This window comes from Eubalaena glacialis, chromosome 12 (genome assembly GCF_028564815.1).
Source record: "Eubalaena glacialis isolate mEubGla1 chromosome 12, mEubGla1.1.hap2.+ XY, whole genome shotgun sequence".
Classification (NCBI taxonomy): Eukaryota; Metazoa; Chordata; class Mammalia; order Artiodactyla; family Balaenidae; genus Eubalaena; species Eubalaena glacialis.
The window spans coordinates 70,039,095-70,327,452 of record NC_083727.1 but is presented as its reverse complement, the minus strand read 5'-3'; the positions used below and the strand labels follow the sequence as shown (position 1 = coordinate 70,327,452).

General features: G+C 38.6%; 5 protein-coding genes across 22 annotated transcripts; 3 read left to right on the top strand and 2 right to left on the bottom strand.

Moving 5' to 3' along the window:
• The first annotated feature begins 5,865 nt into the window (after positions 1-5,865).
• CFAP206 (cilia and flagella associated protein 206) lies at positions 5,866-38,226 on the top strand. The gene is made up of 13 exons (XM_061207250.1): positions 5,866-6,092; positions 7,334-7,442; positions 9,383-9,466; positions 12,328-12,418; positions 14,691-14,879; positions 15,665-15,823; positions 16,941-17,149; positions 25,587-25,706; positions 26,835-27,033; positions 29,032-29,172; positions 32,077-32,270; positions 34,231-34,371; positions 37,903-38,226. The coding sequence occupies exons 2-13, from the start codon at positions 7,335-7,337 to the stop codon at positions 38,131-38,133; spliced, it is 1,866 nt and encodes a 621-aa protein (XP_061063233.1). The 5' UTR covers positions 5,866-6,092; position 7,334; the 3' UTR covers positions 38,134-38,226.
• Positions 38,227-47,703: 9,477 nt separating this feature from the next.
• SLC35A1 (solute carrier family 35 member A1) lies at positions 47,704-73,413 on the top strand. 3 transcript variants are annotated; one of them, XM_061207009.1, is made up of 8 exons: positions 47,704-47,859; positions 51,972-52,149; positions 62,225-62,384; positions 62,576-62,728; positions 67,750-67,816; positions 69,859-70,035; positions 70,490-70,624; positions 72,587-73,413. In XM_061207009.1, exons 1-8 carry the CDS (start codon positions 47,844-47,846, stop codon positions 72,712-72,714), a joined length of 1,014 nt encoding a protein of 337 aa, XP_061062992.1. In that variant the 5' UTR covers positions 47,704-47,843; the 3' UTR covers positions 72,715-73,413. The 3 variants fall into 3 exon arrangements, with proteins under 3 accessions (XP_061062992.1, XP_061062994.1, XP_061062993.1); XM_061207011.1 differs by lacking the exon at positions 47,704-47,859 and adding an exon at positions 58,956-59,144 and having other exon boundaries at positions 52,105-52,149; XM_061207010.1 differs by lacking the exons at positions 47,704-47,859; positions 51,972-52,149 and adding exons at positions 53,182-53,288; positions 58,956-59,144.
• A 4,375-nt stretch (positions 73,414-77,788) lies between these two features.
• On the bottom strand, positions 77,789-156,747 carry RARS2 (arginyl-tRNA synthetase 2, mitochondrial). 6 transcript variants are annotated; one of them, XM_061207388.1, is made up of 21 exons: positions 156,676-156,747; positions 135,377-135,450; positions 123,432-123,545; positions 123,103-123,205; positions 121,629-121,712; positions 114,580-114,677; positions 106,273-106,328; positions 103,834-103,917; positions 100,988-101,064; positions 92,689-92,907; positions 91,600-91,706; positions 87,935-88,030; positions 84,125-84,185; positions 82,849-82,925; positions 82,230-82,354; positions 81,563-81,630; positions 81,369-81,478; positions 80,834-80,929; positions 79,825-79,899; positions 78,389-78,452; positions 77,789-77,907 (listed from the first exon to the last, which is right to left on the bottom strand). In XM_061207388.1, exons 1-21 carry the CDS (start codon positions 156,709-156,711, stop codon positions 77,821-77,823), a joined length of 1,911 nt encoding a protein of 636 aa, XP_061063371.1. In that variant the 5' UTR covers positions 156,712-156,747; the 3' UTR covers positions 77,789-77,820. The 6 variants fall into 6 exon arrangements, with proteins under 6 accessions (XP_061063371.1, XP_061063372.1, XP_061063373.1 ...); XM_061207389.1 differs by having other exon boundaries at positions 92,749-92,907; XM_061207390.1 differs by lacking the exon at positions 123,432-123,545.
• Positions 156,748-156,883: 136 nt separating this feature from the next.
• ORC3 (origin recognition complex subunit 3) lies at positions 156,884-222,197 on the top strand. Of its 11 annotated transcripts, none has more exons than XM_061206746.1 (22): positions 156,884-156,948; positions 159,249-159,309; positions 159,500-159,554; positions 163,586-163,683; positions 165,477-165,621; positions 168,221-168,325; positions 169,330-169,481; positions 169,831-169,881; positions 175,510-175,643; positions 178,015-178,174; positions 179,419-179,532; positions 183,078-183,211; positions 183,695-183,758; positions 194,452-194,568; positions 195,439-195,518; positions 209,098-209,231; positions 211,981-212,063; positions 212,978-213,078; positions 217,007-217,148; positions 218,770-218,886; positions 221,246-221,325; positions 221,817-222,197. In XM_061206746.1, the coding sequence occupies exons 4-22, from the start codon at positions 163,666-163,668 to the stop codon at positions 221,920-221,922; spliced, it is 2,037 nt and encodes a 678-aa protein (XP_061062729.1). In that variant the 5' UTR covers positions 156,884-156,948; positions 159,249-159,309; positions 159,500-159,554; positions 163,586-163,665; the 3' UTR covers positions 221,923-222,197. The 11 variants fall into 11 exon arrangements, with proteins under 11 accessions (XP_061062729.1, XP_061062727.1, XP_061062723.1 ...); XM_061206747.1 differs by lacking the exon at positions 156,884-156,948 and adding an exon at positions 157,913-157,934; XM_061206744.1 differs by lacking the exon at positions 159,249-159,309 and having other exon boundaries at positions 156,885-156,948; positions 165,534-165,621.
• A 6,575-nt stretch (positions 222,198-228,772) lies between these two features.
• Positions 228,773-248,171, bottom strand: AKIRIN2 (akirin 2). The gene is made up of 5 exons (XM_061206835.1): positions 247,357-248,171; positions 232,487-232,630; positions 230,535-230,684; positions 229,398-229,469; positions 228,773-229,120 (listed from the first exon to the last, which is right to left on the bottom strand). Exons 1-5 carry the CDS (start codon positions 247,589-247,591, stop codon positions 229,110-229,112), a joined length of 612 nt encoding a protein of 203 aa, XP_061062818.1. The 5' UTR covers positions 247,592-248,171; the 3' UTR covers positions 228,773-229,109.
• Between the last annotated feature and the right edge of the window lie 40,187 nt (positions 248,172-288,358).

Below are 288,358 nucleotides of genomic sequence, written 5' to 3'. Positions count from 1 at the left end.
TGAGAAGCCCGCGCACCGCAACGAAGAGTAGCCCCCGCTCGCCGCAACTAGAGAAAACCCGTGCACAGCAACGAAGACCCAAGGCAACCAAAAATAAATAAATAAATAAATAAATAATTTAAAAAAAAGAAATAAATTAAAAAAAAAACAACAACAACAAAAAACAAAAAAACCACAGCTCCATAAATCTGAGTCTTTGCTAAATGTTTGGCTGTGCATACATCGACTGAAAATCCACACAGCCCATCAAAGAATAACCAGGGAGTTGCAAGCTAAATGATTCCCAGAATTCACAGAGGATGGGCAGACATTTGAGCTCTGACCAGTCAGAGTGGGAAGCCTCAGTGAAAACCTCTGAGCAGTCATTACTTAGTAGTGGGCAAAATTATCCCTGGAGTGAAGACTACTCTAGCCTCATCCTAGTACAGCTGAAACACAGTTTTCAAAGGAATCAAAATGATCCACAAATAACTTAACTGCCTAAAAAAAACCAAAGCTCAACACTCCTTGAAGGGAGACAACAAAATTCAGGCACTCAACAAGGATAACATTTACACTGTCCACCATTCAACAAAAATTAGTAAACATGCTAAAATGCTCAACTCATTTGCTCTTAAGACTTTAGGGAAATACACACACACACACACAATCACATATATATATTCCCCTGTTTAAAAGTGTGATAGTCCCTGATCCCTGACATCTTAAATTCAGTTAATCATAGGAATTAAGTCTATGCCATTTCGTGAAGGTAATCCTATTTATCTTTGAGTTAAAAACATTCTGTAAAATGGAGTTCACTTGCTCTCCTATGACTTCCATCACAACTGGTCAACTCTGTTTGTTTTATGTTAAGTTAGATCCACTACTGTCTGTAGATTTGTAATCTGGTGTTCTGAAACAACATAAAGTCCTCTTTCTCTTCTAACAAAACTGAGACTAGTTCTCAGGCCATGTTTTTCTTAAGGTAAATATATCCAACTCCTTCCATTTCTTTCTGACAAGATTCTTCTTATCATTTTTTGGATGCTCTCTAGTTCCTCCATGTTTCTTTTAAAATTGCTGCCATGTTAAAACTAGAAAAAACTTGTTCTACAAATAAGTCATGGGAATGTGAAATACATTTTCATATTGATTTTGTCAACAATAGTGTTAAAGGTAATAATCATATCTAAAATGTATTGATCCCTTAAGCTATGCCAGACACTATGCTAAGTGCTTCATAAGGGTTCCCTCATTTTATTCTAACAAATCTATGAGGTAGATGCTATTATTATCTTTGTTTCATAAATGAGAAATTTGGACCATTGAGAGGTTTATAGATGAACTACTATCACAGTAATATTGTATAATAAGCTACCCCAAAACTCAGTGGTTTAAAACAATGCTTATTTGTTATCACACATCTATAGGTTGGCTGGAGTTGGGCTGATCTAGGTTGGGCCCATCTGGACAGCTCTGCATCTCACTGAAAGACTGGTTCAGGCAATTCTGCTCCATATGCCTCTCATTCTTCTCCTGGGACCCAAGAGCTAGCCAGGGTATGTTCTTCTCATGACAATGACACAAGCTCAAGAGGGAAAGAAGAAATGTGGGGTCTCTTAAGGCCTTGACTCTGAACTTGATACACTGTCACTTCCATACATCCCATTGGCCAAAGCAAGTCATATAGCTAAACTCAAAATCAAAGGGCAAGGAAGGATACTCCACATAAGTCCATAACGAGGGTGTGCGTGCAAGGAGGAGTGAAGAATTAGGACCAATTATTCAATGTAGCACAAAAGGCTAAATAACACTTCCAAAGTCACACCTATTGTAGGTAGCAGTTAGGGATTGAATTTGGCTGAATGTAGCAGAAAACCTAAATAATGAGATAGAGGTTTATTTTCTCTCATGTTATGGGAAGTCTGGAGGTAGCCAGTCAAGAAGACTGATACGGCTGCTCTGAGATATCACCAGGAACTCAGGCTCTTTTTTAGAGTTTTGTTTCCTCACTCTTAAGCTGTGGTTCTCATCTTCATGTTCACAATAAGGCTGCTGGAACTTCGGCCAGTACATTCTCATTTCAACTACAAAGAAAAGGGAAGGAGATAGACATGAGAATGAAAGGGCTTTCTCTGCCTCTCCATCCACTGACTCCACTTACATCTCATTGGCCAGGACCATGTCACACGTCACCCCTTGCTGAAAGCGGGGGGTGTTGAGATATCTTTTTTTTTTTCTTTCAGAATAGAACATTGTCATTTACAACACAATCAGGGTTGGTAAGGGAGAGGAACTTGTATATTAGGTAGGCAATTAACAGTATCAGACACACTCAGGAAGTATTTGTGCCAGGATTTGCCCATTAGTTTAAAATTATACCTAACATGATGGAATTATTCTTACCATCTTAAAAAATATTTAATATTCTTGTTTCTTGTTTGTTTTTTTTGGCCATGCCACACAGCCTGCAGGATCTTAGTTCCCCAACCAGGGATTGAACCCGTGCCCCCTGCAGTGGAAGCATAGAGTCTTAACCACTGGACCGCCAGGGGAGTCCCAAAAAATATTTAATATTCTAACATAAGTAATATATGCTCATGAAACACATTTTGGTAGATATCTTACAGTATAAAGACGAAAACAGCCATGCTCTCATTGCCTAGATACAACCACTGTTAAAATTTTGCTATATCACTTTCTTTTTTGTTGTGTCACCTTGTGTATTTACAGTTTCCAAATTGGGCTCAGTCTCTACGAATCGCTAGTCCTCTCTTATTTTTTTCTCTATTTTGTTTTATAGATCATAAGACTATATACTCATTATAGAAAATCTAGAAATCCAGAAAAGTATAAAGGAATAAAAATAACCCATACTCAGGTAAGTAATAAAGTAATAAATAAAATAACGTACTCAGATCCACACACTGCTAAGGATATTGGTAAATTGACTTATACACTTTTTATATATTATGTATATATGTATATGAATATAGTTGAGGTCATACTGTATATATATTTTGCATTTGGCTTTTTAAAAATATAAGGCAAACACCAGGTTTTTACTCACATTTTAAATGCCTGCCTAATGTTTTACTTTATCAACATTCCTTAAGTCTCAGGTGTTTGTATTTCCAGTGTTTTGCTCTTATGTATCTTGCTACTCTAAAAATCTATTTTTGCACAAGCTTCATCCACATTCCACAAAAATTTTCTAGAAGGGGAAGATAAATAATCCTTTTATACTATGACTTGCATATTTTTTGTGTTGATTCATTTCCTAATAATTTGTGAATGTCCTTAAGTAAAGTTTATTTGGTATATTTGCTTGCAATTTGAGAAAAATTACTGGCAGTAGCCTTTTTAAAAATAAAACTTTGTTGTTTGATGCTCTGCTTCTAATATCATTTTAAGGCTGTTTCGTACTTTCATGTCAGTAGGTGGACCTAACGAACATTACTGTTAAAGGACAAAACCTCATTATTCCATCTCCAGACTCGGATGCGTTGTATGTGCTTCTAGAACGTGCAGTTTTCTCTTCTGGCATCTTGGGCTATCCTATTACTGACTTCCTTTGAACAAGAGGACATGAAATTAAACTGTGATCCTTCTTTTGTTTTTTTTAAAACTAGATACTAATGGAAGAAATGTTCACATATTGAGGTATGGGGAAAGTCATCCTGGCTTATATGTAATTTAACTTGAATTTTATGCTAACTAAAACAGCCGGTTTGTGGCCTATCAAACATACACTGTACATCTGCTTTAATCATTAAAGAAAAGTGCATTGACCCTGTCCGTGTTAAAATTAGAGCTCTTTCCTTGGCAGCCAATGCTGGTACTCCTTCAATGATAAGACTTCTTTCCTGGTGCCAAGGCCATACTGACTGGCTGTGTACATGCTAATCTGTTTTTTTGAAACCTTGAAGGAATGCATCCCTGACTTGTTTGATATTCTTTGTTCTGACAAAATATAAAACTGTTGAAAACCATGCTTTTCAGGAGCAATTCCTCAGAGTTATCTGAGAGGCTGTGTCTAGGGCTGTAGGCCTCAGTTAAAACTCTTTTCTGTTCCTGTTGTGGATTGTTTATTGATTATTTCCAGCAACAATACTTTTATATGCACTGCAATTCTCAAGAATACGACCCTTCCATTTTCCCATCTCTAGGAACTGGCCTCTGCTCGCCTCCCCCACTGTATCCCCCCCTTTTTTTAAATAAATTTATTTATTTATGTATTTATTTATTTATTTATGGCTGTGTTGGGTCTTCGTTTCTGTGCGAGGGCTTTCTCCAGTTGCGGCGAGCAGGGGCCACTCTTCATCGCGGTGCGCGGGCCTCTCACTGTCGCGGCCTCTCGTTGCGGAGCACAGGCTCCAGACGCGCAGGCTCAGTAGTTGTGGCTCACGGGCCCAGTTGCTCCACGGCATGTGGGATCTTCCCGGACCAGGGCTCGAACCCGTGTCCCCTGCATTGTTAGGCAGAGTCTCAACCACTGTGCCACCAGCGAAGCCCGGATTTTTTTCTTTTTTTTTTAAATCTGTATTTTAATCGCTACTCTTTTTTTTTTTTTTTTTTTTAATTTTTATTTATTTATTTTTGGCTGTGTTGGGTCTTCGTTTCCGTGCGAGGGCTTTCCCCAGTTGCGGCGAGCGGGGGCCACTCTTCATCGCGGTGCGCGGGCCTCTCACTGTCGCGGCCTCTCTTGTTGCGGAGCACAGGCTCCAGACGCGCAGGCTCAGCAATTATGGCTCACGGGCCCAGTTGCTCCGCAGCACGTGGGACCCTCCCGGACCAGGGCTCGAACCCGTGTCCCCTGCATTGGCAGGCAGACTCCCAACCACTGCGCCACCAGGGAAGCCCTCTTTTTTTTTTTTAAATTAATTAATTAATTAATTAATTTATTTTTGGCTGTGTTGGGTCTTCGCCTCTGTGCGAGGGCTTTCTCTAGTTGCGGCGAGCGGGGGCCACTCTTCATCGCGGTGCGCGGGCCTCTCACTGTCGCGGCCTCTCTTGCTGCGGAGTACAAGCTCCAGACGCGCAGGCTTAGTAGTTGTGGCTCACGGGCCCAGTTGCTCCGCGGCTTGTGGGATCCTCCCAGACCAGGGCTCCAGCCCGCGTTCCCTGCATTGGCAGGCAGATTCTCAACCACTGCGCCACCAGGGAAGCCCGGATTTTTTCTTTTTTTTAAGTTTACTGGTTTCAGGACTTAATGAAGCATCAGGTTCTTGATGTCTCATCACAGGAAGAATTCAGTGAGTGACAGAGTGATTGGTAAGAAATGGATTTATTTAGAGAGAAACACTCCACAGACAGAGTGTGGGCCATCTCAGAAGGTGAGAAAAGGCCTGTATCCCCTTTTTTTAAAGACTGCATAGGTTTCCATGCTACCAAGTTAATACTCTCGTTTAAGAAATCTTGTGTTTGACACCCTTAACCCACTGAGGTGTAGTGAACCTGCCTTCTTCTGCCTGGGATTTGGGTCTCTCTGTATTTTTATTTTTTATTTTTGGCTGCGTTGGGTCGTCATTGCTGCGCGTGGGCTCAGTAGTTGTGGCACATGGGCTCAGCAGTTGTGGCTCGCGGGCTCTAGAGCGCAGGCTCAGTAGTTGTGGGGCACGGGCTTAGTTGCTCCATGGCATGTGGGATCTTCCCCGACCAACCTGTGTCCCCTGCACTGGCAGGCGGATTCTTAACCACCGCACCACCAGGGAAGTTCCTGAGTCTCTCTCTATTTTGCTTGTCTTTGTTTTATAAAGTTATTCTCGTCCATCCTCCCGGGAAAGACTCTCAAGCTTGGACCCAGCCACGCCTCCCCACCTTGGCCCTACCCACATCCTGGTCCCGCCCCCTTCGGGCCCTAGCGTTCGGTTTCCATGGTTACACCGCTGCCTCCGAGAGAGCCCAGCTACCCAGAAGGTCCCCGCAAAGACCCCGGGGAAGAATCGGGTTGACGCGGCTCCAGCTCTCCATTCCGGCGAAGGTCAGCCCATTCGAGGCTCCGCGCCCTTGAGCCCGGGGTGTACCCCGCGAGGAAGCGAGCGTGGGGCCGTGGACAGAGCCTGGGCCGCTGGAGCATCCCGTCTAGCCTGGTTGAGGCTGAATTGTCGGTAAGGACTCCTTTCGGGGCGCCGCCGCTGAACGGAAACAGCGGTCACTTCCGGCCGGAGGCGCCCAGGTCCGCAGGTCAGGCTTCTAACCCGTAATGCGCCGGCGCCTGAGCCCGCTCGCCGCTGCTCGGGGCCGCTTGCACGCCCCCGACGGCCTGAACTTGGGGGTTTAGGCTTCCCAGAGTCAGGCAGGGGAGGGTACTCAGGGGAGTCGTGAGCGGCCCGGGCCCGGCGTCCGAGGGCGCTCGCGCACGCGCACACGCAAGGCTAACCTTTGAGCACGAGCTAGTTAGGAGCTGCTGTTTTAAGCGCTTACCTTCTGCCGCGCACTGTTTTAACCACTAAATGTATAGAATTCAGTCCCCGCGACAACTCCGGGGACAGGGTAGTAGTCGAATCTATATTTTTCAGATAAGAAAACCGCTTCAAAGAGAGGTAAAGCAGATGCCCGAGGTCTCAGCTAGAAAATGGTCGGGTCGCGATGGAAACCGGGCACTCCGGTTCTATTGGACAAGATGACAAGTGTTGTTAACCTTACCTGAACACTAATAATGCTGAAAGTTAGCTTTATCTACCTGGGATTGCCTTTGTTATTCTCTACATGCTTATTTCCCCTGTGCTCAGTTACTGGTACGAATCAGAAAACCTGATGGCCATTAAAACCCGCCACCTTTTCCTGGTTTATAGTAAATGGAATTAATAACCAGGGGTTCATTTATTTCCGTGATGCGTAACTCCTGTAATACTTTTTGCTTTATGTTTTTCATCAAGAGTCTAAATGCCAACTTGGATGTGCTAGAAAGAGAGTTTAGACGATCCAAGCAAGAATTGTTTTCCAAGAGTCATTTAGTGAATGTGGTGAGATAAGCATTTCCTCTTTCAAGCTGTACTCGGCCGCCTACACAAATGGGAGTGGGGTTTCTCATTAATTCTACTACTCCCTGCCCCCAATAGTGTTTAACCTTTTTTAAATTTAAAAATATCATGCTATAAATGTACTTTTGGTGACCACCATCATTTAAATAAAGAGGGAATGTTTCAATCATTTGAAACATTCCAATTGCTCTCACTGTCATTTTTATAAATATGATAGAAAGTAGTGAAAACAGGAGGGGCCTAGTTACTCGTAAATACTAATAAATTAATAAATAATATGACTTTACAAATATGTTAGTGGTGAAATCTAAAGAGGAAAAAATAGTATATAAATGCAATTTTAAAAAATCTTTTTATTTAGCCAGAATGCCTCCCACTCAGGCTGAAAGTGTTATAAAGAATATCATTCGAGAAATAGGACAAGAATGTGCAGCCCATGGAGAGATTGTTTCTGAAACTCTGGTTGCTTTTATGGTAAGAATGAATATTTTTGTGAATTACTGCTTTGTTAAAAAATGTGTTTAAGTGGTGCCCATTTTCCTCTTAAAATTCTGTGGTGTTTTCCTAACTGTTATTCCGTTGAAAACATACTGAGACCGTTGGACAAGTTAGCCAAAAATATTTTTTTTAAGTCTATAAAGCATGTTAGTTCTCGATTTAGGAGACTGATTTAGAAGATCTTGATAAGTTTTAGAAACATCAATAATGTTTTCCTATGTGGGAGTTTTTTTAAGATGTATTTTTGTTCACTGTTGTAAAAATTACTGATTGCCTTGATCTTGGAGAGGCAGCAGTGAGCGATGGCGTGAAGTGAGATCTTAATTCCCTGCCCAGGAGTTGAACCTGGGTAGCCTGGATGAAAACCAGGAATCCTAGCCACCAGACCAGCAAGGGCTAGAGGCTAGAAGCTATTTTTCCCTGGCTCTTGTCCCCAGTGAAAAATGCATTTCTCACGGAGGCAAAAACTGTAAAAACAGGTAGAAAGTTTATTCTTAGAGACACAGCACAACAAGAAGTGGGAGAGCACACAGAAAAACAGTTTCTTTAGTTAAGACAGAAGCTAGGCAGGGACTTCCCTGGTGGCGCAGTGGTTAAGAATCCGCCTGCCAATGCAGGGGACACGGGTTTGATCCCTGGTCCCGGAAGATCCCACATGCTGCGGGGCAGCTAAGCCCGTGCGCCACAACTACCGAGCCTGTGCTGTAGAGCCCACAAGCCACAACTACTGAGCCCATGTACCGCAGCTAGTGGAGCCCGTGTGCCTAGAGCCTGTGCCCTGCAAAAAGAGAAGCCACCGCAATGAGAAGCCTACGCACCACAACGAAGAGTAGCCCCCGCTCGCTGCAACTAGAGAAAGCCTGCGCGCAGCAACAAAGACCCAACGCAGCCAAAAATAAACAAATAAATAAATACATTTATTAAAAAAGGAAAAAAAGAAGCTAGGCAAAGATGCACATCTGGAGAGAAAGGGTGTGGGCGTCCTCCCTAATGAGGAGTGCAGTAAACGGGCAGTTAAATCATTTATGTAGGTCAGTTCTTCCAGGTCTTTGCCTTCCTTCTGGCAATCGTCTTGTTTTTTCCCCCTTGGCTAGTTTGTTTCAGGACCCTCTCCCGAGGTGCACATGCACCTCTCAGCCAAGATGGATCTCGATGCAAAGGCATCTGGGAGAAGCAAGACTCATTGTGGCCTGGCATTGTCCCCTGACTTTTGACCCCCAAGGAGACTTTCTGCGCACGCCTAGTGTCTCCCTTGCCCCAAGGGGGGGGGGAGGAGGGAAGCGGAGATCCCTTGATCCTTTACTCAAACAAGTTTGTGCCCCTCTTTGTTCTCGCCATGACTGTTATCTTAAGGCATCCCCAAGAGACAAAACTTGGCTATTTACCCTGTCCCTGTGGTAGCTTCCATTTCGGAGAGTAAATAGGAGACTGATTTTAAATGTCTAACCTGGAGCCCATCTAACTCCTGTCTCAGGAAATGCAAACAGGAGACTAGCTGTAAGTGTCTGGCCTGAAGCCCACTTTTTCCTGCGCTATGAAATGTAAACAGGAGGCTAGAGGTAACTGCCTAGCCTGGAGCCCATCTGTCTCCTGCCTCAGTCTCTCTACTCTTGCTTTTGTTTTAACAATACACAATAAAAAATACGATAAAAATATTCAGTTTCCCAATGTAAAATCTAGCCATTGCTTTCAACCTGTTTCTCCATGTCTTTTTTCTAACACCATGTTCAGATTTGATGTTTATTGCTCCCTTTTTTCAGCCTCTAATGAAGGTGTGGATGAATTGGGTTATAAGAAAATCAGCTGAATAATCAACTGCTGGGTAGTCAAGAGGCAGTTACTTTAAAAATGGAAAATTGTTAAACTAATTTTGTAGTAACATGAAATAAATTTAATGGACTCTTTCCTACTCTCAGGTGAAAGCTGTTGTCCTGGACCCAAGTAATGGCTTTAACACGGATAGAACTCTCATAAAAGGTGATGTGCAGAAACTTGTAAAGGTGATTATCCAACAGTTCTCAAATTTTGAATTATTTACTTGCAATTCTAAATATAGTATTTGTGTTGGTCAATACTGCCTTCAGCTCCTTGAAAGAAAACCCCACCAAATAGTGATGCAAACACATGAGAGGTTTATTTTTTCACATAAAACGAAGTCTAGAGGTACATAGGCTATTTTTCCTGACTTCCTGGGTTACCAGCATGCATGTGTTTTCACCCCAGGGTCACAAGATAGCTCTCCCACCTCTAGGCAGGCATAAGGTAAGAGGACAAAGGTCAAAATGTGTATGCAATTGGGTCTGTCACTTTCTTTTTAGAAAATAATAGGCTTTCCCAGACTCCCTCCGGTCTGTTTGCATTTACTGACTAGAATGATACTGCAGGTGAGCCTGGGATATTGATTTGTTTTTTCTTTCCTTTTTTAGCTGACCAAGTCTTTGCCTTAATCCAAACTGGGGCTTTGTTAGTAAGGAAGGAGGGGTATGGATACTGGCAGGTAGCAGTGTCTGCCACAGTATTTTAGAGACATCTTGTTATTAATTTAATGTTACATTGAGAACATTATTAACTGACTTGTCATATACTGTGAAATTATAGTACTAAATTAAGATTCATATAATTATTGATTCAATGTAATTTGTGTTTTTCAATTCTGAGGGAAAAATTGAACCCAGAGCAAAGAATTCATCGTTAGAATCAAGTAGGTGTGCCTGAAAAGCAATTTTAAGAACTAAAGAGGGCAGGAACTTTAGACATTGTTAATTTTTTCATATGTTTTAAGTTTGACTCACTGGGTTTAGATGCTTAAATATTTATTTTCTAGATATTCCTCAATGTATTTCCTAAAATTTCAACATTATCGTTTTTTTCCTGGGCTTAATGATTTTAATTCCCTCCTTCACACAAAAGACTTGAAACAAGCTTTCCCAGACTTGTACGTGATATTTTCTGAGCTCAAACAAATGGCAGAGAAAATTTTCATCATCTCCGTCTTCTCTCACAGCCAGCAATTCACATAGTGGAGTGCAGGTCTGTCTGCAGATGCTAGAGGGTCAGGAAGAGCTTTGGAAGCTTGGAGCTGGGGAATATGTCATTACGATAACTGTGCAGAAGAGACTCCATGATTCTCTAAGGCAGCTGAGAGCTGGGTCTTTCTGTGCTGAATTTGAGAATGTGGTGTAAAGCCTGTTTTTAGCGATAGGGGAAATGACTGATGGTTATTCAGAAATTTGATTGGACAGCCGTGGAGGAGAATCAAGGAAGGGCAGAAAATGTTTTTCTCCTTTACATGGCTCAAGAAGAGTTTGGTTTTTTTTCCCCTCCAACTCAACTAAGTTGGAAAGAATCAAGCTCAATATACTTTTTCTTTAAATTTATTTTTTTATTGAAGTATAGTTGATTTACAGTGTTGTGTTAATTTCTGCTGTACAGCAAAGTGACTCAGTTATACACTTATATACATTCTTTTTTATATTCTTTTCCATTATGGTTTATGCCAGGATATTGAATATAGTTCCCTGTGCTCAATATACTTTTAATATGACAGGTACATTAACTGTCAATTTATATAATAATTCAAGTGATAAAGATTGTTTTCTTTTTTCTCAATTAAAAATCATGTTGATGAGCTAGTCTGTGCATTTGTAAAGTCTGTGCTTGGAACGGCACTTCTCCACCTGGAGGGGTCCAGGTGCATGGTTCCCCTAAAGATAGTGTTCCGTCCTCACTCCTGCTTTCCCATCTTCCTCCTCCCAGGAAAGGAGGGTTGGTGGCCTGGGAGTTGGGTTGAGGGTGAAGCTGTTGATGTGCCCGCTAGGTGCAGACATAATAAAGTCTAACAGGTGAGATGGGGGAAGACTGGGCTTGGGGGGTGCAGAAGAGAGAAGAAAAGAAAAATTCAGGTTGATCCTCTATTCTAAAGGGGCAAAGCAGAGAAGGGGGATGAGCCATCATGTTTGGGGAAAAACAGGAGAAAATGGACCAGAGGAAGAAATTTTGAAACAGAAGGTAGAGCCAGAGAAAGTCTGTGAGCAGGGGACGTAGCCGCGGCAGCTTTTTATAAAATGCACATGACCTCCATCATCAGCAAAAAAGGAGTGTTAAGGCTCAGATAAACAGTAATGACGGGGCTTCCCTGGTGGCTCAGCAGTTAAGAATCCTCTTGCCAATGCAGTGGACACGGGTTCTAGCCCTGGTCTGGGAAGATCCCACATGCCGTGGAGCAACTAAGCCCGTGCACCACAACTACTGAGCCTGCGCTCTAGAGACCGTGAGCCACAACTACTGAGCCCACGTGCCACAACTACTGAAGCCCACACGCCTAGAGCCCATGCTCCACAACAAGAGAAGCCACCGCAATGAGGAGCCCACGCACCGCAATGAAGAGTAGCCCCCGCTCACCGCAACTAGAGAAAGCCCGTGTGCAGCAACGAAGACCCAATGCAGCAAAAAATAAATAAAACAAACAAACAAGCAAAAACAAAAAAAAAACAGTAATAAGGAACTCAGGAAGAGCTGTAGACAGGAGCATAAGCTTCATGGCACATTCACCCACTTTCAGGCTGCAGAGACTAAGCAAAAGGTCAAGTTCCTTGCCTCCAACTAGACTATTAGTCACTTGGGTATGGTAATATTGGTTAACTCAGAGGGAATAACTTATTGCTTAATAAATGTTGGTTAAGTAAACTATAAAGCATAAAGTCCTCAATGAGAAAAAAAGTAATAAAAATGGTTATTGGTAGATAAATATCAGAAATAATGGTTTTGATGTTGTTCTTTGATTTTGAGAATAACTTTGGAAAATACTTCTGATTGTTTCAGAAAATATAACTGGAAGCATGTATGTGATTTTCTTTTTTAGCTTTGCGTGACTCGGCTATTGGACAGTAAAAATCCTTCCCTGGACACCATTAAGATGCAAGTCTATTTTGATATGAATTATACAAGTCGAGGTAACATGTATCTACCAATTTTGATACCCTTTTAAAGAAGATTCATATTGTATTTCAGGTAATAAGGGTGTTGACTTAAAAAATGTTCACAACCTAAAAGTTGAGAATTATGTTTTATTCAGCGGGAAATTTTAGGACTTCAAGCCCGGGAGATAGCATCTCAAGTAACCCTGAGAGAACTGCTCTGAGGAGGCAAAGTGGGGGGGAGTCAATTTATACAGAAGTTTTGCAACAAAGGGCAGGTAGTCTGAACGTCAAAAGAGTATTGTTAATTAAAGGAAGCCGATATCCCAAATTAAGGGAATTAGGGCTTTTCTTTGTATGAGAAGATGCAAGAGTCTGGGCTCACTGATATGGACCTCAGCTATCTGGAGCCAGTATCCTGTGTTTTCACATCCTGAGTTTCCTCAGGGCTCCCCGTGGGGAGTGGCTGCAGTCTGATGGCTGCTAGATGGCAGGTATTCTTTCCTTCCTGAGTTCCCTCAGGGCTCACCAGCTCACACTGGAGGGCTGCAAGTGCAGATGACTGTGACATCCTTTGTTTACTGATATGGCAGGCAATATTCCATTTCTCAAGGGCTTCATTTGGTTGACCAAGAACAATTTAACTTTTTTGTTTATCTTTTGAAATTTTTTCCAACTTTGAATAATGTTGGAGATGCTAAATGAGAAGAACACCAATGGCCTTTGTGAGTGTCAAAAGTTTCCAAGTCTATTGTGTTTTGACTATTATACCACGAATACATAATAACTTAAATTAAAGCAACCAGCTCACTGAAGTTAAAATTTTTTAATTTGCTGATTTTATTTTTCCTGGTTTATATTATTATCACATAATGCTTACCTAAATTATGTAACTTACCCAAAAATGAAGTGACTGATGGGAAATTTAAGCTTAGAACATATTTCCTTATGTAAATAGTTTCTTACATACATCAAAAATAAACTGGAAACAAGAGAAAAAAGGAAATGAAATTTCTCTGTAGACTACACTGCCTCTGCCCCATTGTAATTCAATCATTATTAACCATTTGGTGATTTTTGTTGTCTTTTTTTCCCCTCTCTGTATTAACCTTTCAGTTATGCTACATGTGTAAAATCATACATCTTGCTTTTTTGATCAATAATAATATATTAGAACAATAAATAATAGTGGAATTGATGATGTAATTTAGATTTTTCTTAATTTCAAAGTTTGAGTTGTTTTTGTGGTAAGATTATAGCTATGAACTGGGCATGGTTGATATGTTAATTATTGCCCTTGTTATAGGGTGTCTTATTGACTTAGTTGCAAGAATTGTAGTGCTGGTGAACTGTGGCTCCTTCCACGATTAAGCCTAAACCTCACTGTATTACAGGAAGAAGGGAGAGGGATACCATTCTTGATACAACATCATATTACAGTAATGATATTCAAAGGAAATTTATCTAGAACTAAAATAGAAATACACATAATTGAAGAGGAATATTTATACTACCTATATGGATATTTATATTAGATGTGTTTACATACAGTATACTACACCTACTTACCTAGAGAATATAGATAGTACAATATTTATACTGTATGTGTTTATAATATATATTATAAATTGTCTTGTGTACTTTCTGCTTAAGTAGGAGGTTTTAGCCCTATCTGCTCTTACGTTTGGATTGTCTGTTTAAAGGCTTACGTGTTTTGATAAAGCATGCCATTTAAATCGCGGTAGTAAGTCTTTCCCACTAGATTTTTGTCTTGAGGTTACTTGCTGGCCATTGTTTATTTTTGCTTACTACATCTTACGAAAATACTTGTTTTCATGCAGTAGAATTGCTATACCAAGCCATTTTTTCCTCTGGTCCTATTTTCTTTTTTAAAAAAATTTATTTATTTATTTATTATTATTATTTTTTTGTCTGTGTTGGGTCTTCGTTGCTGCATGCAGGCTTTCTCTAGTTGCGGCGAGCGGGGGCTGCTCTTCCTTGCGGTGCGTGGGCTTCTCATTGCCGTGGCTTCTCTTGCTGTGGAGCATGGGCTTCAGTAGCTGTGGCATGTGGACTCAGTAGTTGTGACTCGTGGGCTCTAGAGTGCAGGCTCAGTAGTTGTGGTGCACGGGCTTAGTTGCTCCGTGGTATGCGGGATCTTCCTGGACCAGGGCTTGAACCTGTGTCCCCTGCATTGGCAGGCGGATTCTTAACCACTGCGCCACCAGGGAAGTCCCTGGTCCTATTTTCTTATGTGAGAAGAATTCTAAGTATCAATATACGGAACATTGTCCTTTGCCAATTTTAGAGGAATTTCTCGAAGAACATCACCGGGTCGTAGAGTCTAGATTAAGCTCTGTTAGCAGAGAAATTACAGATAGTCGAGCATGTGTTCGAGAAGAGCTGGAAAGCCTCTACCGCAAGATCGTCAGCTACGTGTTACTGCGCTCTGGGCTGGGGTCCCCAACAGACATCAAGATTGTCAGAGAGGCAACAGGTAAAAAATATACACCATTTCCATTCCATCCAGGAACATAGTATCTTATAAAATATGTTGAATTATAAGTATTGAAGATTGAAGTTTTCTTCTTTTATCTGAAAAAAAATTAGCACAAATAAGAGGTTAAAACTTAACCCAGATTTTTCTTACACAGTGTATCAACACTAAAACTCAAGTAGCACTTTTGGGAAGTGAATATTGTTAATCTTCTTAGAGCTGTATGTACCTAGGGGCCTATTACTCCTCACTACAGAAACATTGGCAGTATGATTAACCAGGCTGATGGGGGAACAGGGACTGCTGGCAGAGGAGATTTCATACTGATGAGAGGAGTTGAGTCTGTCACCTAGGATGGATGATGGGAAATGGCACTGTTTTAGGAAACAGGAAATACTTGCCCACTTTCGTACTTTAAGATAAGGAATAGGCAATATCTCTAATCTTCCCACGGCTTTCTTCCATAATTATTTTAAAGCATCATTTTTTTTCTACTCAGAGCCCTAATTAGAAAGCTTGTTTTAATGCCCATTGCCAAAAAATTACTGATGGATGCTTAATTATGAAAATAGACGTGAAGCAATGGCATTATTTTCAGTAGCTCAGCTTTCTTGATAAATGCTAAATTTTGCTATGTATTCTGGAATCAGGTATCAGACATTTAAAGAATCATCTAAGTAACTCTATAAAGACAAGCCCCTTAACTTTCTGCTGAAAGGAACTTGTTTTTTACGTTCTGATATCTTTACTTACCATTTTGTTGTCCTTATTGTGGTCTGTTCTAGCTGCCCTACAGAGTGTTTTTCCTCAGGCTGAGCTTGGGACATTTCTAACTCTTTCTAAGAAGGACAAAGAACGCCAGCTGAAAGAACTCACCATGATTGTTACTGGAATTCGTTTGTTTAACCGAGACTGTGGAAAGGGAGGAGAAGGCATTGATGACTGTAGGTATATTATTAAGTTAATTCTATAGGTTAGGTAAGTTTAAAATTTAATGGGAACAGAGGAAAATAATTCACAGTACACCACTGGCATTCTTAGATTTAAGGTTTGCAGTTTTGACCATACCTTAGGTACAGCTACTATTCATAATGTATAGTAATTTTTCATTTTATTGGGGCAAGACCTTAAATTTTATGTACCATGAAGCTAGTATGGGAGCATGCATCAGTAAAAGGATTGAGAGGGCCTTCTGGAGGCCAGCCTCCCCAGTTCAGTGTAGCTCTGTGTTCTTTACTCCAAGTCAAATAACCAAAAGGGAATAAAATTCAGTGATTTAAAAAATAAAAATCACCCTGAGAAGCAAACCATTGTTGATGTGGTTAATGGAATGAAATGGTCCAAGAGGAGATATTTGCAAATCTGTAAATTCAGGAGCCTCTACTATGCTGTTATATACTTAATGCATTCATTATCTGTAGGTTTGAAAGTACTCATTGAAATGTTTGCTTAAAGACCTACCAGTAGAAGTAACTTCCTTATGCATTTGGTACACACGTAGGCCCACTGAGAAGGTGTTAGTGTCTTTTTACCAGATCACTGATCTAGTACAATAAGGTAATTTTTTTTGCAATTTAAAAACTCTTCTAAAAAGTCAATTCCCATTCTTCATAAAGTTTCCTGTCTTGCTAGACAATTCTGTTATTTTTCAGTATCCCAGTGAGTTTCTTAAGTGGTACGCTTTTATTTTCTTCTTTACTAGTAGTAAAGAAGATACACAAAAGGAGAGATACAGTGGCTTTTCTAGAGGCACGTGGTTAATACAGCACATAACACCAACGCCTGTCTATTCTTTAGGATCTTCTATATTTTAGTAGCAAAAGCTGATCTGCTTTAACTTTTGGTTATTATTCTGGCAATGTCTTTTTTTTTTTTTTTTGAATAGGCTTTTCTTTCTGGACTCTTTCCATCCTGGTGTAGGAGCCATGCCTCCTTATTGTTAATTTGGTTAAGGAAAAAAACTAACTCAACCTAATGTTTAAATATGACCACTTTCTAGGCTTTTTCTTCTGAATCTTTTTAGATTGCCTCATGTCTCTCTTATTATACCTCTCAAACCAGTGCCAGCTATTCTACGGGAAGCAATCCCGGCCACCACTCAGCATGTTGATTCCCAACTTGAGGTGGTCCAGGACCAGGCATACCGCTACACAGCCATCCTCGAGAAAGTAGCAAAGAACCCACTCTTGAGTCGAGAACTTCAGCCCTATTTGTTAAAAGAAGCACTGTATAACGTGCGACAATATGAGATCTTCCTTCAGATCATTTTGGTGAGTTAATGTCATAAGAGCTGGTCTTTCCCACAGAATGCAGCCTCTTTGTATATATATTCTTTGCTTTGAATTAAACATGTAGTTTAATTTTAAAAAACCCACTGGTTAGACAGATTTTTTTTTAAAGTAGAGTTGATTTACAATATTGTGTTAATTTCTGCTGTACAGCAAAGTGATTGAGATATATATATACACACACACACACACATTCTTTTTTTGTATTCTTTTCTATTATGGTTTATCATAGGATATTGAATATAGTTCCCTGTGCTATACAGTAGGACCTTGTTGTTTATTGCCACCTCTTTATATATTATGGGGTGAAAACAAAAGATAGAACCAGGTCGTTGATAAAGAAGGCAACCTTAATAACTGCTCAGTATATATTGCATCTGTAGGATCAAGAACTAAAATAGAAATGGGAAAGTTGGATGTTGATTTTAATGAAGATGTGTTGGCAGGAATGGATTTTTGGTAGTTGATTCTTTTTGTTCCTTGGTAATATGATTGTTGCATGATTGCCATAGTTAAGCGGGTATTTGTATATATATATAAGCAATGCTGCATTGTTTGCTTTCATTCAGAGCACGTGTTTAACATATAGTTTGGCAGGTTGTTGGCACTCAAAGAACTTTTATGTAATTATTTGTTCTAATTGTAAAAATTGGTAGAAAAGATTTTTATTTCTGATGTTTTTAGATCTAATGAACAAGCCAAACACTATCCCCAGAGAGCTGGAAAATATGAAGTAGTGATTTTAAACTTTTTTTTAAAGCAGCAGAGCCCTTTCAGATGAAAACTTACTCAAAATCCTAAAAATATAAAGCAAGTATTTAGATGAAAGGATTGGAGGACCTTTTCACCAAGGAGCATCCCCAAGCCACCCTAAGATTCCAGGGAACACAGTTTGTTAACTATGTCATGGCAGCAAGCTATGTTTCCACCAGTTACTGTTTTGTTTCTGTTTTTTTCCCCTAGCTGTATTGAGGTATAATTGACAAAGTTGTAGGATATTTAAAGTGTACAGTGTGATGATCTGATATACATACATATTGTGAAAGGATTCTCCCACTGAATTAATTAGCACATCCATCCCCCTGGTCACTGTTTACCTTCACACAGCCTCTATTTTCCAAAAACCATAAGACTGCAGGATCAGTGGAACTGTCTTTTGTACAAGTGAATACTAATGTCTTGAGGGATAGAACAAGCTGTACTCTGCCCCCTCTTCATTTTCACTTGTATCTTAATGACTCACTACCACTTTTGGCTGCACTCAATCTGTCTTCTCTCCTTACCTCTGCTACAGAGAATAGAAAGATCACATCCAGAAGACATGACTTCATTGCAACAAACTAGGAGTGGTCCTCACAGCTGACCTACTATCTAATTGCCTTCAGAAGGGAGGACTCTAAATCAACTATTTGAAACCAAATCATTCTTTAGGGTACATGTTCCCCTAACACTGACTTGTGGCTAGCAGCCTTATGTAACTAGTAAGATACTAAGAGGATTTCACGGTCGGTTTATCTTGAGTGCATACAGGTCCACAGGAGCAGAATCTCACATTTACTTTTGTCATTTACGTCCAGAAGGGATATTATAAGAAAGAACTTTGGGAAACTGTCACACATGCTGTAAGGATGTTGTAGAGGACATTGTTCATTATATAGTATCTTCTCACAGCTTTCACTCATGAAATATATTCAGCCAACTAACTGACAGTCTTATATTCTCATTGGAGTTCTTACTCTCAGAGCTAGAGGGACGGTTAATAGAGTGTAGAAGTGATAAGTGTGGGTCCTGCAGCCAGACTGCATGGGTTCTAATCCCGACTTTGCCACTTACGAAATCTGTGTCCTTGACGAAGTTGCTTGACTTCTCTGTGCCTTAGTTCCCACATTTGTAAAAAGGGGTTATTGATAGTTTCCACTAGGTAAATAAGGTAGAACAGTGCTTGCAGACAGTGAGAGCTCAGTAAACGGATGATGATGATGATGATGATGACGACAATGATGACAGTGTTTATTACCGTCATCATCGTCGGGGCATTAGCAGAACAGCTCTAATTTCATCTCAGTAGGGGCACAAGCTGAAGACCTCTTATTTTTCTAGACAGTATCTCATTTCCAAGCCCTCTGTTGCTCGTGTTGTTAGAAAGTTCCCGTTCTGATCTTAACACTCTTTATGACTGTCTCATACTCCTTTCAGTCAGGGTCAGGATGAGTTTTCTTAACCTTCTGACTTTTTTGCTGCTTAATCAGTGTTTCTTTTTGTTGTTGTTGTTTTTATTTTTATTGAGATATACTTGATTTACAATGTTGTATTAGTTTCAGGTGTATGACGTAGTCATTCAATTTTTATAGATTATACTTCATTTATAGTTATTATAGAATATTGTCTACCTTCCCTGTGCTGTACAATATATCCTTATAGTTTATTTATTTTATACATAGTAGTTTTTACCTCTTAATCCCCTACCACTATCATGCCCTTCCCCCCCTTCCAATGGTAACCACTAGTTTGTTCTCTATATCTGTGAGTCTGCTTCTTTTTTTAATATTCACTAGTTTGTTTTATTTTGTAGATTCCGCATATAAGTGGTAACGTACAGTATTTGTCTTTCTCTGTCTGACTTATTTCACTAAGCATGATACCTTCTAAGTCCATCCATGTTGTTGCAGATGGCAAAATTTCATTCTTTTTTATGGCTGACAAGGGTATGATAGTTTTTAGCTATCCAACCTCCCCCATCAATCTACCTTAGTTACAGTTAAGGTTAATTGTTACAGAATGGATACAGTTTAATCAGTATTATCACTAGGTTATAAAATACGTCAGTTTATGTTTAGCTGAAACCTTTTCCTGGGTATGAAATCTATGAATACTCTTTTTTAAAGTCACATTATTTGAACAGATATTAATATGCTTTTTTGAAGTATTGATTTTGATGCAGAATTTTTCTTTTGCCAATGCTACATTCAGTTTACGTAGACATTTGAAAAATCCAATTATAGCTTGGGTAAGATAGTGAGTTATTGTTTTTTGATCAGGACTTTATCTGCTGCAGTGAACAAATCAAATACTCTGGAAGAGAAAAGGAAGGGGTGATTGCAGTCTTGTTGACTGTCTTAGCTGAGAGAACAGAATTCCATCCTCTGTGGGCTTTTGAAGAGCAAGGCAGTCACCATAGAGAGAAAGCCACTTATTGTTATCGTGCAAGTGAATGTTGCATGACACACAATATTTCTTAAAATATGTAAGTCAAGACTTTTGTACACTTCCTGCCCCCAAGCTATGTCTGCAGGGCCCATTCGTAGCATAGATTATACAGGACTTCTTGATTTTTCTGATAATGCAAGTAAGATATCCATTAGGTGGAATTTGTGCTTGTTTTAGACTTGTTGAAAAATGTCCATGGAAGAAAGTATGAAAAACTTATAAATTAAAAAGTGGGGGAGAGGAAGAAGAATGCTAGGTACACATGCTTTCTCCAAGCATTTTTTGGACTGCATTATGATAAGAAAGTTGAAGCGACTTTATTCTTATTTTTTTTCTCCAACAGTCTCATTAGAAATATCTTTGTGTTAGGATGCTGTCAAGTTCGTGGTGGCAGATACAGGTTTTTCAAGTTGTGAATTTTATCATTGGTAACAAAAACTACCGTTTTCCCAAAGTGACAGACTCATTTCATTCACTCTCAAGAAAATATCTTCCGATAGCTAAGGCTCAAAAACCATAGTTTGTCTGCCAGTTGTTCTTTCAAGTAAAAATGCTGTTCTACTGGAGGGGAAAAAAGGCTAGTTCAGCTTGCAATCCAGTCATGTAAGAGAACTATGTGTTTTAATATGCAATAGAAGTGTTTTATATATACTTTCTGTTTGATCCCACTGATTATTAAAAAGCTGTGCACTTGGGCTTCCCTGGGGGCGCAGTGGTTAAGAATCCGCCTGCCAGTGCAGGGGACACTGGTTCGAGCTCTGGTCCGGGAAGATCCCACGTGCCGCGGAGCAACTAAGCCCGTGCTCCACAACTACTGAGCCTGTGCTCTAGAGCCCGAGAGCCACAACTACTGAGCCTATGTGCCACAACTACTGAAGCTCACATGCCTAGAGCCCGTGCTCCGCAACAAGAGAAGCCACCACAATGGGAAGCCCGCGCACCACAACGAAGAGTTGCCCCCGCTCGCTGCAACTAGAGGAAGCCCGCGCAAAGCAATGAAGACCCAACACAGCCAAAAATAAATAAAATAAAATAAATTAAAAAAAAGAAAAAAAGCTGTGCACTTAAAGGTCAAAATTCAATCAAATTAATACATTTTACTGCATCATCAAGGATAGTGCTAAGTGAAACTAGCTTTTTTATTGAGATACAATTGACATGTAAGATTATATTAGTTTCAGATGTATAACATAATGATTCCATATATGTATATATTACAAAATGATGACCACAATAAATCTAGTTAAATTCTTCACCACATATCGTTACATTTATTTCCCTTGTGATGAGAACTGTTAAGATCTACTCTCTTACCAACTTTCAATTGTACAATACAGTATTGTTAACTAGTGATAGTCACCATGCTGTACGTTACATCCCCACGACTTATTTATCTTATAAGTGGAAGTTTGTACCTTTTGACCCCCTTCACCCCTTTTGCCCACTTGCCTCCCCCTCCCCTACCTATGGCAACTACCAATCTGTCCTCTGTATCTATGAGCTCAGTTTTTTGTTTTTTTTTTTAAAGTTTCCACATATAGCAGTGAGGTCCTATTGTGTATAGCACGGGGAATTATATTCAATACCTTGTAATAACCTATAATGGAAAAGAACCTGAAAAACTTTTATATCTATGACTGAATCACTTTGCTGTACATCAGAAACTAACACAACATTGTAAATCAACTGTACTTCAATTTAAAAAAAAGATTCCAGGGACTTCCCTGGTGGTCCAGTGGTAGAGAATCCGCCTTGCAATGCAGGGGACACAGGTTCGATCCCTGGTCAGCGAACTAAGATCCCACATGCCGCGGAGCAACTGAAGCCCCCGTGACACAACTACTGAGCCTGCGCACCTCGACTAGAGAGCCTGTGTGCCATAAACGACAGAGCCCACGCGCCCTGGAGCCCGCACACCACAACTACAGAGCCCACCCGCCCAGCCTGCGTGCCACAACTAGAGAAGAGAAAACCCGCACGCCACAATTAGAAGAGAGTAGCCTGCACGCCACAACAAAAGATCCCGCGTGCCTCAGCGAAGACCCCACGTGCCGCAACTAAGACCTGATGCAGCCAAAAATAAATAAATTAAATAAATAAATAAAAAATAAATCTTTAAAAAAAGAATAAATAAAAATTAAAAAAAAGATTCCACATATAAGTGAGATCATATGATATTTGTCTTTGTCTGACTTACTTCACTTAGTAAAGTTCTCTCAAGTTTCATTTTTGTTGCTGCAAATGGCAGGACTCCTTGTAAATAATGCTGCAATGAACATGGGGGCACATATATCTTCTTGAGTTAGTGTTTTTGTTTCCTTCAGACAAATTCCCAGAAATGGAATTGTTGGGTGATGTGGTGGTTCTTTTTTTAATTTTTTGAGGAACCTCCCTACTTTTTCCATAGTGGCTGCACCAAGTTACATTCCCACCAACAGTGCACGTGTGTTCCCTTTTTATCCCCACATCTTTGCCAACGCCTGTTATTTCTTGTCATTTTGATAGTAGCCATTCTATCAGATGTGAAGTGATATCTCATTGTGGTTTTGATTTTCATTTTCCTGATGAGTAGAGATGTTGAGCAATTTTTTGTGTACCTGTTGGCCTTCTGTATGTCTTCTTTGGAAAAATGTCCATTCAGAGCCTCTGCCTGTTTTTAAATTGTTTGTTTGTTTGTTTTTGCTATTGAGTTGTGTTAGTTCTTTATATATTTTGGATGTTAATTCCTTATCAGATACATGATTTGCGAATATTTTCTCCCACTCCACTGGTTGCCTTTTCATTTTGTTGATGGTTTCCTTTGCTATGCAGAAGCTTTCTAGTTTGATATAGTTCTATTTGTTGATTTTTGCTTTTGTAGCCTTTGTTTCTGGTGTCAAATAAAAAAAAAAAAACTGTCACCAAGACTGAGGTCAAGACCTTACTGCCTATGCTTTCTTCTAGGAGGTTTATGGTTTCAGGTCTTATGTTCAAGTCCTTAATCCACTTTGAATTGATTTTTGTGTGTGGCATAAAATAGTGGTGCAGTTTCATTCTTTGCATGTGGCTGTCCAGTTTTTCCAACACCATTTATTGAAGAGACTATCCTTTCCCCATTGTGTATTCTTGGCTCCTTTGTGGTAAATTAATTGACTGTATATGTATGGGTTTATTTCTGGGCTGTGTATTCTGTTTCATGGATCTATGTGTCTGTTTTGATGCCAATACCGTATTGTTTCGATTCCTGTGATCTTGTAGTATAATTTGCAATCAGTAAGCATGATGCCTTCAGCTTTGTTCTTCTTTCTCAAGACGCTTTGGCTATTCGACGTCTTTTGTGGTTTTGTACAAATTTTAGGATTGTTTGTTATATTTCTTTGAAAAATGCCACTGGAATTTTGATATGGGTTGCATTGAATCTGTAGGTTGCTTTGGGTAGTATGGTCATATTAACAATATTAATTTTTCTGATCCCTGAGCAGGGAATATCTTTCCCTTTGTTTATGAGGACTCACTTTGCAACTAAAAATTCTACATGGTTGTGAACAAGTTCTTTTTGGTAAAATGTAAACACAGTGATTGTTCTAGGACACTATCAGGAAAAATCAAGAAGTTCTGTGTGCCTAACCTGTGAATGGAGCCTGCAAGCATAGCTTGGGGGAGTAGGTCTGGAGTATCTTTACTTATAGTTTTTAAAGAAGTGTTATGTATTGAATGTAACTTTTACTTTGGAGAACATATGCGAATTATTTCTGTTTCTTGTTGTTTGTGTACAAATCTAAAGACTTTTAAGGACTGCATTTTCATATTTGATTCCTAAAAGAAAACTAGCAATCAAGGGGAAAAAACTCTGAGGGGTAGAGAAGTGACTTATTAGATAGGATAAACAATATGTAAATTATTATTATAAATTTTATTGTAAATAAATAATGGGAGAATGAGGCAAGAGGAGGGGAGATGCTTAAAGAGTAGTATGGGTAAAATTGAAACAGGATGCACATTACATTGTCAATAAAAAAATTCATTAGTTGAAATACAGGGATGATATTTGATATTTCTTATGAAACAATAATTTTTTGTCATTTAAAAATAATCTAGTAAGGCTTCCCTGGTGGCGCAGTGGTTGGGGGTCTGCCTGCCGGTGCGGGGGGCACGGGTTCGGGCCCTGGTCTGGGAGGATCCCACGTGCCGCGGAGCGACTGGGCCCGTGGGCCACAACTGCTGGGCCTGCGCGTCTGGAGCCTGTGCTCCGCAGCGGGAGGGGCCGCGATGGTGAGAGGCCCGCGCGCCGCGATGAGGGGTGGCCCCCGCTCGCCGCAGCTGGAGAGGGCCCACGCACAGAAGCGAAGACCCAACACAGCCAAAAATAAATAAATAAAGTGTAAAAAAAAATTAAAAAAAAAAAATAATAATAATCTAGTAAAACATATAGTTAGGCTACAGATATCTGAGAATTCAAATGCAGTTTTTTTCTCTTCACGTAATTGTTACTCTTTAACACTGTGCTAATAACCCCATACCACTGCCATTTCTGGTCACATCTTAGGATAAGAGCCCTGGGCTCAGACGATCTGGTGTAGAACCATGATTCTACCCCTCATTAGCTGTGTATCCTTGGGCAGTTTACTTACCTTTCTGTACCTTGGTTTTCTTATTTGTACTTACCTCTTTTTGTACTTATAAGTATTTAATATGGTGTTTAGCACATAAGAATAAATGTTAGTAATTATTTCAGAGTCAGCATTTAGCACCTTATTTTCAGATTGCTATGGTTGTATGAGAAATATACTGTTTTTCTTTCAATGCTATGATTTTTAACATTTTCTGCATTCTTGAATGCAATTTTTAAAAATCTGGGTATCAAAGTAGTTTTCAAAGGAATACCTCATTAATTTTATCTTTGAGGAATGGGAAAAGAACAGTTCTAGAAAACTATGTCAGAGAATCCACTGCTCGGGAATGCAATTATACTGAATATCAAAGAATACCTGTATACATTTGAGAAAAATTATAGCCATTGTATTTCAAAAGATTCATCCATTCAACAAATGTTCCTGGAGCACCATCCACATGCCAGTTCTGTTCTTGGCGTTGGGGATACCATGGAGAGCAGAACCCTTGCTCTCACTGAGCTTACTTTCAGGAGATGTGGGGAGCAGGTAGGGCTTAAAACATACATAATGTTTGTAGTAAAATTATAAAAATATGAATGCCAATTATGTTGTCTTCACAGTCGGATATAATTACTTGTGCTCAAGAAGTGGAAATGATGATAAAGCAGTTAGGAGCCCAACTGGAACAATTAAAATTTACTGTAAAATCAAAGACGGCTGTCCCAACATCACAAGTCTTTGTAAGCATTTGTCATCCACTTTGACCTTGTTTAAAGGTGAATGTACTCTTAAGTCCTATAAAGTTGGATCAGAAGTAATTTTAATTTTATTTAATTACTAAAAATATAATATTAGCTTTATATGAGGTGATCCTGTTGTTTTTGTTTATTTTGTAGTAATAATCATATAACCAGGATGTTATAAGTTGGATGAGAGGATTCCCTTGGTAGACCATTGCTACTCAACAAAGTGCAGATGTATATTATAGTAACCATAATATCAGTATTGTCTGTGGCAGCAAAAATAATCCATAGTGCAGTGTTGAAAACGTTTTTACAGTAGCTGGTTAAGAAATTGCCTTCAGCACAGAGGTGATGTAACTTGTGACCTTTCTGAAAAGACAGATAAAATCACTTTGTTTACCAGGCCTGCACTTATTCTGACTTTCTGATTATCTGTACCACCCTATGGGCAAATCTGGGAGCTCCAAAGAAGTACAAGATGTACGTGCAGTATTTTATAGAGCATTTTGAGTCTCTGATCATTTTCTGTAATCATTCCCAACATTTGACTTTAAAAACCTGGAAACAAAAGGCTAAGTTGTTTCACTTATAAGTAGGGCCTGATTAATTTTTTATTTGTTGTATAAGTCAGGGACCTTTAATAGGAATAAAAAATACTTTATGTCACTGACACAAAATCTTTAACTCATAAGCTCACAAGAAATGGCCCAAGATGTATCCCTAGACTTTCCAAGTTCTTTTGAATTGTAATTGAGCCAGATAAATCTAATTATAATGAGTCATATTTAGCTTTTTTTAAAAAAAGAAGCTATTTTCCCCTAGACCTTTTGAGGTGAAGCGTCCATGAATGTTTCTTAGGTGATCATGAGTATTTGGCTTTTTTGAGTAAACTAATTTACTGGCAATCATACCAAAATAAAATGCTTTGATATACAAGTTTATTTTCTCATAATTTATGAGTCCAATTTCTACTGAGATTCTGTCGTCTAATTTCATGAGACTTTTACTTGTCTTACGGGAGAATTAATCTCTTTACAAACAAAAATTTGTACTTATTTTTAAGAGTAGAGTGATTTGTTATTTTATTGAACAGTGACATTTTGAACATTTTTGTCTCTTCCTCAGCCCACCTTCATTGCCCTTTCCAATCTGTGGACTAGCTTTCAGGATGAAACTGTTTTGATTAGCATCCTCAGTAATTTAACTACTCATCTTGAGCCATTTCTGGGGACTCATGAACTGTTCTTTCCTGAGAAAGTGACGCAAGCTCTTCTTGATGGAGTGACTGTGAAAACTGATGTGTGTAGAATGAAAGAGCACATTGGTAACAGAAATCATCCATTATTTCCTCTTCCTCTTAAAATTACCTCTAGAATAAAGTCACTCTTTTGTTTTAAAATTTTCAGGTGTATCTTTCTGATAAAGTTTTGAATATCTTTCTTGATTGTAAGACTGCTAATGTTCATTATAGAAAATATGGAAAACAGAAAATATATAAACTGAAGAGTTTGCTATCCAGCAATAACCATTCCTAGTGTTATTGTTAGTGTTTTGGTTAACAGTGATTTCCTGTGCTTATAGGTTTCTATTGTAGTCTTAGTGATTTTATTATCGGTTTGTAGTAGAAAAGGGTATTAATCCTTGCTATATTTGTTGCAAATAAAGCTCCATTTCTTTGGAATGCTATTTGCCATATATCTACCCCAGATTCAGGTTGAAATTTATAAATCAATAAATGTTATCCCTATAAAATTGAGCTTATTTTAGGCCCTTTAAGAGATGCATTGATTCTTATAGAAAGGCTGTCTTTATCAATAAACTTCCTTTTACTTGTTTAGTCCCTGCTGTCTTCTTAAAGACAACTCAAAATTCATGAGAAATGTCAAAATAGAGTCTGGGATTTGAATTGTTGCCTAAAAAGAAAGTTTTTCCAGAAAGTGAAATTAGATCATTGACTCTCCAAATTTCCTTTTCACATTCTGTTTTTGTAAAAGCGAAAAATAAAAACCTAGTGGCAGGGCAGGAATAAAGACGCAGACGTAGAGAACAGACTTGAGGACATGGGGGCGGGGGGGAGGGGTAAGCTGGGACGAAGTGAGAGAGTAGCACTGACATATATACGCTACCAAATGTAAAATAGATAGCTAGTGGGAAGCAGCCCGGTAGCACAGGGAGATCAACTCTGTGCTTTGTGACCACCTAGAGGGGTGGGATAGGGAGGGTGCGAGGGAGCCTCAAGAGGGAGAGGATATGGGGATATATGTATACATATAGCTGATTCAATTTGTTGTACAGCAGAAACAAACACAACATAGTAAAGCAATTCTACTCCAATAAAGATGTGAAAAAAAAAGTAGCGATAATTTGCATTCTTAAATTATTAGAATACATAAAATCTGAAAATGAAATCAGAGAGACTCAAAAACATCCTTCCAGTTAGTTTTTCCTACTCTTTTCATTTTGTTAAAACAGCACATCTGTGCAAATGCTAAATGAAACTGAAAAATTAAAGTCACTTCAGCAGTAGATATTAAACTCAACTATATTGGCAAGACGTGCCATTTCCTACTATAAGTCAAACGTTTTTATTCACTAGAACACAGTTTTTTTTTGTTTTTTTTTAACATCTTTATTGAAGTATAATTGCTTTACAATGGTGTGTTAGCTTCTGCTTTATAACAAAGTGATAGAACACAGTTTTATCAAGTTACTGCTCCAGGGAATTGGGAGACCCAGTGTTCTTTTGAAAGAATTTAATTTACACTCACCACATCTCATCACCGTTTGAGGCTTTCAGGCATATCAGGAAAAAAGAGTGAAGAAGGTCTGTTTCCTCCAAAGTATGCATTTACTTTCAGCTGTAGCCACGGGGTCACTAGTAGTGTCTGCTGTTTGGATACAGAGCCAGAAACAGAAGTGTAGGTAGCACTGCAAAAGTAAGAACCTCGGGATCAGTGTTTTATAAATTTGCGTTTTTATTTGCGTAAAAAAAATTGGCAAAACTAGGAAGACTTTTTAGAAGTGTGAAGAACAGAAAAGTATATCCTCTGTTACCAAAATCACTAAGTTACTAAGAGATGTTTCCTTGCCTCTTTCTGCTCAGAACATTCTCAGTTGTTTAAAGAACTGACAGTCCTGGTATATGAGCATCATATTCAAAGTATTTTGCCACCTCGCATATTATTAAGAGCTACACTGTCTTGAACGAAGTTAATTTATCTCTGTTTTAGTCAGATAGCAGCCAAGTCTCTTCTGCTCATTTCCTGGGTGGTTTACTCTTCCCACTGAATATGGTTTTTCTTGTGCTCCTCTTTCATTTTAGAAGAGAGAGTAAATCTGGCGGATTTCAGAAATCTAGAATGGCTTTTCCCAGAAACAACAGCCAATTTTGATAAATTGTTGATTCAGTATCGGGGATTTTGTGCTTACACATTTGCTACAACAGATGGTCTTCTTCTTCCAGGTACATCATTGGAAATAATACTGTCCTCCCTTCTCCAATTTTTTCTTTAAATGATGTGCGCTTATTGTCACTCACTCACTCACTTTGTAAAATTTTATGGACTCTAATGGTGAACTAGGAAAGGAGCGACAAAGATGACCTAAATGCAGTATTTATCTTTGAAGTGCTCGCAGCATAACCTGATAGACTGACATAAACAAGAAATTACAATACAAGCGATAAGTGATGGAATGTGTATATAATGAAATATGGATGCTACACTATCATAAAAGGGGGATGACTCATATGTCAATGAAGGGTTTCAGAAGTGTTATGTGTCATTCCTAAAATAGATCATCTTCCAAAGTGATTACTTGAAAGCGCAACACTAGTTTGATACGTTTATTAAACAATATTCTTGGTCACTTTATGGTTATATCCCATTAACATAGATCAGGATTTCTGTATAAGGACATGGCCAATATGTTATGAAGTAAAATTTCTCTATGATGTATATATTACTAGAACTTCTCTAAAGAGTAAATCAGAAATTGAGATGAAATAAATTATTATCCAAAAAGTGCCATGTGAATTGGCAATAGAATTATTACAAAGAATTATTGGGATTGTGTGTATACAGGCTAGAGAACATACACATTGACTCATTTTTTTTTATGGTAGAGATTTTTTCATTATAGGAGTAATAAAAGGTTTACCTTGGGAGAACTGAGAGAATAGTATTCTGAGGTCCTGTGAGGATCACTGACATTGAGGAGAAAACAATCAAGAAGTAAACCATGAAGAAGTAAAAAGCAATAGAATGGAGATGATTTCTTTCTCCCCTTGTCTTTTTTTTCCTTCCCTTCGCTCCCCCCCCCGCCGCAAATCTCTCTCTCCCTCCCTCCACAAATAAGAAGGGAAGGGAGTCATGAGAGACACAAACACAGAAACATGGATGTGGGGTGACACAGAGGCAGCATGATGTCGTTGGAAAAGCTATGGGCCAAGATTGGGAGAGCCTGGTTTATTTTTCTTTTTTAATATTTATTTATTGTTTATTTTTGGCTGTGCCGGGTCTTAGTTGCGGCATGCGGAATCTTTTTTTTTTTTTTAGTTGTGGCATGTGGGCTTCTTAGTTGCGCATGCGAACTCTTAGTTGCAGCACACATGCAGGATCTAGTTCCCTGGCCAGGGATGAACCCGGGCGCCCTGCATTGGGAGCGCAGTCTGAACTGCTGGACCACCAGGGAAGTCCCGGGAGAGCCTGGGTCTAGTCCCCGTTGTCCCATTAGTAAACAGAGTAACTTTCAGCAAATCTCTTGTCTCTTGTGGACCTCAGCTTCCACGTCAGGAAAAGGAGAAGGACCAACTAGGAGGTCTGTTTGGTCCCTTCCAACTCCTACCAACTATGATTCTAAGAAAGGGGGAGAAAGAGAAAAAAAGTAGAAGGGCTTGAGGGGCTTTGGGTTTAGAATCCTCTCAGAATCAGCTAGTCTGGAGACTTTATTTCTACGTGCTACAGTATTTCCTGGGCACCAGCCGCCTGCACTGCCTCGGAGGAATCCCATGGGAGTCCCTCCTTCCTCGGGACTGCAGACCACAGGGTTTGAGTCCCCGGGTAATGCTGGGGCTTACCAGGCAGGGTCCTTTTCAGATGACATCACTGACTTTACTGCCCACCTCTCGTTCCCTTGTGCACTGCTGTAGCCCCACTGGCCTTCTTGCTATTCTCGAACATTCCGAGCTCATTTTCACCTCGAATCTTTTGCACTTGCTATTCCCTCTGCTTGGACAGCTCTATTCCCCCACAGCTACATACCTTGCTCCCTCATCTTATTCAGCCTTCTCTGATCACCCAACTTAAAATATCAATCTCGCTCTTCTTCCTTTTACTATGTGTTTAACCTGCTTTGCTTACTTGTTTTCTGTAGCACTGATCACTCTCTAGGCTATGGTATATTGATTGATTTCTTTTCTCTGTATCCTCAGTGCCAAGAACAGGGTCAATAAATATTTGTTGAATAAGTGAAAGAATAAATAAATAAGACAGTGTTACTGTTTCCTATATAATTCCCACAAACTGTGGATACTTATAACTCATATTTTATGTAGTATCTTTTCATAGTGGGAGATACTTTCTAACATGCAAATGTACATTTTGGAACAGATGTTTCATTTTTGTAGTTCTTACAGAATTATTTTAAAAACAGTGCTTCTAGTAGTTAGTTTAGTTTAAGGAGATTTGGAAAACCTGCTAGATGATTAAGTGGCTTCTCATAAAAGATTTTTAAACAACTTATATATGGATAGTGAAATATTTTTAGATAAAATCATAATTTAAAATTAAAAAATATGGGACTTCCTGGTGGTCCAGTGGTTAAGATTCCATGCTCCCAATGCAGGGGGCACAGGTTTGATCCCTGGTCGGGGAACTAAGATCCTGCATGCTGCATGGTGTGGCCAAAAAATAAAATAAAGTAAAGTAAAAAATGTATAAAATTTCATTTGAATTTTATGTAAAATATAATTTAACAAAATGTATAACTTAAAATTGCTAGTTGTAACATTTTAGCTAATAAAGACATAAGTGATATGTTAAAAATAGAGTGTATAGGGAATGGTTCTATGAATGTATTATAAACATAGAATCAGTATTTCATATCTTTTTTAAAAAATGTATTTATTTATTTATTTATGTGGTTGCACCAGGTCTTAGTTGCGGCAGGTGGGCTCCTTAGTTGCGGCAGGCGGGCTCCTTAGTTGTGGCATGCAAACTCTTAGTTGTGGCATGCATGCGGAATCTAGTTCCCCAACCAGGGACCAAACCCAGGCCCCCTGCATTGGGAGCGCAGAGTCTTATCCACTGCGCCACCAGGGAAGTCTCAGTATTTGATATCGAATTCAATTCCTTTTCTTAATTTTCAGGAAATCCAGCAATTGGAATTTTGAAATATAAAGAAAAGTATTACAGTTTCAATACCAGAGATGCTGCATATTCATTTGCAGATAATCCTGAAAATTACATTGATAAAATTAGAGAAAAAGCCAAAAAAAATGCAGAATTGATTCAGCTACTGGAACTTCATCAACAGTTTGAAACCCTTATTCCATATTCTCAGGTAAGTAGGGTTGGTGTTTTAAGAATTCATGACATTTAAAAGTGTAGTTAATAAAAAAAAGTTACATTTTGTTGTAGAATGGTCCCCCAAGTCCCGGCAAGAGACAGGGTCAGAATGAGGGCCTTTACAGGTTATCTGAAAGGGGTTCACACCCAAAGATGGAAACTAAGGAAATCCACAAAGAATAAATGAAAACAGGATAAGGAGGCAAACTGATGAATTAGACTGGAAAAATCTGAAAGAGCAAGACTACATTTAGATAAATAATTGGAACTACAGTATTTCCTTATCTAAAATGGAAGGCGCTGAGCACAGATAACATAGGTGGTAACTGAGGCTCAGAATTGTAAGATAATTTAACAGGTGTAAATTGCAGTAGTCTGAAAGGCCACAAAATGGATCTGAAGGTGTGTTTCCGTGTGTGTGCGCGTGCCTATTCCTTAATTCACTCAGCAGACACTTACTGAGCCGCTTGCTGTGCACCAGGCGTGATCCTGGGCACAGTGAACAAAGCAGGTAGCAATCCCTGCCCGCACGGGGCTCACATTCTACCGCTGTGTATCCTTGTTTTCTTCCTCTTTGTCTCTCATTCGTACTGTTCACGTTTGAATTGCTCTTTCTGTCATCCTCTCTTGTTTAATTTACCTCTTTTAAACTCACTAAACTAAAACCCTGCAATGATACATGGTTTATGAATGGTTTGTGTTTGTTATATTTATCAACATTTTGACAGTGAAGCAGGTGGGTGTGGGTACAACTGACCAGGTTGGCAGGGATCCCAGCAGTGACTGGTAAGAGGACGATGGGGCTGGTGACAGTGAGGAACAGAGGATGGTCTGAACACTTGGGCAGGAAGACTGACAACCAGCCAAGGACAACGTGGTCAGAAGGGGGCAGCTGTTGGCGCTCTTGTTCTGACAACAGCTGCCAGTCTGTTGATGTGATGCTCCAGCTGCCCTTTTAAGAAAGCACAAAGACAGTGAAAGGCTAGAATCAGATCACCAGGAAGGTGTGCTGTATGTAGATACTTTTCTATTAAAGAACAGTTTTCCTCTACATATCTGGTCTTGTTTTTCCCTTTCTGTGTATTTAATCCTGTGTATTTAATCCTTCACTGACCTTTAATACCTATGGAAGTGAGTATTCTTTCTTCATATTTCAATGCTGTATTCATTATTTTTTCTTGCCATTTACTTGCATAACATTGTAAATTATCTTTTCAGCATCTTTTTACCTACCTAAGTATATCATAAGATCATTTTGAAGGCAAAAATTATATCTTATGCTAAATGGTAGGCATTTAGTAATCATCTGTTTCTTGATTTGGGGAAAGAAGTTCATCTCCTCCCCCTCCTCTTTACTAGGACTTCAGTTTCTTAAACCTCTGCCACCCCCTCCAGCAACTTCATTTCCAGCATAATCATAACTTGTTTAGCCTGGAATAACTGAATACTTAATATTTTAATAGTGAGCTTCTGGGTGCTTTGGCAGAAAGATGAATATATTCCACTAAAATAGATAATAATCTGCTATGTATGCAGAGCTTGAGTTTAAGATATCTTCTAAAGATGTTCTGATACTTTAAACAAATGTGATGTATACCTAATATTTAATAGCTATTCTAAACTTCTATCCATTTCCAATAAGGTATTCACTTATGCTCCCCACTGTGAAAACTGGAGAGGGACATTTGACTTGGGATGAGTGATGTTAGGTTTTCTCCTTCCAAAATACACCTCCTACATTAAGTTCAAAAAATCAGGCACAAATCCATAATGCCTGGGAAAATAATTACATTTGGCTCGCTAATTATGAACTTTTTAAAATTTTGCTGGTATTTACAAGTATGTTTCGTGTTCTTGTTTTCCTAATGTTTTGTCAGTTTTAGCTAAATATTTTAGTTATTTGTAAATAATGTTTATTTTTTACAAATATTAATTACAAAACTCCACTTCTTTAGATGAAAGAGGTTGACAAACATATAAAACCAATTGCGAAGTGTGAAAGTAGCACACAGACGGATACACATTTATTGCCACCAACAATTGTGAGATCATATGAGTGGAATGAATGGGAATTAAGAAGAAAAGCTATAAAATTGGTTTGTAACAATATTTTCTAAAATTATTTATAGGTTGGGGAATTTTAATATGTTGTTACTCATAGAATTGGTAAGCTAAATTATTTATATAAAAGAGTGAGTTGTACACAGTTTTTTTTGCTAAAATAAAAATAATTAGTATAATTTATAATTTTCCAGCTTTACATTGTAAGATTATCTTCTAGGTTTTTTTTAAAAATTAGTTTATTTATTTATTTATTTTTGGCTGCGTTGGGTCTTCGTTGCTGTGCGTGGGCTTTCTCTAGTTGCAGTGAGCGGGGGCTACTCTTTGTTACAGTGCGAGGGCTTCTCATTGTGGTGGCTTCTCCTGTTGCGGAGCACGGGCTCTAGGCATGCGGGCTCAGTAGTTGTGGTGCATGGGCTTAGTTGCTCCGAGGCATGTGAGAATCTTCCCGGACCAAGGTTCGAACCCGTGTCCCCTGCATTGGCAGGTGGATTCTTAACCACTGCGCCACCAGGGAAGTCCCTATCTTCTAGTTTTAAGCATATATAGAAATACAGAAGCATGAAACTGCTCTCAAATTATATCAGCCAGTAACTAGAACAATGATAGTTGCTATCTTTCTCTCTATCTCCTTTTCTCAATCTCTACTCTCTCTACTGATCTATATAATAGTTTTAATTAATTGTGCTAACCTATGAGGTGCTAGTATTTAAAGCCCTGCAGCTTCCTCTGATCATTTAAAGCATACCCTTCTCTTTTTTGGACTTTTTTTTGAGGAGCAGAATGTTACTGCTGTTATAGCACAGATGCAGTCCCCTCTTATTGTCAGCTTGTTCTCTCCAGACGTCTCACTTGTCCTTCTGATTCGCAGTCATCTTAATCACAGTAGGTACCTACCCTTGAAGCCTTCTTTGAAACTCTCATCCCTATCTGACTCAGTGGAATTCCCCCCACTCTTCCTTTTGATAGTATCTGGTCATTTTAAAGAACAAATATTTATAGTGTGAAGGAACAAACTCTTTTTATAACTGTAGCCTTTTCTCAGTATATTTTATCCAGCTCTTTAACGGAAATCAGGTGTGGAAATAAAGGAAGACTACTCAAATGAGAAAAGAGGCTATTTATTCGAAACTTGCTATATCAAGGGAGCCAGTCACCATCACTTGTGTTTGGCAGAGACTCAAAGTTAGGGAGAGGAGTGAGAAAGTTTTATAGTGAAAAAGGGGAAGGCTTCAGGTATTCCTCTGATTGGAGGATGTTGACAGGGGAAACTGGAGGTGGGCTAACTAGCAGTGGGCGATGGGGGGGGCATCTTTTGTGATTGGCTTAGTGAGCATATTTGGCTTTCTCTGGTTGGTCCAGAGATGGAAGGGGAGGCAGCAGGGAAAAAAAAGGGCTGTTCTGCTGTTCTGAGATGATTGCTACAGCTACCGAGGTTGTGGTTTGGCTTCCAAGACTGGTTGCTGCAGAGGTTGTGGGTTAGAGTTCTATTATCATATAAGGTCCAACCTAGGTCCGTTTGTATATTCAGTCTCTCTTTTCACTAACCACATCATTTCCCTTGCCGCCCTCTCTGGTGGCAGCTTTTCAGTCCCCTGATTTCTCAAGATGCGGAAGGTTCAGCTTCCTGGAATATTTTCCAGATCAGCCGTCCCCAACTTTTTTGGCACCAGGGACCGGTTTCGTGGAAGACAGTTTTTCCACGGGGGAGGTGGGGGATGGCTTAGGCGGTAATGGGAGTGATGGGGGCGATGGGGGCGATGGGGAGGGGAGTGGCAGACGAAGCTTCGCTCGCTCGCCCCACTGCTCACCTCCTGCTGTGCGGCCCGGTTCCTAACAGGCTGCGGACTGGTACTGGTCCTCGGCCCGGGGGTTGGGGACCCCTGTTCCAGATCATTGTTCCATTAGCATTCTTACCAGTTACTCTTCTGTAGTTCATGAAGCTCCCATTCCCTGCATTCTTTTCTGTTATCTATCAATACTAGACTCACTTGAGCTCATCAGATGTATACTGGGTAACATATATATATCCTACCACCTTGTTCTTCAGGAACTAATAGTCTAGCAAGTGACATTGATACACTAAAAATATTTTAGTATCTCTTGGTAAGTGGTATAACAGAAGTGAAATAAAAATTCTACTCCATTGACTTAGGTGACATTTTAAGTTGGTCTTGAGATACACATAGACAAAGGAGAAGAGTGGAGTGATGGTTGGACAGGATATGAGAGGTATAGGTGGCAGATTAGGTCAGGCCTGGAAATGTTAAGAGAATGCGGTGTTCAATGGGGCTGAACCTCATACTGACTGGACCCTCTCTTCTCACTCCTCGACTTCATTCTTCTTCCCACCTTAGACGGAATTATCCCCTAGAATTGCAGCATGTTGAATGCCAGCTCCCCGTGTATTACCAGCATGACCTGTTGATAAGACAAAGCTGAGTATATGGCTTAGAGCTGTAAGGGAAACCACCCCTTCAGCAGAGCTTTGCAGTGTCTCAGAGGGGGAACAGCAAGGTCAGGATTTATTGAGACTTTGAAGTTTGGTGGAAGGCAGGTCTTTTGATGCCTGGGCTCAGTCAGGGGATGTGTTGGGGGCCTGAACTGAGTTGTAAAGATTATGAAAAAGCAGTCGCAAGGTGAATCTTCAGGCAAGGGATGCAGAGTCTTAGGGCTTCTTCTGTGTGTTAATGCTTACCACTGAAGAGTCATGCATCTTTCAGGATGTTCTGTAATGAACAATCAAGTTATTTGCTTTGGCAAGAGTCTCTTGGAATAGTAAAATTATGCTAGTGAAGACAAAGGAATAGCAAAGTCCTGTTAATGTAGACAATAAGCTGTGTGTGGGAGAAGTAGTTTTGGTTCTCAATCACCTGCAGTGTCTCAAACGCTGAAATGTTTCCTCTAATTCCAGGTCTCTCCTTCTTAACTCACATGCTGTAATCCCTTCTGAGTTTTTTCCTTGGACTTTACCACAACTTCAATAAAACTCTTATTCTCTTTTTTATAAACTCCTCCTTGCTTCCCAGCCTGAGCAGTCTGTTTAACCTCATGTTTAGTTGTGATCCATAAAGGGAGTGAGCATAATGTAGAAAAATGTAAAGTATTATCTGGAAACATCAGAGCTTTTTCTATTAAAAGTTTTGGATGAAGCCCATTTAGGTAAGACAATGGAAATCTTAAATTTTTGTTTTTTAAAAAAATAAGCCAAGAATGGTGGAAAAATCCAAGTTGTATGACTCTCAAAGTATAATAATGAATGAATTATTATATTATTATATCAACAAAGAATTGAGCTCACTGTAAGTTTGAATCTGTTTGTTCTCTCTTTGGGTCCATTTTCATTATTTAATCTATTTTCCTACTTCTCAGCAAAGGGTATTTCTTTTCTATTATGTTCTAAATTTTCCAATGTTTTAATGTTTTGCAGAAACATGCTATGTTGCAGGACTAATTTCTTTGTGGATTGAGAGAAAAAAAAAAAGGCCGATACTAACTGGTACCTGAGAGTATTTTATTTGTTCTTTAGAGAAATGTTCATTCCTGTGTATTCTCTTTCTACTTAGGCCAATTTGCGTCGGAAAGTTACTCACTCGGTACAGACTGATCTTAGTCACATGAGAAGAGAAAATTGTTCCCAGGTGTACCCTTCAAAGGATGCTAGCACACAGTCAATGAGGGAAGGCAGCAGCCGAGTGCCCGGGCCCCAGATTTACATAGCTGGTTTCCGCGGGGGCCATACCAAGACCACCTATGAAGTCAAGGTGAACTTAACTAGAGCCATTGATGAAACCTAGTTAGAGACCACACTTTTAACGTAGATACCACTAATTGTGAACAATGGCATATATTTAAAAGTATTTTTGCATCCATGAAAATTAGCTAATTTTGTGGGGCTGGCACGTTCATTGGTGGTATGAATGTTTTTGGGTTCTCACCCATATGTGCTGTCAAACTGCTACAACAAATGAAAAATTGTTTTCTGTAATACATTTTTCATTCTATTAAAATTGCAAAGTAAAACTCTGTCCATTCCTCTTTGACTTGGAAGAAAAAGTTTGGCAGCATTAAGACAAATTATTAGATATTAATATAAGATGATTACATATTAATATATATAAGATTGTTATGCATGGAATAGAAATTTATTTAGATAACTTTTTATATATTGATATAAGATGATTGTGCCTGGGATAGAAGTTTATTTCTAAAATCATATTTTATGTTGAACATTAAAAATTTAAACGATAATCAATATTTTCAGCTTCATTAGCTATTAAATGTAACATGGATTAAATTGATATGTAATAAGACCTCACTAATTTGGAACAGTTAGAACAAAGATCCACATGATGTTTTTATTTTTTTAAATTTTATTTAAAAAAATATTTATTTATTTTTATTATGTATTTTTAAAAATTTATTTTGGCTGCACTGGGTCTTAGTTGCGGCATGCAGGATCTTTGTTGTGGCGTGCGGGATCTTTAGTTGCAGCATGCGGACTTCTTAGTTGCGGCATGTGGGGGGCATGTTAACTCTTAGTTGTGGCATGCATGCAGGATCTAGTTCCCTGACCAGGAATCCAACCTGGGCCCCCTGCATTGGGAGCGCGGAGTCTTACCCACTGGACCACCAGGGAAGTCCCACATGAGGTTTTTTAAAATCTGGAAATTTTACATGGAATCTGGATTCTGGCCCCTTGAAAAGATCGGAATATCTAGCAGCACTCGGCCAGCATTCCTGTAACTAGTAGCTTTGCCCTTTTGTAGGGCAGGTACTTCTGGTTTTAATTCTTGCTGCCTTACCGGTCTCCTACTTCACTCCTTTGACCTATTTGCCTGACTCCATAGGTTGTGTTTAGGGCCCCTGTCAATTACTGATAGCCAAATTTTAGAGCTGTTGTTTTGTTAATGCCTTACACACTCCCAGTACCTAAGCATGGATAATGAAGTCTCTCAAGCGGAGGGACTGTTAAAACTTGCCTTGGCAGCCTGGGGGCAGGGGGTGTCATTTACATTTAGCACATATTTTTGGCTTAGGTGACTCTTACTAAGGTGTTTGTATAATTTGTTTTCTATGTAGGTTAAATGTTACTTATAATATGATATGCTTCAAAATCCATTTTCCTCAGATACTATGAAGGTAAACTTCAAACAGATCTACTTCTAAGTTGTCATGATTTTCATACCTGTAGTTTAATTTTTTTATTGAAGCATAGTTGATTTACAATGTGTTAATTTCTGCTATACAGCAAAGTGATTCAGTTATCCATATATCTACATCCTTTTTTATATTCTTTTCCATTATGGTTTATCACAGGATATTGAATATTGTTCCCTGTGCTATACAGTAGGACCTTGTTGTTTATCATACCGTTAGTTTAAAAATGAAGTTAAAGATGGGCTGGCTGGCTGGCTGTTGAGGCAGGGCCTGGGGGTGGAGGTGGTGTGGAGTGGATGTGGGGTTGGGAGGGCTCTGTGCCTGAAGAGGGTGGGATGATTACAGCTAATACTAAACTTTGCAAATTCAGGAATTTGATTTTACCTGTTCTAATCAACCCTCCTTTGATTCTGCAAGATTCCTAAACACAGAAAAGGATGGCTGATAAGCCACAATTTGGGGTTACCAAGTTAGGGCTGAAAGTAGAATTGTCAAGTGCATAAAAATACCAAATACTATTTGAAAAGCTAAATATCAGAAAGTCATCTGGTAAGTACAACAGAAAGAGAATACAGGGAGCTAGATCAAACGGTAAACTCATCTTCTCCCAAGACCTCCACTGTCTACCCAAGCCCCATCACTCTCTAAAGATTTCCAACCATATGTTGGAGCCAGTGTCAGTTGTTTACCCCCATTTCAGCAGGTCACAGGCCGAACTCATTTCCTCTACCGAACTTGTTTCTCCCTGTGTACTTCCTTCTGTGGTCAAAGGCATCACTACCTACTCAGTAGCATAAATTAAAAACTTCTGGATTGTCTCTCTCACACAGCCCCTGCATTTAACTAGTCACCAAGCCCCGTTGATTTGGCTTCATCTGCCTTTGGGAACCGTGTCTTCCTATTCTCACTGCTATTGCCGTAGTTTAGGACTTAGTCCTATTGCCTGATTCATCGGCGTAATTTTTCTAACACACAAATTTGATCAGGTCACCTGGCTTCCTCGCCTACAACCTTCACTTCCCTTGTTTAAAAAGACACTTTTCCATTATCTGGGGGATAAAAACTCCTTGCCATATTATATAAGACTTTTCATATATATCCATGTATCTTCCAGTTTCATTTTCTGCCCCCTCACGCTCTCTGCACACACTATACATACAGGCAAATGGAGCCCAAACTCTTTGACTATGTTACGGCCTCTGATACCACCCCTCTCTGTGCTTGCTTGTCACTCTGTCCCCTGGAATGTACTCCACAGACACCCTCAGGAAATCTGTTTGTTCCCATGAAATCTGTTGATCAGATTTTACTTTTTCAGTGAAGGTTTTCCCCATCACCTTTGAGAGAATTAATCGCTCTTCCTTTGGGTTTTCACTGGATTTTATTCATATTCTTATTATAACACTTGAAGTAAAAAGGTCTATATGTGTCCATCTGTATTCTCCCTGTTAGACTGTGCATTTCTTGAGATTTGAACTGTGTTTTAGTCATTCTTATATCCCTGGTATTGTTATAGTACCTTGTTGGATGAATGGATTTTAAAAGAAAAGGAATGAAAGAAAGGACAAACTGGAAGCAGAGTACTGGTTGAGTGATTATTCTCATAGTCAAGGTGGTAGTTCAGTCACAAAGTAGTTTTTGGAAAAGAGGGAGAAAAACCGAGAGGAAAAGGAAGATCATCTATGGGGAAGGTGGTGGGAAATAAAGTTGGATAAGCAGGGTTGGTATAGATTTTGGAGGACTCTGAAAGCCAAGCAGAGGAACGTTTTGCCTTCCTGTAGTAGGATATTAGAAAACTGTGGCAGATTCTTGAACAGAAGATCCATTGTGGGAGAGAGATACTGGAACTGGGGAGACGGTGAGGCAGCTGTCACAAGAGTTAGGGCATTGCAGTAACGGAAGACATGAAGGCGCAAATGTGAGATTTAATGAAGGGAATCTAACATTCTAGGGAAGGGAAGGGAAAATCAAAGTCTCTACCCTAGGGTTTCTAGGAAACAGAGGATAACTGAGAAGAGGAACTGGTTGGTCAAAAAAGAATGTGTTCAGTACTAGAAATTTTGAGTTTAAGAAATGACAAAGATACTAAAGCAGAGGTGACTGGAATTTGATCTAGAGAAAGATAATTTGGGGGATCATCCCCAACGAACGGGGATGGAATGAGGAGGAAGAGATAAGACAGAGGAGCAGTCAGAAGAGTAGAAAAAGATGTAAAGGAATCTCTGTGATTATGGAAGTAAAGTCTAGGTCTACTACTTATTAGCTGCGTTATTTAATCTCTCTCTGCTGCAGTTTCTTCATCATAAAAACTGGGGTAATAACATTTCCCAACTCATTGGGTTGTTGAGAGGATTAAATGCGTTAGTTAACACGTGTAAAGCATTTGTCTGGTAAGTGCCTTGTCATTGTTAGCCAGGAGAGGAGAGAAGCCCCAGTGTTTCATTTCTGCTGCACTCCCATCCTCATTTTCCCCGATTTCTGTTTTCTAGCTCTTAGTGCCTAGAATAATGCTAGGCACATTAGGACTTTTAGTAAATGTCTGATGAACAAACACAAGAGGATGAGGAATGGAGTTGGCAGCTGCTAAGCTGTTTTAATAGAGTTGGCTTGAGTAGAAATAAGATTGCAGCCAGCGAAGCAGAAAATTGTAGAACTAAGTACAGAGTACTTACCAGTGACTGGCAGGAAAAGAGAAATGGGATTATGGTAACTAAAAATGGAAGAAGAGGCAAGGGAGAGTTAAGCTCAAATAAGAAATGTTTAGATACTGATGATTTTTACTCATATTTAACTCTTTTAGTTCAGACACTGAATTGTACATTGTCTCTTTGTATTTTTAAACAAATTTTCTCAATTCTAAAATGCAACAATTCTTCTGGCTTATCTTTAGTAATTTTATACCATAGGAAAGAGTTGTTTTAAAATAATAACCTAGCAAATTGGTTTTGGAAGTTTTCTTAATAGCAGAATGAGAATAATATGCTTAATCTCATTCTGTCTACAGTTTGAGATTTGTCTACACAGTTCTTTATGGTTAATGGTTTACTATACTTTAAACCTTACCACTTTTAGTAATCTATTATACAGCTACCATAGTTGAACTACAGCCTCCTTAAGCCTTTTGGTATTTGCTTCCTGCACGGTCTTCTTGTTTAATGAATGAAGTTCACACTTTTATATGCTTTGTTACTAATGGAGACATAGTGGGCTTCCTTTCGCACAGTTCACTGAGACTAGGGTAGCTCTGATACCAGAGCAGAGATAGAAGTGAGCAGGGTATCGAGACAAATGCTGCAGTTTGGTAGTGACAATCAGGAATATCACTGGGGTCTGAAATGGAAATAGCAACAGCTGCTGTAAGGTTATTTCATCATCAGTCAAATGAGCTTATGGCTCACATGTTGAAGATGGCTGCTCCTTGCTCTAACCAAGGTTTGTATAGAAAACTAGGCATACATAAAAGAAACACATTAAACTGATATTTGTCCTCGAAGACTTAGGATAATTAGAAATGAGAAAGTAAAAATTAGCTTGAACTAAGAATATAAATATCTGCTTGGCCATTCATTGGGCTGGGATAACGAACACAGAAATCCCAGCTGCAAAGTTAACAGGAAATAACATACCCTCGAGGATATGCTACAGTTGTAAACTATAATAACAACCCCCTTTTTTGAGTGTCTGCTTTATAATTCACTGAAAAATTTTGTTCTCTAAAATCGTACGCTACTAGGAACCTTGCTGTTGAAATTGTATCAGTAAGAATGAAACACTCCATCCTTGCTTGAAGGATTTAAGTCACTTTGACACAAAGAAGCAGCCTCAGTTTCCAACGTACGTGCAAAGCCTTCATTTAAGGGGGTCCTGAATACAACAGTCCACATCTATAGTAACTTCAGGGTTTCCAAGAAACAGGATCCTGAGACTATTCTGCAGTCCAGATCTGATGTTGAGTTTTTCACACACAGCCCTGCTTTGAAGCTATCAAAATATTGCTTCTTTTTATTTATTTATTGTTTTTTTAACATCTTTATTGGAGTATAATTGCTTTACAATGGTGTGTTAGTTTCTGCTTTATAACAAAGTGAATCAGCTATACATATACATATATCCCCATATCTCCTCCCTCTTGCGTCTCCCTCCCATCTTCCCTATCCCACCCCTCTAGGTGGTCACAAAGCACCGAGCTGATCTCCCTGTACTATGCGGCTGCTTCCCACTAGCTATCTATTTTACATTTGATAGTGTATATATGTCCATGCCACTCTCTCACTTCGTCCCAGCTTACCCTTCCCCCTCCCTGTGTCCTCAAGTCCATTCTCTACGTCTACGTCTTTATTCCTGTCCTGCCCCTAGGTTCTTCAGAACCATTTTTTTTTTTTTTTTTAGATTCCATATATATGTGTTAGCCTATGGTATTTGTTTTTCTCTTTCTGACTTACTTCACTCTGTATGACAGACTCTAGGTCCATCCACCTCACTACAAATAACTCAATTTCGTTTCTTTTTATGGCTGAGTAATATTCCATTGTATATATGTGCCACATCTTCTTTATCTATTCATCTGTCGATGGACACTTAGGTTGCTTCCATGTCCTGGCTATAGTAAATAGAGCTGCAATGAACATTGTGGTACATGACTTTTTGAATTATGGTTTTCTCAGGGTATATGCCCAGTAGTGGGATTGCTGGGTCGTATGGTAGTTCTATTTTCAGTATTTTAAGGAACCTCCATACTGTTCTCCATAGTGGCTGTATCAATTTACATTCCCACCAACAGTGCAAGAGGGTTCCCTTTTCTCCACACCCTCTCCAGCATTTATTGTTTGTAGATTTTTTGATGATGACCATTCTGACTGGTGTGAGGTGATACCTCAATGTAGTTTTGATTTGCATTTCTTTAATGATTAGTGATGTTGAGCATCCTTTCATGTGTTTGTTGGCAATCTGTATATCTTCTTTTGAGAAGTGTCTATTTAGGTCTTCTGCCCATTTTTGGATTGGGTTTTTTTTTGATATTGAGCTGCATGAGCTGCTTGTAAATTTTGGAGATTAATCTTTTGTCAGTTGCGTCACTTGCAAATATTTTCTCCCATTCTGAGGGTGGTCTTTTCATCTTGTTTATGGTTTCCTTTGCTGTGCAAAAGCTTTTAAGTTTCATTAGGTCCCATTTGTTCATTTTTGCTTTTATTTCCATTTCTCTAGGAGGTGGGTCAAAAAGGATCTTGCTGTGATTTATGTCATAGAGTGTTCTGCCTATGTTTTCCTCTAAGAGTTTGATAGTGTCTGGCCTTACATTTAGGTCTTTAATCCATTTTGAGTTTATTTTTGTGTATGGTGTTAGGGAGTGTTCTAATTTCATTCTTTTACATGTAGCTATCCAGTTTTCCCAGCACCACTTATTGAAGAGGCTGTCTTTTCTCCATTGTATATTCTTGCCTCCTTTATCAAAAATAAGGTGACCATATGTGCGTGGGTTTAATCTCTGGGCTTTCTATCCTGTTCCATTGATCTATATTTCTGTTTTTGTGCCAGTACCATACTGTCTTGATTACTGTAGAATTGTGGTATAGTCTGAAGTCTGGGAGCCTGATTCCTCCAGCTCCGTTTTTCTTTCTCAAGATTGCTTTGGCTATTCGGGGTCTTTTGTGTTTCCATACAAATTGTGCAATTTTTTGTTCTAGTTCTGTGAAAAATGCCATTGGTAGTTTGATAGGGATTGCATTGAATCTGTAGATTGCTTTGGGTAGTATAGTCATTTTCACAATGTTGATTCTTCCAATCCAAGAACATGGTGTGTCTCTCCATCTGTTTGTATCATCTTTAATTTCTTTCATCAGTGTCTTATAGTTTTCTGCATACAGGTCTTTTGTCTCCTTAGGTAGGTTTATTCCTAGGTATTTTATTCTTTTTGTTGCAAAATATCGCTTCTTTTTAAATTTCACCTAACTCCATTCTTCCCCCACATTCTATAACTCTGTCTTTTCCTTTGTTTCCTGAGACCTCCCACAGTTATTCTGGTGTGTAGTCTCTCTCGCTGGAATGAGCCAATAATCCTGACTCTGTCTGACTATAAGTTTGTCCCTGGTGGTTTTGGGCTGATCACGTTAGGACAAAGGGCATCAAAATCTAGTCAAGGCTTATGGCAATGGAGTAGAAAGTCTTCACAGGCAATGAAAATTTACAGGAAAGGTGGGGTTCAGCAGCATGATATGTATGTGAACCAGAAATGCCACAAAACTGGCCCAAAAGCATTTTACCCACCACCCTAATTATGATCAGTGTGTGTGTGTGTGTGTGTGTGTGTGTGTGTGTAATACTATTCTCCGTCAGAAGGAACCATAGTTTCTTGAAGTGTAGTTGATTCCATCGCCTAGGACAGGGAAGAATGAAGACTGGCCTGGAACCTGGAACCTGGAAATCAAAAATGCTTCAAAAAGCTTGTGCAGATTTAAAGGAGTAGGCTTACAGGGACCATACTGGGACAATTTGAGTGTCCAGAGGAGAATAATTATAGTTAATTGAAGTAAGTTGAGACTATAATGATACTCCAAAATGGGAAGAGATAAATAAACTGTACAGAGCAGTAGTTATAAAACAAAAGAAGAAATGTCTGATAGAATATTTTTAATTTTCACAATTAATTTCAAGTACACATATGAGTTTTTGTTTAAGTGTACGTATAAGAAATACACAGCATGGAACTGAATAATTCCATAAGTGAGAACGGTACCAATTACAGGAAGAGGTGATCAGCACCAGTGAGCATACATACACATACAGGCAGAGGGAAGATCCAACACTGTTCCAAAGTGAGATTACTCAAATGTCTGACTATATAAACTGTGATCTCCTTCTGTGAGCCCCTTCTGATATTAATGTGATGCTAATAAGGAATGCAAAATATTCCAATAATGTTAATAGACTATATATATATATCTATATCTATGTATATAATGATAAGACAATGGTATATAACATTGACCGCCCAAACCTTTAAAAAATCATTTTGGAGAAAGATCATGCCACAGAAGGTGTAGGCTGCTGGGCATCTCAGAATCTTGTACTCACGTTCCTGTAAGAACTGAGGTACTTACATAGTATTTTTAATCAATCCACATATCTTGATGACCATTCATTTTGCCAGTGAATTATTTCTAACATCGCTTATGCTAATTAATATGCTTCAGTGAACGTGGAGATCATAGCAGTTGAAGTAAATGCCTGTTGATATGTCTAATGTTTTCGAAGCCCTTTCGTTGTGCGAAGATCGTGCAGTTAGCATGTCTGGCTAGGTAAATATAATCAATGATAATGCTGACGATGAGGACACAGGCACAAGACTTCTGAACAATATGTAATATAAACTATACAGTAAGTCCCCTACATACGAACGAGGTCTGTTCTAAGAACATGTTTGTAAGTCCAATTTGTTCGTAAGTCCAACAAAGTTAGCCCAGGTACCCAACTAACATAATCAGCTACAGAGTACTGTAATAGGTTTATAATACTTTTCACACAAATAATACATAAAAACAAACAAAAAATAAAACATTCGAAACCTTATAGTACAGTATCTTGAAAAGTACAGTAGTACAGTACAACAGCTGGCATATAGGCGCTGGCATCGAGTGAACAGGCAAGAAGAGTTACTGACTGGAGGAGGGAGAAGGTGTGGGAGATGGTAGAGCTGAAGGATCGTCAGCAATAGGAGAGGGAGGGCAAGCTGCAATTCCACTCACGCCTGACGTTAATGGAATGCACGTTTGCATCTTTGAAAGTTCGCCACCTGAAGGTTGGTATATAGGGGACTTAACTGTAAGTTTAAATAAGAGGTAACAAAGGAGTTTAATGAAGGAGGAAGTTACAGAAGTTGCCAACGCTGTTGAAAGTAGTCTCTGTTTACGAGTTCTTGGAGGTGCTACAACAGCTTTGCCAGGCACGAATCCCTAAGTCTAAGCCCAATTCCTACTTGCCGCCCAGTCACCTGGTGAGGACTACAGCTCCCAGAAGGCAACGCTCCGCTCCCTTGGTTCCGGCTTCCTTAGCCGGCCGGGAGTTGTAGTTTACAAGAGAGCGACTTGGAACCGAGTTTTACGCACTCGTCAACATAGACTGGGCGGAACAGGCCTCTCCTCCATCCGGATCCTCCCGTTTTCCGCAGCCTTCCGATTCGTCAGCCTAATCTTTGTGCTTGGCTGGGCGGGAATCCGTGGCTGGTCGGCCGGCGAGGCGCTCTAGGCCGAGCGGCTTTCGTCTCTATGACCCCAGGAGGCGGTCCCCGGTGTCCTGCGCAGCACGCGCGAAGGGGGTGCGCGTCAGTTCCGCGCGGTGCTGTCGGGGAACTATGGCTGCCCTGAGAGGTGAGGCCGGGGGCTGCCGGGACTGGGGACTGGGGACCCCGCGGGGGGCGGTGGCGAGCGAGCGTCAGCGCTGGTCTGCACCTGTCGGCGGCCCGCCATCCTCCGCGCCCGCGGGGCTCTGGGGCCCAGGGGCCAGGCCGGGGCGTCGGACAGCAGGAGTTTGTGTTGAGCCGCTCCCGGGCTTGAGCGCGCGCCGCCGCCGCTCGGGGCAGTGCGGGGCAGCCAGCCTCGCACTGCAGCTGCCTTCCTCGCGGCGGACTCCGCGCTGGACAGTTCGGCAGCCCAAAACTGCGCCTGCCTCGACGAGCTGGCAGTGGGTGGGAACCGAATTCAGACAGGCCCGGGCTGCGGCGGACCTGGCGAGGGGCCGGGGCGCAGGTGCGGGGCTGGAGACGCATCACCCAGCGGGAGGCAGGACCGGTCTCTGTCCCGGCCGGGGTCACCGCGGCTGCGGTCTCCGCTGCGCCTCCTGCCCTAGGATGCTCAGAGGCATAAGGGCATGCTCCGGGTGCAGAGCCTAAGCAGCGACTGGCCAACGTAACAGCCACTAAAAACATCATTGGGGCATTAAAATAGCATTGCAACCGTAACGAGGTGGAGAAAGCAGTCGTTAACAGAGTTACTCCCAAGTAGAATGTTGTATGTTGTTAGAAGGAATACTTTGATGTTTTGCTGGAGGGGTGGGGCGAGATCCACCCCCCCGCCCCCTTCCCCAGGGATAGCACATTAGAGTAATACTGTTTGATGACTAATTGCCATTTCATGAGGGTGAGTCTGATTAACTCCGCAGCACTTTTGCTTTGCTGAGTCCGGTAAGTAAGTAAGGACCAGAGCTGCATTTCTGAATGGTAGAGCAGTAGCTAGGAGAGGTTGGGCAACACCCGGATTCTTTCTCCACCCATCTTTCGTAGAGCTCTTGGCTTTACCTCTGAATTAAACGTTGAACAAATATTTAAAGAACAGCTTTTTGCATGGGTGCCAAATTATTTTCCTGGTTGAAGAGGCCACGTTTATCATTCAGGCCCTGCTCAGTGGGTATTGTCTGTAGTTGCATATGCTTCTCTTACTTGCATCTCAAATAAGCCCAACCTTAAGAGTCTTTTTGTAGCAACACAGAAAGTAAAGGGAAAAAAGTAGAATTGTTTTGATAACTGACATAAAATAGGGATAGCGAGATTAATGGTGAAGGCAACTTCAGAATTACATAAATCGAATCATTATCTGAAATAGTTGCCACAGTTTGCAGATTTAGGCTTATTGCCAATACATATTTGCTGTGCCTGGGTCATGTTATAAATCTTATATGCCCACTAGAAATGTGTAATACAAAATTGCAGTTTCCTGAGCTTCCTGATATTCACAAAGGATTTATTTATCTGGGACTTACTGAATTTCCAAGTTCTCAGGTGTTACAAATAATGTCTCCTCTAAAATATAGTAAAATATAACTGAGCAAAAGATTTAACTCCAGACTGTAAATTTCGTTTGGGGGGCATTTTCCACACAAAAACAGATACTGCGTGGGAGCTAATGGGAACTTTGTGAGAAGGAGAAAACAGTGCTGATGTGCCAGTGGGCCCACTCAACAGTGCAGTTGAGTTGTGGACTTTTTTTTTTTTCCCGTGGCGGAGCCTCTGGGCATGTGGGGTGGAACCCACGCCCCCTGCAGTGGAAGCCCGAAGTCTTAACCACTGGCCCACCTGGGAAGTCCCGGTATGGACTTTTGATATTATCCTGAAAAAAATTGAAATTGCTAATAATTGAACTTTCATATTGGAGAATTAATGACTGGAGTGAAGAAGATATTTTGATCTAATGGTAAGCTGAAATTAGAGAAGATAATGCTTAAAAAAGCATTAAGTATTTTTTAAAAGTGTATTATATGTTTTAAAAGTGGTATTCTATACCAAAGCCCTATATGTTATACAAATATCTAAACTTATTTGCTTACGCTTCTATTTCCATCACTAGTTATTTTCAAGAATATCATCTATATTCCCATTAATCACGATGCTAAGAGGTGTACTTTCAAAGTGTTAAACATTCACTATGTTGTTTTGGAATCAGGAAACTATATAAGAGCTAAAATAAAGTAGTTTTTAGTTTGGCAATCCTAACCTCTTTTATTTATGAAAGTATTGATAATCTAGGACATGGGCTGGTAAACTTTTTCTGTTAACAGCTGATGGTCTCGGTTTAACTACTCACCCTGCTGTTGCCGGGCAAAAAAAGTAGCCATAGATAGTTCAAAAACAAATGAGCGTAGCTGTGTTCCAGTAAAACTTTTTTTATGGACACTGAATCTGAATGTCATATAATTTTCACGCATCCCAAAAGATTAACGAAAAACTTTTTTCCAGCTGTTTAAAAACGTAAAACTATTCTCAGCTTGCAGGTCATATAAAAATGAGAGGAAATGTAGGTTGCTCATCCCCAATCAAGAAGATGGGAAATGCTTTCTCCTGTACTGCTGTTTATTTTTTAAGTCTTACATTTCCTCCTGTGTAGGAAAGTTTTAGAGCAAGCAAAGTATTATAGTAATCTCCTTCAATCCCTTTTACATTAACATTGCTTTTTGGGTCCTCGGATCTATTGGAAAGAAAGTTTAGTCAGAGAAGTTCTATTTCTTCTATTCTACCATATTACTTTTTAGTTAAGACCTAATGTAATTTTAAAAATCTGCCTGAAATTTACAAATAATTCTTTAATTCACCCAGGGAAAAATATTTATATTGAAGAATCTGTTTCCAAGTGAGTTTCTACCGTACCATATAATTTATTTGAAACTCCTATTTTATTTTCCTGTGCAAGTCATCTTTGAATTGTGGTTAGGCTTCCAAAGTGGTGAACAAAAGTGTACTTAGGTGTAATGTAGTTACAGTAGCAGCCCAGAGTTACCCCCTGTCCCTCTGGTTCTTAACACAGGTTGTCAAAGTATGGCCCATTGGTCAAACCCAGCCTATCACTTGTTTTTGTATGGCCTATCAGCTAAGAATGGTTTTTACAGGTGAATGTTTGAAATTAATCTGATGGAACCCTAACTTTGAAGACCAATGAAGCAAAATATTACTCACCCACCCCATAGAATTCCCTTCTTCTCAATACTGTAAATCATTGTACTCAATTATTATTATATTTTGAATTTGTCCAATTAAATATAAATTAAATGTGAAAGTATATTTTCTCTCTTGTCACCTAAGTACCTACATGATATCCTTGATTTTGCCTTGTGGCCTAAAAAACCTAAAATATTTACTCTTGGCCCTTCACAGAAAAAAATTTGCTGATCCCTGTTTAACATGTGCCTGAAGATTTGAAAGAAGGTTACAGATAGCTGGGGATGAGAGAGGTGTGAAGTGGGTAAAGAAAGTAGATATAGTTTGAGCATTAGGTGATGGTAGTCTCAGAGCAGGGCTGGGAGTACGGAAGGAGCCCTGGTACCCCGGTGCTTGTGGTTTTATTGAAGGTGTGGGACCGGCCCTGGCACCTGAGTGATGGCTGCTGCTCAGATATACTTGCAAGAAGTTCTTAAATTGAGTGTTCATAAGTTGTGTATATTTTCTGGATTTCAAGTTTTACAGAACTTCATTCTTAATACTCTTTTTTATGGTGTTATGAATTATCTTTCTTATAATGCTATGAAATGAGAGGCTGGATGTAATTTGTTTTTTATTATGATGAAGTTCTATATTATTTTATCACTCCGTTATTCCTTTTGTTCTCTTTCTGCTGTCTCGCTATTTAGAACATACATTGCAGTAATCGTTTTCATCCTGCTTTCGTGTTTTGCTTTCACAAGTATGAATTATAAAGATATATAAAGTACGTGATTTATAACATCCTAAACTAGAGTTAGTTATGCCACATAACCTTGCACTTAAGCCCTCCCCAGGAACAAAATCTATGCCTAACCAGTTGATATTTAAAGTCAGCTGTGTTTTGTGTGTGTATGTTTGTTTCTGTTCATGTAGTTGGAAAATATTGTTTTGAAATAAATTTTTAAACGTATTTTGTGCTTGAAATTGGAAAGCATTTTGAGGTATAACACTGCTTAACTTTTATATACATAATATTGTCTACTAAATAATATCTTTGTTGCACGTATTTTCCAGAAAATGTCCATTTGTTATTCAAGTTATACTGCTTGGCGGTGATGACCCTGGTGGCTGCAACTTATACCATAGCTTTAAGATACACAAGGACATCAGACAAAGAACTCTACTTTTCAACCACAGCCGTGTGTATCACAGAAGTTATAAAGTTATTGCTAAGTGTGGGAATTTTAGCTAAGTGAGTATAAATACTTTTTAGTGTGTTAAGTTATTAATTTTTTACTCAGTTATGTTCTTTATCAGAAGATTCAAGCTACATCTTCGTATGTTTGATTGCTTTAGAGCAGTCTTCCTCAACTCAGGACAGTTTTGCTCCCTTGGAGATATTATTTTGGTTGACCCAACTTGGGGGATGCTACTGGCATCAAGTAGGTGGAGGCCAAGGGTGCTGATAAACATCCTACAATGTCCCGTCCTCCAGGACAGCACTCCGTAACAAAGAATTATCCAACCCCACATGTTAGTAGTGCCAAAGTTGAAGAACTCCACCCTAAAGCAGGGGTTAGCAAACTGTGGCCCATTGGCCAAATCCAGTTTGCTGCTTATTTTTGTTGCAACAGAGACAGTATGGCTCACACAGCCTAGACTATTTACAATTTGGTTCTTACAGGAAACGTTTGCTGACTTGCTGTTGTAGAGGAATATAATGATAATAATAGTTAACATTTCTTGAGTGTTTCCTGTATTGTTAGGCACTGTGCTAAGTGCTTTTCATTAGTTATCTCATTTAATCTTTATATATATTTTTAGGTTAAGTACTATAATTACTCCTATTTTATCTATACAGCATCTGAGGTTCCTCCTTGTTATACTGTTACTATGTGGCAGCCCTGGGTTTTGTATCAGTAACATCCTATGAAAATCATTTTAGCCAAGTAAGAGAGGGTTAAGAATAGGGGCTTTGGAGTGAGACAGACCTAATTTTAGTCCTAGACTCATTGGGATTATGACTTTCCACATATTACTTAACTTCTCTGAGCTTTAGTTTCTTCATTTCTTCTTCTTTTTTTTAAAGTTCATGTTAATAAGTCTTCAGTCCTGCCCATAAGCCCAATAGTTTTATGCTTGTCTGTTTTCATTTCCCGCATTATATTATTCATAGACTGGAATACTTTAAGTCTGATAAAAATCAGATGACTTTCTCACCACCAATAAAGAAATATATGCAGTGAGTTTATGGGGCTGAAAAGGGAAATTCTAGACACTGAGTCTATAAAACTAGGGGTCGGAGTCCATTCAAGACAGAGGAAAACAGCCATAGTCTGTGGATGAGAGAAAAACAGCAACAAGAGACAACAGAAAATGAAACAAGAGGAGGTGAGCTTTGGGTTATGTTGTATAGTTTCTTAATTGGAGAAAATAGGGCTGTGAGAATTAAATAAAATCTGGTAGGAAATTACTTGGGGAATGATTTTTGAGATGGGGACCCATCTGGGTCATGTGGGTGGGTGAATTCATCTAGGTTTCAAGATTTGGGCTGGTGGGAGTGGGAAGTAGTGAGGAATAGCATGTGTGTAGGTTTAAATTACATTTAAACACTTTAAAATTTCATTTAACAAATATTTATTAAGTGATTTCTGTGTGACAGTTTTATAATGGGTGCTCGATATACAGGTATGAATGAAATAGATATGGTTTCTGCTTGCTTGGAACTTAGGTTCAGTGGAAGAGACAGAAAATGAACTAGTAAACACACACATTATTACAAATAATCATCTGAAAAAAATACTCTAAAAAATACTCTAAAAAATACTCTAATACTCTATTAGAGTACTCTAAATACTCTAAAAATGGCTTGGGGAAGGAAGAAAGAACAGAAAAATAACTTGAGACTTGATGGTGGAAAGCTTTAATAGAAAATGTGTGTTTAAAATTTATCTTGTAGGCAGAGATACTGTGGCAGCCTAACTTGTTAGGTTGCAAGTAGGGTAAAACCTCAGACCTTTCACAGCTTTTTACTTAACAAGATCCATTTTTAAGGAAATTTGGCTTCCACTATTCTGCATAATGTCAGGTAAAGGAGAGGCCTTATTGTACCTTTAAAACTTTAAAAGGCAGTGTTCCAAAGGAAAAAATCTCTGTTTGAAGCTCTAGAACAACATCCATATAACAATTTAAGCGTTAATAAATGAGTAAAATCTTAGGGCTTAACTTCTTTTAAAACAAAAATGGCGATATTGGAAAAAGGGGAATAGGGGAACACATTTCTTCTCCTTATTCCCCAGCTTCCTTAGGGAGAAAAAATTATGACCCAGGAATGAAATAGGGCTGTCAAGCATGAAATCAGCTATTTTAAACTGTAAGATCAAATCATGGTTTTGTTGTTTCGTAACTGTTAAGACTTTTTAAAAACCAATGTGCAGAAAAGCAATGAGGCCTTTGGTTTAACTCAGCAGTTGGGCTAGTTTCCTGCCAGCCCGCCTGCATGACTTTTTGTTTTATTTTGATGCTTTTTCAGCTTTGCATTGCTTGCTATTCTTAAGTTATTCAGTGTTATGGATATGGTCATTTGTAGTTTGTTTTGTGGAAACGTTTTTGGAAATTATATCAAAATATTAATAAAAGCAGAAAAGTTTCCAAGAGTTCACCAGACAAGTCCCAATAATGGTGTTGAAATAGCAACAGTGTGGAAAACTAAATACTGTACTTCATCATCATGATCATCACCAGTAATCAGTTACTGTGTATGTCACCAGCATAGTGTAGAGGCTTGTATGACCATTTACCTGCAGAGTACACAAGACCAGGGACAATCAGGACAAAGTAAAGTATTATGACACAGAGTTTTGGTGGCTGGCATTTGACACTACATGGCTAACAAGAATTGGCTGTGAAGAAGAATCATTTAAAACACACCGAGTTTCCAAGTGGAAAAAGCACTGGAAAATCATAAAGCATGAAAGAAGTGAAATGCATTTGAAATTACTGGATTTTAAAGCAAATGTAATTTTTATGGAGAAACATGTTGGCAAATTATCATGTCCTTATTCAAAACACATTGGTAGAATGAAATACCTGCTACTCATAACAAGAAAATATTTTATTTCTTGGAGCAAAGGGATTACTCTTAAGAGGGCATCTGTGAAAAATGTTAATCTCTTGGAATGGTAAAAGAGTGATAGAGAAAGGAGAATTATTTTACCCTATGGGGTCACAGGTTGATAGCTACGGAATGAAATGAAAGGATATCGTGATGGCATCTTCAGCTTCTTCAGCAATATGTCATGAGACAATTGTTAATGAAACTAAAGCATAGCTGTGTGGGAAACATACCCAGTGAAAATGTTGAGGGCTTCCTCTCTGAGGAAGTTACATTTAAACCCAGACCTGAAGATTGAGTGGAAGTTGGGCAAGAGAAGAGCAGAGAGAAGGCAAAGAGAACAGTGTGTTTGAAGAACAACAAATCAGTGTGTCTGGAGTGCTGTGAGAAGAGAGTGGTGCTAAGATGAAGCAGGAGAGGTCGGCAGGGTATCAAGAGTAATCCTATGGGCCTGTAAAGGATTTTGGATTTTATCTCAAGTGCACTGAAAATCACTGAATGGTTTAAATCAGGGACTAACATGGCGACCCATATTACTTTGAGTTACTTTGTTGATTCCTTTGAGGAGAATGGATTGGAAGGGTATTAAGAGTTGGAAGTAAGGGAGCTTATTAGAGCCCAGGGATTGTGGCCATGATGACAGCGCAGGTGATGAAGGTAATGGATTTGAGTTATGTTCTAGAAGTAGAATCTATAGGACTTGGTGATGGGTTTGGTGACTGTTGATTCTTACTATCTCAGTAGTTACCACAGACACTGAATTACTGAATACTGAACTTTTGCTCCTAGAGGAAATACAGGGATAGGTTCCTGTGAGCCTCTGGTCAGGATTAGAAGGCAAGTTCCCTGATTTCTAATTTTCAAATTATAAGTATTTTAGAACAAAATAATTGAGCAGTTTTGTGATTAGCTAGGGCAAAGATAAGCATTTAGTAGCATTGTTAGACATTTCAGTAATTGCAATAATTTTATTTTTTGTTTTTTCTCTTAAGTTTTTATTTCCAAATGTTAAATTTTACCATATTCTTGATTGCTATGTATTTGTGTGGGTGTATATTGTTTTTATGTTTTGAGAGCAAGTTTTACACAAGATGCCCCTTTGTCCCTAAATTCTTCAGTGCATATTTTCTAAAAACAAGGACATTCTCTTACATAATAACAGAATATAAAAATTGAGACATTAGTATTGATACAATACTGTTATCTAATTCACAGACCGTAGATAATTTTGTTGCCCACTGATGTCCTTTAACAGTAAAATAATCACACTTTACAGTAGTGTTATATCTCTAGCTGCCTTTAATCTGAGACAGTTCCTCCATCTTTTTTTCTTGTCTTTGACATTGTTGAAGAGCATAGTCCATTTACTTTGTAGAATGTCCCACAGTTTATGTTTATTGATTGCTTTCTTATGATTAAATTTAGGGTTTTGGTCAGGAATATCACGGAAATGATGTGTCCTTCTCAGTGCAGTGTATCACGAAGCACATAATATCCATCTGCCCCATTACTGGTGATTTAACTTTGATTCCTTGATTAAGGTAGTGCCTGCCAGGTCTCTCCAGATAAAGTTACCAATTTTCTCTTTGTAACTATTAAGTATCTTGTGGAGAGAATCTTTGAAACTAGGTATATATCCTCTTTCTCATCATTTTTATTGTCCTTTGATGTTGCCAAATGGTAATTTCCCAGTTCCATCATTCCCTATGCATTTATTGGTTGGCATTCTACTCTAAGAAACTTTCCCTTCTCTCCCTCTTCCTCTCTCTCCCCCCGCACCTGTCCTTCTCCCTCTCAGTGTAGATTCATGGATTATTTTATTATATTGGCTGGAATCCATTATTATCATTTATTTTGATGCTCAAATTGTCCCAGATTTGGACAGTGGGATCATCTTCAAGCTTCCTCCTGTTTCTTATCTTTTCTTTTTCACTTACATATTTTCATCAGTCTTTGAGCAGTTTCTTTTTAGCATAGCAAGATGTTCAAAGCTTATCTTATACTTTCCCTGCCCCAATCCCAAAATCATACATTTCTTTAAGAAGCCTTGTTCCTTTTTTCCCAAAATGGTATTTAGAAACCAGAATCTAGACATGAGGTGTGCACACTGCTACTGGGGGTATCATAACTTCTGGGCCCTTTCAGTAGACAGAGCTAGGTAACATGTATGTGTATACATACCTGTCTGTTTCTCTGTTTCTGTATATATATGTGTTTGTGTATACAACTATAAGTTATATATTGTTTGATACCTGCAATTCTGATCCAGTACCACAGAGTTCATTACAACTGCTCCCTTTTCCGTATTCCCTTTTCCAATGGTGGTGTGTTTGACTTCCGTTATCCTCAAGATATTTACTTATTTGCTCAGTCCTAGAATACATAATAAGTAGATTCAGAACTTCTAAGATACAGCTGTGAAAAAGCAAACCTACTAACTAAAGTTCAGTATTTGTATGTAGTTTTTTTTTGCCTTTAGTTTTAGAGCATATAGTAAAAAGACTGTGTTTTATAATACTTCGGTTAGTTCTCTTTTTCTCCTTCAGTGTAATTTTGGTATTCATTAAAAAAACTGACAGGGTTGTTTTTTCTTATTTTGGTTTCTGTTTGTAATTAATTTGGAGTTTTCCGCCATCCTTGTTGCTTTTACTTACAATTTCCAGTAATCTTTGGAATATGAAATTATACTTGTTTCAATCAAAAGTTAATTTAGAACTGCAAGAAAAAAAGGGGAGTGTGGGGAAGAATTAATGAATGGCTACTTTGATAAATAAGGTTTAAGGTTTATACGGTCTGATTGGGGAGTTTTGGTTACATGCATTGTGTGTGCATACAGTTTACACTGCTTTGCTTTTTAACTTCTTTTTCACTTAAATGTTTTATCTTAGAGATGGTTCCATGTCTGTACATAGAAATCTGTCTCATTCTTTTTAAGAGCTGTGTGGTATTCCACTATATGGATGTATCACATACATCAGTTTCTATTGATGGGCATTTGCGTGTGTCCAGTCTTCTGCTACTACAAAACGAAGACATAATAATTATCTTTTTATATACACTGCTGTGCACATGTATAATTACATCAGACCACTTTTATATCGAAAAGGAAATTAATAAATCCTATTTTTGGGGAGGGGAGCAGCTTAGCAGTTGGATGTTGCAAAAGCTTTATATGTGAGTAAAGTTATTTTTTAAGTATTTGACTAAGTTACCAATTTCTAAGTTATAATTCCAGTTGAAACATCAAACAGTACAACATTTAAAAATATTTTAGTTTTTCATAAAATAATTACTATAACAATTCACAGGAAAATTGCTAGTTAGCTGTATGCTTTACTAAACCCTGTCATAGCTATTAAAATTGACACTTTTGATTTAAGTCTGTCATTTGTGATGTGAAAAGGAAATGAAAACACTGCATGTTGTCTTAGAACAAAGTCAACTTTTTATTGTTTGCTATCCACCACAGCCTGTAAAGACTAAAGAAACCTAGAAGGAGGTGTAAATGTACATACATTTTGGGTGTGTTTAGTAATAAACCAAATGCATCTTAAATCTTTGTACTACTTATCCAGATAAGACTGGAGAAAATTATTTTACTATTTCATAGTATTATCTAGAATAATGAATGAAGCTGTCAGATACTTATGTCATAGATTATCCAGCCCTATTCTGTTTTTCTTGCTGAGTTTACATTTTGATTGCCTCTTTGTACTCAATGCTATAAGGGTTTTAGGGTCATGGGGAGGAAGTAAAAGTCATGTACCTCATATGATGGGTATTTTTGTCCTCAAATGACCTCATTATTGGTTTTTATACCTAGCTCCCCAAAATCTTTTATGTGAGTTAATTTTAATTAACTTTGCAGATGATAAATTTGTAAGGGAAATTTAAATTTCTTAAGCTCATGAGTAACTTCTGCTGTATTATTCCATTTTGCACAGTGCCTTGGTAACCTAGCCAAGGATTTTAGGCCTCCTAGTAGTTCTCCTCAGATCAGGAGCTGGAAGAATGAGGCCTACTTTTGACCGAACATAGATCAGAAAGAATTGGTTTCAGCTGGTTATAGGAAATATGGGGGGGCAGCAGCGGAATCTCTCTGCAATCAACATGGAGCTTCAGCATTCCTTGAGGTAACAGGTTGTACATGGATCCTATTCCAGTGATAAAAATCAAACAGTAAATTTAATGGGACAGACTATATCTAAAAAAATTAGTGTATGCTTTTTGATTATACACATGCTTTCTCATCTCACAATGTCATTTATATAATTAAATTCAATAAATTTGTTTTTAACAAAAGGTACTCATTAAAGTGCTTGGGATTTGATTTCCAGAAAGAGCAGGAAAATGGAAGAAAAAGTGGTCTTTGGTTTTTATGTTTTTTTAGTATTCAGAGGACACTATTCAAGGCTGTAGTATATTTAGAATTGATCATTTATCTTTGTCTACTTAATGGTAAAACAAAAGGATAGATGATTACTAGTGTTTTCTGGAAGATATATTGCTATTATTTTTTTTAACTTTAGTGAGTAAAACTGTAAGTTTTAGAGCTGTATTCTTATTAAATATATTAAATTAAGCAAGATTTAATCTAATACCGAAATAATTTATTTCCTCCTTTAAAACTTTCTGTGTGGTAACATTCCCCTATATTCTTTCTTATACCTCCTAAATCTCTTTATTCTACTTTCTAATATCATTAATTATTTTGAGCTTTTGTTTTCTTTTACAAGTTCTTTTAGCATTCTCTGTTATTTTTTGTAACTTATTTCAAAATATCTTGTTATAATTATATAATATTGATATAATTCTAAGGTACCATGGTGAAGCTTGAGCCTTCCAGTAGTTAGCATTCTGGTATACCTTGGCTTCTCTAATATCTGCATTAGAGAAGGAAGCAGAAAAAGATAGTAAAGTCTTCCCGGCAGTGGAGAAGTAATAGTTCCTAAGTATCCAATAAAAAGGATATAGCCAGAAGAGCCAAAGACCTGAAGGTTAATCTGGACACACCGTACTCTACTGGTTTTTCATGTTGAAGGAAAGGAGTACTCAAATTGGCTGGTGATGTCTCACAGGCCCTTCATTTGATGTGAAAGCTGAAAAGTGTGGGAGAAAAGGTAAGAGAAAAGTGACAGGGAGAAAAGGGACCACATTAGCCTTGATTATTGGTACAGGCATGGTGGTTAATAGAAGAAGCTGTTAGATCCTTAAGCAGCCTGTATTCTAGCAGAGCAAAGAGAGCCAGTGATAAAGAGATCAACTCTGTTCTCTGGATAGGCAGAAATTCATTTGATACCATTGAGGGTTTAGAGTATCTCTAAGGAGTGGAGGTAAGATGGCATTGCCCATAGCTAGGGATTAGGGAAGGGATAAGTGGCTACTAAACTAGAGCTTGAGGAATCGTATGTGGGAGATAAATGGACATGGAAGGAGGTGGACTGTGAAAGATGGGTACAAACAGGTACCTCTCAGTAGTTCTTTAGGGAGCCACTCTGAAGATATATTAGTATAGAAGTCAGCATTTTGGAAGGGCATTAAGTAATGATACAGTAAAAGCAGTGTCCTGTACTTCACACAGCCTGTAAGATTTACGTCTCTGCCATCATATGTTTCCTAGTGAGCATTAGGACAATAAAGAAAATGTTCAATTATATCACCTTGTTAAGATGGTTCTTTGAGTTGGACCTCTGTGATTCTTCTTTTTAATTTTAATCTTTTTTCTCTTCAATTTTATAATTGAGGGAAAACTTTGAGAAATTTATTCTTTATACTCTTTTAAGAGGTGGAGAATTATATAGAACATCTTAGATTTGTGTTAAAAAAAAGAATGGTAAATTCTTCACCATTGGTTTAAAGGGCCAGGTTGGTTTAAAGGGCCAGCCTTCAGCTATCTAGAGAACTACAGTGCAGACTTTCCCAGTAATCTTCTGGTATTCTCTCCCTCTTCTGCATGGAGCGTATAGTCTCCCTCCAGGCTGTGTGCATTACTTTTCAGCATGTAGCTTTGGCAGCAAAGTAAGGTCTGTAACTAAGAAGGGCATCTTTTGTTTCTGTGGCCTAGGCCAAATTTCCTGTCTTAATAATTTTCTTGGGGGCTGGAGTGTTCTACAGTGGATAGGCATAGGTAGTTAATTAGACATTATGGACTTTTTGCTCCTCCTCAGAACTTGGGTAATTATTTTTGCACTATTCAAATATGAACATATCCAATTAGTGACTGTTGATTCTATTGTTAACCCAAAATATAGAGGCTCATTGTGAGTTGAAATAGCTCGATCTTCCCAACAAAGTATTATGGTCCTTTTAAGGATCTTGTGAGGGGCAGTTAGGAGCCTTTTGATGTAGTACTTTTTTTTGGTGTTAATGCTTATAAAAGTGTTCTTTGATGTGTATTTTCAGGAAATAAATGAGCTGATTTACAACAGGGGGAAATATGAGCCAGATTAGCTAGTTCCTCCTGAGGAAAAATAAGAATACTTAAGAGCATGCATCAATCAATATGCAGTCAAGTAGTAAGCTTTATGTATGTTACAGGTACAGTTTACCTTACTGATATTAGTAAATTACTCAGATTTCCTGCAAAATTATACAGATACGTACTTGAATTTTATGAGAATATGCTTATTTAAAGATTTATTGTCTACCATATTGCACAAACACGGAAGTAATTTACAAATAATATTGACCTGCATCACTCAATTCCTATCCCAAGTAACTTCTGTAACTACTAACGCTTTTTTCTTTTGTTTGCAATTTAAATCTATTGTAATTTTAAAAATTAAAAAAATGTATATGCAACCTGGTTAATCTAAAACATAATCTGGGTGAACTTGATGCAATGGCAGTTAAAGTGGCAGGGATTAAATTAATTTTTTATAGGTAATATCGGCAATTCTGGTTTCCTGTTACTCTCATTGTTTAATATACTCAAAAGCCCCTGAAACTTTGACCAGAGGATGAGGATGGTAAACCTAATTGTCATATTTTCCCAAATAAAGATTGTAGTTGTTTTTCTTTTATGGGGATGCATTGCTGGTTTGCTTCTTTTAATAAATCTAAAATTAGTTAAAAATTCTAGAAATAAGTTTGCTGAATTATATCAGTGAACTTAACACAATGTAGTTATCCTATGTGTGACAGTATCTAATAGAAAGGATGATCTTTCATGTTCTTCCTCATCCCTTCTCACTTCCCCTTTTTGTTTTCAAAGAGAAACTGGTAATCTGGGTAGATTCAAGGCCTCTTTAAGAGAAAATGTCTTGGGGAGCCCCAAGGAACTGATGAAGTTGAGCGTGCCTTCCTTAGTGTACGCTGTGCAGAACAACATGGCTTTCCTGGCTCTTAGCAATCTGGATGCAGCAGTGTACCAGGTGGGTGAGGTAGATGATAATGGCAGGCGCAAAATCTTAAAAAATGTTTTCATGGTGAAAAGATTTTTTACTAACCCTTTATCAAACTATAGAATATTTTTCTCTACAGTTCTGTTAATGATATCAGAAATAATATATTTGTGTCAGAGTCTAATGTTAACCGAGCTGATGAGTTCATTGTTTGTTGGTAGGTGACGTACCAGTTGAAGATTCCTTGTACTGCTCTATGTACTGTTTTAATGTTAAACAGGACGCTCAGCAGGTTACAGTGGATTTCAGTTTTTATGCTGTGTGGAGGAGTCGTCCTCGTACAGTGGAGACCAGCCCAGGCCACGGGAGTCGTGGTAAGAAGCTAAGTGCTTACTGTAGCTGAACGGGAACTTTCCAAAGACCTGAGCACTCCACACAGTCACACTGAAAAGGAGGGAGCATGATTCATAACCTCTGCCATATAGATATGCCTTTTTCCCCTTAGGATGATGTCATTGTTAAGGAAGAGTAATACCTCCGGGCTTCCTTTTTGAGAAGGAAGAATGTGCGTAAACCATGTTAGAGACGGGTGGTGTCTTAAACTCCATATAATGCACCTCCTTCGTTTCATGGATAACAGAACTGAAGTCCAAAGAGGTGAAGTAACATACCCACAGTTGCACAGTTAACAGCTAACCTATAACTCAGTTGTGCCAACTTCCACACAGTGGCTATGTTCACAACTTCTAGGCCTCTTTTAGACATTTTCTCAGAAATACTGGGCAAAGTTTTCCCCATCTAATTTTCATGTTCTCCCGCAACTCACAAAATTTTTTATCATTTTGCACACACATCCACTGTCAGCAGTAGGGCTTACAGAAGAGTAGTGTTTTCCCCAATAACTGGTAACTACAATAGGGCAAAAAGCGCCTTTACTTCTAACTTTTAGTTCAAGAGTTAAATGTTAAGGTACATACCTGATTTTTTTTTTTTTTTTTTAATATATTGTATGCTTTAATTGGTTATTTTCCCAAAGAGAAGTAGGAAGTGGAACTATAGTGAAGGGCCTGAAGGTCAGGAGCTTCTCTCTGCAACTGCACACTCTTCTTTAACTCTTAGCAGATGAAAGACCATGGTTCTCTTAGGAGTATAAGGCAGCTGGGGATGTACGCAGAGCTTGTGAAAGTAGAAAGCTCTTTTTTAGGTAGTTACTTTCTGGCCTGGTGGAAGAATTTTTTTCCCCAGAAAGTGAGTTTTAAATTAATATGTATTGTCTTTACATGATGTTTAAACGTGCTCATATTCTCGGTGACATTTCAAAACACTGATCAACTGTGCACTGCACGTATAACTCAGATGTAGAACTGTAAAGAATTTGTTTGGGAAGTAAGGCAAACACTTAAAAGTTAAATATGAACTTCCAGTAACACCCTACACCTTTAGAAAAGGGTCACCTCACCTAGGTAATATGTGTGAAAAGCTTAGTAAGCTAAAGCAGAGTATTCTACTTTTGGAGCACTCTAGAAAGTTCTTTCATATTTTAAACAGAATGTAGCTCCCTGTAACTGCCTCTCATTGTTCCTTGTTCTTGTCAGAGTAACTGAAATCCCTGCTAACTCCGTACGAGGAGCCTTTGAATGTTTGAGAACAGTGTCGCACCTCCACCCTCCGTGTCTTTTCTCCTCCCCCACGGAGACAACCTTGTTGTTTCTTTCTATAATATGGCTTCTGGAGACTTTATGATTCGTATTTCTTTTCTAGGTGCATTTATCCGTTCTTTTTCCTCAGTGTGTCCTAAAAGTTCACTCTGTCTCCAGATAATGACTGAGTGGTGTGAGGGGTAGTTCGCTAATTACCTCCTTTGTTCCGAATACCAGAGACTTGTTAAATCAGCATAAGGTTATATTAGGTTTTTTTTTGGCTGGAGGAGGCTATCCATTATATAACTGATTATACAACCACATGTAGCTGTTTCACACAAATAGTTTGTCTCAGATGTGTTTTGTGCCGCGGGCTTCTTCTAAACCAAAATGCAAAATGTGTTTATATTTATTAAGCCCATCTTGTTAGCTTTGGGTTATTGTTCAAGCCTTTGAGGACTTTCCAGTCCTTATGCATTATTAGCTTTTTCTTTGAATGTTATGCTTTCTACAGATTCGACACCTATGTCTTCTGGGTCTTCACTGAAAATTTTAGACAGGACAGGACCAGACTTCTGTGGCCATACCTCTGGACTCTCTTTAGCTTGACTCTTTTTCTTTTTCCTTGCTTAAGAAACATTCTCTCTCTCAGTTTTTATGGGTCAGGAATTAGAGGGTGCCTGAGCTGGCCTCTTTTAGACATTCTGGCTTGAGGTCTCTCATAAGGTTGCAGTCAAGATATCAGCTAGGGCTGCAGTCAACTGAAGACTTGCCTAGGCCTGGAGGATGTTTCTAGGACGGCTTATTCATATGCCTGGCTGGTTGATATTGGTTGTTGGTCTAGCTTGGTTTTATTCTGTTAATTAGCACTTTGCTATATGAGCACTCACTCAGCTGTGAATAGAACTACTGTTATCCTCACTACATTTCTCTGTCTTGTTCACAGAAATATTATGCAAATCTGTCAGATTTCTTGCTAAACATTATCTCTATGGAATTCCCCTCAGCACTTACACTAGGAATTCTTTCAGTAAGAAAATTTGGTAAGTCGTATTCTTATGGAAGCCACACCATTTTCTTGTGATGACCATTACACTTTTGATGGTTTCTTCAAAAGTTCTCCATGTCACCTGTTGTAGCATTTCGCTGGTATTCAGTAATAACAACAACAGCTGCAGTCACGTGTCATACTGGATACTAGCAGTGTTCTAAGCGCTTTACATACATTAACTCACTTATGCTCAGAGCCACCATACGAGGCATGTATCTTTATTTCCATTTTCTTATGAGGAAACTGATAGGCAAAGAAGGCTAGCAATGGCTCAAACTTGCTTGGACCCAGGCAGCATGGCTCCAGAGCCTATGCTCTTGGTGAGTGTACTGGGCCGCCTTACAGGTCTCAAGCTGCTGTTTATAATTTCTGTAGCTTTTCTTTCCCTCTGCCTTTTTGAAAATCAGGACAGTATTTGCCCAATTCAAATTTTCTGGCATAGCTTCTATGCCCCATTATTCTTCAGAGATACAGTGATCAGTACCTTGATTTGCTACTATTCTTGGTCAGGATACTTCTGAATTTATTTAGGTAGGTGTTCTCACAACAGCAAACCACATGTCTTGGACTTCGGTTCCCATTCATTCATTTAAAATCATTATTCACAGAGAAAATGGAAACTAGGTTTGGGTAACTCTTATTTTCTTGCTATCTAACAGTATGTCATCTAGCCGAAGAAGCATACTCTTTTCTTCCTAAACTAAACATACTTTTAAAGGCCTTCTTTAAATTTTGCAAGCCTCCACTTATACTGAGTTTTCTATGTTTTGATACTAAAACTCCTGGTTGGTTCCTCTTGGTTTTGTGTACTGTAGTTTTTTTTTTTTTTAAGTGTTCCTATAAAATGAGAATTCATTGAAGATGCCCTTAATTAGTAACACTGATTTCTTTCTTTACTGTTCATTAGAATCTCATTAAGAAACTCTTACCCTCATAACCCATCTTCCCACTAGCTATGGAATTCTAAGTTTTATTTTTTTGAATTTGATTTATTCAAGACTGGAGCTCAAGTCTCTTAACTATGCTGTGTTTGGCTATTGCTCATGCTAAAATGACATGGTTGCCATTTTCCTAGGTTTCCATCACTTCCACTTCATCACCCAGCAGTTTCTTTTTTCTTTTGGCTGCATTGGGTCTTTGCTGCGCGTGGGCTTTCTCTAAGTTGCGGCAAGCGGGGGCTACTCTTCCTTGCGATGCGCAGGCTTCTCATTGTGGTGGCTTCTCTTGTTGCGGAGCACGGGCTCTAGGCGTGTGGGCTTCAGTAGTTGTGGTGCACGGGCTTAGTTGCTCGCGGCATGTGGGATCTTCCCGGACCAGGGATCGAACCCGTGTCCCCTGCATTGGCAGGTGGATTCTTAACCACTGTGCCACCAGGGAAGTCCCACCCAGCAGTTTCTTATCAGTCAGAATTAAGTCCAGAGAAGCAGTGTCTATCACTATTTTTCCTAACTGTAGAGATTAAACCGGCAGAAAAGCAACCAAGAATTTGTCAGACACTGTCTTTAGTAGCTTGAGCTTCCAAGCAGTTGTTGGGATAGATGAAATCTCACACCGTTATCTTTTCTCCTCTCTATGCTGGCCTTGTAGTTTCTAGTAGGAAAGCATCCATGTTTATCAGTTGTAGTCTATAGTAGTGGATCTCAAACTTTAGTTTACATCAGACTCAACGGGAAGGTTAAACAGATTGCTGGGCCCCATCCCCATAGTTTATGATTCAGTAGGTCTGGGGAGGGGCCTGTCAATTTTCATTTCTCCCAAGTTCCCAGGTGATGCTGCTGCTGTTGGTTCAGGGACCATACTTTGAGAACCATTAGTCCATAATATCTTCTATTTCTCCTTTTATCTTCATGCAGACATTTCAGACCAAGCTTTCTCTCTCAGGTACTTAACATCAAGTAATACTCTCCTTCTCTCAGGCTTATTTATTTTGAACAAGGTATGTGCTTGTCATATTACAGACACGTGTCTCAACCCTTTAGTTTCAGTGTTACCACTGAGATAACATTTATCTCTGAGGAAAGACTGATGAAAGCTCCTGATGGTTAGTTTAGGGAAGAGGAAATAAAGTTGAAACAATAGGTTGGGGGCCCATATACCTGCATCTGTTAGCAAAGTATTATGATTATATATATGTGTCCATCTCTCCCATCCATGAACTATTTAAGAATCAAAGCTGTGTATCATCTTCATCTTTATTCATTTAGAATATAAAACAGTATATCTGGTACATAGATGGCATGCTATTAATATTTGATAAAAATTCAGTGAAGTAGGAAATCTTACATGTCATTACTCCATCCTGTAGGTGATAGGGAATAAATTAAACAAGTCAAACTGCTACCATTTCCATGCTTGATACTGTAAGAGCTTGAGTTATGGTGGTGGCAGAAGTTAAAATGAAGAGGCGGGCTGACTGCACAGTTCTGTGCTTGGGTGCCCATTGTTATTAGGAAGTAGGCACACGTTATATCAAGCGTTTACTCTGGCTATAATTTGAGGGATAGGTTTTTAACTTAAGTACTTTGGCTTATCTCTGGGATGGCCTTTTGTTTGGTCCTATCTTATTCTATAGAATAGCCATGTCTGATATGGCACATACTCTCAGCAGAACTATGAACAGATTTTTGTATTCATTTGTTTGTTCTGTTGGATGAATTGTATTTATTAGCCACTAAAAATAACTTTTAAAACATTACTATTGCAGGTGGAACAGAATCCATTATTAGGGTTTGGTGCTATAGCTGTTGCTGTATTGTGCTCAGGATTTGCAGGTAAGTCATAAAAGCATCATTTTATTCTGCTGTTAAATTTTTTAAAAAACATCAGACTTTAAATAGGGATTGACTTTATCTTGCTTTATCAAACTAACAATTTTATTCCTATTAAAGCTTATCTTCTTACTTAATAGCTATATAGTTTTATGTCAGCTGTTTTTCCAGTAAGCATGTGGTAGTGTTTAACTCAATTTAGACCTCAGTCCTTATTCATCTTTGCAGTTATCTAAGAATGTATTTCTGTCATCCTTGACTATCCCCGGTCCAGCCAAGAACCCCAAAATAAATTAAAAAATGGAGGAAGTTAGCCATCAGAAAGCTCAAGTACCTCTTTCTGTTTTCCTGGCACTATCCTCAGGTTCGATTCTGCTGCTTTAGGTTGTTAGTTACTAGCTCAGTATCTGTATTTCCCTGGTAACCTCAAGTTCTTCCTCTGCTTCAACAGATTAGGAATTATGGAGTAGGGAGGAAAGGGGGGGTGATACCTAAGAAAACCTAATACCCAGAAGTAACAGCCAAAAGGGGAGGGAAGAATCAAAATCACTAATGTCAAATAAATGTGGAAGTCTGGACTCATATATGTAGGGACAGGCTATCCTTCACTGAATCAAGAAGAGACAAAGTATGAATGTTAAGTGCAATGTAAGAAATGTTTTAGAAATAGTTCCAACAGAGAAGAAACTGAAAGTAAAGAGTATATTAGTTATAGCCATACATCTTTATTATTTATCTTTTTTGTGCTATTTCAATAGTACTCTTTATTTTTGACTAGGAAAGTATTTTTCACTTCTGTATCTAGTCATTTGATAAGAGGGGAAAATCTAAATTTAGGAATATACTTAATGATAGCATCATGCTAAACTTTTATTCTTAGGAAACAACAAATTAGAAACAAAAATTGGGTTACCCCCCAAATAATATACTATTTGATTTTTAGCACTGTTTTGAACAGTAGAATGTTTGTGTCCAACAGTCTATTTACCATAAGGTGTGTGTTCTTAATACACAGTTGAGGAAATGGTACGTGGTTTACTATCCCCCTATGCTTGGAGTAACTGAGAACTGAATAGTTAAATGGTTTTCCAATAGTTAAATGGTTTTCCCAGATAGGAAAATCAAAAGTAGAAATAGGAATAGCTATTATATGTTTGTTCCATTCTCTGGTTCTTTCCAACATAGGTTCATCAAAAACAATCTTGGTTTTCATTTCAATTTTTAGTTGATTAGTACTTCAGTGGCAATTCCTAAGTCTCTAATTAACACAGTGTTTATAACAAAAATCTTTAATGTCCTTGCTAAACATGCATTCATTTTAAGTACAAAACTTACAGCAGTGCTATGTGATTTTGGGGGTGGGGTGGGGACTCATGTGTGCTTTTGGAGCACCTAAAAAAGCGTCGGATCCTCACCCACAGAAAAATGCACATAGACACAAAACATATCTAGTTAGGGAGTTCACGGTCCTTCTGACATTGTGGGTGAACTTGGCCTGTGGACCCCTGCTTTAAAGGAAAATGGCTTCACTCAGCAAGTTCTATTTAAATTTTATTTTGGTTGTGTCACTCTCAGAAAAAATCCTAAGTGGTGATTATATAGGTTATTTTGCAAAGTTGGGAGTATTCATACTAGGCAGATATTATAGGGGTATGTTTAAGATAATTGACTCTAATAGTATAGTGTTCCAGCTGACCAAAGCAAGTCTTTTAGTGGCATTAATAAAGAGCTTTTGTGATCTATCTCACTGCTATAATAAAGGCGGAAACTATTAATAGTAATATGAGTCTCCTGTTAAATGTGGGTTAGAAAGCTCCCTCTTGGTTATTAATTCTAGATGCTCTGTAAAAATACAAATTGGTAATGTTCGGTATGCCATGCGTCACAACCAACATCATAAATCTGCATTTAATTAATGTAAAATGTGTCTGTTCCGCAAATCATATACTTTATATTATCATATTTTTGGGTTATTATTCTAAATAAAGACATTTTAGATTAATTTCTAATAATATCTATTTCATATTTGCATGCTTTTCTTTCAGGAGTGTATTTTGAAAAAGTTTTAAAGAGTTCAGACACTTCCCTTTGGGTGAGAAACATTCAAATGTATCTATCAGGGATTGTTGTGACATTAGTTGGCGTCTACTTGTCAGATGGAGCTGAAATTAAAGAAAAAGGATTTTTCTATGGTTACACATATTATGTCTGGCTTGTCATCTGTAAGTATCCAGGAATTAAAGGTTCTGGGTAGATTCCCCCCCCCTTTTTTTCCTCAAGTTAGATGTCCAGTTTAAGCCTTTATAGCATTTTGAAATTGTTCCTTTGATACTGTGAATACCAGTTTGAAAATGTAATTTTGGTTTTATTGATTTACTTTTGTGGCCAAGCTATCCCAAAGCAATTTTGCCTTCACAATCAAAAGTATCTAATGTGTTAGCAATAAATGTGTACAGTTTAGCAGTAGACTACATAGCCCTTTGGGCATCTGAAAAACAATGCTGTTTTGTAGGAACTATGACTCCTAGTACAAAATCTCTCAGATGGCTGCCTCTAAGGAAAATAGTATTTTCCTAGGTAAATTAGTATGGCATCTCGGGGGGTGAAAACTGCCTCACCATCATAGAATGTTTCATTTATTTGAGTGTTAAGATTTTCTTTCTTTCTGTATGCGAGTTCTTGCTAGTGTTGGAGGCCTCTACACTTCTGTTGTGGTCAAGTACACAGACAACATCATGAAAGGCTTTTCTGCAGCAGCAGCCATTGTCCTTTCTACCATTGCTTCAGTGATGCTGTTTGGATTACAGATAAGTATGTCTTAGTTTGTACTGTAAGTTTTTAACATGGAAGAGCTTCTCACTTCCTTGGTTCATTTCATCTTTCATTAAATATGGCAGTTGCTTGTAGAGTTTACATAAATTCCTAGTTTTGTTACAATTTATCCTACAGGCGCAGCAGTTCATAGTTGTGTGGAATGTGGGTCCGCAGTACTTAGGTTGTTTAAATGGTTCTAGAGCTGAAAGTGAGCGGGCTACTCAGTAGAAAGAGTGTTTCTGCAGACAAGGCCTCCCTGATTAATTTCCACAGTGGAATTAGAGTAAACTTGGCTTTTTATTCTGAGGTAAGAACAGAGAACTTCTTTCATTTCCCCCTTAGTTTGTACCTTCCTGTTTTAGACTTGGGTATAAACTGGTTTTGAAACTACAATCCAAATCTAAATTTTCTCTTTAATAAAGCTATTTGTTTCATTTAATATGTAATTAATACAAAATTCATTACTATAGCTGGCATTCTAGGACCTCCTTTATGCTGGTCCTTCTAATATAATTTTCCCTAGCCATATCCACCATTAGTTGGCTTCTGAATTATTTAAGCAGTGATATTGACTTAACATTTCCTGGTGCTTTTATGCTGTGATAATTTTCTTTACTGATCAATTATACCATAAACTAATACATGAGAAAAATCTGTCAAATATCAACATTCAGTAAAAGAAACAGATCTGGCCTATATTTACATTTCATTTTAAAATTGACTTGTTATAAATGCAAATAGAAGAATACCAACCTTGTAGAAATCTTAGAAAAAAATTTGATAGTCTGGTTCAAATCTTGCTTGTACCATTTATTAGCTGTAAAACCTTGGGGAAGTTACTTAACCCATGTCTCAGTTTCTTTGTCTGTAAAATGGGAATGATAATATCACCTATCTCGTAGGGTTGTTTTAGGCAAAGTGCTTAGAACAGTGCCTGGCACATAGTAGGTAGGTATTCTGTATAAAGCCAACTACTTACCATTTCAGTAACATATTTCTAGGCCCCCCTTCTGATGTTTTTCTTACCTGATTTGTGTGAACTTTCACTTGTAGCTCTGATCCATCCTTATGCTCAACAAATCCTATGCCTGTGCTCCTAAAGAATATTTGGAAACAGTATAAATGCTTTTTGGTCAGTGTTCTGTCTTACTGATGGTCAAGGAAATTAATTAGAATGTCTTAGCAATCTTAGTTTCCTATTTAGATTTAATTTACCCTCGTCCCTTTTTGGAAGGCAAAGCTAGTCTTTTCTAGTTGGGGATGAACTGAAAGTCACAGCTCCATGTTGTTTCTCTGCGTGACATTTTTAAAGCTATTAAGACTGTGCCATTGTACTCCACATAGAATATGGTTTAGTTTTGACATAAGGATTTATTTATATGATGCCTACTTGTCAAGTTTGGGCAAGTTGTAATTCAGTTGTGTCCAGATTTTCAGGATTAACATGAAAAAGAAAAAAGATGTTAGCAGAAAATGGAATTTTACTCATTAAATCACCACCTCATCTCCTATTCAGAAATCTTCAGTGGTTTGAATCATTGGTCACCTAACTCTTTTTGAATTTTGCTCAACTGCCTTTTACTCTAAACTTTCACAGGTTTCTAGAATCAGGGAAAATCCATATTCCACTGCGTTTTCTTTCAGTCAGCATAGAGGGATGTTAGTAAGTTCTTTGTCAGTGGTCCAGGACAGTCATACTTGCGTTCTTGGAAAGTATGTAGTCAGTGATTGTCACTCCCTTGATTTCACTACTTTTTTGGTGAGTGGGGTGGGGGTGGAGCTAGAATTGATGACCTTTCTAAACCTTACCATCATCATATAGAACACTTAAATTTATTTTCCATGCAATCTGATAGTGTAAACCCACAATTGAAAGTCTTCAAAATTTTAAACTAATCATTGTTACATAGTTTTAAGGACACAAATACAGATTCTTTTTTTTTTTTTTTTTCTTTTCAGCACTCACCTTTGCTCTGGGTACTCTTCTTGTATGTGTTTCTATATATCTCTATGGATTACCCAGACAAGACACGACATCCATCCAACAAGGAGAACCAACTTCAAAAGAGAGAGTCGGTGGTGTGTGATTTTAGCCTCAAAAGAGATTCCTACTAAGACTAAACCATTTGCATTAAACTGGAGCCTTAAGTCAATCCCAGAAGGTAGCTTAAAAAAATGAACAAAAACTGTCGCATAAGCATTAAGAAGAAAGCTATGTAAGTGTATTGCTACAAAGATTTAATGTGGCCTGTTTGTTTGGAATCAACCTGTTTTGTTTTAGAATGAAGGATTTTTATTATTGTATATATAATGTACATATAAAGTATGGAGATGATGTGGTATTAGAAAAAAATCATGCAAGGCTACAATATTTAATTAACAAGGTTTGGGATTATGTTAAGGGTTAAAGTGCCAAAGCCATTTCTGTACTAACTGTTCTCTTGTGCAGGTACCAGGGGAGAAGGGTGACCCGTCCTTATTCTCCAATGCATGTACAGTATTTGGTCCCAGCAGCAGTAAAGACCTAGCTCTTTTCTTACAAAAGAGAGGCAAAAACAAGACAGGCTAGTTCAGAAACAAACTGGATATATAACTTCTCAAACTGAATCTATTTCATAACTCAGACAATGATTTCTGGATGGTGACTGAGTACTCCTTTAAAGTGCTGTATTTGTGCCATTCATTGTCTGGATTCACATTTCTTTGCTCTTAGATGATATAATTTTCTTCAAAAGATATTTCTAATGTCACTTTTGTACTTTTTTTTATGAAGTATGTTTAACTGTTGAGCTCAATAATTTGTGAAATTTCAGTGTTTTTTAAAAAAAATTTCTATAATGTTATGGGAAAATTCAGCAATAAAAATTTATTTATATGAAACCTGTTTGATCACTATTTGTATTGTAGATATGACCATTAAGATAATGCAAAAACGGGCTTCCCTGGTGGCTCAGTGGCTAAGAATCTGCCTGCCAGTGCAGGGGACACGGGTTCAAGCCCTGGTCCGGGAAGATCCCACATGCCGCGGAGCAGCTAAGCCCATGCGCCACAACAACTACTGAGCCTGCGCTCTAGAGCCCACGACCCACAACTGCTGAGCCCGCATGCCACAACTACTGAAGCCTGTGTCCCTAGAGCCTGTGCTCCGCAATAAGAGAAGCCACCGCAATGAGAAGCCTGTGCACCGCAACCAGAGAAAGCCTGCGTGCAGCAACAAGACCCAACGCAGCCAAAAATAAAATAAATAAATTAAAAAAAAAGATAATGCAGAAACATAAACACAAGCCCAAAACATTAAATTTTTTACTTTCTGTATGTTGTAATTTTATCAAGGCTCTTTGGTTGCAAAAAATGGCTATAAACCTCCTCCAGCTAGCCTTAAAAAAAAAAAAAAAGGAATTTATAAGGACTGCAATCAAGGCTGTATGGCTCTAGGTTGTAGGAATTAATGAACAGCCTTTTCAGAGAGCTGCTTTCAGAGAGACTTGGCTCTAACCATCACTGTCCCTTGTGTCATTTTACTCAAGATTCAAATATAAGGAAGGGACTTACCTGGTGGTCCAGTGGGTAAGACTCCACGCTCGCAATGCAAGGGGCCCAGGTTCGATCCCTGGTTGGGGAACTAGATCCTGCATGCATGCTGCAATTACGAGTTCGCATGTCTCAACTAAAGATCCCACACGCAGCAACTAAAACCCGGCGCAGCCAAAATAAATAGATACTAAAAACAAACAACTCCCCCCCCCCCCCCGAAAAAAAACATACTAAGGAAGCTACCACAGATCTGGGAAGGGGAATGTTTGTTCAAAGAAGGGGAGGGAGATATTGGACGTGTAAAACGTCCCAACTTTTTATTCCATGGCTGATTTGTGCTAAGGAAATACTGATGATACTTTAAGTAGAAAAACAATCTGGAAGATAATTCACTTAAAATTGGAGTCTTTTCTAGGATTAAGAAGGTATACTATACTTGCCAATATAAAACTATGCTCATTCAACTAAAGAAGCTTTAGTTCATGCTAATTTGCTTCTCTATGCATAAAATTAGATTGTCATTGGTATTCAGAAGATTTCTAGTAGCAATAGTTAGAATAAATTATAACAGATCTGAATGGAAATTCTCAGATGAGGATAGCTGTAACCATCAAACAGATCATATCCTACTCATGTTTCCTAAGCAGGTCACACAAAATATACTTACCGATACGCAGATACATGAAATTGTTTGAGAAACTCCATTTCAAATGTGGTTTAATGGACTAATTTTTACAAAGATCCTAATTCGATATCTGTAAAGTAATTCCTTGTTATTCAAATGTGTTCAATGCCCCAGTTCACATAGTCTGGTAAGAGTTACCTGTATACAGCCATGAAAAGTATGAGACCTGTTCTCTGGGAGTAGTTGTCAGCTGTATTGACAAAAAAGCTCAATTTTGTGCTCCCGAAATTTATTAAGAACAGTCATAATTCTAAGAAAATTGAGATTTTTCTTCCTCATCAATTTTAAAACATGGAAACAGATAATCTCAGTTACAAGAAGAGTTTTTGGATGAATGGCACTGTAAGAAATGTCAAGGCAGAGGAGATCGGATGGCAGAGTAGGAGGAAGTGGAACTCACCTCCCCCCATGAACACATCAAAAATATATCTACATGTGGTGAAAAGATGCTCATCATTGCTAATTATTGGAGAAATGCAAATCAAAACTACAATGAGGTACCACCTCACACCAGAACGGCCATCATTAAAAAGTCTACAAATAACAAATGCTGGAGAGGGTGTGGAGAAAAGGGAACCCTCTTTGCACTGTTGGTGGGAATGTAAATTGGTGCAGCCACTATGGAGAACAGTATGGAGGTTCCTCAAAAACCTAAAAATAGAATAGCCATATGATCCAGCAATCCCACTCCTGGGCATATAACCAGACAAAACTATAATTCAAAAAGATATATGGGGCTTCCCTGGTGGCGCAGTGGTTGAGAATCTGCCTGCCAATGCAGGGGACATGGGTTCGAGCCCTGGTCTGGGAAGATCCCCCATGCCGCGGAGCAACTGGGCCTGTGAGCCACAACTACTGAGCCTGCGTGCCTGGAGCCTGTGCTCCGCAAGAGGAGAGGCCGCGACAGTGAAAGGCCCGCGCACCGTGATGAAGAGTCGCCCCCGCTCGCCACAACTAGAGAAAGCCCTCGCCCAGAAACGAAGATCCAACACAGCCAAAAATAAATAAATAAAAAAAAAAAAAAAAAAGATACATGGACCCGTATGTTCATAGCAGCACTATTCACAATAGCCAAGACATGGAAACAGCCTAAATGTCCATCGACAGATGAATGGATTAAGAGGTGGAATATATAAACAATGGACTATTACTCAGCCATAAAAAAAAGAATGAAATAATGCCATTTGCAGCAACATGGATGGACCTAGAGATTATCATCCTAAGCAAAGTAAGTCAGAAAGAGAAAGACAAATACCTTATGATGCCTCTTATATGTGGAATCTAAAATATGACACAGATGAACACATCTACGAAACAGAAACGACTCACAGACATAGAGAACAGACTTGTGGTTGCCAAGGTAGGGAAGGAATGGGAGTCTGGGATTAGTAGATGCAAACTATTATACATAGGATGGATAAACAACAAGGTCCTACTGTATAACACAGGGAACTATATTCAATATCCTGTGATGAACCATAAGTGGAAAAGAATATGAAAAAGAATATAACCAAATCACTTCACTGTACAGCTGAAATTAACACAACATTGTAAATCAACTATACTTCAATAAAAAATTTTTTAAAAACTAAAAAAAAAAAATCCTATCTATCTATCTATCTATCTATCTATCTATCTACATGTGGAACAGTCTCACTGAAAACTAACTGGAAACTGGCAGAAAGACTCCTGTATAGCCAAGGCTGTAAGAAAGATCCACACAGAATCGGGTAGGAAGGGAAGAGAAGTGAGCAGGTTGGGACCTGTGCCCCAGGGAGGGGACTCAGAAAAAGGGAGATCACACGGGTGGAGATCCTCCCTAGAAGTGAGCAGTTCAAGCCACATATTGGGCACCCCAGCCCTGGGTCCGGCACAGGGAAGGCAGCCCCCTGGCTGGTCCGAGGGCTGGTGGGACAGGAGGGCTGTGGGAAGCCTGGACACTGCTCACGAGGAGTGTGCACATTTGCGCACAGAGACAGTAGGGGACTTTTACTCCCACTGTTGGTGGGAATGTAAATGGGTGCAGCAACTTTGGAAAACAGTGTGGAGGCTCCTCAAAAAACTAAAAATAGAACTACCATATGACCCAGCAATTCCACTCCTGGGTATATATCTGAAGAAAACAAAAACACTAATTCAAAAAGATACATGCACCCCAATGTTCATAGCAGCACTGTTTACAATAGCAAAAATATGGAAGTAACCTAGTGTCCATCAACAGAAGATGTGGTGTATATACATGAGTATTAGCCATAAAAAGAATGAAATTTTGCCATTCCCAACAACGTGGATGGGCCTAGAGATTACGCTTAGTGAAATAAGTCAGAGAAAGACAAATACTCCGTTATCCCTTATATGTGGAATCTAAGAAATAAAACAAACAAATGAATATAACAAAACAGACTGACAGCTGTAGAGAACAAACTAGTGGTTACCAGTGGGGAGTGGGAAGGGGGGAGGAGCAAGATAGGGGTAGGGGCTTAAGAGATACAAACTACTATGTATAAAATAAGGAAGAAAGATACATTGCACAGCACAGGAAAATATAGCCATTGCTTTGTAATAACTTTAAATGGAGTTTAATTTATAAAAATATTGAATCACTATGTTGTACACCTGAAACTAATGTAATACTGTAAATCAACTATACTTCAATTAAAAAAGAAAAACAAAAAAACCCTCAAGCCAGAGTTTAAACTCTAATCCTTTGTCTCCGGTAGACCACAATGACTTTAAAAAGATTTAACTTAGTTTAACAAAAGTCTGTTTAGTACTTATTGACCATGAGGAAACTCAGATGATTTTTTAAAAAGATAAAGATTTAATAAGTTGATAAATCACTTAATAAAATATAGACAATAAAATATAGATTCTGACACAGAATAATAGTTTCAATTCTATTCTAAATAGCAAGGCATGTAAGAATAGATAACTAGAATTCATTTAGTATTTTAAAAGCAATTTTAATTAGAAATTACATCCTACATACAGGTGTTATTCCAAGAAGTTTCATTCCGTTGGCTAGGACTGAGCGGACAGCTCTGAAAAGATGAAGTCTGGCCTACAAAATAAATTCAAGAATGATTCAAGGTCAATTCAGTAACAGGCTAACTGTAAGTGAATAGATAAAATTGCTTTTAGAAGTAATTCTAACTTTTTTCTAATTTAAAGTAGAACAGTATCTCCAAGTGCCCTAGGGTTTCCTGTAGGCAAAGGAAGACAAATTCCTAGAATTTGTTATAGTAAGACTGGTACCCAAGGGTTGTGGAGTGGGAGTAACAGTAACACCATAAAGTATAGCTTCAGATAAGGGGAACTAATCACCCTATCACTTGATGTAGGAAAAGGTGTTTCATAGTCCAGTATGTTGGAAAGTAACATTGATTGTTACAGCCCAAGTCTAATTATTACCTTGAGTGTATAAGTACACTGCTGTAGTTGAACAACAGGATGCTATTTTAGAAACATTTACAAGACTGACTCAGTAATAAGTCTGAGGATGCTAGAGATTACATTACACAGCAGAACTCAACATAACATACCCCGGCCACTTCAGGAGGACTGCTTTTTATGTGTAGTGTTTTGTGTGCCACCGCTGCAAGATGACTGAAACAGGAAGAGAATAATCATGATTAGGACCAGCTAATTTCCTGTGTAACATATAAGCTTGATATCTAATCTTACTCCCTCAACTTAGAGAAATCAAAGCTGAGAGCCACTAAAGGATATTTCCAAAGTTGGGAAGTTGAGGCTGAATTCACTGCTTTTTAATAACTGGCAAAGTGAAACACACTAAACTCCGGTTTTAGATTTTTGGTCCTGGTTCTACTAATACCAGGTGGTATTATGATTACAGTTTCATTGTTCTCAAGATTATGATTTTATTGTTAGTTTTACAAGTATAGGGGATTCTTTTCTAATAATTAGTTTTCCCTTATTTAGGCATCCCTCAAGATGAAATGTATAACATGGTCTGGCCTGTCTCCTTCTATACTGGGAGGAGGTGGGGTAAGACTAGTTATCAATCCACTCTGCATACACTGGCCACTCGTCTTTAAAATATTTTTTAGGTTATGGCAGCAAGAAGAACAGTGCCAGAGAAATGATGCTTATGACATTAGTTTCAATGATTAAGTGACATTTAATAAGACTTTCTGGCTTCTTCATCTCTACACGTCTAAGTGGAAATTAAAGGAAAAAAAAATCTATAAATCTGGGGAAGAAAGGTAAAAAGCATATTCAAGAAAAAAGTCCCAATAAATCTCTGATTTCAGTAAATCTTGAGTAAAAGCAAATACTTCCTTTCTTAAATAGCTTTATGAGAAGATACAACTGTTGCTATAAAACGCAACCTCGATTCAAACTTTCTAAAAGAGCCACCGTGAAATTTCTATCCAAGTGTCATCTACTCGCTTTCCAATTCATTCTCTACCCTCTATCAGACTGACTTTTCTGTGCCTCTGCTTAAAACCTTTTTATGGACCCCACTGCCCTGAAAATAAGTCAGAATTCCTTAGTACACAACATACTCATTCTCCCAGAAGTTCTTTTAATGTATCATGTTCTTGCTCAACTCTGGGCTTTTCCCTCCTTCTCTGCCCCCTTGCTTCTCCTGACTAACATCTACTCCTCTCCTCTGAGAAGCCCTCTCTGAGCCCTCAAGGCTGGGCTAAGTGCCCTAACATTGCCCCTCATGTCCAATCTATCCTAACACGTGCTGTACTGTGACCACCCATGATGTACCTATAGGTTCCCGTTCACTAGACTCCAGTGACCAGACCTTCAATCACTGGATGAATGAACGAATGAATGAACATTAACTGCTAATTTGCAAAGATGAAGCAAGAATTCCTGTAACTTAAAGCATATAATTTTTTAGGCCAATCGATTTGTCTATAGGAGACCTTTAGATGAAAGAAAGGTCCTTTGTCATATCAAATGTCTTTTAATACCCCAAAATAGCAAGTTTATAACATACCTTAGAGTTAGAAGGTAACTGACAATGTGCCTGGGTTGAAGGTCTTGGGCTGACCTATAAAGCACCTCATCGAACCTAAAAGAAAGATGACAGGAGTGGTTGGCAGGGGAAGGCTGGGTGCATATTACACTAAGCTAAGATCTACGATATAAGGTTGACTTGATATAATTAATGGTAGAAGATATATGAAAAAAGACCTTGCGTAAATTTGAAGGTAAAGGCACATCTTTCTTTCTTACAAGTTCCTTGATGGCAGGCACTTTCTAAATCACCTTGAGATCCCATAGGCCTAGCCCAAAGCAAGGACTCAAATCATGGCTGTTAAATGTACGAAGCCTCTAGCCATGCTTAGGAACATAATCTAGCAAACAAGAGTCTACTCACTGCCAAGAAAACCAGGTTGGCGTATTTTTCCTCACAAATTAGCCAAATGTTAGTAAACTAACCCCTCATCCCAGGAAAGAACCACTGACCACTGTGTGGCAATCAGAGAAATAGGCCTTGTTGTTAACCCTCCATATCCCTTCCAGATATTCGTCAGTCTCTCCTGACAAGTCTGGCTTCACCGATAATGCTCATGAGAGCTCAGAAGTATGGTCTCTTGCCCAGTGTATTTGAAGCTGAACTGATACCAAGAGGCAAATGAACGGCTTATGGTCTCAGGGATGGTGCACAAAGGCAGGGATCTTCCTTCACTTATCACAGAGGGTGAGAAGATGATCGTTTCTACACTAAAAGGTTATGGTTTTACCAGGCTTTACGCTCTCACACCATGACCTAAAGGATGTTAGACACCTGGACTAATTCAATGGTGATAATATTTTTTAAGCCCAAGGATTAGCCGTGAGCATGCCCTCTGTCTGCTCCCAAAGGGCAGGCAATCACTTTTTGGTCACACCTTTGGACAAGCGCTGTCTAGAGTCACTGGCCTGTTGATTCCAGTGGTCAGCAAACTACAACAGTCATTTCACGGAGCAGAAGCAGACTTGATAATGTTAGGAAACTGTACCTGAGAAGATGCTGGAGAATGGAAACAGACTGTGGCTCTTGTAAGCAAGCAGTGTTGAAGTCATTTAGATAACCGCATCCAAAAGTCTCTTCCAAACTGTTATCACAAGTTTAAACACAACAAAGGATTAAACAAGTCATCCTAGGACTCAGTTGCAAGTGATGAACATCACCTCATAACGCACAGTCTTGCTTTCCTTAATATAAGCTACCATCATTTGACCCAATGCCTCAGTTTTTCCTAAATCTGTTTCTTCATCTGAAAACGGAGTATACTCTTTGGCAGGGTTATTCTGAGTACTAAATAAGGTAATATACATAAAAGCATTCCGTTTCATAGGTGTGCAATACATAAATGTTTAAAAAACCCCACAAGATCCAAACATAATAAGAGGTCCACTGTACTTCAACTAGTTTTGAACGTGAGATGTCGGAGAAGCCCAGAAAACAGGGCCTTTGGTCTCGGAATCACTCCATCCAGACCCCACCCTGGGAAGGACAGAGCAGCCCAGTGTTTCCCTGCAGGCCCTTCTCACCTGTGGAGGCGGGCGTGTGTGTACTGCAGGAAGACTCCCGTGTCCCCGCGACTCTGGAAAACACGATCCCAGCTGAACTGATAGTCAGATAACAGGAAACCTCTGAAGTCCTAAAATGACAGAGGAAATCTTCAGCACTGGGATTTGTCCTAGTACCAAATAAAAGGCTCTCCCGGGAAGCAGTCTTCACAGACCTGAATGATGAGGGCTGCGAGCCCCACTCTCTCTGCTGTCTCCTGGGGGTTCTCCAGCTCTCTGGTAGCTAAAATAGACAAAGGCAGCTACTTTAACCTTGCATGAAACTGTACAGAATCCGGGACTAAAGTGGAGATAAAACCTGACAAAACCATATGCTGACAGCATCAAGAATAAACAGGTGTACAGCAGGCAATTAACTGTCCTAATGTGGGCTGATTTAACTTTGATAATGATGTTTTCAAGCCTTTGTTAAAGGGGAAGAAACACGAATTTATTTTTCTTACAAATATCCCTTGTAAGACAATAGATAGAGCTGGTACTTATTTTGCCAAAGGTGAAGGTTAAACAAAGCCGTAAGGACTTGGGACTTGCTTCTGATTATGGAACACAGGAACTTTGCACAAGCACTCCAACCGTGGAGTGACAATGCTGAAGCTGCCCAGGAAAAGAGGCTCAGGGTGTATCAATTCCCATTACTAAACTGAATAACAGCCCAGCAGCAAGTCTAGAAATTCTGGCACCTTGAATTAGCAAAGCTATTTGTGCCAAGGTTTATGAAAGTTCAATGGAGGGATGGTCATAATACATCACACTGCACAGGAGTCCAGCAAAACATAAAAGTGCACGTAAGTTATGCCTGTAACAACAAAAAAATGAATTCACTCTTAATGGAAGCCATGTTCTGTAGCATCCTCAATCGAATCTCATTTAGAACATCTTCCAGAAAAGTAACGTCTCCTCTTCGCGTCTTCATTCCCTGCACTACCCCAAAGGGCACGTGCTGGCACCTAAAATGGAGCAGGCACTTAGTTCACTGAAAAGGAGCTGGTGATCAAAGAATATAGCGATACCCTTATAGAGAATAGTCTTAACTTCAACTCTCATAGAGAGGTTTTAAAAAATTAATAAATTGAAATATGCTCTGACGTATGCCACAGAAGATGTTAAACACACAGCTTCATTTCATAATCACTAGCATATGATTAAATTACTAGTTGCCTTTATGAAAAAAAGGAGATGGGAATTAAGAATTCTGAAAATCAAGCCACTGAGAGATGTCTAATAAAACCATTTATTAAATGTTTATAAGCTAGAAATTAATATAACCAGGACAAAAATTAGCACAAAGAACAAATCTGTTTTTTCACACTAACATCCTGAAACAAAAGAAGTGAAGTTTGAATGAAAATCTTTAACAATTTGCTACATTTTTGGACATGGCTGACCTAGCAAAACCTTAATCTTGAGCAGGCAGTTAAGAACCATGCAGACAGTTCGGTACCTTTCTGCCCAGTCATATCCCATGGTCTGCAGCATTTGGAACACTTGCTGAAAATGCTTTTTTTGCCCTTTATCTGTCTTGAGAAAAAAATGTATTTAAAATAAAAGAACACTGATAAGTTAATCTACAATAGGTTGGACATAAATCAAATTAAAATGTTTGAGTTTTGACAGACTAGAGTCACTGTCAGTGGATATGTTTTAAATAAGCACACAACGCGGATGCCACCAGAAGAAGGTCTAAGGTGAGTCCTCAAAGAGAAGGAAGTAAGAGCTGCAGCACTCCACTGCGTCAGGAGGGAATATGAAATTTAACCTTCTGAGTATTCTATCTAAATTCCTCCTCTCTCAGCTGTTATGACCTTTATCTCCAGGAAGGCCAAAGCTAAGCTCTAAAGAGATATTTAATAGCAACTTTTTTTTTCCTTCGGGGAAAGGGAGGTTGCACACAGAAAGAAAGGAAGGGAAGAGGAGACTAGAATATTACTCAGCATAAAAGGAACAAACTATTGACACATGCAATAGTTTGGGTGGATCTCAAGGGCATTCATTATGCTGAGTGAAAACAGCCAACCTCAAAATTTTACCTAATGTGGTTCCATTTATATAACGTTCTCAAAGTGACAAAACGGTATGATGGAGAACAGAGCAGTGGTTGCCAGTGGTTAAGGTTGGAGGAACGCATGATTATTAAGTGGTTGCCGTAAGAGAGGTTGTTTTGTGATGGAACAGTTTTGTATTCTGAATGTGGTGATGGTTACATGAATCTACACGTGATAAAATTTCATACCCCCCTGCACCATGCCCATACACAAGCCTGTGTAAAAACTGGTGAAATTTAACTAAGGTCTCTACCAATGTTAGTTTCCTGGTATAGACAAAGTATCATGGTTATGTAAGATATTATCTTTGGAGAAGACTGAAGGCTACATGGAAACTCTACCATTTTGAAACTTGTGTGAGTCCTAAAATATTTAAGATAGAAAGTTATTTTTAAAAAATGCATTATAGTGACATGTACATATTTGTTACACATAACCATTCATTTGGGTAATTTTTGTTTTTTTTTTACTATGAAGCAATGTGAACTTTTTAATTTTTAAGTTTTTTTTTTTAAACATAGTGTTTGCCACCATACATACATTTAACATTGAATCCTTTCTATAGTTTGAGAAAATTATTTTTGCCTAGTTTTTCAACAAGGCATTCAATTTCTATCTTTGCAGTTTTCATGAAGTAGGGATCATAACCTTTTGTTCTTTATTGTGATTACTTACCACATAAATCATTTTATCAAAATTATACTTGTCCATTCGATCTATAGCAGCTGCAAGATCTCTGAAAAAAACAGCCATAGATTAAGAGTTACTAAGCAGATCTGGGTAATAATTTGTTTTACCTATTTAATAGTAATGAGGCTTTTCTCATTAAGAACTACTGTTATTCCAAGCCTCGGGTATAGTACCCATGCTTATATAATCCCAGTACCATACTTTGATACAAAGTAGTAATAACAAAAACAGCTTTGGGAAAAGAATTATGAAAGTGCTGTGAAAAGATCAAAAATAAATAAAAGCTCTGGGACAAGTAGTAATAATAACTAAATAGCTCTAGGCAAGGTGTTTATAGGTAAATGTTTTATGATTTGTTAATTAAGCCTCTACTGGAAAGAATTACCTTCCTGTCACTTTTCTGCAACATACTTTCTTAAAGAACATATTTAAAACATAGGTGATATAGTATCTTCTAGCTACTCTTCCAATGTCTTGGATCATTCAAAAGCAATACTTTCTAAAGCATTTAAAAAGACCATAAATTCCTTTGACAAAAATTCCACTTACCTCTTATCTCTGGTTAAGGACAAAATACCCAGTTTGCACACAGTACAAAATATTTAAAAACAAACCATAAACTATAAAATTTTAAGTGAAAAATTTTAGGTGAAAATTATTTAAATATTGAATTTTAAAATTAGAGCTAATTAACTTGTGGGGAATATAGTTAATAACTATGTAATATCTTTGTATGGTGACATATCATAACTAGACTCACCATGGTGATCATTTTGAATATATAGAAATACCAAATCACTATGTTGTGTAACAGGAACTAACGTAGTGTTGTAGGTCAATTATAATTCAAAACCAAACAAACTCATAGAAGAAGAGATAGGATTTGTAGAATTTCAGAGGCAAGGGATAGAGAGAGGGGGAATTGGATGAAGGTGGTCAAAAGGTACAAACTCCCAGTTATAAGATAAATAAGTACTAGGGATGTAAAGTACAAAATGATAAATAGAATTAACACTGCCGTATGTTATATATGAAAGTTAATGTTAAGAGAGTAAACCCTAAGAGTTCTCATCACAAGAAATACTTTTTTCTATTTCTTTAGTTTTGTTATCTATATGAAACTATGGATGTTCACTAAACTTATTGTGATAATCATTTCGTGACGTATGTAAGTCAAATCATTATACACCTTACACAGTGCTGTATGCCAATTATATCTCAATAAAACTGCAAGAAAAAAAAATTAAAGCTATTTTTGCTTAACAATGCATGACACTGGGAGGATTTTGAGGATTTTTAAAGTTCCTAGATCTTTTGAAATGTTGGGGATCATCAAAATGTCATTGGTACCTACTTCAGGATCCTGATATAACAGAGCAAGCGCCCCCTGCATTGTAAGCATGGAGTCTTAACCCCTGGACCACCAGGGAAGTCCCCAAGAGCATGTGTTCTGAATGGAGGCAAAAACTGTCTCGTGAGGGACAAAAAAATCTTACTCTATTTATGTATAAAGCACATATATGCATACAATACATACAGACACATCTGTGGTGTTAAAATTTCATGAGGATGGGCAAGTATAAAAAATATGGCTAAAAAGGCTCCTGAGAAGGGTTATAATTTAAAAAAAGGCTGTAAAACACTTACAGATTATCCCAAAAATGAAGTCACAAATATACACGCCCATTATATTTTTTGATTTGAGCCAAGCACAAAACAAAGAAAAACTTTTTGATCCAAAGAAAAAGAGATGAATATAAGAAAAAGTCCTAGGTTGAGTTTGTAGAACCTGAATTTGAAAGCCGGAGAGGGCTTCCCTGGTGATACAGTGGTTAAGAATCCGCCTGTCAATGCAGGGGATACGGATTCGAGCCCTGGCCCGGGAAGATCCTACATGCCTCAGAGCAACTAAGCCCATGCGCCACAACTACTGAGCCTGACTCTAGAGCCTGTGAGCCACAACTACCGAGCCTGTGCTCTAGAGCCTGTGAGCCACAACTACTGAGCCCGTGTGCCACAACTACTGAAGCCTGCGTGCCTCGAGCCTGTGCTCCGCAACAGGAGAAGCCACCGCAATGAGAAGCCCACACACCACAACGAAGAGTAGTGCCCGCTCGCCGCAACTAGAGAAAGCCCGCGTGCAGCAATGAAGATCCAACACAGCCAAAAATAAATATAAATAAAATAAATTAATTAAAAAATAAAAAGCCGGAAGAAATGCCAGGTCATTTAGTTCAGGTCTCTCTTTTCACAAAGTAGGGAACCATGGCCCAGAGAGGTTAAGTGATGGTCATGGTCTCAGAACAAAAATTCAGGTCTCCAGCCTCACCCTGTGCTCTTGTCAGTATCCTCCTGCATTTTTCTTTGTCTGTTATAACAACTCCCTTAATTTACAACCACACACATAGCTGTATTCTATAAGGAACCCATTGAAAGGACAGAAACAACTACAGTTAGAGCAAGGTGAAAAATCAAACATTTCAACAAGTGGCAAAAAGATGATTCTCCCAAAGAAAAAAAGGAAAGTATAGGTATTAAGGTAAATAAACAGAAAAATCTGGACCTAATGATAGCCCCCAAAAAGATACCAGATAAGGATAGTTATAGAGTCTTTATGACACGGAGCCTCTATTCTGAGCACATTTCTTTTTTTTTATTTGAGTATAGCTAGTTGACTTACAATATTGTGTTAGTTTCAGTGATCCAGTATTTTTGCAGATTATATTCCACTATAGTTTATTACAAGATAATGAGTTTAATTCCCTGTTGCTTACATGAGTAAACACATTTCTTATAACCACTACTCAAAGGTTTATTTAATCTGTCCAGCAATAATTAGCTGGCACAAAAAAATTTTTCTAAGGTATATTTTTTTGTATCTAGAAAAAGAAATGTATCTCTTAGATATACAGGGTCTTCTCATTTCCTAACTCCAATTGTATGGAATTGATAAAGAGAAATGCCAAAAAGTAACAGAAAATAAGAATGATTTTTCTAAGGGACAGTAAGAGAGGCAGATGGTTGTTTAAAGTTGTTTGGGAAAAAATGATGGTAGTTAACAACAACAAAATATCATTAACTATGCTACAAAAGTGGTTTGTGATCCAACATAAAATTCTAGCCCGGGAGACGCTAGAACCTTTTGCTAGCAGTGCTTGAGTATGGCCGTGTTTGCCTGTGTGGCTTTTTTATGGTCCTGTCTTCTCCTTCCTATTAGCTTTGTCCCAGAAGTAAGTGTGCTTGATAAACCCAGTTCTTACTGATTAACAGAGACTGCTCCTTTCCACAGGGGTTGGTCATGGAGACAGACGAAAAAATATAACCGGCATGGCCTACTTCTCCCTCAGTCTATCTTACCACAGTCTGAATGAGGACTGGTACTTATATGCACATAAGATGATCTTTACAGAGTGAGGATACCACTGAGCCAACATGAGCACCTTTTAGTATACATTTTCTGTCAATATGCAGTTATAAAATATTTATAGTTGGCTATGAGGTACTTCAATTTTATAGTTTGTAGAACAATGTATTCACCTGTGGAAATCCTATGATGTTTAACTAACTGTAATCAGTTTTTCAGTTGCTTTTCCGATGATATTAAACCTTTCCAGAAACTATAAATGGCCATAAATACAAATCCAATAAAAATATTTTGAGCGATGAGAACAAAAGGTTTTAGAAATCAGGATTTGGTAACAGTTTTGAGAATAAAATGATTGTCTTAGCATTAATCCTAGAACAAAGAATGTGAAGTCATGCATTCTAATGATGAGGGTCACACAAGACACACACCTGGTTGCATAGAGAGACGTCCCATCACTTCGCATTACAGTACAAATTGAGGAGGGGTCACCATTCCCTGACAGATCCACTACAGCTGTGCCTTTTCTAGAAATGCAAAAAGGTAACTCTGAAACAACATAATGAATTAAAACCATTAATAGTATAATATCTATGACATTATCTTTGGCAAACCAGAAGCTATTTTTATTACTTAAGCAGCAATAAGTGGTGTAACCAACAATGAAGAAAAATAAGAAGGAATCTGACCTTGAATGAATCTATTAAGAGTAGGTATTTTGTAATTAATATTTACTTATCTTTTTAAATTCTGTACTCTGGATGAAGTACTTAAAGTCTTTAACTAGTTGAAAAATGAGATATCAACTTCAGTTTAACCATGAAACATCATGTTCTTCTTCTAATCCAAGTTACTGTAACACTCAATATTGGGCTAATTTTTAACATGCAAGAAAGTACCCTTGAGTAATAAAACTGTAGAATTTTGTTACTGTCTTTCCTGCCCGATGAAAAATTAGAATCTGTATATGGCGATCTAAAAATTTTCCTTAAGGACATTACTGAGGATGTCGTGAGCTGCATTCTCCATGTCTTTCTTATAGGGATGACAAGCTCTTTGTTACTATGAAAAACAGCACATTTTTAAAAATTAATTTTTATTGGAGTATGGTTGCTTTACAATGTTGTGTTAGCCTCCACTGCACAACAAAATGAATCAGCCATACACATGCAGATATCCCCTCCCTTTTGGACTTCCCTCCCATTTAGGTTACCACAGCACATTAGGTAGGCGTTCCCTGTGCTATACAGTACGTTCCCATCGGTTGTCTACTTTATACATAGCATCAATAATGTATATGTGTCAATCTCAGTACCCCAATTCCTCCCTCCCCACCCCTTCCCGCCTTGGTATCCGTACATTTGTTCTCTACGTCTGTGTCTCTACTTATACTTTGCAAATAAGATCATCTATACCATTTTTCTAGATTCCACATATATACATTATACGATATTTGCTTTTCTCTTTCTGACTTCACTCTGTATGACACTCTCTAGGTCTGTCCACATCTCTACAAATGACCCCATTTCATTCCTTTTTATGGCTGAGTAATATTCCATTGTATACATGTACCATGTCTTCTTTATCCATTCCTCTGTCTGTGGACATTTAGGTTGCTTCCATGTCCTGGCTACTGTAAATAGTGCTGCTATGAACATTGGGGTGCATGTGCTTTTTTGAATTATAGTTTTCTCTGGGTATATGCCCAGTAGCGGGATTGCTGGATCATATGGTAGTTCTACTTTTAGTTTTTTAAGGAACCTCCATACTGTTTTCCATAGTGTCTGTATCAATTTACATTCCCACCAACAGTTTATGAGGGTTCCCCTTTCTCCACACCCTCTCCAGCATTTATTGTTTGTAGATTTTTTGATGATGGTCATTCTGACCAGTGTCAGGTGATACGTCGTTGTACTTTTGATTTGCATTTCTCTAATAATTAGTGATGTTGAGAATCTTTTCATGTGTTTGCTGGCCATCTGGAAAAATGGCATTTCTAAGCAACTGGTTTGCTTCTGTGTTACACATGGCTGGGCTCCTATGAATGGTGCCATTTCTGTTTGGCTGACAGGAAGCTCAAAGCTAAATTAGAAATCCACCTTAAGCAAAGAAGCAGAATCCCAGTGTGTGTTACACGATGTACTAATATCATCCCTGACGTCCTATTATTTTTTCTGCCCTGCTTCTTGATTTCCTCGTTTTACTCTTTCAAAAGCTTGGGGTTGTAGTATACCTTTTTAAAAAAACTTATTTAAGACCTTTATTAACAGGTGCTTGCAGTTTGTTGACTTTTTGAAAAAATCAAGCTGTAAACTTTTATTACAAATTAAAAATGAGGTTCTTAAAAATCTCAACTCGACCAGATATGAAACAATTTAAAAACCTTTAAAGGTGTATTGAGGAAATCCAAGCTTTTTTTTTTTTTTTAAAAAAGAAACACGTTTCTCATTACCAAAAGAGACGTCTTTAGGTAAAAATAATAAAACCCCCATGCTGCATAGATAACGCAGATAGTTCTGGTTATCCGGTCAACAGGCAAAAAGCAAGCACTTTAGTCTTTAGCTCCAATCTTCTGTTCATTTCTGATTGCTGGAATTTCATATTCATTTCTTCTTGTTGGATGACGAAACCGGATGATGGTAGAGATGGTAAGCCGGCATTTACTCAGCCCCGCCCTGCTTAGTCTCGGGAGCAGACGAATTCTCAGCTGGTGGATCGGCTGCTTTTGTCTCTTTACCATTTTGTGGTTTAGGGTTTTCTGGGCGTCTGCGCCTGTAATTGAAGTTGCGGCGGTACCGACGTTGAGGTGGCTGCCGACCTGACCTTGGGTCTCATCTCCTTGATTTTCCTTATCTTCTTCACTGCCGTCCTCTCTGCGCTGTCTTTGGCGAGGAGGGCCCCTGCGGAATGGTGGTCTATAACCCCGATACACATTCTGTCTCACTGGTCTACCTTGTTCTCCTGCACACTGAATGTCAGCACCCTCCATCACCTCTCCCCGCACAGGAGGGTGGAACGCTGTGGTCGACGCCCATTGGCTCTCCGCTCGCAGTAAGGTGGGCGCCTGCGCCTGCAGTAGGGCCGGCGCTGTCGGGCCTGGCTTTCGGGGGCACTCTCGGATCCCTCCGTCTTTTCCCCACTCTCGCTGTTCCGGTAATTCTGCTGGAGGTGGCTTGGAGGACCCCTGCAACGCGGAGAGTGGCTGTGATGGTTACGGGCTGGTGCACGTGTACCGCCTTGCGCTGGACCCCCAGGGCCTGCAACGTCTGCTGCTCCGCACCCTCTTCTCCTTCAGCGACATGGAGCTCCGCAGTCTCTCCATCCCCTACGCCGCGAAGGCACTTCCCGAGTTCTTTACGGCAGTCCGGTGTACACATACATCTTCTTTGGTGTCGTTCCTGTTGCTGAAGCCATATCCGTTTCTTACACTGAACCATTTTATGTTCCCAGAACCTTCGCTGCGATGACCTTCTTGTCCCCGCCGGCAGGCGCCGCCGATGTGAGGCCGCCCGGGCCGCCGTCCCCTTCGCCGCTGCGCGTCGTGCCGGGCTCGGTGTCGGCAGCGCTGAGGGCGGCGGCTGGGTCTCGACCTCGCTGCTCACGGCTGCGACTCCTCCCGGGCTGTGATGGCAACCAGGCCGGCGGCGGCAGTGAGGCTGCTCGGGGCTCTCTGGGGGCCCGCTCTCGCTCCCGCTACCCATCGAACTCAGTACACCTGTTTTTATAAACTGCTTTAAATCCTTTTGGAACAGGATGGAATCTTTTTAAAAAGGCAGGGTTGAGTACAAAGAGGTCTTTTTCCCTCTTCCAGTTACACCATTATCAGCTTTTGTGACCTTAGGCAGGTCACTTATACTTTCTGTGCTTGTTTCCTCATATGTAACGACAAGATAATATTCTTTCTCCCAAGCTTACCAGGATTTTGCTACAGCAGCAAGAGACAGCATGTGGGAAAGTACTCTGAAGAGCAAAAAGCACTGTAAAAAATGCCAGGAAGGCTGCACACGACCTTCTGCTGTCCCTACTGAGAGAAAACATCAATACCAACTTCAAAGCAGAATGAATAACTTTCTCAAGAATAGTAACCTGATCATACATTGTTTTCTGTAGGAGTCCTTTACTGTCCAGCAACTTTAAGACTTCTTGAGATTTTTCACGATAAAATGATTCTCCTGAATATTCATCAAAGTGTACTCCTAGACGCTAAAAGGATTTGGAAACAAAAGAAAAAAAAGTTACGCATGTGTCCTATTATCTTACCCTAAGACAAAATACGATGTTCTACAGTCTGTCAGACAGATGGGGAAAATAAGAATGAAATCAAGTCATTCCGTGACTCAAACCTTCCTAACGGCTCCCCCGCACGGTCAAGCCCTCACAGTGGTACTGTGCTGTCCAACATGGGAGTTGCTAGACACAAATGGCTATTCAAATTCAAATTAAGGAAAATTGAAGATTTACTTTCTCAGTTACGCTACTCACACTTCAAGTGCTCAATGGCCGCATGTGGCTAGAGGCTACCATAATGGACAGCAGAGATCCAGAACGTTTCCACTGCAGCAGGAAGCTACACTGGACAGCCCTGGAAAATGTCCTACATCCCGCCCCACTCTACAACCTCTTCAACCTCCTCTCTTACTTTTCTTCATCTTGCTTCCTTACTCCAGCCATGTGGGATCTTTGCTGAAACTCTCTTCAGACAGCACACCTGATCCCACCCCCTCCCCTGCTTCACTTTTCTCCATACATCATCACCACCTAACAGACTGTATATGTTCTTGTTGAATTTGCACTGCCTTGAATTTGTTTAATCTGCTGTGTCCATGCTGGAGTGTAAAGTCCATGAGAAAAGAACTTATATCTCTTTTATTCACTGTTGTATTTCTCCCACCCCCAACATGTTTTTAGACAAACAAATTTATAGCCGTCACATATTATGCCTAAGGAAGCAAAAGAGGAAAAAATGATTAAGAAAAAGTGAAGGAATGGTAGAAGAGAGAAGAGAAAAGCCAAACTGAAATAAAGTATCAGGATGTCACTTCACATTCAGCCTGTGAAGTTCACAGGCTTTATTTTGTAGCTCTAACTTTCAGCCCAAAGAACAATATCTGAGTCCCAATTATCAACTCAGTGACAAATGACAAATCTGTTCTTAAAATATAAGCTTCAGAAGCAACCTTCCTACCCAGGAGTACCCGTCAAGAGCTGCACCACATGACAGGAGAGCTGGAGAGTGGGCGGGCACCTTGTAAATCCGAATGTACTCTTCTATGCTCAAGTCCCGAAATTTCTGCCAGAGTGCAAGTGCTTGCGTGTCGCCCAGTTCCAATCGCTGGAAGAACTCATGTGCTGATTTTGCTACATTTTTATCGTCTGCTGCTTCTTTATTAACTTGTACATAAACCTAAAGGCACAATAGTACATTAAATGAAGTACATTACTAGTCACTGTTATCTCCAAAAAGGAAAAGAAGAAAACAAAACAATCTGGAGAATTCTCATTTAAAGGTTATGCAAGTGCACTCGTCACAAAGTGTAACCTTTTTTTCTTTTTTTTTTGCCATGGACCCTTACCTTAGTGAGCCCTAATAACCCCTTCTCAAAATGCATAAAGTAAAATACATAGGATTATAAAGGAAATAATTACATTGAAATACAATTATTCAAATTTTAAAAATATTTGTGATATAGTAACAGAGGAAAGTGCTAAATTTCTGACTGAGGTTACTGAAAATAATATGTAATTTTTTCTTCTCATCCAAGTTCACAGACCCTTGGGTTAAGAATGCCTGGTTAGGGACTTCCCTGGTGCCGCAGTGGTTAAGAATCCGCCTGCCAATGCAGGGGACACGGGTTCGAGCCCTGGTCCGGGAAGACCCCACATGCCATGGAGCAACTAAGCCCGTGCGCCACAACTACTAAGCCTGTCCTCTAGAGCCCACGAGCCACAACTACTGAGCCTGCGTGCCTAGAGCCTGTGCTCCGCAACAAGAGAAGCCACTATGATGATAAGCCCGCGCACCCAACGAAGAGTAGCCCCCACTCGCTGCAACTAGAGAAAGCCTGTGCACGGCAATGACAACCCAACACAGCCAAAAATAAGTAAATAAATAAATTTAAAAAAAATAGGGACTTCCCTGGTGGTCCAGTGGTTAAGACTCTGCACTTCCACGGTAGGGAGTGCAGGTTTGATCCCTGGTCTGGGAACTAAGATCCGACATGCCGCACACCTCAGCCAAAAAAAAGAATGCCTGGTTTAGACTAAGCTAGCATTACTTCTAAAAAAAAAAAAAAGTGAAATTATTGCTGCAACTTCTCTGAGAAAAGATTGAAGCTAGTAGAATGGTTCAATCTGGAAAAGAAAAGGCCACAGGGTGATTCAGCTGTTGTTTTAATGAAAAAAATTTTAAACTGTTCTCTAAATCTGCAAAGACCAGAAAAAAACAGGTGATTTAGGAAGACCTTTGGGATAGTTAGCTTAGTTATACTCCGACTTGGGCTCCTGAGAACCATGTGGAGCACGCACTCCTGGAGTGCTTTTGCACCATCCGTCCTGGCTGGCTGAGTCCTGCCCCAACCCAATGAGAGGAGTGCATTTGGATGGCTTGTTAAGGGCTCTTCCAGTTCTAGGATTCTGTGTTCACAGAATCATTTTCCAGTCTCTAAAATGCAAGGTTAATAAATGACATAAAAATATAAACACTACAGCTCAAGTAATACTGAAGTTATGCATTACGGACTATAAAGATTTTACTTACAAGTTGTAACTCACTTCCAGGGTGAAGCACGAACCATAAATTTACTATCCTCATATTTTTTTCCAGAAAGCTACTAAAGTAGCATAAAAGTAATAAAAATTGGCAAATAAACTACCAAAAAATATGAGGCCTCTAAACTCTTCCAGTAATATCATCAAAATATCATGGCAGCAGCACTTGGGTAGAAAAAGTGATTTTATTGCTGGAGAATACTTTAGGACAACCATAATGTGGCTTATACCCACTAGATACTACCAACAAAAGGGACAGGGCATTAAACAACTATCTCAAGCTAAAAATGTCTCACCTTTCATAGATGGCTCATGTTAATTATTGGAATGGCAGAAGTAAATAAATCAGTACTCCTAAATAAAGGTTAAAACTACCTAATCTTTTTTTTCCCCCTCTTTAAAGCATATTGTGCAGAAAAGAGTTAATGTAGCAGGACTGGAAACTGTTATCCTTAAAATGTGTTGTTTGCAAGGTTAGCCCTTGGCTGGCCTCTGGGAACTTGAATTTTGAGAATGTTCCCACCAACCTAACTGATAAGAGTGGCTCACGGTGCCTAAACTGTTTATGCAAACAATATGGTTTATGCCAAACACCTGCTTTCCTTCTGGGAGTTTGGAATTTTACTACATGCTACACAGGGGGTGCCTACATATCAACCTCCAATCGAACCTACCAGTCAGCTTCCCTGGCAGACAACATTTCACACATGCTGTCACAATTTGTTGTATGAGGAATTAAATGCATCCTGGGTGACTCCACCAGGAAAGGACTCTTGGAAGCTTGGGCCTGGTTTCCTCTGGACTTCCCCCCATGTGCCTTTTCCCTTTGTTGGTTTTGTTTTGCATCCTTTTGCTGTAATAAATCATAGCTGTGAGTACAACTATATGTTGAGTCCTGTGAGTCCTAGTGAATCCCTAACCTGGGGGTGATCTTGGGAGACCTGACACACATATCATAAAAAATTAATTTCTACATGGTCCTATGAATAAGTCAGTTAGAAAACAGAGAAAGAAGATTTTTGGTAAGGCATAGGAAAACAGAGTCACTGTAAGATAATAATCGGCAGACTTCCTGACCTTTGAATGACCTATCCATTGACAACTGCGTAATAGTCCAGCCTACAGGAGTAAAGATATGTATGTGTCTATAAATGGCTTGTGATTCAAAGTTAATCTCTCCCCCCTTCCCCCATCTCTCTCTTCCCGTCTCTCTCCATCTCTCTCTCTCACATACACATGTGTGTGTACATGTGTGTATTCGATTTCTAAGCAAATATACAAAAAATATCCTTATTTTCAGAAGAGGAAAGGTATTAGTTTTTTTTTAAAATTTAGGACCCTAAACTCAAATAGCCAAACATTTAGAAATCTAATAAGCATTCAAAATATTGATAAGAATATTTTTAGAAAAAAAAAATCACCAGAATCTTTTCCCTTTCTTAAAATTTAAAATAGAAATAATTAAAACAAAACAAAAAGCCCTTCCTAATTCTTGAAGAACCCTGGCATTTCAGCAATTTGTAGTGATAAACCAAACATTACTGAAAATCAACTGATACTATCAAACAATAGAAGAGCCTTAATTAGCACTTAAGAATCTGCTTGTAAATGCACTATATAAAACTAATTGTTAACATTCATCAGCGTTTTAGAAAAGAAATGCGTTTTCCTTCACAAAGTAAATTTTATACTCTGCATTTCTGACATTATAGATAGTTTTTAATCTACAGTTACCATGAACCCTCTACCCTTAGAAAGTATGCATTCTGAAGACAGCTCCCTTTTGGGGTTAGATCCAGACTCAAAGGGAATAAAAAGGAAATTTTAAATTTGGATATGATAAATAAGAGAGTGTGGCTGAAGAAAAGTGTTTTTGAGGATGGAAACACAATTTTTCTTTTTAGTTACTAGAATGCAAAAGCCAGCTGTATTTCTGTTAGAGAGTAAGCTAAATGTCTGAGACTTAAATGAATATTAAATTTTTTTTTTATTTTTTAAAATTAATTAATTAATTAATTTTTGGCTGTGTTGGGTCTTCGTTTCTGTGCGAGGGCTTTCTCCAGTTGCGGCAAGCGGGGGCCACTCTTCATCGCGGTGCGCGGGCCTCTCATTATCGCGGCCTCTCTTGTTGCGGAGCACAGGCTCCAGATGCACAGGCTCAGTATTTGTGGCTCACGGGCCTAGCTGCTCCGCGGCATGTGGGATCCTCCCAGACCAGGGCTCGAACCTGTGTCCCCTGAATTGGCAGGCAGATTCTCAATCACTGCGCCACCAGGGAAGCCCTGAAATGAATATTAATCCTTCCTTTTCACTATTTCTAGATGTTGGGATTGCCAAAAAACATATGACATTTTATTTCTAATTTAACTGATTAATTATAATCAGCTCTCGGGATGATCTGCCCAAATGTAAAGAAATAAGTGTGAAAAATTAAAGTAGTAGAAAATGCTCTCACTCCCTCTTAGTCTTATTAAATTTGATTCTAGAATACCATTAGCCACATAGGCACAGCTGAATTCCTTGGTGCAGGGCTCTAACCCCATCCCTGGTTATTTCTGTCTTTAAAACTGAGAGTAACTGCTAAGGATGGTTAGTGTAACTTGGACACTAAAGACCCTTTTATCTGAATATTTATTTGCCTTCTATCTTAGAATGCATTTAATTTTGATCTCATTTTTAAGAAAATAACATGTATCAAATTCATGATTATAATTCAAACAAGCTCATTTTTAGTTTCATGTTTCATGTATTGATCGGAAATTTCTCTGGTTGAGACTGATTCCTGATGTTAAATGAAATATTAAAGAAATTCAAATTAATGTAATTATAATTTAATACATCAATACATCAAACAGCTAATAAAGTCAAAACATCCTAGGTAAAAAAATAACTCATTTGAAGTAATTATTAATTACCAAATTTCTCATTAGTACATCATTATCAGCGTATAAACAGCATTTTACCATCCCTTCATCTTCTTTTAATGTTTGGAATCTCCTATTTTTATCCTCTGTACATACACAATAACATCCATGATATCTTACACCTTTATCCAAGGGTGATAATTACTAACTTGTAGATCACCATGCACCCGTGCCTAATAAATACTTTCCTCATGCTGAAAAAAGTGTTTTTCATACATTTCAATAGGGTGAGATAATGACTGAGCTCTTAGCATGTATTCTGGCCTTGCTCGGTATTTCCATCCTTGCTCTAAGAACACTCAGAGGGCAATGGGACACTGTAGTGCTGTCCCAGGGGAGCAGGGGTGAGGGAGAAAGGCACGTGGCTTTGCGGAAGATGGCCAAGAGCAATGGTGAAGCGGAGAAGCTGCAGGCAGAGAGGAAAGGAGAGCTGCCTAGACTGAGGAGGAGCTGAGGGAAACACTCCCGGGAGCAGGAGAAGCTGAGCAGCCCCTCAGGTGGCAGCAGGCCCTCAGAGGGCAACGGTTCACAGTGTCCCCACACAGGGAGGCTGGTCTCTGGGCCTGTAGAACTGGGCCACAGCAAGACCTCCAGGTGAAGTCAAACAAGCAGAGCTGTGTGCCTCTATGGCATCATGTAGGCTTGGGTACTGGCCTGTGAGTCAAGACCAATGTGGACTGAAGCCAAGAAAAGGCCTCCATGGCCACCCTGGGATGCACATAAGAGCCTCTGTGTGACCTGGGAGGTGGGAAATCCCTAACATTGACTTAAGCTGAGTCCCACCGCTCTCAAAAGTGATGGCTGCGTTCCAATCTAGGTTTAGAATTTAAAAGCTATTTCTTGTAGGTAAGTGTTATAATGAGTAAAATCCACACCAACCACAACAGTCATTTTTCCTGAAAAAAGTAAAGCGACCTAAACCAACAAATAACTTTTGAATTCAATTCTTTAAAAAATAAGAATTTTTAACTGCATAAATAATCCTATATATGTCTAGAATCAATTTAGTCTTGAATTACTTTAAGTTTGAGAAGTTGTTTTGAGATTTGAAAGCCAGAAAACACATGGTCTCTTGATGAATGAACACTTCCTCCACATTTTAAAAACCGGGAGCAAGTAAACATTATCACTCATCAGGTTGGTGCTTTGGTCCTGCCCTATTTTCTTTTTATTACTTCTTTCTTTTTTTTTTTTTTTTTGCTACTGATATAGGGAAACTCAGGGTGAATGAAGTCTGTTATCTAATATTACCTAGTAATACATCATCTCTGACTTTCTATGTCTTTTTTATTAAACGCCCATCACTGTGATTACCTCAAATCCTTTCAGAAAGGGGCAGGGTAAAAATAATGAAATACTATAGGGGTCATTTTGAAACTTTAAAAATGCCAGTGCTACGGTACAGGACTAATGCATATTTTATTGGCATGATATTTACCTCTTATGACAGGCTGCTCATATTTCAGAGGAATTCTATAGTTCACAAAATCCAAATTAATATGCAACACCAATAAGTCAAGTTCTAAAACCTTCTAGGGCAAAAAAACCCCCAAAACAAAAAACCAAAAGCAGAAAAAGCAGCTGGGTTATACGTTCTTAAAGGCACAGTGTTATCAAGGTCCATTCAAGTAGTTTAAATCTAGGAGGAACCCTGAGAAATTACTTTTAAAAATTATTAAAACAGATATGAGTAAATGATGACTCCCATATGCCCATGATTTAGAGTTAACACTAACTTATCATAAGAAATTACTTTTAGATACAAGTGGAAAGCCTTTTTGATAAGTATTCCCAAACTTACTACAAATGTTTTCTTTGAATCAATAGTGTGAATTTTAACAGCAAATATATTATTTAACTCATCAGCCGATTTAGGGGGGAGGAACTATTAAAAACCACTTCCCGTTTTGTGACAACAAATTAGAACAACTAAAGGAAAGGTTTCAAATGTTGGCTAACAAAAGTCCTAGTGTCCATCAATTAACAACCTCTAACAGAGATGTCTGATCTCCCACTTCTTATGAGTCTCAAGAGGCAGGACACTGTATTAAACTGCATAGAAAGAAACATATGTTTAGGTTTTTATGGAGTTTAAGAACAAATTTTACTAAAATATTTAAAACATTATGGGCAACAAAGATTTACTATTTACAGGATTAAATTAAAAACTTCTGAGGTTGGGTGGGTGAAAGATGAGAGTGGTAACTCTCATATGTCAAACTGTACTCTAAATTCTTAAAAATGTTCTCTCAACGGCAGAAGGTCTCCAAGTGGGTATTTGTATTTCCTGCACCGTGGGTTGTCTCTGGGGCCTGGATCTGACGAAAGGTTCACTAACCTCGTGGTAAAAAATACTCACGATTATTCAAAGTTTAAAAACATAATACAGTAAAAATTCCAGGCACTAAGTGGCAGGCTTTATAGACAACCATAAAGAATTATTAATTTTTAAACTCTTGACTATCAATAAAACTCTTAATGGGAAAGAGAGAAAAAAAAATCTTTTGGTTAATAGTATAAATCAAAATGTAGCCATTTACAGTGAGAGTGAAGGCAAAGACTTAGGAGGAAATCACAAACCTTTGAAGGTCTTTAAGAATCAGAACATGTTTTGTTAATTTAGCTATTGATACAAAGCCAGCTGCAGGAGAAAAATAATTCAACAAAAAGGAAAATGATGAAATGCTCTCTGTGGCTCTGGCTAGAGAAGTAAAACATTGTTTGGCAAGTGCTCTTCCTCATACACATCCTTAGTCTGATCCCTGGTATGTCACCAGCGTGGCTGACATAGTGTCTGTGTTCCTTCTTGTCAGGCCCAGAAACAGCAGAGATAACAACTGGGACAATGAAAAGGAAACACATCCCTTGAGATTAATTGGACAGGAAGGGCTTTATTAATGAACTCCAGGAAGGACTGAGGACAGAAAAGCAGAGTATCCAATAGACTAAATGAGGTAGAACAGAAAGAAGTTCACATTGGGCAAAAGGCAGGAAAAGGAGCTTAAAGAAAAATGAAAAAAGTGCACACAAATTCAGAGAAACACATGTGCTTTCCCCCACATCAGAACAAGAGCAAAAAAAGTATACTCATGTTTTCTCAAGGCTAAATGAATTATACTTATTACCATGAAGAAAACTGCAGTACACAACTAATAAAAACTGAAAGAGTTCTATGCTGAATATGTTATTCTGTGTGTTTATGCTAAGAAGTTTCTATACTTGGAGAAATACTGTCCCAAATCAACTAAAATACTAGTAAAAGAAACACCTGGGGGCTTCCCTGGTGGTGCAGTGGTTGAGAATCTGCCTGCCAATGCAGGGGACACGGGTTCGAGCCCTGGTCTGGGAAGATCCCACATGCCGCGGAGCAACTAGGCCCGTGAGCCACAATTAACTGAGCCTGCGCGTCTGGAGCCTGTGCTCCGCAACAAGAGAGGCTGCGATAGTGAGAGGCCCGCGCACCGCGATGAAGAGTGGCCCCCGCTTGCCACAACTAGAGAACGCCCTCACACAGAAACGAAGACCCAACACAGCCATAAATAAATAAATAAATAAATAAATAAATAAAATAAAATTAAAAAAAAAAAAAAACACACCTGGATTCGAAAATGAAAGGAACTCCCTAGTAAAGTATAAGCAACATTTTCAATTGTTTTGGGTCCTTGTTTTAACGAACAGTTTTTTGTTTTTTTTTTTTTAAAACCTCTGGGATTAAAAATATGTTACGAAGCTGCACTGTACTCTGAAAAAAAAAGCTGAAGCATTTTTGAACATTGTTTCTTGCCAACTTACTTCAAAGAGATGCTGTAAAGGATTGGACTGGAGTTTTTCTTCATAGCCAAACAGCTGGAAGCCAGTTCCCAAAAGACCTAGCACAGTAATCCATAAATGAAAAAATTATACAATCGAACAGTAGAGAACAGTAATGGCAGGGAACAGGTATAGTTCTATAAAAAGATTAACCTCTCATAATTATGCATCCTGAAAATATTGCAAAACACACACTATCACGTTCTGCTACCCCATAAACTGACACAAGTCAAATTCAATATATTGAATCATAAATTCAATATATTGAAGAGCTCACTGAAATTAATTCCGCAGAAACCAAAAGACTATGAGCTCATCCAAGGCAGAGCCTGGGACTAATTTATCTTTATGCTAACGGTGCCCAACACCTCCCTACAAGACATTACTAAAACAAGCATTTATTGAGCAGCTACTCTGTGGAAGGACATCGTGATGCCAGGCACTAGACACTCAAAATTTGTGAAAAGAAACTGATGGAAAGTGTTTTCAAAACTAACTTTTTAAACTTGTAGGTGTGAAAATAAAACAAGGTAGGATTAGCTTAGTGTTACATTATTAGTTCTTAAATAACTGAAGATAAAAACTTGAAACAGCCCTGATTACTTCTCCCATTCAAGGTGACCAAGTGACATAATGCTTTGATCTGGCTGATCTGCTTTGATTTGTCTTTTATTTGCCAATTTTTTTTTTCTTTTAGTCTTTGATGATAAGTTCAGGGAAGGTATTAATTTCAACCTTTTTTTAAAAAATAATTGAGGTTTGTAAACTACAATGAAAATTCTTAGTATGGACTGTGAATATTTATACTCTTAAGATATTTTGCTAAAAGATGACCACAATTTTGGATCGAAAGGATAGATGCAGCCTGGGCCAAGAGTAATTACAGGTAGTGCAATTACTTTAAAAACTAATCTGTTTCTACAACTATATCAGTTACCTAGCTTCAGATCTAAAGGAGCAATTGCCACTGGGCCTTGCTGATGTACATTTTTCTATGTAGGCTCAGCAGAAAGTGGGATGTTACTAAACACGGGGTAGACAGTCTTTGGGGCTTAGGCAGGAACTAGAAGGATGACTAAAACATATACCAGCACTATTCACTTTCAAGCAAAAGCAAATGTGATTATGATTCAGGGTCTTGGGAGTAGGGTGTGGAAAGAGTGTTCTAAAAAACAGAAATAGGACAAGTAAAGGCCAATTCCATTTAATATTCAACCTAATACATTTTCAAAAACTAATTCTGTACTTAGGAACTGTCTGCCAACTTTTAATAGGGGATAGGTGAACAGCCAAAATTAAAACTCTTCAACAATGATGGTTATAATGGAAATGTCTACAGATCATTAACCATAGTAGTCCTTTAGAAAAAAACCACTACAATAAAATCCTGCAGCTAAAATGTAATGACTATCATAATCACATATGTGCTAATGGCTGTGAAATGCCTGAATCGGCCAAACTGATATAAAGTGGATGCCATCTATTAAATCTGACTGTTCAGCCTAGAGCCCAAACCTCTCAGTACCCACTGTGAACTGCAGGTGGGTTTATAAAATGCAGGGCATGTTTTCTGTTCCTCCACAGTGAATAGTAAGGGCACTGTTAGGTTCAAGTTGTACCCTTTCTAGGGTCTAAAAAGGATTCTGATTAACTGACAGGATAATATTCATAAGAGAAGGTCATGATAAATCTGTCTTTCGGAAACTGATTTCATTTCACTAGATATGGAACATAACAGTATCAGTGAACTTCAGAACTGGCAGTGCACACTGCACTTTACAGAAGCTTTAAAATGTTACACAGCCTTTCTTTTGGAGTAGTATTGTGAAATACTTCCCAAGACAGATTCATTCATCATTCTGAGTGCCTCTTAAGTGCCAAGCACTATGGATACAAAAATAAGTAAGACACAGCCCATGCTTTCATGGAACATTTCCCCTAGCAGAGGAGAGAAGCACACAAAAGAATACAGTAAGAGAGAAGCCTATTTGAGTAGAGCTGGGTACTAGGAACTTGGTGATGTGAGAAAGTGGGCAAGGGTGTGTCTGGCTGTCAGAGAACACTTTTCAGAGGTGACACTAGGGCTGAATCTTAAAATGCACCTGGTAGTTGCCAGAGATTTTAATAAAAAGTTCGCATTTCACATGCTACCAGTCCTTCACTACCATAGCAACTTCATTTATCTTGTCCTTCCACACCTTGATTACTGCAGTACATGAGCTAGGAATGGTTCTGAGTAAACTCATGACATTAGAGATAATCTGTGGCACTGAACTGTTTGGGTCTCACTCTTCTCTTTCTCTCTTTTCTTTTTGACCCTCACCCTCACCGCCCCCCTCCGCCACTTGTACAATTTAAGGGGAAGCCAAAGTATCCCAGTTTGTTCTTCCTTTATGCCACTGGCCCAGGGTACGACATTTCATGTAGGATGGACCAGGGAGGCTGGACTTCACTAGTTTTAAAAATGGCAGGGCTGTGGTTGAGAAGGGTGTATACCTAGGCTTACTTTTTCCCTAATACTTACTTCTACATTTAACTAACGAATGTAAGCTACTTTTCTTTAATAAAACCAAAAAAGTCTGTATTTATCAGGTCTCGTTCTGATTGTATGAAGCTTCCTCCCCGAAAACTTACTTGTATGGTGAGAATTACTCTAATAAGTAATATACAAGATTTATGTAAAAGAGCCATTAGGGGAAAAAAACAGGTAGGAGGCACTACTTCATCCAATGGAATTCTGCCCATATTCTGTCCAGGTGATTAAGTAATGAGATATTAAAAGAAATTAAACTTAATGATATGAAAAATAAAACCTCAGATTTACTTACCAAATTGCATGCCCCAATCTCCAAGATAATTTATTCTTGTTACTTGATGTCCTAAAGCTTCTTTGAGATTTGCTATAAAGTTTCCTAGTAAATCAATAAAATACACAGTTTCTCATTATCCATTTTGGTATAAGAACCATGTGCTTCTCTAATATCAAAGCATAACACTGAAAATTCTTTTGGCAAAATTTACTAACAATTTCTTTTTACTAAAACATTCATTATTGTGTTTTCATCTACGTTATGGAAAGGGAGTAAGGAATTATTTTGGAGGAAGTAGTTATTCTAAAGAATCTCACAATTTTCAACAACATTAATGGGGGTTAGGAACACATGTTCAAGTAATTGCGATTCCAAGTCAATTCCAAGGACAGAAAATAACAGAATCTCAGTAGTTAACAAGAAATATGTAATCTGGCTATGTCCTAAAGAACCTAGCCATGCTGATTCTTCTTTTTCTAGGCAGCCCATTCCACCTTCTTTCAATCACGAAGTCCATCCTCTCATGCTGCTCCCTAACTAACAGCACAGGGCAGTCCAAGGCCTCCACCTTCCTGCACTGCTGATGCTGGTTTGACATTTGACCTCTATTCCACTCTCCTTCTAGTGTGCCCTCACATACTGCAGAGGCTGGAAAGCTAAAAATAACACTCCTCAGAATCTCTGGCAGTTAGGGTTCCAGAAGTCATTTAGGTTTGGGCAATTTGACACACTTTGTACGTGATCTAGAAGGTAGAAATGAGGTGGAAAGGGAGCTACCTTTATTTTTTCTGACAAGCACAGTAGTGGAGGATTTATTTTTTAGTGGCATCACTACTAGAGGTCCTAGTGTCCTGTCATCTGACCTCCAAGGGAAGTGAAAGATAGGGTATAGGTGGCCTCTTTTGCTAGTCTGAATTCTAGAAGGCATGGCAGGAGTAGTGGCAGTTTCCTGACTGTGGCAGTGGCAGTGATCGCAGAAAAGGCAGAAGCTCCCTTGATGATCAAGTTCTGTGGTATACTTTTGTGAGTCATCTATGTCAGCTTAATCCAAAGCTTCTTCAGCACTCCCAACAACTTTGCAAACTATTCAATATCCCATAGTAAATTCCTTCCTGCTTTTACTAGAGTGGATCTATTTTTCTGCAAATAACCCCTCGCCAATATGCATAGCTGACAAAGTACTGCAGCTACTTCTCCAGTTTCCCTACTTCTAGACTTTCCCAAGGTATATGGTCTCAGCAACAGGACTCACCTTTTGCAGCTGGTACTCAGACTATATTCCTATTTTTTTCTTAGCACCTTAGTATCTTATAAGTCCAACTAAATGTCTGAACCTAGGCTTTTGGAATTAGACTGCCTTATTTCAAATCCTGGCTGCAATACTTACTAGCTGTGTGATTTCGGGAAAGTTACTTTTGGTATCTGAGTTTCCTCATCTATAATTACAGTACTTAATAAACAGGGCTATTGTGAAACTAGTTGAGATAACACATGAAAACACTTAACATGGTAAGTTTCAATAATTATCTCTTCCTGGTTCAAATATTTCCCTTAACAACTGTCAAACAACTATCATGTTCAACCCTATGCTTCTGACTTACTTATGTAAGACAACAGCTTTTCTTATACATTGTATTTCTTATATTCTTTTTCATCAAGTCCTGTCATTTCCTCTCTTAAAATGCTGCTTGAGAACTTTGTAACAATGAGAGCTGACTAGTGCAGTAACAATCTATGCCACAAATACTGATTTCTCCAAGTCTTTAAAGTATTCCAGTACGGAATAAATGACTTTCTTGTAAGCATGCAAAAGACAGATTTCTATACTGGAAGACAGATTACATGAGATAAACTCCGAAATCCCTTCCAATTCTAATATTATACAATTCTAACTGCAGTTTTAAGATTGGGCTGCTACACAATGTCATGCTTTAAGGAAATGGAAACCATAAGCCTATTATACACTGAAGCATTACAGCCATGAAGTACAACACTATAGTAATCTCTCTTTATTAGGATAGTCTTGTTTCAATTTTCAGTCTTGAAAACTCCAGTTAGTACTCACAGGACTGAGACTGAGTTTCTTTTATAAAACAAATATGAACAAAAAAATTGAGAGGATGACTATCAATCCCATATAACTATTTTCATTTTGGCATCTTTCAGTTCTTCTTCATATGCATACGTATTTTTAACAAGTTAAAATCAAAACATACATACCAGTTAAACCTGGTTTCTGAGTTAATCTTTTGGTTTTGAAACAAATTCTTTTCGCCATTTCTAAACCAATTTTTTCCATTTTTTGGGTCATATTTAATTAGCATTAAGCTCATATAAATTTCAACTTCTTTGTTTTTTTGTCCTTTTGTTACTTAAGCCTTAAACCATTAGACTGTATTACCAAATACAGCCCCGAAAGGCATGCTCAGTATTTTCTGTGAAACTAATGACACTTACCTATGATGGTAGAACGCAAATGTCCAACATGAAATTTTTTGGCAACATTAGGTGAACTGCAAGATAATTGCAAAAGTTTATTTTTTCTGTTCTAAGAACAAGAGTTCTAAAATGAACTAGGTTATAGCTCCATAGTTTAATACAATTGTGGACTACAGCCTTTGGTAATTTAGGGCAAAGATAGTTAAAGATTAGACATTTAGAGCAAAGATAAATTAGATCTCAGAAAGAACCATCCTTAGTGAAACTGATCCTGTGACTCTTTTTTTTAAAGATAGTAGTCATCTTTTCTTTTTTAAATTTATTTATTTACTTATTTATTTTTGGCTGTGTTGGGTCTTCGTTTCTGTGCGAGGGCTTTCTCTAGTTGTGGCAAGCAGGGGCCACCCTTCATCGCGGTGCGCGGGCCTCTCACTATCGCGGCCTCTCTTGTTGCGGAGCACAGGCTCCAGACACGCAGGCTCAGTAGTCGTGGCTCACGGGCCCAGTTGCTCCGCGGCACGTGGGATCTTCCCAGACCAGGGCTCGAACCCATGTCCCCTGCATTGGCAGGCAGATTCTCAACCACTGCGCCACCAGGGAAGCCCGATCCTGTGACTCTTGAGGTAGTCACATAACATACACAGAAGTGGCACACTTAGGAAGCAGATACATTTGAGGACTGATAAAAAGATGAGGAAATTCAGACATATGTTTTGATACAAACAATGTACATTATTAGAAATTAAGTTTAGTGCACTACTTCTCAATTCTTTAACTTCTTAAAAATTATTGGGGACCCCAAAGAAATTTTGCTTATATGAGTAATATCTATCAATATTTATTGTATCAGAAATTAAAACAAAAATATAGAAATATTTATATATAAAGCTTCCCAGGATAACCAGAAATAGGATTTACCACTCCAAATTCTCAAGCAACACATTTATTACTCTTGGTGGTTGAGAAGTTGTAATCAATAATTTAACAATAGCAAATGCTTCTAGAGCACACTCACTATCTGACAGGCACAGTGTGACACACTTTACATGCATTAATTCACTTAATGCTCAGAAGAGCTGTGATGTAAGGTACTCTCATCTTTTATTTGTGATGAGGGACTTGAGATACAAAAAGGAAAAAAGATAATGAAGCAAATTTGGCAATATCTTGAGGACTCTTGAACCTGGGTGATGAGCCTATGGGACTTAACATACCTTTCCTCTATTTTGTGTATGTTTGAAAATTTCATAAGTTTTTCAGTATTAAAAAACGATATATTAACTAGAACACAGCTGGTTAAAATTGGTAAAGGGACTTCCCACAGTGGTTAAGAAACCGCCTGCCAATTCAGGGGACATGGTTTCGAGCCCTGGTCCAGGAAGACCCCACATGCCGCGGAGCAACTAAGCCCGTGAGCCACAACTACTGAGCCTGAGCTCTAGAGGCCGCGCGCCACAACTACTGAAGCCGAGGCGCCTACAGCCTGTGCTCCGCAACAAGAGAAGCCACCACAATGAGAAGCCTGCGCACTGCAACAAAGAGTAGCTCCCACTGGCCGCAACTAGAGAAAGCCCGCGTGCAGCGAAGAAGACCCAACGCACCAGAAATAAATACATAAATTTATATTTAAAAAAAAAAAGTGGTAAAAACAGAGCTTAATTTTGGTCTGTCTCCAAAGCCTTGTTATCAATATTTACCCTTTTAAGGGTATTACAATTTAAAAACTTGATCCTACAGATACCTGTGCACAATTGTGAAGTCATGAAACTATGAGGATATTCATTTAATCATCATTTAGAAAGAAAGCAAATGTTCTTCAATAGGGTTAAAACAACCAGGAAACAAGAAAGATATACACAACAGTGGTTTTATGAAACTAAACAATAGGACAGTGAAGGACTGTGATCCCTGTGAGAACGTCAGCCAACAGGGTGACCCTTAGGACTGCCTTACTAGCAAATTCGTGAGATGTAGCTAAAGCAGAACAATCTATACCATGAAATGTTTATATTAGAAAAGAAGAAAGGTTTCAAATCAATGACCTAAAGCTCTCCTGTAAGAAACTAGAAAGGGAGGCTCAAACCAAATCCAAAGTAAGCAGAATAAAAGAGAGTAATACAGATGAAGGTTAAAAAAAAAAAAAATGACAGAGAAACTGTTAGATCTCCTAATCGTAGTGGTGGTGATGAGACCTGGACATCTTTGACAAAACTCATCAAATTACATGTTGAAATATGGTGAACTGTATTGTACTGTATGTAATTATACCTCAATAAAGCTGATTAAAAAAAAAAATCTCCAGACAACAGAATACTATGAAACAATAAAAATAAGCCAGCCCTGGATGTACTGATATTAAAAGAATGTAAGCTACATTGTTTAATTAAAAAAGCAAGGAGAAGAACAGCATATAATGTGTGTGATCTGTTTACAAATGCACAGAATATCTCTAGGTGGGTAAGCAAGAAACTGGTATTGGTGAATGCCCGTATGGAGAGAACTGGGAAACTAGGTTAGGGAGTACGCATCCTTCTCACTGAATACTCTTTTTTAATCTTTGAATTTTTAAAAACTAGGTATTTATATTATCTAATAATAAAAAAGCTTTCACATAGCTTTTGCACTGTTTTAAAAAATTGAGTATAGTTGATTTACATTATATAAGTTCCAGGCATACAACAGTGAATCACAACTTTTAAAGATTATACTCCATTTATAGTTATTATAAAATGTTGGCTATAGTCCCTGTGCTGTACAATATATCCTTGTAGCTTATTTTATACATAGTAGTTTGTATGTCTTACTCCCCTACCTCTACCTTGCCCCTCCCCACTGGTAACCACAAGTTTGTGCTCTATATCTGTGAGTCTGTTACTTCTTTGTTATATTCATTAGTCTATTTTTTAGGTTCCACATATAAATAATAACATACAGTATTTGTCTTTTTCTGTCTGACTTATTTCACTTAGCACAATGCCCTCCAAGTCCACCCATGTTGCTGTAAATGGCAAAATTTCATTCTTTTTTATGGCTGAGTAGTATTCCAGTGTGTGTGTGTGTGTGTGTGTGTGTGTGTGTGTGTGTGTGTGTGTGTGTGTGTGTGTGTCTGCACGCGTGCATGTCTTCTTTATCCAGTCATCTGTTGATAATACTTAGGCTGCTTCCACATCTTGCCTACTGTAAATAACACTGCTATGAACATTGGGGTGCATGTATCTTTTCGAATTAGTGTTTTCATTTTTCTTCAGATGTATACCCAGGAGTGATATTGCTGGATCATATGGTAGCTCCATTTTTAGTTTTTTGAGGAACCTCCATACTGTCTTCCACAGTGGCTACATCAATTTACATTCTCACCAACAGTGCACGAGGTTTCCCTTTTCTCACATTTTTGCCAACATTTGTTATTTGTGGTCTTTTTGATGATGCCCATTCTGAGGTGTGAGGTGAAATCTCATTGTGGTTTTGATTTGCATTTCTCTGATGATTAGCCATGTTGAGCATCTGTTTTTTTTTTTTTTTTAAATAAATTTATTTATTTATTTATGGCTGCATTGGGTCTTTGTTGCTGTGCACAGGCTATCTCTAGCTGCGGCAAGTGGGGGCTACTCTTCATTGCTGTGCGCGGGCTTCTCATTGTGGTGGCTTCTCTTGTTGCAGAGCATGGGCTCTAGGTGTGCAGGCTTCAGTAGTTGTGGCTCTCAGGCTCAGTAGTTGTGGCTCACGGGCTCAGTAGTTGTGGCTCACGGGCTCTAGAGAGCAGGCTCAGTAGTTGTGGCGCACGGGCTTAGTTGCTCCGCGGCATGTGGGATCTTCCAGGACCAGGGCTCGAACCCATGTCCCCTGAATTGGCAGGCGGATTCTTAACCGCTGTGCCATCAGGGAAGTCCCCCATGTTGAGCATCTTTTCATGTGCCTGTTGGCCACAGCTTTCGTACTTTTTCTTTAGAATTAGAAGAACTGAGTCTATCCAGCGCTTCACAAAACCTCCCTTGAAATCATCAATTTGCCATTCTCTGGCACCACATTCCTGCTCAGAAGGGAATACAGTGATATGGAAAATACAAATTCAATTCCTTTGGCAATCAAAGTAACTACTATGAATACAATTTGGACACTTTACTGGAAATTAAAAAAAAAATTCTTTCATGTAATTTCCTCAATCTTGTAAGAAAAGAGATAATATTACTCTTATTTTCCATACAAGAAAAGAGACTAGAGAAATAAACTGTCCCATCTAAGATGACTGAATCAGTTACTAAGTGAAAATTGGTACCCTGATCTCCTGGACTTCCATATTACCAGAGGTCCTCAAGTTGTTTTGTGAGAACACTTCACACTGGGAACAGCAGGGAGTGGGGAAGACTGCGTTGACGAAAGAAGAGGAAAGGCTACCACTGCTGACTGTGCTCCTGCAGATTTGATTGGAACAAAATAGGAAAGGCTGACTCTGCAGAGAGGAGAGAGGCAACAGTAGTTAGCTTCAATTCTTACTCTACCTACCAGGTAGAGCCCAAGCCCAGGGGGGACAGTCATCTACGCTGGCACTTTATCACACTGCTCCTGGATCAGACAAAATATAGGGAAACCAACCATATATCAATATATCAGGGAGGCAGGAAAGGTTAAGGATACAGGATTCAGAGTCAGCTCTGTGACTATGAGCAAGTTCCTTGACCTATCATCACCATCATCATCTCAATTTAAGGGGCAAGTTTCTTGAACACAGTGATTCTACCTCTTGCTTTGAGGGGAAAGTTGCCTGGTATATTAAAGAAACTATGTAGTTAAAGAAATTCTCTCCTCCCACCTCTCTCATTTTCAGGACAAATTCAATAATAATGTTTTCTATCAATTTTTACCCTCTCCTCTACCTGTTTGTCTCTACTTTGAAACCACAATGATAAGCACCACAGCAACTGGAAAACTTCTAAGGGAGAAAGCAGCTATGGTCCCACAGCAATGCCAGATGGAAAATAACAGAGAGCAAAGATGGCTGCTGGGAAATGGACTCTGCTTTCATCAGCATTCAGATGCTCATTTAAGTTCCAGCCTTCCTGAACTGCTTTAGAAAAAAGTTGAGAGAGGCAAATCTATAAGCAAATAAACTGCCATTCAAAAAGCCTATAGACTACAACTCAAATAGAACATGTTATTTTTAGACATAAGCATAAACAAAAAAGAGCATTATATGGGAAACACAAACTTTGGAGAAAAGCCAAAGAATCAGTGAGTAAGAAAGACTAAGGTCTTGGTATTTTGAGCTTGGCTGGGGAGAAGGGATGGTGAAGGGGAAGTGAACGTTGAGAAGAAGGCATTAAAAGTGAGCACTGGTGGCAACTTGTCATGTTTTCGTGTTTCAAGAAACTTGTGATGGCACTATTTCAAGGGTGAATGTGTAGTAACAGATATTATTCTTCTTTCCTACTGATTTTCCTTTGCTGTTGGTTAGGTAAGAGCAAGGAGTGTACAAGTACTGAAGTACCTCCCCAGAGAAGGGTATTTGTCCTGCATCACTGTAAAGACATGAATGAAAAGAATTAAAGGTGGCTACAAACTCTTTGCCACTCTCCGTTAAGAGGTGTAATCTACTCCCCTGCTCTGAATCAGGGATGATCTTGTGACTTACTTTGACCAGCTGACAGTGACAGAAGTGATGATGTGCCTGTTACAAAACCAGATACTTTACTATCTTGGAGCCCTGAGCACCTTTGTAAAGAGGTCTGGCTATTCTGCTGGAGAATGCAGAGAGAGAGATGCCTGGCCAGCCCTCAGGTGAGATGCCAGACAAGTAAATGAGCCACCTGGATTTCTAGCCCTAGTATAATGTCTAGATGACCAGAGTTGCATAAGTGACCACAGGCAAGTAAAAGAATCATTAGGCTATGTCCTCCCTGTTTTCCTGGTCTACAGAGTCATGAATGTTAAAGTGGTTGTTGTTTTAAGACACTAATCAGGAGTGTGGCAAACTTTTTCTTAAAGAGCCAGATAGCAAATATTTTAGGCCATCTGGTCTCTATCTCAATTATTCAACTCTACTGAACTCAACTGCCATTAGAGTATGAAAGTAGCCACTGTGACAATATGTAAATGAATGTGTAAGCCTGTATTCCAATAAAACTTTATTTACAAAAACATGGCAGGCTGGATTTTGCCCATGGGCTAAAGTTTGCCAATCCCTGTATCAAGTTTTGTAGTGGCTTGTTATGCAAGAGATGACTGAAATGACGGCAACTTTCCTTGGCGGATAGCCTTAGTGTAGTTCCTCTCTGGGGTGAGGATGACTGCAGAAGTCCCTCTCTGTTCTTTTGATGCAACAACGTTTACACTAAACTTTAAATATCTTGATTGGAGCACAGCAGTAGCGTAAGATTTATTCATAACATATATCTACTCTATAAAAAGGTTAGCTTACTCAACAATCAGTCCTTATCATAAACAGATGAGTTTACCCAGTCTTAGAGGGCCTGCTTTTTCTAAGAACATGACTGAGTGGCAGAGACAGTACAAATGTGGAATCCATGAAACCCATTCACCTCTGATTACTCCAGGTACTAATCATAACTAAGTTTAACTAAGTTATCATCATAAATTATAATAATGAGTTAGAAAACTTGAAATATTTGCCATGTCAATTTTTAAAAATCTTCCACAAAAACATATACTTAAGACAAAGGCTCTAGAAAGTTCTATCTTTCTAAGTGGGAAAACAGCTCATCGAAGCTCTTCCTTGGCTTTTAGGAAGGCAAATACAATATCTCTAATAATGTTCAAGAGCTGTCATCCTGTCAGCTGTACTCTGAAAGTGATCCCTTTTCTTTTTTGGTTACCTAAAAACAATTCATAGATTAGATGGTTTTATTGATGGCATATAAGAAAGTTATCATGAAGACTATTTAGAGGCACATTAAAATGTCAGGCTATTTCTCTGGTTATTTTAAATAATACGCATTACATGTAATGGACCTTGTGATGTTGGATTTGAACTGGTAACATCAGTAAAAATTGAGTTCCAGTAGTAATAAGCACTCCTACAGCCCAGAACTTGGCTTCTAAATACCTTCCTCACAAAAAGGAACCAGGACTTCTTGGGGGAAATGGACAATTCCAGGTCTGAGTAAGATTGGAACATCTTATGCCAAAAAGAAAAGTACAGCAAGGCTTAAGGGGACATGCAAAGAGAATAAAGGAGCCTAATCTGGGATAATTTGAGTATAAAAACCAGTAATTTAAAAACAATCTTTTCCATGATCCAGCAATCCCACTTCTGGGTATATATCTAAAGGAAACAAATTATCTTGAGGAGAAATCTGTACTCTCATGTTCACTGCAGCATTATTCACAATAGCCAAGGTATGGAAACAACCTAGGTGTCCATCAGTAGATGGAATGGATAAAGAAAATGTGGTATGTATACATAATGGAATATTATTCAGCCTTAAAAATGAAGGAAATTCTGTCATTTGCAACAACATGGATGAAACTGTAGGGCATTATGCTAAGTAAAATGAGCCAGACAGAGAAAGACAAATACTGCATGGTATCACTTATATGTGGGATCTAAAGACTAAAAAGTCAAACTCCCAGAAACAGAGACTGGAGAAGTGGTTTTCAGGGGCTGGAGGCTGGGGGAAATAGGGAGAGGTTGGTAAAAGGGTACAAACTTTCAGCTATAAGACAAGTAAGTCCTGAGGACCTAATGTATAACATGTTGACTATGGTTGATAACACTGTATTGTATAACTGAAATTTGCTAAGCGAGTAGAACAAATGTTCTCACACACATACACAAAAAAAGTAAATATGTGAGGTGACAGATACATTTACTAATTCAAAGGGGGAAATCCTCTCACAATGTACACATATATCAAATCATTATGCTGTACACTTTATCTTACAATTTTATTTGTCAATTCTGCCTCAATAAAGCTAAAAATATATATACATATATTACAAACACAACAAAGCTTGTTCTCTGATAATCACATTACTCTGAAATTCTTAATACGATAGTAACCATTATCTGTGCTTTAGGAGTCTACTAAAAGGAAGAACCAGATCTTCCAAAAAAAAAAAAAAAACCACAAAATGGTTAATACATAATAAAAAAAGAAAAACATAATAATCACTAGGTACTTTGATTAAAGTCCAAAATTTTTATTCATGCTTCAATGATCAACTCACTGTGATTTTAAGGAAATAATATAATCTAACTGATTTTTAATTTTTCCATGTGTAATTCTGTGAGATACCAGATGATAACAGTAAAACACTCACCTGCCCAGCCAGTTGATTAACCAACACGTATGATGGGTAGGCACTCACCTGAATTCAACCACGATCTTCTTCTGGGGAAGGCCAGAAAACAGTTCACTTTTTAATCCATATTTTGAGCCATCTTCAATCACTTCTTGTAGTACTGTCTGAAAAGTAAAAGGTATGGGATTTAATGAAGAAAAAATTTGCAATTTTCTTAATTACTTTGTTACTGAGAACTAACTATTGCTAATTTGCTCATTCTAATTTATGGAACTGAGAATTTTATAGTATTGTTAGCAGTACCACCTTCTTCTATCGCTAATGCTAGTCAGAGCAGTCATAACACAAGTTAACATCTACGGGGCCTCTGTGCCCTTTTATACATCATGTCTATTCATCCTTATAGTAGCCAATGATGTAGATACTTTACAGATGAAGAAACTGAAGTTTAGAAAGGTAATTGCCAAAAGTCCCACAGCAAATAGAAACAACAAAACCAGAAGCAGCATCTAATATTTATCAAATGCATATTACGTGCCAGGCACTGTACTAAACATTTTATATGTATTATATGTATTAATTCTCACAACAACACTAAGAGATGAGTATATTTTTACAAACGAGGAAACAGAAGCTCAGACTGGTTAAGTAACTTTCCCAAGGTCATACCGCAAAAACTTTGCTCACTCCACAGCTTATGTGTTAACTCTGCATGGTGCTGCTACTTTTGTGATACTAATGATCACAGTAATGGTAGAAAATAAATAAAAAATTATAATTTAAGTTCCTCTTGGCTACATAAGTAAAAAACAAGGAGGTATCACAGAAACTGCCAAAACATATTCCAGGTTAATTTTTAGTTATTAACATAGAATTACTGTATGGTTCACAAAATTCATGCTTTATTTTTTGCTAACAGTGATGATGCATTTATTCATGTATTTACTTTTTACTGTAGGATTTTGAAATTACTGATAGATTTTTATTTACTCATACTGATTTTTGCTTCACACACAGTATTTGAAGTCCTAAAAATGTAGTTTATGACATGAAGAATTCTACTATCATAAGAGCTGGTTAAGACAGTCACTTTGGGACTTCCCTGGTGGCGCAGTGGTTAAGAATCCACCTGCCAGTTCAGGGGACATGGGTTTGATCCCTGGTCCAGGAAGATCCCACATACTGCGGAGCAACTAAGCCCGTGCGTCACAACTACTGAGCCCGTGCGCCTGGAGCCCGTGCTCCGCAACAAGAGAAGCCACTACAATGAGAAGCTCACGCACTGCAACAACACAACTAGAGAAAGCCTGCATACAGCAACGAAGACCCAACACAACCAAATACATAAATAAATAATTTAAAAAAAAAAGAAGACAGTCACTTAATGGAAAGGGCAGCGAAGGTAGTAGGAGGCAACAAAGCAACACTTTTAAGAAGCATCTATAAGAGTGCCAGGCTCAAGTCTAGATGTTTCTTTCTTATCTTTAAGCCTCACAACCTTAAAATGGGCAAAACTTCCCATTTAATAGATGCAAGAACTAAGTGTGTATTTGCCCAAGGACAAAGAGAAAATAATATTCTCTTCACTGACACTGTGCATTAGGACATACAGAGAAAGGACTAATATACAGACATTAAGTACAATAGTGCCTGTCCTACATGAGGGACCCATTAAATGTTTGTTACTCCAAGAACATGGGTCACAAGAAGATTGCAAGTGGGAAGGTAAATGTAAGTAAGAGGCAATTCATACTCAGATTATTCAAAGGTTAAGGCCTACCCATCCTTTTGACTTTCTATCCCTTTTTATGTTACAGATGGTAGACTCCACAAAAGGTAATAGCGGTAAGTTAGAATTCTCTTTAACAAATGACCCTTGGTTCATTGATTTCGCTGGCATAAACAAAAAAAAGCAACTTTAATAAAAGACTATCTTACATGCTCCACTTCCAAACCATTCACTGACAATTCAACCTACCTGCTACCTAGCTAGCTTTTTTCTCTACCATTTCACTGCAAGTGCTCTCAAAATCAGTATTCTAAATGCCAAACCCAATTGAACACTTAAATTGTATTTAATACATTACTTTTATGAATACATTCATTTCATAAAATTAAAAAATTAAACAAATTAAGATAAGGCTAAAGTCTAGAGTCCCTTTTGTTCATCTTCCCTAATCCTGGTCCCTTCCTGCTTTCCCCTGGGGGTAACTACTTTTCAAGCATCATTTTAGCTGATTGCTACTCCCTTCTCCTTGCAACTACCCTGCTTCCTTGGTTGTAGTGACATCATTCTACTGAATTTTGCTTTCCTTTATTTCCTTTGCAGACCCGTCTTCCACTGCCTGCCCCCACTCCCTACCCTGTGCTCCTTTCTTGCTTCCAGCTCCTTACTTTATGCTTCTCCTAGATGTAAAGTCCGAAGACTTTATTACTTACCTACCAGAATCTTGTGCTAGAATGATACTCAGGATTGAACATCTCTCTCAGGCACTTCAAACAGAATATACTCCTCTTCCTTCAACGTTCTTCATTTCCACGAATTTCACTCTGAACCCCCCAGCTAACCAAGTCAGAAACCTAGGAGGAGTTCCTAAGATCTACCCTTTTCCCTCAACCTCCAGAACCAATCACCTGTTAATCACCAAGCCCTGCTCATGCTGTCTCCTAAATATTATAATTTTCCCCTCTGCCCTGGTTTAGACCGTCATCATCTGTCAGCTACACTGCTACAAAAACAACTACAACAAAACAATAGCACCTATCTTCTTATATAATATACATATTTAATCAGGTCTATGTTCTGTTTAAAGCCTTCAATGATTCCCTACCACTTAAGAGATTTTACCAGTTTCTGGTTTTTTACTTTACATGCATATCATTTTTACTTTTAATTTTGAGGAAATTGATTTGTTGAAAGGCACTCTGTAATATCCATAAAAATCACAAGTTAGAAGTGTTAGTTTTTTTTGATGATATATAACTATTAAAATGAAATAAATTTCGTAAGTGTAAGAAATACCAAAAAATCATGTGTGCCACCTGTGGTACACATAACACACCATGGAAAATAATGACAGAGGAAAAAGCTGAAACTCTTAGCATGTAAGGTCCTTCATACTGTGTAATTTCATATCCTCCCCCATGCCATCCTATGTGCAAATCATACTCAATCACCTCCTGATTTCCAGACAATGCCATGTTTTTGACTGTACTCTGTCCCAAACTGTCCCCTGTGCCTGGAATGTCTGCCCTTGTATCTCCCAAGTATATTCTTTATCTTCATCCCAATTCAAGGTTACCTCCTGTCTCCTTGAGATAGATTTACTATGAGGGAGTGGGGGAAAAAAAATTTACACATACCTTTCTTTACACTAGGATTGCATCTTATACATGCCCTCATTATATAATTCATCCCACTGTCTACCCATCACACATTACACTGTGATATTTTTTATGCTTTGCTTCTTTAGATCATAAGCTCCTTGAGGACAAGATACATGCCATTTTGTCTTTAGATTTCAGTAATACAGTCCCTGGCAAATAATAAGAAGGAAGTTTATTGAATTAGTGGGCACAAAGAAGAATGTCAGTGAGCTAGTAAAGTTCTCTGATACTTTAATAGAGTAAGTTAGAGGCCCATCTATTCACCAGTATGTATGTTTAAAGGTAAGAGGTACTCAGTAATGTAAATGTAGGTACATAAAGAATCTATAACCAGAAATTAAATCTTTCAAAGGTTTCACTTTTTGGAATGCTTTAGCAAATTAACGAATATTCCAATTGGCAGGTGCTTTCTGTTTATCCACCACCATTATATTTTCTGTGGATGATTTTGTCATTTTATCTAATTCTTTATTGGTCAATATATATTTTTTTAATTTATTTTATATATTTATCTTTGGCTGCATTGGGTCTTCATTGCTGTGCATGGGCTTTCTCTAGTTGCGGCGAGTGGGGGCTACTCTTTGTTGCAGTGTGCGCTCTTCTCATTGCGGTAGCTTCTCTTGTTGCGGAGCACAGGCTCTAGGTCATGTGGGCTTCAGTAGTTGCAGGACACAGACTCAGTAGTTGTGGCTCACAGGCTCTAGAGCACAGGCTCAGTAGTTGTGGTGCATGGGCTTAGCTGCTCCACGGCATGTGGGATCTTCCGGGACCAGGGCTCGAACCCGTGTCCCCTGCATTGGCAGGCAGATTCTTAACCACTGCGCCACCAGGGAAGTCCCTGGTCAGCATTTCTTGACGGCTCTCAAAAGAACTTCTAAGGAAGCTACCACTACTTGATTGGTCAGTTCCTTAGTCAATAGTTGAAAAGTGCTTAATCATTCATTCCTTCCATGTGTTCAGCTAATTGACACTACCCATGACTTGAATGCATCCACTGCCTATTGACATAAACTCAATTAGTGAAATAATGAGCAGAGTTAGAGCCACTTAAACCAGTATCTCTCTTTCTTTTTTTTCCCCTTAAGTTTTGGTAGAGCATGCACAGTTCAATTTGGCAAATAAAAATGCATGTGTGCATGTGAAATAAAAAATTGTATTATCCACTGTGTATTTCTAAGGCACACCTAAAAAACAGGATTTTGTTTGCCTTTTTCCTATTTGGTTAAACTCATATTTTCTTTTTTTCTCCCCATAAACTGAATTAACTATTATTCAAAGTTAGTTTCTCCTGAAAGTCATCTATAGACTACTGCCAGGTAGAAGTTTGGTACCAAAGTGATAGTTCTTCACAATGATAAGTTCTTCTAGCTCTGAAAAATGTATTATCCAGTCTCAGAGATTTGGCAGTTCCTACTACATTTAATTCCACATTTTAGCCTCCTACCTTTGATGATGATTTATATGAAGACATTATAAGCCATTATTAGTGATCCAAACCTAAGCTAACATTTTAATCATCTCTGGTGCTGCCAGTGCTAGTAATTCAATTGCAATGCATGAACAGATACATCTTATGCAAGGCTAAGTTTGTACATGTGGAAACAATGATAAATTCATCATTCTCTGCTTGAGGAGTAAGTTTTGGACATAGATCATTGGCTCCATGTGAATCTCAGTAACTTTAACATGGAAAAAACAAGTTTTATAATGGTCCTAAAAAGGGTTGAATTTTCTTGATAGGATCTGAAAACTTCAGACATGCAAATGAACATTGTTTCAGGCCTGAAAATAATGGAGCCAGGTGTAGAAGAAATTAGGCTTTGAGCAGATAAGAATTATTATTAAAAAATTATAACACAGGTACATTCAATACTCCCTTTTTCAGACTATGGGTGTTCACTGCTGTAGGATGTATCTTTACTGTGACACTGAGCAGGCTACTATAAGCAATCTGCTTGTTCCTTTAAAGAAAGTCACACTAATATCCAGATCCTCAAAGCTACAAGGAAGGGAGGGTTTCCATGTGAGAAACAGTAGCTGGACCTCAAAGCCCTAACTCTTTCCCTCCGCTGTCAATTGAGAAGGACTTGGGAATATATTTAATAAGTGAGCTAGTGGGCATCCTTAAACAGATAAAATCTCCTAGTTAATTAATTGTAATAAAGCATGAAAATTCATGGTCATTGAAATTTTAAATTATTAACTATGCCTTGCCTCGAAATATAAACTATATTTCTTTCAGCTAAGCTGGCTGTAAAGGCAAACTCCATCTACCGTAGCACATTTTCCCATAGTAAAATTGCCTATCAAATGGCCTAAAGTTTGGAAGGCATGTTGGCAAGTTCCATTTCTCCTTCCATAAACACTGAGACAGCAACTGGAAGAAGGAGTCACTTATTTAAAAATGGTACATTAGATTCACTGGTTTGCTAAGTTGACACGAAATGTTATCAAGAGCCCAACAAGTTGTAGACACTTTTTAAAAAGCTCAAAACAAATTTTTCTTGTCCTTGTGACAGATTTTGGTTTAACAAGTTTGTCTTGAAGTAACAGTGAAAAAAAGGTAAAAGAAAAAAGTTCAAAGATCTAGAGACAAGCATGAAACACTAACTCTCCTTCAGAAGAATTATAGGGCTGATGGGTAAATGTCTGTAAACTATATAACCTTGGGAAGAAACTATATTATTAGAAATTTTGGTTTTACAGTTACTTTCAATTCAAGACCATAGCATATACTAAGTCTGACCAATCCAACACTGGTGTGTATTTCTTTTTTTAAATTAATAGACCAAACCATGCATTATGATAAATTTTAAAGTTCAATTGAGATAAAACTCAACAAATGGTCTCATATCCAGGATGACTTGTCCTCCATGGGCTCACTCAAGGGAGACCCAATTCCTCTATGAGGTTTCCCCAACTCCTTCAGGTCATCCAGATTTTACCATCTCTGATGTTTCTTATGCTTATTGTATCAATCACTTTTTAAAAAAAATTTTGTTTTATTAAGAGAACTGTCTTATGGTTTCTCTTATATAAATTTTACGCTTCCAACAGATTATAGGCTACCAGAGAGTGAAACCAGCAGTACCTTTCTTGTATTCAATATGGAGTTCATTAATTCATTTAACAATAGTTATCTCGCACCTACTGCATGCCTGGCACTGCGCTAGGAACCGGAGATGTGAGAAAAACAGATGCTATAAGCCCCAATGGAAATTAGAGTTTAAAGAGCAATAGGCATTAATCAAATTGGGAATTCCCTGGCGGTCCAGTGGTTAGAGTTCTGCACTTCCACTGCAGGGGGCACAGGTTCGATCCTTGGTCAGGGAATTAAGATCCTGCTTGCTGCAGGATCTTAAAAAAAAAAAAAAAAAAAAAAAAAAAAAAAAAAAAAAGAATAAAATAAATAAAAAATTAATTAAAAAAATAAAGTTATAGAAAAAAGATGTAAAATAGCAACCACAATAAGTTTTGCAAAGAAGACATATACAGTGTTATGAGCATATATGAATGAAGGGGTCAGAAAGGCACTGCTAGGGAACATCAAGATCTGTAGGATAAGCAGATTTAACTTGGGGTGGCACTCCAGGCAGAGGGATCAGAATGTGCAAAGATTCTGAGGCAAGAGGAGGCACAATAAGTTTTAAGAACTGGAGGGAAACCACTGTAGCTGAAGCAGAGGGAATGAGTGAAGGTGCAACAGCTGCAACATAACCCATTCTTACCTTTGTTAATAGTTCTCTGTTTATTTTGAAATTTACAGTCCCTGGACCAGTGCTGATTTCACTCACCACCGTGTCACATTTTAGCTGAAAAGATAACAAATCAAGTGAAACAGGCATGTTATGAAATAGGCTTAATGAGCTTTGTAGTTCTAACACTATCGGATTGGCTCCCAAGGGCAGCAGGTGGGTCCTCTCTCACAGTCATCGTGTCTGGACCTCGGCCTTAGCCTGTCTCCCCAGTTCCGTCATTCTATTTGCATTTACACATTTTCTTCTTTTCCGGGCTAGAATGCTACTCTCTATTCGAAATCTCTCTCTTCCTCTTTCCCATTCTCTCACTTCAAATTCTCTTTCTAACATGGAAAAAAGGGAGCATCACTTTACCCCCACCCTATGTACCTTGACATGTAATGAATTCTTTTTATTTCATCCGCCTTGCATGAGAGTGACAGAACATGACATTCTGTCAAGGCATCCGCTAGAACAACTCACACCCACATATAAAATGTAAATAATTTAAATGCTCGGTCTTCAATGGATACGCTTTACATTTTTAACCAACTAGATGTTCAAAGCACCCGAGATACCCATGAATCTTGAAGAAATACCTGCTGTCACCGAGGAGCCACTAGCCTTTATTTTTGAGAACTCACAGGAGAAGGAGGAAATAAATCTTGTAATTAGGATAATTTTATTCCTGGTATACTTCCTGATAAAAATCTGGGGTAATTTCTGTGGTCAAATAAACATTTACTTAGCTACCAAAGCTCCTTTATCATATTCATTCTTTAAACATTTTTTTCTATGAAAGTGACTTTCATTGTTTGGACTCTTCAGTGTGCCCATGCCCTCCTCAGTGTCACATGTAATAACCTTATTTTAAAAAAAAACTTCCCCCCAAACCTGCTTTTCTGAAGGTATTACACTAACAATTTAGACGTGGTCATTCACCACAATCCTTTCAATTCCTCTTTTAGATACGGAACCCATCAGAGAAATTAGAAATGGAAGAGGTTTGTTAAATCATCTAACCACTTCTTCTCCGCAATCATGATTCTATTTACATCTAATCATTTCTTCTCATATTTTAACGTTCATCTTCCCAGAAACTTATTTTAAAAATTGCAACCCACTGCTCTAATATATCAAGCTGTTCTACTAAATTCAGAAGTCCATCCAGCTTCAATCTGTAAATTTAATTAACACTTCAGTCTTCCTGTAAGTAGTTAATCAAAAAATTGAATAATGTCAGCTCAAGAGGAATGTGTTATACCTAATTTCAAAAACCATCCTAACCTTACAGTATGCAGCTAAAATAAATTTAAATTATACTTTTCAAGGTGCCTTGAACAAAAACGCTATTAAATTCATTATTATGGCTGAGATAGCCTGCAGAGATAGCTTGTAGAGTAGTTTTTTCTTTGAAATACTACATTTATTATAATGTCAAAAAGAGATAATAGTGCTAAAGTACCTTCTCTGCCAGTCTCATGGCTTGAAGTTGAATATCTGGTCTTGAATGGCCATTGTTGTGTTCCAATAGAGAATCCACAGAAAGCTGAAAGTCAGCTACTTCTCTAAAGACAGACATTGAAACAGGAAAAGGCTGTTACCTTAAAAACATTACTAGTGTAACAAACAAACAAATGAAAAAGACTAATTACTCTGTGTTCTCTACATTGACACAATTTTATCAGAAGGAATTACACTTTCAAAATATAAAGCAATCAGAAATATCATCACCTTGTATTGATTTAGAACTTTATCTTGCATCACCTTACAAAACTCTTCCTCTTCCATTACCTAGTTGTAGCTTTATGATATCTCTGTGGGAGAGGCAGAGCAACCACCTTATTTGATAGATGTGAAAAATGATGTCCGGCAAGTTCAGTGTCTCCCCTAAAAATCCTCCTGCAACTAATAAGCAGACTCAGTAAAAAGCTCAAGTCTCTTGACTGCTTCTATCAGTACAAATCTTCTTCCACTATTCCACATGCTTCCTTCATTCAAGTCCCTTCATTGACCTTCAAATGACCAAAGCACAATTTTCAAAAAATGCTGTAATCTGAGTTTCAACATGAGAGGAAGAATATTCTTCTTAACACTGAGTAGTTCCTTAAGGAGACAGACAGTGCTGTTCTTTTCATTGGGCTGGTGATGAAACAATGCAAAAACAAAGAAACCAAGAAAGAAACACAAAGCAACCGATTAGTGAAAACAATCATTTGCTTCAGAAGAGCAGTTATCTCTAGGAAAGGATGGTAGGGAGTGGAATCAAAGAAGTGTATACAGCTGGCTTCAATGGTATCTATAATGTTTGATTTCTGAAAACAAAAATTTGGAAAAAAATTAAGACCTGACATTTGAAAGTGAGCATGAGTGTTCATCACATTATTCGCTATAAATTTTCTGTAGCTTGAAATCTTCTAGGTGTAAAAATAATTTTAATTAATATACAAACATCCACATAATTACCAACACTGAACATCCTCTGATGTTTAATAATGAACTAGAGAATGAGACTTTACGGGCAGGATAAGTGGGTTGAACCATTATCTGTCTAGCCCATCTGTAATGCAAAGTAGAAGAGCACAAATCACTTCCTTCTTACCACTCTTGAAATTCAGGCACATGTCTAAAAAATTCTGTGTGGCTTCTGATCACATTAAAGAATCTAGTCAATAATGACCATTAAGAATTTTCCTGAGCCTTGAGAAGTGACCAGGGCAGCAGAGTAGGAAGACCCTGAGCTTCCTTCCTTCCACATGCACACCAAAATTGCAGCAATTTACAGAGCAACTATCCATGAAATCCACCTGAAGAGTAGGAGAAACTATCTCCTACTGCTAAGGAAGGAACCACAATGAGACTAGTAAGAGGGGCAGAGATGTGGTAGAGTCAAGACCCACAAACGGGAGGATAATTACAATTACAGAGGTTTTCTCCAAGGAGCAAAGCCCCACACTGGGCTCCCCAGCCTGGGGGTCTACACTGGGAAGATGAGCCTGCAGCATTTTGGTTTTGAAAGCCGGTGGGGCTTACTTTCAGGAGAGCCAGAGGACTGTGGGAAATATAAACGCCACTCTTAAAGGGTGCACACAAAATTTCACAAGCTCTAAGACCAGGGCAAAAGCATAACTTGAAAGGAGCATGGGTCAGACCCACTTGAGGATCTTGGAGAGCCTGCCAAAGAGCAGGAGGCAAATGGAGCTCACCTTGGGGACAGAGACACTGACAGCAGCCAATTTAGGGAGCTCATCCCATGAGGACACTGGTGCTGGTATGCGCCATTTTGAAACCCTCCCTCTAGCTTATTAGTGCTGGGACCCAGCTTCATGCACCAGCCAGTCCTCACCACCCCTGGGATACCCCAGGCAGGGACCTGGCCCCACCCAGCAGTGGGCTGACACTAGCCCAGGGATCCCCAAGCTGCCAGAGGTGGTCATAGGACCCTCTTTACCCACTGGGGTGGACACCAGCCCTGGGACTCCCTAGGCCCTGCAGCAAGAGACACAGCTTCGCCCACTAGTGGGCCAGCATTAGACTCTGGATCCACTGGGACACATCCCCACCCAACAGAACGCTGACATCACCTCCAGGATAGCTTGGGCACCTCCACCAGCCATGTCAGGATATGACCACACTCACCAGTGGGCCATCACCAGCCCTGTCAAGAATCGACCCTGCCCACCAGGAGGCCACCACCAGCCCCGGGACCACCCAACACCATGGCCCTATCCATCAGCAAGCTAACGCTAGCTCTGGGACTCTGAGCCCTGCAGCCAGCCACCCCAGGACTTAGCTCCCCACCAGAGGGCCAGCACTAGCCCCAGGACCCCCTGCAGCTCTGTAGCCAGTCGCCTTCTGAACCAGCCCTGCCCACCTGTTGGCCTGCACCAGGCCCTGGACTCCCCTGGCAACACAGCCAGCCACACCAGGACCCAGCCCTCCTGACCAGCCTGTCAGCACCAATAATTGGACACATCAGGCCAAGCAGCTAGCTGGGCAGGGACACAGCCCCACCAGCTGAAGGTCAGATGTTTCAGGATCTCCAGAGCTGCCAGCTGCCCTGGGACTTGGCCCTGCCCACCAGTGAGCAGGCACTAGCCCTGGAACCTACTGGGCTTTGGCCCAGCCCCAGTGGGCTGACACCGACACTGGGACCACTAGGGCCTCGCAGTTACAGACGCCAGGACCTGGCTCTGCCCACCAATGGGCCAGCACTAGCCCTAGGACCCATTGGGGCTCTGTAGCCAGTTGCCTAGCGACCGGGTCCCAGCCATCTATTGGTTGGTACCAGGACCAGGACTCCCCTGGCCATGAACTCCACTGCACCAGGATCTGGCCCCACCTACCAGTGACTGGCAGCCTTCACACTAGGCAGGGCCTGGCAACCCACTGTCCTACCCACAAAAGAGCCAGGCCTACTTGCATGCCCACAGTAGTCAGCCTGCCACAATAGAAAGACCCAAAAAGCCCACACAGGGGACACCTCTAAAGCATATGACTCTAGTGACCAGAGGGGAGCGTGCTGATAGGACCCATATGAAGTTTTCTACATAAGGTCACTTGTCTAGAATAGGAAATGTAACCAACCTACCAAATACATAGAAATAAAAACATAATTAGACAAAATGAGGTCTCAGAGAAATACATTCCAAATGAAGGAACAAGATAAAACCCCAGAAGAAGAACTGAGTTAAGTGGCGATAAGCAATCTACCCAATAAAGAGTTTAAGGTAATGATCACAAAGATGCTTGGGAGAATGGATGAACAGAGGGAGAAGTTTTAAACAAATAGAAGATATAAAGTAGAATCAAACAGAGCTAAAGCATACAACAACTGAAATAAAAATACACTACAAGAAATTAATAGTAGATTAGATGATACAGAGGACGGATCAGTGAATTGGAAGAGCAGTGGAAATTACTACTCTGTGGGATGAAAAGAAGGGAGTGGATGATATATTTACGGCGACAAAAGGGAAAAAAAAATCCTACAACCAAGAATACTGTATCTAACAAGGCTTTCATTCAGATTTGAAGGAGAGATCAAAAGTTTTACAGACAAGCAAAAGCTAAGAGTTCAGCACCATGAAACCAGCTTTAAAAGAAATGTTAATGGATGGAAGAATATTGTTAAAATGACCATACTACCCAAGGCAATCTACAGATTCAATGCAATCCTTATCAAAATATCAATGGCATTTTCCATAGAAAAAGAATAATTCTAAAACTTGTATGGAAACACAAAAGACCCAGAATAGCCAAAATAATCTTAAGAACAACAAAGCTGAAGTATAACACTCCCTGATTTCAAACTATGCTACAAATCTACAGTAATCAAAACAGTACAGTACTGGCACAAAAACAGGCATATAGGGACTCCCCTGGTGGCACAATGGTTAAGAGTCTGCCTGCCAATGCAGGGGACACAGGTTCAAGTCCTGGTCGGGGAAGATCCCACATGCCGCGGAGCAACTAAGCCTGTGCACCACAACTACTGAGCCTGTGCTCTAGAGCCTGCGAGCCACAACTACTGAAGCCCATGTGCCTAGAGCCCATGCTCCGCAACAAGAGAAGCCACCGCAATGAGAAGCCTGCGCACCACAACGAAGAGTAGCCCCCACTCGCCGCAACCAGAGAAAGCACGTGCAGCAACGAAGACCCAATGCAGCCAAAAATAAATAAAAAACAAACCAAAAAAACAGACATATAGATCAATGGAACAGAATAGAGAGCCCAGAAATAAACCAACATTTATATGGGCAACTCATCTACAACAAAGGAGGAAAGAATATACAATCGAGAAAAGACAGCCTCTTCAATAAACGGTGCTGGGAAACTGGACATTTACATGCAAAAGAATCAAACTGTATTACTCTCTCACACCATGCACAAAAAAGAAATTCAAAATGGATTAAGGACTTAAACGTAAGACCTGAAACAATAAAACCTGTAGAGGAAAACATAGGCAGTACATTCTTTGACACTGGTCTTAATAATATTTTTTTTGCATATGTCTCCTCAGGCAAGGAAGGCAAAGCAAAAATAAACCAATGGGACCTAATCAATCTAAAAAGCTATTGCACAGCAAAGGAAACTATCACCAAAATGCAAATCACCTACTGAATGGGAGAAGATATTTGCAAACAATATATCCAACAAGGGGTCAATATCCAAAATATACAAAGAACTCATACAACTCAACATCAAATAAACAAACAACCCAATTAAAAAATGGGCAGGTTTCCAGGATTGACATTTTTCCAAAGAAGACATACAGATGGCCAACAGGCACATGAAAAGTTGCTCAACATCACTAACCCTCAGGCAAATGCAGATCAAAATCACAATGAGGTATCATTCCTACCTGTCAGAATTGCTATTATCAAAAAGACAACAAATAATAAGTTTTGGCAAGGATGTGGAGAAAATGGAACCCTCATGCACTGTTGCTGGGAATGTAAATTGGTGCTGCTACTATGTAAAATAGTATGCAGATTCCTCAAAAAATTAAAACTAAGCTACCATACAGTCTATGAATTCCAAGTCTGGGTATTTATCCAAAGAAAATGAAAACACTAATTTGAAAAGATATGTATACCCCTATGTTCACTGCAGCATTATTTACTATAGCCAAGATACGGAAGGAACCTCAGTGCCCATCAATAGATGAGCGAATAAAGAAGATGTGGTATGTGTGTGTGCACACACACACATCACACACTGGAATATTATTCAGCCATAAAAAGAATGCAATCTTGCCATTTGCAGCAACATGGATGGACCTAGATGGTATTCTACTAAGTGAAATAAGTCAGACAGAGAAGGACAAATACTATATGATTTCACTTAATTGCAGACTCTAAAAAACAAAATAGATGAACAAACATAACCAAACAGAAACAGAATCATAGATACAGAGAACAAACAGGTGGTTGCCAAAGGGGAAGGGTGTAGGGGGAAGAGAGAAATAGGCGAGGAAGATTAAAAGGTACAAACTTTCAGTTACAAAATAAATCAGTCACAGGTATGAAATGTACAGTGTGGGGAATATAGTCAATAATTATGCAATGCCGTTGCATGGTGACCAATGACAACTAGACTTAACATGATCATTTTGAAATGTACAGAAATCACTGTTGTAGAATATGAACAGTGTTGTAGGTCAATTATACTTCAAAAACAAACAAACAAGCAAACAAACTAACAGACTCCTAGAAAAAGATCAGATTTGCGGCTACCACAGGTGGGGGTTAGGGGAAGGGGGAATTAGATGAAGGTAGTCAAAAGGTACAAACTTCCAGTTATAAGATAAATAAGTACTAGGGATATAATGTACAACATGACAAAGATAATTAACACTTGTATGTTAAGAGAGTAAATCCTGAGAGTTTTTATCACAAGGAAAAAATTTTTTTTCTCTACTTCTTTAATGTTGTCTATAGGGGATGATAGATGTTCACTAAACTTACTGCGGTCATCATTTCATGACAATATGTACGCCAAATCACTATGCTGTACACCTTAAACTCATACAGTGCTGTATGTCAATCATATCTCAATAAAACTGGGGGCGGGGGGGAGGATTCTCCTGCGCCTTAATCCATTATCCAGCAGCCTAGTGTGGATTACACTTATCAACCCAAACTCATCTACCGACATTTGAGGTGTAACCGAAGACCCAAATTCAACTATTAATCAGTGTCTGTGTGCTCTTGGGCATGTTGCTTAATTTCTTTTGTAGCACAGTAAAATGGTGATGATAATGGCACCTACTTAAGTTCTGGTAAAATAATCCTAGTTCTGATGTTAAATAAAAATGGTAATACAGTACGAAGCCATGGGGAATTATTCTGTCTGTAGTTCTTCACTTACTGGATTGGTTGGCAAACCATTCTGTTTCTTTTCTAAGACTATTCTCTAATGATTACATAACAATTCAATTTTCTAAAGATTAACTTTAATTGTGGAAACTCATATAAGGTTTGAATATATTTATTCTTACCAAAGAACTCCGATAATTTAGTCAAGTATTTGTGCCAATAACGTGGGAAACTGAAGAAATTAGTCTAACAAAATGGGAATAACACAAAGATTTTAAAAAATAAAAACCATATAAAGTTAAAATAAGAGCTATAACAGCAATATTAATTGAAAATAAAGATTTGAATGTACCAAAGATTAAATAATGATTTGACATATAGCTAAGATGCTTTCTTTTTTTTTAAAATTGAAGTATAGTTGATTTACAATGTTGTGTTAATTTTTGCTGTACAGCAAATTGATTTTGTTACACATACACACATATATACATACATTCTTTCTTATATTCTTTTCCACTATGGTTTATCTCAGGATACTGAATATACTTCCCTGTGTGGGATACTTTATAAAAGGTTTAATATGACCATAAACCTACAGGATGGCTCTCAAACATCCAGGAAAACCCAAACAGGTCACATGATTTTCTATAGATGGTTTAAAAAGTTAACAGTACGAAGTATCCAAAATTTTATTTGAGACATAAATAATAAACTAATTCAATTAAAAAATTCTCAATAAAATCAAATATTTTCAAGTAGTTCAGTGGTATAAGGACAAATTTTAAAAATCATCCTTTTAGGCCAATAATAATGATTAACACCAATTTATTAAACTAAGAATATTTAAAACACAAATTCTGAATTCTGTGCTGGGTTATTTGCTAGTATGAAAGGACCCATAGAGAAGTAAATGCTTCAGGGAGGTGAGGGTAATCAACCAGACTTGATCCCAGTGTTCCCTTTTGGGAGATTTTAATTATACACCCACAAGAAACTTTTGCTTTGTCTATTTAGTGAAGTAATTTTTTTAAAATTGAAGTACTGTATAGTTGATTTACAATATTGTGTTAGTTGCAGGTGTGCAGCAAAGTGATTCAGTTACACACACACACACACACGTGTGTGTGTATATATGTTCTTTTTCAGATTCTTTTCCACTATAGGTTATTACAAGATATTGAATATAGTTCCCTGTGCTATACAGTAAGTCCTTGTTGTTATCTATTTTATATATAGTAGTGTGTATCTGTTGATCCCAAACTCCTAATTTATCCCTCCCTCCCCCGCTTCCCCTTTGGTAATCATAAGCTTGTTTTCTGTGTCTGTGAGTGTTTGTTTTGTAAATAAGTTCATTTGTATCATTTTTTTTAGATTCCACATATAAATGATATCATTTGATATTTGCCTTTCTCTGACTTACTTCACTTACTATGGTAATCTCTAGGTCCATCCATGTTGCTGCAAATGGCAATATTTCATTCTTTTTTATGGCCGAGTAATATTCTATTACGCACGTGTGCGCACACGCACACACACACACACCATCTTCTTTATCCATTCCTCTGCTGATGGACACTTAGGTTGCCTCCATGTCTTGGCAATTGCAAACAGTGCTGCTATGAACATTGGGGGGCATGTATCTTTTCGAATTAGAGTTTTTGTCTTTTCCGGATATATGCCCAGGAGTGGAATTGAGTTTTTTTTTTTTTTAAACAAATCTCCATACTGTTTTCCATAGTGGCTTTACCAATTTACATTCCCACCAACAGTGTAGGAGGGTTCCCTTTTCTCCACATCCTGGAGAGGCAATTCTTGAATGTGAACTATGAAAAGTCAGAACTGAAACAATCTAAATGTCCATCAACAGGGGAGCGTTAAGAGTAAGCCATTGTTAAAAAGTGGTATTTTCAAAGAAATGATGCCAAGAGAAAGGGTTCAAAATCATACATACAGTTGTTTTATAGCTATGACTTTTTTAAGGCTGAAAGACATATTCAAAGAGAAAAGATAAAAGATATACCAAATTGCTAACATCAGTTGTCTTACTGTATGTAGTAAGAGTATTGGGGAGTTTTTCTTCTTATTCTTCTGTATTTTCCTGAATTTCCTTAAGGTTATGTTTTGCTTTCATGACAGAAAAACTAATTTAAAAAAATCCCTTTAAAATGACATAACATCTAGACTATGAAAAGCAGCTGTCAAAATAGTCCACTGTGAAGAAGGAGAGTGGGTAGGGGTATAGACAACACAAAACTGGCCATGTGCTAATGATCGTGAGTGATGGGCACATAGCAGCTCACTAAACTATTCCCTCTACTTTCATATTGTTTATAATTTAAAAAATAAGTCTAAAAAGCAATAGCTACTTCCCCACTACTTCTGAGAAGTTGCTGTGGTTTCAGACTGAAATCCATAGATCTGAGTAGTACTGGCTGGTAACAAAGTTACTAATTCTGTCTACTACAAGCAGTATTAAACAGGAATTTCACCACAGTTGAAAATACAGCTGGGACTTCCCTGGCAGTCCAGTGGCTAAGACTCTGCACCTCCACTGCAGGGGGTGTGGGTTCAATTCCCGGTCAGGAAACTAAGATTCTGCATGTCGTGGACAAAAAAAAAAAAAAAAAATTCAGCTGACCCTTAAACAACCGGGGGGAGTTAGGGGCACTGACCATCCGAGCAGTTGAAAATCCCAGTGTAATTTTACAGTCAGCCTTCCAAATCCACGGTTCTGTATCCACGGTTCAACCAACCATGGATCATGTAGTACCATAGTTCAGGCTAGCTGAAAAAATCCATGTATAACTGGACCCATGCAGTTTAAACCCATGTTGTTCAAGGGACAACTGTATAACTGAATTAGGAGACCTGAGCAAATGGATTCATATCACATTAAATAAACCAAATTAACAAAAATAAAATTTCTTAATTCTCCTGGCATGTTATAGCATTTTAGAATCAAGTTAGAAATACAGAACAGTAAGGCTTTTGACTTCCCTGGTGGTGCAGTTGGTTAAGAATCCACCTGCCAATGCAGGGGACACGGGTTTGATCCCTGGTCCAGGAAGATCCCATGTGCCGTGGAGCAACTAAGCCCTTGCACCACAACTACCGAGCCTGGGCTCTAGAGCCCGCGAGCCACAACTACTGAAGCTCACATGCCTAGAGCCCGTGCTCTGCAACAAGAGAAGCCACCGCAATGAGAAGCCCGTGCACTGCAACGAAGAGTAGCTCCCGCTCACTGCAAGTAGAGAAGCCTGCATGCAGCAATGAAGACCCAACACAGCCAAAAAAAACAAACCAAAAAACAAGAACAGTTAGGCTTTGTTTTAGTACTCTAAAGAATAACTGGGTTTATGAAGGGAAAGCTAGGGATTTCCTTTGTTGTAAACAAATTTAATATGCAGAATTTTAGACTGGTAGCCTAGAAAAATTGAGGTCCTCCCCAATATTTATTTTCTATAAACCAAAGTCCTGGTATTTCAGATTGTTAAAGTGGAGCTACCCAACGGAACTGCAAGCAGGTAAAGAAAATCTTATTCAAAAGAGGGGCCAAGACAACAGGCGCATGGAAAGATGCTCAGCATCACTAATTATTAGGAAAATGCAAATCAAACCAATAATGAGATATCCCCTCACATCAGAATAGGTACCGTCAAAAAGGTGAGAAATAATTTTTGGCAAGGATGTGGAGAAAAGGGAACCCTCATATACTGTTGGTGGGAATGTAAATTGGTGCAGCCACTATGGAGATTCCGCAAAAAGTTAATAGAACCACCATATGATCCAGCTATCCTACTTCTGGGTATTTATCAAAAGAATATGAAAGCACTAATTTGAAAAGATATAAGCACCCCTATGTTTACTGCAGCATTATTTACAATAGCCAATGCATGGAAACAACCTAAGTGTCCATAAATGAATAGATAAAGATGTGGTACATATATACAATGGAATACTACTTAGCCATAAAAAAGAAATAATGCCATTTGCAGCAACACGGACGGACCTAGAGATTATCATACTAAGTGAAAGTAAGTCAGACAGAGAAAGACAGCTATTGTATGATAGTGCTTATATGTGGAATCTAAAAAAAAGGGTACAAATGAACTTATCTACAAAACAGAAATGGAGTTACAAATGTAGAGAACAAACTTATGGTTACCAGGGGGTAAGGTGGGGGAGGGATAAGATTGGGATTGACATATACACACTACTATATATAAAATAGGTAACTAATAAGGACCTACTGTATAGCACAGGGAACTCTACTCAATACTCTGTAATGGCCTATATGGGAAAAGAATCTAAAAAAAGAGGGGATATATGTTTATGCATAACAGATTCACTTTGCTGTACATCTGAAACTAACACAACACTGTAAATCAACTGTACTCCAATAAAAAATTTTAAAAAAGGAGATGTGGTATATATATAAACAATGGAATACTACTCAGCCATAGAAAAAGATGAGATCTTGCCATCTGGGACAATGTGGCTGGACCTCGAGGGTATTACGCTAAATGAAATAAGTCAGACAAAGAAAGACAAATACCATATGATTTCACTCATATGTGGAGTATAAGAAATAAAAACAAAGTAAGTGAACAAACCAAACATGCAGCTACAGAGACAGAGTGGTGGTTACCAGAGGGGAAGGGGTGGTGGGGCAGGGGGGTGGGTGAAATGTGTGAAGGGGATCAACCGTATGATGACACATGGAAACTGAAGTTTTGGTGGTGAGCACGCTATACTGTTTAGAGAATGCTGTGCGCATGAAATTTATATAATGTTATAAGCCAATGTTACTTCAATTAAGAAAAAAAAAGACAAACAAAAAGAAGGGCCAATACAGTTCAGCTTATTAAAGGTCTTTGAAACATAAAATAAAAACTGAGGCATTCCTATTATTATGCAAAATGTCCTTTACAGATTTTATGAAATAGGTAACTGGTTTGCAACATTACATCAATTTACATATAATTATATGGCCCATCTTTTGGTCAGTGGTTGCCTCTATTCTTGGAACTCAGTATAGATGAAGCTGTAGCAGGCCATTTTAAGATGCTCTCTTTTACAAGGCCATACGTAGCCTTTCTCTTTCTTTTTCACTTATCTCTTTGTCCTATTCTGGGAAAAAGAACATTCATTCTACTCAATCTTAAAATCCTGACAAAGTTAAGGGGACAAAATACAAGGACATAATGGTATAATGATAATGGTATCATTATATCATAATGGTACAATGATAATTTAAGCTTAGGGCTTAAATGCCTACTATGTAGCTAATTTCTTGTCATTATTAATTAACTGAGAGGGTATTTTATCCAAGTATTAAAGTTTTCTAGCCAACTCGTAAACAGGTACCAATGAGAATGACCAAACTCACAAAAGAGATATCTCTCTGAATCCAAGAAGCAACTATAGGTTGTATGTAGTCCTAACCAGTAATTCTCTATTACTGGGGGGCCTCGAATGGAAACAAGCAAAAAACCAAAACCTGCAAAAAAAATCTAGCAGGTAAATATGGTACAATAGTATTCAAGTATTAGATAGGTGGAAAATCTCTAAGAGCCCTTCAAAAACTGATTTTCTAACTACAATCTAACCACAATCTTAGTTCTTTTATTTGCTGTTACAGAATTAAATTTGAACCTCATTCCAAATTTTTCTTAAAGACTGCCATAATTATAGTTATAAGAATAAACATCAAGACAGCATGAGAATACTAATATAATCTGCCATATCAGTATGTAAAATACAGATTTTAATTTTATTATTTAAATCCATGGGAATAATAGGTTAAATCATATATTAAGGTTAATTTCAAGGACTATTCCGTAAATTGAAGAGTAACTTTTTTTGTATATTGAGAAAGCCAGTAACATTCTAGATCATTACAAATATATTATACTTAACTCTTTTCTGGAAATTGGAACTGCAGATATTGACTTGATCAAGTATTCTGGAGGAAGATCCAACACTCTTGAAAGCTAAAAATCAAAAAGAACAAACAGCACAAGATTGTTAATATATTTGTTCCAGATTCAGTAGAATGCTACTCAACAATTGAAAAACAATATTGAGACACAACACAAATGAGCTACAAATGCACTATGCAATGCGACAAAAGCCAGGCTCAAAAGGCTACATAATGTATGATTCAGTTTATTTGACATTCCGGAAAACCGAAAACTGTAAGGATAAAGATTAGATCAGTGGTTGCCAGGGGTTGAGGATGAGAAAAGGGTTTGACCATAAATTGCCAAATAGAACTGTTTACCAAAAAGGATGAATTTTATAAATTTTAAAATAGATTTTAAAAACTTTTTATTTATTTATTTATTTATTTTTACAAAAAGAGAAGGGATGAACTGCTGGGACCAAAGATAATTTGGTTTTTAATTCATTCATAAAATCTTTTTGTGTTAGGCACTGTTTTAGGAGTTGGGGATACAGCAGTGAATAAAAGAAACAAAAATCTCATGCTATTTAAATAAACAAGCAAACAAATACATAATGGGGGGAAAATCTGACCCCCAGGCTCTATCAAAAGTTTACTCACTTGTTTGTTTGTTTATTTATTTATTTATGGCTGTGTTGGGTCTTCGTTGCTGCGCGCAGGCTTTCTCTAGTTGCAGTGAGCAGGGGCTACTCCTTGTTGCAGTGCACGGGCTTCTCATTGAGGTGACTTTGTTGCGGAGCATGGGCTCTAGGCGTGCGGGCTTCAGTAGTTGTGGCATGTGGGCTCAGTAGTTGTGACTCTCAGGCTTAGCTGCTCCGCGGCATGTGGGATCTTCCTGGACCAGGGCTCGAACCCGTGTCCCCTGCATTGGCAGGCGGATTCTTAACCACTGCGCCACCAGGGAAGTCCCTACTCACTTGTATTTTTGAAAAGCTCACTGAATGACTGTAATGCACAGTCATAGTTGTGAACTATTGCCTTCATCAGGAACTCAAATTATGCCTAATTTTTCTTTGAAACAATCCTATGACTTTCATACTATTATAGCCTTCATTTCATGAATGATGAAACTGAAGTACAGAGAATTTATGTAACTTGCTTAGGTGGAAAAGCTGGGATGTAAACACAAGCTATCTATAACCAGAACCTACCTTCAACCCCTATGTCATATCAATACCCTTTCAACAAGAAATGCATGAAAACGAAACAGTGAAAATAGTAGTACAGCCATAATGAATTTAAAACTGTCTTCATCTTTCTTGCCCACTTCCTCAATCCTTATGCAGCCTCTGCAATGGACAAGTCATGGCTGGTGAGAGAGAAGGGAAACGGAGTAATGGGGTAAATAGGAAAAGTAAAGAATGTAAGAAGCAATCTTAATCTTCCTCAGAGGGGTAAGTGTTCAGAAGGAAAGGAATAAAACTAAAGTCACTATCTCCATTATTAGTAATAATATTTACCCTATTATCAAAAGAAATCGTTTGTTGAATTTCATTAACGTAAAAAAAAGGTCAAAACTTGCAGACCAGGAGCTGTCATTTACCTTTAAGATACTCTCTATATTTCTGCTGATCAAGTATGTGTTGATTTTTAAATTTAAATCTCAGAGTACAGTCTTTATTTTTAAATTCTAGCCTTTAGGAACTGAATTACTGTATCCTTTACAAAAAAGGCTTTTTTTCCTTAAGATACTTTCCCAGAAGTGGATAAATACTTCCAAAGCACTTACAGAATAAAGGCTGTAGCTGTTCATGTTTATATTACAAAATGTTCCTGCCAAAACAGATACATCAGTAATAAAGATTCTATTATAATTTCTCTTAAAAAAAATTCAAATTCCAGTTCCACTTTTACTGTCTATGAGCCCTTGGGAAAGTCATTTTACATCAACAAGCTTAAGTTTTCACATCTGAAAAATGGGGATAATAAATCTATTAATAATAAACTAGGGCTCTTGTGAGGACTAACAAAATTGTGTCACATAATAAGCACGTAATAAATGTTATTTCCTTCTTCCTTTAAACGGTTTTACTTTGGGAGACTTCCCTGGCGGTCCTGTGGTTAAGACTCTGCATTTCCATTGCAGGGGGCATGGGTCAGGGAAATAAGATCCTGCATTTTGGACATAATGTCTTTCAAACTTACCCATAACCTTCTCCTATAAGACCTTCTGCCTATCTTAGATATAACTAAACTCTGCTGGAAAAAAAAAAAAAGAATGTTGTTCACCATCCAGTTATACATGGATTAAGTCATTAGCCACTGCAGTTTCTGACCGATAATGAACCCTGAGAGGAGTTCAGGACAAAAAAACAGGATGAGGCACACTGTACTGTGGAAAAACAGGCCCCTTAGATAGTTCTATGTACATCTCAGGAAGAATTTTAATAAAACCAGATTCTTGCATCTTCCCATATCTAGAAAAGCACCAAAATCATTAACAGAGATATCTGTCCCTTGTGACTAGCTGTCATCTTTTACTGAGATGTAGGCTTGACTGCACATACTCCCCAGCCAACAATCATGATTAAACTGGCTCCTCCCCCTACCTCTTCGGAGTTTACTCAGAGCTACTGAGTGGCTGTCTCCCAGGATATAGTCATCAGTAAGGTCCCTCAATAAAGCTGAAACTGACAACTCACACCTCTTACACTGTGCATTTTTCATTCAACATAGGCCAATTTTTAAATCTTTATCTCACAAATAAGTTGTGAACTTTGGAATGTAAACATATTACCTAGGACCAACACAAAAAATTCTCTGATACAAACTAAAAACTACTTAAAGTTTATTTCTTCTACCATACCTCATTTGCTCCAAAAGAGCTCTGAGGGGGCTTAAACCATAAAAATAAAATGGAGGTATAAAATTGTGCCAGCAAACTCAAGCTAATCAGGCTTCTTGGCAACCAAGGTGCAAAGGGAATCTACACAGCACTTTTTACCTCGTAAGAGATCCAGCAAGTCAGTAGGAACAAAGTTTTCCTAAAAGTAAATTCTAAGACCAAGTTATATACACATGAAGATGCGTAGACCAAAATAGAAAATACCTTCAATAGTAATTTTACAAAGGCACAGAAACATTCTTATATAATGTAAATTTAAAAAAACAAGAAGAAAGGGACTGGGGGAAAAAGGAGGAATGGGGAGTAACTGTTTAATAAGGACAGTTTCAGTTTTGCAAGATGAAAAGAGTTCTGGAGATGGTTGGTGGTGATGGTTGCATAACAATGTGAATGTACTTAATGCCACTGAACTGTACATTTTAAAATGGTTAAGATGGTAAACTTTATATTAGAGAAATGCAAATCAAAGATAAAATGAGGTATCATCTCACACTGGTCAGAATGGCTATCATTAAAAACTCTACAAATAACAAATCCTGGAGAGGATGTGAAGAAAAGGGAAACTTCCTACACTGTTGGTGGGAATGTAAGTTGGTACAGCCACTATGAAGAACAGTGTAGAGGTTCCTCAGAAAACTAAAAATAGAACTACCATATGATCCAGCAATCCCCCTCCTGGGCATATATCCGGAAAAGATGAAAACCCTAATTTGAAAAGATCCATGCATCCCAATGTTCACTGCAGCACTAATCACATAGCCAAGACATGGAAGCAACCTAAAAGTCCATCGACAGATCAAGGGATAAAGAAGATGTTACATATATTCAAGGGGATACTATTCAGGCATAAAAAAGAACGAAATAATGCCATTTGCAGCAACATGGATGCAACTAGAGATTATCATACTAAGTGAGTAAGTCAGAAATAGAAAGACAAATACCATATGATATCACTTATATGTGGAATCTAAAAACATGACACAAATGAACCTATCTACGAAACAGAAACAGACTCACGGACATAGAGAATAGAGTTGTGGTTGCCAAGGGGGAGAGGTTTGGGGAGGGATGGAGTGGGAGGCTGGGTTTAGCAGATGTAAGCTATTATATATGGAATGGATAAACAACAAGGTCCTACTGTATAGCACAGGGAACTATATTCAGTATCCTGTGATAAACCATAATGGAAAAGAATACAGAAAAAGTATATATATGTATAAATGAATCACTTTGCTGTATAGCAGAAATTAACAACATCATAAATCAACTATACTTCAATAAGACAACAAACCATAAAAAAGATGTTAAATTTTATGTTATGTGTATTTTCTCACAATTAAAAACAAAACCCAGAAAGACTTTGGGATTAAGTAGTAGAAAGAAGTCTTCTTTACATAATCTCCCATTTCCTACCCATTATCAAAGTAAAATGAAAAGGAAGGAAGAAAGGAGAGGAGAAAGAAAGGAAGGTAGGTCATAGGCTGGTTGGTTCTCCAGCAAAAAATACACATGATAGGCATAGCCCAAAGTTATAAACTTCAAAAGTGGTAACCAAGCAAAGATACATCAGATTCTGAGAAGAAATGGGGCAGCCCTGTTTGGCAAGGCTCCTAAACTGAATTAACAATTCTCATTAATTCCCAAATCTGGAGAGAAAACACTGAATGAATTCCATTATTTTTTTCATCTATGCCTGAGAGATGCTACAGAACTGCGGGAAAGAATGAGTAAAAGAGAGAAGTGATTTCCAGCACAAGTGAAGCTTCTAGGGCAGAATCTGAGGGTCTCCCCAGTGGAAACACAATACATTCCCCAATTACAGGGAGTAAATCCTGATATTGTGCTGCACGGGCAGGAAGAATCAGAGGAGGAACTTTTATAGGAAGATGGAAAAATATCAGAACTAGCTAGCAAAAATATGCCAAGTCAGAATTCAGGAGTAACGTGTACAGGTCACCACGACCTCCTGGAGAGACAAAAGAGGAGTGGAAAGCTGCAGAGTTTATATTTTTGTAATCACAAAAGGGAGGTGAGCCAAGAACAATTCTGAAATGGAGAGTGAAGAAGTCACCCACACAATGCGGAAGCAAATATAAAGTCTGGGCAGAGCTGTCAAGCACTGGTAAATGAAAAATAGGCATGAAAAACAAACAAACAAACAAACTGAAAAAGAGAAAGAGATATGGAGAGGGAGGGGCAGGGACTGAAAGAAAAAGACAGTATGAAAGGAATGTGGCATACAGGACATCAAAGAACTCTAAAAGAAAAATATAACAATACATTCTTCATAAGGGCTTCCAGATTTGTGAATAAGCAAGAACTGAAAGACGGAAAAACAACAGAGTGAGATAAAAAAGGAGTCTAAAGATTAAATAAATTGATGAACAAACATTTATTATAGAACTATTAATTAAGAAACACAAAGAGTGTACTCAGAATTGAAAATAAAAGTATAACAAATAAGGGCTAAGATAATCAGATAATACAGATTTTAAAAAACATAAAGACATCAAAGATAAATAAAACTGGGTACAAGATAATCCAACTTTAGGATAACTGGTGTCCCTAAAATACAAAAAGCAGCAGCAAAGAAGCAAGCAGACAGGAAGACAGGTACTTTGGTTCTCCAGCAGCATTAAGGACAGAGAGACAAAGCACAAAGCCACACTCTTCAAAAAGTGATAGCCAAGAAAAGATACAAAAGATTCTCAAGCAGAATGGAGCACCCTTATTTAGCAGGGCTCCTACCTTAGTCTTATTTCCCAGGAGCCATAAAGATGAATGAATAAAACCCAAGAAAAATAAAAGTATTCATAGATATATATCTTGGATCCCCAAAAGCAGGGCCTGGGAAAAGGACTGTGCGCAGGTAGGTAGTTTATCTGGGAAGTGATTGCTAAGGGCAGAAGTGATATACTGGGGAGAGTGAGAGAGGAGAAAAAGTAAATACAAGATTGTGCTATCAAGTTCACTGCTATAGGCAATAGGGGCTTAATTTCTATCTTACTTTTCAAGAGGCATACACAATGTATATCAAAAGTGTCTATCCAAAAATAGGGAGCAGGAGCTTCTATCCCCCAGTGACTGAGGGGTGTCCTTGAGGATGTTCACTCCACCACACTTGAGCCAAGTATGGGTTGGTAGCAGGCTTTTTGACAGCATGAAGTGCTGTTAACAGTAAGTGGATGGAAGCACATGTGAAACTGTTCACTAAAGTGGCAGCTAGAACCAGGTGTGACCAAGGTGATAGGAGACTGGGCATAATAGCCAATAAAAGGGAAATCGTCCCTGAAATTAAGAACGAAATCTAAATTGTATATTACTGCAATGGCACACCACTCAGCAGTAAAATGAAAGAACTGGACCTCTGTGCACCATTATGGATAAATCTTTTTTAAAATTTGAAGGAAACAAACAAACAAAACCCCAAGGTGCAGAAGGATAATTACAGTTTGATTACCACTTATATAAAATTTAGTAACTTGCAAAAGAATACTATTTAGGGATACATTCCTAGGTAGTAAGTCACATGCACAGGCATGATAAACAAAACCTCATATGTGAGGAAAGAGAGCTTGCATCCAGGGATGGGTACCCAGGAGATTTTAATAGTGTTTGTAATAGTTTATTGCTCAAGCAGGGTGAAGGGTACATGGATACTAACAGTATCCTTCTCCATGATTAAATATTTCCTAAAAAAAAAAAAAAAAAAGAAAGAAACAAATGGAATCTATAGATCAAAATAAATGACTATGTCAGGAAAACATAATACAGAAAATTCAACACTGAGACACATCCTGGTCAAGTCACTAAATTTCAAAAATAAAGCACCCAATCAAGAAAACTCCAGAGATGAAATAAATGTACTTTACTTTGTAGCCATGTTACCTAATCACAAAGATCATGATCTGGTTAAAGTAAATAATTTAGCAATGATATTGTATAGGGCAAAATTCATCTACTGGAGAAGCTGCAAACTGATTTGTTTAATTTCACTTGCTCAGTTCTTAATTTGAGTTAGTTGCCACCATATGAAAATTGGAAAAAAATTAAAATAACATTAGATTGTTATATGACATTTGCATCTGTAGTATCAGACTTTGGAAAATCAAAAATCAGAACTAAACAATCTGGTGTTATTGCTTTATTTCTAAAAGGAAGATTTTTAATATTATTTCTAAATTTATTATTTTCATATTATTTCTAAGCATGCTAATTTTCTAGTTATTAACCCTCCTTTTGATATGTCTAGGACTATTTTATCTGAGGAGTCATAATTTCTTAAAAAAACAAAAGTAAAGTTAAAAAAAATAAACCCCTTCTTGAAAAATCTACTCATAAAGAAATCCAGACAATTAAGCCATGTATCAGGAAAAGGATTGGTGGTAAGCAATGTATCCAATTCAAAATAAAGTGAATAAGAGACAAGTCATGCAAATACCACTAATAAACAGACTAAGTGTTACAAACTTTGAGAAAGTTACTGAAACAAATTAGGAAAGGTAGAGGAAAGTTATACCAACTATAAGAGTGCTAATGTTCTCTTCTTTCATGGCAAGGATTGATACTGCCTAAATCTGAAACATCAAGATTTTTAAAAATTTATAATTAACATACAATATTATATCAGTTTCAGGTGTACAACACAGTGATGCATGAAATGATCACCAAAATAAGTGCAGTTACCATCTGTCACCATACAAAGTTGCAGTATTATTGACTATATTCCTTAAGTGTATGTTACATCCTGTAACTTAACATATTTTACAGCTGTAAGTTTGTACCTCTTAATTCCCTTTACCTATTTTGTCCAACCCCCTACCCGCTCCCCTCTGGTAAAAACCAGTCTGTTCTCTGTATCTATGAGTCTCTGAAACATCAAGATTTAAAAAAATAAGCTCCGAATTGTGATGTTCTTCATAATCTCTTAACTGTAGAGGACTCGTTTAGGAAATTGATCAATAATTCTTTGAATTGCACTTTGGATTCTTTTTTTTTGTTATATTCAAGCTAAACTGTGTTTAATACTTTTTACTTAAAACTGCATTTAGGTTATGAGTACGTGGGGAATCACAATAGTATTATACTTTTAGCAGTTGCACATTTTCCATTGTAAAACTTAAAAAAATAAAAGTTTGTTACAATACAGTCCAATTTTTATAAAACGCATATCTGTTCTGTCTTCCCATCTTCGTTCTTTTTTCTGCCTGTATATCTGCAAAAAAATGCATCTAAAATAGAGGTCAATCAATGTTAGTGATGATAACTTTATTTTTTAAATTCTTTGCACCTTTTTGTATTGTAATTCTTTACAATAAGCAGGTATTATTTTTGCAAAAATGAGAAAGATTTTTTTCTTTACCAAAGCACAACTTTATAAAAGTATCTACTGTTAAGGAATTCCTACTGAAAATTAAGCAGTATGGTTCAGATATATAGCTTTCTGTTTATTTAACTTCATGTAGGGGCTATTGGGCTGCACCCTGCAGGCCTGCAAGCCTTGTTGGATGCCCAGCCTGGAGACCGAAGAAAGAGCCCAGAGACAGCTATAGAGACACTACTGATTTATCGGATAGAGGATCTTACACGTCTGAAGCAAAAGGTCCTGGAGCAACACCCCACTGTGTATGGCTGACGGCAGACAGGACATGGCAGCCATCTTCGCTACTTGGGAGAGAAGGAGGCTACCATTTATAGGGGGAATTGACGTCAGGTTGGCTCAACAGTTACCAGAAAAACCAGCAGCTGAGGCAGGGGGCAAGCAAGTAGGCGGTTACTGATTAAGCCCTATAATTAAGAGGATTGGGTAGTTATGTGAGTGAAGCAGGGACTGGTCAGCAGGGAATATAGACAGCAAGGGCACAGCCATCTTGAATGGCCTGATCATACAGGTGCTAAAGCTTTCACCTAGGGTAATGGATAATAATTAGGTCCCCAACACCAGAAAGCCTCTGGGGTGGTGGTGGTGTGGAGAGGGGCTTCAAAATACCCCATCCTCAGAACTCTAACAGATAATATAATGACTAATGAATACTGCATGCATACAATACAAACACAATTCTAAATACCCTATTTATATTAATTCATTGAACCTTAATGACAAGCCTATAAGGTAGCTAAATAATTTTCCACATTTTACAGATGAAGTACAGTGAACTTACACACCTATCAGAGAAGCTGGATTTAAACCCACGTGTCTTCTGTTCTTAATCACTATACCAGTGGTTCTCACATTTTGCTGCACATGGGAATGACTCAGGGATCTTTAGAAAACACCGATGTCTGGCTTCCACATGCAAATATTCTGTCTAATTAATACAGGGTATGACCTGGGCAACAGATGTTAAAAAGTTCTGGGGGTTGATTCTAATGTGAGGTAGAGCGTGGGGACCATTGAACTACACCTTTCTGCTTCCTGGTTGTCCTTGGCTAGTGGTTATCAAGCCCGGATGAACACCAAAATCCCCTGATAAGGTTGAGAACTTCAAGGCCCTCACCCCACCCCAGCCCAAGGGGCCTGGGCTTAGGTATTTTTTTCAATGCTTCTCAGGTGATTCCAGTCTCAAGTAGACAAAGCTTGAGAAGCACTGCAGAGGGAGACACCAGCTGCCTTCCACTTTAACGATCAGTGCCCAAACTAGTGAGGGATCTTAATTAATTCGAGGAGTACCTTTCAAATGGGGTGGGTACACACACACACACACACAAAGAAACCAAGAAAAAGGAACCACTGTCAAACGTCAGAGAGCGTGGTTTTTAATTCACCTACAGTCTCACAGGTTCAGAACTATTCTGGAAATAACAGGACTTGTCTCTGAGATTGAACTTAGTGTTTTCGCTGGTGCAAATGTGACCTATGAGTTTCCTTAGCTACAGATTTCTTTTTTCCCCTTTAGGTAAAGGTGTTTCTCCTGGCGACAGGTGAAACAAGAGCCTATCGATAACTATCTACTTGAGGCCTCAGATTAGTGAAGGAAAATATTTTTACAGAATATGCTAAAAGTTTACTCAGTTGAAAATAAAATAATAAAAGAAGACTAAGGCTCAAAACTTTAGAGCTAAAAACAGAGGAATAAAATCCACAAAACAGGGGACTTCCCTGGTGGTGCAGTGGTTAAGAATCTGCCTGCCAATGCAGGGGACACAGTTCAATCCCTGGTCCGGGGAGATCCCACATGCCGCGGAGCAACTAAGCCCGTGCACCACAACTACTGAGCCTGCGCTCTAGAGCACACAAGCCACAACTAACGAAGCCCACGTGCCTAGAGCCCATGGCTCCGCAACAAGAGAAGCCACCGCAATGAGAAGCCCACGCACCGCAAGGAAGAGTAGCCCCCGCTCGCCGCAACTAGAGAAAGCCCGCATGCAGCAATGCAGTCAAAAATAAATAAATAAAATTTATATGAAAAAAAAGAACGCCACAAAACATTAGTCACAGTCCTTGAGAAATAAACTAAATAACTTCCAACTGAACGAAGAGGAAATCTGAGGTTGAAAGCAAAAGCACTTCTTAAAGGGAGTATCAAAAGTGAAAATATACATATGCCAGATCTGGGTTGGGAACCTAAGACCAGAGATTCTCATGTATAATATAATAATGACTAATATGTATTGAGTGCTCACAATGTACCAGGTACAATTCTAAGCCTTGGATTTGACAACCTGAAGTCAAAGATTCTAATGTAATAGAATCTTTGGCTCCTAGGGTACCCAGCATGAGAGAGCCATTAATTAATCAGCTTGTGGGCAGTTCTCAACCATTTCTTCCCCTGGCACACAGGCACACATAAGTCTTACGCTTAATACTCAGGTACTGAACACAAAGCCAAAAAATATCCTATCAGTCTGGCTCTAGATAGGCTCTAAATTCATTTAGGAGCTAAGCTTGCCAGGTTCAAGATCAAAATCTCCAATAACCACATAAAAACCCTAATTTTGCAGATGAAAAAGAGATCCTTATGCTTTAGCAACCAAACATGTAGGTAGCAGAACTGATATCTTATGAAAATTAGTTCTGTATTTTATAACACAGTCTACAAGGCAATTAGTTTTAAAATTCTTGAAAGATTATCAATCACTCTTCTAGATCTTAAATTACTTAAACTGTCAATTACCCCTGGTTATTCCTCAGTTCTGACTCTCTAATAAAACCAGGTCAGCTGTGGATGTTTACCACCAAGAGCCAATGCACGAGTACTCCCACATCTGCAGAGATATTCTTCAGGTCTGAATTAGCTCAAAGACTCAAGCAGTAAGCAAACGAGGTATCAACGGAAACTTCAGGGTTCAGAAAAGAACTTCCGAAATGATTTGATGGGCAAGTCATTCGCAATTATTTATAATGAAAGAAATTTAGCATGGCTCTTACAGAACTTGTGGTTTGAAGCAGAAATGAATGCTAGTGGGCCTGTGAGAATAGGTTAGAAGCAAAGCACACACCTAGATAATTCAGTCAGTTACTGTAGCTCATCTGAATGTGGATGAGTAATCTTCCCAACGTAACCAGTTCTAAACTGAAATATTTATGTTGGGAAGATATTTCAGCTTAGGACTGGATGACAACAACTGGACAAGTTTAACTGCTCCTTGAGGTTACACCTGAGATCTGACAATAAAACTCCTCAGCAGTCAAGGAGACCTCTCCTCTATTCACAGTTAGCAGTGTATCTCCTCTATCAAGTTAGGTAGATATAAATTAATAAGGAGGGGAGCTTAAGGCCCTTAAAATGTAACAATTACATAACAACGAAATGCAGTTTGTGAGCTTATACTGGAAAAAAAGGCTGTTGAAAAACATCAATAAAACTAGAATAGATTGTAAATTAGATAAAAGTGAATCAGTGTGACTACCCAAAGCAATCTACAGTTTCAGGGCAATCCCTAGCAAACTACCAATGGCATTTTTCACAGAACTAGAAAAAAAAAATTGCACAATTTGTATGGAAACACAAAAGACCCTGAATGGCCAAAACAATCTTGAGAAAGAAAAACAGAGCTGGAGGAATCAGACTCCTGGACTTCAGACTATACTACAAAGCTACAGTAATCAAGACAGTATGGTACTGGCACAAAAACAGAAATATAGATCAATGGAACAGGATAGAAAGCCCAGAGATAAACCCACGCACATATGGTCACCTTATCTTTGATAAAGGAGGCAAGAGTATACAATGGAGAAAAGACAGCCTCTTCAATAAATGGTGCTGGGAAAACTAGACAGCTACATGTAAAAGAATGAAATTAGAACACTCCCTAACACCATACACAAAAATAAACTCAAAATGGATTAAAGACCTACATGTAAGGCCAGACACTACAAAATTCTTAGAGGAAAACATAGGAAGAACACTCTATGACATAAATCACAGCAAGATCCTTTTTGACCCACCTCTTAGAGAAATGGAAATAAAAACAAAAATCAACAAATGGGACCTAATGAAACTTAAAAACTTGTGCACAGCAAAGGAAACCATAAACAAGACAGAAAGACAACCCTCAGAATGGGAGAAAATATTTGCAAATGAAGCAACTGACAAAGGATTAATCTCCAAAATTTACAAGCAGCTCATGCAGCTCAATATCAAAAAAACAAACCCAATACAAAAATGGGCAGAAGACCTAAACAGACATTTCTCCAAAGAAGATGTACAGATTGCCAACAAACACATGAAAAGATGCTCAACATCACTAATCATTAGAGAAGTGCAAATCAAAACTACACTGAGGTACCACCTCACACCAGTCAGAATGGCCATCAAAAAATCTACAAACAATAAATGCTGGAGAGGGTGTGGAGAAAAGGGAACCCTCTTGCACTGTTGGTGGGAATGTAAATTGATACAGCCACTATGGAGAACAGTATGGAGGTTCCTTAAAAAACTAAAAATAGAACTACCATACGACCCAGCAATCCCACTACTGAGCATATACCCTGAGAAAACCATAATTCAAAAAGAGTCATGTACCACAATGTTCATCGCAGCTTTATTTACCATAGCCAGGACATGGAAACAACCTAAGTGTCCACTGACAGATGAATGGATAAAGAAGATGTGGCACATATATACAATGGAATGTTACTCAGCCATAAAAAGAAATGAAATTGAGTTATTTGTAGTGAGGTGGATGGACCTAGAGTCTGTCATACAGAGTGAAGTCAGTCAGAAAGAGAAAAATAAATACCGTATGCTAACACATATATATAGAATCTAAAAAAAAAAAAAGGTTCTGATGAACCTAGGGGCAGGACAGGAATAAAGACACAGACGTAGAGAATGGACTTGAGGATGGCGGGGCGGGGGGGAGAGGGTAAGCTAGGAAGAAGTGAGAGAGTAGCACTGACATATATATACTACCAAATGTAAAAACAGATAGCTAGTGGGAAGCAACTGCATAGCACAGGGAGATCAGCTGGGTGCTCTGCAACCACCTAGAGGAGTGGGATAAGGAGGGTGGGAGGGAGACGCAAGACAGAGGGGATATGGGGATATACGTATGCATATAGCTGATTCACTTTGTTATACAGCAGCAACTAACACAACACTATAAAGCAATTATACGCCAATAAAGATGTTAAAAAAAAAAAGAAAAAAAAGTGTATCAGTGTGACATGAATGTAGTAGCTGTATTGTGGTTATATAAGGTAAGCCTTGTTCTTAGGAAGTAAACAATTAGGCATTAGGAGGTTACGGAGCATGATTTATGAAACCCACCCTCAAGTGATACAGGAAAACAGATTATACAGATATAGAGAGAAAGATGAAGCAAATGTGGTAAAATGTTAATTGGTGAATCTGGATAAGGGTATATGGAGTTCCTCTGTACTACTCTCATGACTTTTCTCTAAGTTTGAAAATACTTCAAAATTAAAAGGAATTAAAATCAACCAGCTGAATTTATTCTAAACTTAACATCAAAACCTAAATGAAAAGGAAGTGAGAAAGGGAAACAAATCTACACTCTGTCATTATGTTTCTGAGCCAGAGATAGTGCTGAACATTTTACAAAAGTCATTCTACAGAATCCAAAGAATTTCGATTTTGAGTCAGACAGTTGGGTTGGTTAATCACTGAACTCCACAATTTTGTAGCTCTGTGACTTTAGATTATTCTTTTCATCTTCTTGAGTCTCAGGGTCCTCCTCTATAAAATGGAGATAATGCTACCAAGAGCACAAGATGACTGAGATGATTAAGTGAGATGATAACATCAAGTACTGCACACCTTATCTGCATAGCACTGTGCTAAGGGTTGGGAGAGAAATCTCTATGGGACTCTTAAGTTTCTGCGTGTCTTGTAAGCAAAGCCCAAACTGCTCTTTGTTCTGGACTATCTTTCCAAGGAGGTTTATATAACAAACAGCTTTGTGAGACAGAAATAGTGTCCCACATCAGAACAAAGGGGAACATGCCTGCTGCCATTATAAAGGTCTCAGGGTCCTCTCCTATATAACACACACAATGCCTGTGCAGGTATCATCTGACCCTCTTCACCGTGCCCTGTGGGAAGAAGAGGAGCTTGGGGAACCCACACAAGAAAACGTTGATACTCTGGCTACTACTTTTTCTGGGAATAATAAAATAATAAAAGCCTTTTATTTCGCCCAGGGCTCTCATATTTTCTGCCACCATCCATGAACTATGGTTGACTAACTTATAGGATAAAATCACAAACCCCTCACGGTTCTTAACACTAAGCACTTTCTGTTAATATTACCTCATTAAACCTGATCAATAGCCCTGTAAAGTTCAGCATAACGCTGCATGGTACAAGTAAGGTATTCCACAAATAGTTACTATTTTTTTTTTAATCAGTCATCAATTTTATACATATCACTGTATACATGTCAATCCCAATCGCCCAATAGTTACTATTATCTTCTTCATTATCATCATCATCATTAATCCTTGCAATAATCCTGTAAACGAGAAATCAATACCATCATCTGATAGCTGATGGGTTAATTAAAAGCTGCCAAGAGTAAGTCAGTCACATTCGTGAAGGGGCTGGAATTTGAATTCTTTCCACCATGTCATCTTATAGCTTTAAAATTATGAACTCATTTGGTGAAGCTGCAAGCTTTATATTATACCCCAACAGCTATGTTTCAGGCACTTCGCTGATCTGGGGAAATAACAGTGAATAAAATATGCTCTCTGTCTTCGTGAAGCTTATAGAGGAAATATACACCAAAACAAGTAACACAAGACCAAATAATCGTTAACTCTTATAAGTGTTATGGCAGAAGCAAACAAGGGACTGAGATAGAGGATAACTGGAGGACATAGTTTCCAAACTATAGGTTGTCAGTTGGGAAGAAATTCAGTGAGTCCCAACCAGCATTTTTTGGAAAAATGAAGCAGCACAGAATAGAAAAGAATGCACACACATTATAAAGTACTGTTCTGTGAAACTTCCATCTGGCATAGGAAGTCATGGTATAAAATCATTTCCTTTAGGCACAGGGAATAATCTATGCAATGGGAATGCAATGGCAATGGAAAGAACTTGCTATGTTGGAAAACCAGAAAATTAGTGTGGCTACCATCCTACAGAAAGAAGGGATAGAGTGGCATGAATTGAGGTTGGAAAGAAAGATGTTAAGGTTCTGGCAGTGAGTTTGTGTAGTTTTAAACAGATAAGTGATATGATCTGATTTACATTCTAGAAGTCACTTCTGTTGCTATAAGGAGAATGGATTGGAGAGAGGGCAAGAAAGGAAACAGAAAGACCCATCAGAATGCTGGTGTTAGCAGCTGATGTAGGTGATAATGGTAGCTTGGCTTGGGGTGTGGGAATGAAGAGACAGCAGCGATGGAAAAGAGTGGATGAATTCAAGGTGTTACTCTTAAGACAGAATCAGTAGAACTTGCTGAAGTGAGCATCAGAGGTATACTCTAAACAGTCAGCCATATGCAAATATTGTGGTTCCATGCACATGCCATGCTCTACCATGTCAGTGTCTATGCACATGCTCTTCTTGAAATACCCTATCCCCACCAAGCGCTCTACTCACTCAGTACACTTCTACACATCCTCTCCTCAGGATTGAGCCCCAACATAGCCTTCTCTGACACTAAGAAGCTGTCTTCTCCATATTCCCTTAGCACTTCACAAACGCTTCTAACATAGTGGTTACAGACTGCACTGCAATGACCTGTTTATACAGCTGTTTCTCAAGTTACTCTGGAGCCATGCCAGGGCAGAAACCATATTCCATTCACTTTCAACCTGGGGACTGATAGTGCTTAGAAAACTTTAGACTCAAAGAACCAGAGAAATGGCAACATAAAAAAATCCCAGCTTTGTCACTGGTTTTGAAGATGGAAAAATGAGGCCGTGAGCCAGTGTAGGAGTGGCCAAGATGACTGAGTAGGAAGACCCTGACCTCACCTCCTCCCAGGGGCACACCAAAATTACAACTATTTACAGAGCAACTAGTGATGACAAAGACCCAAAGACTAGCAGAAAATGTCTTCTTACAATTAAAGACATAAAGAAGGAACCACAACTAGATGGGTAGGAGGGGTGGAGAACAGTATAGGCAAGACCCATACCCCGAGATGGGCAACCCACAAAAGGGAGGAAAATTACAACAGCAGAGGTTCTCCCAAAGGAGCCAGGGGTCTGAGCCCCACATCAGGCTCCCCAGCCTGGAGGTCCTACACAAGGAAGACAAGTTCTCAGAACATTTGGCTTTGAAGGGTAGTGGGGCTTACTTTCAGGAGAGCCAGAGGGCTATAGCAAACAGACTCCGCTTTTAAAGGGCACACACAAAATCTCATACACTCTGAGACCTGGCAGAAGCAGTAATTTGAAAGGAGCAAAAATAAATAAATGAGCCGATGTCAAACTAAAAAACTTTTGCACAGCAAAGGAAACTACCAACAAAATGAAAAAGCCCACCTACTGAATGAGAGAAGACACTTGCAAATGATACATCTGACAAGGGGTTAACATCCAAAATATACAAAGAACTAATCAAACTCAACATCAAAAAAACCCCAAACAAACCCCCAAACCCCAAAAAACAAAAAAACCCAACAACCCAATTAAAAAATGGGTAGAGGACCTGAACAGACATTTTCCCAAGATATACAGATGGCCAACTGGCACATGAAAAGATGCTCAACATCACTAATCATCAGGCACATGCAGATCAAAACAACGAGATATCAATTCACACCTGTCAGAGTGGCTATTATCAAAACACAACAAATAAAAAGTGTTGGTGAGGATGTGGATAAAAGGGAACACTTGTGCACTAACGTTGGGAATGTAAATTGGTGAAGCCACTATGTAAAAATAGTTTGGAGATTTCTCAAAAAGTTAAAAATAGAACTACCATACAATCTATGAATTCCACTTCTAGGTATATATCCAAAGAAAATAAAAACACTAATTCAGAAAGATATATGCACCCCTGTGTTCATTATAGCATTATTTACTATAGTCAAGGTATGGAAGCAATGTCAGTGCCCATCAATAGATGCATGGATAAAGAAGATGTGGTGTAGGTATACCATGGACTATTATTCAGCTATTAAAAAAAAAAAAAAGGAGTCTTACCATCCGCGACAACATGGATGGATCTAGAGGATATTATGCTATGTAACATAAGTCACACAGAGAAAGGGAAATACAAATGAACAACCATAACCAAACAGGAACAGAGTTATAGCTACAGAGAACAATTGGTTGCTGGTGGGGAAGTGCTGGAGGGAGGAGAGAAATAGGTGAAGGAGATTAAAAAAAAACTGTAGATTCATTAATCAAAATTTGCTGAATGAATGTACCCTTTCGTGTAATACATTCCTTCACTCCTAAACTAGGTAAGGACCCTCATTCACAGAGGTATGTATTGCACAATTTTTATTTATTTTTATCCTTGTTTCAGATCATCTCTTTTTTTAATTAATTAATTAATTTTGGGGGCTGAATTGGGTCTTCGTTGCTGTGCACGGGCTTTCTCTAGTTGCGGTGAGTGGGGGCTACTCTTTGTTGCTGTGCGCAGGCTTCTCATTGCGGTGGCTTCTCTTGTTGTGGAGCACGGGCTCTAGGCGCGTGGGTTTCAGTAGTTGTGGCATGCGGGCTCAGCAGTTGTGGCTCGCGGGCTCTAGAGTGCAAGCTCAGCAGTTGTGGTGCACAGGTCTAGTTGCTCTGTGGCATGTGGGATCTTCCCGGACCAGGGATCGAACCCGTGTCCCCTGCATTGGCAGGTGGATTCCTAACCACTGTACCACCATGGAAGTCCCAGATCATCTCTTGATGACCTTTTGTTTGGGGAAATATATATTTACTTGGTTTATGTTGTCAGACAACTCTATTACATTCTGTTTAAAGATCAGATCGTGCTCCTTGCCTTCACAAACTAAACAGCATAGTGTATAAGAAGGAGCCGATTTTGAAGTCAGATCTCTGTTCATAAACCAACTCTTCAATTTATTGACCAGGAGATGTGGGTAGCTTATTTAATCTCTCTAGATCTCAATTTGCTCAACTGTATCATAAGGTTAATACTTCTCTGTTTTAGGGTTGTCCCAGGGCTTAAATGTGAAAGTGAGTGCTTTCTTTACAAGGAAGAATATAGCCTTTGCAAAACTAAACACAAATTGTTTCTGGTCATGGCACTATCTTGACCTAAGGGCTTTGAATGGAAACCACCTCACACACACAAAGCTTGGACACTGAGGTCTAAAACTACTTACGCTGGACATAGTTTACTGTCCACATTAACATGACTTCATTATTTCTTTGTCTTAATTAGCATAATTTTACTCTTCTCGGAGACTCCTGCCCAAATAGCTAGATTGTTCACTACAGGAACTTCCTGAAAAATCTATCAATTCTGCAATATAAAGAAAGCATCAGCAGTTTATGTCCTAAGAGTCCTTGCTCTTTCCATCAATCTTTTTTTCTTTTTGGCACTGTGCAGCATGTGGGATCTCAGTTCCCCAACCAGGGATCGAACCCGTGCCCCCTGCAGTGGAAGCGAGGAGTCCTAACCACTGGACCTCCAGGGAATTCCCCCATCAATCTTAAAACTGTTAAGATCAGTATCCTATCCTCCTCAAGCCATCTCCTCCACTTCCCTGTCCTCTCACCCTCTGCCACTGAAAGACCAGCCTTAAACCATACTTCAAATGCCTTCCCAGTGAGAGACACTACCAAAGCTCTGTTGTGTTAGCCCAGTAAGCCATGAACCCAGCTTTTTCTTATCAAATGGTCCATTGGTGATACTTGGGAAGCTGGCACTGGACAGGGCAGTACTGTTGCAGCAAAAATACAAATGAAGTTTTCCCTCTCCTGAGAACAGGAAAATAAAGGGAACAGTGAACAGGCTAGAGAAGAAACATAACCTGGCCTGAAAGAGTTAATCATTCCTAGTTTTTTGTTTTTTTTTTAACTGTTACTAATCTGTAGTGTCTGTAACTAGATTTGTACTTCACAAAGCTAACCCATTACTCTTTAACACTATGTGAATTACATCCTGGACTTCCTTGTAGCAAATCACCCTTGTAGCATTTGCATTTCCGAAAAGAGGTCACAGGCCGATAACCCACAGACAAACGGACCCAATTACGGGGCTGCCTGACGCCAGCTGTGACTATTTTGAAATAATGCAGGAAGAAGAAGAATGCAGGACCTTGACTACTTTGATCCTTATCTTATACCCCGGACTGCTGCGAGCCCCACATATAAAATCTTCTCCGATTCCCGAAGGAGAGGGGGACAAAGTTCTTGAGGCGCTAGCCTGCTGTGTTTTCCCTTCTGCCTGGCAGAAAAATAAAGCCATCTCTCTCTTCCTCCAAAATCTCTGTCTCCGTATTTCTGTTCGGTGTCGGTGCACAGGGAAGCCGATATTTCGGCAACAGTACATCTCCAAGCATAAAGTCAAGACAGAGGGATTTCCAGAAATACTGTAAAAATGAACTAAATGAAATATATATTATATGCCAGACAAAGTATGTCCACTAATGTGTCCATTAAAAGGAAATAGGTTTGTCAAAACTACAACGTACAGTTTTGTTGAAAAACTGCATAGTTGGCTGACGCGTTTTAAAAATTATTTCTGATGAAATCTAATGTTCCAGTGTTTTATTCCCATCCTCATTACAGAGCTGTTCAAATACTGAAACCGAGTCCCCCCTAAAACCGAGTCCCTCTGCCAAGTTTATGATTAACCTCCCCATCCAAAACGTTATTCCCTTTCTTGTCTAACACCTGTTCGCCTCAAGACTGAGGAGGAGTATCAAAGAAAAGGGGGGATTGAAACCGAGCAGGACCCTGCGGGGCCCTCCCAGGTACAAAAGACTTTCTGTTTCCTTGTTTCTCATTTGTAGGAAAAAGGCTTAGCCCCCTAGACCTTCCCCGAGTTCCAAAGGGCAGATTCAAACAGTTACTCATCAGAAAAGTGAGGGCAGACAGAAACAAAGGAAAAGCAGTGAAACAACAGAGCAGCGAAAAAGCGGAATCCTAGTTCCCCCTCAGGGGATACACACAACAATATACTGTATCTTAGAGTTTTTCTACTGGAACTAAGGCCCCAACCCAGGTGGAGCATGGTAACCAGTAGCTAAGAACCCACTCTGGTCAGAACCTAGGGAATGAGATGTTGATCTTTTCTGACCCCGGTGACTTCTACTAAAGCCTGTACTCTCAACCTCTGCCCCAATTCTATACTGAATTCACCTCTGCTCAAGCCCCTTCATGAATATGCAGATACCTTGAGCTTAAAACTTCCCCAATTTTGCCATCTGGGGAGATACTGCTTCGGGAAATATCCCCCCTCGCCCGTCCCCCTCCCCTTCTCCTTACTTGCTGCAAGTAATAAATCCTTCCTTCTCCAGGTCTTTGGTTTGGTTGTGTCTTTTGCCCCCATGCTCACCAAGAGGCAAACCCAGTTTTCCGGTAACAATATGCCTCAGAATCAAGAAAAACAGGGTCTCATGTTATCTTTGGAGTTACCAAAAATAATGCTAGGACAGGCAGCGAAAATGACTGGAAGAGAAATGACCAGTTTTTAAACTAGATCCTTTCAAATGAAAATTCAGATCCATCATCAACTTCACTAAGCGTATGGAGCACTAATTTCTAAAGGGTCTAATCATGCATGGCCCACTCACTGGCCACCCAGGTAAAGCACACTGAGCTGCCAGGCGGTAAGCCGTGAGGGAAGCAACATGTGCCTCTCAGGTTTACTTTTCACCCTGAGAAACTGATCTGGGCCGCAAGCTCGACTCTCGACTGGGTTTGCCTCGGCGGCTCAAGCAGCTCCAAAAAGGGGGAAGGAGGCAGCAGAAACAAAAACAGGGTATCCGCGGAACCCGCCCTCCCGATGACTGGGGACTGGCCCGTAGCGGAGTTCGGGGGGCGGGGGCCCTCTTTATGCCAGTTCCCGGGCCCGTACCTGACAGGCGATAGACCTGCGAAACCCGCACGCCATGTCTGTCTCCACGAAGCCCGTCCCAGCTGGATGGTGTTGAGCTTCGCCCCGCCCTCCTCTGCACGCCCCGCCTCCGCGCGCCGGAAGCCCGCCCCGGAAGGTGCTGCCAGCCAATCAAGGAGCCGCGTGGCCCACAACTAACCTCTGACCCGTTGCCGCGAGGGAGCGCGGGAAATCCCGGGTGCATCTGGAATTTCGCAGGTGGTGAGGACCATGGCCACCTCTTCGGTGTCCAAGGTATGTGGGGGCGGGCGCCCACTGGGACTCCACAGCTGCCTCATTCCCTTGTGAAGAAGGGATGAAGCGGAGGTTACGTAGACCTCGTTGTACCGGCTTGAGGGGAGGGGATGGCGGGCCGAGCTGAGGCGTCTTTGCTCCACGTCCAGTGGAGGCCAGCTTTGCTTGGGGAGCGAAAACGCCCATCTGCCTTAGTGTTCTTTCTGCCTCGGAGGAATTTTAAGTTCTGGTTTGTGGAGGTCGGATGCCCCGAGGATGTGTCCCAGTCTCCCCTCCTTTTTCCTTCTCATGTATATTTATTGTGAGCCAAAGGCTCTGTTAGGTACCGAGATACAAGTGGTAAACAAAATAAACACAGATATTTCCATCATTACCGAAAATTCTATTAGACAGTGCTGTTACAGACCAAGTAAAGTAAGACCTTTAGTAATATTAGGAGTACGGCCGGAAGCCCCTGAAAGTTAAGCTGTCTGATAAAGCTGAGAATGCAGATAAGTTGCAAAGACGTTTGTGCCGGTGTTGAAACAGTAAATTAATGAAGAAGGCTCTACCATGGATTCAGTTTTTAATTTTGATTAAAATTACATTAAAATAAAATGATGAGACTCAGTGCCTTCCAAGACTGCATATCCAGGAGGAACTACGAGCCATAGGATTTAAGCGTACTGAAGACTGACCGACTGTGATGTTAGGTGCAAATGCCAGAAGAGCTTAACTGCTAGTATTTTTTATGAGGGTTGGTACTGTTTTTGTTTTGTCCTGGTTATAAAGTTCCATAGGTTTTCAGTGGTCTGTCCCTTAATCCTTTTTGTTGCATAAGCCTTTCTTATTTTTGTGTATCTTGCAGAATTGTGAGAGGTTTGTTTTTTTGTTTTTGTTTTTTTCAGGAAAACATTTATGACAACAGAAATGCTTGTATTGAGATGATGATGGAGACCTTACATAAATAAGAATCTTTAAGGATTATTTCATTGGTTCATGGAACTGTCAGCTTCCTTTTTTTCCCCTGTCTAAACTTTCCTTGTCATATTTTTTGGCTCTTGGTTCTCCTCCTAATTTCTTCCATCTCCAACACCATCACTTGATCAGCAGTGAAAAGTGGATAACGATATTACTCCTGCTGCCATACATCGGGATCCATTCCCAGCACTCTTCATGTCTCACTCCTTCATAGCTCCTTTTCCTGCTCCTGAATTACAGGTGGCTATAGAAAGGAGGCAGTGACAAGCTTGTCATGGCACCAAATGATTTTTCTAAAAAAATTTGTGTGTTTGAAATAGTTCCATTAGTTGCAGATACAAGAATGTAAGGTACAATTCTTATTTTGGACCCTGTAATCCAAATGGCCAGTTTATATTTGTACAGCAGTCTTTAGGTCTATCCTGAGATGACTTTTTCTAGCTATATTTCTTTCATTCTTTCATTTTCCATAGAAATGGGAATCTAAGAAGCTGTCCATGATGTACGGCTTTAGAATTGGTAGAACAAATGTGGGGCCAGCAGCTTATGGCCTGTGTATCACTAGTCAAATAATAACATGAGACTAAATGTAGCTAGGAAATTACCAGAAAAATTATTTGGCAAGCGTTGGTCCATTATGTATACTGATTGCCTAATGTATGTGTTAACACTATCCTAAACATTGGGGAAACAATTATGAATTAAATGCAGTCTGTACTCTGAAGGTGCTCACAAGCTACTTGGGGAGGGACTTCCCTGGTGGTCCAGTGGTTAAGACTCCATGCTTCCACTGCAGGGGGCACGGGTTCGATCCCTGGTCGGGCAACTAAGATCCCGCATGTGCCACACACACAAAAAAAAGATGATAAAATATATATATATATATTAAAAAAAAAACAACTACTTGGGGAGACAGCTCCATAAATAACTATCATACATAGTAAGAGTGACTTAAAACAAAGTGAAATAAAGATATTCAAGTACTATGAGATATTAGGGGAAAGAATAATTCTGACTAGAGAATTGGAGAAGGTTTCCCAAAGCAGGTGAGTTTGAGTTGAACTTTAATGGACAAATGAATAAGAATTTATCTGGTGAAGAAAGGTATGTAAGGTGAATCAGTAGCCAGAACTGTCTGTGTCCTGTCAAGGTTCTAGATACTTGGAATTTAATTTAATAATAAATACTTCTTTTGAGATGAGAGGGCATCAGTATTTTTAATCATCTTGATTTTCATTTAATGTATAGTACTAATGTTCTTTCTTCACTAGGTTTTATAAAAATGGAACCTTTCTGGGTTTAAATTTCATCAGCTTTTATTTTCTTTGTCTGTCTCTTAGATTAGGTCCCAAAGAGCAAAATCAAAGATGAGCTTCCCATGGGAAGGAGGAGAAAGAAGTGGTTAGTCCCCTTGTTGTTTAAGAATTTTCCTTCTGTAATTCAGATTGAAGAAAGATGATTTCTTAGCACTTTAAAGAAATGCCTTAAAAAGAAAAAAATCTGCTTATCCATAAAATGCTAGGTTAATCAGATATGTCTACTTCTTGGCTGCTTTGACTTTATGCTTTTTTTCTCTCTTTCTTTTTTATAGGGTTGCTTTGTGTTTAAGCCAAACTTCAAGAAGAGAAAGATCTCTGTGCCAATAGGTAAGATGTCTTAATATCAGATTTGTTAGTTTTCCTCCCCCAAGTCTTGAACTAACCTAACTCTTACTGAATTAGTAATTCTCCTGTCTAAGCTTGCTTCACTTACCATGTTGTTATAGCAGTTATGTTCCAAGGCATAGGACAAAGCGATAAGGGGCACTTCCCAGGGCTCTAATCTAAAAGGGAATCCAAATGTACCATCAAAAGGCAATTCGAAATTTCCTTCAAAGGGTATGTCACCATTCTTTAAAAGAGATTGTCTTAAAAATCTCAGTGATTTCTTTGGATGAGGTAGGGAGTATTGACTGCAAAAGGGCAGAGGGACCTTTTGTTTTTTTGGCAGCATTTGGTCTTAGTTGAGGCATGCGGGATCTTTTGTTGTGCGAGATCTTCGTTGTGGCGCACGGGCTTCTCTCTAGTTGTGACGTGTGGGTTTTCTCTCTCTAGTTGTGGCGTGTGGGTTTTCTCTCTCTAGTTGTGGCACGCAGGCTCCAGAGTGTGTGGGCTCTGTAGTTTGTGGCACGCGGGCTCTCTCATTGAGGTGTGCAGGCTCAGTAGTTGTGGCGCGCGGGCTTAGTTGCTCCGTGGCATGTGGGAATCTTCGTTCCCCAACCAGGGATTGAACCCGTGTCCCCTGCATTGGAAGGCAGATTCTTTACCACTGGACCACCAGGGAAGTCCCAAGAGGGACTTTTGGAGTGATGGGAATGTTCTCTGGACAGAAGATGGTTATGTGAGTGTATACCTTTGTTAGGACATATCAAACTGTTAAAATGGGCATATTTTATTATTTGTAAGTTATACCGCAATAAAATTAAATTATTTATAAAAAATATTGTCTTCACGTTCTTTACTTATCTCCATATATCTGTTTAGTGATCAAGTTAAGAAGACTTGACTACTTCAAACAAATCAAGATGTTATTATCAGTCAGAAAATGTTTATTGTACTGGTTCTCAATGGGGCCTGCAGATTAGAATCACTTGGGGAACTTTAAAAAAAAAAAAACTGATTTTTTTTTTTTTTGATGTAATTGTAGATTCACATGCAGTTGTAAGAAAGAGTGTAGAGAGTTCCCTTGAACCCTCACCCAGTTATCCCCAGTGGTAATGTATTGCATGACTATAGTACAGTATCACAACCAGCAAACTGACAGTGGGACAATCCATCGACCTTATTCCGATTTCAACTTGGAGAGTTTCTTAAAAACACCAAACTGCAGCCCAGACCAACTGAATCAGTATCTTTGGGAATGGGACCCAGGTGTTGGTATTTTTTAAAAGCTCCTCTCAGGCATGTTGAGTATTTACACTCACTATTCAGCACTGTGAAGATTAATTCGGATGGAAAAATTATGATGTGCAATTAAGCATATTTATTCACACTCATTTTTAAATTTTGAATTAAAAAAGAAAAACTGGACTATACTATTGTTTGAGTAAGGAAATAAACAGCTCCAATATATAGAATTGGATTTTTCTAAATCATCTCATGATGTAGACCTTTAAGGTGTTAATCCTTCAGTTTGAGACCAGCTAGGTAAAGTACCTGTGCTCAGGGAGCAAATAATAAAATAATGGTCCATATTGAGGGCAATAGAGGGTAGAAAGTATGACTTAAAATAAGAATGCAGTTTCTCATTAACAGGAGAATAAACAGTGGTGTTGAACTTTACACTCATAGATTTAGTCTCAAAAAAACCTGAAGCTTTCTATATTCCTTGCCTTCCTCACCTCCCCAAATAAAAAGTGACAGTGATGGACTTGGAAATAGTGAACGAAGAAGAGCTACATTATAAATTATTTTGTTTTTAAGTGATTGACTTATCAACATATTTCTTTAATGTTGGAGATTGCTAAACTTAACTAGAAATAGTTCATTTTCAGAGAAAAATTCAAGACTTGTTCCCCTGTTATCCATGAAGGATACATAGCATGAAATGACATCTGATATCATGAGCAATGTCATTATAACTAATAAAAGCACTAACATTTATTGAGTGTTTTTTATGTGCCAGACAATTTTAAGCACTTTATATGTGTTAAACTATGAAGAAAGTAGTATTATCTCCATTAAAGTATATCAGGATATTCAGATGTAGAAAGAACTTTCTCAGTGATAGTGCTAGCAAGTGGCAGAGCTGGGATTTGAAACCAAGCTGTCTGATCCCAAAGCCTTAGGTCTAACCACTACCTAATACTGTTTCTCATAATACAAGGCAAGTTTTTGCTTAGAACTTTTTGTATTGAATTTCAGCTATAATTTATTAAGATTTGTGAGTCAATGACAATTAGAAAGAAAGTTCCTTAACATGGAAGAGAATTTCTGTTCCAAACTATCAGTTAACAAAACTTGTTGGGAGGATACTAGCAGCATCTCAGTGAAATCAGGAAAAAATGTGTACTTTCACAATTATTATTTAATACCATGAAAGTTCTAGCTGTTGCAATAAAATACCTAGCAGTAAACAACAAGAAATATGAAGGAAAGTAGAAAACTATAAGGCATGTAAACTATTTGATTAAAAAAAGAGAACTGTAGTGTTTTGGGATGTGAATTTTTTGAAACGTATTTAAAAATGTCATTTCTCCCCAAATCAATCTACAGATTTTATTTTATCCCGTCAAACACCAGGGTAATTAATTTTGAGAAATGACAAAATTAATTTGGGAGAATGTCTTAAATTTTTTTTTAAATTATTTTATTTATTTATTTTGGGCTGTGTTGGGTCTTCGCTGCTGCGCACGGGCTTTCTCTAGTTGCAGCGAGCGGGGGCTACTCTTTGTTGTGGTGCGCGGGCTTCTCATTGCAGTGGCTCCTCTTGTTGCGGAGCACAGGCTCTAGGCGCGTGGGCTTCAGTAGTTGTGGCACGCGGGCTCAGCAGTTGTGGCTCGCAGGCTCTAGGGCGCAGGCTCAGCTGTGGCGCATGGGCTTAGTTGCTCCGCGGCATGTGGGATCTTCCCGGACCAGGGCTCGAACCTGTGTCCCCTGCATTGGCAGGCGGATTCTTAACTGCTGCGCCATCAGGGAAGCCCTTAAATTTTTTTGAAAGAGAAAAATGTTTGGTGGCGCTGGGAGGAAGCTCTGGATCTGTTTGATGTTAGAATGCACTTCAAAGCTCTAACAGTTACAGGAGTTCAGGACTGCCATGGGAGTAGAACTGGATTCAGTAGAACAAAAGAAGTTCAAAAACAGTTTCAAGTGCATATGTAAGTATTCAGACAATAAGGGCATCTGACATGGGTGGGAGAAAGGGTGGATTATTCAATAAGTGCACCTCTTTCAAACTGAAAGTTATAACCCAAGTGTGAGTCATGAAATCAGTTTAGTGGATCTTGATAGTTTTAAAAAACAGAAGAGAAAACATTTGCTGTCACATGATAATGAGAAGTATTGTTTTATGGGGCTTCTGTTTTTGTTTTTCTTAGATTCATGTGTATTGGATTATGATGTAAAATGTGTTCCTTAATACGGATCATGGTTTAAAAAGTTTGAAAACCATTGTAATAAATAGTGTGTTGATAAATGGCTAATCATTTAGAGGAAGCCATTCAAGAATGATATAAAATACAGACTAAATAAAAGGCTGCACTAAACTATTTCAGCTAAACAAAGAATAAGAATAGTAGTAATAAGAATCATTTAATAAAGGAGAGTTCAAAGCAAATATGTGAAGCAAAGTATACAGAGCCTTAGCATAAGAGCAAATAATGAAAATACGTTAATATTAAATGTATATATCTCAAACCAAAACCATTAAATAAAAACTGTTAGAAGTTGAAAAGTAAATGATAGAAATACAATCGAAAAATTAAAAAGATTTTTAAACTTACAGATACCATTACTATAGTAAAAATATAAGATATATAAATAAAATTAAATATAAAGGATATTGAATGTTACCTATCCCCAAATATATATATTTTTGATACTTGTAAAAAAAATTCAACCCCATCACTTACTTTGCACAGAGATTTTCTAACTATTATTATGTAAAAAAGAAACTGACTTATTTCCTTCTGTGTTTTTAGAGGACTATTTTAATAAAGGGAAAAATGAGTCTGAGGACAGTACGCTTCGCTTTGAAACTTACCAGTTGATATGGCAGCAGATGAAATCTGAAACTGAGGTGAATACTTTTTTTTAATAGCTTAACATTTCTTTAATATCATAAATCTCATATTCCTTCCCATTTTCCTTTCTACCAATTTATAAGAGTGTTGATGAAATATATGTAATCTTGGTTAAGCGTAATCTGTGTATCCTAAAAAAAAAAACAAACCCTTATGTTTCAAGTATTAAGCATAGCTTCAGGTATTGGAACATATGTTTATAATTATCGCTGCTAATGCACAGGCCCTTTACATATCCTCACAGCTTTCAAATGGTGGCACTCCTTTAATTATCCATTCAGTTACACAAGTAAGAAATCAAGCTATTTGTAAACCACTTCATTCCCTCATCCTCATATTCAGTTACCATGTTCTTTATATTTCAGCCCTGAAAAGTTTCTCCACTGTAGCAGATTTGTAGATGTAGGGCCAACATTTTGAGGGAACTTGTTTTGTTCGACCAACACAGGATTGTGTTTCCTGTTTTTTAATGCCTTTGGAGGGTTACGCACTTTCCAGTTTGTTTCTGCTTCCCACCACTCTCTACTGCTTTACACCTGGTGGCTTTGCTCCTTCATGTATTCCTTGGAACCCTTGAAGCAATTTGGGTTTGTGATTTCTAGTTTAGGAAACCTAAATGGTCATAATAGATTGTCATAGTCTCCTCTTAACTGATGTCCCTGCCTCTGATGTCACACCCTTCTGGTCTGTCATTGGTCCCTATGCCACCATTAGCCACATCCCATCAGGCAGATCCAGGCTACAGGGGTTTTCCAGCCCCACTACCAGTACAGCCCCTCCAGTTCCCTCTAATCTGGTCTTCACAGTACTGCCAGATGAACCCTTCTTAACCTTGATTTAATCATGCCTCTGCTCCAAATCCCTTTAATGGTTCTCCCCATAGTACAAAATCTAAACCCTTTAACATCAAATATATATTTCCTTGGTATAGTCCCTTGAGTATTTGTCCAGCCTCATTCCTGGCCACTTCTCATGTTCTTATTCTTAGCTATATCTGTGGTTCCCCAGGTGTTTTGTGCTTTCTTCCTTGATTGCCTCCTCCACTTCCCATTCCTTCTTAACTTTCTTTTGTCCACCATCACCTCCTGCATCACTTGCTCTAATTCTTTTGCTCAAATATATCACCTGCTCAGCTTAAGGTGCATGATCCTCCTCTTTGTTCCTATATTATCATAGCACTCTGTGCAATGTATTTCAATTTAATTGTAAGTGTTCTAGCTCAATTTTTTCACTTTTTTTAGGGAAGAGACTCTTTCATTTGTAAGGTGGTTAGTAAATGTTTGTTGAATGAATAAATGAGATTCTTTAAGGAGGGAATTCAAAGCACTGTTCACTGGAGATTTAAGGAAAAACAGTTTTTTTTTATTTTATTTATGGCTGTGTTGGGTCTTAGTTCCTGTGTGAGGGCCTTCTCCAGTTGCGGCAAGCGGGAGCCACTCTTCATCGCGGTGCGCGGGCCTCTCACTATCGCGGCGTCTCTTGTTGCGGAGCACAAGCTCCAGACACGCAGGCTCGGTAATTGTGGCTCAACGGGCCTAGTTGTTCTGCGGCATGTGGGATCTTCCCAGGCCGGGGCTCGAACCCGTGTCCCCTGCATTGGCAGGCAGATTCTCAACCACTGCGCCACCAGGGAAGCCCAGGAAAAACAATTTTTAATTTCATCTATCTTATAATTATTTTACATGTGATCTTTGGAATTGAAATCATGACAGTTTTCTTTCCCAAACTTGGAAAGATGTATCAGATTACTGCTAAAAATAATTCATAAAGTTTTGTGGTTTTTTTGTAGCGACTACAAGAGGAATTAAATAAAAACCTGTTTGACAGTCTAATTGAATTTCTGCAGAAGTCTCATTCTGGGTTCCAGAAAAATTCAAGAGACTGGGGCTGTCAGATAAAACTCAGAGAAATTCCAACTGCTGCTCTTGTTCTAGGTACATATGTGTGTGTTTGTTTTTTGTAATAGTGGTTTTGTTGTTGAGAATAGTGGGAATCACCTGTTCTGATAAACTTGTTTTGTCTTTTTCATTTACAGAATTAAACCAATTAAAGTTTGCATACTTCCAAAACCAATAAAAGTTCCTTATACTGACCATACATCTGTAAATTAAAAGAAATTGACCTAGGGTTAGTTAGTACCCTCCTCACTTTTTTGTCAGAAAAATGAAGGGGAAATATAGTTGTGTTACTCTTTCTTCCTTAGTTATTTGAATCTGAGATTTGAATTCAGTAATAAAGAAACTATCAGTATGTTGATAGATACGATTTTTATACTTTATCATATCTTCAATGAAATTACTCTATGACCTTAATTTTATTTCCCTGTGCTTATTTTTTCAATCTTGGATTGTTTTGTAATGCTGTATTAATATTAATGGTGTGAAGGGGGTTTGGATGAACTATATATAAGTTGCTTTCAGATTGCAGATTGTAAACTTTTTAGGTACTTAAGTATCCATCATTAATATCCCATTTTAATCAAACATCTGGATTGCACGATAATGGAAAACATTTCTTTGGAATATTAGCAAATTTTCTTCATTCCTTCTGAAAGGAAAGTTGGATTTATTTGGATTCCAAACATACTCTTCATTGTATTTCCAATTTGTTGTTTATTCAAGGTTTTTATACTAGTGAGCTCTGAGATAAGAAATTAATTCTGTTGTTTAATACTGCCTCTAATACTGTTCATTACCTAAATCTTACTCCTGATATTCAGGGCAATACTTCTCAAACCTTAATTATACCTACAGATAACCTCCAGGGGATCTTAGTAAACACAGATTTTCGTTAATAGGTCTAGGGTGGGGCTGGAAACTGCATTTCTAACAGGCTTCCAGGTAATGCCCATATTGCCAATCCCAGGATCCCTCTGAGTAACAAGACTCCAGGGAATGATTTTTATAATGCTGTGGACCAGCTTTTCAGTGCAGCCTGCCACTTAATTTCAAATCCCTTCCATTTGTGGATGAGAAACTGAGGCCCAGTGATGACTGGCTTGTACTGTTGGGTGCTTTGTTTCTCTCCCGCCAGGTTACAGCAATTGGAAGTAGAGTGGGGGAAACACAGTCAAGAGGGAGGATTGTTGTGAGATAACTGTTTAAATCCCTTCTCTGCCTGCTGTCATAAGGGGAAAAGAAGCTAATGGAAATCATAAGTTTCAAAGTCAGTGGTCTGAGGAGAACATTTTTCCAGTTGAAGACATTGTTGATTATCTTGTTTTCAATAGACAAATCCATTGTTTTAAGGAACATAGTGTTAAATAGCTAATAAAGTCTGTCAGTGAAAGACAAGAGAAGCCAGTGTTTTATTAAACTCCCAAATTTGTTCAGTGATGCAGTATCACATTCCTACACCATAATGCATGCTAAATACCATTTTGATATCTGCACTCAAAGAATACTTATACAGTTACACAGTTATACATTTTCTGTTTTCAAAAAGGTATATATGTCCATTTTAAAATAGCCGGCCTACATTTTTATTTGTCTCCTAGAAAAAAAATTTGCTTACTGGTGGTCTGGATGATTCTGAACCTTTTCTTTTCCTTCCAAGCACTTGAAGTTTTTTTTGTTGTTGAATTTTTGAATTTTATTTTATTTTTTTATACAGCAGGTTCTTATTAGTTATCCATTTTATACATATTAGTGTATATATGTCAATCCCAATCTCCCAATTCATCACACCACCACCCCCTCCCCACCACTTTCTCCCCTTGGTGTCCATATGTTTGTTCTCTACATCTGTGTCTCTTATTTCTGCCCTGCAAACCGGTTCATCTGTCCCATTTTTCTAGGTTCCACATATATGCGTTAAAATACGATATTCCAAGCAGTTGAAGTTTTATAGTAGCAAGTCTCAAGCAGTTTCAAGATGTCTGCCACTGGCACCAAAGCACTTTCTAAGCACCAAAGCACTTTCTAGAAGTCACAGATTGTGACATTAGGTATCAGTGAGTAGAATTTTTTCCAAAGTAGTGGGGAAATTTCCACTCAACTCTGTTACCTGCATGCAGAGCACTAAAACTGGTTTGTGGAAATGAGAACCAGGGATTCAGTAAATACTTAAAGGACTTAAAGTTTTAATTTGTTTTTAGACTCTTCCCCTAGTATACACTTACCTTTTGTATTTACTACTAAGATCATTAATAGAATTGATATTAATGATTGGATTCTCCTCAGTTGTTAAGTCAGGGTCACAGTAAGGCCTTTGTTTTTGAATGATTATTTTAAAGTGCTCTTTATGAATTTGAAATTGCTTTTAAAATGTTTTCAAGGGTCAACTACACATCCCCAGTAGTTTTTTTAAAGAAAAGTTGTGCTAAATACCTTTTCTGATAAGCATAGTGCGTGCCTCTATATGTATCTGTTTTTAATGGAGAGCTCTTCATTTATGCAGTACGTTTTTAGTTTCTATTATTAATCATGTTTTTAAAATATTTTATGAATTCACTTGACATGTTAAATAGCTTTTCTTGTTGTTAAATTATTAATGATAAAAATGATGGTGTAATATTGATTTATTATCCCATAGGTGTGAACGTAACAGATCATGATTTAACATTCAGAAGTCTAACAGAAGTCCTTCAGAATAATGTTACTCCATATGTAGTTTCATTGCAAGCTAAAGATTGTCCAGGTGAAGTATAAATGCTATAACAACCTTGATGAGATGTTACATATCTCTTCCGTCCTTCCGTCTCTCTAGCTTTCTTTATCCTTTTTTATTTGCGGGAGGAGCATGGCACTACATTTTTGGCAGGACGAGGTTTAGTGCCTCCGGCGTAATCTTGACTATTGTAGGACTCTCTGCCGCTTTAGTTTATTCTGGCCCCACCCCTACCAATCAGCTTCACCTCCAGTAATAGTCCAGGCACTCACAAGATGTGTTCCTGAACCCAGTAAAATTTTAATAAGTTGGAAGGTTTGGGACAGGAAGTTGAGAATTGAGGACTGAGGAGCTCTTATTTAGCCCAACAGAGAAGAGACTACATACATAGGCTCATATATACAGCCTCAAATCATCTTATTATCCCACTTTGAAAGGCCACCGTGGTAAAAAACAGTCCATTGCCAGAGTTAATCTTGGGTATCTGGAGCCATTAAATCATAAAGGATGTGGACAGTAATAGAGTAAAATGTGCTTAGATTTGGGCTGATACAAGGGCTTTAAGTGCTTATATTTATGTTCATATTCATAAACAGTTTGGAATTAAGTAAAAGCCCTTAGGGCATCTTTAAAAATGACTATAAGGAAGAGTTGTAATCAGTAGAATAACTTATGTAAATAACACTGTTGATCTCTTCTTAAGGGTCTTAAAAACCTTTTGCTGTCCAGTGTAATTTAAATACATATTATTCCTAATATAATTTATAGTTTTCATGCTTGCACATTTGCTTAGGTAACACTTTTATTACAGACAATAAACATAACTTTGACCTAGTGTTAGTCTGAATTAATGAAATTAAAATATTAGGGAGAGGATACTAATGAACCTCAATAGTTAATATGTTAAATGTTACGTTAGGTTAAGTGTAGAAAAACACATTCTACCCAAATAGTGTAATATATTGATCAAGAAGTTTCAGGGGTTTTAGATGTGTTTTAAGGGGATATGCTTTCTTATGTTTTATGTTCTGCAGATATGAAACATTTTTTGCAAAAGCTGGCCTCACAGTTGATGGACTGCAATGTAGACGTCCAATCCAAAGAGAAAGAAGGTGTTCAGGTCACCCAGAAAAAGATACATTATTCAATGGATTCTCTTTCCACTTGGTATATGAATGTCACACAGGTAAATGTAAACTGACAATTTTTTTTTTTTTTTTTTAGATAATGATTCTGTATTTGTTTATATTGCAAAATGATCACCACAATAAGTCTACTTCACATTGTCTTCATAGTTACAAAAGTTTTTTTTTTTTTTTTTTTTTTTTACAAAATGGCTTAAGGAGTTTAATATGAACATTGTGGAAGGGTATTTTAGGAGATGAAAGTTCATGAGGAGACTGAAAAAAAATATATCTTGATTGGGTTTTGGCCTTTATCTCATAGACATAACAATGGACAGCCTTTGGTGGTTTTAAATGTGGTGATGTTTTTTTTTTTTTTTGCTTTAAACAACAAACATTTATTTCCCACAGTTCTGGAGGCTGGGAAGTCCAAGATCAAGCTGCCAGGAGATTCAGTGCCTGGTGAGGGCACTCCAGCTGATCTGCAGAAAGCTGTCTTCTCCTCGTACCTTTATGTGGCCAAGAGCAGAGAGAGATCATCTCTCTTTTTTTTTTTTTTTTTTTTTTCACACACACTGTATTTTATTTTTACAAGAGATAAATAGACTGACACCAAGCATTGTACATGGATGACCACAACAAAAGCAACAATGATTGCAATTACCAAACATGAAACACACTCATACTATGTCATAATATTGACATTCAGTCCAGTAATCCTCCACTGCAACAGCTCCTTTACTTTGCAGTGAAAATTGATTTGTATATTCTTTGCCTCTGAGTTCTTGTGGGATTTTTTCTTTTTTTAAATTCAACCAGAAAGTCACAAAAATTATACTCATCTTCATCAGTTCACTCAGTCCCATGTAATTAATTTTTTTTTTTCATCTTGATCTTTTGTTAGCACTTTTATGAGCTCATCAGTTTTTCATTAGAGTTCTGAAAATGCTTATTCATTCAGTTCAGCAGTACAGTCAGGTACCAGAAACCTGTACTTGTCAGAGTCTTTTCCATTAATTTCCTGAAGATGAAACCCTTTTATAGGAACATATTTACAAAAGCATCAGAGTACACCCAGAACTGTCTGTAAATGACAAAAGACTTAAAAATGACCACGGTTAAAGATTTGATGAAAGTTCATAATAATGCAGTTGACAAGAAAATTAGTTATTTCTGAGGTATACATTTTAAAGTAATAACTAGGATTATGACTTATAACATTATACCAGAACATATAAGATTTTTAGAAATTTCATGTAATGTCTGAAACATTTATATTAACATATTTCCATACAAATAACCCAATGAAAGTTTAGTATTAGTTGTTTTGTTTGTTTGTTTATACTGCAGGTTCTTATTAGTCATCAATTTTATACACATCAGTGTATACAAGTCAATCCCAATCGCCCAATTCAGCACACCACTATCCCCACCCCACCGCAGTTTTCCCCCCTTGGTGTCCATATGTCTGTTCTCTACATCTGTGTCTCAACTTCTGCCCTGCAAACCGGCTCATCTGTACCCTTTTTCTAGGTTCCACATACATGCGTTAATATACAATATTTGTTTTTCTCTTTCTGACTTACTTCACTCTGTATGACAGTCTCTAGATTCATCCACGTCTCAACAAATGACTCAATTTCGTTCCTTTTTATGGCTGAGTAATATTCCATTGTATATATGTACCACAACTTCTTTATCCATTCGTCTGTTGATGGGCATTTAGGTTGCTTCCATGACCTGGCTATTGTAAATAGTGCTGCAATGAACATTGGGGTGCATGTGTCTTTTTGAATTACAGTTTTCTCTGGGTATATGCCCAGTAGTGGGATTGCTGGGTCATATGGTAATTCTATTTTTAGTTTTTTAAGGAACCTCCATATTGTTCTCCATAGTGGCTGTATCAATTTACATTCCCACCAATAGTGCAAGAGGGTTCCCTTTTCTCCACACCCTCTCCAGCATTTGTTGTTTGTAGATTTTCTGATGATGCCCATTCTAATTGGTGTGAGGTGATACCTCATTGTACTTTTGATTTGCATTTCTCTAATAATTAGTGATGTTGAGCATCTTTTCATGTGCTTCTTGGCCGTCTGTATGTCTTCTTTGGAGAAATGTCTATTTAGGTCTTCTGCCCATTTTTGGATTGGGGTGTTTGTTTCTTTAATATTGAGCTGAATGAGCTGTTTATATATTTTGGAGATTAATCCTTTGTCCGTTGATTCGTTTGCAAATATTTTCTCCCATTCTGAGGGTTGTCTTTTCGTCTTGTTTATGGTTTCCTTTGCTGTGCAAAAGCTTTGAAGTTTCATTAGGTCCCATTTGTTTATTTTTGTTTTTATTTCCATTACTCTAGGAGGTGGATCAAAAAAGATCTTGCTGTGATTTATGTCAAAGAGTGTTCTTCCTATGTTTTCCTCTAAGAGTTTTATAGTGTCCAGTCTTACATTTAGGTCTGTAATCCATTTTGAATTTATTTTTGTGTATGGTGTTAGGGAGTATTCTAATTTCATTCTTTTACATGTAGCTGTCCAGTTTTCCCAGCACCACTTATTGAAGAGACTGTCTTTTCTCCATCGTATATCTTTGCCTCCTTTGTCATAGATTAGTTGACCATAGGTGCGTGGGTTTATCTCTGGGCTTTCTATCTTGTTCCATTGATCTATGTTTCTGTTTTTGTGCCAGTACCATATTGTCTTGATTACTGTAGCTTTGTAGTATAGTCTGAAGTCAGGGAGTCTGATTCCTCCAGCTCCGTTTTTTTCCCTCAAGACTGCTTTGGCTATTCGGGGTCTTTTGTGTCTCCATACAAATTTTAAGATGATTTTTTCTAGCTCCGTAAAAAATGCCATTGGTAATTTGATAGGGATTGCATTGAATCTGTAGATTGCTTTGGGTAGTATAGTCATTTTCACAATGTTGATTCTTCCAATCCAAGAACATGGTATATCTCTCCATCTGTTGGTATCATCTTTAATTTCTTTCATCAGTGTCTTATAGTTTTCTGCATACAGGTCTTTTGTCTCCCTAGGTAGGTTTATTCCTAGGTATTTTATTCTTTTTGTTGCAATGGTAAATGGGAGTGTTTCCATAATTTCTCTTTCAGATTTTTCATCATTAGTGTATAGGAATGCAAGAGATTTCTGTGCATTAATTTTGTATCCTGCAACTTTACCATATTCATTAATTAGCTCTAGCAGTTTTCTGGTGGCAGTTTTAGGATTCTCTATGTATAGTATCATGTCATCTGCAAACAGTGACAGTTTTACTTCTTCTTTTCCAATTTGTATTCCTTTTATTTCTTTTTCTTCTCTGATTGCCGTGGCTAGGACTTCCAGAACTATGTTGAATAATAGTGGTGAGAGTGGACATCCTTGTCTCGTTCCTGATCTTAGAGGAAATGCTTTCAGTTTTTCACCGTTGAGAATGATGTTTGCTGTGGGTTTGTCATATATGGCCTTTATTATGTTGAGGTAGGTTTCCTCTATGCCTACTTTCTGGAGAGTTTTTATCATAAATGGGTGTTGAATTTTGTCAAAAGCTTTTTCTGCATCTATTGAGATGATCATATGGTTTTTATTCTTCAATTTGTTAATATGGTGTATCACATTGATTGATTTGCGTATATTGAAGAATCCTTGCATCCCTGGGATAAATCCCACTTGATCGTGGTGTATGATCCTTTTAATGTGTTGTTGGATTCTGTTTGCTAGTATTTTGTTGAGGATTTTTGCATCTATATTCATCAGTGATATTGGTCTGTAATTTTCTTTTTTTGTAGTGTCTTTGTCTGGTTTTGGTATCAGGGTGATGGTGGCCTCACAGAATGAGTTTGGGAGTGTTCCTTCCTCTGCAATTTTTTGGAAGAGTTTGAGAAGGATAGGTGTTAGCTCTTCTCTAAATGTTTGATAGAATTCACCTGTGAAGCCATCTGGTCCTGGACTTTTGTTTGTTGGAAGATTTTTAATCACAGTTTCAATTTCATTACTTGTGATTGGTCTGTTCATATTTTCTGCTTCTTCCTGGTTCAGTCTTGGAAGGTTATACCTTTCTAAGAATTTGTCCATTTCTTCCAGGTTGTCCATTTTATTGGCATAAAGTTGCTTGTAGTAGTCTCTTAGGATGCTTTGTATTTCTGCGGTGTCTGTTGTAACTTCTCCTTTTTCATTTCTGATTTTATTGATTTGAGTCCTCTCCCTCTTTTTCTTGATGAGTCTGGCTAATGGCTTATCAATTTTGTTTATCTTCTCAAAGAACCAGCTTTTAGTTTTATTGATCTTTGCTATTGTTTTCTTTGTTTCTATTTCATTTATTTCTGCTCTGATCTTTATGATTTCTTTCCTTCTACTAACTTTGGGTTTTGTTTGTTTTTCTTTCTCTAGTTCCTTTAGGTGTAAGGTTAGATTGTTTACTCGAGATTTTTCTTGTTTCTTTAGGTAGGCTTGTATAGCTATAAACTTCCCTCTTAGAACTGCTTTTGCAACATCCCATAGGTTTTGGGTTGTCGTGTTTTCATTGTCATTTGTCTCTAGGTATTTTTTGATTTCCTCTTTGATTTCTTCAGTAATCTCTTGGTTATTTTGTAACGTATTGTTTAGCCTCCATGTGTTTGTGTTTTTTATGCTTTTTCCCCTGTAATTCATTTCTAATCTCATAGCGTTGTGGTCAGAAAAGATGCTTGATATGATTTCAATTTTCTTAAATTTACTGAGGCTTGATTTGTGACCCAAGATGTGATCTATCCTGGAGAATGTTCCATGCGCACTTGAGAAGAAAGTGTAACCTGCTGTTTTTTGCCAGGAAATTGGCATATGATTGAAGAGGTCTGGAATTATAGTAAACATAGTACTGTTTTGTTCTAATAAGGATATGTTTATGCAGCACTAGCTGTTAATTTAATAGAAGCTACTTATTTTTCCTAAGGCTACTAGAATTTAGAAATTTTCTTTTATCAGAATGTAGCCTAATTCCTGGGAGGTGTTTAGGTTCTTAAAAGGCCATTTTATTTGTGGGAGAATGTCATCTAATGACAAAACAGCATCAGGAATTTGTTCTGCTGCAGATTCTATCTCTGTGACAATGTCTTTAATATATTATCTCTTAGGTTCAGTATTTACTTTTGTGCAGTAGAACCATGCTTTCAGTACCCACTGTTGACTTAGTTTGATGAGGAATGGTCATACACACACACACACACACACACACACACACACATATATAATATATATGTAAATCTCCTTTGTTCCATGTTTAGAATTCTTGAGGAATAAATGCTCTGTAAGTAAAGTATGTTTAACAAGCAGATACATAAATAGAAGTCTCATTCTACCATGACAGTCTCTGGTGAAACTAAATAACCTAGATGATTCATGGATAACTGCACCATAAAACCACAGCCTTAGTTTATGATGCTGTGTAGCCAGATAGTATGGGAAAAGTTACTGTGGTGACATTTTCTGCAGAACGTATTTGCTGAAGTCATCATAAGTGAAGTTTATTTTGCTTTATATAGGGATTAAACTGGGTCTAATGCTTACCATAATATCTTAATTTGATCCACAGTTTTAGATTTTTCTAGAAATCAAATACTGCCTGCAATTTAGGTCAGAAATCTTTAAAAGATTGGGATTGGACCAGATGACATTTAAGATGCTTTTCTTCAACTTGAAATTTCATAATAGTAGAGCAGCATGTAGTGTTATTCATTACAGTTTTTAATTAAAAATACTGCTTCTCACTCTAAAGCAAAGCAAAATATAACATTGTACTAACAGAAAATCAATTTTATAGAAAATACTCTCTTCTCCCCATGCTCTTCCTGCCATTTTCTCAGATAGCAGAAAATATAAATATTTCATATGAGTTATAGATTTTACTGAACTTTTTTCTTCTTGGTTATTATTCCCATGTCAGACACAGAAAGATTCTGCTAATAACTGTTGGAATGAATTTCTCTTTATTATGTGGGAGAAATAAAAGAAACAATGTTACTGTGAAATATGATGGACGATATATCAACTTGTGGCATTATAACATTGTTTGGGTAGTAAAGTTTACTTTTAACTTCTTCTTTCCACAATGGCTTAAAAGAAGACCGACCCAAAAATACCAAGAAAAAAGAGGACTCCTTCTAGCCAATGGCAGTCTCCTCCTGTTGTGCTTATCTTAAAGGATATGGAAAGCTTCACCACAAAAGTACTCCAAGACTTTATAATTATCAGCAGGTAGATGGCATATCTTCTGGCTTTTTTTCTCAAAATTCTTCTTATTAAGAAAACATACAACTTTAATCAAAAAGCAACCTTTTGCAGAGAAAATGAGTAGCAGTTTAACCCTCATTTTAATACTAATGGATTGAAACCAGGATGATTTCAAATTCCTTATAAAACTGAATGTTTGAACACTTCCTGTACGATTTTCATTTGCTTTTTGATCCAAAAATGAGAATCAGAAGTTAACCAGTTTTTAATTAGAATGATAAGGCAGTATAAAGTGTAGTTTCTCTCACCAAAGTTGTCTGTTTCTTACTTGCCCACTAGATGGATAAACTACTCCAGGTTGAGATATTTTTGTCATGTCTTATTTTCTGATACCTGTCCACCCTTAGAAGCTCTGAGCTACATATGGCTCTACTGAGCAAGAATGTTTTTTTAAATAACATTATTTTATATGGTATTTCTTTTTATTTATTTATTTATTTATTTATTTATTTATGGCTGCATTGGGTCTTTGTTGCTGCGCACGGGCTTTCTCTAGTTGCGGTGAGCAGGGGCTGCTCTTCGTTGTGGTGCGCGGGCTTCTCATTGCGGTGGCTTCTCTTGTTGCAGAGCACAGGCTCTAGGCGCATGGGCTTCGGTAGTTGTGGCACGCAGGCTCAGTAGTTGTGGCTCACAGGCTCTAGAGCGCAGGCTCAGTAGTTGTGGCGCACGGGTTCAGTTGCTCCGCGGCATGTGGGATCTTCCTGGACCAGGGATCGAACCCGTGTCCTCTGCATTGGCAGGCGGATTCTTAACCACTGCGCCACCAGGGAAGTCCTATATGGTATTTCTAATGAGAAACTACTTTTATGATCTTATTGGATCTTCAAGGCAATCCTGTGAGACTTGGAATTGAAGTAAATAACCCTATTTTTTATAAATTTTATTTATTTATTTATTTATTTTTGGCTGTGTTGGGTCTCCGTTGCAGTGCACGGGCTTCTCATTGCGGTGGCTTCTGTTTTTGCGGAGCACGGGCTCTAGGCGTGCAGGCTTCAGTAGTTGCAGCACGCGGGCTCAGTAGTTGTGGCTCATGGGCTCTAGAGCACAGGCTCGGTAGTTGTGGCTCATGGACTTAGTTGCTCCGCGGCATGTGGGATCTTCCTGGACCAGGGATCGAACCCGTGTCCCCTGCGTTGGCAGGCGGATTCTCGACCAGTGTGCCACCAGGGAAGCCCTAAATAACCCTATTAAAAAACCCCGTGACGTGCTTTTCCCATGGTACATTTTTTACAATATAAATTAATTTGGTTTCTTCTCTATGTTAACTTGCTTAATAGTTACGGCTACATTTGCCTAAAGATGTATTGTGTGATAATCTACTAGTAATAATTCCTACTTTGATAGTCTTTTTTTTCCCCATTTGAAACTAAGATTTCCAGATCCTAAGACTTTTCTTAATGCTAACACTGAACTGATTAACATGCTGAAAAAATGCACAATACAGAATAGTGACAGAAAAGCTGTGCTTTTTTGGAACTCAGACTTGTGACTATTTTTACCATCAAAAGTAAGAAAGAAGAACTTAAACAGTAAGATAGTTCAAATACTTCAGTACTATGAAAGTAGAACTGCATACAGCTAGAATACTGAAAAGCAATAGCTAGTAGGAGGGAACAAGCAAAATTATCAGCTACGATACAGAGGGCTCTGACCTACAATAGCCCTCAGGGATATTGATGTTTTACTCTGTGGAAGTCATTTATGTTCATATTGGTAATGCTAAGAATAAATCATGTTCAATAAGTTTGAGTTAAGACTGTGGGGAAGGAATGTAATATTTTTTTAATGATGTCCATTAAAAATATCTTACCTATTTGTAAGAAAAGTTTTCTAAAGCTTAGCTGTTATGGTGGGGTGACATAGTGTCTGTTAGAAATGTCCATAAATAGAATAAGTTACCTTGAAAATTAGTGCGCTTCATGTTACTGAACTCTTAAAGCATAGTCTAGATGTCTAACTGTGAGGAAGACTGTAGGTAGGGCTCAAACTTTGGGCGAGAGATGAGTAGCATCTAATGCCTCTTCTAACACTTGATTTTGTATAACCTTAGAGGGAAGCACTTGATCTCTCTGGACCACCATGTTCTTATTGCTAAAATGAGAGGATCTATTAATAGATTGATTTCAGAGCTAGAATGTCTGGGAAATAACTATTTCTGTGTTACTGTAACAGAGGAAAATGAGTGACCTAAAAATTCTTATTATTTAGTATGATCTTCCTTAGCAATGTCTTATAAAGTAGGCCTTAAAATAAAGGTGGTCTTATTTTAAACTATGGTGTATTGAAATATATTTGCTAAAGACATTCCACTTTTGCATCTTCCTTTGAAAACTAGTCAGCATCTACATGAATTTCCACTAATACTCATTTTTGGAATCGCCACGTCTCCTATTGTCGTCCATCGGTTGCTTCCTCATGCAGTATCATCTCTATTGTGTATAGAACTATTCCAGTCTTTGTCTTGCAAGGAGCACCTGACTACAGTACTTGATAAGGTAAAAAGAAAAAATTTTACCAGTGAAATAGGATGAAAAGAAAACTGCCATGGACAGTTTATAAATATAAATGTTAGTGATAAATTTCTCAGTATGATATTGTATATATTCCTTCACATATTTTACTATTTTTATTTAATGATTTTCTCATGTATAGTATTGCCTCTTCACTTAAAATATAAGCTTTATGAAAAGAATGATCATATCTTTCTATATCTACCTACCTATTTATCTATCAACCAGTCATTACTCAATAGAAACTTACAGGTTTTTAAAATAAATTTTTACAGAATTTAATGACTTCCTAGTAACAATAACAATGTTTTCACACTTACATTTTATATTAAATGATTTGAAGTTTTTCATGGACTCTTTCCTGTCATGCTGCTCGTGACAAAAAGTAAATACCAACGCTTTCCCAGACCTTACCTCTATGTTTCTATGTAAGTGGAAATACTGTTCTTTAGTATTGACCTTCCGTGAACTGTTGCTAAACTCACCTCCTTGAAGATGTCCTTTGTGCTGCTGTGTAAGGTAAACTAACGACCACCTTCCACTTATTTAGTAACCACTTCTGCATTTTTTTCCCTTAAAGGTGGTAGCCACTGACTTTAGGGAAATTTTTTCCAGCTACAGTACTTAAAGTTGCTAGGTTGTTTCCAAATTCCGTTGGCCTTCTATCACTGTTTCTGTTTGAAAAGCCTAGTATGACTTTTTGTTTTCAGCTGTAAAATCTTCAGTGTAGGCCATTGAAAATTAGCTGAATAATGCAAATTCAGCTATTTAATATTTTTTAAATAGACACCTGTTAATTTGGGGTTTCTCATTTAACAGTACGTAATGTGTTGTTACTCTTCGTTAATGTGCATCAATATGGATGAAAAAGAAATCTAATAACAAGAATTGCCAAAGCCTACGGCTTCTTCAGTGGCTTCTGTTGGGAGAAAAGAGTTTGTATAGATGATATTTTTTAATAGAATTTTTTAAAATTAGGAATTGAATGAAGGATGATGGACATCTGTGATTCTGAAGATATAGTAGGAATAGCTTCTTTTGTTGTTGTTACTGTTGTATAAGTTTATTTAAAATTTTGGTTGATATCTGACCTAAAAAAATCTAGCTACTAGTATAGCTTTCATAGGTACTGTGTTTTGGTATCATTCGTTGCCTCATTATTTATGCTTGATGTTTATGAAGAGGGAAGACTAACCAGGAATATGTCCTGCCTCCCTTTTCTCTTTCAGCTACTTCTTACAACTCAATTTCCGTTTAAACTAAGTGAAAAAGTGTTGCAGGTTCTGACCAACATCTTTTTGTATCATGATTTCTCAATCCAAAACTTTATAAAAGGACTTAAGGTAAGAAGACACTAATGGGTTTGAAAATTCGCAAGCTGATTCTAAATAATTTGCATGTTATTTCAGACTGACTTTTTAGTGTGATAATTGGGCATTTTAAATGGCAAAATCTGAGTAAGTAAGTTCAAGTTATATTATTCTAGATTCTATGATTCCTTTGTTACCTTGCAGCAGAATGTAGAGAATACGTTAATTAGAATATCAAAAATGGAAAAAGACCTCTCCATTCCAGTGATTCTTAACCATTTGGGGGTGAGGAGGAAGGGACCTTTATTTTTGAGAATCTGATGAATGCTAATGGACTTTCTACCTAGGAAATACTATATATATGGGGTCAGCAAACTTTTTCTCTAAAGGGCTAGATATTAAATATTTTTGGCTTTGCATGCTACCTGTGGTCTCTGTTGAATGTCTTGTTATTTTTTTAAAATAACCCTTTATAAAGGTATAAAAATAATTTGTACTTCCTGGGCCATACAAAAATAGGATATGGGCTCTAGTTTGCTGTGCCCTGCACACATGTGTGTGTGTTCATTTATATTTATTCCTATATATTGTGAATGGATTTTCAGTAAAGTTTCATAAATTTCAAGAAGAAAATTCATGAACTTAGCTTCATAACACCTAATCTAAAAAAGGACTCCATTCTCCAGTTGTTTCAAAGTTGATAGTATTTCCTTCTTTCGGCAACTACCTAAAATACCTTAGCAAAGTATAGTCGTGAACACACGCCGGTTGTCAGGTTCGTGAAAACCTATGTAGTAGTAACCTTCAGTACAAAAGTGCAATATGATAATACCTCATGTAGTGCCTTGAAGATTATGAATTATTTCTCATATGTGTTCTTCCTCTACATTAAAAACTATAGTATTTTATTACATAAGAGTATTAGCTCTTATGGCTAAAATGTGTTTTTTTTTCAACTTAGACTTTTTAAAAAGAGTATTTTAAAGCAAGAAAATATTATTTACCTTAGCAATATGTGAAATTAAATGAAATTGAGATGTAACTTTCTAATTTATTTCTCATTCATTTCATTTTACTCATTTTATTTGCTCATGAGTGTTTATCACGGGTCTACTGTAAGTCAAGCACTAAGCTGAGCCCTGGAGATATAGAGGACAAAGAAATCTCTGTCTTCAAATTGCTTATTTAGTGAAGCAGGCAGAAGAGTAGAATGGCAGTTACAGTTCTGAGTAGTCAGTGCTGTTAAAGAAACATGCCCGGGGTTCCATAGGAGAACAGAAGTGTATCCTAAGGAACAGGAGCTAGCTGGGTCAAAATTGGAAAGGCCACAGTAGAGGGAGAGAGCTCTGTTAGAGGGCTACTGCAGTTACCTAGATAAGATACAACAAGGGCGAAACAGGTAGTGATAGTGAGACTAGGGAGAAGGAAACAGATTTGAAGATGAGATAGAATCTTGTTACTCGGTGGATGATAGGGTGTGTAAGAGAGGAGCATCTTACAGACACACAGGTTCTAGCTTGGCAGATAGTTTGGAGGTTGGTACCCTTTATTAAGTGTACATGTTAAAATAAAGAGCCAGTTTGTCAGAAAAGGATAAGTTTCTTTTTATGTATGGTAAATTCAGGGCATGTGGGATATAAAGATTTGGTACCCAGGAGAAAGATCTGGACTAGAAATATTTAGGATTTATCATTAAAAGGTGGTGGTTGAAGCTGTGTAATGAGGATGAAGTCACCTAGAGGAGTGAGGAAGGGACCAAGAGTAGAGCCCTAAGGCAAGCTGACTGTATGAGTGAGCAATAGAAAAGGAGACTAAAAACAATAAGGAAAACCAATAGAAGGGAGAGATCACTGAAGTTAAGGGAAAAGAAAATATAAACTGTAGGCTCAAATACCATTGAGAAAGTCAGTGAAGAAAAGCATATTAACCAGATTACTTAATCTTTCTGTTTCTCAGTTTCCTTATCTGTAAAATGAAGGGATCTGATTAGATGATTTTATAGGTTCTTGATAATTTTTTTATGCTAGGCATTTTACTAAGTATTAACATTGCTTCATTAATATGTATTATTCTCAGTTTTGCACTTGGAGAAACAGAGGCTTAGGTTAAGTAGCTTGGCCAAGGTCACACAGCTAATAATTGGCAGAGTCTTTAGACCCCATTTGTCTAGTTTTCCTAATCATCAGTGGGAAATATGTGTAAGTTTTTACTTCTGTAGAAGGTGCAGTAGGGCATATAATCATTCGGTATATGTTTGAGTCCTTCCCTTATTAGGTGGATGTGTTAACCAACTTATTAATTGACCCAAATATTGGGAACACACTTGGACCAAATAGTTAGGTATTACTGGGTTCTTGTCCTATCTATAGCTCTACTGTAACTCATGTGACTTAGTCCCATTCCTCCTCCCCAGCAAGTCCGTTATTGTGTTTGGTTTTTACTTTTCTCATGTTTAAAAAGTAGTGTTAACATTGGAATAAATATTATCACATTAATATAATTGGAAATATATAAGTAAGAAATAAGATCATGTTGATATGTGCAAAAATACTTTAGCACTTAGCATGAACAGTTGCTTTCAATTTTGTACTTGTTTCTAAGTTAGGCTGGCCCTTTGCCTTATAGCCTTATTTTGGAGGATGGACTATTTTGGACTATTTTGGAGAATTTCCTCTTGCCTTGGATATCTGGTCTTCAGCTCTACAGGTTCAGAAATTCATTATCAGTTTACCCAGGAAGGATCAAGCTCAAATACCTTAAGACTGATATATAAGCTAGCATGTTAATTTATTAATTTGTGATGCGGAATGCTATTTTCCAGGGACAAGGATGTGTTTTGTCCACTATCTAGGGAACTGTCTCTTTGGTACAAGGTATCTGGAAAAACCAAACTGGTCATGAGAAGCTTGCTTAGATTCAGAGCTTTTAACATGTGGATAGTCTTGTAAAATATATCTTACAAGTTATGGTAGGATCTGGAAAATCAATCACCCTTGTACTGCAGAGGCCACAGCATTCTAGACTGGAATACATGTATCTACCAGATACTGTACCATCTTTTCCTCCATGAAATAAAACTGAATTTAAAAAGATACATTTTCTTTGGACGTCCCTCTTTTTTCATATTGTTTTTTATGAGTAGGCAAAATTTCTGCTATTGTAGCATTTTTATTTATTTAGCAGACCAGTTTTTACACTGATTCTAGATTGGTATTTTCTTAAGAGTATTTGAGCATCTGTTAGGCTATTAGGTCACACCGCAGTCACATCCCCACCACATTTACTGTTATTGTAAGTGAGTTGCTCCTGCAGATAGCTAAGTTATTTATATTAGTTTCTTTTAGTTTCTACTTCAGACATTACAATTTTCTGACCTTGTCGACAAAATTGGAGTCTTAAAATATTCAAAGTATATAGCCATTTGTGCATTATTTGCATTGCTATTGTGACATTATTAAATATATTAGTGCCATAAATATTTTTGCTGTTTAAAGAAAACCTTAAAATTGAGCAAACATAGGGCAAAAGAGTTACTGTCAAAATACAGCAAATATATTTAATTTTAACATTTCTTTCAGCTTTCTCTATTAGAACATTTCTATTCCCAGCCCCTCAGTGTTCTGTGCTGTAATCTCCCAGAAGCCAAGAGAAGAATAAATTTTTTATCAGATAATCAATGTGAAAACATCCGACGTCTTCCATCGTTTAGGAGGTAAAAAGAGAAGTACATATTTAACACATCTTATAAAAGAGTTTGGGGCAAAATAAGGGATCTCAGACCCAGTTATTTTTGAAGTGGGTAGAGGGAAAAATAACTTCTTTGTTTAGAGCAAAATAAAACACTTTTGTTTTTAATTGAGACATTTCTTTGTTGGATTTGAACACTTGGCATAAAGAAAAATATTTTTACAAGGGGACATAATTTGCAGGTTCTCCAGAGTTACTTTTTATGAATAACATTTCCTATTTCTGGAGTTTATGGCTTTTGTTTATTATTAGACCCCTAGACTGTGAAATGCAGCTGGTTTAAGGAGTTAAAAATTACCGTAAACCATGACTGTCATCTTGAACTTATGTTTGAGAAGAAATAAAAGAATGTGGCCACCAATCTACGTAGTTCTTTTTTTCCATATACTATTCAAATATTTAGAATTCTAATTTTCTCTTTTTGTGTATGGGATGGTAAAAATTTTAGGTACGTGGAAAAGCAAGCTTCAGAAAAGCAAGTTGCACTGTTGACCAATGAGAGATTTTTGAAGGTAGGAATATGGATATATTTGTTTCAGTGTTATTCTCTTTTTTTTCTTCATGGAAAAGAACACGCACATAAAATTTATTGAGTTAATTTTATTTAAAAAAATTTGTACATCCTAATATGCTTTGCACAATGAAGTAGTGGATCTTGATAATTGTATAGGAATGTGACTATTAAAGGTGACACAAAACTTCAGTTCTAAAAGGAAGACTTTTTTTTTTTTAATCAAGTAATAAAACTGGAACGTGAGGTTTCTCCTGTGGTCTGTTTTGAAAACACTTGCAGATCTCAGCTTTCTTTCCACATAGCAGTTTTGGAATCTGTAGGCGGTCTCATTTTAGTGTTCTTGTAAAGACTGTCATAAATAAAAACACATAGAAGCCATGCAGCTTAGAGACCCACTGCTAAGTGGGTATTGATTTGATTTGAAAAAAATGTCATTACATATTGATAATATAGTGCCAGGAAAGAAGTAATGAGCTTAGAAAATGATGAGTTAGCCATACAACATAGGGAATATCAAAAGAGGGGTTTTTTTTTTTCTTTCTAAAATAAATAATACTTGGACATGATACATAATTCAAAAGGCAAAGTTAACATACAGTGAAAAGACTCCATTCCACCTTTGTTCTCCAACTACCCACTTACCCTCCCTGGATTCAGCCAGTGTTACTAGTTTCTTACGTATTATTCTAGAGATATTCTCCACATATACAAGTAATTATATATATTTTGGGGATTTACTCCTCTGTCTTACAGAAGGTAAGTATATATACTATTCTGTACCTTGTTTTGTTTTGCACTTAATCTTGGAAATCATTTTATATCAGTACTAAAGAGTGGCATTGTATTATTATTTTTTTAGATTACCTTTTTTTGTTTTGGTATAGTTGATATACAATATTGTATAAGTTTCAGGTGTACACCATACAGTGATTCACAATTTTTGAAGGCTATACTCCGTTTATAGCTATTATAAAATATTGGCGGTATTCCCTGTGTTGTACAGTATATCCTTGTAGCTTATTTATTTTATACATAGTAGTTTGTACCTCTTAATCCCCTACCCCTGTCCTGCCCCTACCCCCGTCCTGCCCCTACCCCCTACCCTTACCCTACTGGTAACCGTATCTGTGAGTCTGTTTCTTTTTTGTTATATTCACGAGTTTGTTTTATTTTTTAGATTCTACATGTAAGTGATATCATACAGTATTTGTCTTTGTCAGACATATTTCACTCAGCATAATACCCTCCAAGTCGATCCATGTTGTTGCAAATGGTAAAATTTCATTCTTTCTTATGGCTGAGTAGTATTCCCACTGTATATATATTCACCACATCTTCTTTATCCAGTCATCTGTTGATGGACACTTAGGTGCCAATATATTGGCAATTGTAAATAATGCTGCTATGAACATTGGGTGCATGTATCTTTTCAAATTAGTGTTTTTGGGTTTTTCCGATATATATCCAGGAGTGGAATTGCTGGGTCATGTGGTAGTTCTATTTTTAGTTTTTTGAGACCCCTCCATACTGCTTTCCACAGTGGCTGAACCAATTTACATTCCCACCAACAGTGTACGAGAGGGTTAGCTTTTCTCCACATCCTTGCCAACATTTGTTTTTTGTGTTCTTTTTGATGATAGACATTCTGATAGGTGTGAGGTGGTATCTCATTGTGGTTTTGATTTTCATTTTCTGGATGATTAGCAATGTTGAGCATCTTTGCATGTACCTATTGGCTACCTGCATTTCCTCTTTGGAAAAATGTCTATTCAGTTCTGCCCATTTTTTAAGTTGTTTGTTTTTTGAAGTTGCGTTATGTGAGCTGTTTATATATGCTGGATATTAATCCCTTATCAATAATATAATTTGCAAATATTTACTCCCATTCAGTAAGTTGTCTTTTTATTTTGTTGATGGTTTCCTTTGCTGTGCAAAAGATTTTAAGTTTAATTAGGTCCCATTTGTTTATTTTTGCTTTTGTTTCCTTTGCCTTAGGAGACAGATCCAAACAAATATTGCTGCGAATTGTCAGAGTGTTCTGCCTACGTTTTCTTCTAGGAGTTTTATGGGTTTCAGTCTTACATTTAGGTCTTTAATCCATTTTGAGTTTATTTTTGTATGTGGTGTTATAGAGTGTTCTAATTTTATTCTTTTACATGTAGTTGTAAGAGTGGCATCATATTTTATTGAATGAATTTACCTTCATTTATTTAACAAGTCCCTTACAATTAGAATGCATAATGTCACACTTATTTTCATACTCTTTATAACTTTTTAAGGAAAAAGTTATTAGAAAATTGTAATAAAATTAAGATGAGATTGAAGTTAAGCCCTAGTGCTCTGTGGGTTATACTGATACAAACTATTTTCAAATTTTGAATAAAAGAGTATTAGTTCCTAGTGGGCATGTGTTCTATATAGGTAAATACTAATTTACCTCCTTTTTTTTCTTTTTAATAAATTTATTTATTTTTAGCTGTGTTGGGTCTTCATTGCTGCACGCAACGAATTATGACATACATAATTACAGTGGAGAATGGCTTTTTTTAAACGTTATTTCTGAGGCAGAATCCACACTGAGCCATAATATATAATCACTTCTAGATTGGGTTTAATAATCATTTTAATAATCTCTGTCATCTTTTCAGAGCAGTATAGAAAGTCTTCAAACCCTAATATAGGTTATTTCAGTAGAGAAGAAACTTAAGAACCAGTGGGAAAGGATGTGTGCATGTTTATTGAGTTTTTCAAGATTAGGTAGATTAGCTCTTTGCTGAGTCAGCTAGTTGCCAAGTGCATTTCCTGCTAGAACTTTCTGTCAAGAGTATTTTCAGAAGCCAGGAATAGATTTTTTTTAAATTAATTTATTTTATTTATTTATTTTTGGCTGTGTTGGGTCTTCATTGCTGCGCAGGCTTTCTCTAGTTGTGGTGAGCGGGGGCTACTCTTCGTTGGGTGCACGGGCTTCTCATTGCGGTGGCTTCTCTTGTCATAGAGCACGGGCTCTAGGCACGCGGGCTTCAGTAGTTGTGGCGCGCGGGCTTCAGTAGTTATGGCGCGCGGGCTCTAGAGCGCAGGCTCAGTAGTTGTGGCGCACGGGCTTAGTTGCTCCGTGTCATGTGGGATCTTCTTGGAACAGGGCTGGAACCCGTGTCCCCTGCATTGGCAGGCGGATTCTTAACCACTGTGCCACCAGGGAAGTCCTAAGGAGTAGATTTTTAAAGAGTACCTTTAACCATTGAGATAACAAAGGGAGAGAATGTCTAGGCTGGTCTGTTACAGAAATAGCCTGACATTTAGCTTTGCTTTTCAGTAACTTTTTGTGTATTTTCTAAGCATTAATTTATACTGTGATTGTATTTGTTGCACTTATCAGCCCTGTTTGTTATTATCCTTGCTGTATTCATTTTGGGATCGCATATTTAATCATTTAGAGGCATATTTTCTTGAGACTTACATAGTAAGAAATATGAAGGCGCACAAAGATTTGTACCCTTAACCTGAAAAAGTCATCTGCAGGCTACCTGGTAAATTCAAAAGACAGAAGATATCTCTGAAAAAAATCAATCAGTATGTCTGTTGATTTTTCTGGTTTAGAGCAAAAGTATCTTTGACTATTTTATTCTTATAATGCTTTTCTTTTTCTCTTTTTATAGTTTTGTTTTAAAATACATGATAATTTTATGTGTATTTTTCTACAATAAAAAAAAAATTAAAAAAACTCCATATGATAATCAATAATATGGTACTGCATGACACAGGGGAAGATCCTGATCTTGACCTCAGAAATCTTGCATTTGAACGCTAGCTGCTCATCAGCGATGTGTACTTAAGGAAATCACTTACCCTATTTAAGCCTCAATTTCCTTAGCTCTGAAATTGGATGATAATTTCTTAGTATGATTTCCTCATAGGATTAGTGATAATCAAAGTTTGTTCAGCAAGTGAGAGTGAGTTAAAAACAAATAGAACAATAAAACTTATAAATGTAAATCATATTGTTACTATTTATTTTTCACTGATAAAAATTAAGATCAATATAAATATACTGTTTTATATATTCTATAACATACATACTATATATAATACTCTGTTATACAGTCATATAGATTATATAGTTATATAGACTTACCTACTGTTAGAATTGATCATTTTGTGCCCATTTTCTGCATTCAGATTTCTAAGACGTAGACCTCATAGTGTTATTGAGAGAAATTTATACTCTTTATATCAAGATTGTTTCTGCCCTAAAAGTCTGGTTTGCTTTCTACTCTGATAAACTAAATGAGTGATTCTCAGACCTTAGCATACATCAGAATCACTTGGAGGACTTGTTAAAACAGAGATATCTGGGCTCCATCCCCAGAGTTTCTGATTTTGTAGTCCTGTGCTGGGCCCCAGGAATTTGCATTTCTAGCAAGGTCCCAGATAATGCTGATGCTGCTGGTCTGGAGACCATTCTTTAAGAACCACTGAATTAGACTGACTCCCTAGGAGGAAACGTTATTTATTGTTTCCCTTACCCTGTTTTCTTAAGTGTAGAAGTAAGCTACTAAATTCCAACCTAAACAAATGATTCATCTCAATTATCTTCTGACTGGAATCAAGATGTAAAAAAAAAAAACTTCAACTCCCTTAAAATTATGGACCCTTAGTTTCATAGATACTGCTTTAAAACTGTGTACCAGCTTTGTATTTCGTAAACTTAATGAATTTTTTTAATGTACTTGTAAGTTTAAAAATTTAGCTAACCCAATCATGTACATTTGTAGAAGATTCACTAAGAAGTTCAAACTAAGGTGGGACCTTAGAATCTTTACTCTTTCATCATACAGCTGATGAAAGAGTAAAGATTCTGTGCATTTTCTCATTTCTGAGTAGTCTGTCCTTGAACAGTTGTACAGTGCAGCTGGGTACAATGGCCAGAACGTGTACTCTGATAATCAACAATCAAGTTCTTCTAAGTTTAAGCAGAATAAGCTTGCTCAAGCTCCCATTAATTCAAACTTCTGATAACTCAGTAGCTTTCAAAGCCTGTAATAGAAGTTTAACCAAATAATCTTTAAAGTTCCTTTTGGCTCTAGAATGCTAAGATTGTATTTACTTGTTCATTAAACAGATTAATAATATTTTTTTTCTGACTGCTTAAATCATTTAGATTCCTCATTAACATTTCATTTTAGTGCGTAAGTTTAATTGAAATTAAATTTGGTAAAATATTATGGTAAACAGCTGTAGGTTTTAAGTGAAATAGGAATAGTGACTAGATATATTTTTACCATGTTTTTGCCCCATAGTATTGCTTTAGTAATCAAGCTTTCTTTTTTTTTTAACTTAAATCTTTAATTTATGAAACTATGTTTCATGAGAAATTGAGCTGTCAAAAGTGCCTTAAACAGGACTTTCAAATTCACCATAATTACAGAGATACAATTTTTACTCTTGCTTGTGCCTGAAATTTTGTTTCAAGTCAGGTATTAAGGAGAGCTTTGAAGAAGATTTTGGCGTCATATCACATTTGCGTAACTGTTATCATTATCCTATAATAAAAAAAACCCTAGTTCTTGAAATACTGGAAAGATTTTGTTTTTGGCTGTGCCAGGTCTTAGTTGCAGCATGCGGGATCTTTTAGTTGTGGCATGTGGGATCTAGTTCCCTGACCAGGGGTGAACCTGGGCCCCCTGCATTGGGAGCGTGGAGTCTTAACCACTGGGCCACCAGGGAAGTCCCTGGAAAGATTTTTAATAGTGAAAAATTCTCTTCCTTTCCATGAGCAAATGTTTTGGGTGGGGGGGGAGAATATTAACAGCTTTTCCCAATTAGTGGTTTTTATGCATTGTCCGAATACCATATCTAAGATTAGGCCCATTTTAATCTTGTGCTCTCTACACCGACCACGTTCTATATTACTAGTAGTGATTTGCTGTTCATGTTGGTCCTGTCTTGCCAAGAAATTGCATTATCCTCAGTATATTTAATGAGTGACTAATTCCAAGTACTTCATCTAAGAAAATCAATTTATGTATTTTTATTCAAATCTTACTTAAAACTATGTGGCATGTTCTCAGCCCTTAAAGGGTTAAACTTCATGGTATGTAGAAAACTTAGATTCAGTCTCTTGCAGGTGACAGTTGAAGTTTTATTATTCTGACTTTTAATGTTTCATGCCACTATGCCTATGTGCCCAACTAGATTTTAACTCCATTGAGAATGGGAAGTAATAGAACGTCTTAAAGTTGTAATATATTACTATTACGAAGATAATCTGATTCAGCATGCTGATTTTACAAGTGAGGAACTGCAGCCAAGAGAAAGGAAGTGAAATATCTGAAATCACAGAGCAAGTTAGTGGTAGGGCAAGGACTTCGGGTCACCATTTAGTATGCTTATCATGAGCTTGTTGCAGACCTGCCTTTCACCTTTGCCCATGCCTCTTCTTTCTGTTTCTTTTGGCAGAACCAAAGGGCAGAAGGAAGGGGGAAATCTATTAGAAAGAATAATAAAAGGAAAAGAGAAGGAAAAAAGAAAACCACTGCAAACAAACTACCAAACGTGATCAAACAAGCTAGGCATTATTAGCCTGGTAGTGTGTGAGGAATTGACACTTTAAATCCAAACCCTTCATCACGTGCTTCTGATGTAAATGCCGGGGTAGGAGTATGGAGGACAAAAGCCTGAGACAGATGAGAGGACTGGCACTCACGCCACTCAAGAGCTGGGAGAAAACGGTGGTTTGCTGTTCTCTAGGTAGCTGCCATGTGATCGGGGAAACACTGTCAGCCAAAATTTCTCTCTAATGAGAAAAATAACACTTAGTTCTATCAAGATGATAAATAAGAAAATGCTGTGTTCTTGGACAGCTGATGTGTTTTCATCCAAAAATTCAATATGTTTGTTTTACCAGCTTTTAATGATCTGAAAGGAATAAATTGCAGAAATTTAGTCACTTTTACATACTTTCGTGTAATCTTCTTGAGATCACTCTTCACCCCATGCATACAATTCTAGACATGAAAGTGATAAATACTGTGGAAATAAGAGAAATAAATGCAGAAACTAAGCATCATGGCAAATGTAATTCTACTCAAGTTTTCTTTACCTATATATATATTTAAGTTTTACACAGTCATTGGCTTCTCCAAAAAAAAGTAACTAGATCAGTAATGATAGAGGCCTTGTCATGTAGGTAAACAATACATGAATGATTTTTGAATGAATGACAGAATTGATGTGATTGGAGATGGCTGATTTAAAAGGGTGTATTACACGTTGACTGGCAGCTGACAGCCTGCTATAAATGTGATTTTTTAGGTCCATGGTGGTTTTTGTTTTTAATCTGAGGCAACATTTACAAATTGAGATATTTTACATCACAAATTCAGACTTCTGTCTTCTTTTGAAAAATTATTTAAGTCTGGCCCACACCCAGCAAGACAAAAGCGGTTGCTTTTATTTAGGAGAGAGACTGCGTGTTGGCCTCCATTCATTCATGCACTTCCTCATTCAACAAGTATTTTTTGAGTGACTGCTGTATGCCAGGTATTAATCTAGTACAGGACTGAACAAAACAGTCAAAACCCCCTGCCTTCGTGGAGCTTATCTGTTACCAAGATGAGTAGGTAAAATATCTATGTTAGTGATAATTGCTAAGGTGAAAACAGTGAAAGAAAGGGAATATGGACGGTGTGCATGGGGAGTGGGATTGAAATTTTAAATAAGAGCCTCACCAAGAAGGTGACTTTTTAATAAAGAGGAAGTTGTAGAGCTTGCCATGCAGGAATGTGTAGGAAGAGAGTTCCAAGCAGAGCAACAGTAAGTGGAAAAGACCTGAGGTTGGAGCATGTCTGGAGCGTTTGAGGACGAGCAAGGAGGTTGTTTCTGCTCTGCTTTTTTTTTGTTTTGTTTTGTTTTTTAATTTTTTTAAAATTTATGGCTGTGTTGGGTCTTCGTTTCTGTGCGAGGGCTTTCTCTAGTTGTGGCGAGCGGGGGCCACTCTTCATCGCGGTGCGCGGGCCTCTCACTATCGCGGCCTCTCTTGTTGCGGAGCACAGGCTCCAGACGCGCAGGCTCAGTTGTTGTGGCTCACGGGCCTAGTTGCTCCGCGGCATGTGGGATCTTCCCAGACCAGGGCTCGAACCCGTGTCCCCTGCATTGGCAGGCAGATTCTCAACCACTGTGCCACCAGGGAAGCCCTGCTCTGTTTTTCTTACAGCACACTGTTCCTATATCTGTTTTGAAGATCAGTAGAGACCAAGAGGTCTTCATGTTTCAAGAACAGAAGAAAACATATCTCTTTGGGAAATAATAAATATTTCTAGGCAGTGTATCTCTGTTGAAAAGGACCATCCTAAACACAATTATGAAATAAAACAGTGGCAGCTATGACTAGGGTACAGAAAGGATGCCCGAGGAAAAGTTTAATGCATGGAAAACAGGAGTACTGTTTGAACAGGCTTTGCTTTTGTATGAGCATAGTGTGATGCTGCTGTAATGTGTTTATTAAGTGGGAAATTTTCTCATACATCAAAACCAGACTTAAGTTTATGAAAAAGTGTTCCTAAAGTGCATTAGGATTGTTGCCCTGCATAGATAAAGGCATTTGCAGATAGGTGTCTCAGTAAGACAAAGAACTTAGAGAACAGGTTACGTGAAAAAGTTAAATTAGTCATTTGTGATGTTTTCTGCTGCAGCTGATAAGCACACAGATATAAATAACAGTGGAATCTTTCTTATATGGAGATTAGGTTCTAAAGTCAGCACATAAAGCAAAGATTTGGGATGGTCAAAATTACTCTTGAAAATCTCTTAGAAAGATATCACAGATCTTCTCTCAATTAAGTCCCATGTAGCCGGTTTTATTTCCAATGTTGGAACCAGAACCCCATTTCCTCACATGGAATAGTCTGCCATGTTATAGGAACAAAACCAAACAAAACGTTTTTTAAATGCTAGCATTCCACTCAGCACAGGGATGTGATCCACAGTGGGAAGTGTGAAGAGACCAAGACCGTATCCCTCCTCTCACACTTATTCCAGGGCATATAGTTCCTTGAGCGTGTAACATTGCCCATACCATGTCAGGTATTTCTTTTCTCTCCACATACAAGTAAATTCAGTGAAGATGGCATTCATTTCTACTGTATCACCTAGTTATTTGTATTTACAGTTACTCCACAAAGCAAAAGTAATAGGTAGTGCATGAAGCAGCAAGAAGTATGATTATTATTCAGTAATAGATTCCTTTTTCTCCAGAATATTGCCCCTGTTTAAAAGCTGTTTAATCACACATCAAGGCAAACAGTTAGTGGCTTTATGCAGTCTCTGTCATAGCTTACAGTGAAAATAGAATTAAAGTATACCTTGCCAGTGGTGGTTAAAATACCCTTTGTTATGATAGGAGACCTAGATTTTTGTAATTCCAACTAACTCAGATACTGGTGGGAAAACATTTTGATACTAAAAGCTTTTCTTTCATTTGCCCTATGCTTTCAGGTAATGGTCCATAGATCGCTGACCAAGGAATTGATTTCTGAGTTAGAGTTTAGGAAAATATATCAGATTTGTTGGTTTATATATGTTGGATTTGCTTGAATTTATTCATATCTGAGGTATTTTTTGATTTATTGATATCTGAGGTATTATTTTCTGCATGGTTGACCACTGAAAATAATGGGTATCTGCAAGATATTACTGAAAAAAAAGACAGCTCAGTAGTTAAAGTCCTTTGTTTGACTTCTTCTCATTGGAGAAAAAAATTTGAAGACCATGCCACAGATCATAATCCTCTTAAGAAAATGTTACAGAAATAAGCAGTGACAAAAGTATTTGAGGCCTGAAAAATGCTTGATAGGATGTAGTGTTTTAAAATCATTTCTAAACCATTTCAGAAGGTTCTAGAAAACATAATCACTTCCAACCACCCCCCGCCCCCAAGAAAAACCTTTTGAAACTGATTTGTGAGCTCAGTCATCCCATAGGTTTCTTAAGACACTATATCCCATATCATACTTGTTGGATTCTAAACTATAAAGCTTGTTGGCTTCACATTCCTCTTTTTCACTTTTTTTTCCCCTTAGTTGGTAAAGTGACTAAACCAGTATTGGAGATTCCCAGCAAAAAGCAGGGGTTTACACCTGCAGTATTTCTTCTACAGTCTCTCCTTCTTCCCTTTCAAACACAACTTTACCAGGACTTTAAGAAAAGCATACATACATCTTAAGCGGAACCTCAGCAACCGTTAATTACATTGGTAGTGGGCGCTCTGGTGATCTCCTCACCCTTCTGATGCCAGTGAGGTAGAGGGTAATGGGCATACCTTGCTGTGGTACACACCAGGTGACTAGCATGGGCAGGCATCCAGCGGGCGCTCTTTTGCACACTTGTGTTTTGGGGAGCCAAGTTATTGTGGCAGTGCTGTAGATAGGAGGAAATTAAATTACAATATTAATTTTGGTGTGTGTGAAATATTGCCAGAGTTGACACTAAATACAAAATATCCAGCCTTTATCCTAGATTTTGTGTGCATTAAAAATTCTCAGAATTAAGGTTAATTTGTAATTCTGAATCTTTTCTCATCAGTTTTCTGGAAATTTTATATATATATATATACCCATGAATTAGATTTTAGTATTTTATTCTTTTAATTGCTGGCTTACATATTTGTAATGTATTCTATGATTTTTTTTTTTTAGGAGGAAACACAGTCATTACTAGAAAACCTGCATGTTTACCATACAAATTACTTCCTGGTTTTGAGATGTCTTCATCAGTTCACCTCTTCTCTTCCCAAGTACCCACTGGGTCGACAGGTAACCAGAACTTACTCATTTGGAATCTACGAAGTAGGAATATTAGTGGTTTTTTGCTTTGAGTTTGGTAGCATTCAGGCATCAGAATTTGAAATGGATCCAAATCTTGCAGTGAGTACGCAATCTAAATCCATTCCAGCTGTACACTTTACTCGTTATTGAAACAGTATTTTTTGTCTGATGGCCACAACTAGAAACAGCCACATGAATCCAAGTGGTGTTGCTTTCTCTCCAATGTACATGTGCTAAGGCATTTAAACTTTTTTTCTTTAACATTTCTTTGTCACTTATACTGAGAGAGCTGATCCTCCGCTTTAGTGAAATGGAAAAAGGAATCTGTTTGAGACCATTTAATGGTTAACCTTGCATTACACCCAGAGCTAAAGGGAAGCAGTTTAAGAATTTGCTCCTTGCAAAATTATGCTCTGCTGGCCTTCGTGTCATAGCATAAACCTATGAACCACCTGTCAAGTGAATGCAGTGGAAGAATTCTGTATTCCTAAATCTTTGCATCCTTAACTCAAAGGTTAGAGAACAAATATAAATATGTAAGAATGACTTGTTTATAAGACATTTTCTGCCATTAAACCTTTTTAGTAATCACATCATCATTTTAATAATTTTCTTATTGCAAAGTGACTGGTGATATCAGCCAATCCCAATGTGGTCTCATTTTGCTTTCATGTGAATGGTGTTTTATGTAAATGCCTGATCCATGTGATATATGCCAAGTCTGTTGTCATCTACAGAAAGTGGCTGTTTTTAATAACATTATTTTTTTTGACTTGACCATTTATGATTTTTCCAAACGTAGTGTGCAAACTTAGGAGATCACTTTTGATTCCTCACAAGTGTGCTATTCACTTCCAGATCAGAGAGCTGTACTGCACGTGTTTAGAAAAGAACATACTGGATTCAGAGGAGTATGCATCGGCTTTGCAGCTGCTGAGGTAGTTTGTTTTTTTCCTTTTTTGTCTGCTCTAAGCCTGCCAATAAGTAACACCTGCCTCCAGAACTCTGCCTGCCAAGGAGTTTCATAAGTAGCCATGTTGTAGCTAATATTTGTATATGTCTTGAATTTATGTTTGTAGCTTATAGTGTTTTTAATGTAGCAACCATCCATTTCTTTGCTGGTTTTACCTTGTTTTTGAACTTTTGATTTTTTAAGTAAAATGAGTGTTTATTTAGTGAAATATTGACACTGCACAGGGAGAACTTACGTATGGATCATTTCCATCCAGCCAGCTTGCTGTCATGGTAGGGAAGGTGGTCATGGAAAGCAAACCCACGTGGCCCTGACCTGGTTGGGCGGAGGAGCAGCATCACTGGGTGAAATGCATCCTGTGAAGGAGGCCACGGCTGACGTTGATGAGGAGCAGCTACCAGTGGGCAGTGGCCCTGATGCCTTCTCCCATCCCACCTGAGCTGGCTCTATCCACATTCATTTAATATTGGCTAAGTCATAAATTATTTGTCTAATATTGTATGAATAAATAAGATATCTTGGTGTTATCAGATATCAAAGATCACTTATTATCCGTGACAGATTTACCTTTTAAAGTTATAATTATTTGTTTTCCTTGGCTTTACTTCTTATATGTATGGTGACTTCTTAGTCTTTCATAAAAATAATGACCACTTGGATAGTGAGAAAAGGGAAATCGAGTGGAGTTAAGTTTCTGAACACAGTCTTATAATTTTCTTCAGTGGATATAAATGCTTATATGAAAATATCATAAAGAAGTCTGAGAACTGAATATTTATTAAGTCTTGGCTTCCCCTGGGCCCACAAGAAAAGAACAGATGGGCACAGTAGGAGGAAAATTCACATTAAAAGCACTTTAAGTCCGGAGACTTAATAATACAAATGTTAGTAATCTAGCAGGTGCAGCTTAAGATAGGAAACGAATTTTATGCTATCTGGAAAAATAACTCCTCATGGAAACTAGATTGCCACTGAAAAGCTATGTTTTATTTCATTTTTTTAAATGCCAATAACAGATTTCTATGTATTTATATACTTCAACTGGAATGTTTCTGAGACTTCTTTTGTTTTCTATTCAAGTCAACATACTTATCTCAAACACCCAGTTGATTCTTGCTGGGTTTCCTCTTTAACCTTCGTGATTAGTAATTGCCTTCCTTTTCCAGTTGGGTATTTCCAAATTTGTAGATTTCTTTGTCAGGGAGGGACTTGTTCTTCTCCTTCTGCATCTCCCTGGCACTGGCAATCTTGGGGTTCAAGTCAGGGATCAAGAATGCCAGTTCCAAATTAGGGTAAGGAAATGTGAGCAATAATAGTAATGGTATGCACTGTTGAACAGTAGTAACCAGGGTTTATGAAGGCTTGCTGTGTGCCACGCTGTGTTGGGCACTTGCAGTACATTTTACTGAGTAGTACTGAGTCTAATACTCAGTGCACATTTGTGGCAGACACTGTTAGCCACACTTTACAGCTGAGGAACCTGAAGCATAGATAAGGTTTAAGTGATTTGCCTGAGATCTCATAGTTGTTGATGGAACCAGGATTCTAATCCAGGTCTGACTTCAAAGCTGTTATACTTTCCACTGTTCTTTGCTAAGCTCTAAAATAGGGATGTGGGGATCTGAGTAAAGCAGAAACAATGAACAGAAAGCAAAGTTTCAGTCATTTTGCTAAGCTGAGGTCAACTTAGCTTAGCTGAAACATAGGAATATTAAAAACACTAAGGATCAAATATATAATAGCTGCTACAGCAAGGGCAGGCAAGAGTCTGGGAACTACAAGAGAGAAAGGAATCTGGCAACCTCCAAACTGGAATTCTTCTTTTCCCCTTTGTACAGATTAGATGTGGAGAAAAAGTCAGGGACACTCATCAGTTTAGGCGTTCTAAGTAAGAAACATCTGAATTTAGGAAACCAGACATTCTTGTCATCTGTCGTCAAATAATTGAAGTCATAAGAGAAAATAAGGTTAAAGTGATCACTGAATGTTACTTTGGAAAGAAAAACTAAGGTACTGTTAGAAACATAGTCTAGTAACATTTCTAATTTGAAATTTTTGTTAAGAAGTACTTTAATGGCAATATTTCTCTTGAAAAATCCGTTTTATCTGGAAACTGACGTGTTTAAATAACCATAGATCTACTTGTTGAAATATTTTTTGACCATTAAAAAGTACTTAATTCCTAACATTTGTGTGGAACCACAAAAGACCCTGAAGAACCAAAACAGTTTCGAGGAAGAACACAGGTGGAGGCATCATGCTTCCTGATTTCAGACTACATTACAGAGCTATAGTAATCAAAACAGTATGATACTGGCATGAAAACAGACACATAGATGAATGGAACAGAATAGAGGACCCAGAAGTAAACCCATGTTTACATGGGCAATTAATTTATGACACAGGAGCCAAGAATATACAATGGGGAAAGGACAGTCTTCAATAAATGGTGTTGGGAAAACTGGACCACTATATTCCACCATACATAAAAATCAACTCAAAATGGATTAAAGACTTGAACATAGAGTTGAAATCATAAAACTAGAAGAAAACATAAGTGGTAAGCTCCTTGACATTGGTCTTGGCAGTGGTTTTTTGGCTTTGACACCAAAAGCAAAGGCAAAAAAGCAAAAGTAAACAAGTGGGACTACATCAAACTAAAAAGCTTCTGCACAGTTAAGGAAACCATCAACAAAATGAAAAGGCATCCTACAGAATGGGAGAAAATATTTGTAAATCATATATCTGATGAAGGGTTAATATTTAAATTATATAGAGAACTCACACAACACAATAGAAAAAAAAATCTGATGAAAAAATGAGCAGAGCATATGAATAGACATTTCTCCAAAGAGAACATACAGATGGCCAACAGGTACATGAAAAGGTGCTAAACATCATTAATCATCAAGGAAATGCAAATCAAAACCACAATAAGATATTGCCTGTTAGAATGGCTATCATCAAAAAGACAAGAAATAACAAGTGTTGGACTTCCCTGGTGGCGCAGTAGTTAAGAATCTGCCTGCCAATGCAGGGGACACGGGTTCAAGCCCTGGTCCGGGAAGATCTCACATGCCGCGGAGCAACTAAGCCCGTGCGCCACAGCTACTGAGCCTGCGCTCTATGGTGTGCGAGCCACAGCTACTGAGCCCACGTGCCGCAACTACTGAAGCCCGCATGCCTAGAGCCCAAGCTCCGAAACGAGAAGCTGCTGCAGTGAGAAGCCCGTGCACCACAACGAAGAGAAGCCCTCGCTCGCCACAACTAGAGAAAGCCCGTGCGCAGCAAGGAAGACCCAACAATGAAGACCCAATGCAGCCAAAAATAAATAAATAAATAAATTTATTTAAAACAAACAAACAAAAAAACAAGTGTTGATGAGGGTGTGGAGAAAAGGGAACCCTTGTACCCAGTTGGTCGGAATGTAAATTGGTGCAGCCACTATGGAAGACAGTGTGGAGGTTCCTCAAAAAATTAAAAATAGAGCTACTTTATGACCCGGCAATCCCACTTCTGGGTATTTATCAGAAGGAAACAAAAGCACTAACTCAAAAGGATATCTGTACCCCTATGTTTATTACAACATTGTTTACAATAGCCAAGACATGGAAGCAACCTAAGTGTCCATCAGTGGATGAATGGATAAGGAAGATGTGTGTGTGTGTGTGTGTGTGTGTGTGTGTGTGTGTGTGTATTATTCAGAAATAAAAAGAAGGAAATCCTGCCATAACACCGAACTCATAGATACAGAGGACAGATTGGTGGTTGCCAGAGGTGGGGGGGGGGGGGGTGGGCAAAGTTGGTGGTGGTCAAAAGGTACAGACTTCCAGTTGTAAAATAAAGAAACCCTGGGACTGTAATGTACAGCAGGGTGACTATAGTCAATAACATTGTATCGTGTATTTGAGAGTTGCTAAGAGAGTAGATCTTAAAAGTTCTCATCAAAAGAAAAAAAAATTGTAACTACGTGAGTTGACAGGTGTTAACTAGACTTATTGTGGTGATCATTTCACAAAATATACATATATTGAATTGTATTATATACCAGTAACTAATGTGTTATATGTCAATTATATCTCAATTAAGAAATATTTACAAAGAACTTATAATAATGTTGAAAAATGTCAAGTATTCATGAGTGGAAAAAGACCTATAGAATTTTATATCACAGTTATTTTAAAATGTAGGCAGCAGACACTGATGTGTGGAGAGCATGCATTTTTTTTTTTTTAACTTTTTTTTTTTTGGCTGCGTCAGGTCTTCATTGTGGCATGCGGGCTCTTTCTGTTGCGGCACGCGGGCTTCTCTCTCTAGCTGTGGTGTGCGGGTTTTCTCTCTCTAGTTGTGGTGCGCACGGGTTCCAGGGTACTTGGGCTCTGTAGTTGTGGCGTGTGGGTTCCAGAGCGTGTGGGCTTTGTAGTTTGCCTCACGCAGGCTCTCTAGTTGAGGCACGTGGGCTCAGTAGTTGTGGCGTGTGGGCTCAGTTGCACCGTGGCATGAGAGCATGCATTTATAATATGTCATAATCTGACATGAGTACAATGGTTCTGCATGTTTTCCGTAACCTTTCCTCTCTCAGTCAACTCTTGGAGCATGAAGACCACATTCTTTTACAGGATATGAGTTGGTTAATTTTCACTCAACTGTGTGTCTTTAAATAAGGGTGTATTTAAGTTAAAACACCATTTGGGAACAGAAAGTGGTAAAAATTATGCTAACCGAGCATTGAGCTGGGTGAGTGGCTTTTCCTGGTCAAGTATGAAAGACATTAAGAGGAAGGATTTACCTTTCTATTGGAGAAAATTTCTAGACAGCCACCTAAAAATCCAACACTAGACAAAGAATTTTTAAAATTCGAAAAAACATGCTTCAGTAATAAGGTTTTATAGGTTGACATAAATCATAAAGTCCTCAACTTATAGGCCCATGAGAGCTCAGCTGGACTGAAGCACACTGCCCTCTGCCAGCAGTACCAGTGGAGCGCCACAGCAATGGTTCTTAGATTGGGGGTAATGAAAAGTCTGCCCCTCTTCTTAGGAGAATTTACTGTGCCCCCCACCCCGTCAACTGAAAATCCCTCATCTAGAGTTATCCCATTGTTTTTCCCCAATAAGGAAACCAAAGCCAGAACCGTTGAGTGACTTTTCTGCAGTTGGCAGAGCTGGAATTTAAATCCGAATCTTCAAAGTTCAGTCAGTTTTTCAGCCCTATTCCAATTATTCGAGAGGTAGTATAAAAAGAAATTTATATGGGTTTGTGGCCAGTAGTCCATGATGAGAGCGTACCCAAAATTTTAAAATGAGGCAGCAGAGCAAGCTTCTGTGGCCTCACACCCCCTCCCATCTGGACACAAGTCATCTTGGCACAGTGTGCAGGCATGTACATGAAAGGAGCCACAGTGTCTAGTCTGCTTATCCCAAGTGCAACCTTATGAGCTTGCCATAGAAACACATTTGTAAATTGAAGTTGAGTGATAGCTGAGGGAATTTACTTTAGGCTCTTTAGAAAGAGATTATTCTAATTTCTGAATAAGGCTTTTGAGTTAAACAGTAATATATTAGCAGGTCAGCTCAGCTTTCATTGAGTTAAAAAAACATGACTCAAGTAATAATATTAACATTTGATCACTTTAGCTTAGTTCAAAGAGGCTAGAGATTTAGAGTCTAAATAATGCATTGTTTCCTGACTTTGCAGATCAAATTTTGATGATATTTAAAGATCTTGTTATGAAAAATGACGCAGCTCCACAGTATATGAGGTGCTTCCTAAATAGCAATAATCAGACTTTTGATGATCAAGATTTATCCATGTGGAAGCTATATGAGACTGCACCACTAAAATATGATTTCTTTTAGAACAGAGATTGCTAATCCTGAGTTTGCATCATATCAGGCCCTCCACAATTTTCTGTGTGCTGGTGGTAAAATCAAACAGCTGAATTGTTGAAGCTCATTTTAAAGCAGAAGATGCTGAGTGGCACTGTTTTTGGAGTAATGGTTTTCAGACTTTAGTGTACATAAGAATCAGTTGAGGTATTAAACATGTAGATTTCTACCCTCCCCCCAAAGATTCTGAATCTGAATGCTGGGCACTTGGGTGTGGTGGTCAGCAGGAATCTGCATTTAAGAAGCACTTCACATTTGGACAGGTGGTCCAGGGACCACACTTTGAGAAACGCTGTTGTAGACAATAAAGGGGAATAAAAAAGGAGTACAAAAAATTGAGGGAAAAAAATGAAGCCATCAAAGAAAAAGAAGCTGATGGCTTTAGGCAGTTGATCTCAAATTAGTTCCAAAACTAGACTAAGGTATTCCACTGCTAATAGTGAACAATGGTTTTTATCTCAATAAACAGAAACAAGATCTGCATTTGTATTTTGTTTTTCTTTATTAAAAATTTAGTGCGTACTGCCAATTTTCTGCTAGTAAAATTTAGTGCGTACTGCCACTTTTCTGCTAGGTAGCTAAGAAATATTAATTTAAAAAAATCAGAAATTGCTGATCAAACTGAGTTTGACAACTTTATTTCTTCTGAACTTAGGGTTGTACTTTTGTAGTACATCAACAAAATAGGTATATATTTTATGTTGCTAAAGTTGTCTCTAACCATATGGTAGAGTTAACTTGATTCATTTTGACATACTGAAAAGAGCATGGTGTTCCACAAAGGGCCCCGTGACTTCCAGGTGCTCCCCTACATGAGCCAGTTTGAAAATAGAGAAATTATTCTTCACATTAGGTCATGAAATTATTTTTCAGTGCATGGCCATTGCCTTGTTCATCCATTAAAAAAATGTTTTTTTAATACTTGATACGTGGAGTCACTGACTGAGGACAAAGATGACACAGCGTGGGTCCTTACCCACACTGAATTTTGGCCAAGTGGGAGATTAAGGTGGATAAGTAGACAGGCAGGTAGAATACAGAGTAATAAGTGCTGTGCTGGGTGAGGTCTAGGGCACTAAGGAACTAATAGACTGGACAGTTAACCTCTGTTTGGGAGGTCGAGCAGTTTCTTGGAGGAAGTGGCGTCTAATATGAAATATCAAGGTTAAAAGGAATTATGCATATTTTTGGTTTCTGTTTCACTTGTTAGGATCATATGTGATTACTTTGTGGTATTGTCTTGGAAGAAGACAATCTCTGTGAATGTTTTTTTGTAAGCCTTTTTGTTTTGCTTCTAGTCTTTATTGGTATATTTGCAGGTTTGAGTCTTTGAATATTTTTTGAAGCTGTTTTATACTGGTAGTATCTGTTTAGAACTTGAGAACTCATTATTCGGAAGATGTTTGCATTAGCCATGGATTGGCCAGTTTCTCCTTCTAGCCTGTTCTCAATCAGACGTTTATATAATCAGTACTTAACCAGAAATTGTTGCCTTTCTGCATGATGAAGCAGAACACTCACTACCCTGCAGGATGATTGCTTTTAAATGGTTGCTAAATGATTCTCTTTCTGTCTTAGTTAAGGAAACTTTTTAAAAAAAATAACAACCTATAAAGCTTTCAACACATGAAGTATCACAGTCTGTTTTGAACCATTTACGCAAAAGTGATATAATCATTTAATCAAGTTGGTTAAAGATAAATAGCTTTTTCAGCATTAATGAGACATGTCTTAGATGCGTTTGTTTTTCCTTTCTCTTTAAGGTAGCCCGGTGTGCTGGGTTTCAAACTTTTAGACTTTGATACAGTTTGTTCTCTGTATCTGCAGGTTCTACATCCATGGATTCAACCAACCACAGATTGAAAATATTAAAAAAAAAAAAAAATTCCAAGAAGTTCTAAAAAGCAGAAAAAAAAGCGTGTGAATTTGCTACGCACTGGCAACTATTTACATAGTATTTATATTGTATTTGCAATTATGTGCATAGCATTTACACTGTATTAGATATTATAAGTAATCTAGAGGTGATTTAAAGTATCTGGGAGGATATGCGTAGATTATGTGCAAATATTATGCCATTTAATATAAGGGACTTGAGCATCCTCGGATATTTGTATCTTCAGGGGTCCTGGAACCGATCCTGCATAGATACCGAGGGACAACTGTATTTGCTTTTCAATTTTATTCTATTTCTTTTAAAGTAAATGCTAGATGGAATCCACCAAAATTTGAAAGCATTGTCACACTATCTCCAGTTTCTCTCCTCTCGTTCTCTCTTTAGCTGATTTGGTTTTTCCACTCTAGCAATATACTTTGATCAAGGTCACCGGCGACCCTCATGTTGCTAAATGTTTCTAATGATCAATTCTGTCTTCATTTGCATTAACCTATTATCAGCATCTAACACAGTTCATCACTGCTTCCTTAATGACTACTAGGGCCTAGAGTCTCTTGGTTTTCCTCTTACCTCAGTGCATGCTCCTCCCCCTCAGTCTTCTTTGGTAATTTCTCTTCTCCCTGACATCCTAACATTACAGTGCCCCAGGGCTTAATCAAGAGCCCACACTTTCCTCCTGAGTGCCAGACTCTTATGTCCATCTACCTGTTTACACCTCCACTTGGATATCTGACATACAGCTCATGGTTAACATGTTCAAAATTGAATGCCTGATCCTCCCCTGAAACCTAGAATCTTCCTGCAGTCTCCCTATCCTTCCAGTTGTTCAAAGCCAAAAACTTGGGTTCTGCCTTCAAAATATTTCAAGAACCAAACCTCTTCTTGCCACCTTCCCTTACTGGTACCACCATTGTCCAAGGCACTGTCACTTCTCATCTGGATTATTGCCATCACCTTCTAACTGGCTTCCTTGCTTCCACGTATGCTCCCTTACAGGTTTTTCTCAAAATAGCAGTCAAAATAATCCTTTTAAAATATGTCAGATAATGTCACTCCTTTGCTCAAAACTCCCGTTTTCACTCAGGGTAAAACCACCATCTATACAATGACCATACATGATCTAGCCCTTCATTCCTTCTCTCTGATTTCATTGCCTACCACTCGGTCTCGACTTCCACTTATGTAACCTCAGCCTCCTTGTTTTTTTTGAACAGGCCAGACATACACCCACCGTAGGGCCTTTGCATGCATTGTTTTCTCTCAGGAAAAGCTCTTCTCCTACGTTCTTATATGGCTCTCTTACCTCCTTCACATGTTTGATCAAATGTCATCTTCTCAATGAGGCCTAATAACTATTTTTAAATTGAAACCTACCTGCCCTCAAACCCTCCCCCCTAACTGCTCAATATTTTTCCATGATACCAATTTTTAACATATATATAGTAATATGAGATAGTGTTTGTTATCTCTGTACCACCCCCCAGCCCAGCTAGAATGTCAGTTTCATGAGGACAGGGTTTTTTGATTCACTGAGGTGTATCTTAAATGCCCAGAACCGTGCCTGGTATTAGTAAGTATTCAATAAATGTTTATTGAATGACTGACTGACTGAATGAATGAATGGTTTCTTGACTAAATAATGGTTGAAACCCATTTTGAAAGCCCAGTTTGAAAAACGCTGGTGTGGTGGCTAGACTCAATCCTAATTTTCTTCTTTTTTTTGGCTGCGTTCGGTCTTCGTTGCTGCGCATGGGCTTTCTCTAGTTGAGGCGAGCGAGGGCTACTCTTCCTTGCGGTGCGCGGGCTTCTCATTGCGGTGGCTTCTCTTGTTGTGGAGCACGGGCTCTAGGCGTGCAGACTCCACCAGTTGTGGCACATGGGCTCAGTAGTTGCGGCTCACGGGCTCTAGAGCGCAGGCTCCGCGGCATGTGGGATCTTCCCGGACCAGGGCTCGAACCCGTGTCCTCTGCATTGGCAGGCGGATTCTTAACCACTGTGCCACCAGGAAAGTCCCTCAATCCTTAATTTTCTATTTGGGCTGCTATATGTAACAAACTTTGGGGGGATAAAATTAATTTTTATTTTTTAGTCATTTTTAGTTAATTTTGTTCAATTAGGTCTGGTTTGTCCAAAGTGCTTGCTGGAGTCACTCTAACAGTAATCTAAATGAAAACATAACAGTACTTTTCTGACATTACCCCTTGTGTTATATAACTTTGAAAGCCAGTCATCCACTGTTGGCAGTTTGTACTTTCAGATTTTTTTTTTCAGGCACAAACATATATTAAATCATACTATACAGTGTTCCACAGTTTGCATTTTTTTTGTTTTTTGGATTTGTCTGATTGATTTTTGTCATGGTAGTTATTTGTTTTGCTCCTAATATTCTACCATGGACATTGTGTCTTGAGATGCACTATAAGATCATTGGTAAGAGCACGGGTGCCCAGCCAGACTGGGTTCAAATCCCAGCTTTGCCAACCAGACTCTGGGCAAGTTACTTGAGTCTTCTGTGCCTCTGTTTTCTCATCTCTTAACATGGGAATAATAATAGTATCTCATCATACAGTGTTGTGGAGATCAAATGACGCCTGGTATACATACCTGTGCGTAGAAATATTAGCTGTCATCACTTGTATTACTTCATTATTTATCCCCACTATGTAGTATCCCTTGTTTTGAAAGTGTAACACTTTATTTAATTAGTCCCTTGTTTGATACATGTTTAGGTTGTTTCTAATTCTCTGTTGTTACAAACAGTAATCACCGAGGGTGAGTTTGTGTTTGCACATTAGTATATTTATTTCCACAAAATAAATACATAGACTTTCTGAGTCTAAAATATAAACACTATTGTACACTTGCACCTACAATGTATCAATATTTATTTCCCTGTACTCTTGCTGATGCTGGATGTTATCAGACTTAAATAGTTTTCTTTCTTTCTTCTAGTAGTTCATGATTGATGGACTGGTTCTTTCCCCTCCCCAACATTTTTATTCTTTCTGAAATATATTGAGGTAATGATCTGTTTTTTTCAAACTAGTTATTTCCAATACTCCCCATCTCTTCCCCACTGATTTGAAGTGGTACCTTTGTGTCATGTACCAAATTCTCGTATGTACCTTGATCTCTTTCTAGACTCTTATTTCCTTCTATTGTCCTGTCTATTCCTATACAAAGTACCATCTGATTTTAATCACTGTAGCGTATATCTTTTGATATATTAATAGCCCCACTCACTACATACACTCAAGTATACACACTTTGTTCCTCTGTTTTAGGAACAATTATTTTTCCAGATTAATTTCAGAGTGATTTTTTTGGGGCTTTTAAAAAATGCCCACTGGAATTTTGTTTCAAAAAGTGTTAAATTTTGGATTAATTTGGAGTGAATTTATATCTTTACAGTATTGAGAGTTAGAACTTTAAATGTCTATTCAGGGCTTTCATTTTTTTGCTATGTCTTACACGTTTGTCATAATATTCTATAGTTTTTGTTGCCATTTTGAACATGCTCTTTTTTCCATAGTTTAATGTTAAGATATTGATTACATGTAAATGTAAGGTATTGACGTGTGTGTACATGTACACACACATATGTATTTGCCTTATATGCACCCACCCTTTTACACTCTTTAATACTTCCGTAGCTTTCTTAGACTTCCTAACCTTACCGTTGTATCCTGTGCAAATAATAAATTTCATCTCCTTTTCTGATGTTTGTACCACTTGCTTATTTTTTCTTGTTGTAGAATAGATTCTAGAATGATGCTGAATAATAGTGATGATAGCAGGCATCTGTGTTCTTTGTGTAAATATATATAATTTAATTGAAAAATTTTAATTAATGACTTTATTGGGTTGTTCACATTATTTGCCCTAATCAGCTTTACTTCAAGTCTTGCTTTATATTAAACCTGAGAGTACTTGGGAACGTATATGGTCTTTTGTTACTCTGGAAACAATAAGAACATAGTCTTTGGCTAAGAATAAAAAGAGTAATAACTGTCTGAATCCCTGGAAGTTTATACCTGAGATGAAAGAGCTACCCCTTCCAATCAAATGCCACATTAAACATTATGACTAGTAAAGTTAGATTTCAAAATTATATGACATGATGCCATTTTCTAGTGCATCCTGAAAATGAATAATAGGCTGGGCTTTGCCCTCCTCACTATTCAATTCTGTAAGCTGCAAAGAGATGTGAGGTGTGGCTGCCTGTGGCCTGGGGAGCTGGTCCTCAGGGGGCTGCTCTTGCGGGTTAGACCTCCTCTGGCGTTTCCTCAGCCTCTGCCCTTACAGCAAGCCAGTGCCCGGGATTCCTTGGAGCCTGGAAATGCTGATCTAGGCTGAGTAGGGCTAAAGTTCGGGTATGACAGATTGTTCAACCGTATCTGACTTTGAGTTAACTCTCTTCTCTTAATAGTTTGACTCCATCTGGGCAATAGAAAGCCAGAAATTTTAAATAATCTCAAATGTAATCAAGAATTAAATGTGTTGGCTTGGTTGTCTTTGACCTGTTTGTTAGCTGCCTTTCATTCACAGATAAAGATTACACTTTGGATAATTATTTCATTGTTGTAGAAAGAGAAAGAGAAGATTTTATATTCTTAAAACTAGGGAAGAGTTTACGTTTTGTCCACCCCTGCCAGTTTCTATATTTATTGGTTGTATGAGTGTTTTCTTCGTTTGTTTTTGTTCTGGGTTTTTTTTTTTGGTTTGGGTTTAAATTTTAGTTGAAGTAACCAGCTTAATTTTGAGGTAATCATAGTCTACATAGCTTCATTTTTTTTCTCTAACTTAGTAATAATAGTATTTTCCCCAAATTTTTTACTATGAAAAATGTCAAACATAAGATAGTTTTCTTACAGAATGACCCATATTCTGGGTTTGGCTGATTGTTTTCTTTCATGATTAATGTAAGAACTTTTAATCATTGTACTTTCATCTGTTACTGAATATGATCTTAGGGGAGAGATCCTATAAGTAATGACCCTGAAAACAGGATCTTAATTTTAGAATATCTGTGTTCATTCTCCATATCTAACAAAGATTTCCTCTATGGCCTTGAAGGAATTACACAATCATTCCACCTATGCTATATAGAACAAGCAGAATTGCCTGCTAGTTTTAAAGTTCAGTGGATTTACTGATTGGTGTTAACAAAGCCCATAGAAGATATAAAGCCTAGCTAAAATAATAAAGAAATCACTGATAATACTTTTTTGGTCATTTCAAACAAGGTTTCATTTAGCATGAGTGTTATATCCTCAGCAGACGTTTCTTGTCTCTTATTTACGTTTAGATCTGAAGGAAAGGGAAACTAATCTTAAATGCCTGCTGTGTGGTAAGCACTGTGCTAGAGTCTTCATTCAAATGCATCTTCTTATTGAATTCTTAAGCTTCCATCTGCCTTGTGAAATAGGTGAGTTCCTATTTCCATTTTACAGGCAAGGAAGCCGAAGATCAAAGATGTTTAGTAAAGTGTTCTATATTACAAACATAGTAAGTGCCAGAGCCAGGCCATGAACCCAGATTGTAAACTTTCCAAGTTGAGCTTTATCATGAGAACTCTTCTGAATACTTCTGAATATCACATACATTGAGGAAAGTCTCCCCCCAAAAAGTTGGTAGCTACCAATGAAGCATTTTACACCATCTTCTTCTGACCAGAAACATTTAAAATGTAGACAGTGCTTTTTAAGTATATGAATTTTCCAGTTATATTGCATCTCCTGTCACTGATTCTGTTCTAGGATGTTGGCAAAGGATGAACTGATGGCCATGCTTCAGAAATGTTTCAAGGTTTTTAAGTCCTCTTCTGAAAAGCAACTTGGCAACACAGCAAAGAGAATAGAGGAGTTCCTGGCCCAGTTTCAGAGCCTCGATGGTGAGAATATAATAGCTGGCCAATTCTACTGGCTATGACAGTCATTTAACTATAAAATAACATGGAAAACCCCGCGTTCTGATGTGTTGAGAGATGAAGAGGTAACGTAGTTTGTGATCAGTCAGTATACCAAGCCTCAGAATAGCACAACGTGACAACCACAACTAAGCCAAATGGTTCTCTTCCAGATTTGGTTTAAACAATGAAAACTATCAAATGGGCAGGAAAAAAATTTCTTTCTCCAGATGGACAGTTTTGAGGACTCACCTTAGGGGAGAAAACAAAAAGGGCAGCAAAAAGAAATCAAAAAGACTGGAGAGAGTAGCAGGGCATCATAATTAAGGACTCCTTTTAGATGTTTTTCTTACGCATTTCATCAAGTTCTTTATAGATTTCAAAAACACTGCATAAATTATTTGTAAGCCTGAAAATTAATAGCTGCGAACTGCTTTCACAGCAGTGAGGCTCCTTGGTATGCTGATTACCAAAATATGCATGAGGTTTGCTTTAATCAGGTTTACAAAGCTTGAATCTTTCAGTCCTCAATGAACTGCGGCAGCCTGGCATTCCTCAGTGTTGGAGGGCACAGTTTCCTTTACCTTGCATGACCTGCACAGGATTCGTTATGTTTGCCGAACGCTGGGTGCCTGCTTGTGCACAGGTAGCCTGTTCAGCACTCTGATGCTCCAGGACTTCTTTGGTCTGAGGGGGCTCCGTGGATTGATACTGATGTTTAACTTTTCATGGGCTCTTCCCTTGCTCTGTTTCTAGCACCAACGTATAGTACTCTTTCAGTAAAACAAGCAAAATGACTGTGCACTTCTTAATTTCCCCTATTTAGGGAAATTTTTAATGGGGTCTGGGGAAAAGAGGCAACTTGGTGTATAAGCACACGGATCGAACCATGGCATGGTGAAAACATTGCACTTGGAATGTCCGTATCAATCTTTTCTGTGTTTGGCAAGTGTCCCTTTGTCTTTAAATCCTTTGGATTTAGGAAACTACTTTTGCTGAATCCCTCCCTCTCTCTCCATAGCTGCAGCACTAGGCCCCATGAGTGCTGAGCCAGTGCAAGATGAAAGAGCCAGCCTGCTTGACTGGAGGGGCATGAGCGTGAGGAAGTGCCACCCCATGGTACCAGGGGCTCCTTCCAGATCACGCGCAGGCATTATTGCTCTGCGGTGCATTTGCAGGACAAGTGAGCCGAACCATTTTCAAATCATAAACATTTTAAAGGGCTGGAAATTGGTACCATAGAGATTATTGAGTCCAGCTGCAACAGAAACTAAAGCCCAGGAAGAGGAAGGAGCTTGCCTGAGATCTCGTAGCTAGCTAGGGTAGTACCCAGCCTGGAGCCCACCTCTTTCTTAATCACCAGCTCATTGTTTTTTTCTCACCGATTCACAGTCGCCACCTAATTAGGGTCACTGGGACAGTGAGGGGCCGCCCTTAAGGATATAAACAGGGTAAAAGACTTAGAAGAATATAAGATAGATTAGGTAAATTTCAATCTTTTACAAAATCGGACTCAGGGATTTTTGTAAAATGAAACTGCAGATATTATAATAATTTTAATTAGAGTTCATGTAACATAAGCTAGTGAACAAATCCTGTGATGTGCTAATATTAAATAAAGGAACGCAGCTTTTAGAAATGGGAAGGTTGGTAATTAAGATGATTAACAGTCTGAAGAATAAAGAATTTTGTAAGTTGAAGCAAAACCAGTGTCTTGAATAAATGTACTTTTCTATTTTCAAAAGTGGCACAATATTAATAATAAAGTGAAATTAACCCCACCCTCCCATATTGGACAAGCGTACAGTTTGACTGTATGCTATCTCTAGTTCCTTGACAGTTATTACACATTACAGTTTAGGTTTAAAATTACATTTGGAGGGTTAAGTAGGTCAGAGTGTCATATCAGATTTATTTTTAAGGCTCTGCTACATGTTAATGAAATGGGACAGGGAATTTATTAGATATTTTAACCTTAAATCATATCTTTCTTGAACCAAGATTTATCAATAGCTAAAAAGAAATTTATTCTTCGAGAACAAGGCAGATTCTCTGGCTGCATCTTCCTGTCTTAGGTTTGGCCGAATAAGCCGTGTGAGTGTGAGGTTCCTAAAACCTGCCCTGCACCAGGAAGAGGCTGTTAGAACCTCATGTTCTTTGGAAACACAACTACACCTTTTACCAGATACGGTTTTCTGTTTCCTTTGCTAAAGAACCATGATGCAGTTTGTATTTCAGTAGATTATTTCAAAACTTTTATGCACTACCCACTTCAGACTTAAATAGCATGTCAAATATAGTGAATGGGAAGATCCAGGCCAAGTTTGCCAGGGTGTAGGTTTGTATTGTTTACATCAATCATGGCATAATCAAAGGACCATAATTTAAGTTTGTTTGTTTTTTAAAAGCTATTTATAACAGCACAAAGATTTGGAGATTTTTTTTTCCTGTTGGTTTGAGGGGATTTGTGTGTATTTTGTTTTGTTCTCACTGTTGGTCACATTTTTAAAATTCAGTAGCTGGTTTCTTTGAAGACCTCTCTGCAGCGTAACTTATGTAATATTTATTGACCTTCAGCTTCTGGAAGAAATCATTTATGTGATGGAACCTTGATCCCCTGCCACATTAAAAAAAAAAAAAAAGGATGAAATTTTATTTCCCTTGGAGTAGTAGAAATGTTTGTTCTCTTAAATGGATTTACCCAAGCTGCTGTATGTTGGTTTTGTATTAAAAGCAGAAGCCAAAGAAGAAGAAGAAGATACTTCTGAGTCACAGTCAAAGGGACTTCAGAAGACAGACCTCTATCATCTTCAGAAGGTCAGATCACTTCCTTATCCTTCCAGCCACATCCCTTGATGCTCCCGTGTGCTCTAGATTAGCTCTGCCTGCATGTTTTTGTTTTCATTTTTAAACCACAACTAGGAACAAAGCAGACTTTGTAACTCACTTATAAATTGAACATCCTGTTTATCCCACTGCTATCCTCATTCTCCGTGTAGAAGTCGGTGGAAACTGTTCCGATAGCCTCAGAGGGAAAGAGAATTAACTAGTAATAAGGGAAAATGGGAACCTGGTTGCAAAAAGGAATCTGATGATTTATCTGATGTATTTGTTTGTCAGTTTGATCAAATTGAGAGGTTCAGAAGAGACTCTTTAGTTTTAGATACTTTTCTTGATTTTTTAAAGAAATGCATATTGAGTATAGAGCAGAAATTGAGCCACAGTGTGTCTAGTATAGCCTTTTTCAGATAGTTCTAACTTTAGGATCTTGGTTGTCAAAGTAAAGAACCTTCTGTAAACCATGATACCAAGTTATGATAAACGTAGAATAAAATATCAATCTAAGCAAAACAAAGCATGTGGAATCTATTCTGTTAGCATGACAAAGAGCAAGCGTTTTCTCCTCTTCTTGGAAGTCCTTTTCTCAAATGAATGAATGGGCTGTGGCTCGGGAGCACTCTGCCCTATAACTTAGTAACGACGTAAACTGCCCTTCTCCTCTTTCCCTGAAAAGTCACTTGGTATTTTTTGAAGCAAAGTACCTAGGAGGAGAGATTCTTCCCAGTCCTGAAAAATAAAAGATAAACACAACCCCTTTTGATCTGGTTCTTTCTCTGTACATTCCGTCGTATGGAAAGGGCATCAGCTGCCTCTGCGTGAGCAACAGAGCTGCCCTCTGAGGGGCTTTCTGTCTCAGAATCACCAGAAAAGGTGTGTTCTTCCATCCACAGTCATTACTGGAAATGAAGGAGTTAAGAAGAACAAGTAAGAGGCAGACCAAGTTTGAAGTCCTCAGAGAACAACTTGTGAGCTTCATCGACAGTCTGGTGAGGTGAGTCCGTTGTCGTTCTTCAGCGCTAAAAATCAGGCTATTTGCCCAAATCGCACTGGTGTGACAGCTGTCCGCAGCCAGTCCGGGACACTTCTGGATTAGGCTTTTTGCTCCCCGAGGCCCTCCGTCCAGCGCAGACTTGTAATTTCTATTCCTTTCCCATCCTTATTAAGGTGGCTCAGCAGATGGCTTAGTTCATTCTTTTACTGCCAGTTCGAGAACACAGGTTTAAATTTGATCTAGTTCTTTAGGCCTGGGCGGGGGTGGGGATGGAAACAGAACAGGAAACAGAAAAGTGAGTGTTTTCCCCCTAGTAGCAGAGTGTTTGCATTACACTTAATCCTTGCTCTGTCTTTGCTCAAAGTATGCTGGATCTGAGCCAAACCCAGAAAACAGCCCAGCCCAGCTGTAATACCCTATTTTCTCCTGAGTAAAGGGTTTCTAATTCTGAGGGATACCGGTGCAACTCAGGATCATGGCAGCACAGACGCATGGTGAGCAGGGCACTCAGAGTCAGTCTAGAAGTCCACCAGTCCTACCTGTATTTTAAGGAGATTCCTTTCTTGGGAAACCCAGATCATTCTGATATTTGGATTTCCCAAAAGCCAGCTCTGTGTAGCTCTTTAAAATCACATACCTAACCTGCAGGTGGGACATGCCATATAGGAAAAAAATGAGAGGTCTGAAAAATAAAATGATTTAATAGTTAAACAGGGAAAAAACTGTTCTTTGTCATTGCTTATTCTGTTTTTTAATGGCAGTTGAAACTCAGCAGCAGGCTAGGCACTGACTAGAATCAAGTACTAAAAAAAAAAGCAGCTCAGTTATTGAAGACAAAGAGTGGTTTTCTGATAAATTGCCTGTCCTTCTTGAAAGTGAACAGTTCCATTTTCCAGGACAGTTTTGGGGCAGAGTCATTTTTCCTGGTCGCTGGGGGAGAAATTACTAATGTCAGGACAGAGGTCGAAACGATCAACCAAGTATGACAAGAGGAAGGTTAAAGTGAGAGAAATGGGTCACATAAAAGTGACCTACTGGCTAGAAATGACCTTGGAAAACTCATAGAATTAACCTTGCCCTACTGGGCCTTCCTGTTCTTGTAGTTTCTAGCCCCAAGTTCCTGGTTTTTCCCTTTTACCAAGTTGTGACCATTGTAGTTGCTAAAAATGATTTTACAGTGTAATTTGGCATAATTTATAGGTCAAATGTCATGTTCCTTTCTGCATTCCCACAAATCCCCAATTGTAGGCTCTGAAACCAACCAACCATTCCCCTTTTATGATCTTTGACCTAATATGCCTGACTTTTCACCTTCCTGAGCAGTTATTGAAATAAAGCTGGGTGGGCATGATTGAAATGTGTTGTATTGTGAAATCACAAAAATTTCCATGCCAGGATTTACTATCTTTACCAAGATTGAGTATCCCAGCAGGGAAGAGATTATGACTGTAGCATGTTAGAGCTAAATGGGACCTGAGGAGTCATGTGGCAGCTAAAGCCCAGAGAGAGGCTATGACTTTTGGAAAGTCACATAGTTAGTCCCAGTCTGCTGACATCTTTCAGAAGGCCCGCTCTCTCTCCCCACACTGTCCCCAAAGACCACACCACAGATGTTTGAACAGAGCTTGGAGTTCTGGAGAAAAGAGGTCCTTGAAAGATAACTATAAGCAACCGACTCCAGGAAGTAGAGTTCCCCGTACACCATGAGCAGCTCTTGCTGAAACTACTGAGAAATGAGAATAAGTTGCCACTTTCTAAGTTACCGTTTTCACCAAAATACAAGCTTCAACTTTGTAGCCCTTGTGGATACTAAGTGGTCCTACCAGCTCCCCCAGACCACCGGCTCTTCTGCTTGTGGACTCCGCTCTGAGTCTAAACTGAGCATCATGCAGAGCTCCGGTGCCAGACTCACTGCTGATGTCCGCGCCAGCCTCCAAATTTGGAGTTGGATAAAAATTCTAATATATGATGTTGTTTTGTCAGTATTTTTCAACTAACATAGCCCAGTGGAAACAAAATACAGGCAAGTATTTGGACTCTGGAGGTTCTTTGAGGATATCTAACAAGGCCTTTTACCTTGAGAATTATCTGAATCTCTGAAAATTAAATAAAGATGTTAAAAAGGGAGAGGAGGACAAATATGAGACAAAACTTTTTCTGAAACTGACTCTTACCTGGTTGCCTTGTTAGATTTCCAGTCCTTATTACAGAGCAAGGACTCCAACGTGATCTTTTAATGACCATTATGTATAATGACTGGGGAGAAAACAGCCTGAGGTTGGGATTGGAAAAGTTTATGGTCAGAAATTACAAATGGGTAGCCAGCCATCCAGGGAGGCAGCTGACATCACAGAAACCATTCCTGAGACTACAGCTAAATAGCTTAATCTCGAGTCAGATGTTAGCAGTACTTGAGGTATAGAATGCTGGTTCTTAGGGCCAAGTCAGAATCATAATGCTCTTTGCACATGGGCTTTATTCCAGTGACTCTGAAGAAGGAGCAGCATCTGGAAGCTAAATGAGCAGGGGGCCAGGAGCTCTTGAGGCGGGCAGGACGGAGATGGTGGGGAGGGAGGGACATGGCTCATGCCCTCTCTGCGTCCTCTCTTCCTCAGAGCCAGACCACACGGGTGGAGCAGGTGTGGTGGGATTTTTCTAGGCCCTGGTATCCTCTCCAGGAGGGAAGAAAGCCAGGACACCAGGAAGCAGAGTAATTTCCCCAGTGGCTGGGCTGAGGGAGCTGCTTGGTTCTGCCTGCACCGGTGGGAAAGGGAGCTGATACAAATCTCTCATGTGACCAAAATACTTTAGGCCCAGGACTAACTAAGCCCCAGAAATCTTTATGAAGGCATGTGAGTTAACTGCTTTAATCAAGTTAGTGACTTATTAATCTGTCTTTGGGTTATTGGTGCCAGAGCTTCTCCCTTCCAGTTTGCTACCCTCTAGGCCACCCAGGAACCACGGCTGTCACGGCTCATACCAGCTGATAGGCTCATTATATATTCAGATGAAATTTTTAATGCTTTATTTTTTAAGTTCAGATTTCATTAAAATTGGTTTATTATCTAGCTCATAAATAAGACAGAAGAATCCCAAGTTACAGTGGTATTTTTTTAATAATTGAAATTTTAATGATAAATGATTTCCTTGTTTTTAATACTCTGAAGCTAAAATTTAGCCTTTTCTGCCTATAAAGTAAGGAGGAAGTCTAACACATAAAAAACTTTATCTATATTACTTCTATGAGAGATATTTCTGTGATCAAAAAAGAATTTCCTGAACTCTTAATTCCAGGTCTGAGGCCTGTGTCTAACACTGCCAGGAGTTGAATGTTTGCTATGATAAGGAATATGGATACCTCTGTTTCCTAAGTAATTTAAGAAAGTATTCATTTATACTTTAAGAAATTCTACCTTAAATATTTTGAGCAAAGTGGGAAGCAGGCACATAGCACAGGGAGATCGGCTCGGTGCTTTGTGTCCACCTAGAGGGGTGGGATAGGGAGGGTGGGAGGGAGACGCAAGAAGGAGGAGATATGGGGACATATGTATACATATAGCTGATTCACTTTGTATTAAAGCAGAAACTAACACACAATTGTAAAACAATTATACTCCAATAAAGACGTTTAAAAAAAAAAGATTTTGAGCAGAAATGTAATTTATATACATTTGTTCCTAGAAATTTAAATCAGAACTAAAATATAGTTTCTTGTACACCAGAGAGTCAAAGTTTTAAACAATATTACATGGAGAAGTAGAATTCGGAGTGCAGCTGCACTGGATTTGATATTTGGTTGGTTTTGGCTATTGTTGATTTTGCTTTTTCGGTAAGTTGCTCAGCCCTCTACAGAGGACTGACAAAAGTGGTTTATTGAAAATAGACCTGTGCTTATCTAAAAGCTGATACCTGACTTTGGTGGTTTCAGAGAATACCTCCTGCTTCCAGAGACACAGCCTCTGCATGAGGTGCTGTACTTCAGTGCTGCCCACACCCTTCGCCAGCACCTGAACGCTGCCCCGCGGATCGCCCTCCATACCGCACTCAACAACCCATATTATTACCTCAAGGTAAGAAGCAGTCATTTCTCTGACAATTTAGTTCAGACTCCAGGCTTTATGTATCACAAAAATATTGTAAATTTGCAGTTCTAATGAACAGGGAACTGGCAGCTCAGGGTTGCACCTCTTTCAGATATTTTTAAAAATTCTTTAGATTTTTAGAGGGCTTTTTCTAAGCCAATGAACTAACACTGCCAACTTTTGATCATGCGTAATTGTCTTCTCCTTCATGTGATAAAACCAGATCATAGGCACTAAGACTTGAGAATAATGCTACTACTCTTGAAAATAAAGGAAAGGTTTCTTACAGACATAACAGCAGATAACAGGTCAAACCATATGGCCCAGTGAAATTACTTAAAAGATCCAAATGATTGTTTCTGATGCAAAAAAAAAAAGGAATTTCATCTTGGATTTTAAACCAAAGAAAGATCTGCTCTGAGATTATCTCCAGAGCTGAATATAGGGGACAGCCAGCAATATGCCAGGGATAAAACTGCTAAACTCCAGACACATTTGCCAGTTCCAAGTTGTTCTTTAAACGGAGAGTTCAAGACAGTTCAGAATTTTTAAAACTAACTTTCTTATGACCAGGTAACGTGATCATTTTAAACAGCTCAGTAAGCTATATTTCAGTTATATACAAAGTAATTTCTTGATAATTTGCTAAGTTAATATTAAATTGTTAATTTGTTAATAAGTTATCAACTCAGTTAAACACCTAGAAATCTTGCAACAGAGGATACTTAAGAAGTGACTCCATAAAACCTATGAAGAGAGTTCCGATGTATTGGTTTCCTGTCCAAAATGGCACACAAACACGCTAAGCCTTACAAGAGAATACTGAGTAGGAAGATGTAAATCAGTGATTTTTCAATGATGGTGGTAGTGGGGTACTTGAATAATTTCATATTTAAGGCACAAAATATCAATTATTTTTATTATATAAACCACAAATTAAAACTCTTTACATAATCTTTTTGGCTAGTAGTAAGTCACAGAAGAGAACTGGTGCGATTTCAGCAGTTTTGGGAAGGATATAATTCCCATGTGTATGTTTGAGAGAGATTTTGTTTCTTAATAAGAACCATCATTTTCACATAGGTTGAAAAAACACTGATGGTTTTGTAGAGGTTAGGATCTGCAGTGTTGACAGTAGTCTTCTTTGAGAGATAACTTATATCCCTGGTAGTGGTGTGTTCGTATTTATTAATACAGTATAGTAATTGCTAGAATTCATGTAATTACAAATGTTGGAAGTGGCATTTTATTGAAAATCCACAAAATTCCATAAACTTTTATGGAAACCAGAAATGCATTAAAGTCTCAATAATGAATAATGTATGATTAAAATGAAAAAAATTAATAATTTATGATGAAAATGAAGAATATGCTTGTCTTCTGATCCTGGCTGTATTCATCTAGTGATTAGGAGCTAGAGGGATTTTGACCAAGACCTCATCCTAAACAACCAGCTAACTATTGGAGAGTAGGTGCAACTCACAAAATAAAGGAAACCAAAGACTCCACTTATTGGCTTACTAAATTCAGGTTAGCAGGTTAATTAATGTCTGATTTTGTTCCTCATCATTTCTGAAAGGTAGTTATCTTAGTTTACTGTTATTTTTAGAATGAAGCACTGAGAAGTGAAGAAGGTTGTATTCCAAATGTCGCCCCAGACATCTGCATAGCATATAAACTGCACCTGGAGTGCAGCAGGCTAATCAACCTTGTGGACTGGTCGGAGGTAGGTCAGGGGGAAAGAGCAAGCTGTCTATGTGTCTAACCATCCATGACAACTTTCCTGGAATGTTTTTATACTTTTGGTACTTTGAAACTCACCTCTTATTTTTTCAATGCCCTGTCTTTGGTTTGGAAAGCATTATAAATCACCTGGCAAGTTTCTCCAGAAAAGCAGCTAACTGCTCAACAGTCCCACACAAACCCCTGCACTCTGACCCCACACCTTCAACCGAGCCAATTCTGCATCCATGCCAGGTCAAAATAAGTACATTTTAGTATGTTTAGCAAAAGCTAAACAGTTTAGGTCAGTTCCGTTATTCCACAGAATAAAGAAGTACATTATTAACTAGCATTTCCCTTATTGCATAAAAGAAAAGAAAATATTGGAATAACTACACAAAAGTTAACTCTGTTAAAGGCCCTATTTGACAAATGTCACCATTTAAAAATATGCATAATTGGCTGCTTCCAAGAAAAATAGGCATTTTCCTGGGAGATGGAGGTTAGAGTAGAGGATACAGGGCATCCTTTGCTTTTCAACTTTGAATAGTTTTGCTTCCTGTTTTTCTCTGCACATTTCTTAGTTCTCTGAAATATAAGATTATTCAGAAACCATTCCATTATCTTTTGATTTTGTTTTCTTATGCAGAGCGCGCAATACTTTATTTTTAATAGCTCTTTATTGGAGTGTAATTGCTTCACAATACTGTGTTAGTTTCTGTTGTACAACAAAGTGAATCAGCCATATGCATGCATACATACGTCCCCATATCCCCTCCCTCTTGCGTCTCCCTCCCACCCTCCCTATCCCACCCCTCTAGGTGGTCACAGAGCACAGAGCAGATCTCCCTGTGCTATGCGGCTGCTTCCCACTAGCTATCTATTTTACATTTGGTAGCGTATATATGTCCATGCCACTCTCTCACTTCGTCCCAGCTTACCCTTCCCCCTCCCCGTGTCCTCAAGTCTCTTCTCTACGTCTGTGTCTTTATTCCTGTCCTGCCGCTAGGTTCTTCAGAACCATTGTTTTTTTTTAGATTCCATATATATCTGTTAGCATATGGTATTTGTTTTCCTCTTTCTGACTTCACTCTGTATGACAGACTCTAGGTCCACCCACCTCACTACAAATAACTCAATTTCGTTTCTTTTTATGGCTGAGTAATATTCCATTGTATATATATGCCACATCTTCTTTATCCATTCATCTGTCAATGGACACTTAGGTTGCTTCCATGTCCTGGCTATTGTAAATAGTGCTGCAATGAACATTGTGGTACGTGACTCTTTTTGAATTATGGTTTTCTCAGGGTATATGCCCAGTATTGGGATTGCTGGGTCGTATGGTAGTTCTATTTTTAGTTTTCTAAGGAACCTCCATACTGTTCTCCATAGTGGCTGTATCAATTTACATTCCCACCAACAGTGCAAGGGGGTTCCCTTTTCTCCACACCCTCTCCAGCATTTATTGTTTGTAGATTTTTTGATGATGGCCATTCTGACTGGTGTGAGATGATATCTCATTGTAGTTTTGATTTGCATTTCTCTAATAATTAGTGATGTTGAGCATCTTTTCATGTGCCTCTTGGCCATCTGTATGTCTTCTTTGGTGAAATGTCTATTTAGGTCTTCCACCCATTTTTTAATTGGATTGTTTGTTTTTTTGATATTGAGCTCCATGAGCTGTTTGTATATTTTGGAGATTAATCCTTTGTCTGTTGTTTCATTTGCAAATATTTTCTCCCATTCTGAGGGTTGTCTTTTTGTCTTGTTTATGGTTTCCTTTGCTGTGCAAAAGCTTTTAAGTTTCATTAGGTCCCATTTGTTTATTTTTGTTTTTATTTCCATTACTCTAGGAGGTGGGTCAAAAAAGACCCTGCTGTGGTTTATGTCAAAGAGTGTTTTTCCTATATTTTCCTCTAAGAGTTTTATAGTGTCTGGTCTTACATTTAGGTCTTTAATCCATTTGGAGTTTATTTTTGTGTATGGTGTTAGAGAGTTCTAATTTCATTCTTTTACATGTAGCTGTCCAGTTTTCCTAGCACCACTTATTGAAGAGGCTGTCTTCAGCCTCTTGTATGTTCTTGCCTCCTTTGTCGTAAATTAGGTGACCATATGTGTGTGGGTTTACCTCTGGGCTTTCTATCCTGTACCATTGATCTATATTTCTGTTTTTGTGTACTTATTTATAGTGATCATCAATGTAGTTTTGAGACTCTGAAATTTGGTATAATTTTTAAAAATGTGTCAACTACCAGCAGCAGCAGTGCTTGACCTGGCTTAAATACAGAGCCATCAAGTGCAATAAAAGATGTTTGGCAGTGGCAGAGATTTTTATCTTCTTTTGTCCTATCTCTCAAAAGGCCTTTGCAACAGTTGTGACAGCTGCTGAAAAAATGGATGCAAATTCTGTAACCTCAGAAGAAAGGAATGAAATTATCCAGTATCCTTTAAAATCAATTCTACAGTGTCCAAGTAAGCATACAGAATAGTTTATAGTTTCTCCAGATCTACATTAGAGATTTAACCATACCATCCCAGAATAACTCGTTTCTAAATACTTATTCCGAATTTAAAATGGCCCAATAATCTAAACTATTTGGTCTAAAACTTATATAAAGGTCATATTCCAAAATTCACCAAAAATGGTCATTATTGAATTCTCTATTTTTCTAAGGTTATTAATATACTTTAAGAAGTTGGCAGGGAAGCAGTTTTCATACTCTGTGAAAAATGAGAACCGGACAAGTGTTACACACTTTTCCATTCGTGTCTTATTGACAGTAGAGTCTAATTACATTTAATGTTTTCCAGTTAGGGTTTTAGTTTAATTTAGTAGTATGTATTCAGTTTACTAAATAATGTTTTAACATTGAGATTTTAACCCCTTTTTGTCAGAAGTACATGGTGAATTTCCTTAGCTATAGCCTCCAGTGCTCGGTTTATTAGAGCTGTTTCTGAACTAGAACTTTTAGGATTTATAAAGCCTACCAAACAGAAGACTGACCATGTGGCAAGGCTAACATGGGGAGGCTGCTAGAAAGCAAATGAGTGAAGCCAGAAAGATAGCATTTAGCTTAAGAGAAAAAGGAGACCAATCATATTTACACACTGGTAGAGGAAGATTGCTTGGGAAGAAGAATAATGTGTAATCCCTGTGTGATGTTTAAACAGAAAAGTAGACTGTTAATCCCTATCAGGAATGTATCAAAGCACCTTTGGAGTACTTTAGAATCCAACAAGTAACATGCTAACATTGCAAGTAGAACCTCTCTCAGAGTATCACTGCAATTTTCAGTCATTAAGAAATTATGAATAAATTGTTCTTGAACATACATAATGTATAAATGTAATAAATTCCTTTGTCTAGGAGTATCTATTAATATGCATTTGATTTAATAGTACTTATTCCTGCTCCCCCAGTTTCTTGCACTGGCATTCCTCACTTTAGTAAATTATGTAATAAGATGAACATTCTAGAGGTTTCTCCTAGTGACTACAGAGGTTCTAAAACTGCCTCTGCTGCCCCATTTCCTTTAGTCTTACAACTTAAAAAAGTCCCAAGTTGTTTGGCTTTATGTTTAAAGGCAGTAAATATTCTACTTAAGGATGACCCGTTATGGAGTCTTAGAGCCTCTAAGGCCTTTACAAATCACATCAACCTTTTAAGACTCAGATGAAATGACATCTGAATCTCTTCCATGACAAGAACTCATCAAGACAATGAAACAAAGAGACCTCAAGTTCATTATTTAATATTCTATTTCCAAGAGAATTCTGGGATGTGTCTTTAAGTATACTCACTAACATACCAAAATTACCATGCAAATATGACCAGGAGAAAAAAAGTCCAAATTCAGTGAAGACTGTTTTAGTTGCAAACCTTAGAACTGTGTACTTGCGGGTCTTTTTGTGTGTGTGTGCTTCGAGGACAAATTTAATGTATAACTGTTTTAAAATTTAATATAAACAAACTTAATATATAACTTAAACTTCATTAATTCTGGAGTGTAAAGGAGGTATTATGAGTATAAAGGGCATCTTAGCCCTCTGGCAACAGGGTGGGCCGAGATGACATTAATGGATAAATGCTCCCTTCCCCACTTCCCGCTCCAAAAACTAAAAGTGCTAGATGAAATATACTCCAAAACAAATCGTCAGAATGTTGCCAGGGTTAAAAAGAAAGGTAAATCCCAAGGTACCAGAAATAATTGCAAGCCAGAGCAGAAAGTGTCTAGCCCTACAAAGCTTTGAGACAATTACCAGAGTAGCATTAGTTCAGATAGATTAAAAGTCTTATTGTCTTCATCTAAAAGATGCCAGGATTTCTTATTCAGCAGAATTTTTAAAAATGTACATATGAAAAAAAAAATGTACATATGCACAAAGGGCTGTCAACTTGGAAAGTAAGGAATTTATGATATGTAAACACAAACACCACCACCAATAAGGAAGAAACTGGACAAATAAGAGGCTTTTGACACCTTGGAATCCATGTGTTGAAGGCAGAGCCTCTGTCATCTAGGGGTCCCTGAATGAGGGCATGGAGCAGAGCCTCTGCCAATGCTCATGATCAGAGCAGAGAATAGATTTCTACTGTGTGAAGTTTTCCACGATTTATCTTAACAGCAGCTAGGTCACTATATTTTCTCAGTATTCTCTAGCCATTCCCCTCCAATCAGAGGTGCCCTCGATCATGTGTTTCATTTTTGACTATGGTTGGTAAAATCTAGGGAAAGAATGTGTGAATGATTTTAAGGATTTTCCACCTATTGTCTAAGTGAGGCAATCAGCAATACTCCATGTCTGATTAACGTGAAGACACCATCAGTATCTACAATGCAATTTCCTCAGCTTTCAAATGGTGCAGATGAGCGTCAGATAAAATTGTGTTTAGAAACCATTCCTTTTGACAAAATGCTTACACTGTAAGGTACAGAGGAACTGGCCTCACAAAGACCCAGCAGATTTACGTCAGTCTGAGGCACTTGAGGGCTCTGAGCCCTGCTTCCTTTTTCTTTTGCTAGGCACTTAGTTGAATTCAGCCTATCTAAATGCATGTCAGGCACTGAACCACTTTGATTTTTCTTACTATCTACTTAAAGATTAGGTAAGAGAGTAGCAGGATGGAAACTGTTTTGTAAATATTCAGAAAGCTGTAAAATTGAAACATGAAGCTCATTTGTGGTAGCCATTAATGGAGCACAAATCCCTCAAGCCAGCCTATAGTGTCAGCTTAACTATGTCCATTCCTTAATACTGTAAAACCTTACAAATGGGATATTCTGATGCGCTCAATCTTGCATTTAATGAAATACTAATCTGAAAAGTTTGAAAATTTCAAACTGTTGAAGTAGTTTGAAATTTTTTCACAAAATATTTATTGAGCGCGTACCATGTGCCAGGCACTGTTGCGGGCACTTGTGATACTTCAGTGAGCACAGATCTTTGCCCTCATTGCATTCTAGCAAAGGGAGTACAATGATTAATTATATAGTATATTACAGAAAAAAACAAAACAAAAAAAAACAAACAGCAAAAAGAAGCAGGACGTCATGCTGCAATTTTAAACAGTGGTCAGAACAGGCCTGAGATGATGTTTGAACAAAAAGATTTAGCCATGAAGTTTTATGGAAGAAGTGCATCGTACACAGAGAACAGCAATAACAGAGGTCCTAAGGGCAGTACACAAGCTGCACTGGAGGAACAGCAAAGGTGGCCAGTGTGGGACACGCAGTGAGCAAGAGGGAAACTCAAAACTGAGTGAGGTGGGGTGGAGGGCAGGTAAGTTACGGCCCTGTAGACTACTGTAAAGTCCTTAACGTCTATAGGTGGGAAGCCATCTAAGTAAAAGACTTAGACCTTTAAGGGATCACTGACTGCTATGAGAATAGACTGGAATAGGTGAGGAGACGCAAATAAGGCAAAACAAAGACCAACTTGGAGGTCACTGAAATCATCCAAGCAAGACACAAATGTCTTCAACGAGAGTAATAGTAGATGGTGAGATTTTAGATGGATCCAAGATCGGATGAAGGATGTGAGGAATTCAGGGCTGTTTTTTGGCTGAGAAACTTCTGAATGGAGATGCCATTAGCTGAGGAGAAGTTTAAGAGGCAAAAACAAGGAGTTTGGTTTTGGACGGAAGTCTTCAGACCTCTTATTAGATATCCAAGTGGAAAGGTCACACAGGGAGGCGAATATAACCATCTTTAGGATTAGATGAGATTCCCAAAGTGAGTATGAGCAGAGGGGGCAAGGAGCCCAAGGTCAAACTCTGGTTATGTTTTAAAGTTCAGAGAAAGGAAGACGGGGCCAGCAGCCAGTAATGGGAGGAGAATCAGGCAAGTGTGGTTAGTACCTTGCAAGCCAACTGAACAAAGTGTTTTAAGGTCAAATGTTGATTAGATTTAGCAATGTGGAATATATTGGTGACTGAGTGGTTGAATAGTGAAGACTAAGCCTGGTAGCCATCACCTACCAGATGACCTAACAAGTGTCTAAACTTATCACTAGTCCATACTTATCACACAAAGCCATACTTTGTGTGATACACTGCAGAGATCATAGCATCATCTTATACAAAAGGTTTAACCTGAAACTAATAAATGCTTTAGACCTAACTTCCAGTTTACAGTAAGTGCAAAGGGATAGAAAAGTTTAAATTAATGACATTAATTAATTAATGACAAAGAAACATTCAACAAAACAGGCCTAGTTGTTCCAGAAAGTCAGAATCTTGATTGAATCCTGCTTTAGCGAGAAAGCTGCAAAAGACATTTTGAGGACAAATGGGAAAATCTGAATATGGACTAGATGTTAAATTAGGGAAGCATTACTTTAAGTGGGATAATGTTATTGAAGTTATGTAGGAGAACCCTCTTGTTCTTAGATGCATCATGTATACGTTGTTTGAAGCAGTTAAAAATATACATATAAAGCAAATAATGGCAAAATAATTGTTCCCTTTAAGTGGATCGTTGGACCAATCTTTCAGCTTTTATGTTTTGATTTTTTTCCTAATAAAAAAATTTGGTGACAAAAGGAGGGGGGGAGGAGAAGATTGGAAATTTAGAAAATTCTTGAGTTCTGCTTTAAAGGTTATAGAACAGAAAAATAGGTAATAGCTAGAGAGGGATTATAAGATCAAAAGACTTAATAGCATGTTTATTATGCTTATGGGAATGATCTAGTACAGAGAAAGGAAATGGAGGCAGGAGAGGACTGCTGGCCCTGTCTTTGAATGAGCTAATGCTCCTTACCTAGGGCAGAGGCAGGAGCAGAGAATTGCTGGAGCCCTACCAATGAGTAGACAAGGACGGGCTCATTAGGTGCTTGAGCAGGATATTCACTTATTAACACCGATTACTGTATAATTGTGAAGTAAGGGAGTAAAGAGAACCCTAACAAGGCAAATATTGTATAGTCATTTCCAACCCTAGCTGCTTGGATCAGCGGGGGAGCATATTTAAACAGATTCCAAGTCTTCCCTCCCCACTTCTTTAGTCTTCTAAAGCAGTCTCTGTGGGTAGAACCTGGGAAAGCACCCCAGTTAATACTGCTCATGCAATCAGTGTCTCATTTGGAAACCATTTTCTGTAGGGATATAAGGTCTTGCCATAGGCCAAAGATAGCTTTGATATTTTTAAACCTAGAATCTTTATTTTTTTCAGATTGCCTGTGCCTGTTTTTCCTAATACAAAGAACTATACCTGGTGATGTGCCTTGTTAATAGTGACTTACTGAACACATTACAGTAACCTGAGTACAGCACCACACCAGCACTGCCTTTTACTGTAAAAGAATAAGATGACTGTTAGCACACTAAATTCTGTAGATACTTACTTACTAGAAGCATTTTCAGGGCTCTTTGGGAACTCAAAGTGCGGCTGGTGATTTGCACTAATCACCACCTACTGGGTCCATCTAAATCTTGGATTAACTAAGTCCAAGAAGTTGCCCGCATTTTTTATTTTCTGAAATCACCTCACACACTACTTAAAATCAGTAAGCAGCCTATGAGCTAGGACTTCCTGCTAAGGTGGACAGCAGAAACTTGGCTGTGGAGGAAATTTTGTTCTTGATCAAAGCTGAATCTAGAATTAAAACATATTACTTGTGGCTCCATTCAGATTGCCAGCACTGATTTCCTTTTAGCATATCTTGCCCTCAAAATATAAAAACCAGCTCTTTTATAAATTTAAATCTACATAAAAATTCACACATGCTTATTATATAAAAGAATGTTCGTCATTTTGGGGTGAGAAGGGATAAAGCATGTTTACAGTTGCTCTGCCCCCCTCCTCCACGTCTTAACTTACTGCTTGCATTCTAAAATGCTGTCCCACTATACCAGCGGTTCTCGGCTGGGGACTGTTTTCTTCCCCCACCCCGGACATGTCAGTATCTGGAGGCACATTTTTTGGTTGTCACAACTGGGGGAGGGTGCTATTGGCATCTAGTGGTTGAGGCCAGAAATGCTGCTGAACCTCCTACAACACACAAGATAAGTCTCCCCACAACGAAGAATCAATCTGGCCCAAATTGTCAGCAATGCTGAGGCTGAGAATGAGTCCATTAAAACCAGGTAGAATTATCCACCCTACTTAAGGTCACCCTGCACTATACCAGTGTTTCTCAGGCACTTAATGGGCATATGAATTACCTGGGGATCTTGTGAAAGCCCTATACCACTTTTTGGCCTTGTTTTAAAGAAAGAATTGGTGAAATATAATCACTAAAGTTAAAAAGAGGAAAAATTCTTTTTGCGTCTTCCACTAATTAGGTCAATTATATTTATGTCCCAGTATATTTATGACTTACTTAATTAGTAGAAACATGTTAATAGAATTTAACAAAAGAATTCACTGAAGTATTTTTGCTCACTTCATTATAGGAAAGCTGTGTTTGGAAAGCATGTATGGAAAGGGAATTAGATATGTTGAATCATGCTTTCATATAATGTCCTTTAAAAAAGGTAAAAATTCTTGGGCTTCCCTGGTGGCGCAGTGGTTGAGAGTCTGCCTGCCAATGCAGGGGACACGGGTTCGAGCCCTGGTCTGGGAAGATCCCACATGCCACGGAGCAACTAGGCCCGTGAGCCACAACTACTGAGCCTGCGCGTCTGGAGCCTGTGCTCCGCAACAAGAGAGGCCGCGATAGTGAGAGGCCCGCGCACCACGATGAAGAGGGGCCCCCCCGCTTGCCGCAACTAGAGAAAGCCCTCGCACAGAAACGAAGACCCAACACAGCCGTAAATAAATAAATAAATAAAAATTAAAAGAAAAAAAAGGTTTAAAAAAAAAAAAAAAGGTAAAAATTCTACAGTTGTTAAAACTGACCTATTATTTAACCTGTCATGCAGTCAGAAGAGAAACAATTTGGAGTCAGAACTCAGTTTGTGAAAATAGCACTCAAATCTTAGATTATTTGGTATGTGAAAAGACTGATTTTGAAATCTTATCAATTAACTTCACTGATCCCTGGACAATGCTTACGTTTAAAACACTGGCTTTATTCAAATACTACCCATCTGTACATTAAAAACAAGCAGATTAGAAGTAAATGTTTTATTCTTCCAACTAAATTCCAGTACTACAAGGGCAGTAAAACAATGATACACTGGGAAAAAAATGCAGCCATAAACATTTGTTAAAAAGACTGATAGAATAAATAAAAACTACCAAAAAAGGGTGGGGGGGAATCATATAAACCCATTCTGAAACCCCAAGAAGTCCTGGAGTACAGAAATGCCCTCCTCCTCCACTATTTCACAGGAAGCACTGAAGGCTATTTGCTTAATAATGTCCTGGGATTACACTCTACATTATTAATAACTGGTTACAGCTTGGTTGTAGTGCACAATTAAAATCACACTAACTTCATCTGAATTGTCATTCTACAGTTTTATTTACACAACCAGTGAAGGGCATGTTCTTAGAATACCAGCTTTAATCCTTTCCAAACATTAATATAAGAAGCCAAATTGTAATGATACAGCAAATGAGGCCACTGGCATTAATACAGGTAGCAAAGGTCCACATCCGGGTGGTACTGACATCAAGGAAATTTCCAAAACCGGTTGCTGCCTAGGAGTGGTTGCCACTGATGAAAGCTTGAAACAACCTGTATTCACAGGGGGTGTTGGCATTGCTGCATGTCGTAACTGGGACCTCTTGCAACAACTCAACAAGGAACAAGGCAGCCCACAAATGCAGAAAACATGATTCATGAAACATCTAAGGGGAGAAAAAAGGAAAATTAGTGCTAAGTTCAGGTCAAAATTTAAACACATGCCAAATCTTCATCCCTAATATATTTGCCCCTAGGTATTTAAGTAACCAAAAGTAAGCCTTAGTAAAGTTTTGCTGCCTATTTCTCTCCAAACTTTTTCTCCATGATTTTCTGTTAAATTCTCTTCTTGGGTATGAAGATAATTATAATAAACTATAATTATAACAAATGTCTTCTCCGTAAAAGACTGTCTTGTTTTTGGTTTAAAGATGAAATACTTACAACTAGCAGGCTGTTCTCCATATCGTCGCATTATTTGATCATGCGTGAACTTCACAAATGCATCATATTGTTCTATAAATAAAGATAAACATCAATTACATGATTTGCAAAAATGCCCTCTTCTCTAATATATTAGAGCTACACAAGCTGTAAAGTCCAATATATATAGTGAGACAATTCTAAGCTGGCACTTAATCAGACACAAAACCTCAGTAATAATAGCTTATCAAATGGAAAGAGCATGGAGCTTAGTCAGGAAACCTACATTTGTTCAAATCACACAACCTCATGTATAGGCTGGGTGGGGCTTATTTCTTAGCCTATTAAATTTAAAGGGCTTGAAATAAAAAGATATCTTTCTCCTCTGAAAGTTATTATAAGTGGTCTGTGAATGGCAACTTACTGCAATGAGGGGAAACAGGACAACAAAAGCGTAGCAAAATATATGATACATCCATACATCCAAAATATATGGTACATCCACCTGTAACCTAATCAGGTGCCACAGAAAAAGATGTTACATAACTAAGCAAATTCTCTTACCTATATTAGCACCTTGATTGATTTAACTCCTTAATCAAGAAGTTTACAGTATCAATATCCAGTAAAAATCTGTGGCTTAAAAATCTGGGGGGAAATTCTGATTAAGTTACCATACATAATATATTTACTACACTTAAATTACCAAATTTTATGGGAAAAAAATATTTTTTGGGATAATTTAAAGAAGACCGCAGCAGCTTGATACTCTAAAATTAGGTACACAGTGCCAGTTAGATTACTTCAAGTGTCCAGAACTGATGGCAAAATTATCATGAAAGATACAAAGTCAAAAAAACCCACAACCAAATTGAGCTAAGTAAACAGCCAAAGCACAGGGTATATACCAAAAGAAAAATCTAGTTCCCTAATACTGCTGCTGATCTACATGGCTAACATACTACTTCTTAAGGTCACTAAGGAGGACCGTGAGCTATAGGTAAGTTCATTTCCTTTCTTGAATTGAAATTCTCTGGTTCTTAGAAAATACCCTGTACCAGTGTATAGAAAGGGTAATTTAACTGATGTGAAGTGTATATGGGAAAGAATGCATTTCTTAGGATGAGTTTCTGGGAGACTCTAAAACTCATCTCATACCTGCAAGTTTTGTGTTCAATATTTCTTCATACTCTTCTCGAACTTTCTCTTCACGCTCTTTCAATAAACGTTCACAGATCATCCCAACCTGCCGTAGAGTGAATAAGGGCTGTTCTTTTTTTAATGGTGAGGAGGTTGCTGATGGAGTCCCTATGTACAACATGAACAACAACAAAAACCGCACCAGATTTAGAGCCGTCACAGAAAGCATCATCTAACTGAGGAGGTTTCACTTGGATGTTTTCAATGCTCATATATCAATAAAAGCATTTTTCTATCAGTTTTTAGCACAGCATCTCCCTAGTCTTAAAACAGGTTTAATCCTATCAGCTTATGGCTTTGGAAGAACACAGCAAGATGTATGCCATCAAATATAAGGGGAAAAAAGTGTGAAGATGAGTGGAGACAATGTGACAAGATACAAAACTTAATTTTTTGTTTTTAAATTAATGATATTAGCTAGAAGAGACTTTATAAAAAGAAATACTGAGAATATATCCCTAATACTCAACATTAAATTTCACGGTTCAGCATCCTTGAATATTATTAATGTAGCAGCCACTTAGATAGATTTCTTCAGAATGCATTCCTCTTAAAAGTATTACTTAAGGCACTTTGATTTTCCAAAAACATTCCTCTTTTCTTGAAAAGAACATCTGAAATTAATCTTTGCGAACTCAGGATTATGATAGTCATCCACGGTAACACTGCTGCAAGTATTCTAGACACATACAAATACACACATTTGCTATCAATTGTTTGTCCTGTTTATCTGCCCCAATTCCTCTTTTCACTTGCTCCTTATAACTTGGGACCAGTATGTCCAAAAAGAAAAAAATGTTTGTTTGTGCTGTGTCTACCAACAAGCTGTTAACAGAATACCAGAATCCTTGTATTCTGGTATATAAGAATAAACTATACCAGCTTCAGTCCACAGCTACTAAAAAGTAAGGCTCTATCTTTATTTACTTTCAAATTCGCAGCTTTGTTAGTTGAGACCGCCAGTTCACTGATCTTGTAAGAAGTAAAGTGATGAATTATGATGGGCTTGGTTCCCGCTGAGGGTAGAGTCTTGTCTTACCCTCACCTCCCCTTACCAAGTTTCACCCACTTATACCTGGCCCACCAAATTGGCAGGAATACCGCAGAATTTAGTTCTGAACAATTTCATGTTTCCTTATCTAATTTTATTTGACTGTTTTATAGCCTGTGAATGTTTGTTTTGTTATTCTGCCTGGTTTTCCTATCCCTGCTGGGAGGGAAGGAAAGGCAAGGCAAGCAGGCAACTACTGTCACACAAAAAACTATTTTTGCTGAGAACTTTACTAAAGTAAGAACCATTTTTGATGGCTCTTCTTTAGTAAGAAGTTTTACTTTCCCTTCACTTCAAATAGCCCTGAGTTTTACATCTTAAATTTTAAAAAGTGTATTTGCAAACTATTCTCTCCAACAAGAGGCAGGGAAAAAACCGATATAGGATCAAAATTATCAACCTTTAGGGACCACCCTAAAACACAAGTATGTGAGGGTATATGTTCAAGGACATTTTTGTAAATACTGTAATAGCAGAAATTCTGAGTCTATCATTATTAAATAATTATGGGAAATCCATAAAATGGCATCGTATTCAGCCATGGCAAGGTACATCTATACCTAATAGAGAAACATGTGGCTATATCTTTTTTTTTTTTTTTTTAAATGGAGGCTACAAATCATAGCATTTATGGGGAAGTCCACTTAGGAGATATTATATACAGGTGGTTGCCTTTGAGTCATGAGAATCCAGGTGGCTATTACTTACTTTTGTACCATATTTTTAAGAGATCATGAATAATTCGTATGTTTTTTTTTTAATCAAGGGGAGAAATAGGAGCTTGATGACCGAAGGCAACTTGTATTACTTTTTCCCATAATAAGTGAAAGGAAATGTTACTTAGTAAGTCTGTTATTACCTGGTGAAGCTGGTCCGCTGAGGAGAAATGCCTGTGGCTGTGCATCAGAAGTACAACATGGATCTGTCTGTTGGAAACTAGTTTCTAAATGTCTTCTCTTCTGCATGCGCTTATACTCTTGTTTTATGTTGTACAGAATTTGTTCTAAAAGAAAAAAGTCAAAATTTGGCAAGATATAAACTTTCAAGTTAAAAAAAATAGGTTGGGTTCTACCAAAAATATTCTCTTCAAATAATATCTAGAAAACTTATGTTCTGGGAGGAATTAGTTTCAGCATAATGGGGACACTCATTCAGAAATAGCACATACACACCACCTGGAATCCAGCTATTCTACAATACCATTCTTTCTCAGCACTGACTAGTAAAAAATAAGTTTTTCATTCAACGTAAAGATAAGGGAGTCTGTGAACTGAAACACGTATTTAACTCAGATTCTGAAGAGTACCAAACTCAAAGGTCATTTATTCACCACACACATAACTATTAAACTAACAGGTTTTTCTAAGACCATAAATAATTAGAAGCAGGGAGGACTATGTAAATACAGTCACACACCAGTGAGAAGTGACAGTAGCAGGTCAGCAAAATGACAGAGTAGATGTGAACTAAAAAATCATCATACATTAAATGGCCATAGCCATTAATATTAAGCTCAACAGAATTGATCAATATTACAGCATTAGCAGCGAAGTACTGTTCTGAATCTTTGGGGTAAAAACCCATGTAAAGTGATTGGTACGTAACAGATACTCAATTAAGAACCACTACACCACAGGTGCCATTATCTTCAACCAAACCAGGAATAAAAAAGTATAAGGAACATATCCTTTAGGCCAGTATGATACATTTTAGAAGATTTCTAATTCAAAATAGTTATCATTTAGCCTCTCCAGAAAATCCCTCCCTGAGGTTTCCACTCCCCTCCAAACAGACTTTCTCACCACCACCATAGTTCCTAAATTAATAGGTTATCCACATGAAAACTACATCCCAAGAAGTTTATTAATCCCAATCCAAAACAGAAATAACAGGCAATAAAATGTTTCATAAATATAATGGAATATAATTTTAATTCTACAATGATGCAATTTCAAAATGAACTGAAACTCAATTGAAGGCTAAAAATTTATGTAAGATGAAAACAATCGTTTTTAAAAAATTAAATACTAGAGGTTTTTTTTTTTTTTTTTTTTTAGGTATATACTTCTCATCTCTCTTTTCACTTTATTTCCCAGTAAGGACTTTTAGGGCTTTTGAGAGATAAGACTGAGGGGACATCAATCAGTCCCGTAAGCATTTAGATTCTGCCAGTTTCATTATGGTATTGATAATTAGAAATCAATTAAAAAATAAAAACAAGCTGCAAAAGATATATCCAGTGAAGATTCCATTTATGTAAATGTTGTATGTAAACAAATGTTTTACATACACATGAATGTGAACTCACACACTGGAATAACTAACCTCAGGATGGCTGTGTGAATGTATTTAATATTTTTCAGAATGTTAACATTTGTTTATATTAAACATGGTCATGTTCACTCCTTTTCCATTTATGTGAAATTGTTTATAATTTAAAAACAAAGTTACCAGTGTGAAATAAAATGGCTGTCTATTGAACAGTTAAGCACCTTGATAGAAATAGGCTTCCTAAGATTCACAGGTGACCAATAAAACTAGTGCAACATTCTATACCAACCAGGTCAGGCACACATATCCTCATTTTTCTTAAATAACAACTCTTTCAGTAGCGATATTCTAAAAGGTTTCTAAAGTAATGATGTTTCGATCTCATAGCAAGCTTCACTCATTTATCATTTTATGTTCAAAGCTACCATCATCCTGATCAAAAGTGTCATTCAAAGCATCCTAAAGTTTATTCACAACCAAAGACTTCAAATATATTAGCACAAAGTAACTTAATCTTAACCTCTTTTGTGTGACTTATTCTTTGATCACCACACAGATTATTCTTCCTTTTGCTTCACAAAATCAAAGTACAACTAAGATGTACCAAAAGAATAGTTGTAACAGACTCAATTTGTTCATCTGAAAGTCTCAAACAAGATCTAGCCTAGGATTAACATAACGTAGCTTCATAAAATCGCCATACCATCTAATATTTAATAAGAGACATCATTACAAGCACAGGAACTGTAAGGCATAACTTACAAATGAATTCACCAATTTAAATGTAGTTTGATGAGTTCTGACAAGTGCATACATAGTCCTGGAACCACAACCACAATAATGAACTTTATCACCCCCCAAAAGTTCTCTCATATTCCTATTCACCACCTTTACCAACACCACTGCTACTTATCCGCTGTCATTATAGTTTTGTCTTTTCTAAAAGAGTGTAGATTTTTGCCTTCTTTCACTTAGCAAAATGCTTTTGAGATTCATACATGATGTTGCATCAAACCGTAATTCCTTTTTATTAATTAGTATTCCACTGTGTATACATCACAACTTAACCATTCTCCTTTTAGCGGACATTTGGATTGTTTCCAATTGGGGGCTATTATGAATATTCAAGTACAAGTCTATAGGTGGACAAATTTTCATTTCTCTTGAGTAAATACCTAGGAGTGGAACTGGATGGCCTGATTATATGGTAAGTGCATAGCTCTACTTTGTAAGAAACTGCCAAACCATTTTCCAGAGTAACTGTACATTTTGCATTCCCACCAGCAATGTATGAGTTCCAGCTTCTCCACATCTTTGCTAACACTTGATTACTGTAAGTTAGAGCTGAAGAATTTCGAATGCTACTGCACTGCTTTTTATATCTATTATGATACAACTATGTCATCTAAGCCTCACTGTGCCCTCAGATGCCCTAATACTGGTAATATGTGATCAACAACGTTATGAAGTGAATGGTCCAATTTAACTTGACCAAAACCCTCAATGTTCAAAGTAGCAAAAAGCTAACTACAAGCTTCAAGTTCACGTTATCTTGGTTCAGAGGTATATGCAGTTTTGAAGCTAATAACCAAGAAATCTCCCCAAATTCAATATTCCACAATTCACATTTTAAGCTCAACCTACATATTTGGCCAACTTTAGTTGCTTCCATGCCAGGTGGATAAAGGCCTTCCAGACATCAATAAAGTACCTATGTCTACTTAGTCTTAAACTACTTAAATCTAGCCATCTCTTATCAAACTAGAATGTGACATTTTATTCCAAGTACACGTAACTTCTGACATGGTGTTGCCAAAAAAATTTACCAGTCCATTAAAGAAAGTCAAATAAAGCTTCACTAACATTATCAGTTTTAAGCATGCAGATTTCATATTTGGCTTATGAAGCAAAGATTAAATTTGCAGCAAATCACTTACAGCAAAATATGGAGTTATTTTCACGACAATCTACACTACAAATGGTTGTGGTATATCCCTTTTCAAAATCCTTAAAACTACATCACCCTTGTACTATACGGTCAATCCCTGAACAACATGGGGATTTGGGGTGCAGACTCTTCTGCAGTTGAAAATCCACATTAACTTGTAGTTGGCCCCTGTATCCAAGAGTACGGTTCCTCCACGTCGGCGGGGTTCCACATCCTTGGATTTAACCACCTTTGGATGGTGAAGTACTATAGTATTTACTATTGACCTGTCAGTTCAAGCCCACACTGTTCAAAGGTTAACTGTAAAATACTTGTAAGAGTTTCTTGCACTGTACTAGGTTAAGTGCAGGTCAGAATTAGCAAATTTATGACTAATGACATTTGCATTCTCAAATCAGTAAATACCATTGAGAATGCTAATAAAATTCTCCTCCGTAATAGGCAGACTGTCAGTGAGCCAGCACTTATTCCTTTGGAATATTAAAATATATATATAAACAAAAAAACCTTGGTAAATGTGAAAAGAAAAGAAAGGCCTGGCCTGAGGCAATAAAGCCTGTTTACTCATCTTTGTTGCCAATGATTACTTGAAAAACCCTGGTCACAATGAACACGGTCAACAATATAAGCAGGAGAAAGTTGACGGGATAAAAAAAATAACTGAGTTGATAACGGTAAGAGAAACAGCATCAAGATGGGACTGAGAGCAAAGGGAAAATGGAATTAAAAGCAACCAGAAATGTGTTTAAAGGAGAACCACAAAATGGGGGGTGGGGTGAGGGGTTGTCAAGTATCTCTCTAGAGTCCATAACCATAAGATGTCTAAAACTTGGTGATATGTGAAACTAAACTTTTTGCTCCAGACTTGTATGGATGGACTTCCTGTTTTCCTACTGACATAATTACTAGATCAAACAGTAAGGCTTCGTTAACAGTTTTAAGTTCAGTTGTGTAAAACCCCTTTATTATCACCTAATATGCTAATTTCTCTATGGAGTACCTTTGAAAACAAACAAGGTAAAAGCCTGCTAATGCAGGGGACACGGGTTCGAGCCCTGGTCTGGGAAGATCCCACATGCCGCGGAGCAACTGGGCCCGTGAGCCACAACTACTGAGCCTGTGCATCTGGAGCCTGTGCCCCGCAGCAGGAGGGGCCGCGACAGTGAGAGGCCCGCGCACAGCGATGAAGAGTGGCCCCCGCACCACGATGAAGAGTGGCCCCCACTTGCCGCAACTAGAGAAAGCCCTCGCGCGAAACGAAGACCCAACACAGCCAGAAATAAAAAATAAATATAAAAAAATAAATGATCGCTTCTGTGAAAGTTGCTTCGTATTTAAAAAAAAAAAAAAAACAAGGTAAAAGTTCATCCAAACAGATTTAACTCAAACAATGGGATTAAAAATGAAATAAATCTTGAAAGCCTGTCAGTGCTAGGGAGGAACACAAATAAAAATGACAAATCTGTACACAATTAAGTACAGAAAACCTGCAGTAGCCATTAAGACCTAAAACGGAAACTGTTCCAAATAAAATAACAGACCAAATCTAGAGCTCAGAACTACACAGACATTGCCATGTCTACTTTATAAATTAAAACACACAGAATTCAGAGTTGCTATGGAGACCCATCTTTGTAATTCAGCTATTCTCCCAGATCATCTGATCAGAAACTAACACAGTTCTTATGGACTCCTTGAGGGAACCTTAAGGACAATGTTCTTATCCAGCCAAGAGCTATCTAACTAAAAAGAATGAGCTGATGCCATTTTAAATTTACTTCAAAATTATTGCTATGTCAAAGGAACCTGGAACCAAATTTTTAACACAAGATTGTTAAGTTGTATCTACAGTTTTAACTTCTATTTGGATTACCATGAATCCTAGTAAGCATAATATAGCTACACACAATTATATAAACACTAGGATATTGGCTACAGTACTTTAAAAGCAACTGGCTGAGATTCTAAATTTACATTACATAATATTTTACTGTATAAGAGGCATTCATTTATCTCCTACAAGAGGAGAAATAACTATAATTACTACAGGTCAAATTCTATTATTTCACTGGAACTATAGTAGCCAATGATTACTTACTTGAAATAAATGGCTCAATTTATTAAAATCCTTCAGGTTGAAGTATAAATCACAAAATAACTGCGCAGTGGAAGTCACTAATGCAAGGAGTCCAACAATGCTCAATCAGCAGGTAACTCCTCCCTGATATCCAAGAAGTTTCATACCTCTATTTTATATTACACTAGATTCTAAAGGGATATATGTTAACCATGCTGCTTTTGTTGTTTACTTCTTTACTATCTGCAAATGTCTTCTCAAATAGCTTACAAGCTAGGAAAACACCAAGTAATAAGAACAAAAAAAAAGAAGTAAATGGTGAAGAGAAGGGGGAAACTGAACCATCCAAATCCAAAACCCAAATATGCAAGCTACAGAAAACATTCAGTGCCAAGGCAAGTTTCAGCTTCTATTCCAATTAACCATGGGCCATCAAAACAAGGTAAGGTTTGGAAGGACAGAGAGCAGACTCCTTGAGGAGGACTGTAGGGCAGCACAATCAAGCTAAAGAACAAACCCTAACACACATTAGGACACCCAAAACACACATATGCACATAAATATCGAGATACAGCATACCTGGAAACCAGTGGCTGCAAACTGATGACTTAGGAGCTAAATGGAACCCAAAGACTTGTCTGGCCTGAATACTTCCTTTTTATAACAATGTGGCCAACATTTAAAAGTTGGGTGATTTTACATTAAAAGTCAGATTTTTGGCTACTGCTGTTGGGGGGGGAGTGGTGAGGAGGTATTGGACTATGTGGCAAAATTCAGCTGAAGAGCGGCTGCTACCTTTTGGGCTTAAGTTCTCAAGTGCTTCTAAAGCTTTGCACACGCAAACCACCTGGGGATTTTGTTAAAATGAAGAATATGAGGGACGGAGACTGAGTTAGGCATTTCTATTGAGTTTCCAGGTGATACTGCAGGCCAGGAGCAAGACTGGAATTCACAAGTCCTCACCTCGTTCACTCATTTTTATTACTTGCCTGAACTATGGGCATTTAAATTTCTATCCCCTGCTTAAAATAATAACTCCTCTACAGTGGTAATTAAAAAAAAAGTGCTTGGTTTATGTATTATTGGACATGCCACGAAATGGAGGGGAAGAGAAGGAAAGCAGTAACAGCAGAGATTATTACAAGTACCAAAATATTAAGGATGATCTAATTCATTTCGCCACTCTCACCTGGATGGCTTTTGTCATTCTGAGACAGACATACCACCCCCCCAAGCAGGAAAATATTATGTAAATCAATTTAAACTTGGACCTACTTAAAGAGATTCATTACATGACATATATTGATTCATTTATATGAATTTTATATTCATTATGTGATTGAAAGTAGACAAATGCATTTGCTTTTCCATTCTGTCTGCTTTAAAAAGAGCAAGTAAGACTGTCTCTCACGCCAGAAGACACTGATTGGAAACCTACAGACATCTTTTGTTTATCCCATGTATTTTGTAACTTAGTTGTGAATACTTAAAAGTCAACAGATTTCGAGAAAATTCTGACTTCTGGGCAAAGAAAGCCTTCTGGGAAGGTATGACAATAAAAAGTCTAAACTTCCCATGGCTGGACCTGAGAGGAACGGTCTGAACTAAAGATATAAATTAGAAAGTCACCTGTAGGAAGTCAGGAGCATGCATGTGATCACTCAGGGAGCTATTAAGCTAGACAGGAATGGAGCTGAACCTAGAACTAAAGAACTCCTAAGTTTATGGCCAGATGAAGACAAAAAGCAGCTTGAGAAGCAGCTGGAGAAGTGGAAGAAAACAGTGCTATCGCAGAAGGTTAAAATACAAAAGGTATTTCAAAAAGAAGGGAGTGTCAGCAGTGCGAATGCTGTAATAAGAAAGGTCAAACAAGATGAGGATTGATTGTGTGCCATGCCAAGTCATCAGTGGCTTGACAAGAGCTGTCTGAGATACAAATATACTAGGAGTAAGTTGAGAGCCAAAGAAATGGAAGCAAGTAGACTACCTGAAAGCTCTTTGAATTTGGTTTTGAAGTGGAGAAATATGGATGACTGCTGGAGGAAAATGAGGATGCTTCATTTACTTTATAATGAGAAAGAAGCCTGACCATATTTAAAGCCAAAAGCAAAGATCTGGTTGAGAGATAAAAATCAGAGGATAAGGTTCCTTTGGAGAGAAGTGGGATCCTTCCCTCACTATCTCATTTAATCTTCCTCAATGATACAAAAAAAAAAAAAATAGGCACAAACATTGGTAGTGTTGGTACTGGGAAAAATGAAGAAGCTACCATTTGATGGCCTCTATTTTTTCTGTGAAGTAAAAGGCATGGTTATTCACTGAAAAATGGCAGGACTGATGGACAGTGTAAAAAGTCCTGTTTGAAGTTGCCCTACTGTAACTATCTCAAGCACTCAGGGACAAGAAATGCTCTTAATTCTCACAACATCCCTAGGAGGCAGATACTACTATAATCATGTGCGTAATTTTACAGATGAGGAAAATGAGGCTTTGCTTCAATGTCTTCTGAAAGGTCATACAGCTGAAAGAAGGTAAACCCAAGCCTGATCTCAGGGCCTAACCTCTTAACATCTACTACCCTCTCCAGTATTAGTACACCTAGCCAATATTCCGCTGAGTACCTGAAGTTAAAATGTATCACAATGAGGAGAGCGAATTCTTAAAAAGCAGGATGTCAGTTAGAATAGAGGGATCCACTGCCATGTATTATTAATACTTCATACACTGAAACGTCAAACTCTATGACTGTTAAGAAGGTAGTGACCAAAATGGAGCATAATTCTCATTTACCTAGAGCCCTGCAATTGCAATCACTGGCTGTAACAAAATAATTATAAGAAATTTTCATGTTATATCTGAGTACTTATAAAAAGGATGCTTCAAGTGTCTCTAAACAGCCCCTGCTGAGGACAGGCATCTGTAACTAACCAGAATGTTTTATTGGTGTTTCCAAAGTTAGGAAAATTGGTAGGTCGGCATTACCACACATACAGGACTGATTACAAGACCAGCTTCTGATAATGTACTATTTCACCTTGGGCCATGGATCAGGTTCCCCCGTTCTGTCACAATCACCTAAAACCTCCTACACTTTTAACCAATTATACTGCTTAGACAAGTTTTTCTTCCAGAGAATTATATATCAGCACTAGGAACAAGGCAATCTTCTGTAACAAAAGGCAAAGTTCAAGGAAAGTAATGTTTGAAAAGTTGGCTTTCTGCAATCTTTCAAATTCTACTCCACATTCTATTCTTCAATTGCTACATCAGTTCAATGATACTATTTTTTTTTAAAAAAAAGAAACAAAAGAAAGAAAATCAACTCTTCCAGGTCCCTCCCTCCAAACTTCCTCCCTTTAGTTTGATCTTTAGACGGAGTTTTCTAAGAATCAACATTAATGGAAATGAAGATAAATGCTAATAAACCAAAGTCAGAATGCACACCACAGACTAGAACACTTTCAGAAACAGCCAATACATAAACTTCAATAGTAAAAGTGTGACTTAATTAAGTAAACCAATTTCAATGCTTAGGCTGCCAAAGGTGAAAATAATGCTAATGTGGACAACTGTCCACAAAGAATTAAAATAGGTATTTTGATAAAGCATAAAGTTTATGGTATTTTTATTCAAGTTTAGCTGGCTTTAAAAAGTTATCAGCAGTGGCAGCTCTGTCAGTCCCTGGACAGACTTTGTCTTTTCTTTGCCTAACCAGCATAGAATCTGGAACTCAAACTTATGAGGTTCATAAAAGCTTGAACAAGTGACTTCTAGAGGAAGTATTTAGATTTTTTAATAATGCTGAGAAAATCCAGATACATGAATAGATGTAGAAATTAAAAACTAAGTCAAACTCAAAGGTTGTATTACTGAAAAAAATCACAGTAATAAAAGATCACATTTTAATAAAATCAGAATGTTGCAAAGCATTTATACTTCAGGATGATCTGCCTATGACATTTGTGACAGATAAAAATTAATGACTTATGATTTGTAAAGGGAGGAAGAAAGTTATACTCCAAGACAAACTACAAGCATATTCTGAGCTGTTTTTCTAGCGCTGGAAAGATAAAAACCACTACCACTACTACTACCCAAAAAAACCTATCATCACAAGAAAGATTACACAATCTGGCATAATGCAAAATTTTGATCAAAAGGCTGAAAATAAATATCAAAGCTGACAACTTGACATACACTAGATTTTTAATTTACCTGCAAGCATTCTCTCCCTGCTCAATTATAACTGCAGTATCTTCTCATCATGTAAAAAAAATTTGTTTTAACTTAAATCATTCAATCCCTTTAGAAATGAAAGCTCAGAACTTCATATTACAAAATATTTTCTCCTAAAAATCACATAAAATCTTTAAAAATGTAATTCTTCGAACCAGCAAATCTCTGAAAATGGTAAAATCCTTGTAAATGGGCTATTTCAAATACTGAAACGCACATAACCATGTTTATCATCACTGTCCAGAAAGATGAGGGAATACTGAGAAGTAGACTTCAAGCACCTCAAAAAAGTATTGTTCAAAGTCTTAAACTAAATAAATGCTGTATTTCTTGTTACTACTCATTTGTTTGTCAATTAATTAAAATCAATTAAAAAAAAATACATGTTGTCACATATTGTGGCTTTGTCACAAAACAATCTAAAAAGAAAAAGTGGTACAGAAGGAGGAGTAGAAATGAAATTGTATTTTTTTCCTTAAACTTCCGAGTCTCTAAGAACCTTGGGAGATGCCAAGGCTTGATTAATTCAACAAATACATTCAATTAATATTTTAAAACTTTATTTGTGGTAAGACATTAACTAAGAGGGAAAGGATGGCAGGTAAGAATACCTCTAGGGTTATTTTCAAACTCTACAAGTCCCATCTATCCCCTCAAAATCCAGGGGACATTCCTTTTAACTAACGGTCTTTGCTACAAGACTGCCACTGATGCATCACATTTCTCAGGTGTTTAGAAAGTTGTAAAACATTGGTAAGCTGAGTTCTAGAATCCTTATGCTCAGCAGTAAAATTGAAGATGAATCTCTTAAACTAGATTCATTTGTGAAGACCTCTTTACCATCTGCAGATGGTTCATATAGGCTTGAACAAGTATTCCACCCTTGTAGGTAGTCTTCTCAAAGGCAAGAAATTCACTGTGGTTTCACATATGCATAGAGAACATTCTGTGAGTCAACAGTACTAGCACAGTATTAATGCAAAGACTGCAAGGACCGTAAGTTGCTGGTTAATTCACTTATGAGTACTTGAAAAGACCCAACCCCAGTACCATTCATTATCTTGTTTCATGAACCAACTATCCAAGAGGTCCAAACTTAACCTATGCTATCATTACTGCATTCTTCTTTAAATGGAAGATGAATCAAAGGTTTCTTTTCAAAGAGGAAAAATAACACAAAACTGGGCACTTCCAATGAATCTCTTATTCTCAACCTTTCAAAACAAAAGCATTTCTATCACTGTCTTCCTGGGTCTATCTAAACACATAGGAAAGACCTATCTGAATAATACCCAATATATTCTCTTTCCTATAAAGCCCTTCAAGAAAACTGAAGAAATTTATTATTCTCCTTTACATCTTAGTGTACGTCTCTGTGGCAACCATGGTGGCTAGGAGCATTTTCACCTAAAGAGAGCTAACAACCCTGTCCTCTGATCTAGCCATGTTTACCCAATGTGTTTCTGTGCTCAAGATAGGCTTTCATTTTCCTACTTTCAAAACAAAATAGCTCAATAATGAATACAACTGCATGCTGCTTTTAATGGCTATAAACATACATGATTATTAAATGCATAATTCATACAACTATTAAATAAATACAGCTACATACGCAGTCCTAAATAAAATATCAGGTTTAAAGTACAAAGACCATTAAAAACAGTTTATTTGCCAAATCCACTGAGAAACTAGAAGCAACTTAACAGCTGTCTAAATAACCACAAAATATTAAAACCACTTCTGGCTCAATATAAATGACATCTGAAATGAAATGTTGCCTCCTCCAACAGACATCTCATTTGTTTGTGTAGAACCATTTATACTTCATTTAAGCCAGCTGGTGTCTCCATTTGCAGGCATGTATCAATGTCCACAAAACAATCTAAGTTCCTGTAAACCCTTCCCCATTCACAAGCTGCAATTTCCATTCTTGATGGCAAGTTTCCAGCAAATACAATGAGTTTTTACAAAGGAATTTAACTCTCCATCCAACTCAATTCCTAAGGCAGACTAGAGCAATGGTAACAAGTCAAACAATGTATATAAAGGTGCCTAGCAAACTCACAAATAGGTTGAGTCCATAGAGGGATCACTTCACTCAACCACTCATTCATTCACTACACAATTATGAATAACAATGTCTTGGATTTGACTGACAAGTATAATATTTTGGTTTTATTAAAATAATTTTGTTCTTGGGAATGTCATGATAATCTTTTGGCTAAATTATAATATTCTGAGATGTTTCAAAAACCAATCGACAAGGATAGAACACTCTGAATCTGTTTTCAACTAACTTGCCAGGATGAGTACTAATGAAGCTAGGAGAGGCATTCATTTTCCCAACCACAGCCAATGGTTCCCCTCCCACACACCTTCAGTTATCATTCGCTTTTCCTTTTCCACATCCAGGGGTTATTACAGACCTCACTGCTGACACCCTCAACCAGGGTTGGGCAAACTTTTTCTGAAAAGGACCAGACAGTAAATATCTGAGCTTTGGGAAAATACAGTCTCTGTCACAATTACTCGACCCCGCTATTGTAGCCTGCAAGGGACATGGACAATACTTTAAAAAAAAAAAAAAAAAAGAATGAGCATGGCTGTGTTCCAATAAAATTTATTTGCCAGCTCTTTCATTTTTCCTGGTATTAAGTTGCACTAGTTTGAAAAATATTGATTTAAATAACAGTCATCAAGTCAAACTTTGGAATAACCTTCCTGGGATGACTAAAACAAAAACAAAAAACAAAGCTAGGGTTTAAAACAGATGTCCTAATTCCTGAAACTACTAGTAAAGCCTCAACATGACTTCAGCTACATATCAGAAAACACTATATACATATCCAGAGAACAATGATAAAATCATGATAAATTGTGCACATGCTCTGAAAAATAATTCACTTCAGTAGTCTAGTTGTATATTGTTTAAATTATATTTGAACTCACAGAAGTGAAAACAAAGAGCTTCCAAAGAGCCCCAGTCAATCTCAATTTGGTAAACTGCTTTCCGTTCCCAATCCCAGCTATTTATTTCTGCTAAGGACACATGGGTATTTGCTCTCGTAAAGTTTAGGAATCACCACTTTTAAAATAGGAATCTAAAAATTAGGTATTTGGGAAAATTATTTCCAAGTTAGATAACATGAAAACTGGGAAGCTCTTTGATACCTGCACGACACTGCAGCTCCCATTATGACACCATGATTACAAAAACCATTACAGGAGCATGCCCAAAACTGGCCATGTAAACACAAGGCTAAATTAAATTACATGTAAAGTGTCATTCAAAATCATAGTTAAAAACGTAAATTCTAGCAATTCAAAAGTTATGCAATTTTAACTGCTTTTCTCTAGTTGAAATAGCTAAAAAAAACTTTTCACAGACTCAATAAATATCAGGGTGTGGTTTTAGAGTTCAGGATATGATCAAACTTCGAGTAGATGTCAAAAACACCTTGAAAAACAAAACAGCAATATTTTGGAAAATGTGAATTTGAATCAGCAGGCTTAAACGATTCCAATAATTCCAGTCATTTTACTATTACAGTCCACTTATCTGAAATGTAAGATAATGTGCAGCCAACTGCATTAGCCAATGCTTCAAATACATCAATGAAATGACAGATTTGCAAAGGATCACAATTCTTTCTGAATTAATTCCCTTTAAAGTGAGAACAAATATAGCCCCTAGCTGACTTACCTTATATGCTCAAGACTATTTTAGCATTTAGATATACTTTAACTCCCAAACCTAACAATGTATTAATTCACACCCCCCCCCATGAAATTTACTGCTGGTTAGCTAGAGCTATTTTTAAGTGGCCTTATGAAGTACAGACTCCACAGTATCATTTCAATTTTCAATGACAGCATTTCACTAAAAAGACAAACTCTAAAAATAATGTTAACCACCAGGAGCTCATTCTTGACACTGTTTCAATAGCAAAAAATGGTAGCCTAGGCATTTGAGGTTCTCCCCATATATTTGGGGAAGGATATTTTAAAAATCTGACCTGAAAAAAAACCAAAAGTAAGTCAATTCCAAATGGAAGTAACCAAATGCAGGTAATTACTGCCCACAGATTTTTTTTTTTAAGCTAACGATAAAGAAACATGTAAATCAAATTATGAAAAGGCTTTGTCTACAGATCATGTTATTACCAAAGGCTCACACACACGAAACCTTTGCTTGCTACACACACAAAGGAAACATTTACACTACCAGTCCACAAAAACCTATCTTAAGACTGTGCCAGTAGCACACAAGGATTTTCAAAGTACAGAAAAAAATGGACACACACATGCAGTACAAAGCAGCCAAAAGGTAGTTCCCCACAGTCACTTTCAGGAAATGTCTCAAGATGAAAAGCAAAAATAGTCTGAAGTCCCTTGGAATCTTGGGTTGATTTACTATTCCCAAGGCCTGGGCTTTTTCTCCCAACAGACTTTGTCGGGCAGAAATAAAGCACTTCCAACTAAAAGCAACTACTCAGCCCCCATTTTCAATACAATTTGCTTTTCATTAAAAGTTCGAGTTTCTCAAGGTCTAGACGTATAGTGCGATCAGATTACGGCACTCGGGAAGAGCAGTTTCTTTGTTGTTGACCCTGCTAGGGAAACAGGTCTTGACTCAGCCCAAGTGGCGTTCTTGTGGGTGATTAATGACAGGCCTAGATCTCGCCCCAGTGACATCCCTCCCCACCCCCTCCGTACTAAAATCAGCCATGTCTGAAAGGGAGGAGGGGCTGCCGCCTCGCCTCCAACCACCCAGTCCCAGACTTGATAGGTGCAACCAATCGATGCCGGGGCGACAGCCACCGAGAGTCGGGTGAAACGCGTGACCCTTCGCTTGCCTAGATTTCCGTGTAGCACCCTCTCTGATCATTTCCGCTTGGGCTCTCCAGACTACGGAAATGCTCAATTCTGGTCCCTCGGCGCAAAGAAAAGGACCTTCCTCTTCCCCACAATACCCGGCGAGGCACGGCCCCTACCCCCCCGCTCCCGACTCCCCCCGAAGCCGTTCCCATTGTGTCTCCGAGGCTGGAGGAGCTCGTGAATAGGACTGTGGTCGTGGTCGCCCGAGGGCTCCGCTAAGCCCGGGGGCCGGTCCGGCAGTCCAGTCCCTCGGACGCGGCCCGGGCCCCCCCGTCCTCTCGCCCCCTCCCCCCACGGCGGCCGCGGGGCCGAGTCCCACCTGTGGTGAGGCGGGAGGAGACGTCGCCGAAGGGAGATGGCTCCATTCGGAGATACTTCTGCGGCGAGGCTGCAGCGGCCGAGAAGGAGGCGGCGGTGGCCGCGGCGGCCGACAACGGGGAGGCGGCGGCCGAGGTGGGCGCCGACAATGGCGCACATCGCCTCCGCTTCGGGGACGCCGGGCTCAGCAGCGGGTCGAAATCCAGAGTCCGTTTCAGAGTGGCTCCGCACGCCATGGCCGGGGCGCCGGGCTCGTGTGGGGTCGGGGAGGGGAGGACGAGGGAAGGGGGGCAGAGCGGGGCCCCGAAAAGAGCCTAACCGACCGGCTCAAGAGCGGAAAGGCGGGTGGCGAAGCGCCGGCAAGGGGAGCAGAGCCGCCGCCGCCGCTGCTGCCTCCGCGGCAGGGGCAGTGGCCCGGGCCGGCCGGGGCGAGGGCGGGAGGGGCGGTGGCGGCGGCTCACGCCAGCCGCGTCGGGGGGGGGGGCTCTTCCGCCTCCTCAGGCGCGGCTCCCCCGGGAGAGGCTCCGGCCGCCCCCGCCGTCCGTTCGGGCTTTGCGCCGCGCCTGAGGCGCTCCTGCGCGGAGACCGGCTCCCTCAGAAGTCGAAACCAGCCCCGTGAGGTGTGAGGCTGCAACGCGGCTCCTAAGACGCCCGAGCAGCGTCAGAAGCTAGAGAGCGTCGGTCGATGCGGCGGGATTGAGAGGTGGCGGTGGCGGTGGCGGCGGCGGAGGCGGCAGGAGCGCCACCGAACACGTCCAGCCGCTTCCCCCTCCACTGTACGACTCTTCCACCCGCCGCCGGCCCCAATATGGCGTCAATAACAACGCCGCCGATTCAAATCCTGCGGCCTCAGGGCGCGTGCGCGTGGGCGGCTGGCCACCCCCGTGGTGCATTCTCGGGAGTTGTAGTTTTTCACTGTCGGGAGGAATCGGCGTGAAAAGCGGTTAGGGAGGAGTCACGGAAACTACGACTCCCGTCATTCAAGGCGCGCGATTCCGAGTTCCGGATTGGAATTTAAATCCCCCTACACAGCTTGAGTGTAAAAGGAACAGAGCGAAAGAGAAAAAAGAAAAGGCTCAGAGAGAGTGGGAGAAAAGAAAGCCAACGAGTGGGGAAAGCAGGCTCAAAAAAATCTTTAAAATTCAGGACATAGTTGTCCTGGTACCGCTCCCACAGTGATTTAACAACCGGGAAATAGAAAACTAAGCCAACCTAGCAGTTGAAGACTGACTAATTTCGGTAATAAGAGTGCCAAAAACAAAACCTGTCACAACGACGGGCTAGGAAATGATAAGATTTTGGAACCTATTTAGGACTGCAAGAGAGAACAACAGTAATAGTATCAGGTTACAGGAACCTTGATTGAACTCCATGCTTTGCCCTTCCCAGGAAGCTGCTTGCATCCACCTACTAAACTCTGCAAAGCAAGGTTTACCATGTAAATGAATAGGATTTGAACGACGTACAGAACCAAATAGTTTTGCTTTGGATAAAAAGTTGGTGATATCAGAAATTGCACTGTCTCTGTTGAGTATTGGTGTATATCTTGTGAACGGTAAAAATCAAATCCGAAGACACGATGAAATGTCTGGAGAGTAGATATTGGACCCATTTTGTAAGCAGAGAAAAAAAGTTTTTTTCTAAAAGTTATACTTCTAATCAGGTACCTAAAATAAAAATCAAATACAGGATTAATAAAGTGATTTATGTGAAAAACTGTCATTGGTCCTTTGCCTATGGAAGCTATCACCAGTCCAATACAAAACTAGTTATCTATGTGAATGCCATATTATCAAATGATCATGAGTATCAAATATTGGCTTTCAATGCTTATTTATTCCTGTCATTTATTCAGTAACTAAAAGATGTACTATTTTGTACCATTTTGTCTATTATTCTTTACACCATTTTTGGACAGTAGTTTAATATATTCTTGTTTTATAGAACTGTTCAACTCTTCAAAGATCAGCAGTGCTGATCACATTGCCTGTGTCAACAACTAAGTTGTGCTAATTTTAACATATTATACTGTTCAGAAAGTATCTTTGGAAAAAGATCAGCATTTAATGAAACAGCAGCTGAACTATGACACCTAATAGGTAAATTTTTACTAAATTCTGAACACTCCATGAAATCTATGATATGGTGAAAATAACAGACTATACATATTTTATGTAAATGAGTAGGAAAAGCTAGGTTGACCAATGGAAAACAAGCAACAAAGCATTTATATTCCTGGTAAATATTTTCTGAAATTAAGATTTAACCTTAAATTATAGAGCTTACTTTGGAAAAGGAATGTTATGAGTCGAATTGTGTCTCCTCAAAATTTATATGTTGAAGTGCTAATCTCAGGTATCTCAGAATGTGACCATATTTGGAAATAGGATCATTTCAGATATAATTAGTTAAGATGAGGTCATACTGGAATAGGGTGGGCCCCTAATCCAATATGACTGGTATCCTTACAAAAAGGGGAAATTTGGACACAGATGGGTAGAACACCATGTGCACATGAAGGCAGAAACCTAGGTGATGCATCTACAAACCAAAGAAAGCCAAAGATTGCCAGCAAGCCATCAGAAGCTAGGAGAGAGGCACGGAACAGACCCTTCCTCACAGTCCTCAGAAGGAACTAACCCTGCTGATATCTTGATCTCAGTGTTCTAGTCTCCAGACAGTGAGACAATAAAATTCTATTGTTTAAGCCACCCAGTTTGTGATACTCTGATATTACGAAATTAATAAAGGGGTGGTGGTTATTTGAGTTACACCCAGTTGCCTGGAAAATGAGGAAAGAGTTGTGTGTAAAGGTGGCAGGAGATATCTGGTAAACTTGACATTCTAGTCATAATAACTGCCCTTGCAATCATCGCTGCACTGCATATCTGCAAAAGGCTCTCTGTTATGATTAAACAGTGACAGGGCTGGGGCAGCCTTCCTTTCTACCAGTGGCTCAGGAGCCTGCTGAGAAGCTTACAGGAACAAGAGGAACACTCTCCAATTCACCTCTGTGTCTTCGCCCAGGTTCTCTTCCATACTTGTTGCCTGACTACTTTAAGACTCAACCTTCCCGGAACATGTCAAGGCTGAATTCGTTTTATAGATTCACAGAAAAAGAGACACCTATCTGCATATCTTCATCATTACCCTTCCCACATTGTAATACTGTAATTCTCTGCTCATGACTGCCTCTGCCACCACTGTATTAGCTCCTTGCCAATAGTCTAGTACCTTGCACACGTCAACGAATACCCATTGAATGTTTCTCAAACATTTTTCAATCACCCTATTCTCCCAGTAGTCCACATTATACTTGTCCCTTGAGATAGATACCTACTAAAATATAACAGCAACCCTTTTAGGGTAGAAGAAAACTGTTGAAGGAAAAAAAAAAACCCTAAAAAAATTTCTTAGACTAAAATTAAAAATAAAAATAATACTTGAAAGGCCATAAATCTTAACATCGCCTTAAGTCTTAACAAGTTTAGAAGTGAATTTTTATTCACTTCTAGAGGCAAGGAGAACTATATTTAACACATTAATAAGTTGAATCAGGCCACATGAATCTAAATATATAGTACAGCTAAAGGCTCCAGTGACCCACACAGGCCAGAATTGCTCTTGTTGGGACTAAAAGGCCTATAACAAGTTTTAAAGGCTTGAAATATTTAGAATAGTTTTGTGACAATCCAGCAAGTATTTTCTGATTTGTACAATCTCTGAAGAAAATCAAACTGCTTTACCAAGATGCTGGTCTTTGCTTGGTATTAGACTTTTCTAACACCTCCCAAAATATTCCCCAGGATCTGATTCTGATGAGTCATTCTTTGACTAAAACCAGTAAAAGTATACATCACTGGATGACACAAAAATGTCATCATCTTGAGCCTGAAGATCGTCTTTGTACCATAAATCATTTTCAAACAAATTTTCTCATGTCAAATAAAGGTAAATGCAAATATGTAAGGTGGGGAGAGGTGTTTGCTGACTTTGCATGTTGAGTTTGAGTAATCGGTAGGTTCAGCATTAAGAATAGCCATTCTAATTCAGGAGTCACTTCAAATCTATATTCAGAGCAAGCATTGCTGAGGGCAAAAAAAAAGAAAAGTTTAATCGTTGTGTAAATGAGCGCAGTAGAGAAGAATAGACATTGTAATTCCTTCCACATAACATCTTGCAGGCTTGCTGGAGTCTCTGATGAGCACTGTATCTGGAATACTAGATACTATTTTTCATTGGCCCTTTTGAACTTTGGTTTCATTATTTTACTTGTGGTCATTATTTTGAGTTGATTGGATAGACCATAGAGTCATCAAAACCATATATCTGTGCATGATTTCTAGAGGTCACCTAGTCTAGTCCCCAGCCTCGAGGTATGGTTACCAGTGAACTACTCAAGCCAAATCAGTGTCTATCTGACTCTTTCTAAAGAATTTTCAGAAACAGCATCCAAAATCCTGTTGTGCAGGCAACTGCAAATTCTCTTATATTTAGCTTTAACCTCCTCTCCATCAGAGGCTGATTTCGACTTGTATAGTACTCTATAAAGAACAATGCACTCTAGGAAATAAGCATGATTCACTTATCCTGAGGGACTTCGAGAGAAACCACAGGGTAGTCTCTGGACAGTCAAAATAACTTTTTATGAAGTCCTTTTCAAAAAAATTTGCATACTTTTCTCAAGTATGTGCCCTCAAGGACCTGTATCCTTACAGAAACTGTTTACTCTTTACAGAGAAGCCAACCATGTTTAGGGATCTTATTTCTCAGCCCAAACCAATTAGAAGAATCAAGAAGAGGGACAAGGGAATTGAAGATGCTATATATACGCTGACTACAACAAGCAATACGATCATTGGAGAGCAAAGAAAGAGACTGTAAAAAATAACTACAAAATTCAAAAAGCACAACAGTCTTGAACCACTGAAGTGTCAGGACAATCAGCCCAATGACACCTGAGGCATTACTGTATTATTACATCACCATATAATAAGGGTAGGGTTGCCAGATTAACAAATAAAAATATAAGATGCCCAGTTCAATTTGAATTTTATAAACAAGGAATAATTTGTTAGTACAAGTATGTCTCAAACATTGCCTGTGTTTATCTGAAATTCAAGTTTTACTGGGTATCCAGTATTTTTATCTGGCAACACTAAATAAGACAGGGACCCCAAAGTCATAAGCAAACTGCGCTTAGTATACAGCTCAAAAACTGTGTAACTAATACGATATTAGAAAACTTTTCATCAATAGTATTTAAGATTAAGAAAATCAAAACTTTCAGTTGTCTGGAAAGTTAATTAATGTGATATACTTTGAACCATGCATGTTCTATTCTTTGCAGAGTGCCAGGCATTAAATAAAGACTTAATAAACATTGGATGAGGAGTGAAAAGCTTAACACACCATCTCCCCATTGGAGAGCCCTGAAGGTTGTCCCTAGCCCCACCTGATTGTATAGTTTTAGAGTTCCTTCACACCTTCTCCTGCAGGTGTCAGTTCTGTTGTCTTGCTTGAGTCCAAGCCTGACTCAGAGGTGGTATCACTGTCCGTGTCAGGCTCCCGTGCCCTCTTGTGCCTGTTTTCCTGGGCTTCCGTGATGCCACCGTGAACCTTCCCTGATGTGGCTTTTCAAGAGAATGAGATGATGCCTACACTTCCCTGACATTTTGGGCTTCCTCGGCAAGCCCATTGATATACGGGGCAGTCAGGTGTGTGGTGTAAAGGAAATGAAGAAACAGGCCCCACTCTTCCTCCCAGGAGCAGCTTTTCCAACCCCACACACTGATAACAAGCATCAATCTGGGACCAATGATTGGTCACTTGCAGCCCTCCTGGCCTATATCAAGGGCTTCACTGGATGCCCAAGAAACTGCTAGATTTCATCTGAAAGTTGTGTCCCACAGTTAGTTATTCTTTGTGGTCTGATTAGTCCAAGAAATCATCCCCATGTGACAGGAGATAGTCTGCACTCTTAACAGGATTTGCCCCTGAGCAATGGAACATGGAATGGGTCTGTGGGAACCAGATGAGCAGGACATGGTTCCCACCCTTGAAGAAGCTTACTTCCTACTTTATATGATTGTCTGAAGATACTTTTACAAGAATCCCCTTTATCATAATTATTTGAAAAATAAAATATAATTTTATGGAAATAATGTCATCTCAGTGATCATCTGAAAATTAAAAGCCCATACATCCCAAAAAGGTGCCTAGCACATAGTAAACCCTTAGTGAGTGATGGCTGTTTTCATCGTGCTAAGTCAAACTACAAAATTTCCCCAAGCTGGAAGTAGTGAAAGAATATAGAGTATTTTCTTGTCCATTATTCTGCACAGAGGCCAATCACAGCTGCTGGGGTCTAGTTTCTGAGACAACCTCTCCCCTCTCCTCCATCCCCTGCCACTAGGAAGGAACTAGACAAGATCTAGGTTCCAAATTGGTGTTGTTGAGTTACAGGGTGTACCTCACTTGAATCTCACTTAGAAACGTGAGTTAGAGCCTAGGTTGGCAATATTTGGAGGAAAAAAAGTATTATTTACAGGGATCCCACGATTGGCCCAGGTGCTTTCTCAGTTCATCCTAAATAAAAATTCAAGGCAGTAGTGTTAATCCCATTTTACTCTTGAACCTGTGGCTCATGCCTAAGGTCACACTGTCTTAAATGGGTCAGAGTTGGGACTATCACCCAAGTGTGTGTGAAATCCCAAAGGTGTGTTCTTGTACTCCACACTGTTGACTTGGGCAGTGAAGAAACCTGGAGAGAAAGAGATGGATTAATTTAAATTTTACAAAGCATCATAATGGAAATAAGTAGCAAGTGGTCAATCAAAAAAAGTGTTCTTTTTAAAAACAGTGTGAGCATATGTTCCAGGAGACACAGAAGAATGTATCCTATGACTGCTTCACTGTGTTTTGTTTCCCCATGGAATCTGATCCTTGAGTACCAAGCTTTGAGATGATTGATTGTTGTGGTATCATGTTTCTGTTCTAAGGCAATTGTGAGACCCCAGGGAGTATTATGGAATCACGTGTGGCCTACATGACTTATTTTCCTGTCCTAAGAAGATCTTTCATCGTGTCTCCAAAACAGCTAGCTACAGATCCCTAAAAATCATTCCTAAATAATATTAACCACATCTTCTACTTCATTTGCTAAGAAGCAGCTAAATAGAAGTTCAGGTTCCTTTCATTCCTCTTGGTTGCTTGCTGCTTAAAATGTGGCCCAAGGATGAGAAGTTTTGGCGTCACCTGGGCACACTCCTGGAGCTACTACTGCATGAAAATCTGCATTTTAACAAGCTCCCCCAGGTGATTCATGGGCACATTAAATTTGAGAAGCTCTGCTCTAGTTCACTTAGCTTCTCCCTGGCAGGTGTGCTAAAAACACTATGCCATGGTCCTCAGGTGTGTGCCGGACCCTCCATGAAGCCACAGTGAAACTAAGATAAATAAGACATGGCCCCTGTGATAGAGAGAAAGCAGAATAAAAGAAGGGGGTCGAGGCAATCTAAAAATGCTCACTTGGATCAATGAAAATTCCTAGATCTAAGTGTCTTTCTGCTCTGTGAAAGAATGGAGTTCAGAATGGCTTTCAATGGAGATAACACACTTGAAGGCTGTGGTTGCTTTTCAAGAGATCGTAACCCAGGAAAGTAGTAAGAAGAAAAGCAAAAGGTGCATACATCGCCCATGCTGCTAAACTGTTCCTTCTGTCCTCAGTAACCACCCCTCTACAGCACTCCAGCAGAGATGTAAGACTGCTAAGCTTCTTAGAATCTACTCACTTAAATGTTTATTGAGTGATTTCCATACGCCCATCTCAGTGCCAGCTGCTCCAGTTACAGGTGAAAACTATGTGATCCCAGCACTCATGGAGCTCATAGGTGTGTGTAGACAATTATTACCCAAGTCTGTGACTGTGAACGAAGGCTGAGGCTTGCAGTTTGAAAGGACTAATTCTGTTCCAGTTTTCTTTCCTCTGTAAATTTGATAACATTACTTTCATGGCCTGAGTGTTCCCCTCAAGAATTTTTTTAGCACCTGAGATGCAAGTGTATGAGTAGGAGACAGCTACTTTCTTCAGGAGTGGAAATGGTCTTGATAAAAAAACTGAAGCATCATCTATCATCCAACAATATTCTAAAATTAGGTAACTCATCATTCTAGCACTGTGTTTCCTATCACTGCTACTCAAAGTGTGTTCTGTGGGTATGTTCCCAACCACAACAAGATAAGTATAGAAATCGACAATGACGGCTTAGAAACTTCTAGATCAATTCGACATTGTCACAACATGCAAGGGCATCACCAGAGGACCAGTCTCGTTGAACAGGGTGCTATAGATTGGATGTTTGTCCCACCTCACCACACACACAAAATTCATATGTTAAAACCTAATTCCCAGTGTGACGGTATTTGGTGGTGAGGCCTTTGGGATGTGGTTAGGTCATGAGGGTGGAGCCCTCATGAACGGGATTAGTGCCCTTATAAAAGAGACCTAGAGAGCTCCCTTGCCTCTCCTGCCATGTGAGGACCCAGAGAGAAGGCAGTGTCTATGAAATAGAAGCAAACCCTCTACTGGTGCCTTGATCTTGGACTTCCCAGCCTCCAGAACTGTAAGAAATAAATGTTTGTTGTTTTTAAGCCTCCCAGCTTATGGTATTTTGTTATAGCAGCCTGAACAAACTAAGATACAGGGTATAGTTCAGGCATTGAACTGGAATGTCTGAGTCACATGTGACACAACTTCTTACTAGCCATCCCAATACATCTGTGATATTTTAATGTTAATTTGTCAACTGTAACCCCAAAGTGTATAAAATCCAGAATTCATCTTGTTCACTTGTTTAGCAAAGATAATTTAAATTTAACTATAACTTTAATAGATCCGTTTTGGAACTGACTACTGATGAACGATTGAAAATGAATGTTGAATATACAACATCATGTGCTTCATTTTAGATAAAACTAGAAGATGGATATCCAGAGCTTGCAGAAATGGCTTTAAATTCTCTTTTTCCTTTCTCATCTACCTACCTCTGTGAGACTGGTTTCTTTACTATGAATGTTATTAAAACAAACATAGAAACTGTTTAGATATACACCATCCCCTCTTTGTAGCGCTTTCATCTATTTAGCCTAGATTAGATAAATTAACAAGCAAAAAGCAAGCTCACCTATCGCATGAAAGACTTTAAATAATAATATACAAAATGTTTGTTTCAAGTACGCATATCAGCATTTAACGTGGAGAATTGCTGTTTCCCTCCTAACTTTTTGTTTCATCACAAATGTGGAATGACAAGAAAGTACCGAAGCAAAGCTATTAATTGCCTGTATTCAGGCTTTCAATGAACAGCGGACACATTTCTGCAGTTTACTTTTTCCTATGCATTGTTCTCTGATTATTGAAATATATGTCTATTGAATCTAATAAAATATATGGGCTTGTATTTTATATCTTCTCTTTTTTATTTCCTTTTTCTAATAATTCTTTTTTTGTTCTATATCCAAACGTATTGGTCCACCTGGATTGCAGGGGAAAATCTGGTCCTTCATTTCAGAGAGTTTGAGAAAAACTTCTCTATAGTAACCTGCATGTTAATGATTACTGTCAAACCCAACTCATGAAAAAGAAAGAACGCTATTAACCCGTATGTATATAGTGTTGGCTACCTGCCAGGCATGTCCCATGTGCTTTACAAGTATTAACTCATGTGCTCTTACGTTATGAATTAGGTACTATTGTATCAGTGTATTACTGTTGAGAATACTGAGGCACAGAGATGTTGAGTCCCTTGCTCAAGGTCACACAGCTCTAAAGCAGGGCCTAGTTCCAGAGTCTGAGCTCTAATCCACAGAGAGATGTAACACAGGTGTCGTAGTCATAGCCCTCCACCGAATAACTATGAGCTTACATGAATCATTTAACTCATGAGGGAAAGGAAAAGGGAGAATTGGAAAAGATAACAAAAGCTACAATGGAGAGTACTTCCCAGGTGCCAGGCATTGAGCTAAGTGCTTTCCATGCATGATCACAGTGTCTCCTGAGGGTGGGGTGCTGTAGGAAATGGTTTAGGTAGTAGGGGAGATGACTTAGTGCTGTATGGGCAAGGCAGAAATCAAACTGCACCACATAATGAGAAAGCCATTCTTTCTTCAAGCCTCTGACTCCTGCCCACATCTGGTCGAGTCTCTTTGGTGCAGGTCTTAAATGACTTTCTTACATTGGCTTATTTCCTTTTGTTCCAAAAGGAGAGCAGGCCGGAGCTGAACAATTTCTCTGTCAGCAAGATCACTTTTTATTTTCACTGCACCTTCGATTTAGGGCAAGTAGTTCCCTGTGTATGATAAGGACATAAAATTTCCTTTCAAAATGTATTTAAGTTTCAAACAGGAGCTATGGAAAAATACAAAGAGGATAATAATATAGTTCTTACATGGACTTGGAAAAAAATATGATGAATGAAGTTTGGAAAATACTTTGTTATCTTTCAACAACCTGGTAAGGTAGGTATGCTTGTTCTCCATTCATAGGTAGGAGACCTGAGGTTTGGAAAAGTTCAGAAACCTTCCAAAGGCTACTCTGTAGGAAGGTGAGGAGTTGGCATTCAAACCTAGAAGTGTCTGCCTCCAAAACTGCCTCCTTTACATGGCAATCATGCTGGTTTCCTCGAGGACTGTCACTCAGAGCCCTCTGACTGTACTTCGTGTCTAAATCAGCAGTTCTCACTGCCTGTGCGCCTTTCTGGTAGTCCTCCAGAAAGGTCCTCCTCTGGGTACTTTCATCGTAATCCTATGATGTTGTTCATCTCTTTCACTCTTGTTTGCTCACAAGTGTATAGGGAAGTTTTCCAGAGGCTACATGACATGTGCTATCACGACACACTGAATGCAGAAGCAGATATGAGAATCCGGCTGCCTTCAGTTAAGCCAGAAATTAAAAAGATTGACGAAAAAGTAAATAATGCCATTCTTCTCGTGGAATCCTTTTCATTTGTTGGCTTGTTTTAGAAAATACGGTTATTTTTAAAAGTGTGATTTATGTTGACATGTGATGGGTTTATTGTTATTTTTAAGTAAATAAATATTTTACACATTTATCCACCTTAATCTTGAGTACATTAAACATCAATATGTGCAGCCCATAGAAACAAGTTCTTTGGGGTCATCAAGAGTTGTATAAAGGAGTCTTAAGATGGAAAATATGTGATGGGATAATATTTTTTAATATTAACGGAACTTTTTTCTCCCAATATTTCCACCCTTCCTTTCCTCCCCTTTCCCTTTAAGTAGGTAACCCCTGTGATTCATTGCTTCGGGGAGGGACATTACCGAATGGAAAGCAGAAATAGGGTCTAGCTTTTGTGTTTCCCAAAAGCCTAAACCTAATAGGGAAGTTATGCTAGGTGCTTTGAAATAAGAATATCAAAGTACAGCAAGCGGGGCTTCCCTGGTGGTGCAGTAGGTAAGAATCCGCCTGCCAATGCAGGGGACACGGGTTCGAGCCCTGGTCCGGGAAGATCCCATATGCCGCGGAGCAACTAAGCCCGTGCACCACAACTACTGAGCCTGCGCTCTAGAGGCCGGGAGCCACAACTACTGAGCCTGCGTGCCACAGCTACTGAAGTCCGCGTGCCTAGAGCCCGTGCTCCGCAACAAGAGAAGCCACTGCAATGAGAAGCCCACGCACCGCAACGAAGACCCAAAGCAGCCAAAAAAAAAAAAAAAAAAAAATACAGTAAGTGCCACCGAGAAAAAATATAGCAATGTCGAGAAAGGGCAGTTTTCCCAGGGCTAGAAAAATATTTCTCACCTCTTGAGGGTGGGTGTGGGGAAGAACAAAGACAGAAGAGAGATTAGGAGAACAGAAAGGAGAAGACTGGGCTGAAGGGGCCAGGAAGACAGAAACTAGGCACTGCTCAGCCACAGTGGAGCATCTTCCATTGTCCTGGAGCCACGTGGGACCTGGGAAGTGTCACTGCCTAAATCCAGTGTCTTTGAGAGCCAGCTCCCCCCCTCCACCCCCATGACGGTCCGCAGGAGTGACACATTCTGATTCACCCAACCTGGTCACCCACACCCTGAAAACATCCCTGGACCATCAGAAGCCCAAGGGGGGGGCGTGGTTGAGGTCCTGGGTGCCTGGAGGGGTAGTGGTTGTGGGGATGAGAGGTAACAGCTCTGGACCCTGTAATTGGAAGTTCAGATTGGAATCAGCTGCAGATCGCCCTGAGCTGGGGGAGCAGTTTTTACAAATATTAGGAGCATCACACATACCTGTTGGCAGATAAGCAAATAAGGGACCCTGTGGTATTCTAGCAGAAGCTGCAAACTGATTGCAGTGTCCTTGGGTTCAGCCCACAGGTAAGTATTCTTGGTCCAGTACAGGCCATCTGCTTGGTTGGTTGGCTGGTTTTCATTAGATGCTCTTGGGAGGAGTCCATGAACCATCCAGGGCCCACTGTCCTTTCTCCCAGCCAGCCCCTGCACCCATCAACATTCCCTGCCTGGCCCCTGAGGACACCTGACTTTTCTGAGCCCTGCAATACAAAGTGGGTGATCTATAGTAGGACTCCTCAAGATGAAACCCTGAAACTACACAGAATCATGAGCCTCTGCATTTTTCTGAGGAGAGCGTCTTAGCTTTCATCAGCTCCACAACGGATTCTCGGACACCTGTGTTGGAATCCTGGTCGCTGTTCACTGGCTGTGTGACCTTGAGCATGTTACTTAACCTGTCTGTGCCTCCGTTTCCTCATCTGTGAAATGGGGTGTTAATAGTATCTAACTCTTAGGGCTGATGTGAGGATAAGTGAGCTAATACTACATATAAAGCGTTTGGAATGGCAAACCCTTCAGAGCTGTTGGCTGTTATTATTACAGGGGAGGTAGACCATGGGAGCGGGGGGTAGGGGGTAGAAACCCTGTGTCAGAGGGGCCAGCCTAGAGCAGAAAGGTGATTGAGGGCACCTTTGGTGACCCCGGCCCATCTTCAGGATGTAGCCTGTGCAGCCCTCAGAACCCATTCATTCAGCAGACAGTCCAGCACACTGGAAACCAACAAGTCTGCTCTGCATGTGACCAAAAAGGCTGCCGGCAGCTGGAATATATGTGCCTCTTGTCCTGGGAAAGATAAGTATCTGCAGGTGGCAGTCAGAGGGGCCCGGAGCCACGATCTCGGAGACCACGGTTCTGCCCTGGAGACCAATGCCGCTTTAGTTCTAGGCCTGAGACACCACGCTGGGCAGCCCAGGGAGCAGAAAGCATAGCAGCGTCCGTCAGCAACTGGAATCCTGCTCCACCACTTTCTAGCTGAGTGTTCTTGAGCAACTTACTGTAAACCTCCCTAAGCCATAGTTTCCTCTTTTGAGAAATTGAGCAATAATATATCCACTTTGCCAATTGAATGACGTAACATAAGGAAGACACTTAGCAAGTACATAGCAAGTGCTCAGGAAATGGAGTCATGGCTCTGGCAAGGTGTACAGTACTGAGGCAGGGCTCACGGGGGTCCAGGGGTCTAATCGGATGGGACTCCTTGAGGAACAAATCAAAAGACCACTACAGCGAAGACATATTTGACCCATTTGGGGGTCATTTTTTGCTTCAGCTTCTCTTTAAGCTTGGGAATTTTTTAGGGCTCCTTTGGGCTTCTTAGGAACCATGAAAGGGGGAAATGAAGATGAGAATATTCTTTCAAAATTAACTCCTCCCCCCACCCAATATTCCCATGGTGAAGAATCTGTGGCACTGTTATATTCACAGAAGTCCATTCCAACCAGCTTAAGAAGACAGAGCTTTCTCACAGGGTTGGAGGACAGGAAGTCCTCAAGGCCACAGGCCCTCACCTCTGCTTCCAGGGGATGCCTGCTTCTTTCCTTTCTCTCTGCAGGTCTGCTTTCTCTTCTTGACGATGTGACCAGAATGGCTGACCCAGCCCAGCTTTGCCTCATTTGGTAGTTTAAATGCAGCAGATTAGATGTTCCCTGTTCTCAATTCCAAGTTCCCAGGAGAGGAAATTTCTTGGTCAGCTCCTGTAACATACTTGGACCTGCTGCTGTCAACCAAAAGTATGTATATATGGGGTGGGAGGGGGAGGAAACAGGAGTGGTACAGACACACAGGTTCAACCAGTTCATAAAAGAGGAAGATCAAATGGCTAAGGAACACCCACCTGAAAAGATACTCATCTTCGCTAAAATTCAAAGAAATGCAGATTAGCCAATAATGTGAAGTGCTCATTTTTTTCTTTTTGGACATCACATTGGCAGTAATGAAAAATAAAGATAATTGCAGGAAACTTGTTAAAAGTATAAAGTGATATGACTTTTCTGGTTTGCTATTGAGCATTAGGTTGTCATATTTTAAATGTACATAAGCTTTAACCCAGAACTTTTAGTTGTAGGAAATTATCCTAAAGAAATAATTAGAACATGGAAAGGCATATATGTATATAGATGTTTATTGCAATACTTTTAATATTTAAGAAAAACTTAGAGGATCATAGAGGCCCTTCAGTGGAGGGTAAAGATTATGGTACAAAGGAATACTACTGAGAGGCCATTATAAAAGATGAGATAGATTCATATGTAAGATGTACACGACAAGCTATTTAAAGTAAAAAAAAAAAAAAGCAAACCACAGAAAAGAGTAAATAATGTGATTCCATTTTTGTCAAACATGCAGTATATAGTACATACTGTACATACTATCTTAGAAATATGTATGCATACACTTTATATGTATTTGCCTGTGTATGTGTGTATACATAATATATAACAATTACACAGTGTATGTTGTATAACAGTTACGTATTGTATATACACACATTTATAGATATCTGTAAGGATAGATATAAAACTAATAATTTTGGCCATCTCTGGGAATAAATAGAATTATGGAAAGTTTTCACTTCTTGCTTTCTCCATTTTTATATTACTGAACTTTTTAAAAACAAGCTTGAATTATTTTTATAACTGGATGAAAAAAACTAGTAAGAGATTCCATTTCTGGGGGAAAAGAGAGTACAGATTTTATATATAAAAGAGAAACATTTGCTATTTTAAAATTAAAGAAGGACAACAAAAATCCATTTTCCCAGTGGCAGATAGGCATAGGAGGTGGCAAGAGCTTTCTAGGGTGGAAAGGAGAAAAGTCAGTTTCTCCTGGTACCACAGAGTACATTAGGGCTGTCCTACTGGAAGAATTTGGCTAACCCACAACCCAAAGGGCCTTCCCCCTTCTGCTGTAGATGAATGAATGAACTTAACTGAATTGAACACTTCAGCTCAAATCTAGAGATAATATGTTTATATATTTACATATGAAAAGAGGAGGCAGGTAGTAAATGATGAGAGTTGAGGTATGCAGCCAAGTGAGGGGTTGGATATAGAAAGAACTAGAGCCAACCTGGGAAAAGTGAAGGTGGCCTGGTTCAATTCCAGAGATGGGTTTGTGTGGGTGCTTGGGGCCTTTTTAAAGGAAATTGAATAGGTGGGGGAATTGAAACTCTCACTGGGATTATTACTATTTTTTAAGTGTTTCCCTTCGTATCCTTCCTTTCTTGATAGAAACATGCTAAATATTAAAAAATCCCCCCAAAAAAGAAAAAAATCAATAAAAGGTCCCATTGTGCAGAGGGGGGAGGGATAAATTAGAAGTTTGGGATTAATATATATACACTACTATATTAAAATAAATAACCAACAAGGACCTACTGTATAGCACAGGGAACTATACTCAATATCTTGTAATAACCTGTTATGGAGAGAATATAAAAAAAGAATATATATATATATATATATATATATATATATATATATATACACATATATATATCTGAATCACTTTGCCGTACACCTGAAACTAATACAACATTGTAAGTCAACTATATTTCAATAAAAAAATTTTTTTAATCCAACAGAAAAAATAAACAAAAATAAAAGAGCCCATTGTAATTTCTTTTAATACCATAGTGGATTTCAATGGGGGAATAAATTAATCTTGCTGTATAGGTCACTTTACAAGAATGCCTCAAGTTCACACATAGCAGGAGAGTTGTATTAATTTGGCGTAGATAGAAAGCAATTTCAATTAGCACAGTCTTTTGTCTTTGCAGTAGGCAGTTCACCAATAAGACATTTTAGAGCATTGTTCACCAACAGCATTAGAAGTGAGTGAATTTCACCATATTACTTTTGCAGGCCTCTAACATCTTGGCAGGCAGACTCTTGTAGAATAAGACCTGTTTCTCCTTTTCTTTTAGAATTCCACTCTAAGCAAGAAACATTTGCTTAATGCCTACCTAGGGACTTCAACATTGCTAGTGCATATAATGGCCTTCCAAAAATGTTTTCGGTAATGGGAATTTGGGGGATAATATACCACTGGCCATACTGCCAAGACAGCTATTTGAATGATTGTTCATATAAAACCTGCCAAATTGCTGATATTAGCATTTGTCATTCCTTGCATTATGAGATTCTGAAGATGAAAATAATAACTGGAGACAAACAGCAAGAGCTGGCAGGTCATCTTGCTCAGCTCCCTCAGGTTAGATAGGAGGAAATGAGTCTCTGAGAGAGCAGGGTGTTGTCTAGTTTCATGACTAAGAAGTGGCAGAGATTTTTTTTTGTTGTTCCAAATCCTATGCTCTTTTTTATTATCACTCGGCATGCTGCTCTCAGACCCAAGTCTGTCTCGGAAGTGCCAAACATTCTCTTCTCCCTACCCACGTTGCACCTTGGAGACTCTGCCCCACTCATCACCCTGGGAGGGTTACACTACCTACCATGTGACTGTGCCCCACCAGTCTCAGTGACTGACCCAGGGATAGATATCTGACCTCAGCTGGGCTGAGCAGATACCCTCCCAAGAATTTGGAATAGGGATAAAGAGGCTGAGTCATTGAGCTGTGCGGAGCCAAGCTGCAAGGTCATGGCCAGCTGGTCTGTCACAGCAGCCACAAACCTCATACTAGTGAGTGAGGGGAAGCTGAGAAATCATGAGTCAGCAGAAAAAGTCCATCTGCAGAAGGATGGAGCAGATGTCCCAAGACAAACAGAGACACCATGTACCTGCAAAGGTAGAGGAGAGACAGAGGGAGAAAAAAAATCTGCATAATCCCCTTTTGGTCCCATAATGCCCAGCTTTATCTCCTGCACTGCTTATTGTAACCCTGTAATAAACTCTGCCTTTCAATCAATCCTCTTTTGATTTGAGCTAAGTGGAATTCTGTTCTTTGCATCTAAATTTTTCCTAAGACACTCCAATTCATAGTGAATAAATTTTTGGGTGAAAAGACTGCTCTGTTTTTTAGGAAGATTATGGAAATTGAAGTCTTATCTCAAAACCCACAACAGAATGATTGGTTTTCTGCATTCTCTTCCCTAATTATCCAGACCCTGGAGACCAAGCTTTCCAGGTGAATAATTTCCAGAATTTCTGATGGGAGTTAGCCCAACTTTGGGTCTTCCCTCAAAGTATGCTAGAGTTATTCTGTCCAGAGATAGAGATCTTACTGGGGTCTGTAGCTGCCACTTTGGGAATATATGCCAGGACTTCTTAGAGTATTTCCATTGATAGTTTCTAAGGCTTGAGCTTGCTTTCTCATAAAAGCTCTGTTCCTTCGGATGTACTTGTGGCTTAACATTGACCCAGCTGGGATGTGGCCATATCCATGAGAAGTTCAGGTACTATTCCTGTGTTCATTTCAAATAATGGAAAGAGCCTTTTGAAAAATTCTACTTACTCTTCTAAAATTCTTAGAACTAATCTAAGTATAAAATAATGGAGAAATGATTGAGTAAATTAGGGCTCATCAGCTGATGGACTACTATACAGATATTTAAAACAGGGTAACTACCAAGATTAAACACCATGGAAAGATATTTATGATTCAGCAAATAAGGGAAAAGAGCAGAATCCAAAGTTATAAGTATTGACCATGTGAAAATAGGTTCACGAAAAAGACATGTTTCTTGATAGTTCTCAGCAAGGTAATTGAGATAGCCCCAGCCAATCCCTAGATCTTGGTATGTAAGATAAAAATCTATTGGGCATCTGCCTTAGATGATTTTGGATGAGTCTTGGGAAAATGGAACAATTAGGGGATTTCTCAGCAGTACCACTGCCAGTTTTCCCTGGGCACTTATATCAGTGTTTATTTGAATGACTTCAATGAGGGTATTTTACTTACCCTAACTCAGAGGCTCACGATTTGAGAGATCGACAGAGGATTCAACATATTATAGTCTTGTTTTGCAGAAATTATTGGGTGGGATTTTTCTGTGAGTAAATGGGGCAGTAGAAATCTCTGCTTACCACTACTTTCCACCCTGACTTTGCCATTTGGCATCTGTCCACCTGTCTTTATTTTAACTATTCCAGCTTATGGTTCATAAAAGATCATAAAGCAATATTATGCCCACAGATTGAGCCCCACAAATAGCATTCACAAATCTCTCCTCTAGAAAATATTACCAAAAATGCCTCAGAATTCTATACTTACAAAATTCCCTTTGCTTTTTTGGTCTGTGTTATGATTTGGGGGGGAAACAGTTTTGCTCTTGTATAGTGAATTCCTATAACCTTTTCCAAATTCATCAAAGGGTAAAGAAAGGAAAGACTGGTGCATGTGAGGAGGGACATCCAGCCATGTTCCGAGGGAAAGATTTCACCAGCTGCCAAAGTGGCCCAAAAGAATTTAAAGGGAAGAGACATTCCAAGGAAAGCATAAGCCCTCTAGTTGAATTCATGCTAAAGATGCGCTCTAGTGAGATCTGACTGTTGAAAAAGTATCTTAGAGTCTCAGTATTCCCCTTACTTCTAGCTGAATCCTAGAGGAGAAAGGAGGCTTATTTTGAGGATGTGGTAGGAAGGAAGGCAAGCTACATGAGAAGGGATAGCAGGAGATGTAGGGAGAAACGTGACTCAAGATGTACGTGGGGATAGTTTGACTTCCAGGGAGAAGTGATTCTTTCATCAGTGCCTGTTTCCATCACTGCAATGCAGTATCTACCCTCTCATATTTTCTGGCAGCCAATATTTCCAAACATCTGCAGGGATATATACAAATACTCATTTAAAATATTGAACCATGCATAAATTAAACATCATGTTTTAATGTATATGAAATATAGTAACATTTTAGCAGTGGTTATATTGAAAGTGTAGAGTGAAAAAGAGAGGTAATGAGGGAAGAAGATACTGAATATATCCAATTATTTTTGTAGGGTATAAAACGTCTCATAGTACATGTATGGTTAACCTGAAACCTTAAAGCATGTTAATTATAAAGCTCAAGTAGTTCTGAGATAAGATATGATTTTGGTTTAGTCCATAAAATAAATTTTGCGTCTGGGGGCCAAGAAAGGATTTTCTCAGATATTGTGTTTTCTTTTTCATTTTTCTTATTTTTATCAAAAAAGTATAAGGATAAAGTACAAAATGTATGAAAGATGAAAACTTTCTTGTGTCTTTCTGATGACAGAAAGGTGAGTCATTTGCTCAAACGCCAGCCCAGAAATTTTCTCTCATGCATCGTCGAATAAGAAGCCTCAGCCGGGCACCCCTCCAGCTGGTAAGAGGATCTCTGAGTCGCATGATGCAAAGGGGAGGGGCTGAACCTGCAGCCCTCCGTCTCCCCTCCCTCTGTTTTCTGGCAGCCTTTCTGCACTCAGATCATCCTCTACCATGATTCTGCACGCAAGTTTCCAGTGCTATTCCCCTAGGCCCACTCCCATTTGGGTCAGAACGCTGAGCCTCTGTAGAGATGCAAAAGCAGGCAGGTCTGCCTCAGCTTCACTATGACACAAAGGAATACGACCTTTAGGTTTCCCTGGGAATGGTTCGTGTGGTTGGCTGAGCCTCAAGATCAAGGTCATCAGTGTGATTCCTGGAAAGAGATGCAGAGTCGTTGTCTCTAGTCTGGGCCAGGTGCCTCAAATCCTAAAATTTTAGGATAGGCAGTGTATGCTGTGGTTCTTGAGAAGGACCAGGCAGGTGAGGAAGTTTGCAGTGATGCATGTCAACACTTCCACTAGGGAGTCATGTGAAGGCGTGTGTCCTTAGCTGTGTCACCTAGCTTAGCTGGGTCACCTGAACAAAAGCAGTTCAGCAGCACGAGTATTAGAAATCAGACAAGGCCCAGGGCAGGACAGCCCATGCTCCTCTCCAGGAGTCCAGTCCCAGTCACTTTTCCTTGCAGAGGGGGCAGGGAAGTCCTTCTCTCTACTGTGAATTTCCATCGTGATAACTACACATTTGGAAAGGAATTCAGATGAAGGAAACTCTGGCTTCCTTGGTGAAGTAAACCAGTATGGGCCAGAAAAAGGTGAGTAGCCAGTGTCAGAGTAGGAACCCTACTTCCTGTCTCCCCTCCTGAATCGTCGTGTAATGAGCTTCTGATATGCAGAAAGCCCTGAAGAAATGCAGCAGAGAAGGAAGTGAATAAGCTAACTGCATTGCCTCCAAGCCCGAGGAACACCCTGCTTTGGGGATAAAATTGCAACTCTCGTGCCAACCGTTCAGGCAAGGGAACCTACACAAATCATGCTTGGAATTCAATGGAAGAACAGCCCAAAGAGATCTTGTAGTCATTTTTTTTATATTGCCCTCTAAGATTGCCCTTTTGCTTGGTTTGTTTGCTTGTTTGGTTTTGCTCAGGTGATGAGAGGAGGGAATAAATAACCCACTTTCTGGTTCTGAGTAGCATCTGTTTAGATGACACAGAGGGACGTCATCCAGGTAAAAGAGGGTGTGGAACCCTGCTACCTCACACCTCCTTCCTGAGTAAATGAAAAGCCAAGGGCTACCATAAAAAGTAATTTTTGTCCAGATCTTGGGGGGAGGGAAGTATTTTCACACTCAGAATGTCACACTCCAAATTTTAACCTAGAGCTGTTTCCTGCTCTTACTCATAAAGTGATTCACAAGGTTTTGGTAGCTTTAGCGTCTTCAGAATGGAGGAACCAGCAGGCCAGTGGCCACCTGATGGAATTACACAACATGGCTTATTTTGGAGGAAAGGGAAGTCAGGGTGAGGATCATTTATTTCATCAGCCTCGTGATCACAAAAGTTATCCAGGCTAAAAACAGTCTTTAACCACTCTGCCATTTATACTTCTCCCCCTAGCTTCCAAATTCTCATACTTAAATTCTCTTCTTGTGAAAACTACTTTTGACTTAAAAATTCTTCCGTCTGTCCTTACTTTTCTATCACTTTTTCTCCTCATTTAATCCTTTCCATTATCCAATAATAGAAATAGGATAGCATAAGGAGTTGAGGAGGTTTCCTAACTCAACCTAAAACCAAGGAGTAAGAAGAAAAATGGAAGACGCTCTTACCCCAGTTTCTTGGCTGTAATTAAGAAACCAGCCTGTGGCCAAATCCAATCAGTTAAATGAAGAAAGCTGTAGGTTGGCCATGTGCAATTACCATCAGACTGAGGTCATGATGACACTAGTATGGCGGTTTGACAAAGGAGACCCAAAGATCAAGAATTTCAGGATCTGATTTTTAAAAATTCATTTTAATTAAAAAAATTAAAATAATTTTTTCAGGATCTGACAGTAAGCCCTAGGAAGACACTTGATCTGGTGAAATAGCTAATGCTTAGGAGGTTACTGTGTGCTGAGCACTGTTCCAATCACTTTACACATGTTAACTTATTCCATCCTCTCAATAAGGCTACCAGGTATTTACCATTATTATTCCCATTTTGCAGATGAAGGAAACGGAGGCACAAAATGGTGCCTGTGGTGGATGGGGAGAGGCACTGTCCTTCAAAGGATTTTCTCCCTGGCTGCCTTCACCTGTCAGTGCCTTTAGGCTCTGCCTCAGCTATTTGGCCTGAGGTCATAACCTTCCCAGGGCAGCCTGCATTGGACAGAGGGACAAAGCATAAAGACCCAGCCATTGCCCCAAGAATTATCCCAAGATGGAACAATTCTGATGGGTAATAGTCACAACAGAGCTCCCTGCCTGGTTGGTAGAAGCTTTTATGAGCCTGTATCACGTTTCAACTTCCGCCTCAACAAGGGTGACTAGCCATCCCAGTTTGCCCAGGACTGTCCTGGTTTTAGCACGGAAAGTTCTGTGTGCCAAGAAGCTCTCATACCAGGCAAACCAGATGGTTGGTTGCTTCGGACCAATCCTGCTTCCTTCCCCTTCCTTCTGAATATATTGATCCCTAATAATGATTTTGCACCGCAAACTCCATCTCAGTGTCTGCTTCCTGAGAAACCCACATGGACAGTGCCCTGATCACATCACAGACAACGGACCTTCCGGCATCAGACTGTGTGTTCCTAATCTCCAAGCTTCTGGAGATTATAAAAGTGTTCTGGTAACTTGAATGGTGTACTCAACAGAGAACAGAGGAAGATTCTCCAGGCTCCATACAGCCCAGGTGAAATACTTCTCTACAAGAATGAAAGTAGTTCATGTTCTTCAATATGCCAGGCAATGAGCTCAAAGTGCTTTGTCTGTGAGGGAGGTACCTATCAATATCCTTATTTTACAAATGAGAAAGCTGAGGCTTAGAGAATTTACTTGCCCTAGGATTTTAACCTAAGCACTCTGCTTCTAAATTAGAAGTTTAGATAAACCTGAGTAGCTTAGCATTATAGAATGGAGAGAATTTTTTTGGAGTAGAGGTATAGAGTGGGTTCAGTGAAGATTCTACATTAAAAAAAAAAAAAAAATGACCCAGAAACATGGCAAGAGGTTACAATCCAAGTTATTAAAAAAGCTGAAAGAGTTTAAGAACAGGGATGTTAAATATTCAGATGTAAGTTGTTTATGTTGCAGTGAAGTAAACCTCTGTCGCTCTCTTCATCTTCTCGAGCTTTCCCAAATCTTCAGTGAAGTTTAGCACAGAAGAGTCACACATTCAGTATGTGTGTAAACCACAAAGGGGCTGCCTGAGCAGAGAACAGGGACTAGTAGAGGCAAGAAATCAGAGATAGAGGAGCCATGAGGCAGCCCTCTCCAAATTCCTCTCATCCCCACCTGCCACCAGGCCTGGAGGAATTTGCAGAAATATTCAGGAGGTTATTAGATTTTCCACAGGCCTGGAAAGAGATTTGAGTCTAATTTGTTTATATCTTTAGGGCTAGGGAGATTCCAGATGACAGCTGAGATGCACATGCATGACAAGAGGTTTATGAAGATAAATCAAAATGATAAAGGCAGTTATCTGGGAGAGGCAAGTAAGAAACTCGGTAATTTGTATTTTCTTTTTGATGCTTTTTCTGGATTTTCAAGATTCCTGCAATAAATTCGTGTTAATTCTGTAATCTGAGAAAAGAGCAATAAATGAGCAGTGTCTATTTCTCCTGTGTTCCTATATAGACTCTTCTGTCTCTTGGGTGTGCCTAGTCCCTAAAAAGAAACAGATGAAACAAACACACAAAAAAACCACACCACTGATTCATGCAGAGGTATTTCATATAGTTATAGAAATAGAGTCTACATATTGTGTGAGGCCTCATAACCTTCGTGTGAGAGCATCCAAAATGTTTTAGGTCAATATCATGGGTCTAGGAAGAGAGGGTCTTTAAGATTTTAAGTTAATCCTTGAAACTTTGATCAGGCAAAGTTGATATTGATCAGGTCAAGGTTTAATCCTGACTTGATTCTTGACTCATGTAATTTTGAGTGTGCAAGTAATTTTCTCTTTTTAACTTCCCTCTTCTCAAAGTGACCAATATTTTTTTTGCAAACAGATAATGCTTACAAAAAACTTTGAGGGCTCTGAATTAAAGATTCTATATAAAAGGAGAGTTATGACACATGACTGTCCAATCCTCTTGATTATAGGGCTTAATTAGTCCCTGGTAACTGATGAGCCCACCTGATGTCAATTTCCCCTTATAAATGGTGGCCTCCTTCTCCCCTGAGTGGTAAGGGTGGCTGTCATGTCCTGCCTGCCGGCTGGCGCACACAGTAGGGTGTCACTCTGGGACCTTGCTTCGATATGTAAGATCCCCCTGTTCAATAGAGCATTAATGTCTCTGCCACTGTCTCCAGGGCTCTTTCTTCAGTGTCAAGGCTGGGCAACTACAGGACTTGCAGGCCTGTGGGGTGCAGCCCTACAGTCATTAAAAAAAAAAAGGAGAGTTATGATTGTGACGTATTTCAATGTCATTGCTCAAGCAAGTGACCAACATTCAGACCAAGAACAGAAACAAAATTAAAAACAAGTTTCCTTGCTTCTTTTGAATAACACAGGTGGTAGTAAAGAATGAAACGGATAATTAAAACATAAGTGTTTTTTTCCCCTATTCATCAGAAGGGTTTAATAGAAAAAACAAAGGCACGGTTTAGTATTTGGAAATAGTTTAAATACTCTGGGGTGCAGAGGGATGCAAGATCCATGATGTCATGTCTTGGACATATAATCTTTGACTTGCTAATTTCCACACTTGGGCAGAGAGTGGTTGAAAAATGAATACTCTTTGTTTTTTTAGAAAATGAAGAGATCCTGAGCAAATGCATGGGAATTTTAAAGTGTCATTATAAAGAGAGAGGAGATTCTGTAAGCCTTTAGATCCATGTCCTTTTTTTTTTTTTCTTTTTTTTTTTGCTTGTGACGCATGGCTTGAGGGATCTTAGTTCCCCAACCAGGGACTGAACCTATGCCCTTGGCAGTGAGAGTGCAGAGTCCTAACCGCTGGACCACCAGGGAATTCCCAAGATCCATGTCCTCTTGACCGACAAGTCAAAATGTATTTTCTCTCATCCATGACATCTTAGCCTGAACCTGACCATCAAGCTTTGCTTTCTTCTGCTGAGATGGTACTTATTGCCCAGTAGCTGCTTCTGTTTCTACTCCTGGGTCACTGGGCAAGATTTACTTCTGGGGCCCAACTTATAAACAAACATATTTAAATTTCATATTGATTTTAAGATTTCTTTATTGCTAGTAAGGACTTGAGAATTGTGAGGATATAAATGTTATCACTTATAGTCAACTCTAGAACTGAAAGAACTTTCAAGTAAACTAACCAGATGCATGTGACATCCATTTACAGTAATGACAGCAATAAAATTTGTGGGTAAGATATGAAATTAAAAGGAAAAGTTTGTAACTAGGTGATATACTGTTTTAAAGTTTTTGTATGATGTTGAAAAACTTGTTTCTCTGGTTTAGATCCTGGTTTAGAAGCTAGCTGTAAAAGACATTAGGGGATAATTGGGGGAAAATTTGAACATGGACTGCATGTTAGGTGATATTAAGGAATTAATTTTAATTTTGTTCAGTGAGATAATCTTATATTCGCTCTGAAGGAAAGTGTTCTAACTTTTTAGTGATGTATGCTGAAATATTTGTAGGTAGGATGTCACTATATCTCTAATTTGCTTTATAAACTTCAACATAAAAAGTAAAGTGAGTTAGAAAAAATTAAAATTTGTTTCCTGCTCTCTGTTTACATTTTTACTCATGATTTTTTCTTCTCAAGACATCTCTCCTTCTTGTATTCTTATTTGTTTATAGTTACTATTTTTATTATAAAAGTAAGATAACAATATTACAAAAATTGAAAAATTCATAATCCTACCTGCCCATCCCAAATATCATTAGGAGATGTATTTTCTTTCAATTCTTTCCCAAATTATATTGTGTTTTTTACTTTGATCAGAGTGTGTGTACAATTCAGTCTCCTATGTTTTTGCCCTTAACATTGTATCTTGGGTCTTGTTTCTCGGAAATTGTCTTAAATTTCCAAACATATATCCTTTCAGTGCTACTAAAGGACAAGGTATTTTTTAACTTCCCTACAACCCATGCCTGTCCCTACTGTCTGTCTCCTGGCCAGTCAAGCCCAGGTGGCCATTTGCTAAACATATGTGGGTTGCCTCATGGCCAGTGCGACACAGCTGGAATGGACACAGAAGTGAGTCATTGCACGAGGAAGTCTGGGCTCCTCCCTCACACCCCACCCATAGCAGAGAGGTAGCCTTTAGGTCTCCTGCAAAACGGGGAAAAGTCTGTTGTATATTTGCATGGGGCCAAAGGACGACTCCACAGATGACGCCAGTTATAAGGGGGAAAACAGAACTTTACAATGGTGAAATCTGGGGTCACCACTCAAACCCTGTGACCAACTTCAGCATCACCAGTTGGGGCACACTAGACATTATGTACCTCTTGATATGGTGCAATAAGTAGTACAGGTCTTTATCTGTGAAGTAGTGCTGCCAAAAGGCTTACATCTCATGAAAACTTCTATATCTGCATTTCAGTTTACAGGAAATCCAGGGGATTAGAAAAAACACGTTAAGTGATACCACGAGGAAACAATCGCACAAATCTAGAAGTTTGGACATCGTACAAAACAACTGGCCCAGACTTCTCAACAAGCCAAAGTCATGTAAAGAAAGAAGGAGGGGGAAAGGGGTCTGTTTTATATTAAGAGACTTGAAATCCATAATAGCAAAATGCAATGTGTGTTCCTTGTTTGGATCCTGATTTGAATAAACCAGATATAAAAGAAAGTTGGGGGAAAGCTGGGTATTAGACGGTAATAGAAATTATTGAAAATTTGTTAGATTTGTTACATAGGCAAATGTTTTTATTTATTGGAGATTGTATGTTCATTGTACTATTCTTTTTTCTTTTCAATATATTTATTAAGTATAGTTGATTTATAATATTGTGTTAGTTTCAGGTGTACAGCATAGTGATTCATTTTTGTTTGTTTGTTTGTTTGCTTTTGGCAAATTATATTCCACTATAGGTTATTACAAAATATTGGGTGTAGTTCCCTGTATTATAAAATAAATCCTTGTTGCTTATCTATTTCATATATAGCAGTTTGTATCTGTCAATCCCATACTCCTAATTTGTCCCTCCTCCCCTCATCTTTGGTAACCATAATTTTTTCTCTATGAGTCTGTTTCTGTTTTGTATATACATTCATTTGTATTATTTTTAGATTCTACACATAAATGATATCATATAGTATTTGTCTATCTTATTTCAGTAAGCATAATAGTCTCTAGGTCCATCCATGTTGCTGCAAATGGCAATATTTCATTCTTCTTATGGCTGAGTAATATCCCATTATAATATATATATACCACATATTCTTAAGCCAGTCATCTGTTGATGTGCACTTGAGCTGCTTCCGTGTCCTGACTATTGTAAATAATGCTGCTATGAACACTGGGTACATGTATCTTTTCGAATTAGAGTTTTTACCCAGGAGTGGAATTACTGGATCATATGGTAGTTGTGTTTTTAGCTTTTTAAGGAAACTCCATACTGTTTTCCATAGTGTCTGTACCTTTTCCATGTATTTTAAATATTTCATCATTAAAAAGGTCTTCTGCAAATGGAGTGGAGGCAGGGGAAGGGTTATTCTTTCACTAGGAGTGGGATGGGGTGTTTCTATTATTTTCTGTTATAATAAATGAGTTACTGTTCAAGACATGAGAGATGAGATAATCAAATAATATAAAGTTACACAAAATTAAACAGACTATATTTTGTGTTGTAGAGTTTAATTTCATTTGCTTCTCTCTGAGATGGGGATAACACAGGCAAACAGTCTTAAAATAGGAATACCTAATATGAAGTTTCTACTGCACAGGAGGAGAGAAAAGATAACCGTAATACATATTTATTTAGGACATACCACGTGCCGGGCACCATGCCGAGTGTTGGAGATACTAGAGAAAGGCCAGTGTGGGGCTTTCCTGATGGCACAGTGGTTGAGAATCCACCTCCCAATGCAGGGGACACGGGTTCGAGCCCTGGTCCGGCAAGATCCCACATGCCGCGGAGCAACTAAGCCCGTGCGCCACAACTACTGAGCCTGCGCTCTAGAGCCCGCGAGCCACAACTACTGAAGCCCACACGCCTAGAGCCCGTGCTCCGCAACAAGAGAAGCCAGCGCAATGAGGAGCCCGTGCACCGCAACAAAGAGTAGCCCCTGCTCGTCGCAACTAGAGAAAGCCCACGCACAGTGAGGAAGACCCAACGCAGCCAAAAATAAATAAATTAAAAAAAAAGGCCAGTGTGGTCCCTGCCACAGTGGAATGTACTCGCTGGAGGGGAAGACAGACAAAAACATGCAAGCAGACAAACAACATAACAGGAACAATTCCTCTCGTGGGGGAAACGAACAAGGGCTGCAAAAGAGAACAACAAGGGTGATGGTCAGGAAAGGGGTCTCCTGGAGGCACACTCAGGCTGGGTCCTATGAGACGATGACTCAGTCAGAGAACGGGGAAGAGGAGCGTAATCTAGGCGGAGGGACCTGTGTGTGCAAAGGCCCTCATGGAGGAAAGGAACGGAAGAAAACCAGTGTGACATAGACGTGCTGAGCAAAGGGCACTGTGGTGAGCTGGAGAAATGGCTCTTAGGCCACGGCAAGGACTTTAGATTTTTTTCCGAAGTGTGATGGGAAGCCATATTCAATAGTATTCCTGTATTTAAAAATATCTCATTTTGCAGAAGATTTAAGGAAATTGCTAACACACTAAAAGCTTAGGAACCACATGTTCCATACTCCAGCCACACTCAGTATAACCGCTCACTATAACACTTTCAGTTCTTCTAATTGGATGCCTCCCACCTGCCAGTATGGCCAACTGATACTCATTTGGTGCATTAGGAATCTATTGCTGGATAACAACTTACCCCAAAATGTAGTGACTTCAACCAGTAATGAATATGTATTATCTCACAGTTTCTGGGTCAGGAGTTCAAGAGTGGCTTAGCTGTCTGATCTGGTTTGGGGGTCTCTCATGCAGTTTCAGTCAAGATGTTGGCTGAAGTCATTGGACATCTTGGTTGGGACTGGAGGAGCCACTGCCAAGATGGCGCCCTCACACTGCTGTTGTCAGGAGGCCTGGCTTTCCTGCCATGTGGTCCTCTTCATAACCCACATGAGCATCCTCATGACATGGCAGCCCACTCCTCTCAAGTGAGTGATCCAAGTAAGAGAGTAAGGAGGAAATCACAGTGCTCTTGATATCCTAGTCTTGGAAGCAACACACACTGTCACTTCTGCCTCCTTAAGAGATGAGTCATTAGGTCCAGCCCACACTCAAGGGGAGGGGAATTAAGTCCCACCTCTTGAAAGGAGGTGTTTCCAAAAATTTGTGGACATATTTTAAAACCACCACATTCAGTGACAACTCAAGTGTCATCCTCTATGTGAAGCCTGCCTTGATTTTCCTGAGCAGAGCTGGTCCCTCTCTTCTCTCAGTTTTCAGAGCATTTCATTTCTGTCTCTTAGAGCTCTAGTCTTGTTTATGGAAATCTGTTTAACAAGTCTATCTTTCTCACTAGCCTGGAAGCTCTGTCAGACCAAGGGAACATGTCTTCTTGATCATCTGCATCCTCAATATGCTAATTAATGAAATTTTCAGACCATCACAGGACACTACCATCCACCACTCCTGAGATAGGGTTTTTAAAAGACTCCTTCATACTTGGTGTTTTTCTTGCCTCTCTTTTCTCTTGATTTACTCTTTGTATTATATTTAGACATATCCTCTCTACTAGATGATAAACTCCAAAAATAAGACTTAGTCATCTCTCTTTTTAAATTCCTCATGGCACCACAGGCAGTGCTCTGTATTATAATAATAAATGTCTTTTTAAAAGAATTAAACAAGAGAGGGCCCTGTACAGTTAAAAACTCTTTCCAGCTTCTTTGGTAATTGGAATATCTCCTGACTACCCCAGGTCTATGTAAACTCTAGAAAAGAAAAATGCCTTCAGTTCATAATGCATGAAACATTCTGTCGCAGAAGAACTCTGAAGCACAAGTGCTCTTCTGTTCTGTTCTGTTCGCTTCCTTATCGTTTGGGAGAATCAAGATCTAACACTGTGAGGCTCTCCTTAGCATTCAGCGGAAAGAATGTGAGATCTTTTTATCTTCTCTCCAAACACGAAAAGCCATATTCCCTCCCATAGTTACAAAGTGTCATACTGTCCTTTGTCTAGTTTATAGAATGTTATCAATTCAGGTACCGCAGTTTTATCTAGATTAAGTTAGAAGCCCAGATGGCCTTGGTTCTGATGATTAGGAATCTTGTGACATCCCGAGAAGTCTTCTGGGGCAGATTTCTTTGTGTTTAGAAGAAATGGTTGGACCACCTCTGAGCCTGTGACAGGCCCAGGCTGGGGGCAGCGGGAGAAGAGGTGAGCAGAGGATGAAACAAGCCCTGCCCCTCTGCCCTGCTTCTCCTTGACAGGGAAGTTCTTTCTCATGGTTCCTCATTAAAGAATCAAGATTACTGCACATTAAAACTAAAGAAAAGTTAATGGAAGAGCCTTCAGCAAAATAGTAAGTGCAGCATATTAAAGGGTCACTTTCTTCTCAAAAGGAAAAAGTAAATGCATATCATTTCTTTTCTGTCTCTGACCTGTAAAGACAGAATGGCCTTGATAGGACAAAAGTGCCTGCTTTTACGGGGCTCTCCTATTTCTCAAAAGATGATCTCGGATAAGATGAAAGCCCAGAGCATGGTATCTGGCACACAACAGATTCTCAGACAATGGTGACCGCGCTGATGGTTATAATGCTGATGCTGGTTGGGTTCTCTGGTACTGTGACAACTAAGCTGTCATAAAATTTCTGGACAGTTTCTCCAGCAGGAGGGAAAATAGGTCCTGAAGGAAGAGTCAGAGAATCTGAACTTCACTGGGTGGTATTTATTTGGCCTTGACACATTCACATTTGGCATGTCTCAGTTAAACAGCACAGTAAACTTGAAAGAATGAACTAGGCTTTTAAAGATGTTTGAAAGAAGTGCATCCTGGGAAACCTCTCCTCCCCAGGGGAGCATGGCAGGAGGCCTCTTGAGGGAGAAACACCTCCACCCTTCTTAAGGAGGATAGAAGATAGAGGGTGTTTGTTTCACAGAGGAGTTGACAGCCAAATTACTGTTTTCTTTGTTAAACCGATTTCTGAAACATGTTACTACCTTGCCTGACTGTTGCCTGAAAGGGTGGAGGGGCAGAGAATAAAACTGAAAATTGCTGGTTAGTTAACCAATATTTGAGTTTTGACAAATCCCAAATTCATGCTAAAGTTATATTTAATTTCAAATTTAACGTGAAATCTGGAAAATCTAAAATCTCAGTGACAAGGAATCAAAGATAAATGTGTTTAAAATTCAATGCAGAAAGATTAGGAGTTTAAAAAGAAAATCATTTCAGTTAACACACAGTCTCCCCTTTGGTTCTCTTTTCTAAGTCAACTGAAAATGTTTAATCACGTGCCTTTAATTAAAGCTCTGCACCCATGAAGAAGCACAAAGTGGAATTTGTTTCACTTAGACAAGAGTATCTAATAGTCTGTTGCTAGAAAATTGATATTTAATAACATACATTTCTAACAGAGACTCCCATTTTGTTTCACGTTGTGGAAAAACTGAACCTTGCTGAGGGGAAAAGAGCCTTAAACATCACTTCCTTTTTTTTTTTTTTTTTTTGTCTTTTAGTTTTTATCTCATTCACAATAATTATTATTGGTGTATTAACTTAGCTTGAGCATATGAAACATAATTGTCTGGGTGGGATAAGCACCCTGAGATTTATTTGTGAAGAAGCACAGACTAATTTCACCAACCACCCCCAGACCAACCAGGAGAATTCACATCCGCACTGTGTGACTTACCAGATGCTGCACTAGGAAGACAGAGGAGAGAAGAGGACTGTGTCCTGGGAGAAGGCAGGCTGGGCTGACTGCCAGGACCCTCCGTTCTGGCCCAGCCCTGCTGGGAAAAATCAGTATAAACCAGGGCAGGCCATTACCCACTATGGTCTCCATTTCCTTCTCTAGACCTTGAGTGGGTTGACTAGATGGCTCATAAGATGAAGCTAATTTGTAATGTCTTGCACATCTGTACATAGCAAGGTTCCATGATGTCCAATGTGATGTAGAACACGGGCGAGTCTGGGAGCAAGTCCAGGGCAAGACAATCTTGGCTCAGAGTGACTCTCAGGTGAGTGAGTCACTGCCCCATTCTTCATCGATTAAATGTGGATGATAATGAGCCCCATGACACAGGACTGTTGTGAGTCCTGAATGTGATAATGCACCTAAAGCCCTTAGAATAGAGTCTGGTGTAAATGGCAGCTGACATTTGGTTTAAAAAATACTTCCCTTTCCAGATGGGTTCAGTGTTTTCGCCTGGTCACCACCCCCAACTGTCTGGAGTGTCCATATGTCCTCTGTGAATATTTCATGACTTTTATTATCCCGTGGAAGTGTTTGATGGATGTTCTGCATGGCTATTAGAGCTCTAATTTTCAAGCTGTGAAAAAAAAAGTGAAACTTATTAGGGAAAAATGCCTTAAGCTTTAAATACCGCTAATGTTCTTTGGTTTTAATCTCATGTACAGTGACTGCTGTTTAATGCCTCTGCATGGCATTAAGTATCAGGATCTGAAGATTAAGTATCAGGATCTCAAGGGCAGTATTAGAAATGCTGCTCCCACAGTTTTTACAAGTCATTAGACCTTGACTAGACCCCAACTCAAAGGCATTTATTCATGCACTCATTCACTCACTTACAAGCTTTTATTGAGCACTTACTATGTGTCAGTCACTGGACCAGAGAAATAATACACAGTTTCTCCTTTAGAAGAGCTGAGAGCCTATGGGGAAGATAGATGAACAAATTTATAAATTACCAAGTGGTAAGTACTGTTTCAAGGACATGAACAAAATGCTGTCAGAGCCCAGAGGACCAAGCAACTGATTGTGGCTGGAGGAGTCAGGAAGTGACAACCGAGCAAGGAAAGCCTTTGTGTGTGATTGTGCGTGTGTTTGTCTGTCTGAGCATTACAGGGAGGGGCAGACCAAAGGCATTGTGAAAGGCGTTGAGGGCCTTTGGGAGGCGCAATCTACATCTCTGGGAAATAATTAGCTTCTTTTTAAAGTGGTAGGAGAGAGATAGGGAACAAACTCATATAAAATCCCAGCTTCTTCCAGGGCTGAGAGCATTTATATCAGGTATCCTGATGGCAAAGGGAATAGCACTATGGATACTTAAGTGTTAAGTCTGGAACTCAAAAGCAGGTGCATAATGATTTTGAGAGTCCCCCCCTCGAAACAACCTGGTATAGCCACAAAGGAGCTAAATTTATTCTAAAATGTATGTAGTATGGGATGCATCCACAATTCCCCAAAAGCCTTTTTTTTGAGGCAGGCTTGTGAGTGAGGAAAGAATATAGATGTTAGAATACAAAAGATAAATGGAAGGATTTTAGAATCTCACAAAATCAGTACAATGAACATTCATATACCTACCACCTAGATTCAACCATCATTAACAATTTTCCACTTCACCATATTTGAGTCACGTATAGATATGTCTGTGTGTGTGTGTGTATACATATTTTGGAATCACTTTAAAGAAAATTACCAACATCAAGATATTTTATACTGAAATACTGTGCACACATGCACACGTGTCCCCCAAATAAGGACATTTTCCTACTTACCCGAACACCAGCATCACATCTAACAGAATAAATTACCTAATTTCTAATACTGAACCAGTATTTATTTTCCCCTGGTTGTCCCCAATGATCTTTTATAGCACTTTTTTTTTTTTTAACAAGACAAATATTTGTTTTTAATGGGTGGCATAAGATTTTTGGACTCCTTGGAGAGACATGGACAAGTCTAATTTCTACTTTAAACTGTATTTTGCACTCTGCCAGATTTCTCTGAAGCCTGAAATATCACTTAGGCTTGTGTAAGTATACATAAATGCTCAAGTGAAATGGAATTAATCTGCCAAGGAAAGCTAAAGAAAAGAGCTGGGATTTAGAAAACTGTGACATTCTAAGAATCTCAGCTCTTCAGGCTGAGTCTCTCCAAAAGATTGATCTGCTTTTTCCTAACAGAGAGCCCTTGAGAGATTAAATTGATGGTAGAGCAAAAATGCTAACAGATGATACTCAACTTTTCTTCTTGACACACCACGGTGAACTTGGGTATTTTAGTCAGATGTTAGGAAAATTTTAAAAAGTGAAGCAAGAACCTTCTGACTGCGTTTCAAAATCATCTTTTCACACCTCTCCTCATCATCTCACGCCACCCAGGATTCAATCAGTGCTGCCACAAGGCCTGTCAGGCTCTGTGCCCCAGACGCAAGATATCCTCCAAGGTGTGCGGTCTGAAGATGCTCTGACTCCCGGCACAATGAAAAATGTTCATTTCTACCAGGAGAACTGAAGCTACGGTTGGAGGGAGAAGACCTCATTACAGTATAAGAAAAGGATTTCGGACCCAAGTGTGGACACGGGGGTTGGGGAGAGGGTAGGGTGTGACGAACTGGGAGATTGGGATTGACGTATGTGCACTGCCATGTGTAAAACAGAGAGCTAGTGGGAACCTGCTGTATAGCGCAGGGAGCTCAGCTCGGTGCTCTGTGACAACCTAGATGGGTGGGATGGGGGGGTGGGTGGGAGGGAGGTCCAAGAGGGAGGGGATATATGTATACATAGAGCTGATTCACTTCGGTGTGCAGTAGAAACTAACACAACATTGTAAAGCAACTATACCCCAATTAAAAAAAAAAAAAAGAATTTGGGACCAAAGGATATACATTTAAAATGTTTTGAAATGATCTCCAATTTACAGAAATGTTATAAGTACAGTACAAAGAATTTTGTTCCAGAACCATATGAGAGTAATCCCCTAATACTTTATTCTCCTACGTAACCTCAATACAGCTACCAAAATTAGGGAATTAACCCTAATACGTTACTACAATCTAACACTCAGATCCCATACAAGTTTCACCAAATTCCTTTATAGCAGAAAAAGTTCAGTTTGGAATCCCATGTTGCCTTTAGTTGCCATGTCCCTCTAATCTCCAATCTGGAAGGATCCCTCAGTCTCAACTTGACTTTTGTGATCTTAAAAGTTTTGAGAACTCTACACCAGTTGTTTTGTAGAATGCCCCTCAGTTTGGTTTTGTCAGGTGTTTCCTCATGATTAGATTAAGATTACAGGAATATTACAGGAGTAATGATGTGGTCTTCTCATTGCATCCCACTGGGTGGCACGATTTTGATTTGTCCCATTAGTGATAATAGTCACTCTGATATTTTGATTAAGGTGTTACCTGCCCAGCTGCTTTGATGTAAAGCTACTCTTTTCCCTTTTGTAACTATTTAGTATTTTGTGAGGAGGTATTTTGTAATGATGTAAAAGTCCCGATCCTAATCAAACTCTAAATTCATTCATTTATGAATTTATGTCCTTAAGGCTTGTGTTTCCATTTTAGTCATCTTATAATCTGTTACTATCATTATTTAATTTGATGCTCAGATTTTCCTGGATTTGTCCAACGGCAGTCCCTTCAAGCTGACTGCTGTATCCTTTTGACAAAGCCCCACCATTCGAGCACTTCCTTCTTTCTGATACAAGTTATATTCCAAATTTACCTGTACTTTCCAGGCTCCAGCCCTGAATCAGCCATTTCTCCAAGGAGCCTTTGTTCCTTTTAGTGGAGAATGGTATTTATAAGCTAGCTGTGCTCCTTGTTACTGGGGATCTGTTCCCAGGCTCTCTCACTGGACAGAACTAACCAATATACATGTGAACTACTTTCCTATTGCTGCTATAACAAATTAGCACACACATAGTAGCTTAAGACAACACAAATTTATTATCTTACAGCTCTGGAGGTCAGAAGTCCTAAAATCAAGGTGTCAGCAGAGCTATATTCCTTCTGGAAGCTCTAGAAGAGTATTCATTTCCTTGCTTTTCCAGCTTCTAGAAGAAGCTCCCTGCATTCCTTAGTTTGTGGCCTCTTCTTCACAAATGTCAAATGGCCAGCAGCACAGCATCTTCAAATCTCTCTCTCTTTCTCTCCTACCTCTGCTTCTGTCATCGCATCTCTGACCGACCCTCCTGCCTTCCAATATAATCACAAGGACCACTGTGATTATATTGGGCCCACCCAGATAACCCAGGATAATCTTCCCGTCTCAGGATATTTAACTTAATAATATCTGCAAAGTCCCTTTTGCCCTGTAAGGTAACACGTTCACAGGTTTGGGGCATTAAGATGTAGACATCTGGGGAGTCCATTATTCTACCTTCCACAGTATGTAGGTGGGGATAAACACATTTATTTCTGTATCTATATAAATATATTGGAAACCATGAGTTCACCTGGATACCTTTGATTCCGATCTCACAACTCCAGAGTTCATTCCTCTATTTCAATATTTGCAACTCTCTTCACCAACAGTAAGAAACCTGGTTCCCCTTGTCCCTAATAAGTTACTCATTGGATTTATCGCCTCTGTGTAACCAGTCTCTTATTTCACTTCCGTCCCCTTACCCCTGGAGGAATGTCCTCCCGCTCTGCCTGCACTCTGATATGTTACATTTGGCTGCCCTTCCCCGGGGACGCCCGCCTCACCCGACGTGGACTCTGCCACCCCAAGCCAGCCTGCCTCCCCCGCAGGAGCACCCTCAGCAGCCCCCCTATGGGGACACCCTTCTCGCCCTACTGGGGTTCCAGCAGTCACCTCTGACCGCCTCTTAGGTGCCGTGCTCTGCCCCACCTAATGATTTTAGGAGCAAATTGTTGCGAGGGGGAAGAAGAAAAGTCCAAATGGCATACTTTTAGGAAGGAGAAAGGGCACTGAAACCCTGATCCAAACAAGGGTGGGAAATGTGGAATGCTGTGGAGGGGGAGGGGAGCAGGAATGAGGTAGAAGGACACAAACAATTGGGGACTTGAGGCCTGAGAAATACGGGATGCAGGAATGCGCCTCTGTTCTTGGGCCTCTTTGCATCTCTGAGGAGTCGACTCATATTTTTCTGGGCCGAGAAGGCTGCCACCAGCCTGGAGCCGCATCAAACCACTTTTTATTAAAAAAAAAAAAACCCACCCTTTGGCTCCTGATGTTTTTTATGCTGATTAAGAACACTGACTTGGCTACGCGAACAAGAGAGCTGATTGTTGCCCTCTCTCTTGAAGCAGAAGAGGCTTTTGATCAAGTTGAGTGGGAGTTGATGTTTGAGGTACTTTAAAAAATGAAATTGGGAGATAAGCTTATGAACTGAATTTGAACTTCATTCCAAGCTCATTGAACAGAAATGTTTCAGATCCTTTTAATCTGGAAAAAGCCCATCGCAATCGCCCTTTTCATCCCTTGTTTTTCTTTAAGATAAAGTTCCTTCTCAGATTGCTTGTCATTTATCTACCTACTGAGAAGGGCACTTCAAAAATAAACTCTGAAGCTTACAGATGTATGTGTTTCTTTCTTTCTGAGGGGATGGGCACCTTGGCTCAGCTGCCTTCTCTCTTCACCCCCGGCACCCAGAGCAAGGATGCTGTCTGCAGTGACTAGGGAGGACCAGTTTCTCGGAGACCGTCTGGGGTCACGCTTGGCTTCATGGGGCTGTGGGGTTGGTTGCAGAGAAAGAAAGAGCTTGTGGGTACTAACCTCAGTTTCTCCCCTGGCTTCTCAGTGACTTCAGGCGAGTTGTTTCGTTCCCACGTATTTGGTCTGCTCCTTCCGCCATATGAAACGAATGATACCCCTCATCCACTTATCTCACAGGGATGTCGTCAGGGCTGATTAATGTACAGGGCGGTCACACGTTGCATACATGCGATGAGCTAAGAAAAGTGAGACCATGAGCCCAGAGACCTCTTCCAGTTAGGGGTGATCTTTGCCTTCAGGAATGAGTGATGTTTATGGTGTTAGTAATTTTTGGCCATTTCTCTGTTTGTCTTATTAGTTCAACTCATGCTATCATTAATTATATACATAATAATATGCTTGGCTCAACACAGATGAAGTCATCCACTTCAGTATTTTTAGTGTACTTCCTATGTACCTGGCACTTTCTGTACTAGAATGAAAAACCTGAGGAAAAACCAAATCATGCGAAGGTCAAAAAATGTGAAATATTTATGAGCAAATTCATGTTTATGTTTCTACTGTTCCCTCTGAAGATTTATTTGTTTGAACAGAGGCTCCTCTTTTTTTTATCACAAAACTTATCTGAGGGAAGCTGAGCTTCAGTTTCCTGAGTATTTGTGAAACACACAGCTTAGTGTTTTAAAAGGAAAGACTCCCCATTAGCCAATTTCTCAGAGAACTGACAATCCCCCTAAAGACATGGTGTTCCACTTAATTTCCACATATCTGTTCCCTGCTAAAAAGGGCATTAACCCAAATTAGGCCTGCCCCTTTGCAGTGCCAAGCAGGTAGTAAAATTGAATACCATCAGCATATCCTCAACATAGGGAAGTTAAGCCAGACTGGACATGAACTGAAAACTAAACGAAAAATGATTATCTCATCCTCCTGAAAAATTCTCACCGTGCACATGTGGAAAGAACTACTTCCCTCCCGCCTCCGCATGCAGATGGCCGCTGCCTTCAATGACATGACCTTTGAACAGGCAGCAGCAGGAAAGCCTTGTGCTTTTCTATCCACCAGAGCTGACATCTAAGTTCCAAATGCCAAGGGAAAAATAAAAAAACACAAAATAATACAACACAGAGTGGGATAGAAGGGTTTGGCAACTTTGTTTCCAGTTGCTGTCTTTGGCTCTGAGTAGGGCTTCTGGCTGGCCACTGTTGGAAAACTTTTGGACTATTTTTGACAGACTGAACAGGCCACATGAAATGTCTATTATTACTTCAATCTTGGCTGGCTCTAGCGCACAGCGCCAGCTGCCTTCTGTCCCTCGCCCTGCAGCCTCTGATTACTGGGCTTAGCTCCCACACACGGAGACCTCCCCCAGAGCCTGTCTGAGCATCACTACCTCTTAGGGGTGAGACCACCCCCAGTTAAGGTCTTCTCGACACTGTAGCTGCTGATGTTTCTGGAGGAGAATGAAGCCCAGCCTGATTTTTCTTTTCTAAAACTGTCCTAACTGTGTCAAAATCTAAGGTACCAACAAGCCCTTAAGTCGGAAGCCAGATAAAATTCTCCAGGATTGCAACGTTTAAGATGCACGTGTATTTCTAATATGTATTTGAGAACCAGGGACATTGTTATCAGTTCTCTAAGCAACTCCCACATGGAGAGCTTGGTTTTGCCCCCAAATCCTATTTTCTCCTTCTTGGTTAAGGAGGAAGGATGAAGCAGTTTAAAGGACCTCCATGTGATTTAAAAAGAATCCATGAAACTTCAAGTGTTTAAAAGTAATAACTCTCCTATCTTTACATGTGTAACCTCAGCTCTGAAAAAAGTCCAGAGGCCTGTGGTCTGACCTGTTGTTACTGACATTCCCTGGCCTCCTACACAAGAGGAAAGACGTATCCATTTCTCTGGACTTTGGACCATTTGAAGACCACTCTGTGGTGTGTCAAAAGGCTGGGATTGACCGCTTTCTATTTTTATTAGGAATCCTGAGCTTTAGGAAAATGGAATTCTAGCCAGGGGGGGAAGCTTTGCTTTTGTAATGGATTTTTGTTTCTTTGAGCTCAAGTCCCATTGCCTTGGGAACCATTAAAAATGGAAGAATGATGACGAGACAGGGAACATCTTTATATAGATTGGTTGGTAGAAAAATTGAGCCAAGAAAGAGCCAGGGTGGTAGTGGTCTGACTTTGCCACTGATCCACTTGTTCAGTGAGCTGAGCCCACTCTTCATTGTTTCACAGCTCAGTTTCTCTCCCTGTAAAGTCAGGATGCTGACCTTCGTGGCACCGGCAGAAAGGCAGGAGGGTTGAGACCACAGGCTCTGGAGGCAGATGCCCTGTCTCAGTTCTAACTCCATCACTTCTAAGCGTGCGACTTTGGACAAGTTACTTGACACACCTTTGTGCCTCAGTTTCCTCAGCTATAAAATGGGGATAAATATAGTACTCACTTCTTAGGACTGTTGTGAGGTATACGTGTCACGATACAGGTAAAATACCTGCCCAATCAGCAGGTATTTTTTTTTTTAATTGAGGTGTAGTTGTTTTACAATGTTGTGTTATTTTCTACTGTATAGCGAAGTGGAGTTCCCTGTGCTATACAGCAGGTTCTTATTAGTTATCTATTTTATATATATTAGTGTATATATGTCAATCCCAATCACCCAATTCATCCCCCCCGCTTTCCCCCCTTGGTGTCCATACGTTTGTTCTCTACATCTGTATCTCTGTTTCTGCCTTGCAAACCGGTTCATCTGTACCATTTTTCTAGATTCCACATATATGTGTTAATATACGATATTTGTTTTTCTCTTTCTGACTTACTTCACTCTGTATGACAGTTCTAGGTCCATCCACATCTCTACAAATGACCCAATTTCATTCCTTTTTATGGCTGAGTAATATTCCATTGTATATATGTACCACATCTTCTTTATCCATTCATCTGTTGATGGGCGTTTAGGTTGCTTCCATGACCTGGCCATTGTAAATAGTGCTGTAATGAACACTGGGGTGCATGTGTCTTTTTGAATTATGGTTTTCTCTGGGTATATGCCCAGTAGTGGGATTGCTGGGTCATATAGTAATTCAGTTTTTAGTTTTTAAAGGAACCTTGATACTGTTCTCCATAGTGGCTGTATCAATTTACATTTCCACCAACAGTGCAAGAAGGTTCCCTTTTCTCCACACCCTCTCCAGCATTTGTTGTTTGTAGATTTTCTAATGATGCCCATTCTAACTGGTGTGAGGTGATACCTCATTGTAGTTTTGATTTGCATTTCTGTAATAATTAGTGATGTTGAGCAGCTTTTCATGTGTCCCTTGGCCATCTGTTGTCTTCATTGGAGAAATGTCTATTTAGGTCTTCTGCCCATTTTTGGATTGGGTTGTTTGTTTTTATAATATTGAGCTGCATGAGTTGTTTATATATTTTGGAGATCAATCCTTTGTCTGTTGATTCGTTTGCAAATATTTTCTCCCATTCTGAGGGTTGTCTTTTTGTCTTGTTTATAGTTTCCTTTGCTGTGCAAAAGCTTTTAAGTTTCATTAGGTCCCATTCGTTTATTTTTGTTTTTATTTCTATTACTCTAGGAGGTGGGTCAAAAAA

What these genes read in the sequence shown, in the direction of transcription:
- RARS2 (XM_061207388.1), bottom strand. Translation starts at nt 156,711, where the DNA reads ATGGCGTGCGGGTTTCGCAGGTCTATCGCCTGTCAG. An exon ending in ACAGAGAACTATTAACAAAG is followed by an intron (nt 114,678 to 121,628) that starts GTAAGAATGGGT and finishes TTTACTTTTCAG; the next exon opens with ACAGTACTACAAGAAGTGAT. An exon ending in GGACTCCTACAGAAAACAAT is followed by an intron (nt 88,031 to 91,599) that starts GTATGATCAGGT and finishes TTGCATTTCTAG; the next exon opens with AAAAGGCACAGCTGTAGTGG.
- ORC3 (XM_061206738.1), top strand. Translation starts at nt 156,925, where the DNA reads ATGGCCACCTCTTCGGTGTCCAAG. An exon ending in AAAGATCTCTGTGCCAATAG is followed by an intron (nt 159,555 to 163,585) that starts GTAAGATGTCTT and finishes CTGTGTTTTTAG; the next exon opens with AGGACTATTTTAATAAAGGG. An exon ending in TGACTACAGTACTTGATAAG is followed by an intron (nt 178,175 to 179,418) that starts GTAAAAAGAAAA and finishes TTTCTCTTTCAG; the next exon opens with CTACTTCTTACAACTCAATT.
- SLC35A1 (XM_061207009.1), top strand. An exon ending in TTATGTCTGGCTTGTCATCT is followed by an intron (nt 70,036 to 70,489) that starts GTAAGTATCCAG and finishes TCTGTATGCGAG; the next exon opens with TTCTTGCTAGTGTTGGAGGC. An exon ending in GCTGTTTGGATTACAGATAA is followed by an intron (nt 70,625 to 72,586) that starts GTATGTCTTAGT and finishes TTTTCTTTTCAG; the next exon opens with CACTCACCTTTGCTCTGGGT.
- AKIRIN2 (XM_061206835.1), bottom strand. Translation starts at nt 247,591, where the DNA reads ATGGCGTGCGGAGCCACTCTGAAACGGACTCTGGATTTCGACCCGCTG. An exon ending in CTCCTCCCGCCTCACCACAG is followed by an intron (nt 232,631 to 247,356) that starts GTGGGACTCGGC and finishes TTTTTCTTTTAG; the next exon opens with AACAAATTCTGTACAACATA. An exon ending in ATTGAACACAAAACTTGCAG is followed by an intron (nt 229,470 to 230,534) that starts GTATGAGATGAG and finishes CTTTATTTATAG; the next exon opens with AACAATATGATGCATTTGTG.
- CFAP206 (XM_061207250.1), top strand. Translation starts at nt 7,335, where the DNA reads ATGCCTCCCACTCAGGCTGAAAGTGTTATAAAGAATATCATTCGAGAA. An exon ending in AAACTCTGGTTGCTTTTATG is followed by an intron (nt 7,443 to 9,382) that starts GTAAGAATGAAT and finishes TCCTACTCTCAG; the next exon opens with GTGAAAGCTGTTGTCCTGGA. An exon ending in CCCTTATTCCATATTCTCAG is followed by an intron (nt 32,271 to 34,230) that starts GTAAGTAGGGTT and finishes CCACTTCTTTAG; the next exon opens with ATGAAAGAGGTTGACAAACA.